Source organism: Sturnus vulgaris, chromosome 1, assembly GCF_052056855.1.
Source record: "Sturnus vulgaris isolate bStuVul1 chromosome 1, bStuVul1.hap1, whole genome shotgun sequence".
Classification (NCBI taxonomy): Eukaryota; Metazoa; Chordata; class Aves; order Passeriformes; family Sturnidae; genus Sturnus; species Sturnus vulgaris.
The window spans coordinates 148,500,682-148,762,970 of record NC_142243.1 but is presented as its reverse complement, the minus strand read 5'-3'; the positions used below and the strand labels follow the sequence as shown (position 1 = coordinate 148,762,970).

The window sequence follows — 262,289 nt, the reverse complement described above, 5'->3', positions numbered from 1 at the left end:
CCCACCATTTGAGCAGGACTATTGCCTTTGAGGAGACATGACTGTGGTTTCATTCCCCATAAATAAAGTCAGATTTATTAGGACAGGTTTTCAGCTGGTGTCAATCTGTGTGACTCCTTTGATTTCAGCAATACTAATCTGGCTGACAGCAACTGAGCTGTTCCACTATGAGCAAAAATGTACACACACCAATGACAGTAGCTAAGAAACAAGTCATTAAAATACTGTTTTCTGTAGTTTCCCATATAAAAGATTATAGAACTTTATATCAATTTTCAAATCTGTGTTACATTAGATTTTCACTTACTGATGACAGCAACACTGTAATTTTCTTCATTGCCCTCAATAACAATGGCCTCACTACTATGCTCATCCATTCTTAAATTCTCATAATTTCCCGATGGACATTTATAGGGGCAAAACACATACTCTGATGGTTTTGAACCACTACCAGGCCTCTGTAACAACAACAACAGTACCCTAGGGTATCCAGTGTTTTTCATGAGTAATTGTCTGTCTTAATATCTGCACTCAAACCCTCACCAATTACCTCATTAAAGCTTTCAAATGGAACTTTGAATAAAAATTAATAACAATAATTAAAAAAACCCCAAACACAAAACATCACACAAATAATATACCAAGCTCTAAAATTAATTAATGAACCAAAATGAACAGGCCATAAAGAATGAGGAATCTGCCAGACATATGAACAAACTCTTAATAATTCTTTACTGTAGAAAAGTAGTCTTCTGGAAATAAAGATTTACATAATATTTACTAACCATTAAAAGAAGCTGGCTTAATAATACATATTGAGTCTGAGCCTCAGCTGGTTTAAGTATGAAGTACTTGGAGTTGCATTGATTTGTAGCATTCATGGGTGCAATGCATTATTCATAAATATTAGTTCAACTATTTGAACAAATGCAGGAAGTGCAGGAGAGGAATTAATCTTTGGGCTCACCTCCTGCAGATTTTTTTCTTGATGCCCATTAAAAGAGAGGAAAATATATTGGCTAAAAACTATGAAAGGTTGAAGAATACTAACAAATATTGCACCTGTTCCTGAAATGGCACAGTTTGCTCTCTTTTTAGCTTTGTCAGCTTCATATCCTGGACAAGTAATTTTATGACATGCTCCAAAAAATGATGTCACCCACTGCAGATAATGTCCACATGCTGACAATTCTGTTCTCCAGATCAGTGACCACAGAACTGCAAAATCATACATTAATCTTGCCCTTTTTTTAATTTCTACTAGTGCTGCAATATTCTGCAGTCTCTGGGGTGGAGTTGGCTGCACAAGGAGGGAAATCTCCTCTGTTCCCCTAGAAATTGTATTCTGGAGAAGACTAGGCTTAGATTTGGACTTTTCAGTCACACACTGAGGCTTCCCAGCACTTTAGAGATGTCTTTGGATCTCCAAGACTGGATTACATTACATTACATATATATTTGATTGGGAAAAAAACCGACCAAAAAAGCCCATGAAATTGCCTTTAATTTACAAGAAGTAAATGAAGTTTATAAAGCAGAACCATCTCCTGTCAGAGATGACCTTGTTTTTTTGTTGGAAAGTAGGTCTGCTCTTCTAGCACAAATGTTGTTTTAAAAATATTTTTTAATAAATGCGGACAAATCATGTACTGTTTTCTTATTAAAGAAAATAAGAATGAAACCTTGTGAGATGTTTGGAAAAGTAATGAATAAATTCTCAAGAGATCAAATCTGTTTGAAACATGAAATATTTGAGGACCAAATATTTTCCCTCCATGGCCGAAGTATCCAAATTCTGCATTCTAATTCTGGTAACATTTTATTCAAAGTTTCCTGTGGTATTTGGTTAGTAAACGTTTCCCTTTCAACAGAGCTGCTTTCAGTCTGTGTTTCCTGGGGAAATGGAGCTTATGCAATCACTTTTTACATTTTCATGTCTGTCTGTCTGTGTGCCTTTGCAGTAATTTCTGAGCCTTTTGGGCAAAACCAAGCCAAATTTTGTCAGAAAGATGAGTATCTCACTGATGATGGCATTCCTGCACTTTGTGAAAGGAGGCACTGAGGAAGACAAGAGAAGCCACTGGAGTATCACACTTTTGGGAAAAGTGAGGTGTTTATTCACACACTATTAGAGCCAGAGAAGCCACACAGCTGAGACCTGTCAGACTGCAGGAAAACAGCTTCAGCTGAAGTTTGTAGTCAGCCACCAGACACAAATCTGTGGGGAAAGTGGCTTTTATTGATGTAATCCTCACAAAAATACTGCTACTTTAGGCACAAATGGTCCACATGCTGTCAAGTCTCATATTTTTATTTTTTTATTTCTTGCAAGCAGAAATTTACACCACGCCATGCCAATATTTGTTATTAATTTGATCTTGGTTATAAAAGCAAAAGAGTTGAAAACAAAGATATCCATTTTCACACTACCACCTCAGGAAGTAAAATATTAAGTTCATTCCAAATTCCTGCCTGGATGCTTTCAAAGTGCAAAGATACAGTCATTTTCCAGTAGATAGGGAGAAGGTCTGTCTAAAGAGAAGGAATAAATTGAGGGTCTGATGATATGAGCTCTTTTAAACCTCTTCTCAGCAGAAGGAGGTCTAAAATGAGTGCATTCAGAATATACACATTTTTATTATCATTGATAATTGTATTTGAAGCATTTAAAAATATGACAATGAAGACAATAAACTACGTTTCCATGCTCTGGAAGGTGCTCGCCACAATGTCTGCTAGCATTCGATATCAGTTTGACAAAATTGGGAGCATTATGACTTTGTTTCCTAATTTCATTTGGACACTGTTGCCAACACAACAATGCCAATGCAAAGGAAGGAACCAGGGCACAGGAGCTGATGTATCACACCTGGAGTGCCAGAGCAGAATCATTGCCCTAAGCTCTCATCTTTGTCCATCCCTTTTTCCAATCCCTGCCTAGTGTGATAAAACTTTCTATCTTCTCCTGGTCTGAGGGCACCACACACAGTGATCACTGTTTCCCTATGGACTTATTTTTCCTTCCTCTTCTCCTGTCACCCTTTTGGAGCACATGATACAGACTTGTATTCAACCTGAGGGAAAAGGAGAAGATCAGGCTGGATCAAAGCACTGACCCCACATGTTCAGGGAAAAGGTTGGTACAGTTGATGTCTACCTTGATCCAGAAAATGTTTTTCTTCTTCATCAAGTTAAAAAAGGGTTTCCTGGGTTCTGGCAGTACTTCCTTCCCTTTAATATGGCTTTGGTCCATCTCCCTTTAATCTCACTTTTGAGTCCCTGAGGAAGGCTGGGCTGCACATGTTCAGCCAGGACAGGCTTCCAAAAATATATTTGGACAAGAAAGATGTATTTTGGGACATTATGTGAGACCTCATAGGGGATCCACAACACTGTGCTTCTTAGGCTTCATTAGTTATTCCTGGGTTTAAGCATCAGAAAAATATACAGAGGGCAAAGCCTGTAGTTCTCATATTGAGCAAAAATTGTAGCCAGTATGGTGTCTGTCTGTCTGTCTGTTTGTTTGTTTGTTTGTTTGTTTGTTTTTCCCCAGGAAAACCCCCCTTTTCTTTGCACAGTGGGGACTGTTGTTTTCATCTTCTGTCACCTCCCAAAGGCAACCCAGGAAGAAAAGTATCTGACCAATTTGAGGCTTAAAGCAGTTGCTGAGATTACGGGTAAGGTGTCTAAGTTAGGAGAGCTTTCATGTGTTAAAAACCTCTTGGCATTATTTATTCACCGTGTGCTGGGTCAGGGTTCTTGAAATGTGCCCAGAGAAAGTGTCCACAGAGGTGATGGAGAGGCCTGGCTTCCATCAGGGTACCAGGGATGGAGCACAGCTCCTGCCAAGGAACCTCCTCAGGTGGGAGCCATCACAACCTCTCCTGTCTCAGGACTCCAGACTTTTTTGGAGCAGGGAAGGATATGGGCTGAGAGCAGGGGCAAGGTCTTGAGCCTCTAGTGAGCTGACTCCAGAGATGAAGAGGAAAAATGAGAGGGAGAGGGAGGCACGGGAAGACATCTGAGTACATAGTCAGAAGATACTAAAGGGTTCTTCTCATGTCTCCCCTTCCCCAAGCACAGCCTGCATTAACTAAACTCTTACTGACAGATGCTTGTCTAACCTTGCCTGTGATGAGCACAGCTCCTCCCCTCTACTTTCTCTGTAGTGCAGTTACCTGTTCCTGTTTTCCTCTCTTCAGAGAATTAAGCCCAATCTCTACTTGAAATCTCTCTTGCTGCAGTGTAGGTCCATTGCTTCTTGGGCACACTGGAAAAAACATCTTTTCTTTCATCTTCATTGCAGAATTTAATGAGTTTAAAGGCAACATACATTTGTTCACTGCAGCCTTTTTTCTTTTCCTTTGATGTGTCCAAAACAGAGCTAGCACTGGGACTAGACAGAGAGCCACTCTTTATTTTTCCTAGTGCTCATTTCCCACTTCCTTCTTCATGACCTTGACTATTTCTGCAGGAAGGCACCTATTCCCACTGTAGTGGTTGCTCCCTCTGAGATCAGTGACTACCAAGCCAAAACAGGCCCCAGCTGTACAGCCACAGCCCTGTTGTTCACATCTGGGAGAGCCATTCCGGTCACCACTGATGTGGAAGAGGGAGGATGTCTGCAACACCACTTAAATCTGCTGGGATAAAATGGTTGACAAAAGCAACATCTCAGCATCAGCAGCCATCCTCAGATATGCCCTGGCAGGATGAGTAGCCTGCAGGGTTTTACTTCTTCCCCTCTGCTAGATTTCATGTGATAAATATGAATCCTGTTAATGCATCCTTGGAGAAAATAACTGTCAGTGTGGTTGATACAGCTGAGGAGCCTGAGACAACTCCATGCCTGCTGTTGTCCTGAATGCTTTTATGAAATAATTATTTCAAAAGATCTACATGGGATCCTTTATTTTCAAACCTAGACTTGCATCATCAGCAGATGTAGCCCCTATGTGCTGCTGTTCAAGACAGAAAGATTTTTAAAGACCCCGGGCTACATTCCAAAGCCCCACTCCAGTTTTTCCTCCAGGACAAGAGGACAGCACAGACAACCCCTGCTGAGGATAACTCTCCTACTAGAAAGGCATCCACACTATAGGATAGAATTTGGGTTGGATTCTCAATTCACTTGAGCAAATTTCATGTGAAATAGTGGTAAAAGCCTTCCTACAGTCAAGGTGAAATTACAGCACAGCAACTTCATCCTCTTCAACAGTACATACTCTATCTCCCACACCTTCAAGATCTGTCAAGTCTGGTGTTCCTTTAACCATTATTTGATTTTCATAGTGTTCCAAAATGGTCTGTTCCACTTGTTTCAATGTTTTTTCTAGGTGTTGACAGTATGCAGATTGGTTGATAATTCCCTAGCTCTTCTCTTTCCTTCAGAACATCAGACCCATATCTACTCTTTTCTCTCCCTCCTAGGTCTCACATATCCTTCAAGAGAGTGGCTAGCCAGTTTTGCAATTTGAACCAAACCAAAAAAAATCTGTGTTTTTAATGAAATCCCTTAGCCTGTCTTTTGTCTGCTGTCAGTTGAATTGCTCCTCCACCCACTGGTATTACCATGTTAGTTACAGGCTCATTGCAGTTTTAGTGAAGCCTGAAAGGTGAAAGGCATTAACCCTCCAGGCATTATCAGCTTTCCTTCCTCACTAAGTGAAAGATCAGCTTCTTCCTTCATCTTCCTCCTTCTGCTGAAATATTAATAGGCAGCTCTTTGCTATCTTTCCCATCCCTTGCTAATTGTGTTTTGTTTTGTGCTTTGGCCTTTATGATTTTTTCCCTACATGCTCCAGCAATTTTTTTATAGGCATCTTTAGGAAACTGACCTAGTTTCTACTTCTTGCATGTCCTCATAGAGCATTTGTCTGATGGCTGGAATTGCCAGTCCATACCAGTGTAAACTGTGATTCACCTCCAAGCTGGAGATTGGGGGAAACCACAATCTTCTACCAAATCATTTCCACCAGGATGAGGCTGCTAAGAAGAAATATTCTAGGATAATCTCTTCTGTGAGCAGAGAGAAACCTCAGTATTGCACTGGATTGAGAAGCAGGTGCTTAACAAAGACTTGTGCCGTCAAATGGCCAAAGGTGTCAACCCTCTTTATTCAATTATAGATGTCTCTTTTTTACATTCTCCTTGGAAAGTGATATATGGGAATTGTAAAGAGAAGTAGGATATTGAATGGTCTCAAATTCACATCTCTGTGCACGAATCCCCTCCCACATTTTCTTAAAATTTTGCTCTTTTGCTCTAGAAAAAGTCAGAATGACAACACATCCTCACCAACAAGCCCAAATCTGGCATTTGTTGTGTCACCTCCCCTGGGAGCTGCAAGTACTTGCTGAAGGATAGCTGTTTCCACTGTGCGTTCCTGTGGAGAAGTGTGTGAAGAAAGTGCTGGAGTAAATTATCTGCTGTTTGAATTATTGTCATGAATGATAAAACAGATGTTCCTTATGCATGAACTTTTCATGATCTTGGGCTGCAGGCTGGTGGGATAATCAAATATTACGGCATGGAACAAGGAGTTGTAATGGGCATATAAATCCCAAATCTAGCTCCTGATGATATAGTTTTTTCCACAGCTTATCCCTTAAACCACACACGTGCTAGTTCTTGCACATCCAGCAGCATTTTCTGTACCAATTCTTAGCTGGAAGTGAGACTTTTGGCAAATTATTTGGAAAACTCCATAAAATGTATACTCTTGCTTCCTCAGCTAATGCTAAACTCAGTGCCCTTCAATGCTCGAGGTCTCTGGAAGGTTCTTGGGCATGATTGTTTCTGTTGCCTTGTCCCAGGTGAGAATGTCTATTCTTACACTCACCATTAGCATGCCCTGGGCTTTGCAGGAGAAAATGCATCAAAGCCCTTTGCAGTGCCCCAGGGACACAAAGCAGCTATAAAGCAAGTTAAAACAGTTAATTGCTCTGCTTCCCTAATGCAGCATAAGGGAGTTGGAGCTCCCTGGAGAATCCAGCATTTAGAGAGTAATTTCTGTTGTATGAAAGGCACAACTCTTAAAATCACAGACATAATGCTCAAAGGGATTTTAGATCACACAGTCCAACTTTTCCCACTGAGGTGGGCTCAGGGTTAAAGGCAGGTTACAGCTGATGATGTTTGCTTACACCTCTTTATGGACTGAAGGTGTTTATACAATACGTGTCTGGAGACAGCTTTGTGTCCCCCCGTGCAGAAGGGCTGAGCTCTCGGAAGAGATTTGCACACCAAATCCTCAGCCTGCTCCTTCTGTCTGCTGTGCAGTTTTCATACCTACTGTAGAGCAGCTGACAGGAACCAGCACTGGACACAGCAGCAGAATTCTCCTCTTCCAGTAGCCCCTGGCACTTGAGCCTGGACTCAAACTTGTCACCATATGGACGACTGTGACTCTGCATTTGGGATCCAGGCCAAGCCCTCCTCCAGCTGCACTGCTGGCAGACAGCAGTGCCCTGTTGAGAGCTGCCTTTCCAGTCAGCTTGAGTACATGCAGCAGAGCTGAATATCCCTGACATTCTGCACATTGATCTGAGGTCAGCTCCAGATTATGTGACTGCCACGTTCTCTTGTTCTAAACAGAGGAAAAAAAAAAAGGACTTTTTGTATAAATTTCTCTCATCTTTAGCAGCTCCTTGCAGCACTTCCTTGCACTCACCCTACTAACCATGAGGTTAAGGAAATACTGCTAGAAAGATGTGGTAATGACTTGGAACCCAGCATAAGCAGTAAAAAAAAATTGCACTGCTTTAGGAAATATTGTCATTATCTTTTAAATACAGCATATCTGCATAGTCTGTCTTAGAACATATGGACCACAGAGAGGAAATTATATTACATCATCACATTATGATGTGCAGTTGGCCAGAATTTTGGGAGCTGTTTCTTAACTCCAGGATCAGATGAGAGCAAAAAGGAGAAAGAAATAAATGACAGGTAGAGCTGCATTGAGGTAGAATGTTCAATTTTTTAAAATAATTTTTCATCTGAGACAGTTTTACAGTAGTAGAGATATAAATCCATTTTCTCCCAATTTGGTCAAAGTTTCTATGGAATGAAGTTCTTTTCATGCAGCTTATTCATGTGTTGAAGTAATTTGCTTGGCTGTATCCTAAAATAGCAGAGAAATCTATTTTCCTTTACCATATGAAATAAGAGTAATTGCAACACAGGCAAGAGCAATGCACTCAGTTTGGGTCTCCATGGTGCTCATATCAAACCCTCAGCAATAGGGAAGATCTATAGGATGGATAAAAGTGGATTCATAACATCTGCCATGGTAGGAGGCACACCTGAGCTTGTCTGCAGTCACAGCCAGCTGAGCCAGTGGAATTCATGGCTTAGTTTATCTACCCACACACTTCTGAAGGTGAACCATCCCCTCAACCCCAATTACTGCTTGGTTGTCCATGGAATCACAGTTGTAGAATCACAGAATGGTTTGGGTTGGAAGGCTCCTCAAAGATCATCAAGTCCCAACCCCTCTGGGCAGGGACATCTTCCACTAGAGCAGGTGGCTCAGTTTGCCCACACAAGGAACCTGCACTGGCTTGGTCACATACAGAGCTGTCAATTAGATCTCAGAACTATTCACTGACTTCTGTAGGAATCTGCAGAAGTCACTCTTCCATGGAACTGAATGGTTTGGGGATTTGGATTTGTTTTTTTCCATGAGGAAATTTGCTATGTGGTGGAAATGACTCATTGATGGATATGTAATGCCAGATACATACATGGGAATCTGAGCTAGCAGCCAGCTTTGACATGCTTGATTTCTACCATAAAATGAAGAAAAAACAGGTCAAAAAGAACAGATAAAATTTGGGGAACTCATAGGCCTTTGTTAAAAAACAAGATATGCCTACACATATGAATGAAGTGGGCTCTGAAATCTCTGTACAGTAACATATAGATATACCTTATGCATTATCTGCTCAGAGCAGGACCATATTTACAGGATTCAAGACCACCTTTCTTGCATCCTGTACATTGTAAGTCACAGAATATTACCCAGTTGTGACACACGGAAAAGACTCTATAACTCGTAAGACATGAGAGTTATAAAGTAGGTATGCATTTGTTCAGCACTGAGGTGTACGGGGATAATTCCTCCCAGAGCATTGCACACCGAAACTTCAAACTACTGCTCTATTTATTCCCTAAAAGCCTAGGATGACACAATACACCTAATGCATATTCAGGCCCTAGCCCCGCCCACCCTCGCTTTGTATTCAAATGAGCCAAAAGTTCTTTTGTGCTTGCACCTCCCCAATTCAGGGGTCGTCGGGGGTCTCTGATGAAGGCTTCCAAACTCTTCATCACACTTGAACTTTTCAACTTTGTCTCTGGAGCATGGGTCTTAGCCATTTGGACACATTCTAGACTTTGAGATTAGTTCTTGCTGGTTTAGGGTTTTGGATTTATCACTTATCACTGGTAGCCTTGTACCCCTCATCCTGTTTGCAAGTCCTGGCTCCATTTATCACAAAGCAGTCTGCCTCTCCTCTCGATTTTTGCAAGCATAGTAAATGTCAGGCATTCTTCATTGCCTTGGTTTTTGATGAGCTATTCCTTACTTTTCAATTTCCTGTCTCGCTTGCAATCAGATCATGCTAAAAGATTATCTTGAAAAACCTCCATCCATGGCTGAAACAGCAGGAGACTGAGCAGCCACCACTCCTCTTGCTGAGTTATTTCAGCAATCTAATCAGTCTGCCTTTGCAGACACTGGGAGATCTTGCCTCAATCCTACACTTGTCTCATGTTAACTGATAATTTTTATATTCTGCACAACTTCTGTTGGTGTTTTCTCCATGCCTCCAAGAAGCATCTCATTCTTCTTTCCTAGTAACTTACAGAAGTCAAATTTTCTAATAACTTGCTTTTGTGAGATATTTTCTTGCTGCTCTATTGTTTTTAGGTTTTTTTCCTATGGCTTTTCTCTGCTTCCTGTGCAATTTTTCAGCATCCCTTTAAAAACAGAGTTGTCAGGCCAAGGTGTAGTACTCCAGTACATGCTGCTGCTACAAAACCAGGTAGAAATGACATCCTTTCTCTTAGTCACTTTCCTCCCCTGTGTAACTCTGACAGTCACATCAATCACACAATTTCCCCCAGCATTATTCTTAAGGTTCAAATTTATCTGTGCATCCAATACCATCTTCAGGTCTGCTTTGGTCTGTGCTTTTAGGACTCAGCTGCCACCTTTATTCACTCGTATTTACTTTGAATGGCCCTAATTTACAAAATGTTTCATCATCTCTTTATTATTGCCTAAGCACGGGCAAAATTTAGGAGTTTGACAAGATTTATGCCATTGGGAAGATCTAGTTTCAACCCCAAACTTGCTGATAAAAACTTGGGTTTGGACCAATCTCTGTGAAATCCACTAAGAGATCTATTGCTTGATAAAATCTACTCACTAAAAAAAGTAAATAAATTTATAACTGCCAGTTAAATGGTCTTTAATCCATTAATATTTGTACTTCAGTGTTGTACAGGGCATATTTTATCATAGTTTATTTAGAAAATTATGTGATACTAAATTCCTAATATATCTAGAACATGTTCAAGCTATGCAGTCTCCTTATTCAGTTTATTGCTATATACAAAGTATCAGTTTTGTTAAATAAGAGTCATTTTCATATTAACATGTCATTAACAGTTATTAACTGCAGTCCTAGCCTTGAGCCTTATTGTTGATTTACGAACATCTCTTTTAAATACAAGCAGCTTGTTGGCCTCAAGCCTATCTTTGCATTGTCTTGTTTGTCTTCAACAAACATTGGCAGAGAATTAGCATTTTTCCAGTCATTTGTAGTTTCCCCAGTACTGTGAGATTAAAAGGAAACATCAGGGAACCAGACACGACATCAGCTTCACTTTAAGATGCCTGAGTCAAAGCTATCCAGACCTGCTGTTGTTTCTTGCTCTCTGAACCACTGCAGGCTCTCAAGGTAGTTTGTCCCTTTGTCCCTTTTCCCCTTGTCCTCCTCATGTGGTCTCAGTTCATCACCCTTCTTGCTCCCAAATAAACACTGGAAGCACACTGCCTTCATTGTTACTGGCACTGGAGTTCTTCCTGATATGCTTAAAAAGCCCTGCTTCTTCTTGCCTTTGGTCCTTCTAACTCTGGATAGTGTCCAGCTTCTCTTATCAACCACCTAAGCAGAGAGAAATCCCAAAACATATTCCCAACCTTTTCATTTGTAATATTGTATAATTTTTTAATTGCTTGCACTTATTGCTTTTGCTTGCCAATTGTACTTCTAACTAAAACTAGTGTGGCTTTTTTTTTCCCTTTTCTGATGTTTTGACACCTTTTTTATTAATTAAGTCCAACTGCTATCCCTGATGACTCTTGGTTTTCTTTCTTTTAGTGCATTTTTAGTTGTGATACTTGAGTTTATGGGCAAACCTCACTGTTTCCATTTATGCTTTGAGGAATGACAAAAAAGTGATAAAAAGAGTTTGAAACTTCAGGAGGAGACTCCCAGCATACAGACACATGGAACATCCAAATATAATAGCTAAAAAATATAAATCAGTACAAGCAATCTATTGGTGGTTTTATTAAAGCATCTACCAGATGGCATCAGAGCAGTGCACAGAGTATTGCTTTGATAATTGGGATAATTAGGCTGACTTCTGACACCACCTGGTTGTGTGACCTTTTTCAGCTTTTTCTCTGCATTTTTTCTTTGAAAATGAGCAGATAGCATTAAATAAATTGAATAATAAATATCTATGTTTAAGAAGAGTTCAGTGAAGACTGCAGATGCAATTATAAATCTGATGTTCTTAACTGCTAGAAAGCCTAACTAGCAATGACAAAAAATTTCATCTGCATATTTCCCCTTGTTTGTTTGCTTTTTTAATATGCAGTTTCCCAGGAATTTGCTTTTTTTTTTTTTTTTTTTTTTAAACTGAAGGAAGAAAGCAGCTTTCTTTTCATACATTGCTGTTTGTTTGCTTGGTTTTCTAATGCTGCTCCCACGAATTTATCTTTTTTTTATGGTAGGGAAGAATCCCCCAATGTTTTTGCATCATTCTCCACACTCAGCAGCAGCAGCACAGCTCCAGAGCACACACAGAGCTGGTCTGAAGCCCTTGCAGGAAACCTCTGAGCCACAGCCTGCAGGTGTTGAGTAGTGCTGTGCTGCAGAGCCTGATGTGGTGGGCACAGGTGAGTTCACACAGAGATCTTGTCTTTTTTTGCCTCCTGCTTTTGTGTCTCTGTACTCCTGTCAGTGGGGTTTTACTAACATAGGTCATGCTGTGTAAAACATGAATATATGTGGCCACACATTCATGTTCCAGCATTGTTAACAGGCTCACAGAATTTTCATGAGAATCACCTGTGACAAAAAAGGCTGGTTTTATGACTAAAGTGCAGCTCAGGTGAATACATCTGGAATTCCACAAAATAAAAGGAAAAGGCAAATCTCTTAACCCTAGCTTTCCTTGCAGTGAAACTTAAGGCCAGCAGATAGAAAGGCTCTTCTTGCATTTCTCAGAAAGATTAGAATAGTGCAGGAAGTCTGACAAATGTCTCTATAACTCTCCCTATGCTATGACAAGGTTAAGTTAAATATTTGTGCATCACCACTGAGGCTGTTGCTGAGCACGTTGTGATCTACCAGCTGTGAAGGCAGTGCAGGACACACAGGGAGCAGAGGAGGCTACTGAAATCTGTGGAGGATTTCTTTGCAGATGATGGGATTATTCCTGGCAGGGCATGCTCCTCTCCATAAAGCTATCACTGGCTGATCTTTCAAGGGCTGAGTGCCACCAGCTGTGATCTTCTACTCTGGAACACTTTAGGAAACAACTAGAAAATGTGATTTCTTTAGTCATTCAAATTAACTACAGATTGAATATTTGTATAGGAAGCTTAAACTCATGGCTGTATTTCCTTACTGCCCTCAGAATTTTTTTTAATGGGTCTTGTTCTGAAGATGCTGGAAAATATGATTGATTAGAAATTCTCTTGAAGAGTTGCAAACAACATGTTATCAACTCAAAGTTCTGTGTTTGTCTCTGTTTTTTTCTTTTTTTGCTGAGGCCACTTACTAGTTCCACACTTAAGTTTTTGCTTTTATGATTTCAGCTTTCACAAAGCAAAATATGAATGACATTGGCAAGAGCAACCTGACCTATTGGTTGACCCCAATCTCTGAGTGAGATACTTGTCTGTTTCCACTCTTCTTTACTGAATGTTGGGGGATACAGTCCCTCTGTCAGATAAAGCCACCAAGTCCACTCCTTTGATCATTCACTTTGACTTAATACTGATTGTAACTTGTACTTTCTTTTGGATTGAACTGTCTCTTCCTGCAAAACAAATCCTGCCAAGGGGCACAATTCAGCTATAAGGTCCTTCCCACTAAACAGGACAAGTAAGCCTGCAATGCACACAGCTCCAACCCTCCAGCCCTGCATCCCCCAACACAAGCATTCCCCCAAGGCAGGCCCTGTAGTCTGATGTCCCACTCCATCAGAACACCCTGCTCCACTCAGTGCTCCACAAACTGCTTCAAACAGCTGAGGCAGAGCTAAAGCATCTATGTTGGTAAAGATATCTCAGAGGCACAGAGCACCTGATGCCAGGACAACACCAGTGCCAACTGCTGTGCACTGTGACAACTCCTGTGCCAGCACTGAACGATGTGGGCACAAGGTTTCTGCACCATTTGGCTCAGGGCCCATACTCACCTTTGAATGGCTATAATAAATACATTTAATATAGGTTCAGCCTGAAATGTCCTTGCTCGTGCAACTTACGAAGTCTTCCCATTTGAGTCATCTGTGTCTACTTCTCCCGGCTTAAGAGAGATTTAATCTTTTCATTCATAATAAATTATTCATAGTAAAGATTTTAAAAGTTGAAATAACCAAACAACATATTTTAATCCATGTCTAACACATGCTAATAACCCACTTCATCTTTCACTAAGCAGCCACCTCCAGTAGTGTAGAATATACCAGTATCCATAAATGGTGAAAGAACCCTGGAATCCCCAATAGTCATCCAAACAACAATAAAAAAAGACTGTTATTTTCACAATGTGTAATGGGAAAGCTATTTGAGATGCATCATACTCTTTACACACTGCAAGAAGCATTCTCTGTTACTTGAATCCCATCATTTCCCCTGGAAAGGGTCATGGAAATGAAACCCACAAACCTTATGTTTAAATAACATTGTAGGCCTGGCTGCAACCCATGACCATAATGAAAATGCCTAATTAAGGTTTCCAGTTCACCCCTAATTCACTCCACATTGCTCAAATATTACAGCATATGTCTCATGTTGTGCTTACAGTGAGATCCCTCAGGGTCTGAAGAGTCCCTCCACACCCAGGCAGTTTGGGTCAATCCAAAAGTATTTTATTAGCTCTGAGTGATCTTTAATGTTATTTGAGTACTGCAGCCTGGGTAGTAGACTCTAGCTTTAACAATAACATTCAAATAATTCGAGGGCAGCCTAAATATGGCAATGTTATTAGCAAAGATGTTAAAGGTTACTGCTGGATTTTTTCCTTCTACCACTAAAACATACAAGATAAAGCACTAAACAAAGGTCTTAGGAGACAGGACTTTCTTACAAGGTTTCTAGGTGACTTGGAGCTATCACTTAGGTCCATATTTAACCCAACTAAATTTGATTTGAGGCTACCTACCTCGTCAAAGGATGAGAAAGACACAGAGGAAGTTAAAAAAGCAGTAGAAGCTTTCAGAAAGAAGCCCATTATGCATTAATGAGGATTGTCCAGGTGACTGACCCTCTTTGAAAGTTGCAGGAACCTTGGCCAGCTGCTTTTCTGCTTGGGGATGTTCAGTCCAGGAAGTAAACTAAATAAAAGATATTTGAGCATATGTGTCCAGGCAGCAGATCTGTAACTGGTAAACATTTGCCTTTGTGTAATGGCGAGCATTGAAAAAAATATTCCCTAGAGATCAAGAGATGCTGCATCCACAGTAGCTCAGCTGCTCCAGTGTAGGACATGATATGCATATGATCCTGAAACTCACACAGAGGGTACACTTTTCCCTGGCCTGTGTGCATTACTTTCATAGGGTGAGAGCTCAGAGCAGTTTAAATTGAAAGAGGGTAAATTCAGATTAGATATTAAGAAGGAGCTCTTTACTGTGAGAGTGGTGAGACACTGGCACATGTTGGCCATAGAAGCTGTGGATGCCCCAGCCCTGGAGGTGTTCAACACCAGATTGCACAACCTGGTCTAGTGGGAGGTGTCCCTGCCCAAGGTGGGAGGGGTTGGAGCAAAGAGATCCTTCTGCTCCACCTCAAACTGCTCTATGACTCCATGATGACCAGCCTGACCCTGGCACTGCTCTGGTGAACAGCACATCCCTGAGAAGCACAGAAGAACAGCTGATGAAGAGCTGAAGCTTTGCTCTTGCTGTTCTTGTTCGTGCCTGGTTCATCTGGCCTTGTCCAAGATTATCCACTGACATCCTGCTGCTCATTGTAATTGGTATTTACCACACACACACTTTAAGATGTACCCAAGTTTATGGCAAATTGAATACCATCTAAATGTGAAATGTTTGGATTTGTAAATTTGCTTCTGCTATTTTAGCTTTTATTGACAATTGTATTTATTTTTACAGAGACAGTGTTTTTATTTTCCCATGTCTTGCAACATGACTAAGAGAGACACAGAGGATTAACCCTTCTACATTCAGACCACTAAAATCCAAAACACACCCAGCCAAGCTACAAAGATGTAGACAGACTGCTCATGGGAAAACCACTATACCTGTGAGGGTTCCCAAAACCAAGGGCACCTTTGTACAGAGAGTACATTTTGCTAGAAGTCTGTGCCATTAGTGAACCCAATGTAAAAAGCTATTATTATAACCAAGTTATGATCTCTTGGTTCTGGCAACTTCCTCAGTGAGTGGCTTTTCCTGCCACAGACCTACTGAGCCTAGAAACAATTTCAATTTTGAAGCTAATTTCCATTTTGAAGGTGTCTGTAAGCTATGTCTACATCAAGTGACAACCACATAGTCTGTAGTTACTCAGATATGCTTTAAACTGACTAGGACAAGGAGCAACAACCCAGAGCTTTAATGTGGATTTGTTTCCTGAGGCAGATAAACCAGCCTGCCCCTAGGCCATCAACAGGGTGCTACTAACAGCTGAAGGGGAGTGCTGGTTGGCATGGGACAAAAATGGAATAGCTTTGGTGCTGGCAATTAAGCTTTAGGTATGACCACAGTTAGGTCTATTTCCCTATTTTAACACTACAGCTGTAGCCACACAAACAAGTCCGAATACAGCTTGATATTCTTAATCCTGATGAATGCCTGCAAGTTAGCATAAACACTAAAAATTCCAGAGGGTAGTACTTTATTAAGACCTCCTGTTATTTCATGAGGCAGTGTTATTTCATGGCAGTTGAGGCTCACATTTTTACAAGACATAAGACAAAGAGAGGTCGGTTTGCCAGGAAAGGATGTATTCATTCCCTCTCATATATGTATCACAGATGTCTCACAAGACAAAAAGCTAAGACTGCTCTGCAGCAGCACAGATAATTTATGTTCCTCTTCCACAGCTAACTGTCCTTCCATGATTACAAAATATTTCCTTCTCTTTCTTCCTAAAAAAAAAAAAAAATAGAAAAAAGCACTGGTTGGGATGCTTGGTGGGATGATGGAATGTCTGTTACATTGAAATAAGGGACTGTGCTGGCTAAATATTGATGTGTGGAGTGTAACTTTTATGTAAGTTGCCATCTCTAAACTTTCAGCATCTGCTCCTCACATAAGATGTCCTCTGTCCCTGCAGAGTGAACACACAACAAAGGCTGTGATGCTGAAATATTTTGTGTTCTGGGATTTAGAATGTCTCTTCTCTTAGAGGAGGATGTAATAATAAATTAACCTATGGATGATTAGGAAGTGTTTAACAAGGGTGGGAAGGCAGGCAATGTTTTCTTACTCAACTGAAGCCCCATGACGACTAAAATAAGCTTTCATTCTGAAATGAAATACAGAGTTGAAGTTCAAAAGTGGAACCTGTGTTGCCAACTTGCAATTCTGAGACAATATTATGGGGGTTTACTGGAACTAAAGCAGCTCATGTCTTCCAAAATAAAGCACAAGCCCAGTCATGGGATGAGAAGTCCATCACAGACTGAAACCATGAAAGAGCCAACCATCAGATGTGATGACAAGGAAAAACATCCAAGGGTCGATCTTTTTTTCAGTAAAAAATTCTCTTTTTTTCTCATTATAAGACTAGCTAAGGGCAAACCTTTTTTGTCCTCTTTTTATTTTTGTTTTTGGATCATTGTTTATAGGGAACAGGATGGAGAGGTTTTATATATGATTCTATGATTTATTGCTCTTGGATTTGAATTTTTTTGGGCATCATTTATTCATCTGTGACTAATTATATTTGCCTTAATGTCATAAACATGTTATTCTAGAAGAGATTTTCTGTATTTCTTTTGTCTTTTTTACTGTGTAGTGAACATAAATTTTTCCTAAAGAAAACCTCTCCAGAATCTCACAGTTCTTGTTACTGAATATTTATGGATCAAAAAAATTTCCTCAAGAACTAGGATTAAAATCATCCTTAGCTAATTATCACATAAAGCCAGAAAAAAAAGGAGATATGACTGCAATCTGCATTATTGTCCATGCTCCAAGTGCTGTTCTTTAATAACACAGTATATTTAATAGCATAATATCTCAGTTGTGGCAGGGAGGATGAGCTGATTCAAAAGTTACAGGGCAAGGCTAACATTAATATTGCTCCACACTCAGAATTTAGAACTGTTCCATTTGCCTGCCACATTTTTACACCAACGAATTTGCCTTTTCCAACAAACCACGAGGGTTAGAAATGTACTTTTATTTAAAAGAACAGGCAAAGCATTTCAAAATCACATGGCCTCAAAGCTGGCTTTTGAAAGAAAACAAAAATTATGGGTCTTTTAAGGATATCATTGTTCTTCCAGGTCTATTCTTACCAGTTTGACAGTCTGGTCCTGCCACTCTTGCTAAATATGACAACGGATGGAGATCAAGGCAGAGTTCATCAATCTGGCTACATAAAAGTTAAGAAGTCTGAGCTAACATAATCATCCTGTGTTGACATTCCAGAGTCACCAGGAGAAGACAGGGATTGGGGATTGAGCCAATTTATTTTAAATACCTATTTTAGTATGAGAACAATTTTCCCCTGGGATTGACTGAAGAGGGCACGTAGCTCACCATGTGGAATACAGGCATAACAGATGCATAATCTAATTATTGTAGGTGACCTTAATTATATTCTATATGCCCTCAACAGAGCCCCCACAAGTTATGGAGTGCCTTTCAACATAAAAATGTTCTGAGAAAATACCAACGTTTGCTAAAGGCCAGAGCAGACATGAAAGAGTGCTCCAAAATAGCATTGAACTGGACATAAACAATGTGTGTCCTCTGTGCAAGGACAAATTCCACCATCTCATTCCTGTCCTGTTCCCGAACTTTGGATGTTAAGGCCCTCTGGGATCTGATAATGAGGTTAAAATATTTCACTTATGAAATTAGCTCTTATAACACACATGGTCATCTTAAAAGAGTCCAGTGCTGGAGCAGTACTGGAAGGGAAGTAGATCCACAATGGAAATACCTCCTAAAACTGAGGATTGTTTTTTTCCCCACGCAAGAGATTGCTTGCAGTACATTTATATGCCATTATCTTTGGAAAACAGAAACCCACTGAAAATCTTCACCACAATCTCCCCTGTCTGATGCTGAGGTATAAATAGAACATGTGCTTTCTTTCCTCAGGCCAAGCCACAACAATACACAGTAATGGGTGCTTTTTATGTTATTCTTGCTGTGGGACAGACAGAGTTTAGCTCAGAAGCACCATGGTGAGAAAGCACAACCCCAATTGCCTTGAAATTGGGTCTAGAGGGAGCAGTTTCCTGTCTAAACCTGCTGTGCTAATAATAGTCCTGCAAAATGAACATGAACTCTGACCCATGTTTGCAGACATAGCTCAAAGACACCCTTGGCCAGGATCCAGTGGCAATCTCCAGGCAGTGGGTCCCAGAGCTCATGAATCACCAGGAAAGCAGATCCTCCATGTGTACATTGACAGAGGTGAAAAAAATGTTGGCTGGACAAAGAAATTATAAACAAAATTTGTAACACAAACAAGGTGGGTGGAAATTCAAGAAGAGTAAAGATGGCAAATGAACCTTGTGAAAGTATATTTGTCTAAGCACAGCCTGGAAAATAAAGATTGTTTTATAATTGAGATATGAAATTGAAGGGAGTCCAAGTTCAGACTTTGGTTCCTGTAGACACTTGTTTCATATTTTTTATCATGTCACTGATTCTGCACTTCAGAGCTTAGAAAAGGCTTTGAAGAGCAATGTGCCAGGTGCCCTTCTCTCTGCAAATGGGGAACTTGTAATTCCTTTCTATATGTCTCATTTTTTGTAGGAGCCCTTCCCCCTCCCCCTCATGAAGGATAGTTCAAAGATGCAGACAAAGCTACAGACTTCATATTCAGAACTTGTAAACAGAGATTGCCATAAAACTCTAGGTTCTGAAGGAAAGAAAATGTATGAATAATAACTTGAAAAAGTCATTTAAATGCGTCCAAAGTTTAATTTCCTGGGGGTTTTTCAGCAATGGCAAAGTGAGCTGAGCCTTCTTGGATCCTTGGTAATTATCAGGCAACCTGAAACCATAGTTCGCTTGATGATTTAGATCCTATAACTGAGATTCTATATTTGAGATATAAATAGAAATTATGTTGTTTAAAAATTTGAATGCAAAAAATAATATCTTAGAGGGTATAAATGAATGGAGAGAATGTCTGTCAATCCATAAGAAATGTGTCTTTCCACATGGATAAGTAGCGGCTGTAAACTATTCTCAGGAAGTTTTCCTGGAAAGACATAGCAGAGAAATAAATCATTGGACCTGTTCACTAGGATCTTGGGGAGTAGAAGCACTTCTCATAGAACCATAGAATCATATCTTGAGTTGGAAGGGACCCACAAGGGCCAATAAAATCCTGGCCCTGCACAGAACACCCTGACAATCCCATCATGTGCCTGAGAACGTTGTCCAAACATTTCTTGAACTCTTTCATATATGATTGAAAGTGGGGCTGTGACCACCTCCCCGAGCCTGCTGCACTGCCCAACCACCCTCTGGGTGAAAAAACTGTTCCTAATATCCAACCTAAACTTCCCCTGACTTTCTTCAGGCCATTCCCTTGAGTTCTGTCACTGGTCACCAGAGATAAGAGATCAGTGTCTGCCTCTCTGCTTCCCCTCCTGAGGGAGTTGCAGACTGCAATGAGGTCGCCCCTGAGTCTCATTCAGGCTGAACAAACCAAGACCTCAGCTGTTCCTCCTCTGGCTTCCTCTCCAGACCCTCCACTATCCTCACAGCCCTTGGGATACTCTCTAATAGCCCTATATCCTTCCTACATTGCATTGCAGCACCTGGAACTGCTCACTTTTTTAAAAAAACATTTTTAAGTAGGTCAATTAATCTACTGCAGTCAGTTGCAAATCCCATTTAGTTTTCCTTCTAAGCCTGGAAGAAGGCATTGCAGCCAAGGTTGCATGATTAGACATTAAGTGTTTAAGGACAGTAGGCTTTTCATTAGGAGGGTTTTCAAAAGCATCCAATTTCAAAAGTGTTGTTGAGTGTCATAGCTAAATCTAAAATGCCTAAAGCATGTGTAGGATCATGCTTTATTGATTAATTGATTTCAGACAGAAGTAATGAATGGAACATGTTAAATCAAAATGAGAGCCTGGCCTAAAATTCTTCAGTCTCTAGTAAGGAGGGTTGATGATTTTGTCTTCAGCCTCAGAAGGGTAATTGTTATTCAGTTCAAAAACTCTTTACCCTGACGAATCTGAGCACTGTTTATCAATTCACTCAACTAAATACATCTGACAGCAGCACGAGGTTCTGAAAGGTTTTGCAGCCAGGATGGGATTAGTGGTGTCTCGCCTGTTACTAAAGGTAACTGGGTACAGCCATCAACACTGGTGACGTGATGACAAGGGGATACATCCAAGAGTTGACTGCTTTTTTGCTAAAAGTTTCTCTGAACCTGGCTATGTGAAAAATTGGAGTACAGGGAATGTTCAGCTTCCAGGTTTCCACGTTATGTTAGTCACACTGGAATTAATAACACTTAGAAACAAAATGCCTTCTTGCAAAAATACAAAGCTAACTCTGGCAGAAATGAAAATCTTTTCATTAATGCAGGCACTGAACATAATTGAGAATACATCTGTTTTTATCACATGAGAAGCCCACAAAGCATCCAGTATTTCCAGGATTAGGGAACAAAAAGAATACACAGCCATCGGCACGATGGAATTTCCATCACAGCAGACAAGAAAACCATGTTTTCACATCTCAACACGAAAGAAAAAATGCATGCCTTGGAATTATGAAACTGTGGTTGAATTTCCAAGAAATCTTAGCAGCTGTGATTGAGCCAAATGCCTCAAGCCAGGAATCCTGATGTGAGAACATTAGATGAGGAGAGAGTGTTTGGGATGCTTGTGGCAAGGAACATCTTCAGCCTGAGAGAGGTCAGAGGAGCTGCTCAGAGAGCAGGTCAGGCTACTGTGCTGGTGAGAACAATGTGAAACAACCAGGGCTTCTCTCAAAGGGATAACAATAGAAAACAGGGATTAACTAAAGAAAATAAGAACTCCTTGATATCTTGCATTCATAACTGGCTGATGTTTCTGAGCTCTAGGGGAGTCAGGTAATAGAGAATCTTCATTCTGAAGAAGGGACTCCAAAACTGACCTTCAAGAGAAACCCTGAGAAGGAAATTTATCTTTCAGCTGTGTTTTCTGCAATTCCTTGCCCCTTTCTTAGCTGTTTTTCTGTCTCAGATACTCAGATATAGCTCAAAGGCAAAATAACTTTTCATATTAAAAAAAAAGACTAAGATGAAAAAATCAAATCCAGTTAAACCTGTCATTTCAAAGTTTTATTCAATATGTATTCAAATCTCAGTCTTCAGGAGAGTAAAGGAAGGGGGAACTGGAGATAGGTAACATTTTGATTGGCATGTGCACAGTCCATACAGCAGATGGGACTGGTAGGATTTCATTTTGATAATTCATCCCAAAAGAGAGACAAATGCGCTGGGAAGTCCCTTGCTCACAGGAATATTTTAAGATCATGTAAAACTCCTCAAGCCATACTGGGGTGTCTCATAAGAATCCATTAGGAGCTAATCAGATTTTAGATTTTTAGGCCTGATGAAACACCTGATCCAAGAGGTGCAGCAGCCCTGGAAGAAGTCCTCAGTCTATGCCCTGAGCTGCTCTGTCTCTCCTGCAGGGGAATGCTGAGCTGGAGGCACATCCTCTGCCAACACCTGTGGGTGGTCATCTCCTTCAAAAGGCTCCAGAATAACTTACTCCTGACATTTTGTGAATTACAGGGGGGAAAAAAATGAGATGTTATTAGAAAATACAGTTTTCTGTACCTACTTTCCATTATCTACAGTGGCTACAGCTGTATTAGTGAATTAAATAAAGCTGGAACTTATCTCTGACCTCCTACCCTTGATGAATCCTCTGTGCAAGACAGGCAATTTCTCCCATGTTTTCTGGCCCTGGATTGCCACCATCACTTCACATCATCCTCCCTTTCAGAATGATTAGTTCTGAAGGACAATAAATAATACCAGGGAACACATGAAGAGACATCATAAATATTTTTTGGTCAGGATGAAACATTACAAATTACTCTGTCAATGAAGATCAGAAAGGATTGAAGTCATCCAGACATTTGGAGTTGTAGTGAAACACCTGGCCTCAGATTGATGGTGATTTCTTGAGGGATGATGAAATGAGGACTTTTGAGTAGCTTCCAAAAGCAAATGATACAGGGAGTCCTGTTTGCTGGAGAGATATTTTCCCCGAATCAATTAAAGAGAAAAAAAAAAAAAAAGAAAAGAAACTCACATTTTCTATTGTGCTTTTTGCTCTTTGGAACTGAAAGCAGAAAATGCTCTACTATTTCAAATCAATAGTCTGAAGACTGAAAATTTCTGCCTTGGTCTTTGTGGTGCAAGAGTGACTGCATCCTCTACAACAGAATCTCCCCAATCAGTCAAGGCCTTATACAAGAAGGAATACATTGCCATATCCTTCCTCTTTTTTTTTTCTCTTCTCTGCATTTTGTGCAGCAGTTGGTTCTATCAACACTTCATTTTTCTTCATTGAGAATCAACCTTTCATCCCAAAGGAACCCTGAATGGTAGCCTGAGCCTTTTCAGAGTTTTAAATGTTTGGATTCCTTCAGCAGAGAAGAAAAATGAACGAAAACTTCAGCTCTTCATCTGAAGGCTGTGTCTGACTCACCAGCTACTGGATGACAATCTGGAAAGTTTTAAACTCTCCTGACAGTTTTGACCATTAATAACTGAGATGATATATGCTTTTTTGAGACTGCCAACAACCTCTTCTGTCCATACTTTAGTCACAACTCTGTTTATTATTTTTACGTCACTTAACACATTCATTTAATAAAGTCGTTCACAAGAAGACTCTGGAAGGTAGTAAGAAAACTCAGCAGATGTCTGTGGAAGGATATTTGGCTCCATAGCCCCTATCAGCTCACCCCAGCACTGGTGAAGAGCCTCTCAGTTCCTTTACTGGGATTTTGTTGTGGACCCATGAATCTCTGTGGCACCTGCAATGTCCACAGGCATAAGCAAGTAGAATAGTGCTGTCTAGAACAGTGACAAAGAAACCTAACATTGCTAAATGCTTTTAAAGTTTCCCTTCAGCTACCAATAGTACTCTGTATTTTGGGATTTTAAGATAAGAGGTCTTGATGCAGCTCTCAACATCAGCAATTTATTTCTGTACTCATCATTTTTGTTGCCTGTTTGCAGGGATTGACCCAGAGCTGTAATAAGAATTAATGCTCCTCACATGCTACTGACTGTACAAGTTCAGACAACAGCCAGAAAGAACAGTGCCCAGTGAAGACTGCAGCCACTGAGGGAAAACAAATATATGAGAGTAAAGTTGTTGATCTGACATTGTGAAAGATGAGGAGATGATGATGCACAAGAGAAAGCCTTCAGAGTGTTTTTGAGCTGTTGGCTGGGCATTTAAAAGTGGAGTAAAGACTTCACAGTCATGAGGACCAATTAACAACATACCTTAATAAGATGACAAAATATTGTGGATATGAGTGTATATATAAAATGTACTGTTTCCTAGCAGAAACTAGTGCACCATTCCTGCCCAGGAATTGCTGATAATGGTCTGCCTTGGCCTTTTGTTCAAAAGTTATTAACAAGTAGCATGGAACATGCCTGTTGCACATTGCATTTGGGGGAAGACTTGGCAAATAGCTGATTATTCACATCTGCCTGCATAATCATAGCAATATTTCAGTTGCATTGAGTCTCTGGTTTGTCTCATGATGCACACCTCTGGAAGAAGACTTGCACTGACAGAGGGAGCATTTTGTGTTTAACTGCTCACCCTGCTGAACCCTGGCCCTCCTTCTCCTCCTTCTCCCCAGCATCAAGTGCTCTACTCATTCCCTGAGTGTGGACATCTGTCCCTCTCTCACTGTCCCTGTAGATCTCTGGTCCTTCTTGCAAAAAGTCAACACCTAAGTTAGTAATTAAATATCATGGGCTGATATTTGATGCCTTTACATCTTGCCCTGGTTCTGCCTGCACTGCAGCCCACAGGGTGTTGGGGTGGGTTGGAATTTTGCCTCAGCTGTTTCTAAACTAGCCATGTTCAGGCTCAGCCCTGCCCCCCTTTCTAAGGCTGGGGCTTCGTGGTCTTGCAGTGTCAGCAAGTTTTTTTTATCTTCCTTGTCTATTGCTCTCATCAGGGAAGACATATTTGAAGCCAGAGAGATTTTAGCTTTAGTGGTCTTCAGTGGGAGAAGACCTCAGCTTGTTATATGTAGAAATACAGCTGGAGAGCAGAGTACTGCTCAACTCATGCCTGAAGTGGATGTACTAAGTTTGGTAGGCCACAAGCCTTGGCAAGCTGAGGCAGAACCTTGAATGGAAAAGCAAGAGGTGTGTTTAGTGTGCTTTGTTTTAGATAAATCATGCAAGACCATGTACGTGCCTATGCTGGTCTGTACAGGTCTGTGCAGAGCTCTGATTAAGTAATATTACCTAGAAACACCAATCATGTGCCTGTGCTATTTTTAGCTATAGTTGAAAAGGTATATATACTGATGTGTGAAATCAATAAATCGGCTTCATGCTTGCATCAGTTGGGGGTCTTGTCTCTTCATTATGCAAGTGGGGGTCCCATATCTTTGTTGGCTGCTGTCAGTCACAGTGTCATGGATTGATTCTCACATTTAAGGGATGAATATTGTCTGTATGTTAAGAGAAATTTTATTGATGTGTGGTTATGTTATTGTAGTCTTGCTGTTTAAACATGCTCTGTTCTCCCCATTGTCCCCTTCCCCCCTGGTACTGCTGGCACCAGGCAGCCTCGGTGTGAAAGGCCTGTGCAGGGGGGCGTGGCATGACAACACCTGCCCTCCAATCACGGTGCAGGAGAGTGATCTCCACCAATGGACAGCGAAGGAGAGTTGACTGACAGGCTCTGGGCAGGGCCAGGATTGGCTGACACAAACCACCCCCCCCCCACTGGTATAAAAGGGGAGCAGCCATTTTGTAGGTGAGCAGATGGCGGCAGGTCACGGGCTCTCAGAGCTCTGCCTTTTTCCTTATTCAGTCCTTGGTTGTATTTGTAAAGGTTTAATAAGACTTTGAAAGTTTAAAAGTGAGAGGACGTTTCTCACAAATACTATTTGATTTTCTGTTTTCTTTCAAGTACTAAGAACTTCAGGCTTCTTCCAGGGCCAGATGCTTTCTTGGCCGGTTGCAGGAAGTGTTCCTGATCTGGCTGCAGTACAAGTGGCCAGAATTTCACTTGGATGAATTGTTCTTGTTGGAAACAACGTCTCCAATGTATTAGGCAAAAAAAAAAAAAAGACTTTTCTTTTGATGTCAGCTGTTATGCAGGTTCTTTTATCTCAGCAGACTTTCATTCACAGACCTATTTACTGTGGTGGTTGAATGAAAATGCTGAATGGGAATTAAAGATATTGTGTCTCAGGCAGCCCTGCACTGCAGTTTGAATTTATTTCTTTTTATTTTCTTTATACTATTGCCATTAGATTTTATGTACCACTCCTAAATGTTGCACTTAGGCACTGTGAATCACATCCCCAAGCACCTTCTAACATTAAAAACACTATATTAATTTAAATTCTCTTACTCCTTCTATTTTATTTTTTATTCACAATCATCATGAAATGTGAAGTAAATCTCAGGAAAAATGGAAGTAGAATAGGTCCAAGCTCCCCACAGCAGAAACACAACAAGCTTCTACTCACAGCAGGTAAAAACATTCTATTAGGGTTTGCTGCAGTTAAGGGCAGAATCACAGCACAGAAACCAGAATGGGCAGAGACTGGAGTCCTTGCAAAGTGAGGAGTCTCCCCTGGAGAGCACAGGGATACCTTGATGGAACTCTGCTGTGCATCCCAGCTGTTGGTTTTGCATCAGAGGCTCAGCTTGAAGGTGAGGGAGAAGAGTTGTCTGAAATCAATATAGACAGTGAGAAGAAACAGGATAGAGTGGAAATAAATAATTAGGGGTTAAAGAGAAGAGCAAAAGCAGCTGCAGAGGGCAGGAGAAAGAGCAGGCAGGAAAGGGGCTCAGGCTCAGCAGCCCAGGAAGGGCTGTGGATATGGAGCAGGACTCTTCCAGGACAGCATTTTCTGTTGGCTCAGGGGCTGTGATGAAACCTAAATCAGTTGGGGAATGTGGATTTCTTGATACGCTTCTGTGCTGGCAAAAGCATCACCATTATAGATTAAAAGAGCCCCTTTTTTGGAGTTTCACAAGCAATAGGACTGCTCCTCCACTGGTGTAAACTGATTTGTGCAGAAAGACTGTCTGGAATAACTACCCCAGTTCCAGTGTCCTCACAAAGATTTTTCTCACACAAACCTGACCTATGGCAACATCATAAGCAGGGTGGGGATGTGGTCTCTAATTTACCTTTTCCTGAGGGTAATTTCTCACATTGCTGTACCTTAAAATGTTCCTGACCTTCTACTCCACCCCCATCTTGCAGCCCTAATGCGGTGAGAGAAAAAGAGAATTCAAGCAAATGATAAAAGAAACCCATGTAGATGTGTTTGGGGGCTTACATTGCAAAGCCAGCCTTTCATGGGTGCTGAAATGAAGTTAAACCACTGTCACCAGCTTTGGGTCACTGACAGGTACACACAAAGGGGAGCATGAGGTCCTCCAGCAGAACCAGCAGTGGAAAGGAAAGAGAATAATAACAGGAAAGGCAAATTTCACCCAAAAGAAAAGGTGATGGATTAAAGAAGTATGTTAGATTTGTCTGGGCGGATCCCAAGCATCTGATCCCTGGGCATCATACTCAAAATTTAGCTTTCTAGTCTTCCATCAAGCTTCATAGAGCCCAGTTTGTGAGACAATGGCCTTACTGAGAGCTAAGCATAGCCCAAGGGATCTATTTTTAACATGCTTAAATATTCCAAAAAAGGTGATAAAAAGGGTGTAAATCTGCAGCTGGACTCCAGAGTGGAAGGTTGTGGGGAGGGGGTTGATGAGAAATGGCTTCTCAGAGAGAGTGCTCCTTTTGGAGCACTTGTGGCATCTTGGCAAAGCAATAATCCATTCCCTCATCAACAGTCAGCACTCTGAGTGCCACTGCTCTGAATCAGTGTGGCTTGCAGCCTCTGGCTCTGATGGCATTTTTGACTTCAACTGAAAGGCAGGCCCATGGCTTTTGAGAGAATGATCACTGCCAAATTCAAGAGCCTCAGCCCTTGTTGAGACGTTTATTACCAGGCATGAAAGGAGCAAACTGCCATGTAAGTGATCTGAAGCAAACACGTCTGTCAGAGTTTGCCTTCTCTCCTGCCAGCCAACTGCTGTCTTTGAAAGCAGTCAGGCTAGTGACAGTGTTTTTTGACTGTGTTGGCTGAGCCAAAACCAGGATGATGTTTTTCAGGATGATGTTTTAACAGATATGGGAGCCTCTCTCCTGAGAGTGCTTGTCTTTGAGGATTCCCTTGGTGGGCATGCAGCCCTTGCATTATCTTGTCCAAGTGATTCAACCTTCTCACAGCCACAAGTTCTGACAGCCTGGGAGGCTGCAACAAAAACTGTGAGAAAACAGAGCTTTGGAGTCATAGAAACAAGGTTGGCAGGCACAACTCTTGAAAATCTTATTCCATACCTGCATCTTGTAGGAGCTAGGGACAATAAAAAAGGATAGGACAGCAGGTGTTAGGCTTAGCTCCCAAGGTGCTAAGTTAGGTGCCTAAATAGCTTTGTGAATTTGGATAAAATGGGGAGATGACATAAGGCTCTCTTCAGCCCATGGTGGGAAGTGACTGCTTCCTTTTGGGATGAAAAGAAGAGTCAGGTTGAGGTCCATCCTTCCCCTGTGGTGAACATTGCTGCAAGCACCTCTACTACTTCTGAACAAAGTGCTGTTGGTCACCACCCCAGGCTGATCTACACCCTGTGAAACAGGATCTGACTTGTGTAGCTGCCCTGCACCTTACTCTGCTACAAGGTAGCATTTTTAATGAACACTCCTCATTATTTTTTTGCACTTTAGGCTGATCTGAGATGCTGAATTTAAATGATACTGCTTTGGCCTCTTGCTAGGATAAACCAAGCAGTTAATTGTTGGTTATTTGAGCCCTTAACATGGGCTTTACCTCTGAGATTACTGTCCCAGGTAGCTAGCATTCAGCCACTAATTTTTGAATTGCCACTCCAAAGAGCAGCTATCAATTCACACTTATTCCCTGTGTTTTAGAATCCAAGTACTGAGTAAACTATTTAGGGTCAGAATAAATCCTTGCCTTACCTAGGTATCCTGTTTTTGAGGTATCCAGACAAAATCTTTTAAACAAAAGACTTTTCACTTAAAAATCACCCTTCTATTATTTAAAATTGACATATCTGAGCAATTGTAATTGCATAATGTAGAACATCACGTCTCTTTGCTCTTGAATTTGGGCTCTCATTTCACTTAAGCTGACACATGGAGAGCAGATCACTGCTTTCAGTGGTACGTATATTAAATGTTGCAGTAAACTGATTATTGTAGAGAGCCTGGTGCAGGAATAGCTGGAAGAAAAAGACCATAGTCAGATCAACTTGGTGAGGCTAGCAAAGCAGGCCTCAGTCTCACGGATACAGTGTCCTTGAGATAAGGAAGGCACGCAGAATTGAGAAAAACATGAATGCCGAAGTGCTTAGCTAAGCCGCACATCTAGACCAATGAGGAGCTAAGATTTTGCACTATGCATGAGCTAATTAAGCATTGTATTTAATCGCCACTCTGCGTATCAATAAACGAGACTTTGCTGATGACCATATGGTGTCTGCGTCTCCCTTCTCCGACAGATTATGACTCCTCTGAAATCTTTCCTGAATTTAGAACAGGGATATGTGGGTCTCTTTGGAGGTATGCATTACTTTTTTGTGTAAGACAGTACCTTAATGCTAATAATGGACATGAAAATCTGCCCCTGAAAACTGGTCACTGTCTTATTCACATGAAACAAAAAAAACCAAACTTTTTTGGTCTGTCTTGCTAAAAATCTCAGTCTGAACCAGGGAAGCTAAACAACAAGCTAAATTCTCCCCTTGTGAGTCAATGAACTGCTGCCAATTGCAATGGTGCTTTTGTCCATGGCCATCTGCTCATCATGAAAGGGAAAAGGCTCCTCAATGGGCACTGACCATTGCACAGATGTTGGGTGGGGTTTTCAAAGCTATAATGAGAACTGGGCATCCAAATTCCCTACAGGTTAGCGGGATCTGACTTACAAAGTTCCTTAGTCAGCTTTGAAGAACAGCTGTAATGTTTAAAAATATCCAGTCCCATCTGACTTCGATCAGAGGCCTAGAAGATACTATCAGTTAGATTGACTTGTGCTCACCAGACTGTCTGTAGAGTGATTGTGTAAGAAGCAGGAAAGATAAACTCCTCAGGCATTACCTGTCATGCCATGATAGCAGAATATTTAAGAAATAACAACAAGAAGGAAAAGGATATCTCCTTAAAACAAGAAATAAGTGCTTTTGTGATGATATAAAATCTGTGCTGTGAAACACAGCATTCTCCACCCCCAGTCATACACCAGCCTCTCAAAGAGCGAGTAGATTTGTCAGGAATCCTGATGCAAAACTGTCTTAATTGTCCTTGAGGGCACATGAGCTCTCAGCTGAAGTTCACTGAGTTTTAGCCAGTGCTGGAAACAAAGGGTCTTCCCTGGGCAGCTGGAGAACCAGAGAAGGAGCAAACATCATCATGACCAAAAGCCATGCTAGAGGATTCACATCTGCAGGGGCAGGAAGTAGCAACCCCTCAGCTTTGGGCCAGATCAGCCTCATATAAAAACAGAAGAAAATAGAAAACGTTGAAAGCCCTGGCTATCACACTTCCGATTAACCAAATTCTCTCACACCTGAAATGTGTCTAAAATCCCGGCCAGGCCCGTGTCTGTGTTTCAAAGACCAAATGAGAACCATGTGGAGGATCTTCAGCTTTATTTTTTTTTTTTTTCAGCCTCACATAGGGAGGAGAAATGGCCCATAAATATTTAATTACTACTATATATGCCACTGCTATAGAGTGTAGTTGGAGCAAATTAGAGAGAATGTGAGTACTTAAGTAATACATAACATTGACTATGATGCTGCTATGGTGAAAGACTGAGTCCTCAATTTTAGCCAAGGGAATTATATGATGTGGGTAATAGCAGGATGACAACTGTGATGTTTCAGCTCTATGTGTCAAGTACTTATGAAAACAATCAATGTTCCAGCATTGCCATTTAGTCAGTTGTTTTCTTTCCAACTCTGCATGGTAAAATATTTCTAATACTCCACATTTTTTCTCTGTTGCCTAATATCTCCTGTGTGAAAGAATCACACAAAATGCTGTAGGTTAGATATTCAAGTATTAAAAGCAACACATACAGAAATGTTCTGATGGCTTGTCTTTCAAAAAGTTCATATTAAATAACTTAAATGATATGAACTTGAGTTGTCTGTGAGTGTGCTCATAGAAAGTTTTAAAGAACGCTTCACTTTAAAATAATTATAGCCATTTCCAGTAGGAAGGAGGAAAGCATGGCTCTAGTGGTTGTGCTTCTGTGCATTGCTTCAGTACCAGATCACTGCAGTCTTTGGTATTTCAGTTTAAAGTGCAATGACCTAAATAGTCTGGGAATGTATTTTTCTTACTAGGAATTATATGTGGGAGCAGACTTGGCCTCTCAGTATCACTAAGGCTAAAGTTTCCTGACCACTGTCAGTCAGTCCACATGTGTGCTTTTCTAATTAAATCTCCTGTAGGATTTGACCAGGATATTTCTAACAGTGTGGTTCCCCATAAGAAAGAGGAGTAAAGTCAGTAAAGTGATGAGACTCACAGCCAAAAAGACTGAACTACTTGTGCTGATGCAAAAATTGTCTCAGAAATCAAAGATGTTTGAGCTTAAGGATATGGGACAGAAGATGTGGGAAGATGAGGAGATGTGGAATTACAGGAGCACAAGGGATTATGAGACTGCATTTGTCTGCATCAAAATGTGCCTTGACAGAAGCAAATTTAAAGAAGCATGGAGATGAGCAGGACAGGCATAAGATAAGAGGATGGTGCAGAGAACTGGGGAAGAATATATTCATGCTTTTTAATAGAAGAAAGTAACACTGGGCTATAGAAAAGAGGCTTCTAGGAAACCTGGAGTGAAATAGAACAGTCTAAAGAGCTGCATCCACTGTATTAGGGGGTGTGTGGGGCAGTCAGTCATGAAATAAAGATGTTTACAAAAAATCCATTCTTAAAGAGTCTCTTTTACCAAACTGGTAATCAAGCTGGATATCTCAGGAGGGATGACTGACCCAGTCAGACATGCCTATCTACCAGATGGCCAAGACTGTAATTAGAAGCCTACAAGGCTAAGCTGCTGCATTCCTAGCTCAAAATAAAAATCTTTTCTCAAATTCCTGAGACATCCCTGGGCTCAAGGTGGAGCTGAATAGTGAGTGGGAAAAGATTATATATTTGGCTTTTATTAACATGAGTCAGCTCTGAATCCTTTTAAATCTGTCCTCTGTTTACCAGTTCCATGGGCAGCAGAATAATACTGGAGTTGCTGTGACCAACAATTAGCTCTCAAATAGGGCAAAAATAAGCCAAATCTTGCCCAAAGAATCAGAGCTGCTTTATCTATAGTTACTGCAAAGAAAGTATCCTTTCTTGAGATACATGTTTAAGATCCTGGCTTTTTAAAAAGCTCTTAAATAATTTTGGTTTGGCTTTTTTGTTTTGTTTTTTTTTTTTTTTCCTTTACCAGTTAGCTAGTTTGGATATAGCAAATGATAGAAAAGAGAGTTTGAGTTCTCCATCTTTACTCTTTTATATTTAGCCAGTTAACAAGCTTCTTGATTCTTCCAGTCTTTTACTGTTTATTGAACATGATATAAGAGCTAGGAATGTTACAGAGTTTTTCTTCTATCTTGGTAAAACCTTTGGAAACCTGGATACATGGCAGACAGCAGTATTAGCTCATGTGCTGTAAAAGGGCTCAAGCAGGAGATAAAACCTTATGAGTTGTTTTACTAAATCATTTCAGCACTGCACAAGAAATTTGTATCTTACTAGGCAAACTTGATTTTACTTTTTTGTGAAGTCTCATGGACATGTGTATGATATACTGTCAACTGAATATTATCTATTGCCAAAAGGTCCCAGCAATAAAGTAACAACTTAATCAAAAATACCTTCAGAGCCATTAGAGGTATCTTATGATTTTCCTTAAGATTCCAAAACTATTGTGTATCTCACCTTTTTCTTTAAAAAGATAAATGTTCCAAGGATGGCATGATCTAAGCTTTAATTAACATATTTTTTTGCATTATCTCTTCTGTGTACTCTGCCTGATCCAAATAGTCTTATACATAATTTCACAAGGGATCATGAATATAACATGTGCATGACTTCATGTGAACACGCTCAATGCATACTCTTGATTCCCTTCTTAAATTGTTCTTCCTTCCCATTTTAGAGTTCTTTAGTTTTCTCCAGGATGCCAAATCAGGCTCTCTCACCTATCAGCAGCTTGTGATAGGATGAGTAATAATAAAGGACCAGACAGATATGACATTTAACAAATCTGAGCCTCTTCAATGAGGGGCTTCTGATTGTTTTGATGTATGTCCTTTTCTGGCTGGTGGTACTAGAATATCCTGGCATTTGTGTAATTGCAAGAAATAAAGACCAAGTGTATTTGTTTTCGTTTTGCAGTTTTCATTTATACTTTATTTTTTTCAAATTACAATCTCTTTTGGTTTAAAACAATAGCTGTAGTGCTTATTTTGTGCCATATAAATCAATTTCCTTGAAAACTACTTTATTGAAAAGTTTATTTTATTTGTTGAGAAAGTTAACTAAAGGAAGTGTTGCTCGTCTGGTGTGAGATGGTTGTGTGGATGTACAATTGTGTGACAAAGCCACCCCACAGCCCTGTGATTCCCTATCTGCTGTAAGCCACCTCATCCCCCAGGGGCTGGCTCTCCAGGGAGGGAGCTTCACTTGGAGTTTCACCAGAACTGTTTTCTGCAGATAGATCTCCACCACTTGCACTTCCTGAAAAGACAATACAATTAAGATTAAAATAGATGTCATATACCTGAGGCAGCCAGCTACAAGGTACACATTTTGTCAATCACAACTAAAAACCTTTTATGCAGCTATAAATGTTCAGGAAACTGTTTTTCTCAGTTGGCAATCCATTTGCTTTAGAGTAATGGCAGATCACCTCATGGTAATTAAGAATTGTCCTTTAAATAACTGTCATTAGAATACATAATACGTTTTTCTCCACTCATGGAAGACTTTATTTTTCTATTATCTCCTGAAAATTCCCTGCCAGGTAGGAAGTGTGGGCAACATTAATATTTTGTTTGTCTGTAAATATAAATGTAAAAAATTGTAATATAAAAAAGCCTCAAGCACCCACCTCCAACAAATCTTTTCTTTGTTATCTTTTACCTTCTATGTCTTCAACCATATTTCAGTGATGCAGTTGCCTCAACACCACCCAGCTATGACAAGAAAATGTACTGAGGGTGTTTATTTAATGTCTCATAGCCAGAGTGCTCTCACTGCTGCATAGATGTCCCTCATACAAAGGAATGTTTTCTATTTGATATTTTCAAAAAGAAGGTGTGACTAGAAAGGATAAAAGTTGAATGCTAACCACAACATTCCTGATTCAAGTCTGAAGTCTTAACACTCTTTCTTTATTTGGACTCTTGTTTGGCTACACATGGCATCCCAGAGTTCATGGAGAAGGTTCCAGGTTTGCTACTTGTTGAATTTTCTACAGATAAAGTCCAATCTGGCTAACTTGGGCATGAAAAATATGCCTAAAAGTCAAAATTTAGGCACACGAATTGGACAGACAAGATTTCATTGTGAGACAGTAAAGGTATCTCTTTCTCCCCAGCTGCAAGACTGCTTACAGAGACACTTACTTTAGGAGGATTGGTTCTGTTTAGATATCAGCTAGAGGAGTAAGAGATGTTGACTGGATCCAACTCCACCTGTTTGGGATGCAGTGAGAGGCTCCTTATAAAGGGACTTACTGTTGGACACACAGTCCCCCTCACTATGTAAGGTGAATGTTAGCATTCACACATCTGTCTGAATATACATAAACATTCTGGAGCTCCTGTTTTCAACTGAATTTTTAACTGAATTTCAAGTTACTAACACATTCCCTGGAAAAAACCATCCACAGCTCCTTTTTTCCACAACTGCCACTCTTCTTGTTTCTCATTTTGATGTTTCCTATGGTAACCGTCATAATTCAAAATACTAAACATGTCTTTGAAATGCAACCATGGGAACTCCAAACCTCTTCAAGCACCACCACTTTCATAATTCCCCAAGCAAACTGCTCCCTAAAATGTCAACTTTAGAAACTGGTCTCAAATAAAATTTCAAGAGATTATTAGTTTATCTGCAAGGAAACAGATTCCTAGTTCCCTCCATAGCTTGTAATGGCACTGCCAGCAACCATTATGATGAATCATTGCATTTATTACATGGATTTTAAAGAATTATCTTCAAATGCAACAACATACATTCCATTTATGTGCCAGGGACAAATGATACATTCTGTCATTAAATATTTTGGTCTGATCACAAAATTAAATACCAACTTGGACAATTTTTTTTTACTAAACGGAAAGAAAATTACAGGTAACAGTTAAGATAAAAAACAGCTTCTAGATCCAGCAGTGAATAACCTAAAAGACATCTCAGATTTTTAATATGAGAGATTTTATTCCAGAAGCTGAAATTTATGAGTTTAGCTTAAACCACAGCAAGGAATATCTCAGTTTACTTTTGGACGAAGATATTGAGCTTTGAGCCTTTAGTCATCCCTAATTTGACATTTCCAAGTCAAGACATTTCCCATGGCAGTATACAAAGAATCGAGAAAAATCTTTAAAATGCCAGTTCAAGTTATATTTTATGATCATTGGTTTGTCCAGTTCTTCCCCATTTTATTTAAATATATTGAGGATTTTTTTTCTTATAGATTCCAGATGGTATATGGGGCTGGAAAGTATTGATTTCAAGGAAAAGATGAGATGAACATAACAGGATTCATCACAGCTGGTTGAGATTGCATCATGCTAGACCCTGTACACCTTTATACTTAGGTGTGAAGACTGGAATGTTTCATTATCTGTTCTTCTCACTGGCACACTTGTAAATTCCATCTGCTTGGCATGAGGCCACAAATTGCAACCCCCAATAGCAATACAAGAACATTATCATGAACATTGATAATTTTTGAAAGGCAGAAAACTGTAAGATTGGATCTCAGGGTAGCTGACAGAGAAATAGATGCACCTCAGGAAGTAGTACAAGGTACAACATCCAAAAATGGTTTTCAGCATTGTTCTCTCAAATGTGGTGTTCAGCACATGCCAAGGTCCCACAGGACAGCCTGACAGCACTCCAGGAGCAGTCAGAGAACACAGAGGTGCAGTGCTTCAGTTCTGAAGGGAGCTACAGCAAACTACCTCAGGTGCAAGGACATACATCATGATGCATATTGATTCAGTTCTTGCAGAATCTGATTTTTGGGAGAAATGCATGTGATGCAAGTGGTGAACTTGTACAAGTGGACTGACACTGCTTTGGCATGAATTTCAGCACAACACACTCTCAAAAATAAATTAAGGATGCTCAGCCATCACCATCTGAGTTTTGTGTAGTCTTTCTAACTGACTTGATGATCATTAGAATCTTTTTTTATTAGAACCTGGGCTCAGATTGTTATCAAGAGACTCGCAGGATCTATAAGTTACCATCCCAGGCTAAGAGGTCTGTAATAGAAAAGGGTTTGATGTGATGCCTATTTAAGTTGTATGAGAAAGTTTAGTATTCAAGAAAGAGAACAGATTAAAAATGCCTATCAAAACAAAGTGTCAAGCCAACATTTTTGTGAGATGGAATTTAACAGAAATCAGCTGTATAACTGCATTACCATGGTGCTGAGGCCAAGCAAACACTGGCTTAAAGAGCCAGCTGCGTGTACTCAGTTCTGCTTGAAGATTAACATGTACTTTTGATATGTACTTTTTAAACCTTTTCTTGACAATCCATACTCCATAAATTTCACACTTTATGGCTTATTTTCAAAAATTTTACTCAACTTTGTGAGTTCTTTAAGTGTGTTCATCTCTCCCTCCCTGTATTTTTGTTTAACATTCAAGTATTTGGCTTTGGCCATGGACAAGAGCAGAATATTGAGCTAGACAGATCATTGGACTAATCTATACAGGAATTTTGTGTTCCTGTGCCAGTTTGGATAGTTTTAAATCTTGTCTATGTCAAAACCAATATGTCCTGGTGAATATTTTCCCCCTTTTGGGGGGAATTTCCATAGGTGGTAGGAACAGTCTCTGTCCATGGTGCTTGGTCAGCAGTCATTGTACCAGAGCTGTGACTTCAGCCCAGTCTGGCATTACACAGCCACAGTGCTCTAATGAGGTCCAAAAAGATCCAGAAGTTATTGCCAGGACTGTTTATCAGAATAAAGCTGTGATAATTAGCAATATCTCAATCAGCACAAAGCCATTGGAGAGATCAAAGTATCCCCTCTGAACTTGAAAGACATTGAGGGATACCAGGAAACTGATGAAAAGGCTGACAACAAAATCTTGACTCCATTTTGGTAGAAAGTCCATGAGAAAAGATTGAGACTGTCTATTGAATGAGAGAATTGATGCTCTGTGTTTTCATTAGAACCCCCAGCTTGATGGTTCTGAGACATTGTAGTTTCGTGTCACTCAAACATCAGCCTCAGCCCATTTGAGGTCTTGTGTCAGGCATAGATAGCCTGGGTAGCTTGGTGTCTTGAAAAGTACATTTTATTCTCAGAAATTCAACTGAGCAAAGCAGAGAGAGCCTGAATTGTGTTCACTATGAAGATGAATCCTTAGGACATAAAAAACACATGCAAACTTGCAGGCCTCCAAGAACAATTCAAAACATCTCTGCCTGCCAAAAAGGGATGGTTTTGTTTGCTTTGCTTGAGGCTATCCATATTTCTTTACAAGATACACAGATATGAAGGGGAGTTTATTTACTAGAATAAATTCAGGACAGGCAGCAGATTGAAATCTAAGCAGAATTGGTTTTACTGTTTTAAGCAGTAAGAAAAAAATTGAAGGGCTCTCATAGCTGCATTGAAATTTATGGCAAATATAAAAGGAGACATGTAAGCGGCATAATCACCACAGCTGTAAAAAAAGTCACAGGAACTAATCTAGTGAGAAGTTAAAGCCTGTAGGAATCATAGTAACATACAAAGCCTCAGCTGCAACTTTACAGTGGCTGGCAATGATTTCTGCTCCTCCTAAGCCATAGGAGTCTCAACATTCTCATGTTAGGTGCTTCCAGCAGACAAAAGAAGCTGTATACACAGCCTTCCAGTTTACCTAGAGTCTATATTACGACTGTAAATAGGGAGGAAGCTCTCTATATGGCTTTGTCACATCTTCTATCATCACACAAGAAGACATCTCTAGCTGGTTAAACTCCAGGACAATTAAATTTTATTACACATTATATACTAGAAAGTAAATTTATTTAGTGTTACATTCTTAACTATATACCCTGGACACTGCAAGATGTTTAATTTGTGAAAAGTGTTTTTCCACAGTGATGTAACAGCACTACAGTCGCTGAAAACATTTAGCAGAAAATTTAGGCTTTATTTAATGTCAGAAAACACTCTTCTCACCTGTGGATGCTTTCAGCCTTCTGATATAATCAGACCAAAAGGAACAGTCTGCTTTTTTCAGTCCTTTAAGAGTCGGCAAAGAAACAGTGAATTCCTTGTAGTTATCACCATCATCACTTGACAGATACATGGGCCAGGCAGGCATCACCCCCAACATTCTTCTCGAGAAACTGTGCAGGTAGTTTGGATTTCTAAGGGAGTGGGAGACATTATCATTAGAAAAGAATGACATGAACAGTAAAATGATAAGAAGATTGGCTAGGTCAGAAAAATATGTATTCAGTCCCTCTGACCAGCAGGGGTCAAATTCAGTCCAGACTGGTGAATCATTCATGGTGCCTCATCTGACAGTACCCTTTCAGTTTGGTTCACTTCCTAAGGAACAGGTACACAGACAGACACAAACTGTATAGACACAGGCTTATGGGCTGGGATTGAGGGCTATTGAGGATGTTCATAAACCCAACCCAAGATACTGTAAAAAGCACATTAAGTCCCTGTTCCCACCATTCCCATACTAGGTTTCCAGAGATACTCCTCATTCTCAAGCATGGCCACAGCACAGTAGCACAGAATGATGTTCACAGAATAGTTGGTAAAGGGTATACTGTGTCTTCTTGTGCCTTCCCTTTTCTTATGGGAAAAAGAGAACTCTTAGCCAAGAGGTTTCAGAATTGGGGTCCTAGAACTAAGCTCTGGAGGCAACACCAAGGCCTTTGAAGCCCACATGTACTTTAGTAGAATTTGCAGCTGGTCAAGGGAGATAAAATATCTATTCCTCCTAGCTAAGTCTCTACTATAAACCTTTGGTGGCTTCTCTGCTTGGCAATTTGGCCATGACTTTCCAACAGTGTGGATCAAATCCCACTGTAGATTTACAGACTGTAAAAGAAATAGAGAATGATTAAGTGAGGGCAGGGTCTGGGCTGACTACACTCCCTCTACTTCTCACCATCTCCTCAGACACAGCAATTCTTAAATATCCCACACTTACCCAGAGTTTATGAAATTGGAGATATACTGCATAATTTTCAACGAAAGGCCCTTTTCTTCCTCAGTAAATTGTACTTCATACTTCGGGTAAAAGGGTAGACCAAATGCATACTGAACATCCAACAGGAACTCCTGACCTGAGCTAAACCAAATATTTATAGAAAGATAATTAAAACCATCATTTATTTATTTGTGGGGGAAAGGGAAATAAATTAATTCAGAGAATAAAGAAAGTTTGTAAATAATTAATGACCATTAATTAGAGTATGGTGAGCTGTGGGACTTTTTCAATCCAAAACATAAAAGAAGAACAAGCAATAACAAGGAGAATTTTCCATTATGTTAGTGCGGGGTCTTTAACATTTGTTACAAAAGAAAATTGTAGAAGGTGCTAGGGCACATTTTCTAAATTAATTGGGTGTATAAGAGAGAGTGATAGAGGGAGAAAGTCACTTGGCTATTCCTCAAATGCCTCTTAAGTTTTGGACAGATTTGGACTAAAATTAAATTCAGAAAGTGGAAGCAAGTGGTGACATGGATGCTGGCAGCCACAACGGAAGGTTAATTATGGCTTATTTCATAGACTTGGAATCAAATTCTGGCCTTTCTTAGCAGCAACTGGAGTTTTTCCATTGACTTCATTGTGGGCCAGGATTCTGGATAAGAAAAGATGTAACAGGAGATGTTTATGAAGATTTCTCTTAGACATAGTTTTAATCTAATTTCTCTGCTGGCTGGGTGGTTTTGGTTCATACACTCTGTTCTCCTCTGGTTTTATATGGCAGATAAGTCAAAACAGCTTGAGATAATCACCTAGATCAGATTTAAGAAAGAACAACTGCTGTGTAGTTCCACATAGCACTTATTATAAGGAATATTTCAGCAATTCAGAGCCAAGACTGGCCAGGTGAGACTTGCAGGACCTAACTGCAAAGGTTACACACCTCAACATTTTCAAGTCCAGAAAAGCAGGCCAACTTCTACTAATAAAATTATAACTAAACTATGTTCTACACATAGCTTTGAACCACTCAGGAGGAGATATTTCTGTCCTGTCCAACTGCATTTTCCATATCCCCATTTGGACAAAGGTCTTATTGACTTGGTTAATGCTGCATGAAGGGAGACAGCATCAGGGGACCTGGGACAAGGAACAGATGTCTGTGAGGCAAGAATAAACAAATCCCAGATCCACTCAACAAGATTTCATCTGCAGTGGCATTTGTCAAAAGGTAGCACAACTGAAACTATTTTATCTTTGGACATGAAATGCAGCAGCACTGGTACTGCCTGATACTGCCTCCAATGGAACAAGGAGTGTTCCACCACCATTATGGGCAGGTGGTCTAAAAGCAAGATGACTGCTTTACATTTTACGAGTGGTGGCACCAAAGCCTCTATTTTGAAAAGCACACAGCCCTCTAAATGAAATACATCTTGGGTTGTGTTTTCCTTAGTCTTATCATAATACCTCAGTAATACTTTGCATCTGGAAAGTGAATTATTCACAGATTATTCACCAAAAAAATGTAGAACTGAAACAACATTAAAGCATATTTTTCTTCCCCAAATATTTATAAAAGGATTAAGCAAGATCATAGTTTAATAATTTTGCCTTAAAAATAATTTGCTTGGCCCAGTACATAACAGCAATTTCTAGTGTCAGTATTGCAGCAAAGGTACAATATACTTAAAGAGGCAATTTTCTTGGCAAAGAAGACTCACTTTTGATTAGATTAGAGCACATGAAATTAGCTGAGGTGCAGTGAAGAGACAAATGTACTCATTTAGGGACTGAGTAGCAGAGGTGAACTTAGCTGTGAAGCTAAAACAAGTAAGCTGAGACTGAGGGTTTCACTCCAAATGTTCTTAGCCTTCATGTTTCTAGAGGTGAAAACTGTTGTGGTCACAGCCCAGACTAAAAATTCAGCAATCTCATAAATAGAGAATTTATTTGATTTGGAATGATTTGTATGACTGTACTTGATTTGATACAGACATAAAGTGGTACAAAACCTTACAATTTCACAAGCTGTTTTCAATATTTTTGGTTGATGAGAAAGAAAACATGAGGATGAGAAAAAACCTGCTAAGCTTAAGAGGGAAAAGAAGCACATATAAAAATGCACAGAAGAGCAGGAAAAACAACTGGGAAACATCTAGATGGCAGCTGGATGGAAAATATCAGGAGAATATTTGTCTCCTTCCTCAAACCCTAATCATACAATCATGATCATAGAATCACAGAATCGTAGAATAACAGAACCATAGAATGGTTTGGGTCAGAAAGGACCAGAGGGAAGTGCAAAATGCCCAGAAATACCCAAGGAAGGATTTTGGAGTCATGTAGGAACTCTGAGCATACTTAAGGTAACACCAGGTAGTGACAGTGTTTTCACTGGAAGAAAAGCAGAGTGAGAGAAAGAAAGGAGAAACAAATAAGTAGTTATTGTTTTGCTGTTGTAAACTGCCAACTCTGAAGGGAGGTTTTTATTTCCTGAGCTGCTCCAAAGTGCACTCACAGGATACCAAGCATGTGCTCAACAGCAGCAGCTCTAAATGGGGATGTGAAGGCCCCAAAAGTGTTGGACTTGAGAGGACAATTTGACAAATGGGAAGACTGCAGAGACAAGGGCAAAAGGGGTTTTTAAGGAAACCAAAGAGCAACTAACTTTCTCTACAGAAGTCCCTTTTCAAGGAACAGATCTGTTATTTTAATGACAGCAGTGAATGTAATTATGTGTAAGGATGAAATCTTGGCTTCTGTGACTTTACAGGAGTAGTACTTTGTGTAAAGGTGACTCTTCAGATCTTCTCTGTATAGCTTTGCTTTTTAAGATGTTAATATTTTAGAAAACAGATTCACAGCTCTTTTTATTTGGCAGACCAGTAAATTAAGCCATGGGGAAGATAGAAGCCAGATCATACAACTTTTTTCACACTAAAATGAGCACTCCATGGGGAATTCTTACTTCACCTCAGAAGGAGGTGCTACTGGAGTCCAGTGTACAGAAAAATAGATGGTAAAATCAGAAACTTTGTGACATTCATAACCAATGATTTAACAGCAGACCCTGAAATATCATTTACTGGAAATTTTTATTATCCAATGCCAAGCCATTTAAGTGGGAAGTATAGGTTCAGATAAAATTTTCCTTAAACCTAAGATGGATTTTCCATTTAAATTTCCAAGTAGGAAAGACAGAAAAAAGATTACTCAGCCATCAGATACTCCACTTCTCTCTCTATAGAGTCATGGCTACTTTCACACAAAGGACAGTTTCAACAGGGAAGAGTAAAAGATGAGTAGATCAGAGTTTAGAACAAAACCACTCTGGTTATGGTTGATTTGGTTTAAATTCTGGTTCCAAATCAAACAGAGCACAGATATAAGCACCCATGTCCAAGAGCCGAAGTTAACATTTTAATCATAATCTTTGGAACAGAAAAAAAACTCAAGCCAAATCAACAACTAGCAAATAAAACCAGACAAAAAAACCCAAACCAAACTGCCTCACCATCGCCACCTCAATGCAAAAATTTTGTTTGCAAAATGGAATGGCCATGACTGGCAATCCATAATGAGGGCAGTCAGAACAGAAGAATATGATCTGTCAGACTACTGTGCTATGTTAGGACTGAAAGCACAACTCAGAGCTGGGGCTGCAGGGACCTCACAGTGCAATCCATAGTAAATTAGGACATGGATCATTTTGAACCTTGTCCTTGTTCTAGGTCTGGCTAATTATTTCATACTGGAAACTCATTTTGATGATTAATGACTTACTCTAGCCTAATATTTCTCCTTTTCCTTTCATTTAAAAATAGTCCTTACTCTCCATTCCAACTAATATCAATTAATCTCAAAACATTTTGACTCACAGCTTTCTATTCTTAGTTGCCTTAATGTAGTTTTTGGTTCTTTTTTAAATCTCCACACACCGACAGAAGCCAACGTAAATTAGCTCAAGATTCTAATGATATTCTATGTGATACCAAAGCACCGAACTTCCCACTGCTATTCAATCATTTAAATTTTAAACTAACAAGAAAAATATAACTAGCTAGAGTTCAGCCAGAATTACCAGTGATCATCTGAGAAATGCAGAAGAAATATTGTGCTCAAACTCATGTCAGTCACCAAATACAGCAGATGTTGGCAATCTGCGACAGACTGGTGAGATAAGGAAACCATTTATCCTTTAATGTCAACTTTTGTGAGAATAACTGCTCATTCTAACAATTCTGTGAAATATTTTGTGTTAGAGAAGAGTTCATGGCTTTGAATTCCCAGCCTCACAATCAAGGCCCTATTCAGTATCCCATTGGCAAGGACATGGCTATCACTGGGAAAGTAAAATCTCCACCTCTTCAATGTCACTTGGCTTTGCTGAGAACAGGTTATTTGCATGCTTTACATGAGTGATCTGAACAGCACAGATGAAATCCAGACTCTTAGGTTGCTCATACATCTCCTGCTGATTTGAGTTGAAATAGGATTTCATAACAAGCCTGTCCAAGGAGAAGAAATTATTTACATAAACTGTGCCACTGCCTTTGTGTTCTTCTGCCCCCATTCTGTGTTTATTTTCAGTAAATGAATTTGAAGTTATTTTTTGTGAGAATTATTGGAAATATTAAATGTGCTTATTTGCATCCATCTTCATTATCTTCACATTAATACTAGCAGATTTTTCCAGAATATTTTTGTATATCCAGTATGCTGAAGAGCCATTGTCTCATCCATGCCATGGGAGAGGAGCAGCCTACCAACCCTGCACTTTGCCTGAACTGAAATGTTCATTTGTATGCCAAGCAAAAATAATTTTAAAAATTATATACAGCCACACATTTTATGAAAGGAAATGGTATGTGATTGCAGGGAGAAAAAAATAATCAAAGAATAGCTGGATATTTATAGCAATTCAGTGAGCCAATGTGAGGCCTGGTGTGACCTCTGCAGTTCTAGGGATGCATTTGGCTCACTCTGTCTCCTCTCATTATGAGCTCCTGCCAAACAAATGAGGGAAAGGATGTGAAAAACAGATGAACATTTTTGCTTTCTTCTTTTCAGGAAAATCAGGACATATGGAAAAAGCTTAACTCCTAACAGGATTAAACTGCCAAGTTTATCCACCTTTGTACCAAAAAAGCCCTATAGATACATGGGACTTGCAAAAGTATTCTAGAGTTTGCTGTGTCTTTTCCATTTGAATTACTCCCAACACACACAATGTTCCACTTTGCATTATAGCTGTTCCAATTAAAGAAAATAAAACTGAAATAGCAGATATTAAATTCAAGAGCCTGAAAGCTCACACTAATTGAAAAAAAAATCATGGATCTTAAGGCAGGAAGAAAGAAAGAAAGAAAGAAAGAAAGAAAGAAAGAAAGAAAGAAAGAAAGAAAGAAAGAAAGAAAGAAAGAAAGAAAGAAAGAAAGAAAGAAAGAAAGAAAGAAAGAAAGAAAGAAAGAAAGAAAGAAAGAAAGAAAGAAAGAAAGAAAGAAAGAAAGAAAGAAAGAAAGAAAGAAAGAAAGAAAGAAAGAAAGAAAGAAAGAAAGAAAGAAAGAAAGAAAGAAAGAAAGAAAGAAAGAAAGAAAGAAAGAAAGAAAGAAAGAAAGAAAGAAAGAAAGAAAGAAAGAAAGAAAGAAAGAAAGAAAGAAAGAAAGAAAGAAAGAAAGAAAGAAAGAAAGAAAGAAAGAAAGAAAGAAAAGAAAGAAAGCAAGCACTTTTGTCAACTTGTCAGAACTCCTAAAGAACATAGATTGCACAAATCTGTCAGGGAATTACTGTATTTGAGATCTAGTAATAGGTATGCTTACACTTAATTGAACATTTGGGAGAGAGAAATTCATGTATTTGTTCAGTATGGCTACTCTTAAGCTGAATGAATGGATGAATTTCCAGACAAAAGGTGATATGTGATCTAAAGACCCCAGAGCACCAAGGAAAACATAGTGCTCAATATACATCAATTTTGTGCTTATCCTGTAGATTACATTTGATGGGAACTGCCAGTGCAGCACATGCAACTCCAAAATTGCTTTGTCCTTTCCTGTATCTTTCAGATGAATTTTGGTTCTTTTAAAGATGTTTTCTGTTTTTTCTGAGCTGGCTGCTTTGCCTTTGCATATTTATTGCTAATTTAATAGATCTGGAAAATCTACTGAATTACAAAGGCCTCTAAACTACTTCACAGGAATAAAAAACAAATTGTCCAGATCCCAAGCCTTTAGAAGCAGAGAAATTTTGCAAAGAGTTGAGAATGGCATGATGTGGCTGTATGAGTGGGACAGTGTTTTCATAGCTGCATCTGGCACAAAGCAATGGATAAGGCCAAAGGAATGAGAGGCACTTCCAAAACAACAACTTTTAGGAGATAACTGGGAGTGGAGACAGGGATAGATGCACAATGACAAGCTGTTGTTGCAGCAAGTGGACATAACTACCTAGGGCAATTGTGATGCTTGCCCAGCTACACAGCAACATCCATCTTGTCACCACCCCACTGGTAATTCGTTTGCCTTCTGTTTTTAGATCATTTATTTGAAGCCCAGAAGCAACCTCCTGTCTGCCTGCACAGCACCCAGTTTAGACGGTGTCCCCAAGCTGTGAGGTGTTGGTACTCATGGAGTAACAGCTAGAAACAGGAGGAGAACATCAAGTGGACAGCAAGTGGTAGATGGATTAAAGGACAAATGATATAATTGTGGTGAAATGAAAAGAGTGGAAAAATCTCCTTAAATTAAAGAGATATTAAGTATAGCCAGAATTCCTGCAGCATCCATAATAAATAGAAATCAAGAATACTTCACATAGTTGAATGGGTTTATACACAAACATTTTTTGTTTTATCAGTCAGGAGTTCTTGCCTTCTTAAGAAGTGTCACCGAAACCCAGCCAACTATGTGAGTCTTGGCACACAGCAGCCTTTTAACAACTCACACCAATGTACTCCAGAGTGCAGTCAGGAGGTAAAGACAGCCCCAACCAAAATGACTCAAAAAGGTCAGCACCTCATTAACCTTGGGTGAATCTCCCATGCAAAATTAAGAAAAGTTTTTTATGATGATTACTATGGTCATGTTAATGACTAGAAGATAAAGCCTCATTAAGTCTCAGTTTGATGTTTTCCATCCTGCTGCTGATGATGATCAGCCCCCTTCATTGGGCAGAGTACTGAATTTTAACCACCATCTTTAAGACAGAACTTCTGGCACCACAATGTGACTTGGAAACTGTGCTGGCATGGCAAGCAGTGCTTCTTCAATATATTATGCAAAAATAACCCAGAAATCTCTTGAAGGGTTAACAAGGCAAATCTTTGTACAGTTAATAATATTATCCTTGTCAAAACATACTTCTCCTATCACACATTTCTTTACCATACCTAAAGCTACCCTCCAGTCGTCCCCGCTAATCCTAGGCAGTGCTGAGCAGTCACATTCCTCCTGCATTGTTTGGAATAAATGTTTACTCCAAGGCCTAAGTGTTCTCAAAGAGGGAGTGAGAAAATGGCAGCTGGGTCATGTATATATTTTTACCACAGATTATTAATGTGGGAGTTGGCTCCTCATTCAAATGGGAACTGAAGACTAAAGCAGACATGGTGTCATGCCAAGCTCAGGAGAATGCTACCACGTGGAAGGAGACATTATTCTTCTCTCTGCAAGATCCATTCATCTATACAAAAACTGTCAGTTCATGGTTTTATGTGATTTTCCACATATGTCATAGGCATCAACTTAGAGCAGACTTTTTAACCCTACACATGCTTGAATGTGTGTGTATGTGTATACATTTTAGAAACATCCAGCTGAGAGACAAACTTTGGCTAGTTGACTTTTACTGGCAAAAATTCCTCCCTGTAATAATTTTTGTCTACTTTGCATCATTGTGGTTGAGTCTGTCTTTACTTGTTGACTTCTCCCTCCCTCTTGTTTATCTTGCTGTTAGTTATTAAGTGAAACAAGAGGAAATATCAGTACTTTTTCATCCCTGCATTTTAACTCTTTTCTGTTACGCATTTTGGGAGACACATAAAGTGGGAGAGGTGACAAAGCAGAAATTGAAGAATGTATTGCTATATGGTGCCTTATCTAATTAGTGAATGGCTATTTCCTCAGACAGAATATTTTGTCCAAGAATAAATAGTCTTCCACTGTTGTAGTTATCTGAACATTATTTTAATGTACTCTTTCCAATACTCCTGTGGAGTAGCAATTAGCAGTTATTATAGATTAGATATAATTATATTATTATCATCTTTATGATACAGATTGCAAACACAAAGACAGAAGGTCCATCTCCTGTGTAAACTGACTTCTTAGGAACAATATAAGCACCAAAGTAAAAAAAAACCTCATTATCTTTTATGTTATTCATGTTATGGACATGATACTACAAAAGTTCCCCTTTTTACAAAGGAAGGTTTATATCTCAGCAAACTAGTTGAGAAATTATTCTATCAAAAGCCTACAAGTGATCAGGAATGTCTAATGAGGTTTTCCTCCAGCTACAAAGCACGAGGGGGGATCAGATTTAGTGTGTGCACTCACATAATACCCTGTACATGACTCCTGTGTGCGAGTCATACTTTGGCTACTGCATTCATTAACACAAAGAAATGGCTGTAACAGGGTTATTCTATTCAGGCCTTTAATAGAATGTTTACAGGGTTCAATCCTCATTTCTGCTGAGCAAGTCCACAAGTCCTGCCTTCCAGCCTAAGCTGTAGATTATCTGGGAGAGTACACACCTCTGCTCCCCGCCCAGGAGTCACAGTTTTCAAAGAACCTGAGAACTGTCAGATCTCAGTTCCAGTGGTTACAGAAGTCTCTTGGAAAGTGGGGACATGGTTACCAGATCTTTCCCCAAGATAAGCTTATATATTCTACTCGAAGGCTGTTTCATGGATATAATTGGTTTTATGGATTTATTGGTTTTAGTCTGGTAAGATAAATAGCCGATAACATTCCCAAGAACTGTTTTACTGGTTCCAGATTCTTGATGGTTTCCCATTTTCAGGAGTCAAAACCACTCTCCCATTTGAAGCTCTTTCCCTCAACAGCATCACAGCACTGGTGTGAGTGGGGCTGCAATGCACCTACACTGCATGGAGAAGGGAATGCTGTAGAGAAGGTGACATGGCAAAAGTGGGATGAAGAATAAAGGAAGATTCATTTAGTAATGAATGACTGAATGAATGAATGAATGAATGAATGACAATATTTAAACAAAATACTTGCAGTATATTCAGCAGAGGACTCAGTGAGGGGTCCCTTGGGAAAACAAGAGTTTCACTTCATAAATAGACACCTTGTAGTGCCAAATGAGATCCTCTCATAAACAGACAAGCTGGATGCTGCAACTTCTGTTAAAGTGCTTGCTTTACCTAAATAGCATTTATTTTAATGGCACTTAAGGATAAAGACAAAAGGAGCAAGAATGCCATGCAGCATGCCAAGTTGGGTGATTTCTCCATGCAAGGAGCTTAACTTAAGGCAATTGAGCCTCTACCTCACGTTCCTGCAACTTTCAGACAGCTTTTTGGCTTTGTTTGTTCTTTTAAAGAGGGTTATGAAAAAGCAAACCAATAACTTTTGCACTAAAGTTAAAATAATTAGCCTAGAACACCAGTGTCAACATAAATATGATTAAAATGTGTAGCTACATGCTATGTAAACTATTGCTGAGTGGAAGAGTGTGAGGAGAGCTAAATAACATGAGTACAAGAGAAATCTTAAATAGGGCTTGATAGAAGAGAAAATTCTTATCAATTCAAAATCACTGCCTCAAAGCCAGTGAGTCTAAGCTGTATAAGTACTATTTAATCTACCTACAAATAAGATCTAATCATAGATGGCTGGGCCACTATCATTCTCCAAAGCAAGAGAAAACTTGCTAGATCATTTGAGAACACAGCTTTTCTTTTTGTGCTGCTGGATTTTTGGCATACCATAGCTGAGCCCTGTTTGGAGCCTTGTAAAAATCACTTATCTGGGCCTATCAGTAGCCAAATGGAACACTGTGAACATTCCCGCTGGAGCTGCCAGAGAAATAACAGCTCCCTGAGGATTAACTTCTCAGTTAGAAAGAAAGCAAGCCTGTGTTACCACAGCATAATGGCCTTCATCTGTAACCTAGATCTGGGCTGGCTTCTTTCAAATGCTTTTTCACTGTGCTATCAGGAAGGGAAAAAACCCGTGCAGTTTGCAGGGAACTTCACAGGATGAAATGGTGCCAGTAGGAACCCACCATCCCTCCCCTGAGCCCTTTTGGAGGAAGCCTGAGAACAAGGAAAAGGTCTCAAAAAGCCTTCCTGGAGTGAGGTGAGGGGCAGTCCAGAGGGCAGGGAGCAAGCACGGCTGCCTCATAAGGAAACAGATGAGGATAAGCATCCCTTATGTGTGCTTCCCTGCCCTGGAGTGTGGATTCAGGGAACAGAAGGGGCGACGGTCACTGCAGTTTCTGGTCACTAAACCTTTGAGAGCAGGAGCCACTCTGGTGAGTCACAGGGCAGCCCAAAGTGCTGACCACTGCCTGCAAACATCAGCACCTCTTCCTGACTTCTGCGAAGGGCTGGTCTAAAATAAAGCCAGGGAAGGTCGCCTTAAAGGCCTCGGCCTAACAGATTGTTCTGTGCCTGACAAGACATTGCATCTCCCTCAGCCACTTAGGCCATTCTGCCTAAAATATAATACAGCTTGTCCTGCTGACAATCTTTCAAGTCAGCTTCTAAAATGAAGGATGACACAGAGCCTGAGTCCACCAATGCTTGTGTGCAAAAATATTTTTCTTCCCTTGAGACAGTCTGTCGGCAGAACACCAGTCAGTGCTGGAGCAGGAAGGAATAAATCCCTGAGCTCATCCACACTGAAAGCAAGTCAGTACAACTGGGGTACAACTGCACTGACCTCAAAAAGGGCAGTGTTGAATTAATGTTGAGTAATTAGAAAATGATACCACATTTATCTTGAGAGCCGTGGACCCTGGTGACTTGGACCCCATTCTGATTCTTTGTGGGAGGTTTATCAGATGCAGAGTAGGAATCTGAAGGGCTAACTTTGGAAATGGTCAAGGTAGGCAAGTTGGAAAGGGGAAACTCAATTTAGACATCTAATGGGAAGTGCCTCAATTCAGAAAAAGCATTCCTGTATAGTTAAAGAACTTATTAGAGACCAATCCCTCCTTTGCTCATCTGAACCATTTATTTGACATACCTACATCTATTCATTTATTCCACAGCATGCCCAAGCAGTCAGCCCTGGTTTTACAAACTCTAAATCCAAGAAACATAATGAAATCCATCTCCTTACCTGCTCTGTGAGGGGCTCTCAGGTACGTGGTACATGAAGACATTTCCTCGAGAGGCAGCAGCCCAGTGACTTGCCATGTTTATGATGGGACACGTGATAAACTGGTCACTGATAAAACAGGAGGAGCAGAAAACAGACACAGTTGCATAAAGGAAAAAAGGGAAGAACCCCCACAAGCAACAGAGCTCTCTCTATCTTGATAATTTTCTTTAATTTTCCAGCTCATATCTCTGTCTTCAAATCGACTGAAGGAAACCACATTCACCCCCTACAAGACTAGAACTACTTAGAGTTCACTAGAAGTGCTGTTTTATGGAGTGCTGAACAATGATAGTAAACCAACCAGATCTGACACATAAGAAATATCCTTGCAAAAAAACCCCCCAAAAAACCCAAACAAACAAAAAAAAGCCAGTCCCACTTTAGTCTAGTTTATAAGTGCTCATCCTTATAATAGTTTAAAGTTATTTTTGCCACCACTAGGTTGTAATAGCATCTAATAAGAGATCTTGTATATTTCCTGGGTTAAGAATTAATAATACGATTTCTGAATTTGTATCTGTGTGATTCCTTGGGTAAAGTTTCCAGAACTGGAAGAGATAAGAGACCACTTTTGAAGATAACCTGCAGGGCTCATCAATATGGAATTTCTGGTGCAATGTGTCTTGGAGAGAAAGATTAACTTATAAGAGTCCAATGAGGAAGTCAAATTATCAATTTAACACCAGGTTTAAAAGGTACAAGTGAAGCAAATGTATCCAAACCTTCCTACCTTCCTTTGCCCCAAGAAGAGGAGCTGGAAGGTGGGGTGAGCAGTAGCTGGAAGAAGCACAAGCAGTTCAAGAGGGGCAGGTAGGAGAGAGGAGACCTTACTGCAATCTCATATCTCACTATGATTCCTCAAGGCAATGCTATTTGCACATGTATCACCACTCCCCATTCTTCATGTGCCTGAGGAATCAGCACATGCTTTGGGCGTTTATACACCTTTACCTAGATGAGTGCACACAAAAATATCTGCTGAGGAAGTGGGAGGTTTCGAGTCTCAGTTTAGTGAATCTGAAACAGCAGCTTCTCCTTCAGACTTGGTAGGTTAAATAAAAAACAAAACTAGTGAAAGAACGAACAGTGTCAGAGAACATAAAAACATGTTGCTATTTTTAACTGGTATGGTTATGAAAGGCACTGTTTGGGTAGCTGTCTTGGTTCAGCAGAGTTTATTTTAAGCTCATCTGTGAGACCACAAGCTTTGGGCTGACTGACCACAGGGCTCTTTGACAGTTATGGTTGACAACACCCAAATGAAACAAAAATTACTGCTCTTCACATGCCTTACCAGCATGGGGCTTTAGAGGAGCAGATGGTCTTTGAAAACTAGGGAGTCTGGGGAGAGCAATAGCTCTTAAGAAATGCTTTGAGATACATTTCACAATTCAAAATGGATTTTCAGTTGGTACCTTGGCAGGGGGGGAAAGTCAGCTCTTCTGAGGAAGTAGAAAAAAACCTAAATGCATAATAACCACAATAAAATGAAACAGCCATCTCTTACAGGCATGGAATTCCAGAGTTTAAAAAAAAAAAAGTAAAGAGAAAGAAAATTAAACTAATTTTCCACTTGGGTAAAAATACCAGAAAATTGCAGCTAAAACAAATTTAAAGTAGAATTATTTTAAAACCACAAAATATGCACAATGTATGTAGTTTAAACAACCACTTATGTTCCTTTATCACACTTTGTAATACTGTTAAAACTTTAGCAGTTAATTCCTGACATAAAACTTTTCTTGGCTTACACATCTATACTGGTAGTAAGTTTTTCGTTAAAAAGAAACAAAACTGAGAAGAAAAACAAATCCAAACCAACCAACCAAACATCAAAAATCCAGAACCAATCCCGTTTTCTCCACCATGTATGTGATGCTGATATAGGTGACTCTCATTCTGTACTGTTTCACTTGACTATCTGCTGTAGCTGAAGTAATTTCCAAAGTGTTTGAAGCAAAGTATTATCATCAGATGCTCTGGTCTCACTAATCATCCTTTCGCTTGGCCAGGAATAAGCCATTCACTTCTTTCCTTTGCCAGGGTATTTGCCTCATATTGTAAAGGACCAGGTAATCCCTACACCCAGGAGGCTGCTGAGCCTGAGGAGCTGTTGGTGAATCCCATTTCTGCTGGAAATGTATGGTGGGCCAGCCCTTGCAGCTTTGCAAATGTCAGGGTTTGCACCACACTGAGCCCTGGGCTGAATGCCAGTGATCAAATGTGACAGCCCTGTGTTTTAACAGCTCCTTATAGAGGGGTCTCTGGATGAGAAGAATGGTTAAAATGTAAGTCCTGCAGTGGTTTATTATGGCTTAAAACCTCACTGATCTAAAGAATTACCCCCCAGGGGTAACAGGGGTGATGGAAGGAGACTGAAAGCAAGTTCTGGCTTTGATGCCCACGAACCACAGTGCTTCTACTTGTACTGCAGGCAATGGTCCCAGATGTCATGGTGATGGGAGGCCCATCCCTGGGACAGGCTACAGAGGAGGACGAATGTGGCAAGATGTGTGAGTTGATAAATGGCACAAAGCTCAGCCCACAACCCTCTGGCTTGTTTCCTCCATGGCCTCAGTGCACCGGCACACCTGGACCACCCAGAAACTACTGTCCACTTCTTGAATCAGATGTTTCCAGGAGAATCTTGGCTCCTGTTCATCTCCTGCTCCCTAAGGCTCTCCTAGAGCAATGTTCTGCAGCTCTGATGGAGGAATAAAAGGAAAATCCTGTCTCTGAGGTGTTGTGGAGAGGCCCACAGTGGGACAGAAAACACCGAGAGTGCAGATACCAGGAGCTTGTGGCTATGGATGTCTCACTTCAGAACACAGCTGGGATATCTTGGACAGGCCCATTAGGACTCAAGTCACCAATTTGTAAGCCACATCACATTTAGAAAAGCAGGAGTTTTCACAATAAAGCTGCTCGTAAAGCAGAGACAGGAATGGGGAAATAGTTTTTTGATTAATTTCTGGAAACATGAAACATCCACTTAAACATTTGGTCCCTGAATTTGCTCAGAGGCAGAAAACAGGAAGTTTTCAACTTCCACCTCCCAAAGGTCCATGCAGTGTTTCAATGCAAAGGATGGGAGTGCATTTACTGGAAGCAAGTTGCTCATTCCTCTGCTGACATGCATGAGATGCTGGAGCCTGTCCAGAGCATGGCTATGGAGTGGGGAAAGTTCTGGAGCACAAGTCTGATGAGAAGCAGCTGAAGGAGCTGGGGCTGTTTAGCCTGGAGAAAAAAAAGGCTCAGGGGGAAGTTTATTGCTCTTTACAACTGCCTGAAAGGAGGTTATAGTGAGGTGAAGATTAGTTTCTTCTCCAAAGTAACAAGCAAGGGGAAATGGCTTCAAGTCATGCCTGACATTGTGAATAAATGTATTTTGAAGGTTTCATAATAATAATAATTTTTAAAAATGTAATTGATGAAATTAAAGTTTTCAAATTTGACCACCAGAATAAAGTATCTGACTGTATAATTAGGGGACTGGGAATAAAGGCAGACTATTAATTCTACTGTCACAGGGATGACAACTCAAGGAACCGCTGATACACAGTGTGCAAGCCACCCAGGCATCTATGACATGAAAATGCAAAAAGAAGCATTAGTAGTCTGAACTCAATATCCAGTTCTAGAAAGACATGTCAAACTTTTCACAAGGCATAAAAATCAGTTCCATTTCTGTTTACCAATGACATTGGAAACCTCACAGAAAATGAAATCATATTCCCCTTTTTCTGTTCATTTGCATAAGAATTTCTCAAGTTTTTCAGAATAGAAATGCATACTTTAGATAAGCAAAACAAACCTTGCTCAACTCCAATCACAGAGTTGTACTAGGATGACTTTCTTACCGGGTGGCATTTTCCAACGCCCTGGAAAAGGATGAATAATCATCAGTTGAGTGTTCCAGGGAGTAATACCACGTAGCTGCATCTTCAATGAACGAGTTGGATTCTTCTCCTCCTAGAGAATTTTGCAGAGCCTGATAAAAGGCTGTTTTGCTGTTGGCTCTCCCTTGGCTTTCTTCAAATTTCTGAGAAAAAAGTGCATACATGGAATTCAGAAACAAAACCTAAAGATAAATTTTTTAGTGGAACAATGTAGGCTCAGATCTCCCTCTACTGGAACAAGTCCTCTCTGCTGTGATCTCTGATTCCTAGGGGATTGAGTAGGGGACAGTCCTACTTTTGCTTTCCCAAAACTGTCACCAGCAAGAAATATTGGCTTCCTCTGGACACAGCATAGTACAGAAAGCCCAATCTAGTAGGTCCAAAACATAAAGACCAGTGGATCTCTAAGAGTACAGAAATCTGCTGGCTCTCACAGAAGGGATTCCCAGGGAAAGTCTTCTACTGCATGTGTGCCCAGTGCCTTTCCAATGATCTCCATGGAGGAAAACTAGAGGGGAGAGAGGGAGTCACTTTTCTTTCCCTTTGAAAATTCCAGAAAGCAAACATGTTGTGTAGGCTATTTCATGGCTAAGTCACTCTGCCTCTTCTGGGAAAAGCTACAAAGGAGCATTGGTGCTCCAAGTTCTGTATTTAGGTCCCTTCTGGAATAATATCTGCCTTAAATCGGGAAGAGAAATTCCTTTCCTCCAAATACAAATGCAGGGAATGGCCATGATCTTTAAACTTTATAACCCTTAGGACGTTTCAGATAAATCAAAAGGAAAATGCCATTTTTCCTGAGATCTGTGATCTGAAACCTTTCCTTACATAAAGGCAGGTTCTCCAGAGCAAAGTTCCCATGTCACATTGACCACCTTCTATGTCAGACTGTGTATCCAAACATATTTTTACCAAAGCTAAAGACTGCTGGAATTTTCCAACTTATCTTTCTTTGAGGAAGTTTTTTACGTTGTGAACTGAAACTCTTCACTTAAAAAAATTTGTTTCAATTTCAGAAACAAAACAACATCATGAAAAAAAGTATCCACCCTGACCTTTCCTGTGCAGCGAATCCTTTCTAATGAGGGCACTATACAGGTGCATAATGGTTGAAACTTGGATAAGACCTCCAGAGAAAAAGATCTATTAAACGACCTCTATTATTTTGGGCAGTCAGTCTGATGCAAACTAGGCCATTGTCTGCCCAGTTTAGTTACTGTAGATACTTTACTTAATATATTATTTTGATGGCACACAGCTGGTTTTCATCATGCTGCTAGAAGGTCTTTCCACAACCCTATACAGAAAGTACAGATGGAATAATAACTTTTCAGTAGATTCACAGAAATGAAAGATGGAAAATAAGTTCCCATGTGCTGAGGCTGAGGTTTGTCCTTAGCATTCTAATGGTCTGTGCATTTTGAATAAGTGACTTTAAGGGACTTGAAAACTCTACCAAGTATCCCAAGGTCCAAGAAGATCTTGGCAATTTTCCTTGTATTTTTAATAGATTCTTCTTTTGCTGGATTTTGGCCCATGCAAAAGAGTCATGTGGTGCTAGCTTTAGTAGTACAGCTGTGCTTCGAAAAAGATGGGGATCTCACTACTGACACATCACTTCATGTGCACAAATGCCACATATCAAACTGCACAGCACTCTTGCCTGCTAAAAATCATTCAGCTTAAACCCAGCAAGGACACACATATTCTTCTGGAGGAAATAGAAATGATCACTGAAGATCTGGCTGCAAGTTCTCTGAATTCAAAAGCAACTTTTCCATCACAGCTTTGGCATACACCAGTTCAGGTTCCTACCAACAGCAGAAGCACTGCTTTGTTTAGTTAAGAATCTCTCATTTGAAGACTGAAGTTAGAAGTTGTGATTAAGAAAAGATACGTTTCCATGGCAGAGCAAAGCCCAATCTCTTGTGTATAAATCAACCCATAAAAGGAACTTTCATGCAGTGCTTTCATTTTGTTGGCTTTTTAAAAGGGATTTGTTAACTTGTTCTACTCTTGTCATGGATACTTAAACCAGAGAGAAACTTTTTTCAAAGTGAAAAAGCCTTAGGATATTGATTATGTAACATAGGAACTGATCCATTACTGTCTCATCAATGGTCAAGTATCAAATAAAGTTTATGGTTGAAAACCACAGAAAAGGAGATGGATCATACTACATGAGCATATGGTTAAGGTGACAGTCACCCTGCCAAATGTTTTTGTAAATGCCAAAAATTGGTGAAAATGAAGTTTCAGGAATGAGTTTTTAAATTAAAAAAAAAAATTAAAATCAAAATCATTTAGTAGTTATTAAATACAGAAACAACAGTTCAGCATAGGAAGTCCCTGAGCTGTAAAGTGCTAGAGGTCTGGGGAGCTTTTACCAGAAGTATCAGATCTGCTTCCCCTATTCTTACAAACTGTCTCTTTTAACCACTGGTGAAAACAGCATTTTGTGCTGAACAGCCCTTTGATCTGACTCAGTGTGGTCAGCCTTAGGTATTTAATGCAAGAAGCCAAGGAGAAGAGGCAGAAGGCTGGCTTGGCAGGACAGGGGTATTCTCTTGGAAATAAGGCAAAAAAGGAAGGTGTAGGCCCAGTTAAAGCAAGGTCAGGTGACATGGGAAGAATACAGAAATGCTGCTTGCCACTGTAGGGAGGGAATTCATTTGGCCAAAGCTCAAGTGGAGGTGAAGCTGCCAGAAATGTGAGGGGCAATAAAAAGTTTTTTCAAATATATTAATTAAAAAAGACAGTGTAGAATGAACACTGACCCTTTCCAGAATAAATATGATCACTTCCCCCACAAGGACATGGACAAGGCAGAGATGTTGTTCAATACATTCTTTGCCTCTGTCTTCAACACTGATGATGGACCATGAAGGGCTCAGTGTCCTGAGCTGCAAGACCATGACTGTGAGAATGATCAACTCCCAGTCAGCTCTGAACTTGTGTGGGATCTGCTGCTCCAGCTGGATCCCTGCAAATCTACGGGGCCTGATGGGATCCAGCTGAAAATCCTCAGTGAGCTGGCTCATGTCATTCCAAAGCCTCTCTCCATGATTTATGAGCAGTCTTGGGAATCAGGAGAGGACAGGACTCAAGGGAATGGCCTGAAGCTGTGTCTGGGGAGGTTTAGGTTAAATGTCAGGAAAAGGTTCTTCACCCAGAGGGTGCTTGGGCATTGGAACAGGCTCCACAGGGCAGCACCAAGCCTGTCTGATTTCAAGAAGTATTTGCACAATGCTCTCAGGCACAGGGTGGGATTCTTGAGCTGTCCTGTGCAGGGACACCAGTTGGATTCACTGACCTTGAAGGGTCCCTTCCAAGTCAGTGTATTCTGTGATTATGTTCTATGATTCTATGATTAACTGAGCCTATGTACGGGCCTTCAAAATGCCCCCAAAACTCTGCAATTTTCAGAGTTTTCTTGTCAATAATTTATAATATTGTGGGGCCCTCAAGATGTATTCAGATGAAAAAGGGCTCAACAGGCAGAGATGGATGACAAACAGAACTAGTATTTGTAAGATGGTAAGAATTTTCATCCCTCAAACAGCACTAAAATAGAACAACCTGAAACAATTTCTCAAGCATTGCTTTGGCTACAGTATAATTTAAACATCTGACTTAAACATGATAGCCAAAACCAAAGCAATATGTTCAAAATAAAAGTCATTAAACATTAAAAGACAAAATATTTTAACTTCTCAGAAACTGATTAAATTCAACCGATTTTCCATGTCAAACATATGTTCCCATTAGAAAATATATGACCAAGGAACAATTTTCAAATCACAGTAGATACAACAGCTGCTAGCAGATTAATAGAAACAGCTGCACATCATGTAAAATAATTTACATTTTGCTAACCTTCAAAGAGGCATTAGGAATTGGCCTCAGAGTTATAGTGGAGTTTTCTAAGAAAGTATTTAAGAAAATAATTAAAGGCAGCAGGTGCACCCCTCTCTACTCTTCTGATGATTCAAAAACATCATAAACATTGCCGAAATAATGAGCTAAATACTGCTTACTGTTCTTGTTGCTGCAGGATGTCTTATGGAGCCCATGAGTGAAACTGGCCCAATGTTTTACTTAAAAAGAAATCGTAGCAGTAGGTAGACCAAATATTTACATCTTCCAAGGGGCAAAATGTACTTTTCCAAAAAATTGAAACAGTAATAATGCTAACAGTACAGATCTCAGGCCTTAAATGGCTTTTGACAAGCACTGTCACAAAAGATGGTGAAAGACCTGCCACTATTCAGCAGAGTATTCCAAGAATTCTGACTAATTTCAATATGAAGTAAAGAGTTCAACCCATTCTCCTCACTGATGGCATTTCTGGAGACACTTCTACCCTGGTCATCACAATAAATATACACATATTTACCACCTGTTGTATATAGCTGAATACCTTTCTTCATAAAGAAATTAACTGACTGTAATAAAGTGCAGGGTAGTAGTTCTGTTCTGCACAGATCAGTTTACTTATATGAGGTAAATAAACTAGATTTCTATCTACACACTTCCCTAGGTCCTGGAATTGGGTTCTGCATCCAACTAGATTGTACTAAGAATTGTACATGAAATATAACCTTAGTCTTTCAACTAAATTCTTACAATGTCAGCATTACACAGCAGGCACTATGGAGGATACAGACTGAACTATACTGACCTCCATGCATATAAAGATAGACACAGACATAGAGCAGCATGAGAGACTCCATAAATTTAGTGCCATTAGGTCCTTCCATCTGAGCATCACATACAGGACAGGGATAAAATTTTATCCCGTTGGGAATTGAAATCAACATTTTTAGAGGTTTTTGCTCAGCTGCCCTAATCTGTGACTGCTCAAAGTTAATATTCCCTGAAGGTCTGCCATGGGAATTGCAGTGAATGGGTTCAGGCTTAACCACTCCATACGTCACATAATAGTGCATTATGGTACCACTTGCCATTCCCTCAACAAACTGCTTTGTTTCTCACTTAGTTTCAACCTTGTGATGGCTGCACTGAGAATGAGTAGGAAGTGCTCCAGGAAGTGATGAATCTGTCTCAGTTCATATGAATAAGCATTTCAGTGAATGCCATAAAATGGACATTTCATGGGCATACTCTCTGCTGCAAACATCACTAAGAGACCTCAGCCTTTAATTGTAAGCCAATCGAACATAAACATTTTGCTAGTAGCTAAGTGGTGCCTTCTGTCTGTCTGTCTGTTTCATTTTTAATAGAAAAGACTTTAATAGGCACAAGCACAGTGTTGCAGTGGGAGTACAGAGACACCCAATGCAACCCAAGGCCAGTAGATCCCACAGGTGGATTTTCCACCTTCTGGTCTGGTTGCAGTCTAGAGTGTTTGCTCTCACTTCTATGTGAAGAGTGCAAAGAGTTTATAACACTTGCATGCAACTTCATTCTAAGGTGATAAGATCTGCATCATGTCTCAAGCTTGCTTATATCCAAATGGCTAAAAGTGTCTCCTTACCATTTATAGGATCAGTACTAAGAGAAATCAGGATTAATAGAGCAAGTCCTTGACTAAATTGCCCAGCACAGTTATTCCCAGGAACTGGTGGAGCAAGTCAGGAGGGGTTAAATGTTTTTACCCCTCACTTGTCACACTGACTACACTGAAATCAGCCGTCCTAAAGAAGATGGAAATTAGGACTTTGCCAATTCCATACACTCCTCAGACCACCTTTTAGCTGTGTTTGTCTACTGAAATACATACATGGATCTTCTCTCTGCAGAGGAGGAACATAGCCATAGGTGGATTTGCACCCCAGGGAGGTTTGGTTCCCTCTTTTTGGTTCCCTCTTTTCCCTGTCTTTTTAGAACATATGAAAGACTTTGGGTGTAGTCAAAAGCAAACTAGTAATTATGCCTTGGTTCCCCAAGTTCAGTTCAGTGCTTCTGTCCACCAGCTAAGCCTTCCCACACTCCTTAGTGTAGCAGTAAAACCAGCTTTGGCTATTCCTAAGAGGTGCAAGTGAGATTTACCTCAAAGGAACCTTTAAAATTAATAATGTAGATGATTAGGATACAGCACCTCAAATCCTTCTTCATGGCCTATTGTGGAGAGAGGACATCTAGCACAGATTAAAGATCTCTTATGACATTTATGACAGAGGAAATGGGGCACAGACTTCCAAGTAACAACCACCATCTGCACTAGTTTTTGCCACTGTAGCTAAATATGTCTGTGGCTTATTCAGGACTTCATCAGCAGACTGACTGCAAGCATACATGGTCATGCATAGCACAGAAATGCTGCTGAGGACCTGGAGAATGCACATTCTTAAATAACTCAGTGATGAAAAGAGTGTTACAGTTTCCCAGTAATTAATAGTCTGTGTCAACAAGGGAGAAATCAGAAAACTTCAACCTTGCATCAAGTCTTCAAGAAAACAACCCAGACAGGAACACAGACTGATCAAACCATTCATATTCCCTCAAGTCCTAAAACCTGAAGCCACAGGAAAATGGAAATAGAGGAAAATGTGCATTTAAAAAAATCATCTGTAGATATGACCCTTTCTTATGGTTGAGTTGCACCAACATCCTGAGTTCCCTTCCAATCTTATTTTCTGCAAAGCTTTAAATAAAAAAATATTTCAGATTTTATTTTTGGACAGGCATTTTTCTACTGAACTCTCAGTTGTAAGTATTTTTTCTTTTCATTTCAATCTGACAGTGCTGGGATTTAGCACTTGTGCCTTCCATCAACACCATGATTTGTTGCAAGATTTTTAATACAACATGGAATTTCATCTCAATTTTGCAAACAACTGTCATATACAGAAACAGTGGTAAAGGAAAGAATTTCACTTCCTATTCTTCATCACAAGACTTGTAATGAGGTCACTGAGGTTTATTCCCCTCTCACAACGTCTGGATCATTATCTGCAGACCTCCAGCATCACATTATATCTTCAGTGCCTTTCTCCTATGACTTCCTCTTGAAATTTATTCCAAAAGAGAAAAAGACATGAAAAAAGAGCAGAAAAGTTCTGGTAGAGAGTAAACAAGTAATATGAACTTAATTCAGGTAGGCCATTAATTCTGAATTAAATTGGTCTATGTGCTATTGGCTACCAGCAAAGAGAAGCTGGGACTGACATTTCACTGCCTTCTAAGAGGTGAAATCCACAGTTATTGCAAGATAGCAACAGAAAGTACAGCATGGACGCAGTTCTGTTTGTTTTCACCAGTTTCTGTCCAGACACCTCAGACCACATATCAGGCCACTAATAACACTTGTTGTTACAGCTATCCATTATCAGAATCATCTTTACAAGAAAATGTACTGCTAGGAGACAACAGAGGACAAGGTTGCTAAAAAACCTCAAAATGATGACTTAATCCTACTGCACAGGGAAGAAATTTATAATTAAGTTGCTCTCTTCTTTGTGAGATACTATGGAGATTAAAATATAAATAGGATTTTAAAGACAGTAGAACATAAATGCTAAATCACCTCTGGCCTCTTGCCTTCTCCTATCACCCACAGAAATGTTAATCAACACATATAATTATGCCATTAGTCATCCTGACCAAGACTGGCTGGAGAATTACAATGCATTTTCACATTTCTATGGAGAATAATTCACAACTTGCAGAAATCAAACAGCATCTCTCCACGCTGCTTATGATTATTGTCGTCATTGTAATCACAGTGAGACCATCAGTTCATTAACAGTGAGTGTCTTCCTACCTTAATTGCCTTGGCTCTGCTGATGAGACCATCTTGTTGAGCACTTCCAATGAGCAGATCTACTTTCCGAAGCCGAGGGCTCTGCAGGGCTTTAGCCAAAGGTTCCCGGAGGTAAATTCCATCCATCACTGGACCCCAGTACTGGAATGGGCCACTTATAGCTAGCAGCTATGTTGGCAAAATAAAAGAGCAAGAATTGTGCAGTTAATTCAGCTTACCATTTAAATTCTTTTTTATTAATGCTTAATTCAACTGATCTGATTTCCTTCAAGTGAAGAAGTGACCAGGCAATATAAATGCAAACTCATTATTGGCAGGAAATAATGATTTTGCTGACAGTCTCAGTAGGTGAAACAAACTGAAGAGGACAAGAGAAATGATGGTCTTATAGTCATAAAAATGTTGTTTTAAACTAGAGATTGACTCCATGCTGGTCCCCACTGGAAAATTTATTGCTGGTGGATGTTTTAATTTGTAGGTAAAGGATCCATCCATCTCCAGAATTATTTATACTGCAGCTTTCACAAGAATCTCACTCCAAATACAGAACACTGGCATCCCATCCTGCTTCATTTTCTGCATAAGTTCTGTTGTTAAAGACATTTGACTCTCCTCTAGAGTAATACCCAGGGGCAGGCAAGAGGGAACTTAAAGAAGGCAAAAGCAATATTTAGATTTATTTTAGAAGACATGATTAAAGCAGAGTAAAAGGAATTTAGTCTAAAGGAGAATGAAATGATGAGTATTCATAACTCAGAGCAGGATGTCATGGACAACTTCCTTCCACCAAAAATAGTCCAGTTCCTCTTTCACATGGATTCAGACTAAATTATTTTTTAAGCTTTCTCACAGCTTTGTGTGAATAGAAACTTTTTGATTTCTTGCCAATGGCATATGTTTTGCTGTGTACCTTAGTTTGAGCATCATTGAGGACACGAGCAGGCAACTGGCGAAGGCAGGCTACAATTTCCTCACTGGTGGATGAAGGACATCCCACATCTTCAGCCAGGGCTGCTGCTTGGATCTGTGCTCTCCTTGTAGTAATTATAGATGCTGGAGAAAAAGCTGAGCCTCCCTGGAAAAAATCCACAACATCAGTCAACACATGTTGTCAGAACACCTGGTTCCCTGGTGCAGGTAAAAAAGATGAGAAGAATCTGTCCACCTGCAGAACATAAACCCCTGGCTTTCAAATTAAAATAAGAGAGTTCTAAAGATCAAAGCTAAGGGATGAAGGGTCAGTTAGGCTGTTTACAGCTCTGCCACAGTTATTTTAGAAAAGCTCTAAATGTCTATATTATGTCTCTAACCAAATCACAAAACTTTGGTGGAAGGAGAGACAGGAGCAGATATAAAGGTGCTGTGAGGCACATGAGGGATTGGAGAGCCCAACTTACAAGAGGAGACTAAATAGAGTTTTGTCATAGTTCTGATAAACAAGGACTGAGAGCAGGCGTGATGCCCTTAAAGAAGAGCCATTTCTACCTTGGGCAAATGAGCCCTAAGCATTCACATTGAGTGTAAATCAACTTCAGCTAGAAACCAAAGATAACTAGCACAAGGAGCAGTGATGGTCTGGAAGTGCTATGAACTGAGGAAGTAGGAAAAAAAGACTAAAAGAAACTGCAGAAGATTAACCAGAGCATAAAGATCAAAACCAGAGCACAGACTATAGTCCAGTCTCTACCCCAGACTCTTCATATTCTTCTTACAGCTGTGCCAACATAACAAATGTTCTTAACAAGAAAGGATGGCACAAAATTTTTGAGTAAACATGAAAACTACTTGTTAAAAATGCAGATAAAATAGCTTAAATCTGGTAAGATCTGACTTAGAACAGAAAGGTTGGAATGGCTATGGTATGGTTCAAATTACTAATTTCCAAACATTTGCATCAGTTTATTAATAATAGCAGCTAAATTTCGCTTCTGTCCTCTGAAAAACCTCATAACCTAGATGCATGATATGAAAGACCCTGATCTGTTGAACTGATTAACATCTCACTGAATTTGCTCAAAGCATAACTACAAGTCTTGAAAATCAAGTTAAAAAGAAACAGAAAACAAACAGCAAATCTTTAAATTGAAACTGTCTCCAACCTCTGAGCCCAAAGAACTCTGTGATGCTCTGGCCAGTGCCCAGGACATTTTTTTTAAATATTTCATACAAGCAGAGTCATTGATCTAATGGGATACCATTGCTCACAACTGGAGAAATTGTTTTCCAAAAATAGTGAGGAAGAAGTTATTGTTTGGGTTTAGAGACAGTCTTTTTAGTTTACTGCATGCAGAATGTCCAATGCTAATCCCCTCCTGAAACGTTTCTCTTCTTTTTTAACAGATCTGGAAAACAAGCTCTGTTATTAATGATGGAGATGAAGATGGTTGCAGACAAGCAAAGGAAAAACCAAAATTTTTAGTCTGAACCGCTATAACAGCTAACTTCAGTTTAAAGAGGGTGAAAGAACTAAAGAGGAAGAAATAAACACCACTTAGTCTTACTCCTCACTTCCACACTCAATTTAGAGGAGAACTCGAGTGACCAATGGGCTTTATTCTCTCATGGGATTTGCAGTGGCCCATTTTGTGTTTGTAAGGCACGATATTTGCCAGCTGCTGACTAGGTGCACTGACTCAGCTGGTCATGAGAGAGAAAGAAAAATATCTTTGATGAGACTGTCTTGTCTGTGGGTGGGTTCCCAGCACACAGAGTGAGAACCACGTTTTTTAATCTGGCCTTTGGGAGAGCATGCTCATCACAGCTATGATGAGTGAGACTAGAGAAGGGATAACACACCATGTCAGCTTCCCTCAGAAGAGGAGCTTCCTTGCATTTCATGTGGAATAAGGAATTATGAGCCCCCTCAATATAGCAGAAAAATTAAATCCAGGACTGAACAAAATTTACCCACTAATCTGGCAAACATATTCTTCCACATCAGATCTGAACGTGCTCAGCATGCTTTATCAAGTATCCACTACTCCAAATGGCATTCATTTAAAACAAGGCAAAACAAAATCATAAAAAATTAAAGGGCTTCAGTTTCCTGAACTCCAAAATTCACAAATTTTGAGTGTGTCAGTTTCTGTGGAAATTCTGAAGTTGCCCTGTTAAAAGGCCAAGTTTGGTAGGGAAAGAGTACTAAAATCAGATGATATATGGAATCCAAAAATTAACTGGGACCAAGCAAAACATCCTCGTGTGCTTGATTTTGAACATGTTTCCTCCCGGAGATTTAAAAAGCTGTGCAAAGTTTCCCTGTCTCAGTTATCTACAACCTGAAAGATTGCTCTGAGGTCATGTACTGAGTAAAACAAAGACTGCAAAAGGTTCTGAATAGAAGTGTCCCACAAGTTCTCTACTGCAGGGCAGGACTGAAAGCCTGGGCAGGCAAATCTCATGTCACAGCACGGGATGTCTATGGGCTGGTGGTAGATACAGTCAAAGCTCAATGAGTAAAACAAAACCCCCAAACTTCTGCAAATACATTTCTGAGACGAGGAGAGCTTGATGGAGCCTCAGTCTGGCTGTGGATATTTTCACTTCTTTCTGTGAGTGGTTACAACAGGTTTATTTGCTCTTTATTCTGTACATTTTCTTCCATTTTCCATGTTAATTCCCACTTCTTCAGTTTGTTTTTTTGGGTTTTTTTTTGTAAAACCCATATTCAGGAAACAAATCTTGCATCTGGGGTTTGAAAGAGACCAAATCTTTGAGATTTGAAAAAGATGTGGTATCTACTACTTTTAATCATGTTTAACTTTTTACTAGGCCTGGAAGCAGGGGATAGAGAAACATGAGGCAGGGATAGAAACACAAGGCATCATTCAAAGAGTATTTGAAAACAATACCATTATGTTTCCTTCTCAAGTGTATACAAAATATGTTCCAGCCTTTAGAAACATTGCTCGTCTTAGGGCAGAAGTCATGCAAGAACTGTACCAGTTCTCTGCTTTACAAATTCACATCAAAATTCAGGGTCACTCTTTCTTCATTATTGCCCAAAAAAACCCAAAACCCTTCAGGAACAAATAAGTGAGAACATGAGATGGCATTGCCCAAAACGAATTTTCTTTCTTTTCTGATGCTGCAATTTTCACATTAAACAGAAATCTCCTCTAAACACTGAATCCACATTACAGGTATGGCTCAGGAAAACCAAAGAATAACAGAGCTACTCTTAGCAGTTCCCTCTTTTCCTATAAAACTACAATTTATTTGTGTGATTAGTCCCAACAACCAGTAATGGAAGACTTGTGTACTTTAAAAAATAGGACTACTTAGGGAGAAATAGTGGAAGGCCTGTTTATTTCCATTACATGACACCCATATTACCATCAGCATGACAGAATCATGAATCAGAAAACCAAAAATCATGAGATCAGCTCAAGAATAACAAACACTGTGTTCTTTTTGTTAGTACAATATTTTTTAATTCTCCAGGAATTCTCCTGTACCTATGAACACAGGAACTAAAAAAATCTACTTTGAAAACTAACAAGTGAAATCTTTAGATATTCCAGCAGAGTTGTTTTTTGAAAGTGAACCTCTGAAAAATGACATATACAATAAAATTGTAGTCATTAGCCACCTTGTCATCACTGGGGACATCACTGCATGTCATCACATCATTTAGGAGGTATTTACAGGGAACTGAAGCCACACACACTTCTTGTTTTAGCTGTCCTTACAGATGGACCCACAACAAGGGGGAACGAGGGGGAAGAGGACGACAGAGGAAGTTCCATTGACATTTTTGACATCGTCCCAGTTGAAAGTGTTTGAAAGTGTTAAGAAGAAGCAGTTGCAGCTGTGTTACACAATCCACAACAGCACTGTTACACTGCTCTCCAAAATTCATAGTAATAGGAGGAACTTTACAGTGTTGAGCAATAGCACCTACTGCAACAAGTGAAGGCATTGAAAATGGGAGGCAAAGCCTTTGGTACTATTTAGTTCAGGGTCCAGGAGCATTGTTAGCATTTCTTAATTTCTCTTTTCAGTATTAGAGGTTCAGTTACACAGTAGAAATTAAGACACCAGGCAATGTTGCAGCTCACAATGGTGAGAAGCTGATGAATCACTATTATGTGAAGGTGAACTCTCACTTTGTTATCAGGCTGTGACCAGCTGAGCTGGGCTGGTGCCTCTTGCAAACTTTTCTTTTGGGACATCATAGCTCAAATTACTTTCATTAGTGCTATCCTGGCCATCCCAATTCTTCCTCCACAAGCTCTTGCTGCTGATCTAATGAGATGATAAAAAGAATATATGGACCTGTATTTGGTTTGTGTGGCCATATTTTCGTAGTGGGGGAGTTTAAATGAAATAATTACAGCGTTGTGAGGAAAAGTGAGAGTGGAAAATCCCAGATGGTCATAATCATGCTTTACTTCTCATTATCCTGCTCTGTTTAATTGGTAATAAATTTAACTAATTAAAATAAATTAGTTTAATTTCCCTGTCTGTGATGGTAACCAGTGGGTGATCTCTCCCTGTACTTATCTTGACCCATGAGAATTTAATTTTATTTTCTCTCCCCTGCCAGCTGAGGAGGGCAGTGACAGAGCAGGTTTAGTAGGCAGCTGGTGTCCAGCCAGAGTCAACCCACCACAGTGCTATCACTGTACTCTCTACTTCTGTCTCACAACATATCTAGAAAAGATAATTGCCATATAAGCTGCAGTGCTGACTGTCTTTTGACTCCTCATTTAAGTTTGGAACCTCACTTCTGCAAAATTTTTCAAAAATTTTCAGAGCACATCTAATGATTAGAAACTTCGCTGGAACTAGATTTTATCACCCACACTCTGCAAACCCAAATGCAGCTTCCTCTCTTCACATCACGACCTCTTGTTTTTTTCCAAAGTGACTTGAAAATGAAATTCTTTCTTGAGCCACATTGTCTCCTCAACACATGCACTCCCTGCAAGTGAATGTGTTTTCTCTGATGGCTGCAACCAAAGCAGGCTTTCTGTGTGCCCTGAACCATGCTATAGGCAATGCAAATAGCAATTACAGTAACACCACCCAAAAAGGAGATCAAAAGACATCTAATGCAAACAGTCAGACCAAGGAAATGTCCTGAGAATTCTACTTTCCCAAAGGAGCCAGCTGCACAGCAATATTTTATTTGTTAAAAATAGGCACTCTCCAGGCTCAGACGCACACAGTTCCCAGCCAGAAGTATCTGTCAGACCATCTGGTTTGACCTCCGGGATAGCCAGGGCTCTTCCATTTCCTGACTGCTGAGCTCAAGTGCTTCCTATCACTTAAACCATAGCTTGTGTTTGACTAAAGCCTGATCTTACATTTAAGCTGGGCTCAGGGACACAGAGAAACAGATACCACAGCCTTCTCCTTGACAGTTTGTGCCTAGGGATAATCACTCCGTGGACAGGCAATAGCACCTTATTTCTGTTTCAGGGTGTCTTCAGTTTCAGTTAATGTCAGATTAAAGATATTGTTTAAATCCTGTTTTTTTCTCCCCACAAAATAAACTAGCTGCAACTAAGCGACCACTGACTCACTTTCCCAATGAGTTTAGGATATTATTCTTTAACAAACTGGACTTAAAATATTTCCAGAAGTTGTTTTCAATATGGACTCTATTTTCTTCTTTCTTGCAGGGTTGTTTTTCAATACCCCTCACTACTTTTCCTCAGATATCCAATTCCAGATCGTGACAGGTACTTAGAAGACACCAAGGTTGCAGGGCTCTGTGTAAGGGTATTAAAGTCATTTTTCCAGGCTTTCATGAAGTCTGGCTTCAAGAGCTTGGAGAAGTAGAAAGCTTTGGGAACAGCTCAGGGAGTCTCTGTCACAGCTAAGAAGACATTTGGCAGACACCTGGCAAACACCACTGCAGGGAGTGTAACAGGGAATGGTCAGGTCAGCCCAGCAATGGAAGGGTGAGACTGAGAAAGAAACATTTTTCCCTCCATAATTGTCTACTAGACTGTAATTTCCATATAAAAATGTCAGGAAGGCAAGCGTTCTCCCTCTTTCATCAAAAATAACATTGTGAAGAAGGAATATTTCTTTTTCATGTATCAGCCTTTGTAAACCCCTCTTTGCTGATATCAGAGCCAACCCTGCAAGGACAATGTTCCTCTCACGAGTGACTCACAGAGTGCCTGTGTCAGGTTAGTGACTTGAATAACAGGATATGAATATTTCTAAGATGACATATAAAGCCCCACTTAATTCATACAAGCACATTCTTCCATTTAGATGTAAACACTACCTTATCAATTATCCTATTTGAAACAAGGTTTTTGCACTGAAAGGCACTGAAATGCACTGAAAGGGTAAATCAGCTCTCATCATTGCACAACAGCAGACAGCCACCAGCAACAGGCAGAAATGCCACGGAAATGGAGAATTCTACCTACCACTCTCCACTGCAAACTCATCTGTTCCTCTACAAGCACAGTACAAACAGTGTCTGAGATTTACTGTGTTTCCAGCAGATCATGTTCTATCAAGCAAGTCCACCCTCTCCTAAAGTGTGACCAATATCTCCTGCTCAGTCTGAGACCTGTCCCATTCCATCTTAGGATGTAACCTTACTTCTTGTAAAGGCACAAATATGGTCAGAGGCAGCCTAAGGCAGAGGGTGGTGAGAAGGATCAGGAAAGGGCTCTGCCTCTGCCTATTCCCACATGCAGATATCCCCTAACCTATGATATTTTAGTAATTCCAGAGACATTGTTAATCAATTCAGTGAATCCCGTTAATGGGCATGCATGTCACATCCTTGTGACTTGAAGAAAGCAAGAGGGTCCTAAACAATCAAAATATAACTGGCCAGAGTAAAAATGGAGCTGTGCTATAGACTGATTAGCTTATCAAGAGCTAATCAAAGAGAGAGAATATTCTCCTGAAATTACCAAATTACCAATTTTTGGCACAGCTTTGGGGATTTGATCAGTGTTTCCTGGTTTCAATAGCATTTACTCAACAGCTCCCATATAAGCACCTACTTGGAGCTACTCTGGTGTGAAATAGGAAATCTGCTTGGGCTTGTTGGGTTACTTTGTTTTCTTGGAGTTTGTCAAGGGTTTATTAATATTTTCCTATACTATGTTAGGGATATGAGTTTTTCAGATCCAATCTTGACTATAAAAGCAAAGAGAAAACCTTAATAAATCCCTTTGAATTATATATTCATATCCACATGATAATATTCTTTAATGCTTTTAGTCAGGTTATTTTACAGGCCAGTATCTTGGTTCCTCCATCTCAGACACTGAGATGAGGAAGGTCCTGAGGCTTCTGCACTTTTTACAACTAATGTGAAAATGGGCTTCACAGACTGGCTTTCAATCCACATTTCTTCATTGCTGATCTTAAGCTTCAATTATTTGCAGACAGAGGTATTTTGGGGTGCAGAGTAAAGCATAAAGCAAAGGCTGCATTCCTATTTGGACTCAATAAGAGAGAAAAAAATGTTTTGTGCCTCTTCCCGTCTGTCAGAAAAAAAATAGCAAAAGTGCATAAAAGAAAACAGTTGGGGAATGAGCATTACTGGATAAATAAATTCGTAAGAAGAAGGAAAAAAAGAAACCCTTTTTGTGTAAGTAATGTAAACCGGGTTATTTCCCTCATTTTTTATATCTGCTGAAACCAGCCCTGATGCAATGCATTGAAAACCTCCCTGTTTTTCTCAGCCCATAGATAAAATGTGCCTTCAGTAGTGACTTGCAACAGGAACCTCATCTGTTGCAAACACTTTGAGCCTTCCTTATTTCTCAGAGAGGAAGTATGTGGCCTGTTTGGCAAATGCTGCTCTACATGACAGCGTGAACTTCACAACACACTCATTCGACCGGCTGCTCCTCGACTTGATCAGCTAAACCTTGCTGGCAGCATGAGAGCAGTACTATGACTACGGCTTTTTTCAGAAATACTGCAACCTGGAATGCCATGCCTAGCATTTAAAGGTAATCACTGCTGTGATATATTTTACATTATCTGCGTACGAGACCAAATGTTTCAATTTTATTTATATACAAGGGTGTTCTATTTCATTAACAATGACAGTGTTCAGACGTGGATTTTAAGTACCATCAAAGGCAGAAATAGAAGAGCCTGCCTTGATCCTTTTCATAAGGAGTGGTACTAAAGATAGACAGGACAAGGAGTATTTCTACTGAAACCTAAGAGTAAGATAGATGCTTAAGATCTTATGCTAAAGCAAACTGCATTTCACTATAACCAAAATATGAGTCCACAGATTAGTGGGCTTTTTATTCAAAGTGTTAGAAGTGTGCATAGTGTGGTATTTCTGTGTTGTTTCATGTATGCATGTGTCTATGAATTACTTTGATGAGAGTATCATGTTATTCTTTCTAAGTGCAAAGGTACAACTGCCTCAAAGCTGAAAGGATATTCATTTTGATTAATGATAAATTAAGGTAAATTCACAAAAAAAAAAAAATACAGTTTCTGAAATCTAAGTTTTGCTTTTTCTTTCCACACATGAAAAATAACAGGATGCCAGTGCTTTAATTTTCAAGCTAAATGAGATTCAGATATTACCTGGGAACTTTATTGAGAATTAAATTGTCAGACCTTGGCAATATAGATGTGAATATTAGGAAACAAAAATAAAATATAGTATAGCATCTCAGGAATGATAAATGTTCTAATTTTATTAGTCTATGGTATTCGTTATAGGAGGGCTCTATTCTTGTGCTTATCTTGCCTTTTTATTCCTCTTATTACTTTCATTTCTTTATATTAAGTAATTCTTAATTATATTAAATATAACTTTGAGAAAGTTCTCACCAAGTAGCAGAAATTCTTGTGTTCCATGCTATTTAATTGCTGCAGAAGCATGTTTTCTCAGAGAACAAATTCTGCAAGAGGAAGTTATTGCTACATGTGCTGCACACAGGAACTGAAAGGGAAAATTGTACCACAGGTTTTGGGGTCACACGATGTAGATCAGTGGGATTCCAGTCTTGACAGGTAAAGAATTCATATCTGCTGAGAGTTCTGATAAATAGGACATAAAGCAGGACTGGGACTGTGGATGTTTCCTCACATTCCTTTTGGCAGCAAAGATCACTAAGCCCTAATAACTGTGTGTGCAAACATCTTTCCTTGGACACTGCACAAGTGGAAAGGGAAGAGGAGGAAAGACCAATGCTTGGAACACTGTAAATGTGATCTCAATAGTTAAAAACCAAAGTTTCATGCAAGCCTGAGGAGTTGACTGGTGAGCAGTAGAGCTGTAGGTAGATTTTAGTTCCCAGCAGCCCAGTGGTTCCTCTGAGCTGAACAGCAGCTGCACTCCATGCAGGGTTGGGGTAGATAAGACACAGTGAGTTTAGAGTCTATAATTTCTCTTTAGTTCTTCCTGCATCAGTCTCAGGGAATTATTTTCTTTGGATGTGGCATAATTATCTGCTTCTGTGATGGAAGGATGGCACTTCTACTTGTTTCCCAAACTCTGTCATCAAGACTAGATATAAGAAACAAAGTTTTTACAATGAGGGAGGTGAAACACAGTTTACCCAGAGAGGTGTTAGATACCCCATCCTTGTAAACATTCAAAGCCAGGTTGGACAGGGCTCTGAGCAACCTGATCTCATTGCAAATGTCCCTGTCCATGGAGGGAGGGTTGGACTTGATTGGCCTATAAATGTCCCTTCCAACCCAAATTATTCTATGATTCAATAAGGTGAAGTGAGGTGCAGTACCTGTAGCAAATTTGCTATTTCAGAAGATTATAATCTATAAAATTGTTACTGTTCTTCTATTGGTTTAAATGAAAATAATTGGTTCACGAGATCTTTAAAGCTTCCAGTAAGTCTAGTTTTGCAGAGTGTCTCAAAATTTCAAAACACCACACAAGAATTTGTCATGCAGCGATGGAATGGATTTGTATTGTGCTGACAAAAACTCAACACAAGCCCAAACTACTTAAGCCATCAGGTTCTATCATTCACTTGAGAGTAAAGCACACTGTTGTTTTAGAAATATGACTAATTTGTACATTCTTACTCTTGAAACAGTGATATGCCATTGCCAGCAATCAAGTAGAAACAATTTTTGCCTGCCCTATTTCAAACAAAACTCCCATGTCCCATTTTCAACATCTGAATGTAGAGTCATATCTCAGAACATTTACTTCCACCACCTTTGACTGGACTACAGGAACCTTCACTCTGATCATGTGCATAATGCAGTCTTTAGCAGTAAAACCTAGTCTGATGTCTCATTTTCCTTTTAGTCACTTCGGGTAAGTGAATTAACAGCAAGGGTCAGAACTTTTCATTTTTTAAATTTTTATTGAGCGCTTCTGCCGTGAATCTGGAGAGCATCTTGAACTCTCTGTTCCTTTCACGACTTTATGCCACCAACAGTAGTTCCAGTAAAAGAGCACGGAAAATGCAACGAGAAAGAGCAAACTGCCACGTTAATGACGGCAGAGCCCGGGACGTCACTGCTCTTCTCTCTACGGAAAGTGCTTCACAACGTTTGCATTTTCCACAAGTCAGATTCTTCCACATCTCAGGCCACAGCATGGAGCTGCACGTTATGCCCTGATGACTTCAGAGGTCCTTTGAGAACAGCAATGGGATGTTTTTCTCAAAGGACCTCTGGTATGGCAGGAGGGAACCAGGCTGTGCTCTGCAAAAATACAAAGTAGGAACTTGCTTGTTGTCCAGTATTTAATCCCTCTGAACTTGACTGTGGTTTAATTGCAAACGATGTATAAGCAACCCTGCAGAAACACTTCAGGTATTTCTAAAGCAGCATTTAGAGTTCAGATCCGTAAATTCCATCTAGAAAAATGTAAGTGCCTTGGTGAAATGTGCCGTGCTTTTAGAAAGATTGAAAGCCTGAAGTAAAATTTTCAGAAGTCTTTTCACCATGCACAAATACTACGTATCACTTTCCAAAGAGGCTCAGGCCCACCCGAAATTAGGAGTAGGAAAAAGGCCACTGGTCACAAGTCTGACACTTGTAGGATGGCTTGCTCTCCTGGCCCTCAAATAACAAAACCCAGCATGAAGTGATACTTAGAGGTAAGAGTTTTGGGGTTTTTTTTTCAGACTTTTGGGACACAAAATTCAAGCAATTCTCATCTAAATATCAATTTCATGTGTCAAAATTATAGATGGACATAAGATGTTTATGCTGTCATTCTTGCCATCTACCTGGAATTGCACAAGATTTTTGGTAACTCCAGCTTAGATTCTACTCTGAGCAAGATTTGAGCTGCCCTTTTAAATTACTGCAAAAATGCATCTACCAGAGCACAGAGCTCAGCAGAGATTATCAGTCCAGGTATTTATCTCACTCTCCTGGCTGACATTTTCAGCCCTGTTGAGCTCTCTGTTGCTGTGCCCAGGAAATTTTTCAGGCTAATCTGAAGATGAGCCATGAACATCGATAGTATCTGTAGCCAAAATACTGGCTGCACTATTCCTATGGGTTTACTTCTTGCTCTTTATGGGATACAAGAAAAATGTTGAACAAGTTAAAACTGGGTCTTGCAGAAAAATACTCATACTTAGATCAGAAAATTATGATCTTGAAAGAAGACATTGCCTGACAATGTGAATTCTGGTTTCAGGTTTAGAAATTTAGATGCATTTACATGGAGAAAGATTTTTTTTTGTTCTGTTTTCTATCAAGAGACCTTTTTTAAAAACGAGAATACCCAAGTAGTTTATTTAAATTTAAAGGTGCTGTTTTATTCAGCTTACTAGACTTCTCCTATTGGGCAACACATTTTTGTTCTTGTGAAAGCAGGTTTCAGATGCTTGTCAGAAAGACACTGGCACAGCTGCACCCTCCAGATGTGCCACAAGCCAGCTCTGAGTACATAAAGTGAAGGGGTAATGTGCCAGTGAAATAGAGAATTCTAGCAAAGAGCCTTTGGAAGCAGCACTAAGAAGCTTGGAAAGCAGATGAGGTGGAGTCAAACTGTGCAGTACCATCTGTTCTAGCACTGAGCTCCTTGCATTCCATAAGGGACGACATTTATTTTCCTTGAATGGCATTTTATCCTGTAGGATGTCTTCCTAAACCGTCTGTAAGACGTTAAAAATTTATGGTATTAATCAACATACTGAAATCCTGCCAATCTTATTCCAAAAGACAATTAGCAATAAAGTCTTGCTGATGTCAGCGGTTTTACTTCTCAAGTTGGACATCTCTCCACCTGACCCTCATCAGGCTCTAGTATGTGTAAATGAAGAGCAGCACACCAAAGTCAGTAATCATCTTTGAAATATGTAAAAGTCCACAAGATGTAGAATACTTACACAATGCTACTAGAGCTCATGTTATCATTTTCACAGAGCAATGGACAGAAATACATTTTTAAAAAATAATTACTCATCAGATGGTGGTGTTATTTTCCTTTAATGTACAGTTTTTAAATAGATATAGCTTTTTGTCTTCTGCCTCTGAAAAAATACCATAGCATGATACACCTTCCAAATTCAAAATATTTATCTCTCTGTCCTTTGTCAGAATTAGGATGGCTGCAGCAAAACTATGAGAAGGAATTGTTCCCCTCACAGTATTTAGTTCCACAATTGTATGATACTGTTTCTTTTACATCCATCAAAACTTTAAGACAAGTATCTGAAGAATTTGCACAGCTGGCTTTATGCAGGAGGACTGATTTGAAATCAAACATTTTTTTAGGCAAGGTGTTACTTAAAAAAAAATTTGCCCACATTTGCTGAGGGCACAATTGCATCAGAAAAAAAACCCCAAACCTACCAAGCTATGTTCTTTGTGTTCAGTAGTAAACCAACATAATATACACACAGTGCTGAAAATCAGGGACGTTAGTCTAATTAGATCCTTTGTAGCCTCAGAACTCCAAATGCTGGAAAAACATTTTGTATACGAGATGCCCATTTGAGCACAGCCCTGCTGTTACTTCCTATTGTGCTGAGGTACTGGTAATGGAAACTTTTACTGCATCATGTTCTTCTGAGCAACTTCCCTAGCTGTGGTTTTCTGCTACTCCCCTGATAAAAGCACAAAAGTGGCGAGAGTTTAGCAAGTATGTAAAAATCTTGCATGAATTTGACACCAGAGTTCTCAAAAGCAAAACTGCACGGAATTGGAGACGCCCAAACTAGGTCATTTCTCATCTGTTAGCACAGCAGGTGTTGTTGTGATGTTAAATTTCAATGTCTGCTTTGATTTAGTTCCGAAGAACTTTGACGGAATTATCGAGCACAATGGGAAATACTGTGAAAACTCCAAGAGCACCCGAGGAGACAAACACGCCGAGCCAAACGGGTAAGCACTCATTTCATTCCTTTCCAGAGAAAAAGATGCTCGCGATATATGATAGACACAGCCATGTGTCTTTCTTCACCCTCCTGACGAGAGCAGGCAAGTGCACGGCTGCTGTGGGAGAAGGAGGGCATCCACCAGACACTGCCTATATTTAGCTACGTTTTAGCTCGTTTTCCAAGAAGCACGTTAATTAAAAACTCCAAATGTTAAACGTATTATTTGCTGGTGCTCCTTGAAAGACGTTCCTTCCAAATCAGAAAGCACAGAACTGCTGCTTCAGAAACCAGGAATGCTGTGTTTTGACATAATTGCATGTGATATTTTATACAAATTTGTTCTTGAAATTTGGGGTTCCTTCATTTAAGGTCAAAAGTTCTAATGATGTATTGCATTGAACCTCATTTCAGATAATTGCATTAAAAGTAGCACACAGCCAACCTGTCACCAGATTTATCCATAAAGGCTATAGAGGAATTCAAGTTTCAGAGGGCAAGCTGCCAAAGAATAATATAATGCATCTGCCCTCTGCATCCACACGTGAATAAATCAGGTTGCAAATCCTCCCTGCCACCTCTGTAGGCTGTTAGAGGTCATGCATTGTGGGGGAAAGGAAGAGGGATTTGGTGATCAGCTACTACAAACTGTGAGTGAGTGGGTAGAGAGCCAGTAGAGCCTCAGCCCTCAAGGTGCACTAACACAGGCAGCTGGCACAAGAGCTGCAATAAATCACTCCCCAAAGGTGAAGAGGAAAAAGCAGTTTGGGTTTTTTTCTTTGGGTTTGCAATGGATTTTTTTAAAGTAGGTTTTGTTGGTTTTTTTGGTTTTGTTTTGTTTTGTTTTGTTTTTTAATTTCGGGGTTTTCCCATGAAAGCTTTTCTGATTGGGCTGCTCATTATTATAAGGATAGGAAATCAGCATGGTTTCATTTTTGCTGCAAGGAAACCCGGCCCTGCTCTTAGTATGGTAAGGAACTCACTGACATGGGTAGCCATGCAGCCCCCAGTCCTAACAGCAGAGGCCAAAAGCTACTCAGCATATTGCTAGTTTTTTTTGTTTTTTTTTTTTTTTTTGGTGAAGAAGAGTGTCTTATGTTGATACTCCCAATAACTGCTGACACAAATACCACATAGAAACACCAAAACAGAGATATGCACTCCCTCAAAGCAGGACCTTGCTGATGAACAGGCCATGGCAGTGACCAAGTTTGTATGGTCCTGCACATGCCAGAAGTCAGGATTTAGCAGGGCTAAAAACAACTGTAACCCTTTCTGTGATGGAAATAGAACATATCCATAAAAGACAATCTGCAAACATTGATAGCACAGTGGTTACAAGGCGAAAATATCTACTTAGTAATTCAAGACACAATCTACTTGAACTGTCCTACACATCTAGCAAGGGGTGTTGTTAGTCCTAGCTGACCTCCTGCTACCACCTGGGGAGAGGACAAATGTCCTGCAATTGCAGTGGTGCCTGCCAAGGCTGTAGGGATGTCTCAGACACTCTCACAGCTGAAATTGCATCATATACCTATGTTTAATCATCCAAAGGCAAGAAGGTTGTCACAAAAATGATCAGTGATGGAACACCTCTCCCGTGAGAAAAGGTCTAGAGAGTTAAGGTTATTCAGCCTGGAGAAGAAAAGGCTCCAGGAAGACCTTACTGCAGTTCTCAATACTTAAAGAGGACTTATATAAAAGATGGAGATGGACATTTTAGTTGGGCTTGTTGTGATACAGAAAAGGATAATGGTTTTAAGCTAAGGTAGAGTAGATTTAGACTACATATAAAGAAGAAATTTTTTATGATGGGGGTGGTGCAACACCAGACCAGGTTGCCCAGAGAGGTGGCAGATGCACCACCTCTAGGAACTTTCAAGGTCAGGGTGGTCAGGGCTCTGAGCAACTTGATCCAGTTGAAGATGTCCCCACTCATTTCAGAGGGTTGGACTACATGACCTTTAAAGGTTCCTTCCAACTCAAACTATTCTAGGATTTTAGGATTTATCAGCCTGAATAGCTCTTTGGATCCATTCATCTCTTAGTCTGGGTCAGACTTTCATGAAATGCTCTTAATGAAAGTCGGGAATACAAACTCAGTACTGTCATCCAAATCCAATGAAAAAAGGCTTCTAAAAATGGACCTGGTACCAAAGTGTGTATTGGGGTTCATCCAGTGAGTTTGTATCTGTATGCCTCCCTGAGCAGATCAAACTCCAAATCACATCACAAAACACAGAACATTTCCACTAGGCCAGGAACAGACTTGATTTAACTGGGGTAGAGGATCCAATCCATGGACTTTCAATAGTTGAAATAGTTATTAGGAGAAGTAGGTTTGACACTGGCTCATTTCAGTGAGACTGAATAAAATGAAGTACAGAAACAGAAGGGAAGGAATGAAAGGAAAGAGTTTCCAACAAAAAGGGGGAAGAAAACAGATAACTGCAGTCTGCAGACTTGATCTGCAGTGTTCATCAGACCCTTATGAGTCCCTGGTGCTGCCTGAAATTTGCACTGAAAGCAAAACCTTGTGCTTTCCTCACCACCAGTGTGCCAGTCTTGGCCCTGAGAAAAGGTGCAGTGTATAAGCTGCTTCCCAAGGAGGCATTTGGACCCCAAAGACAACTGCACCCCACTGCCAGCACACTGTACAGCATTCCTGGCACAACCCAGGGACTGATGACAGAGCAAGCAGAACAGCAAGGGGTCATCAAGGGTTGTGAGCCCCTCTCTGTCCTTCTTTGGGACCCTGAATCAAGGGTTAATCCTTTTGGGCTGCACCTGCACAACTCTCAGTTCCCAAGCTGGGTGGTTTAGATCTAGCTTGGGTACCAAAGTGTGACTCTGTAGCCACACCTTGTGGTGCTGCACAGTTTCCCAGATTCACATGAGTGCCCTCCTTCACCCTCTCTGGTGCACCCCATGCCATAAATCATAATATTTCTGCTGGCCAGTAAAGCTGGATGATGCATGGAGCTCAACTCCAAACAGTTCATTCTCACTCCAGACATGGACCACGTCAGTGCACAGCACAGCAGATTTTTGAGGGTGATGAGCTGGATCTGGATGCTCTGCCTATGCTCCCTCTACTCTAATAATGCTTCATAGTCCATTCCCAATTTATAATTTGAAGAATACAGTATTCAGTCTCCCACTTTGCAACACATGAGGGTGTAAAGGCATCTAAAATTAGCATGTATTTCACATTCATTTCCTACTCCTAGAAAAACCACCAGAATTAACACCTGATGCAGTGGAAATGATTGTGCTTCGATCTTTCCACTCTAACTTTTGAGTTGTTCCATTTCAGATGTAACCTACATTTGCACTGGGTAGGAGAGTTTGTGTTAGATAAACTCAGGCAAATCTTTTTTCTTTTATATCTTAAAAGTGTGGGGAGCTCATCAGATCAAATCTATTAGATCACTGTGAAATTTAGGCGTGGAGAAAGCGTGTAATTTGTTTAGTTCCTGTTTCCAGGCTTTTGTGTTTGTAAGGAGCTGGTATGGGTTCTGTGAAATTTCGTAGTGTGGTGGGTATTTTGCATGACCAAAAAACCCAGCGAGGTTTGACTTAAATACCAATCAAAATGACGTGAAGAAGGAGGGGGTTCACTCCTTTCCTTGCACTTTAATATAATTGTATGTAGTTTAAGAGGTAACATTTGCATGGATGTAGAAGATAACACTCTCATGTATTCCTTCCTTTTCAGAACTACAAATTAACATGCAAAACTGAAACCAAAATTAATATAAATATGAGAATGTAAGCAAAGTAACACACATCTTGCTGGATGCTGGAGCAGACAAAAAGTCACTTACCCCACAGTGCATAACAAAATGCAAATGACCAGTACACAAGGAAGGAGAGCAGAAAAGCACTGATTTTCCACTCTTTCACTATGGAAGCAGAATATTTCTAAATAAACAGCATAATTTTTTTAAAAAAGCATTGCTAAAGGCTTTAATTGTCCTTAAGCTAAAAATAATTATAGTCAATGATTCAATGTAGTATTGCATGATGTTTTATAACCTGCAATGAGAAATTAAGTGATGGCACTTTATCTTAATTTTGTTTTTTTAAAATGCATCTTCTGGCCTCTATTTCTTCTAGTAGTCCTGGTAAAGACTTTGTTTTATCAAAAAGGCTCAAAAATCTCAAAAAATTCTTAGGTGTTACTAGCCTCAGACACTAAGTAGCTTCATAGACAGGAAGGTGCCACTAGGTTTTCTGTGCGGAACAAGGAAGCCATCAAAGGCTTAGCACAGAATTTCTTCAATAGAGTTGAATTATGTGTCTAATAAGTTGTATTAGATTAATCACAGTGGCTGGCTGTACTGGACTAGTCCAGTTTAATTCAGTGACACTAATCAACCTAGAAAATCATGGCAATACCAGTATTAAACCCACTCTCAAAATAATCATAGAATGGTTTAGCTTGGAAGGGATCTTAAAGATCATCTAATACCATTCTCACTGCCATGGGCAGAGATTCCATCTCCTAGATCAAGTTGCTCAGACCCCATCCAACCTAGCCTTAAACACTTCCACAACTTCTCTGGGTAACTTGTTGTGTTTCTTTTCCTCATGTTTCCCTCAGCCTTTTACTGTTACCTCTGTCAGTTGTTTCCAAGGCCCTGAGACACATAGCTAAAAACACAGACCATTCATTCAGGGTGTTACACCTAGGTTTCCCCCAAAAGTTATCTTCCTTAAAGAGAAATTGGCAACAAATCTATAGTAAATGAGAAAAAACTAACAAGATACACAAGTGTTTCTATCTCTCTATCTAATTTCTTTCTTTCCTACCCTGAATTCACACTCATTTTTGCACATGCTGGGCTGCACAGAGTGGGAAGTATGGAGATCAAACAACCTCTGCAAATGCAGTGCTAGATGGTGTTCCTAAGGATCAGGGTGCTGATCCTGGTGGAAGCAGAGGGAAGCTCTGTCTCCCTGTGAGATCATGGAGGGTGATCACACTGAGATGACTGAGATCACAGAAGGTAGGAACTGCTTCCAGGAGAAACACAGGCAGTGTATGGCACAATCCCTCTTGCCAGGACTTGTGACAAAGAGCCCAAAACACCCACCATGACATTTCTGAGTCTCCCCTCTGTCAGCATTTACTGGGCACCAGAGATTCCAGCAGGATGAGGAGCAGTTCATGTTTGATAGTCCCAGTCTTGTGTGAAGTGCTCCACGCTTAGAGACACAGAAGAGTGAACCTGTCCTATACAGGGTCCAAGTCCCAGATTCATCCCAGCTGATAATAAAAGGTCTTCTCATCTCTTTGCTGACCTCAGCTCTGCAAATTGCCATTGTACAATGGTTTCAACCTAAACACCCCTGTGCCTGTTTTCTTTCACTGAAGCTCTAGTACAGTCTCCATGCAATGGTGACAACAAAGTGCAGTGGCTGATCATCAAGGATTAAAAAAGTGATGGAAATGGGCAGTAATGGCCACACTCTCATTGATCTTGATCTAAACTGATTTCATACCATTGAAAAGTATCAGTGGTGTAAAATCATGAAACAATTCAACATGCATCTTCCTTTTCTTAAATATAATACTACAGAAATTTAGCTGGAGGCAATTAGAGACAGTGGCATTACTCAAACTGGGTTACTTCCTAATACTATAAATAATTACTAATTTTTTCGTTTCAAACTGAATATGTCCTTTAAATATGGTAATTGCTAGAAAAATTGGTCTGAATTTAGTTGCTTACAATTAACCACATGACCTTTTTCATTTCTAGTATCTTCACAGTCTTCTTATAAATCTATAGGCTCTTCTTTAGCTCCTTGCATTTATTAAGTGACATTTCAGAGATTTTTTTTCCCTATTTGACCTACTACATAAAATCTATCATCCTCAAAGAAAAATCCATTTTTGTCTCAGAGCTCTACCTTTAAGTGGCCTTTTCTTTCTTTTTTCACAGGTCAGGAGAGTGACTTCCTGGCTGTTCTCCATGACTATCCTTCAGCAGACATAAGCCAACCTATATTTCATGTAGGGGAAAAACTACGTGTGCTATCAGAGTAAGTTGATCAATTTCTTTTTAAAATGAGTTTTATTATAACTGAAACAAAGCTCTGTTTTATGCACTTGGACCAAATTGGATGAAATGTAAAATGAACTGAGTTCAGAATTTTCAAGGAAAGATGCTTAGCCCTAGTGTAAATTTCTGCATAGTTTCAGGATTTGAGATTAAAAATGTCTTTGATCCATAGATTTCTCTTAGGTTTCTCAAGATGGATTCAAACTCTATTCTAAAACAAGACTCAGAACAATTCTGCTTTGAAAAATGATTATGAGAAAGTATTCCCCAAATGTAATGGAAAACAGAGTAAGAGCCAAAATAGTTTGAATCAAATAGAAAAGGCAAGTCACTCTGAATTTCTTTATGTCAAGTGTGTCTGTCATTAAAGCAAATGTAAAAAAAATAAAATAAAATAGGGGGGTATTTCTATTTTTTAATCAATTATGCATTTTCTTAGTGAGGAAAAAAAGAGAGATTTCTCAGCCAGTTCCACTCAAAAAAATTAAGAGCCCCAGAAGTAAGTAGGCTTAAAAACACTAGTTCAGAATGACCTTAACCACAGTGCAACATTACCAGACATAAGAATGAGCACACATACAGAAAAATGGAAGCCAGCAGCCCTGATGTTCTTTTAGGCACAGCTTGTATCAGCACACAGTGACCTCCTGGAAGTTACTCAGCCCCACAGCCACTGTTTGCAGTGCTCAAAATGAAATGAAAGATTTTTTTTGCATCGGGTTTAGCAGATGGATTCAAAGGGAGACCAGACACATTAATAGCAGAGGAATCCTTGGAGGACTTTTAAAATAATTTTTAAAGATTCTCAACCAGATAGTCAAATGGCTGGAGGAGAGAAGTACTCAAGAGAAGCATCACGGATGACTGATGAATTCTCAGACTCCTCCAGGCCACCATGACCTGCAGTGGCCTTTGTCAGTCACAGGCTGACCCCAAATGGCTGCACTTATGTTCCGCTGACACAGCGCTTTCTCTGCCTCCCTGAACCTAAGGGTCCCAAGACTCAGACAATGCCACTGCATAAATTTTCTGCTGATGGAGAGCTCCTCTAAACCAGGGGAATTCTTCTCTGCTAGCTTCTAGCAGTGTAAACCTTGCTGCAGTTTGCAGAAAATACATGACATGGTACAACAACTGCTTTAGCTTGGAAATTCCAGCTTAAAGCCTCACTCTCAGATTTCATCAGCTACAGGCCCTCACACCACCACAGGACTGCCTATTCCCATCTCAATGGGAATTACATGTGTGGTATATTGTACACATAGACTGCAAAGTATCATCTACTGCAGGAACAACTTCTAAAAGAATAGGCTTTGGCAGAAGAAGTTTTTGACGTTTGTCTGCTGTGCAGTGATCAAGGGCTTCTCCTGATGGATAAATTAGATCCAAAGCAAGCCTTGATGGGAACTTTCTTCTTATTTTGAATGAGCTTGTTCACAGAAGACGAGACAGTCCAACACTGTGCAAACCACAGTGTCCTGATGAAGGACCTGCTGGGGGTATGTGCTAATGTCAGTGGGAATTGTTTGCCTGAAGCCTCTTCCTGCTCATAAGCTGTAATTCTTTTTCTGAAATCATTCAAAGAAGTAAAATACAGTAAAAAAGAAGAGTAATGTTGCATGACCAGAGAACAAGTGATGAGGAGTCACCACAGAGGAGTCAGCACAAGCAGCAGCTTGTACTGCTTTTACAACAGTAGCTTTTCAGCCTTCTACCAAAATGGTGATGTGTAGTGGCAATCAGCCCCAGCAATCCTGCCAGGAACAGGACATATGGAACCTCCATAGGAAATCAGCTCCTCACAGATACTTGTGACTGCTCTGGGTTGGCAGAATTATATAAGCACCACTGGCAATTTCTCACTCTCCACACTGGTCAGGCACAGATAAACTGCATTTGGCTGGCAGAAGTCAAATCAAATGTCCTCTAAGATTTGCCCCAATCTACACAATTTCTGTAGCTCCTGCCCAGGAGACATGTGCTGCTTTGGGATTTTTTAATCATCATAAGGATTTTTCAGGGTTATTTTGGAGGGAGAGAGATGACGAATCTCTCAGTTTGTTTTTGTTTCTTATTGCAATTCTTGGTTCTGTCTAGGAGAGTTCTGGGGGAAAAAAGACAAAAATAACCTAAAATTCTCATAGATAAATTAATTTCATCTGGAAAAACCAAACGCAAAACTTTCAGGACCTTGAAATTTCCAGCTCTGAGCTGATACTTCCCCTTTTCCCTCAGCACAAACATTCTAGACAATGTTCCCAGCAGCTATAGCTCATGACATTCTGTGTGTGTGATTTCAACACAGCTATTTTGACACATACTGAGATTCTGATCTGAGTCTAGACATTATTTTGGAATCATTTATATGAACATCCACAAAAACAGCATTCAAACACAAGACACAGTCATTTGGATTCAAACTCTTAAAGTGAAGGTGCAAAGAACCCATCAGTCATCAGCATCCTTGCACTACAAGTAAAGTTCTGCAGCATCCCTGTGAAAATTCTTAGTACCTTGTATTTCTGAAGGGATTCAAGAGTCAAAGCCAGTATCACAGCACTAACTTAAGGTATATTGGGGAAAACACATACCTGCAGCTTCAGCTGCAAGGTCTATTTATTGGAGTCTGGTCTGCAGCTCATGGAAGACAAGGAAAAAAGCAAACCACAAAGCAGGTTCTGTTGAACTGACAGCCTGTTCCCAAGCAGACAGGCTCCATTTCCCAGGAACCTCTACCCTGGAGTTATGGGGCTGTCCAGACACAACACACTCAGCTGTAAACTGAATATCTTGGACACCAGTATAAGTCTAGCTGTGGGAAGGCAGAGCACAGCATGGTTTAACCACTGAGTATTTATCCTTCTTCTTTCAACTACAGAAAAATATTTTATTACTTACATAATTTAAATGGAACAAATGTAGCTTATTTCTGTGTCCAAATTTAATTCTCAAGTAGGTTTAGAAACGGAACTACTCTAAATGAAACCAAACAGAGTTCCTTTCTGAATGTCCCTTCTCTTGTTTTCACACAGTGAAGGAGGCTGGTGGAGAGTCCATTCTCTTACAACAGGTCGAGAAAACTATATTCCAGGAAAATATGTAGCAAAGGTTTATCATGGGTAAGTAAATGCATTTCCATAGCCTTTCAACACCACATTTTTACAGATTCTCCTCTGATTACTCAGAGTCATAGTCCAAAAAATGCCAATAGTGACTTGACAGACAAATTTTATTTATTGACAGTCTAAAATACATCTTTTGAAAATCCAAATTTAAATTTAAACTAAGTGAAAAGTAAAATCCTTCTTTTAAATGCTGGAAAGAGCCAAAACCACCTCAAATCACAGATAAGTTATTTAATATACATCTGTTGCATGGACTGATCTCCAACTTAAAGACATTGACGAAGAGAGGCTATTTAGAATGATTTTTTAATACTTACATAGAGTAAAATTTTAGCTAGGTTTGCTCATGGAAAACAGGTCAAAAAGACCAAATAGAAATGCTAATAAGTCATTCAAGAATGTAAACTTTCTCACTGGAAGAACTAAGGAAATTTCAGACATTTCTTGTTACCATAGACACCACTCAGGAAAAAAAAAACAAAAAAACCCAACAAAACATTAAAGCACATACTTAAAAGTTTTCTGGCAAATGTTTTAATACCTGTTTAATTTTAAGGATATGAACTGTGAATGTCACTGTGAACTATGCAAGTACTTAAATTTTAACATGCTTTTACATCCTCCTGAAACTGCAATACTTTCCCAAAGGCAGGGCACAGATGTGGGGTAATGGAAGCTACTGTCTGAAACTTCAATGACAGCAGACTGGATCAAACACAGAAGAACAACTTTAAAATAGAATGCCAGTAACTCTAGAAGAGCTGAGCAAGCCCAGATGCATGGTGAGACACTGGCTGTGGCAAAAACACAGCAGTGCACCAAGTTCTGGTGAAAATTTGTAGGGCTAATTCCACTTTCCTTTATCCATAAAGTCCATTAACTTAAATGGTTAAACTGTCCCCTAGAAGAAGCAAAATAATTGTAACTTATTTAGGGTTTATTTATGATACAATTTGGGGTTAACAAAAGTGGTTTAAATGAAAAGAGAGACATAACTAATGCCACAGATGTCATCAATATATAATATGAATCTGTCCCCAGCAATACAGATCAAAGCAGCTCAAAAAGTTTTGTTTTCCCTAATAACTCCAAACCTTTTTACTCTTCTATTAACCTCACAAAGGTTAATGGAACTCAAAATCAACAAAATTTCTCCATAAACTGGGGAAATATGCCTGAAGGTAGTTGAGAGAATAACTATAGAAAGCCACAGTGTTATTTTTGCAGTCACTTTTCCTGGCTAATGCAGCACTTTCACAGCCACATGCTGCTCACTGTCTTACTGGTGTCCAAGTTTCAGAATTTGTTTTTTCCTGCTTCACAGCTGGTTATTTGAAGGGCTGGGAAGAGAAAAGGCAGAGGAACTTCTACAGCTACCCAATACCAAAGTCGGCTCCTTCATGATCAGAGAGAGTGAAACTAGGAAAGGTGAGACAATAAAGATTTTTTCCCTCTTGATCTCAGGCATTAACAGTTTTACAGCTCTTTAATTCACTCCCTGTCCTGCTTCATATGGATCAGTCCAAAACCAGAAAAGGTATATAATGGGAAGGTGAATGCACCCAGTGCAGTGTGCCAGCCTTTACCAGTCACCTACTGGAAACAGGGTTATTGATGGCCATGGAAAGTTCCACAGGCATCAGCACAAACAAGACACAGTTGTTTAAACACTATTATTTACTTTGGTTGCATGCAAACCTTATGAGGCAGTGGGACTTTCAATGAAGGAAAAGTCATAGCTTTGCCTTGGTCCACAAAAGATTGATTCAAGAAGTTGCAAAATGCACACAAAGCAGTGGGAGTGGTGGATAAATGTGTTTACTATATAAACAAGGGAGATCTTTTATTTATTTTAAAAAATGACTGGCCTTCAATTTTATTTTCTTTCTTTTGCTACATGGGAATTATACTGTATCAACTTTATACTTTTATTTTCTTCATTGGGGACATAGAAACAGAATCATAGAATGTTCTGAGTTGGAAGAGACCTACAGGGATCACTGAGTCCAACTCCTGGCCCTGCACAGGACCACTCCAAGAATCCCACCATGTGCCTGAGAGCATTGTCCAAACTCTTTGTGAATTCTCTCAGGCTTGGTGCTGTGACCACTCCCCTGGGTTGTGGTCAGGGACAACTCAGGGTTGTTGTCTGAAACTCAGGGTTTTTCAGCTATTTCTAAGATGTTTTGAGTAATGGCATCACATCTTACAGATCCTCTATTCTGCTGCAGATAGCCAGCCAGAACTGCAGCCCTATGTTGGTGTAATTCGTTGTTCTGTCTCTCCAGGGTTATATTCCTTGTCAGTGAGGCACAGGCAAGTGAAGCATTACAGGATCTTCCGCCTCCCCAATAACTGGTATTACATCTCCCCACGGCAAACCTTCCAGTGCCTTGAAGACCTTGTCAATCACTACTCAGGTAAATATAAGTGCAGAAAAAACATATTTTCCACTTGCAACTGTAAAACTATCTGTCAAAGGTCTAGAACAAGAAGTTCTGCCTATGTCCAAGACTTGCAAATACTATCACAGAACAAGCAATGGAAAAATGTTTAGGTTTATATATTTTACTTTATTTTTCATCCTAAATAAAAATATGCTGCCCTTAACAGTAGAACTAAAATCAATACAAGAACTCAGCTAAATGAGGCCAGATAGGCTCTGTCTGTATTGGTGTTTTGTATGATATTGATGATATTGTGTAGGATATTGTATGGCCATGTCAATAACACTGTTTGAGCCAGACACCAGGGTCTAGTGGTTCCCTAGAAAACTTCCAAATGCAGTTTGGAGGTCAGCACAGGTCAGGGATGCCCAGCCCCTTTCAGAACACATCTAAAGTCAAAGTGGGAGCATACAAAAATGTTCAGCTGTACAGAAGCCATGTACTCGTAGTTCTGGGTTCCAGAGACAGATTGCAACTCCTGGCTGACTCTGTTTGCCAACATGAAGATGTCTGCCATTCATTTATTTGCCATTTAGGCAGGCAGATGGATTCAAGGCATGCAACATCAGATGCTCTATTCATGTTTTCTTAAAGAACCACTACAGTACACAATCTTATCTGCAGTAGAAAATTTTCAGAAATGTTGTAAGCTTCTTCCCTGTCACTTCAGAAGAAGTGTATGGCAGGAATTTATCAGCAGAATTTATATCAAGAGGCTCAAGCTGTTAGCTCAATTGCAGAGTCAGCTGTCACCATTACTATCAGTCCAGTGGATGACACCATTTTCAATGATAGTTTTTCAGATTTACAGCAATTTAACCTGTGCCAGAAAGGTAACTTGACAAATGACACAATTAAGTGGCTGCAGTTACCATGCATCATAATGACAACATTCTAAAATGAGAAAGGAAATTGCAAAAAACTAATTGCCTAAAAGTTACGAGAGAACAATAAGTTCTGTACTTTAAAAAGCAATGGGTTTTCTGTAATTTTAAAAGTGTGAAGTTCCCATAGTTAAGTATTTCACAAGTAAAAGTGTGATGGCCAAAGAGTACACTGATAAACTGAGAAAAAAAGTCATTCACATTCAAAACAAGCAAATGAAACTTTCAAGTCCAATGATATAAAGAGAGGAGTAAGAACTTGGACAGGAGATATATATGTTTACATGTTAACTAGTTGACACCTTTCACCATTTAGAACGAAGAAAACAATCAGTGCCTAAAATCTGGGCTGGAACAGAACCCAAAACTTGCAACAATTAACATTTTTACTTGAGTTATAGGTGTAAGAGGAGACATAGTTAGATTTAGGTCTCCTCCCACCATGAGAAGATACAGAATCTCACTCTGAAATAAGACTCAGAGTCATAGAACAGCAGCATTTAGCCATGAGTTCTCTGCTTAGGCAGAAGAGTATCTGTGATGTTCCTAGTGGAGCAAGAAGAGGGTAGAGCACAGAAACACTGATAAAAGTAACATGTGAACCTCGATTCATTCCACAGTCATGTTCCACAGAAGAGAATGTACCCACACAATCCAGTCTAATCTTTTTGCTCTATCTGCATGGCTGAGACAATAGGAAGCAAAACAAATCTCACTGAAGGCTCAGAAAAACTGGGTTTAAGTTTCTGCTCAGTCACAAAATTCCTTCTAGTCTTTGAGCAAGTCACTTTCTGTGTCTCAGTTCCTCAGTTCTACTGTATGAAATATACTCAATGAAAAATTAAAAGGCAAAGGTATGAGGAAAGGAAAAATTAAGCCTGTATTACTGTGTCCTTGCTGAGAACACACAATTTTTGACTGCTACTGCTGAATCTAAAACTGTTTATTTGAGGATGCACCAGGGAAAGAAAACAGTAAGCAAAGATTGACTGTCTGTGTATTCGTTTTCCTGTTCAGAAGTTGCTGATGGTCTCTGCTGTGTCCTTACAACACCGTGTCTTACCCAGTGCACTAACAACAACACCGTGGTGGATCCAGTTCCCCCTGTGGTGATGCGGAATAAAAATTTCAACTGGAGGAACATTCACAGGTACCACATACAGCACAGGCTGCCAGAAACAACAGGGGTGTTTCCCAGCTGTGCACATACTTGTACTTGCAACACAGAAGACACAGCTATTTATTTCCTTCTCCTGAAAGCATTTTTATATCTTGGACAATCTCACATCAGGCAAATCCATGAAAACTGTATGCCTAGCTCTCTAACTGATAATCTAGGTTCAACTTTGAAAGAAAGTATAGTTAGCATTCAATCATTTCTCCTATGCAGCTATCCATGTGTTCAGTCCCTTTGGGACTCCTGAGTCCTTTCACCAAGGGGCAGGAGTCACAAAGCCCAGTGACATCCACCCCTGCTGGTCCATCCCCACTGATGTGCAGTGGCTCACAGGTGAGCTGTGGCAGCAGAAGTGGCTCCCCCTTTTCACACACTCAGGAAGCAGCACAGGTGCAGTGAACACTTTGTCCAAGAATAAACCTTTCCTATTGTGTCTCTCTTGACACACAGCCCAATTCATGAGATTTCTAATATCACAACTGCCACAAGAGAAAGTAGGTCAGGTTTCAGAAGCTGGGGAAACAAGCACCCTCAGAAACAAAAGCACTTTTTACCTTTGAAGAGTAAATTTCCTTCCACTACACTTTCTTCACAAAACATTCATGTGCTTACAAAGGCAAGAAAATTTTGAGCAGTACTGAGGTAATTTTTCCTACATATTTAGAAGAGAATACAGATTATACTTCCTTTTCAAGGGTCAAAAATATTTAGATATTACTGTTGTACTGTTTTTTTTGAGAAATGCTAAGTGACAGAAATGCTTAGTGATTTATGAGGCAGAAATGTTTTTATACAACAAAAATAACATTATTAGGGTTAACAACTGTTAATATTATCCCAAGAGGCTCAGTCCAGGTATCTGAAATGGTAACAAAATGTTGTTCTTTTAAAGGCTGGAGGTGACTGAAGATACTAAAAGCACCCTGGCAGCAATGGATGACTCTTGCCTCAGCTATGGCTTGAGGGAAAGCATCGCTTCCTACCTCTCCCTGACTGAGGATGACAACACTTCTTATGCAAGTGCCAGAAAGAAGAAATCCCAATCTCTCATATACACAGGAAACAAACGTAAGAGTGCCCTTCACTTGCCACCTACATTCTATGACAACTAAATATAAGACAAACAGGAAAAAGCCAAAAACTGATGAGTTAGAAGAGAAACCAGAGCATCCTGTGGTCCTGCCATCCTTCAACAGCTGGGAAATACAATCAGCTAGACTGGTGACCAAACACCAGCAGTTCTTCTGCATTTCCTCTTCTGAATGTTAACCAGAGGCCCTCTCAAGGGTGCTATCTCAGCCATGGCATATGCTGGGATCGTCCCCAGTGCACCAGAACTGGTTCACAAGCAGGAGAAACTGAGATAGACTCTGTGTCAAAAGCCAAGTGGTGCAGGTGACTCTTCAGCAGGGGCAATGCCCAGCATTGTACAGAGGTGACTGCATAAGGAAGGACTAACTGCAGCTCGAGAACTTAATTTAAGTCTTACTCTGGTATTCTCCACAAGGCTGAAAACCTTCTTTACAGAACCTATCTACACTGAAAAAAGGAGCATTTTTCTTCTCAAGATAGACTTATCCATTGTCATCAAACACCCCAAGAAATTATCTAACAGCGGGCGTCCAAGAAACACCTGATTATAGTGATTCCATACTTATATTTTAGGAGAAAAAAAAAATCACTGACTTTAAAAGTAGCATTTAATTCACTTGCTGGCAATGGCCTGCAGTGTCATAAAATAGTCACAAAATTAAGAACAGGCTTAATTCACCAAGAAAAGCAGCTCCTGCTTATACCTGAGATGGGAGTTCAGGCATATTCAAACATGTTATTCAGCTGGCCATAGTAAAGCAGATAAACAGAAAACAAAGGAGAGTTTGATTGAAAAGTAAGATGTGATGATATTGTGCCTGCTAAGGGTGGCTTGCAAAGGTGTGACCTTTTATGTGTACAGGGAGATATTTTAACTTTGACTTCTGAAGTCAGCCACATATTTATGTATAATATTTATATTAATAGCAGCTTTTAAAATAATTAAACTAAGGGAACAAATCAGTAACAGTGGATGTTAGAGATTTTTCCTAATTTTTTTGTCTGACGAGAGTTATGTCAAATAGTAATTAAAGTTTCCATTAAACCACTTAAGGATTAGAGGGTTTTCTGAAATTTTATTTATTTTTTTACAGGTATGTACCCTTTTCTAAGTGATAAAAGAGCAAGTAGCATTTTCCTTTGAACCTGCTTGTGGTTGCTTTCTAGACCAAGCAATCACTCTTGTCTGAGTGTGTAAAATGCTGCAATCTATGCTCTCAAGCTGAGAAAGTTTCAATCCTATATTCTCTTGTACCTTTTTGCACAGATTTGAATAATGAAGGTTTGGTGAAATAGAGAATTGGAGAGGTTATATAAATAAATATATATATATATATATATATATATATGTATGTATATAATCTCTAAACATCTTTTAGGACAAATCTATGTGCTCTTTAGATCTTGTATCAGGTCGTTTGCACTAGCAAGAAGGGTTCAGAAATCAAAATATTTCACAGCCTGTTTAAACATATTTCATCCTTCATAAAGGATGAATGTAGTTTAGCTGGCAAACATTGAACTCCAAGAAGCAAAACACACTCAGGAAGTCTAGGCATTTGCATAATCTGATTACTGTTACTGATAATCAATACATTATGGTGCCTGCATTTTATCCATGAAAAGTGTGTGGGGAGCATTTCAGTTTTCTAAGTCATGACTTGTATTTATTCATTAAAATAATATTCGAAGTTACTCTGTGTTGCTTTTAGAAAACGGAAAACCCGCTGTGCAACTAGTACAGAGCACCCAGCCTTGCAATGCCAGTGCCAGAAGGAAGGAAGGTGACAAAAGAATCCCAGAGCCCACACAACTGGCAGCACTCAGACACACTCTGTGAGAAGGGGATAAGATATTCTGATAGTGACAGGTCCAACAATCACAGACCAGTTCAGTGTGGAAAGGAACCCCAGGCATCCTCTGATCCAACCCCTCCCTGCTCACCAGGGCCACCTTGAGCCATTTGCCCAGGACCATGTCCAGATGGCTTTGGAATACCTCCAGAGATGGAGACTCCACAACTTTCCTGGGTGACCTATGCAGACACTGTCATCCTCACAGTAATGGCAGGATAAAGTGAAAAAAACTAATTAAATGTGCCATAAGGATGGCTGGATTTCACAGATGGTTATGGGGAAAATCTGTGAGGTTTTTACATTTTTACACTTAACTGAAATACTTTATTGGGGACATTTTGGAAAACACAAGATTGCAAGGGATGACAGCCTCAGGTGATTTTATATAAATCTGACATTACCTATGAAATGGTATCGGAAGCACAAAATTTGGGTAGGGATGTAGTAAAACTGGTGTAATGAATAAAAGTAATCAAAAGAGGTTGTTGGTTTGTTTGAAAGGGAATGAGACTGGTAAAGGAAGGGAACAAGGAGATGGGAAAAGAGGGAAGAAAGGGGATCTAAAGAGTTGCTAATTACCAGGATCAGGAATATTTAGGGTCCATGCCAGAGAGCCCTGCACCTGACTGCAGTAGAAGAGCAATAAACTTTCTCTTGCCACTGTTGTCTGATCTGTTCCCATGTCTTCCCCTGCACTGGGTGGAAGAAGGCTGGAAGCTGCCCTTGACACCAGGAATGCCTGGAGAGGACACCTAACACAGCTGCCTTCGGCAGCCTCCTGCAATCCATACCTCTGATCCAGTCATCTACATCGAAATTGCACTGGTAAATTAATTGAGTGATCAAAATATGAAGTCAAATGCCAGGCTAATGCTCTTAAACCATTTAAAACAAGATCATAATCACTGATATAACTTATTTCTAAGCATACCACCGATGATTAAATAAATAAATGAAATAAATAGATAATAAATAGATTAAATAAATTCTAAAATATCCCCATGATAGCTTTGCACTGATTTTGTACAGTCTGTTTTCAGATTTGTCCGAAACAAAAGCTATTATAGGGCAGACACAGGAAACTCAAAAGCATTTTGCTATTTCAGGTGCACATTTTCTAGTAAAGATACACCCCACTTCTCTGCATGCTCAGGAACAGCATGGTTTTATCATGCATAACAAATACAGAAACAACACTGACGTCTGCAGAAGATGTCTATTGCTTCATTGAGGGCTTTTCCTTCAGGAAAGGTATACCTGGTATATATTCTCAGTTTCAGGATTCTAGTCTGTGTGCACCTTCTTTTTAAAGTAAAATTAGAAGTACTCAATGATTTTGGTGTCTTCAAACAAAGGCAAGACACAACACTACAGGAGATGTGAGAGACCAAATTTAGCACCACTTAAAAAAAAAAAAGAGCAATTATATTTTTAAGCTACAAGCTACTGCTATTGTTGCTTGATTTTCATTTTGTCAGTGTATTTCACAAGAAAACTAAATCCAGTGTGAGGCTGTCAGGATAAGTAATGAACACTACTCTGAAATCTGAACTTAACACTATTCTGAACTCAGTGGAGATGCTGCTTTTGCCAAGACAGTTGCCTGCACAGTCCCAGGAAGAAAATTGATATAAGCACTAGAAAAGTGAGAAGAATTGCACCTATCTTCTCATTGCATTTGCCACTGTTTCCCATTATTCATTGTTCTGTAGGAGAAAGAACGAGTTTAAACTTTTTTTTTAAAAAAGAAAAGATATAATGCGAAAGTACTCTCCAGAAGAACAATAAGCAAAGTGATCCTTGCATTTCCCTTCCTTAAGTGGCTCAGCTGTTAAATTTCACTGTGTCCTGTCCACAGTGCTTTCACAGGGCCGCATCCTCAGCCACATCACTAAAGGGTTTGTGGCTTCAAATTAGAAAGAAACTGAGAGAAAAGGACTCTAGCAAATTAAATTCTATGCTAAGAGCTGACTAAAAATCTAGGAACTGTGTGAGGAATTATCTGATAATGACACAAAAACCCCAATTAATGAGCAGCAATATTCAAAAACTTTCCTTGCCTTCCCTACTGGAGCAATGCAATTAAAATAAACTTGTTTAGCCACGGGGATGCAAAAGACAAGTTATGTTTCCTGAAGCAAGGGCACAGTGAAGAACAATTAGATACTGAATTAAGATGCCATTATTTTCAAGACAACATTTTATTTAATTGGGCCCTCAGCTTCCTGAACCAAGAATTTTATCCCACTGTTTACTGTTCCAAGGCAACATTCCTAGCAGAGATCATTTTGTCCAAGTATCATTTCTGCTGGGTGTATAAACCTCCTCTAGTGATTAAACCTCATTTCAGAGCACACTGACTTTATCTGAGGCTGTGAAGATAAATGGCAGTATTGATGCTGACAAAACTGATCTCATAGTCCTGAGACTCAAAACAGGAAAGGTTGTAAGGATATAGATCACCTGGAGTGACTGAGAAAATGGTCTAAGCTGATGGGAAACAAGGCCATCTGTAAACCAATTTTTATTCTCTGAAACTTGGTTTTTCTTTTAAATGAAATCTGTCATATTATCCGATAAAAAGGCTGGATACTTTAACATGTGGGAGTTTGGCTCATCAGTTTCAGGGTCTAAAAGCTGCTGACCAACAATTGTATTTATGGAATGGAAACTAAGCTGTTGTACCTATAGGTTACGAAACAAGGTTATTTATATAATACACAAAAAACCACAGTGACGAAAACTGGATTCTTAATATGAGTAAATCAAACACCAAAGTGCATCTCTTGTACATCCTGGTGAAGCATCCAGCTCCTCGAGATAACAATCACAGGTGAGATGAAAAATAACTGCAGCAATAACAGCCCTGTCAAGGTATGGATGAAACAAAACCAGCACCCACACACTGCAGCATCCTCATCTCTGTAGCAGCATCCTTTCACAGTGCAGGAGATGCTGAAGCAGGAATGGAACTTACCATCAGGAGCAGCCTCCTGAACAGCTCTGTGGCTGCTGTGTCTGAGAGCAGGTGGATGCTGGTGGCGTCCGCGCCGCCGCGCTCGGCTCCCAGCGACACGCGGCCAGGGTCACCCCCAAAGCTGGCAATGTTCTCCTGCACCCACCTCAGAGCTGCCAGCTGGTCCCAAAGGCCAGCATTCCCACGGGCCTCGGCAGAGCCTGTGGGGGAAACAAAACACGGCTGAGAAGAGAACTATAAACATTGAAGGCTGGAGTAAATGTTGCATTTTTAGCAGCTCTTGCAGATGAAGCTTGACAAAACTGATACCAGAGTTTAAAAGTCTGGTCCCTTCCAAGGTGGTCACTTTACACAGTGACTTCATTTCAGTTTTTACCACTCCACAGCCCTGGGGGTGCTGCTTTGTCCCAGTGGTAGAAAAATAACACCTGAACTTCTAAGCTTCATTAGGGCACATCATGGCAGGAGACAAATCTAGGCTCAAGTATCCATAGATTTAGCCATAAGATTCTTTTTCTACATAAGTGGCTTGTTCTTAAAATGAATTAAAAACAAAGAAACAAAAAAAAAAATCTGTGTTTTTGCCAAGTTCTCAAGTTGGAAGGGATCTATAAGAATTACTGTTTCCCTGGATTACACCTGACTGTATATTCCCTTCCTACATACCTCTTACATTTGCCCTGCCTGACCAATCATTATAAATCACAACATTTTGAGTTTCTTTACACTCTTCTAGACATTATTTTAAAATTTATAATATTTCTGTGTATATTCTTTGAGATTGTCCCATGTCTATCCAATAGAAATCTGATATAAATATATATATTTCTAAATATAAAAACAAACAAATAATTAATCATGTGCTTCTCATGCCCAAGTATGAGCATCTCCTTTTCAACACCAGAAAGTCATAACCTGATACTTTGATTAATAAGAAACTAATGCTTAAAGCATCTAATGATGCAGCCATGTAGGTAAGCTTGATTTTATGTCAAAAAAAGCAGAAATAAGTAATTCCTCTATGGTTTGTAAAAAAGGAATAGAAAATGATTATTCACTGTCTACTTCTTTTTAATCCACAATGAGCCATTCATTTTCAAAGTTTTAAAATTCTTCATATTGAAAACTTGGAAAAAAACAAAAACCCACTGGATAAAACAGAAAAGCCATGAATAGAAAAGCAGCTAAACGATTTGTTTCTTCCATTGCCAAGACCAAATAGTACAAGCTAAAAATAAGGGAAGGTTCAGAAACTAGTGAATTAAAATCAAAAGAGATTGGAATAAAAAGATACCACTTTGTGGACAGGTCTTGGACAAAGAGCAATTAAAGTGTGCATCCTTTACACTGCTGTAGTGATTTACTGAAGTATCAAACACACCAGTTTACACAGCAGAATAAACATAGAGGAGAACAGATTAATGGTAACCTTGCAGGGCTTAGAGATGCCCACACTACAACAGCCATTGTTAGGAACAGCCTTTCAGTAGGCAGGCAAAAACTGAATGGCCGAAAAAATATGACCTGTAGCATTTGTTTTAGATGATCAGTCCAAGCCCCATCAGTGAAGCAATGGACGAAATATTTTCCCTACTTAGCTTTTTTGGTTTTGTGATTTGTTTTTTTGGGTGTTTTTAGTTTGTTCTGCACACGATGACCAGTTCCCAGAGTTCTCAATCCAGCAATAAACCCAATCTTTAAAAATGAAATCTCATTTTAGAGGCTTGCTCCATCCCCACTGACACCACTCCAAAGGAAGTGAAATCATAGAATCACTCAGGTTGGAAGAGACCCTTAAGATCATTGAGCCCAACTGTTAACCCTGTACTGCCAAGTTCACCACTCAACCATGTCCCCAAGTGCCACAGCTACATGCTTTTCAATTTTTCCAGGGATGGTGACTCCACCTCTGCCCTGGGCATCCTGTTCCAATGTTGTACAATCCCTTTGGTGAAGAAATATTTATATGCCGATCCATGTAAATGTTTTAGTCTCACAATCTGCCTTGCTTTCACTATACTAACCAATAAGACCTAAGAGGAAAATATAACCAGTTCCTTTTTCCCTGGCAAAAACCACAACTGAGTTATGAAATGCACCACACTGGAGAACAGATGCATGCAAGGACATTCACAGGAGTTAGACTGACAGAAACATATCTGCCAGTAATCTTTTCCACTGCCTTTTTGTAGGAAAAGATCACATTACTGAGGACCACAGGAAGCTGAAAAGGAACCAGAGTCCTTGTGTGCTTCCTTCTCTTATTACTAAACAGAAGAAGAACAATAGTTCTAAATTAAAGCATGAAAATCATTCTGATTTATACAACTTCATGGAATCTTAAAAGAATAAAACCTAGCAACATGACTGTCTTCTCCATACTCTTGCCATCCCTATCACTGCCAATTATCTGGATGCAAAGGAAGAAGTGAAGACACTAGTAAGAATGTGAATTACCTTTTGCAATATTAATGGGTGATAGCAAATTTAGTTAAACATCTTTTATGCTTAGAAGAAAGAGTGCTCTTTCACTTCATGCAAAAGCTCTGCCACTGAGAGACCAGAAGAACTGTAGAACTAACAAAAACTCCATCCACACAAAAGGAATTCTTCTGTTTTCACTACCCTTCGATTCTCTAAAAATCCATTTAACTCTTTCCTTTCTAGTTTTGTAATTTATAACAAGTCAACTTGAGAGGATTCAGCACTTTGCTTTGTTGGACAATCAAACTAATATTACTCACAAGTTCATAACTTTTATTCTAACTGTAGGGCCTTCTAAGAGTCCTGCTCTGAAGCCCTAAGGATGAACTCCTGCTCCCTTTGAAACTAAAAGTTCCAAAGGACCAGGTGCGGGATTCTGGAATGTTAATGGTTAATGACTTAACTAATTACCATTTGCTGTCACAGCACCAAGCCTGACAGAGTTCAAGGTGTGTTTGGACAACATTCTCAGGCATATGTTGGGATTCCTGGGGTGTCCTGTGCAGGGCCAGGAGCTGGACTTCAATGATTCTTGTGAATCCCTTTCCATTTAAGATATTTTGTGAGTCTAGGACTGCACAATTTTCCCAAATACACACGATGGACTTCCCGAAGAGGAAGAGGCCAGGAAAGACTGAACTTTTCCCTGACCACAGCTCCACAGTACAGAGGAGCAGGAGAAGGTTCCCAAAAAGTCCCTGCCTGTAATGAACTGCCTCTATATGAAGCTTTGCAGGAATGCCAACCAGGCACACCAAGCCCATGTATTGACATTTTGGGACATGCAGGCAGAACCCTGTGAAACAGAGACCAAATAATTTTCCTTATCCCTAAATTATGCATCATCATATAAATACTGCAGCATAATATTCAGCCCAATCATCATTTTCCACTTAGGATGAAACCAAGGTGAGTTTCCAGGGCTGAAGGAGGGTGGTGAGTAACATGTGGGCAGTGCTGTGTACTGGAAGCTCCCACAGCACATATCCACGCTGCATTTGGCTCCAGACAAAATGAAATGATGGTATCACTTTCATAAACATTGGGTTTGCACTGATGAAAACAGTTGGTTTTTTTTTCTCCAGATACACCCATAACCAAATTCTTATCTAAATAATTAAGAATCCATAGTGACAGCTCTCTATTTACAGAAATGAAACAAATGGAAAGAGAATGAAAGAGACTTTGCTCTGAGTGAGCTTTGAACAAAGCAGCAGAGAAGGGGAAAAAATAACCAACAACTGCAGCTATAACCTCAAACTAGGCAAAATCCACCCAACATCAGTAGCAGTGAACACTCAAAAGGATCATGAGGCGAAGTATGTAGGTCAGATATTTGCAAACATGGCAAATATGACATCCTAAAATTTAAAAATTTATTAAAATGCCCATTAAAGAGACCAAGGATTGCCACCAGACTCTGAAAGAGATAGAGCTGCACTTGCAGCTGTTGCATTTTCTCTCATTGGCTCTCTACCTTAAGTTCCCCTGCCCCAGGTAGAAGTGAAAGATGGTAGAAAGAAAAGTGTTCCCTACTTGCTTAAAAAGGCAAGGCTAAAAAAAGGCAAAATTAAAAAAAATATCCCTAAGACCAGATGGCACTACCCCGAAGATTTAGGGAAATTGGATGTGTGTTTTCATACCTCTTTACACATGACAAAATCAGTTTGTAATGGGAATTCGTACAATTTTTAATGGCAATTGGTATTAGGAGGCAATAGGAGAGCAAAAATCCTTTACACTGGAATATGGGGAAAGGTTGCAACACAGAACATGTAAATGTTCAGTCACGTCCAGGTCAGTACAGCCTCAGATTAAATGGGGCAAGTCCTTCAGAGAAGTCAGGCTGAGTTGTTAAGGAACCAAGCAATTACCTTTGTGCCACACTTTCCATCCTCCCACATCCTTCTTACCATGAACCTGCAGTTATCTGTCTCTGCCTCTTCCCCACTCTGACATGGGCACAAGAGAGCATCATCAAAATTTCATGGATGGAACAGGCTGGAAGTTGGAATCATTGAAAACTCTACCCACAATGGTAGGCCACTGGAATTAGTAGGAATTTTAGTACTAACCTATCTTCACATGTGCAAAACTCAATATCCAGAATCTCATTTGCAAGCACAAGTCTAACCAGTGTTTTGATACAGATACTGAGTTAGGTTTGTTGCTGCCCCTGTTCCCCCAACCTCTCCCCTTTCTCTTCAGATCAAGTCTCCACTACTTCTTGGTCATTCTTCTTCCACAATAATTAAAAAAAAAATAAATCTGTGAAAGATACAACTTACTCAAGTTAAAAAATAACTTGAAAAATTAAAAATCAGCAACAGAAGAGTTAGAGAATGCATAATTGTGTTTGCTCTGGGAATCCATGACTTACCAGTGCTCAGGAAGCCAAAGACACCGACCCGGTAGTTTGCCGTCACAACGATGATGTTACCAATGGCAGCCAGGTATGACCCATCCAGGGTTGTCTTTCCCTCCTCAGCATTGTAACTCCCTCCATTGTGGAAGAACAGCAACACTGACATGTTTTTGACCTGCCATAACAACGACCAGATTAATATTCCTGTTGCCAACTGCTTTGGTAGGTCATTGATGAGAACACAAGCAGCTTCCTCATGAACATTATCTAAGCCATTTATAGCTCTTTAAGAGTGACCATAAAGAGGGAACACCTGCCTATCTGTCTGCAATTGAATGGGTGTTGTCCACAATTGTCCACAAATTGTCTGCAATGACCTGTATATCATAAAGAGGGCACTATCTCCAGTATAAAGTAGATCTGACAGCCCCACCACATTCCACCAGCCAAAACCTCCTCTGGGCCAGCTCCTGCTGCCTTGGCCACTGAGCATGTGGCATGCTTATCTTTGCTAGAGCACATCTGCTTTACACAAAAATGCAGGAAAAGTTCAAACAAGTGGGAAGTAGGAGAAGGAAAAGGCCTGTTGGGTTGCTCCATCTTGAGTGAGACTAATTCATAGCTGTGCACAGCTGCTTCCTGCTCAAACACTGCCTAGTCTCAAAAATGTCACTTGATATTGATAACACTCCTCATCATTATATATTATATTATATTATATTATATTATATTATATTATATTATATTATATTATATTATATTATATTATATTATATTATATTATATTATATTATATTATATTATATTATATTATATTATATTATATTATATTATATTATATTATATTATATTATATTATATTATATTATATTATATTATCGATATGATATATATTATATTGATATTGATATATTATATCGATAATTCTCCTTCAGTCCTCATGGAAATTTCCTCCTACCAGACACATAGAGGGATCCTGCAGAGAGGACTTTGTCTCTGCAGAGGAGGGACTCACATCTCACAAGGTACAGAGGGACTCTGCCCCAAAGGAGCCCAACAGGATTCCTGGGATGGCAATGAGTCCCAATCTGTACCCATGTTAACACTCCTGGCAGAACCACCTGATTTTGCACAGAAACAGAAGCTTTTTCCCAAAGCAGCATCAGGTATGGATCCTCTCTGCACACACAGCAGGACTGCAGCCAGGCTGCTGCTGCATGGACAGGAAAAAGGCAGAACAGCCCCAAGACACCTCAGCACTCACCAGCAGATTACAGACACTCAAAAGAAACATCTTTCAGTGAACATGAGAGGGAAGGTTAGTTTGGCGTTTGGCTTTTTGCTTTTTTAAATTTTTTTCTTTCCTGTAGCAGCATCAAAGTACATCTGGGGTTGGTTTTCCTTTCACCTAGAGGGCAATGGGCTCTGTTGCTGTTATTTTCTGGATGGAGCTTAGCTAAACACAGCAGTCCCATCTGTTCTGGCAAGGAATGTCTCACAAATGGCTATATGGGAGAAGCAGCAAAGGGAGCAATGGCTGCAGCATTCTGTAAAATTACAGGTCAGCAGGCAAACTACCTCAAGGGCCCTTAATATGCACACAATTGTGTGCACTCCTCACGTATTTCTCTGATGAATCAGTTCAGGGGCTTCTTGTGAACATAACAATATTGCCAAGAAAACACAAGACGTTACAAGAACTGAGACAGTTAGTTTTTTGTCATGAACTTTTCTTGAATTGAAACTGCCTAACTTGCAGTGCCTCGTCCCTGGTTCCCATTTCTGCATTGCATGCAACACAGAGAGAGATGGGGGTGAAGAAAAAAATGAAATCATATGTTTTCACCTGGAAATTCATTCTGAAATACAACCACACCGAGTTGTGTCAGTTAAAATAGTATTAACAATTATATTGAGCCTGCTTCATCCCCTCAGCTCAGTATGGTTAAGCCTGAGACTCATACTAAGCATTTCCCACACATCCACAGTCTCCATAGCACCATACCTCCAGCTGCCCTGTAAATTGCATATTACATTATTCTGAGTGACTTTACACAATAAAAAGCTTAAGCTTCTTAAAAGGGCAATGATGGGCAGTAAAATTTGGAAATGGCAAACCAAAGCCATTTACAACAACTGCAATGGATATGGAGTAATTCAGGGGAACATTTAGCACTGGGACTATGCACAGTGCTGAGTGTATGGATGTAGAATTCCCATTTCTTTTTCTGCACCAAGCAATGGGAAGCCCCATCATGGTCTCATGGCTGCAGGGGCTTAGGTCCCATGTGCAAACCTTAATGGGGTAATGAAGTTCAGCAGCCACCAGGACGCTACAAGTCAGCTGGAAGTCTGAGAAGCTTCATAATATTCACAAGCATCTTCTCCATCACAGAATGACAGAATGGTTAACCTTGGAAGGGAACAGTTGGGGCCATCTGGTCCAACCTCCCTGCTCATCCTTCTGTAAAACACTTGATGAACTACTTGCCAGGGGTAGATCTAAACTCGACCAAGACAGGCAAGCTTCAGTCCTTTTACTGCTGTACAGTATTGCTGTGTAAAGAATTGAGTGCAATGGGGACAATGCACTAAGGATGAGAATGTGCAGGAAATGGAGTGGGAAGAGAGAGGGTTTCTATTCCTATTTAATGGAGATTTTTAAGTCTTGATCTTACAATTGAACCCTTTCTAAGTAAAGGCAAAGCACAGCTTTGCTGAGTTAATGTGACAGGTGGTGATGATTATAGGTGGAAAAAAGTCAGAAGTGCCAGTTTAACTGTGGTACATGTAGCTATAGAAACAAAATTATGTCATTCACCTTCCTCACTGCTGGGCACTTTGAGAGTCCTTTGGTGGCAGGCAGCAGTCCCTGCACTGTGTTTTTTTGAGGCTCAAAATGCTTCTGAATGACCTCTGCATTTGCTACTCTCTGGGAGATTTTATATTCCATGTTTGCTAGCTAATTTAACTTTCCACAGGCTGAATGTATATAACTATCTCTCTGCATATGAGTAAAAAATAGAGCTTGCCACAAAAAAGAGAGGAAAATGCAATGCCTTCTGTTCCCAGTTACTTCTGCAAAACCAGAAATTTTAGTTCTCTCCTGGACTAGACTTATGCATGTGAAACTGATTTTCTTGATTGGACCTAGTTCTACCTTACACAGCTACAAAAGACAGGAGAGATTCAGTTCACAGGACTGACAAGGAGAAGAGACAAGCCTATTTAGTCTGGTGGAAAATACAATGCTTTCAAATGAACTATCTTGAAAGCAGCTCTTAAGCATAGATGGCAAACTGCCTGGGACAGTGACCTGATGTTTTCAATATGTGACTGCACTCAAGGCAAAATGACAGCCTCATGCTGCAGGGAGAAGACAGGCTGCTGGTCTCTCTGATGATTTAAATGGGCCTGCAAGGGACTCTGTGCTGCTGTCAGATTACTAAACCAGCTCTTTCCAGACATGCAGTATGACAGACTCATAAATTTCTATTACAGCTACCATCACCTTCTGAAAATTGTCAGTACTGTGGAAAGAAAAAGTTCCTGTCTCTGGGCCCACTATTCAATGGGATTCACATGTTATTCAGCATCTTCATCCCCAGCCCTCCAGGGGCTGGCCAATCATTTTAGCTTGGCTTTAACTTGCAGCTTTCTTTTATATCTGTTTAGAATGAGAAAATCAAGAACTTTCAAATGAAAATTCCTTACTTTTACCAGCGGCCCAGTCATTTTTGAAACATCTATTTTTAAGCTCTGTGAGCTGGCCACAAATCTACCATTGCCTGTTACTCCCATTTCCCAACAGACCTCCCACAGGTGTCAACAGGGGAACAGGAAAGATGAGGCTGAAAAAATCCATCAGCAGCTCCCTGTCTGGTGGCAAATGTTGATGTATTGTATTGCATTATTGTCTCCTGCACAGATGGTCTGCTTGCAGGAACACTGCCATCTCTGTCCTTAATTTCTCCTTTGCTGTCACCTTCCTCTTGTGTTTTGTTTCCCTCTTTTTCTCTCTCTTATTTCGAGCTTTTTAGTATGCTGTTCTCCTAGCCACCCAACACTGCTCACACAAAGCCTGTAGGGAATACTCTTGCACCAGTAAAGACAACACAGTGCCTAATTTAACTTTCCAGGCTTTGTGAATAACCCAGGAAAAACAGCCATGCATGCCAATTAAAAGCACTTTGGAAAGAGACAATCTTCAGCTACAAAAAAAAAATCGATTTTAATGACACCTCTTACTTACAGTGGTGGCAGGAACAAAGATGTGCAGATACAGACAGTCTTCACTGACAGACGGTGATGGGGCCTCTCCATCTCCTGGCTGCCAACATGCTGCCCTAGAGACACAGATTGAGAAAGTTCCAATAAAAAAGGCTTGTACTCTTCTTCCACTGCTGCTACCTCCTTATATTTTGATGCATCAGGTTAATAAAATCTTTAAACCTGTAAATCTTGATCTCACTTAAAATTGTGCCCACCTATAAGTTAGCAACAGCCATGTGGGTTTGTATACATACACATAATGCATTGCATTTGTGTGCCTAGAACCCCTCCTTATTTTAAAAATCTTAAAGCTTGAAAATATGCTTTCAAAAAACCCATACTTCATGTAAACTACACAAAATTAGCACCAGCTGTAAAGGGAGCAGGACTGGGGCTTACAGGCACATTCTCCCCTACAAAATCCACTCTTACTGAAATGCTGGTTATTTATTTAAATTTCTAATAATCTGTGGGCTACCTACATTTTGATTTATTTCCTTGTGGTCTGTGAGCTACATTTCATTGTGTTTAATTTAATTTCTGATGGTTTGTGGGAAAACTTGGAAACTTCAAAATTTTAATGCATCTTTAAAATCTTTTTGTTCTAAGTATCATAGCAGACCATTAACAGTGTCAATTAATGTTAAAAGTACCCTTTCAATAAGAATTCAGCAGCCAACCACATAAAGAAAATTATTTTCTGGCCATCATTGGAATGAGATTTATCTGCTCAAGCATATCAAGCCTGAACCAGGTGGGTGATTTTTACTGTTCAGTGGTAACCTACTTTGAAGCCAGTTCCTTCTATTTCACAGTTTTATCCATACCACACAATGAGTTATGGAAAAAACTCACAATTTATGAATGAAGAAGCCAAAAGAGGCTTTGGAAAATATGGTAATAGCTGAGAGAATTATTTCTAAATTTTCATTTTTAACGTTGCTATAAAATTTTGTCCTAAAGGTGTGCAGAAATTATTAGAAAACTACAAGGAAAAGGACTAGACCTAATGGAATTCTACTTTTTTTTTTTTTCCCATAAGGGGGAAATTCCTAGGATGTTGATGTCACTCAACAACTTTCACACTGACACAGTGAAGCACATCATCTCCCAAACAAAGAAAACTGCCAAAGCCATTTTTGGTAGGAAAAAATACAAATTTTCCTACAATACAAGAAGCCTGCCAGGACAATAGGTATTACACTTTCAATCACAGGGCAGCAGGGATCATCACCTGTGATCATGGCTTTTTTTCTCCAGCTCCCAGGAGAAAGGCTGCCACCTGCTGAAGCAAGTCCACAGCTCTTCCAGGAGCTGAAGACTCCAATAGCTGGCTGGTGGTTTTGGTTGTGTTGGTTTGGGTTGGGTTTTTTAAGTTTTTAAAGTCTTTTATTAAATCCAAGCAAAACAAATATTTATTTTGTTTAATAATATTTCTTTTATATTAATTAATTAAATAAATAATTATTTTCCATCAATAATGGCACTGTGCTAATGTGAATTTTTTGTATATAAATGTTTAGCAACATCAATATAGAATATATAGAATCTTGAAAAAAAATCAACCGTTTCTCTACATAAAGTGAGATCTCTCCAATTCCCCAAGTGTAAACTCAAATAATTGGGGTTTTTTTAACCTTAAATTAATAATAGAAAATAATGGCAATATTTTTCGCTGGACTAAGCACGAACTGCAGATTCAAAAGACAGGAACAGATTGACAAAGGTCCCCAAATTCCCTTGAAAACCTCAGCCAGGCTGCTCATTGAAACCCCAGGTGTTCAAGGGCAGATCTCAGAGGCAGGTGTGTGTAACTAAGCCCCACAAGACACCTCGAGCTGTGTGTGCTAAACCAACACCACTGCACACCTGAGGGAACAAAAAGTCACATCCCACCAGGTCCCTGCAGGGCACCCGAGGCTGTGGCTTCACCCTCCACAGCTCAGGTGCATCCTGAAGGACAGGATCACCAAAGGCCAAATAGATTTTCAACTCCCCAAGTATTTGCCTTTTAAAAGGTTTTGGAGAGAAGAAATTGATTTTCTGGGCTCTTCAGCCTGATCTCTTGGACACCACTAGACAGAGAATTTCTATATGAGGCCCACAGCTTCTGGTTACACCAGTGCCCTTCTTGGATTAAATGTGTACAAATTTATGGCTCAGCAGGAGCAAAACATATTTGTATAAATATAATAAATGCCTGTATAAATACTATTCAGAATGAAAATGGACTGATAGCAGATGGTGTGGGAGTTCTGCAGAGATTCAAGACAATGGAGTGTACAGGAATTTGCCTTTTCTCTTGAGGTGCTTGCATGCTTTAACATAGAGACTGAGAAATTATTCCCTTTGCCGATCAAATTTCAGACCTGTATCCATCTATACACGAATATTGGTGTCACCACTGCAGCAGCTCCCACCTTGTCCCTGGCTGGACAAGCACTCCTGCAGGTGCCCAGGGGTGTTCCTTACCGAGCCACCGTGGCATTCCAGCTTTCCACCCCAGCAAAGGGCTCTGGGGGGCTGAAGCGCCTCTCCCCAAGGGGAGGGGCAGCATAAGGGATCCCCAGGAACTGGCTGATGTTCCTCCACTCCGAGCCAATGTGGATCACCTGGGATTTGCCCATCAGATATCCGTGGGATGGGATGTACACTCTTGGGGTTGAATCCGATTCAGAAATGGGCAGGAGTAAATCTATCAGAGGGGGAGCAGAGGAAAAATTATTTGTTTTTTCAAGTTAGGACCATTTCAGAAACTAAAATTAGTCCCATTTCCCATAGTCTTAAATTGTTAAGTGTCCACTTCTTTAAATGAAACATAGATAAATTTACTGTTTGCTGTTACTATTTTCCTATAAAATCGTTCATTAAAACACAGCTAAGTGACACCTCCTGCTATTTTTCCCCTTAAAAATGTATTTGATAGGCAGGAACAAAATTCAAAGTCACAGGACTAAAACCAAACATGTAATGAACAATAAACACACAAGTCTACTTTTATGTCTCAGTTTCTGATTTTATTTTACTTGGCAATGATAAACTGCTTTTTCTCTCGTTGAGTTTCAGTCTAGAAGGTTCTCAAGTGACTTCACAATTTCAGAATTTCAGTGAAAAAAAAATTTTATTCCCTTCTCCCCTACTGTCACCTGGGTTCTAATTACCTTTAATAAATAAAATTACCTTTAATAACATAAAAAGAAAGCAATCTCTTTAAAAATCAAGGGGAATAAACCCAATAAAACTTACACTTTCAAATAAATATGTAACCAAACAACAGAATTTTTACTTATCTACACTGTCTACACAACTTCTTTTTCTCTTTTAAGTAATATTCACTTCTTTAAAATATTATTTCATCCTGTTTAGGGTTATCTGGTTTTTTTTTGTTTTCTCTAGACATTGTCCTTAATACATTCAATTGACAGTGGCTTTTCAACACTCCTAGTGTTATTCTCCAAGCTCAAAAGGAAGAGCATATCAAAGCATCTTCTGCAGATGAAAAGCCAAGAGCTGGACTTGCATTACTGTTGTTGTTTGGTTTTACTAATCTGCACTTTCAAAATATCTTTCATAAATTAGACTTCCTCTGTTTTGCCTGCTTCAACAGCAGAGGGTAACACTACAATTTCATGCATTTTTAAAATAGTATTTGGGGACATTTTTCTCATCCTCTTGGCTGTAACTCCTCTGAAACAGCCATGGACAAGTGTCTAGGAGAATCCATATTGCTTTGGGAGGTGAGGAATTCCTCAGTTCTGCATTCACAAAATTGTGCACAATTCCTCCACAGCTTTAACGTGTTCTTACCTTGTCTCCTGTAGATATAGGCAGCAGGTTCTTTGAGTAAAACCCAGCAGCTGTGCCCTTGCAGGCTGTGTGTGCATATCTGTGTATCAGGGTAGAAAATGCACCTTATGGCTGAAGGCTGGAATTCCAGTGTAACCACTGTACATGACTGGTTTTTTGAGCAAGCTGTGAGGTGAAGCATGAAGAAAAGGAGCATGTAAAAATGTGTCTCAAAGTATTTTGCATGACATTGTTACACTATTTTTAAAAGAAAGGTTTTACAACAGGTGAAGCAACAAGGATATGATGTAATTCAGAGTAATGGGACATAAATGTCCTCAAATGCCCAGAACATTCTCCAAAGAGACAAAGGATCGAAGATTATATTGGCTTTAAAATTGAATAATGAAGCAAAAGAACTATTATCACAGGGTTTAAAAGGAGAAAAACATCATCTAGTGAAGTGCTGATAACCTCATCTGAATTCCAACACTCCCCAGTGAGTAAGTGGAAACTTTCCCTTATTTCTACCACTCTGTGGCATTGAGGATTTCCCAGTCATGTGAAATTAAAGGATTCTTTTCTGTCTAGTCAGGCTGTAGATTAAAGCAATTCTTTTTGCTATTACTACAGCTCAATCCTCCCAGCTCTCAGTTAAGCCTCTCTCACACATCACTGCCACAGGTTGTTTAGGTAATGGCAGGTGGGTTTAGAAAATGGCAGTGGCTCTTTAGAAAAACAAGACATCATTGCTTTAATTATTTACTATAATATTCTCCCAGCTGTACAATGCCTGGAGAAATAAGAGATCTCTGTGCCCAAGAGCTGTAAAATTACCTAATTACAACATTTTATATCTATTGCATCTTTCTTTAGCTAAACTACTTCGGAACCCCTCTCAGATTAGGAAACACTGGGATAGTTTTTATAAACAAGTAAAATCAGTGTATCTATGTCAGAAGTGGGAAAGCTGTTCTTGGTTTTCAGGCTCACAAGTCAGTATTTTCTGTAAAGCTGTGAATGACCATTTCTTACCAGATAGGCAAAAATCTCTGGCAGTGGAGAAGTCATTGGATATATCTCTGCTAACATGTACAACTTCAAAGTTGGAGATGGATGAATCCATGAGAACAGACGACACATTTAAGGGTTGCCATGCATCCATATACTCTGTAAAATGAATCATAAAAAAATAATATGACTAAAAGGAGCAGTAAAAATTTCAGAGAAAACTAATATAGAGTTAAAAGCATGGGGGAGTTTCTCAATGAAAAAGTGTCACCTTCCTTTCCATAAACTGAGAATAAATTAAATATTCAAAGGCTTTTGACTTTAAGGTCCAGAGGTCAGATATTAATTGGTTTACAAAGGTATTTAATAAGGAAATAGGCAAATCCACAGCAGCTTTATCCAGGTTTGGGGGTAAATCCAACTGATTTAAATAAAAGGTTTCTGAACAGCCCTAATTATATTAAAGGGCATGGGTTATAATGCTTGCACACAAGTTCTTGAACAGGTGCAGACACTAAATTATTGGAAAGTAAATGGAGGTTAATTTGATCATTTTAACTTGATTTGGTGGACAGAATTGTATTAAATTCTATGAACACTTTTAATGTCATGTAACTTCTACATAATGATTTCACAAATATGTGCATATGTATAAGTATAATCATGTGTATTACATATATGTATATTCCCATATATACATTTAACATCCATGCACTTGTGTGAGCGTGAGTATACACATATTTACTAACTCTAGTATTCCTCAAGAATTGTTCTTCTGTCTCAAACTATATTTAAAGAAAATACCACAAACATTCTTTTCTCATACACAAACAGACAAAAATATCTGAGAACTCTCAGTTTTGCACACAGAAGACAAAAAAAAGAAGGATTTGGACAGAACAGGCCTTTAATTATTTTAGATCCTTTCAGAAGTGCAATATGTCTTAAAAGCAAAAGGCCCTGCTGTGACCACTGAATCCTAAACAGCAGGTTGGTGTTGCCCTGTCCATGTAATTGTAGGGTGAGGACAGAGCAAAGTCAGCTGTTCCTTTGCTATTCCTAGTGAGCAGGAATGTCTTGCCCTTGAGTTCACTGACCCACACAGATGCAAAAGTCATGACCCGTCATTTCATTAAACATTTCTTCTATTCTACTGAGAAATCTGTCAAAGATGGCCAAAGTTTCCTTTTCCCCTTCTCATAGAAAGACAGTTTGACCACAGCATTCAACATCAGACCTGAGGCTGAGGTCTGGGGTCCCTACAATCAACTTGAAAGTCCTGGTGTTGACACTCTTGTCCAGTTGATGAAAACTCAAGACCCAAACACACCACAGACAAGGCTGGTTGCATCCTTCCTTGAGCAAATAGGCAGGGAATAGCAGTGGCTAAATTCGATTTCATAACTATTGTATAATTGTATAATTATATTGTATATTGTATAATTCACGACAACACAGAGTAACTGCCACAATTCAGGACTCTACAATGATGCAAAAAAAACTTTTCTTCTGCAGGGTTAATCTTTCCCTAGGAAGTGTAAACCTTAAGCATGAGTTATCTCACGAAGGACAAGTTGATAAGAACTGATGTGCTACCACCATTACCAAGTTGTTATGTTAGGGCTTGGTTCCTTTGCCATCCCCCTTGCTGAAGAAAGCATCTGATGGATGCACAGTGATGAACTGGCCTTCTGTATTCCATGGAACTTCAAAAAGTTCAGGTTTTGAACTAGAGGCAAGGAAGTAAGACTGGGCTCCACAGGTCCTTTACAACTAAAATCATTCCATTCCTCTTATAGTTGTGAGCAACTTTTCTAAGAGAGAGAGGCTGAAAGTCTCCAGCTAAGTAGAAATGAAGGTTAATTTGGTGTTGCAGTTTTATGTTAACACCCCAAGCTTACTTGAGTCACAGAGAGGCAAAGTCATCACCAGTGCTGCATTCAGAGGGGATCTGAATTAGTCAGGAGCAGTGACCCTGCAGTCACAGCTTGACTTGTGTAACAGACTCGCTGCACTGGATTTTTTTTTCCCTTTAAGGACTGATGATTCAATTATTTTAGAGGAAAAGAGTGATTTTAGCCATGCGGAAATTACTATTTTTAATATTATCAATGGATTCTCTCTTTTAAAAACATCTACTATGAGCTGTTTCATGACCTATGTTAGAAAACTTCAGGCTCTGTATCTAGGGTGACAGTTTGTGGCACTTCTTAAGAAAGATACTTAAAAATAGACATCAATTTTAAGTGATGGAGAATTAACCATTACATCCTCTCCAGAGATTTTCTGCCTGCATTATTAGATTCCCTAGGTCTTTCTTTTGCAGATTGAATCTTACCAATTTATATTTTCAGTTTGTGGGTTTTTTTGTTTTGTTTTATGTTTTTGGTTTATTTGGGGTTTTTTTGTTTGTTTGTTTTTTATTTTGTTTTGTTTTTTGTTTTTTCTAAAGAACAAGAAAATTTCTTTTATCAATATGGCTCAAAATTTGTTTTTACCTAAGACCAATATTGCCATCCTGTGCTGTCTACAGTACCAGCAGCTGAGTACTACTGGAACAAGCAAAATCTCTCTAGGTTCAAATACAAAGCTTCAAATTACCAGCTGTGGTTCTTTCAAAAGAGAATCTTGTCTGGATTCCACTGTAACACAAAAAGTCTGGGTTCACCAGTGGTTTTGGAAGAAATTTCCCCAGACCCTCTTTCCATAGTTTCCCTGACTCACCAAGTGACCTCGGGCAAGTCTCATCATCCTCATTTGTCTCCATTCCCACAGGCAAACATTCAGAGAGGTCCTTGCTCTCTTCACACCCCTGCCACTTGAATTTTGCCTCCATACTTATTTCACAAGCTAAAGTACTTCTACATTAGAGATTTATTTTATCCCTTTATGTGGGATAGAGTCAAGTCAGGAGCATACTGTTTATATACCCACGAGGCACACTGGGCACTTTGCAGCCTGTGCTAGGCATGGCAGAGAGATCACTCATGATGCAAACCTCCACAGCTCATACATTCCTATCTAAACTGATCATTTTTCCCCAAATCTCACAGAAGTGACCCTTGCCACCTCCCACGTGGGAGGTTCTTTGGGATGGGTTGGGGTTTTGGTTGTTTTTTTTTCATCCTCCATCCTGGATGAAGCATTCATGACCTCAAGTCAGAAGTAAATGCTGAGACTCCCAGTTTTTTCCTTTTTCCTTTTTCTGCCCAGCTGGCCCCAGATGCAGAGAGGTGCAGAAGCATTAATGATTATTTTAACTCTTTAACCCAGAGCCATGCATAGCACCACTGTGGACATCGACAGCCAGCACTAAGCTGCTAAAAGGATTTTGGATATTAGTTGGTTCTTCCCTTCTGAAAGCAGATCCAGCAGTGACCACAGCCATGCACACCCACTTCATTCCATGAGCAAAACACAACTTTCCATGGCTGATCTAAACTTGCCCCATGCAGAAACTGCTCTCACAAGGCAGAGCTAAGACTGGCCCTGTGCTGCTGGCAATGCACAGTGCACCTGATGGGCTGGAAGACATTTCTGATTTATATATAGGTTAAGAACTGACCTTCCAACCCACATTTTGGCAAAGGCTTTCATTGTATAATTACAGCCCTCTGAATCCAGCCATCCCTGCAACTCTTATTGCAAAATTATAGATGTCCCATATAGAGAGCCTCTCTCTTCCAGATGTTCTTGTTTGGGTAGGCAAGGTTTAAGATTGGATTTGGAAAAAGACTCAGACTGGCCTTACTCTGTTCCCACTCCAGTCACAAGATCACAAGACTTGAATAGATTTCCTGGCAATGAGATTATAAAATACTTGCCATAAAGTCAACAAAAGTTTCATCACTGACTTCAGTGGAAGAAAAGAGGCAGCAATTATGAGTTTGCTGCAAAATTTAAAACTTGATATAAGGAAACAGAGATACAGAAGTGCATTAAAATAACAAGTTAAATTTAAAAGAAAACTTGTGAAGTTGAGGAGGTCAATATGAGGTTTAGGAGATCCATAAATCAGACCTCTGGGTTCAGTATGCCTGATCTAGGTTTGAAAGACAAATACTGATCTTAATTCTGAAATTTAGTATTTAGTAGCCCTGACTCAAACACAAAACATGTTTACAGACTGAACTCACTGCTTTATAATCCTAATTTTCAGAGGTTTTTTTCAACAGACTGCTAACCTGTATGTATACCAACAATCTTCAAAGTCAGCAAATCATCAACTCAGAGTGGACCTTCAGAAAATATACTCTTCCTAAAATATAACTACTTCTCATTTTTGTTAATCCATTGAGATTTATATAATTCAAAATGAGTGATTTTCTTTAAACTGCTGCATAATAACTGTAATCACACCTCAGACAAGTCTCAAAAATAACAGCTGAGTATTTATGGCCTTTAGCAGGGAGCAATCTCACTATGGCCCTGTTAAATACAAGATTTCAGTCTACTTCAGGGGTGTCAATTATAGCAAATGATATAGTAAGGGGATATTAAAAATGTACTAGGCATTTATCCAGGTTTAAAATAAGCTGTTTCCAAAAGGTTAAAATCCTCATATTTACAAACAATAAAAATCAAACTTAAGACCAAAGACAGAGTAATTCCACCTCAGAGATAAATTCGCTGTGTGAGAGCATGGTAAAACAGTTCCCAAAAATGGATAAAATAAGGCTTTGTTTCACACTAAGGATATCTCTGACAAATACTCAGCATTGTGGGAAACAGGAATATAAATTATATCATTAATCACCACAGCCAGCTACATCAGCACTTGTACTGCCATCAGCATCTCTCTCGAGAATGGAAATGCCCCATGTGCCCGGTGGGAAATTTATTCCCATGTTGGAATATCCTGTAGCCACTGCTCTGCTCAGTCCTGCCTCAAGGGAATGACTATAAATCAGTAGAGGATCATAGGAGGCAGGAACAGGAAGGGTCTAACAGATCATTACATCCACATGCTTCAGTGGTTTTTTCAATTAATTACTCAATTGCCACTACCCACAAATTATTTATATTTTTGGCCCAACAGCTAGATTTCCATGACCCTTAGAGTGACACTGACTGACCAAACAGAACCTACTACCTGAAAACCAAGAAGAGAGATGAACAAAAAAGGAGACAACGCCCAAAAACCTCCATGTTGTCCCATACCTATTACTGTGCTATAAAAACCCCAAATTTAAAACTCATCACCCTGTGAAAGCACACACTTCTAATTCACTACACACTTGTCACACTTGTCACACTCGTGACTTTTATTTCATCACTCATATTTAGAAGCCATCTCCTAGGCTTCAGATCAAAAGCAGTGTTTTCCAGGGGGTCTGTGCCAGAAAGCACAGAAAGCTTAAAAACCCCAGATTTCTGGGATCCAACACTCAATTTGCATGGAGTCCAAATGTATGTAATCCACAGGGCCATGCAGGAACCACCCTGGAAGAGCCACTGCCTCCTAACAGCTGCCAAATCTAAAATAAACAGACATGTTCTAGTTAGAACTGAAGACAATAATATTTATTAAAGTTTAGGTAATTACTGCATACAATTAATAAGTCCCGTAACAAAGTCAAAAGTCATCAGGGTTGCTCCTCCCACACACACAAGAGTATTGTCACTCTCTCCAGTCTGCTTTAAGCACAAGTATTTCTTCTATAAATTCAGGTAATATGTCTCATAGATTGTTTTGCTTCTTTCAGACTAATTTGCAAACACATAAAAATTTCCCATACTCAAACCTTTGTGCATGAACTGTTTGAGTAACAGCATTGCATATTTGTAAAATAACAAAACAAAATTATATCATTTAAAAAAACATTTTCTTATCTCCCCTAGCTGGCTGCAGAAAGTTCCATCTCACACCTAGTTACGAGACCTGGCTGTTTTCTCTTTATAAGACAGTCTACCACATTCACACAACTGAGCAGATTTGTTATTTAAATACCAGCCTAAGTAAACCAAGATTGCAGGATGACATATGAGCATTTTCAGCATGGGCAGTCTTAAAATAACATCTGTTCTCCCACGGTTAAAGGTCACAGATTGTACCTGAAACTCCCCACAGATGGTTCCATACTCAGTGACATCACAGCACATGAACTTCTACAGGGGAAAAAATGCTCCAAACATAACAAGTCAGACTTTCCCAGTCAGTTCAGGCTATCAGTTTTTCAAGCACCACTTCTCAGATCACAGAAACCATGTGGAAATCACAACAGACCAGCAGGAGCATGCTCTGCTCCATGCAGTAGATGTACAGAAGTAAATGGAAGTATTCATTCAGTTAAATATGAAAACCACACATTCAGGTAAACACACTACAACTGGAGATTACTTGGAGACTTTAGCCTTGCAGCAGAAAGGCTTTTGCAAGTAGGCAAAACTTGCTAAAGCAGCAACAAATCAATGAGGATTCAGGTAAAAGACATTGTGCAGTTCACCTCCCTCCTGCTAGAGAGTAGTGGGCTACAGGCACTGCAGAGAAATAATTCCCCTTTTTCACAGGCTAATGGGGTATCTAGTGAACGTTAGAAACACACAGCAGTGTTGCTTATAAGGGCAATAATTTGGGAAAAGCCCACTGGAGGAATCACAGGGTTGCAATGGGCTGCTGGATGAACATTCTGGTACAAGACAAAGAACAGGAAGAGCCCTGACACTCTCCTTTTGCTGTGTCTCTCCCAGGATTTGCCTTACATAGGGGAGGGTATTTTCTTGCATCTCCCTAGTGGCTGAAGGCTGCTATATGACTAGACATGAAAAGAAGTTGCTCCTGAAAATTATTTTTGTCATTGCAGATTCAAAGGTCTAGGCATTTTATGGTGTTTACTGCTGATGAATTTCTTCAAAAGCCCAGGCCAGGAACAGAATAAAAATAAATACCTCCCCCATCACTTTCAAAGGTATTTGAGAGTGGCTTCAGAATGACATTAACCAGCTCCCTCTGCATTCCTGGATTTATATTTCCAGCTTGGTCCCTGACCTGATCCTCCTTCTCTAAAGCTAAAACTTCCTTGCTGCAGTCTTCCTCCTGGTCTGGATATCCTGAAGGCTGGACTTGCCAGCAAAGACTGAGGTGAAGAAGGCACCTTGTCCTTTTCCATTTCCTTTGTCATCAGGTCTCCTGTCCCATTCAGCAGCCCCACATTTTCCCTACCCTTCCTTTTGCTATCCAGGTACTTGTAAAAAGGCTTCCTGTTGAGATCTTTCTGTTGTTTTATGGTCCTACAATGCCTCTACCCTCTCTGCTGAGAAGAACAATGAGCAAAACAGGCAAAGCATCTACTTCCCACCAGGCTGAAAATAAATCTGCTCATCTGGGCTTCTTCACAACCCATTGGGGCTGCAAACACCACAGATTTTGAATGGAGCAGCATCCTGACTGCAAATGGGAGGAAGCAAAGTGCTGGGCACTCCATCCTGAGCACTGCAAACTGGCTGACTAGGAAATGAGGCAGTCAAAGCATTAACTTCTGATGAAATGTAGGCCTTAATAGAGCTCCAGTTAACTCAGGCTCTAGATTGGACATAAAATGAACTTCATGATTTTGCAGAGCCTTCTGGCAAAGTATGCAAATTTAAGTATTTCTCTGATCTTTCGATGGAAAAATTATATTTTTTATATGTGTAGATATGCTTACATTCACACACACACACATATCTACTCATGGCAGTGCCCTTTAAATAGTGACATTTTCTCACACTCACCATCTGGTTACCACGGAGCAGCCACAGTAATTTTTTATCCCCGTTATAAAAGCATTACCTCAGTGTACAAAATTCAATAAATGCTAGTTTTTACGTGATGCCCAACTATAAAACATTTAGTCCTCTATAGCACATATTAATTAAACATACAATCATAAAGTGTTTGGAAACAATTTTTTTAAAATTTTCTAAAACCTCTGACCATGCAGCCCAGATAATAATCTGATCTAAATAACCAGTCTGGTATTTTACTATCGAAATGAGGCAGAACATAAGGACAGATGGTGTCCAGTTGCATTTTGACTGTGTTGCTCCAGTGGTGTCAGAGCCCCAAAGTGTCCAGGAAACCAGTGCTAATTTGACTTCCAGCCTTGCTGTGCTCTGTAATTGAGTGACTTCTCCTAACCACTGTCAGTTCCCAGGATAACCACTCTAACCCAGAATTCTGCATCCTTGTGGGAAGCTCTGCTTGCTTGGGCTGCTTAACCAGATCTCTGCAAACCAGAGACATCCCTAGGTGCTCTGAGTTTGGAAAGATGGCCTGGGAATGGGTGTGAGAGATCAGGGCTCTTACAAAAGATGAGCACCTCACTTGCTGGGACTACTGTTCTGGGCAGCCTTTAGAGTCGAAAGCAAACAGCAGAAAGATCTAATTCCCTGATTTTCTTAAATGCTGCTTAGGTCACTGTTTTCCTAATTTAAGCAACCAAGAAAAATATAAAAAGAAAATTACAAAATTACTACCGAGCTTCACTCTGGGAGGAAGAAAGCTTTAGTGAAGTTGTTTTCCACATCCCATAGGAAAACAGTTTGCAAAGGAGTTGAATTGCCCAACCTACATGCCAGGCCTACCCCACCACCTCCTCAAAGTGTTTCACATAAAAATTATTTCTGCTTACCTACAAAGATATTTTCCCTTCTATTGCATTAAAATGATCATTTAAAAAGCAAAAATTCTACTAAAAATACACCAAACTTGATCATTACTGGTGGTTATGGATATGATTATAATACAGATATAATAAATTCTGAACGGAGTATTGAAAATTCTTTGCAAATATCAAGTCTCCTGCATGCTCAGTTGCATATTGTTTAAAGAAAGACAGATTCAATCAGATTAAATATTTGTTCAGATCAAAACGAAAATCAAAGGCAGAGATGGAAGTGACTTCTCAATTTTAGTATAATTAGAGGGTTAAATTGAGTTTTCTAATAACCAGTCCACCCTCTTCCTTTCTGTTACACACAGCATTTCATAGCTATTTCTGGAAAGGACACTTCAGGGAAGCCTGTAGCTGCTGACAATTTGCATGTACTGTCAGGGGTCGTTAGACACAAAACCCTGAATGACAGCAGTTAAGTTTCATTTACTAAAAAGATCCACCCACTTTTAAAATAACGAATGTGATATTACCATAAGATTCATTGTATCTGGAAAGTGATGCAACATCCACACTCATAAATAAATTTTTTCATCAGTCCTGCCAAATATCTTGCCTCAGTGACCTCATGAGGCAGAGAGTGTGAGAAATTAGGTCAGCATTATGGACATGACAGTTCTTTCATTTAAATAATACAATTAATGAAAATTACTAAACACCTAAATGAGTAACCTCATGGGGACACTTTCATTATAGTGTTATCTTTCAGCAATATGTACAAAATAGAGGATGAGAGGATTTTTTACTGCTCCCTTTTTTTTTTTTTTTTTTTTTTTTTGGTGTGGAGGTGGTTTGAATGGTTTGGTTTTGGTTCAATTCATAAATACACTTACCATTTTCTGGCCTGAGAGGTAAGCTAACAGGTGGACACAGGTTGGGAATGGTGCTCTTCAAGTCAGCTAAAAGCAGAAGAAAACCAAAACAGTTGAAAACAATAATACTTGAAAGTTTAAAATGCAATTGATACTCAATATTTCCAGCATTACATCTCGGATCTGGATGTTGCATCTTCTCCCCACAAACATCAAGAGTAAAGAGGCAAAGCTGCTTTGCTATCTAATCCTCTTGAGCTTGTACATGAAACCAGACTTCCCTAATTTTCTGTATTTATAAACATTTCTACAACCACTTTTTGAGATGCAGTTATGAAAAACTCATTTCAGTATTTCTGTGGTTTTTTCTATGCCCCTCTCTCTATTCAGGTTTCTGCATCAGGAGAGACATGAGATTCTCTCTGCTTCCAGCAAACTGGAATTCCTCAGAAATACAAATTAGAAACAAAACATTTTCCAGCACAACACATTCCAAATTGAAGCTCAAATAAGAATTCATCATACACGGAACTTCATATTCACTTCCGTACAAAAAGCTTCTCATTTGCTAATACTTCCCATAAATATTTTGTAACCACAAATAATAAAAATGAAGTTTCCCCTGTGCATTCATATTTTGTAAAACACTTTAGCTAGTCAAACCAGTTATAAATTCTCCACTAAGACATAATAAATGACCATGCCTACAGAAGATGAAGACAGATCAGATTTTCTGTTAACTACTTCCAGTATGTATTTCCCATGCATGTGACTGAAAGATGTTTCTAAAAACTCAGAAGTTTTTCCAATCACAGCAGTGAAGGATTGGGCCTATCCAAAACTCTTTGAAATGCTACTCTGTGTTTCTTTTTGACTGAGCTGCAGCTCTGACTATACAAAATCAAATTGCTCATGAGCAGAGCTGTGCAGCAAACAGCTCACACATCACCTTAGCCTGCTATGAAACACAGAAGTGCCTTCCTCAAACAAAACTGTGGAATAAGCCAGAGACCCTGTGTCATGCTAATATCCCACTGCCTACAATAAATCACTCCTTCAGATTTTACTCATTTCCCTTTTTAGCCTCAGAACCTTTTTGTTCCTTTTCCTGATTCCCAGACCTTCAACACAACAGCACAACCTATACAAATTTTTGTCTGTAAATATCTTCATTTGCATAAACATCTGTGCCTTGCTGTGTGTTACGGTGGAAACATATCTGTAGCTCCCTTGATGCATAAGGAAATGTCACTGTCTCTCTTAACATTCCCTACTTTGCATACACCCCAGGCTCCTCTTCATCATCCCTCTCTCTGTCACGTGAGAAACAGTTTTTATTTTTTGTTGGTTCTTCGCCAACAAGGGGAAAACAATTCCAAGAAGTGGAAGTGTATCTCCACCTCTGCTGTCCCCTCTTCACTCCACCTTTCTTCTCTTCTTCACTCATAGCCCTGTCTGTATCTCAGCTTCCCCTGTGGGCACAGGGAGAGTGCAAGTCTTGAAAAGCTCAACACTGAGTTCATATTTCAGACACTTAGTGTGTGAATGAAGGTTTTATTTATCAACACTGTATAATGTATTGCCACGATATCTTTCTATCTTTCTATCTCATTCTCTGAACAATATACATCCATGCTTTGTGCTCCCCTCTCCTCTCAGCTATCAGCCCTCCTCTACTCAGCAAGAACTATGGGAGTATAAAAGCAGAAAAAAGTATTCCTTATTCAAAATCGTTCCCAAAATTCCCCAAAACATCACCAGATCTGCCCCAATGGGGGCTCTCTGCTTTGATGTCATGCCTGTGTGACCAAGAAACAGGCTGTCCTCCCATAAAGGGAGACAAGCTCAGGCAGGGAATTGTTTTCCTTATTCTTTCAGTTATGTGAAATCAGAGCTTAACAAAGCAGAACTAGACCTGCCCAAAAGGAGTTTGACAAATGGCAAGCCCATTTAAAGTTTTCAACAAAGCAATGAAGCTTTTGTTTCTCCACAGAAAATAAAATCCATCTTGACCAGGAGACCTCCAAAGAAACAATGCAACATCTCATAACTGCTCTTGTGTTTGAACACCTGATGGATTCTTACTACTTGAAAAATACAGGTCTACTTTGGAATTTGGTCTTGGTCCGTTCTTTACCAAAACAACCAAAAGTGAATTTTAAATTCTGTAGCAAACCAAACCTTTTGAGGTTATGCATCCACATGGATGGTAACACCATAAGCCCAGGAGTGAGAAGCAAAGAATGATTTCCTGACAAGGACTGCACAGTGAGGCAAAATATATTTGAATGCTGACATTTGCCACAAGTTCCTGATAGAATCTAAGAAATTAAATTATATATCATTGAGGTATTGCTATTCCTTTGCTATGAAAATGGATATTAAATGGCACCTTTCTCTCTTTTGCACATACTTGTTTGCCTTATCTATTTGTGGTTCTTTCAAATGGGTCCTACAGCTGGAAGCTGGCATTTTTATACCTCAATGTGCAGAAACCCATTAGAAAGGTCATGTCTCCTGCATCACTTACCAGGCTTTTGATACCAGCCAAATGGGTGTATTTTCACTTCAGCATCTGGTGAACTGCAATTTGAAATGTGCCAAGCACTTCTCGTTTCCTCAGCACATGTCTGGATTCCAAGGCTGTTCAGAGTCACACACACAATCTTTCCACCTGCCAAGGATGCACGTGGTTATAGAAATAAGGAGGAAAATTTTCCTTTTCTAGACAGTGTTGTGAGAAAAAAGAACACAGCATGGTTCCATTGAGTGTTAAATGAAATTCAATTCAATTCTGACTTAGAAGTCGAAGGAAATACCTGAAATGAGCCAAGGGATTGAAACTAGTGCTGAAAAATCCAATTGAATTCAATGTGAGGGAAGGTGGGTAACAGCATTAAAATCCATTATAATTCAAAGTCACAGAGAATTTCACTGAGCAAAGGCCAGGACTCTTTGAGCAAGCAGCCCTTTCACGTTAATGTAATTAAAAATTGGCATGTATGTCAAAACATGTCCCCTGCTTACATCAAGATAAAAATTATTTCAAAGCCTAAGTGCAAATAATTTTGTTCCTGAAAAATAAGGAGGGTTTGAAACACAGTTTCATTGAAGATTTCAGCTCATGTTAAAATCACTGCTGAAAGTTCTCTTGACTATATGAATTCCAAGCCTGGATGTCTGAAATGTCATAGATATTAAATATTAATCAGATAAACTAAAAATGAGTCCATTTTGCATGTTGGGTGCCTTACATTTTTTAATTTATTTTAGAAGTATTTAAAGAAACTCAAAGTCATATTCAATTAAGACTTCAAATTTCATATGATCAAAAGAAGGTATGAAAACTGTCAACTATTTTTTATTTGCACATTAATTCTTATCTAAACTATACTGGATTAATTTTCTAAGCTACTAATTTTTGACTAAGCGAAAATTTTGTCTGCTCAACAAAAAAAAGGAATTAAAAATTGGTATCTCTGAAGTGTTTCAAATTCCAAAATGCATTATAAAAACAGCACATCCCAATGACCTCAAGGAGAGTTGATTAGCACATGATTTCACCAGAAACAAAGTTACACATTTCAGTAAATCTGAATTTGTAATAACATATTAAAATCTATTTTGTTGAATTTGAGCTGGGTGATATCCAATTTTAAACACCAACTGGAGACTTTCTTCCTCAAGCAGAAGACTAAAATTTGGGAGCAGAGAAGGTCAGACAACCAAGAAAACCAAAAGGCTAAACTTCCCCAGAGTATCCACAGACATTATGTGCTTGCATAAATCTAATTTCAGTAATATTTAGGTTTCAGAGTCCTTTAGACTTTAAAAAATGAAACAACATAAAAGGGGAAAAAATTGCTAAAAGAAGTCAAGCAACACTTTTGAAGAGAGGTTGATGGATGAGAAAAAACTGGAGTTTTATAAGTTTGAATTTTATGCAGTTGGAACTGCAGCCTCTTAAGGACTCATTCTCATGAAGTTTTCTTAATAATATCTGAAATGTGGAATGTGTCATTGGGCTGAACTAGAAATGGTTATGGTTACTTGAAAAGGTGCTGAAGGAGGTGCATGAGATCTGAAAGTGCCTTTAAAGTGCACTTCAGAGCAAAAGAAGAGTAAAATTTGGATAACAAAGGAAGGCTGAAGTTATTTTAAAAATAAAAACATGGGGGAAATACCTGACAGCTGGGAGTCATTAAAAAAGCCAAATCCTGTGCAACAGGGGTCAGCATCACACCAACGCTCACACTCAAAAAACCTAGGGAAGGAAAAACATTATCCATGGTATCATTACACATATTAGACACTGAAAACCTGTGGAGATGCCTTTCACAATAAGGCTGAAGAACCAGTATGCATGCACACTTCCATATATTTTCTTTATGTAGATGAAATTATGCTTGGTTAGTACACACCTGTCAGACTACATCTATTAATTCAGATTATTATTTTGATATCTGCCCTAAAAATATCAGCCTAAATTGATTTGCTGTATCATTGCTGAGAGATTTAACTGACCAACTAGTAATTAGTAGCATTATAAGTAACAATTTTCATGTCTGTAATGAATAATTGTATAGATTATTATTTATAACTCAATTATAAATCTCCTTTAAACCATATGTTGTCTTTACTTCATTAAATACTCTCAAACAATACAATTCTTGGATTATATTTCTGATTTCCTTTATCTGCATAACACGGCCATGGAATTCCAGACATGGGTAAAATTCCAGGGAGAACAAAGGAACATTCATATCCTACCCATCTGAAACAGCTTTTCTGCTCATGTCAGTCTTATTCCTCACTGAGAATTCTGTTACTTTCTGGAATGGTACACGTGTGTAGAAGCTCTTCACAGAACTTTTAAGAGTGACTAGAAGGGAAAAAAAAATAAAATTGGAAAAATTAGTTTCATTTTGTCGTATACAAATACTGGTGAAGTAATCAAATGGTAGGGGTCCAGTCTATGCCTTTGTGCTGAGCTCTGGTGGATTAAGAGATCGTTTTATGTAATCACAGCAAAATTTTGATAGTTAAGCCTGAAGATGAATAAAAATTCTCAAAGTGAAGGCTCTGAAAGCTTATCAAATTCCATCACCAAGGAAAGACTTCCAGCCAGGCTCTTTATTTCTGAGACCTGTATTGATGCTAATTCTTCTACAAGGCCTTAAACTGGAATACAAATCCAGATTGGAAGACTCCAGGGTCCTCATGCCCCTGCTGCCCTTTGGGCTCCCCAAAATGACATGATTTAATAGCTCAGTTCAGTGGACCTTTATATTTGTTACAGCAAAATTACATGTTCCTGTACAGTGAAAACAGGCTTGTTTGTCCAGCTTCCTTACATGTGCCCTAGGAGAAAAACTTTGAACTTCCCAAGTATTCAAAGAGCCAAGGTTAAAATTCATGTCTATAGCTCTGCATTTCCTAAAAAAAAAATTTAAAAAAATTAAAATTGCACTCAGTGCTTTCAATTTTTGCATCATTTAGCCACTATAGAAATTTTAGATTCTGACATTACAATGGTGTTCCTATTTCACCCACAGTATAAAAAGGGCCAAAAGCTGATATACAAATTTGAGATCCACTTGGCCTCTCTGACGTAGGAATGGCTGAGGTGGACAGAGTGAAATTCCTTGTTAATATCTTCCCATTCTGAACTGAAAATTAAAAACCGTATCCCAGACAGCCTGAACTGCCCTTGCACCATCACATCCCAAGACTCATTCGTACATGCAGACCTTTTATCTCAGAGCCAGGAGGAAAAACACTGGCTTGCATTACCAGGGTTAGAGCAGGCATTGTCTATGCAAAGACCAAAACTTGCCTATTTTATGGAACAGTGTCTGTGGTTGCCAGGGTAGCACAGTTGCACAGTTTCCTGGTATTTGGTCGAGGCTGCTGTCACAAATCTGTGCCTCTGGATAGAGGGTACACACAAAGTATTTGTCTGTGGCATTTTGCAGATCTGCCATTCGACAAAACTCTTCCTCTTCTGCACAGCCTAGGAAGAAAAGTCATGAACAGTTACACACAGGAGGGTTCCCTTCCCTTTCCTCTTCATGTTTTCAGAGCAAAGCTATTCATCAGCATACAACTAAAAGTGAGAATTTCAATATTATCCTACTAATCGTGCAAATTAGTTAATTTAATTAAAAATGCAAAAGAAAGAGGGACACATTCTGGCTCTAGTGGCACTGAAGAGCAGGTTTACCTGGAGAGCATAGTAGAGGAGTTACAGCACAGCTAATTGGGAAGAAAAATTCCCCAGCTGTGACAAGCATTATTCCAGTGTATTGGTCTCTCTTTAATATTTTAATTCAGAAAGATCTCTTTCTTTTTTAGTAAATCTGACATACAAATTTTATAACCATAAGAGAACTCTGCATCAGTCATGGTCTCTGACAAATAAAAAGGACAATAATGTTTACAATGTCTTAGTAAGTTTTTACAAAAAATATTTCTGAAGCATTCAAGCATCACACAAAATTAAACATAACTTTCCCAGAATCAACTGTTCAAGACATTTACTTGTAGCAATTTATTCTGAAGTTTGTCCCGGGGTAAGAGCACACCTTCAGAAAAGAACCAAAGCTGTCAAAGTCATTTCTTAATTGCCATGGCAATGGCTCCTGTAAACATGTGTGTCAATGCTGAATTTTAAAGAGGAAAAGCTCTACTGACCTCTTACAGTGATGTTTGTGCACTGTTTAGTACTCTTAGTTCTGACTTCCTGATAGAGCTAGAAATTCTTCTCCCTTTACTGCGTCAAGATGTAATTTATCATTAGCCCAAATTATCTGCATTTTACCTTCTTTTACCACTATTGCCATCTCTCTTTGGAGTGGTACACTTCAAGAACAGCAGGGCATTGCCCAGGCTGTACCTTTGAATTCTCTTGCTCATGACAGGGGCACCCGGCTGGTGAATTATGGGCATCCCTTCTGCCATAGCAGGCAAAAACTTCAAGAAACAGGTGGCTCCATTGGCAATTTCTATGAAAATTTTAGGAGTTGTCTACAAAAAAATCTCAAAGTCTAAAGTTTGTACTCATCATTATTACATCACCTATTAAAAGATTTTAGTTAGTTATTCTTCTCTACAGAATTAGAGTCTCCATGATGTCTTACGTGTGAGACACCAAAGCAGAGCTTCCTCAGCTGAGTACTTCTGCCTGAAGACCCAATACTGCTGGTAAGGGAGGGAATAGTTCTGGTCACTTTGTATCTGGCTGTTGTCCATTAGGTAGAAAAGATCCTTTGTGGAATCTGAGATACAAATAAACAAAGAATGCCACAAAAAAAATTAACTATGATCTGGAATTAATTAAATTTATTTATATATAAAATTCTGCCTTTCACAGTAAAACAGCTGCAATCACTTTTTAGGGCTAGAATACACCAAAGCCTGCTTTTAATAACAGCATTGTCCACCCACAGTGATTCTCCTGTAGTGCACTGCAAAAAATAGCACTGACAGATATTTCCAATTGGATATTTCCAACACCCAAAAACTAGACAAAAATTCCAGAAATTAGAGGGTTCGCTCTACTCTGTCATGGAACACAATATCACAACAGTGAAATATGAGAATTCAGAGGCTGTAAGTATGAAGATTCAGAGGATGCTTTCAATTCCTTAACTGATGTAGGTTTGTTCATTCAAAATGCAGTAGTTCCCTTATATTCCCTTGAGAAGCTTTTACACCTCTTAGTCTTAAAAGTTTTCTTGACAAGCTTAATACCTATTTCAGTCATTTAAGCTCATTTTTCTGAATTTATGGTCCCACAGACCACATTAAATAACTCATTTCTGTCACCTGCCTGTGACCTTGAGACATGTATGCAATGATTTATATCTCCTGAGCTCCCTCTGAAACAATCAATCACAGCTATTTTCTTCTTTCCAAATTTATCCCCTTAAATAAGGGTCCAGTATTAAAAGAAATGGACACTCCTCACTGATCTCCTACAAATTTCTTCATAAACACTTTCTTATTTATCAAATGTCATCAGCAGGTCTCATCCCCAGACCCAAAATTGTGCAACAGTGTGTTACTTAATCTTACATGCAATGAAAAAATCAGACAATAATGAAAACAAGGAGAAGTAAAGACATGCTGATGATTGCTGAAGTGCTGAAGCACCTACTGACATGCTGAAAGTGCACTGTAGCTTTGAATTTTCTATCAGAAACTAGATATGTTACCCTGTGCTTTTCAAATTATTATCAAGTGATAATAGCTCTGTAGACATTTTCCCAGATGTATTCATGACTTCCTAAACAAGGTAACCTATAATTCCTGCTACCTCTCAAGTCATAACTTCAACCTTCAGTTTCTCTTAAACAGATGGTGTCAAGACTAAGATTTAGGGATGGAGGTAAAAACGGCATTCCTTGCATAACTGCAAGTTTTAATGATATCATCAGCCCCAGCAAGGTAACTGAAGAACCCTGAGGGCTGCACTCATGCCTTGGCAGGTAAATGCAAGATAATTTCAACCACCATAGTAAGTGCATTTTTTTCTTCTCTCTGGTTAAGTCTAGACTTTAAAATATCCCTAACTATATAGGAGCACTGCTACATAAATGGGCGGTTTTGTTTTTTTTTTTTTAATTAGTTCAGTTTCCTTTCTAATTCTACAAGCAAAACCAGCAATTCACTTCCTTTTAGGATTTTGCACATATTAAATCATGTTCTCAGACATTCATCAAGACTCCTCAGCAAAGATTATATAATTCATTAAAAATGAATCAAGGTGCTCTCAGCCAACTCCACTGCTCATTTTCTCTTAGGATTATGGTGGTGAAGGCCCAAACGAACTCCAGTAACTTCCTACAAATTATTGTTGACCCATACATGACTTCATAAAAGAGCAAACCCTGGAATAAAAAGGAGCTAAGAGAAGTTCACAGGTCCCTCACTGTCATCATGCATGGAAGAAACACTGGGGATTGCAGTTTCATCCTGGGATTCTCTATGGCCCATATTTATAGGTGTCAATAGCAGTAAAGATGCCCAGGTACCCAGGGCAAGGATTTCCTTCCTGGGTTATGTGAAATTTTTTTCTCAGCCAAATAACATTTCCTGTGCCTCTTCAGCTCAGAAAGTCTGAAAGAACAAGTTTCACAGTAAACATTTTAACACTTTAATTTCCAGCCTGGCCTGGCAAGGTAAGAATCAAAGCCAGGCCTACGTTTTGAACATCTTTCTCAAAACCTGTATCAGACATCCCACTTCAGAGAAATCCTCTGGCCTTTACAATACCTATACCATAATAAACATATATATAGCAATATATAATATTTTCTGGTTAAATTCTGCACCCTCTCTCTGCTCTCTTCTATTGCCTGCTTTGTCTGCTATTGCTGTAATACCTGATAACACGAGATCATCCTTTGTCTCCAAAACAGCAGCCTCACACAAAGAGGTTTTCATCCGGGTGACCATATCAGAGTCTGGAATGAAACAGGAATCAAAGAGCAGAGCAATTCCCTTTATCTTTCTTTCACAAGAAAAGATAACTCTCAGTTCCCAAAATTGAACAAATATATGAGGTGCACCACTTAAGAAAATTCCTTTGGTAGCTCCTCCAAACGTTGAATCAAGAGTGGGTAAGACCATCTCTGTATATTGTTTTGGATTGTTTGGATGACAAAAGTAAATTTCATATCCACAGTCACTCTGTATTCAGCATGAGCACTCTGAAGGTTTATGCACTTATAAAGCATTATTACAAATCATTTGTGCAGGTCGTGCCAGGTATATGGTGAGATTCAGAAAGAAAAAAAATAATACAGTTACTCTACAAATAAACATAACCCATGTAATTAGGCATAAAGTGCCAAATTATTGTGGTACTTGGACATTGATAGGACAAAGACAGGTAACTTCATTATATCATTTTCAAGAGTATTAGAAGTTATAAATTATGTTCTCACACACAAGAATTTACCCAACTTTCATTAAACTGGCAGTTGAATTATTCCAGATTACACATCCCTGCCAAAATAGGCTTCTGAGTTGTGTCTTAATTTGGATAGCATGAAATGAAGTGACAATAACATTTCCATTATAGAATAGACATATGCCACACCCTACAGTTCATCATAAATTTTTGCAAGAAATTCTGTGAGACAACTTACCTCTCCACAGGTAAATTTCCTGAAAGGTAGTGAAATTTCTTTCTGCCTCTTCCATCAACTGAGAAGCTAGTAAAGAAAAAGATTTGTTAGAATAGCTGTTTAAATTAACCATATTTTTAAAATGCGCAGAAGTTGCATAGAATACACATCACTAAACAATGAACACCTTCTTTACAATATAAAAGTCTAAGGAAAAAGGTTGCAGGTGTCATGGGGCTAGTCTGGGTCCAGGGTGCCAAACTTTACTCAATTTCTAATCATTGCTTTTACCACGTAGGTCTGGGCATCTCCCTTTTTATCTTTGCTCTAGACTTTACCTTTCTTCAAGATTTTTGGCTTGGATCTGCCTGAATTAAATGCTTCAAGTATTACAGAGTGACATATTAAACACAGTCTCAACTTTCATAAATGTTCGTGTGGCAAAATGTGAGAGGTGCATCTATCTAGCAATGCATCCAGTCAGAGAATTCTTATTCTCTTGTGGTATGGATTTTCTTGAAAAAAAGCATTGGAGTACAGGAGCAGGCTGGTGAACAAGATAGAGTCTATACAACAATTAGAGAGAACTAATGGAAATTGAGGTAATTCACTGACATACTTCCACTGAACACTTGTCCTCCCAGGGTGAAGGAAAACTTCTTCTCCTTCTCGTCATAGCTCACACCATTACACATCCCAGCCATGGCTGAGGCTGGTGTTGGACTCCAGCCTTTGGCATTGCAGATCAGCACGTCTGGGGAGCTCAGCAAACTGCACAGAATGGTCCCTGGGGGCAGGAAAAGACACAGAAAAGACACAGCTGCATCACTACACTGATGCTCTGCACCTACCCAAGCCTCCCAATACTTTCTCAAGACAGATATCCTCCAGTATTGCTACCAACAAAAAAAAAAAAAAAAAAGCAAGCAAATTAGAATCACATGTTCAAATTTTCGTGCTAAGGTTAGCTACTCACACCCAAACTAAACATTTGTAGCCTGTTTGTCAGAGATTTCAGGCACATACTATTATCACCTAATAAAATATTACTATTATCTGGTAATACCCAACAATGTTCTCAGCACTTCATAGCACCAGAGAGACACAGCCAATCCTTTGATGGTCTTACACTCTCAGATTCTGAACCAAAAAAAAAAAGCACTTATATATTTTTGCTGCAATGATTTCCTGAACTGGTGCCTGATCTCAGTCATCCCAGGCCTGAGTCTCCCCCCAGGACTAGGATGGGAGTTGGGGGACCTGAGTGTTTAAGGCCACATATTTTGGCACCAATCTGTTACTATAAATTCTAGACAATACTCAGCTCTTGCTTTGCACTTGGTGTCACAGCTCAGGCATTTCTAAGGTTTTCCAATGCTCTATATTTTGTTTTTATGGACTGGGTACGTGAGATATTGAATATACTACCTTTTCCTTCTTTTTTTCTTCTTTTTAAGCAAAATGCCAGTCCAAGTAGTGCATTGACCTGTAGAACTGATCCAAATAGTCACCCCAACCTAACAGATATTCACCTTCTACACTCACAAGTAGAGAGAACCCAAAAGTTGCAAAATTTGGTGGTAAATGTATAGAGAATTCAACTTTACAAGATCATTTAGAATATTGTGATAAAATAAAAAACAAAAAACAAACAAACAAAAAAAACACTGGAAAAAAACCCCAAAACCCCAAAACAAACAAACAAACAAAAAAAAAAAAAAAAAAAAAAAAAAAAAATAACAACAACAAGAGAGCTGCTAAAGAAGAGAGATGCCAAAACAGAGAAAAATCTTCTGGAAATGTTTTCTTGACAATTTTCACAGATAATTTGCGACAGATTTTCATAGATTTTTGTAAATCTAGGATCAGTTTCCATTCCAAAAACGAAAAGTGCTTGTCACATAGCAACCACTAGCATGACTGGATTTCACAGAATCATAGACTATCCTGAGTTGGAAGAGACCCACAAAAATCATCAAGTCCAATTCCTGGCTATTGATAGAGCTTGTCTTTTAATACTTGAGGCATGTAATTTAAAACTTCACAGTTCCTACAGGAAATGCATCTCCAAGGGGAAAATCAATATCATGTGAGCTTGAAACTAAACTGCAAAAAGTAAGCACTGGCATAAAGTGCTTGAACTTTTTGGGAAGAACCTGTTTGTGCCAAAGTCCCACCTCTGCCAGACTCCATCCATCCACTACCACTAGCTCTCCCAGACAGACATCCAGACCTGGGAGGTTTTAGCATTTCTGCATGTAATAAAATAACATAATTCTGTTTAGCATCCTTTTCTCCTGCTCTTAAAAGGAAATAGATTTTCATTTTCACTACAAGAATTCTGTCTGGAGGCAACTTCTTAGCTCCTGCATCAGCTGAAAGGCACCAACTTCTGGCACCCAAGCTGTGCTATGTATGGAGAGAGGTTTTCAGAACAATTTATCTCATCCAGATGGAGATGTCACACAGAGAATGGGCTGAGCTAGAAGAAACCCACAAGGATCACTGAGTCCAATTCCTGGCCCTGCACAGGACATCCACAAGAGTCACACCATCTTCCCAAGAGCATTGCCCAAACACTGCCGGAATTCTGTCAGGCTTTTCCCTTCAAAATATCCATTTTGTTCCAAGAGAAAATTTCTACCTCGGGTCTTTACTGCTCCAAACCAAGTCTTGGGCATTACTCAAACCTTCACAATACCAAAAAAAGTCAGTGATGTAGAGACAGGCTGCTCGCACAGGTATGATGCAGAGGTATGTGTACTGTTCTACTCATGTAGCTTTGGTTTCCTACTGCAGAACTCCTTCCTGTGCAGGCAGGCAGTACCTCCATCCAGCAGGAGCTGGCTCAGGATGAATCCATCACAGCAGGAGTCCTGGCTGCACTCTTGTCTGCAGAGCAGCTGAGCATCAGTCTGGGATGTGCTGGCTGCAGGGAGCACCATGGAGCTGTACACTCCCGACTGCACGTTCTGGAAACCAGTCCTCTCAAAGGCCTTCAGTCCAGAGGAGCTGAATTCCTGTTCTGGGTAGACAGAGAGGGAGAGGAGCTCAAGGGGAGCTCAAGGGGAGCTCAAGGAATGTTTTTGAATTGCCTGCAGACTGGAACTGGTTGAAAGCTTTATGATCAAAACTCAGTTTTAAAAGTCCTTTTCTGGACTTTGAGTTTCAGAAGCAAGATAAGATCATCAAATGATGTGGTGGCATTATTCCTGAGTAGCTGATTATAATGCACTGCCAGCAAACAGCTCCTAAACTGATCTATGCAGTAAGATTGGTAATATTCCACCTTCAGGAACTCAGATACACTGTTAGGAACTCCCAGATAAAAATAAAACAAATTTATCTCATTTAAAAAGTAAAACGTGTAATTTGGCCAGCATAAGAGCATCTGCAATTAAGACTTCTGCTAATGATTAGGAGGCCATTATTAATAGAATTTTGGATCTAGAAAACTAGACTAGATCTGGTGTTAACAAAATTATACCAATCACAACAAGCTTGGAGGTCTTGATTTATTTTCAGGTGAGACAGATCTTTTTTCTTTATTAATATTAATAAATAGTGACTTGGAGGTTTGGATCGAAGTACAAAGAATATGGCAAGATCAGAGAGTTTTGACTCAAACCCTGCAGCATTTGGTTATCTTGCTTCCAGTTTGGAATGACACTTAAATCTGGACACACAATGGATGTGGTGCTATCAGCCACACTCAGGCCATAAATAAATGAATAAATAAATGAATAAATAAATAAATAAATAAATAAATAACGTTTGTCTCATGCATTCATTAGTTCAGCTGAAATATTTTGGCACTCATGGAGAGCACTTCTTGGTTGGTATATTACCAGAACAATTCACAATCAAAGGTAAAGTGAACTTAAATTACGTACAGGCTGGTCATTAAGAATGCCTTATGTGCTCAAATAAGAAATTGCTTAGTGAAGAGAAGTCAGAAGAACAGAATAGGAAATACATACGTTAGATTTGGAGGTTTTATGGGACTAGTTTCTGGCAAAAATCATCAAAATGGCTTACAAAGGTATTCCTAATTTCTAGGGAACAAGATATGAAAGAAAGATTTGCTGAAGCTTCTGGACTGCCACTTAATATTGAGTTCTTTAAAGTATTATGTTTTCTTAATTTAGTCATGACCCTCTACAGAAAAAGCCACCAGCTTGGACACAGAGTCAGATTTAGGTGAGTGATTCACATCTGGTACCTCTCTTCAAATAGACCATCAGTGCATCTCCCTCTGGATTCCTGACACGAAGCAAGCAGCTGAGGCCACTGATGCTAGTGGCAGCAGGGTTCCCCAAGACACCTTGGACCTGAGACACAAAACAGGCAAGCAAAATAAATAATGGATTTCCTCTCCTAAAATACATTTTCTTTATTAAAAAGAATCATGGGGAGCAATGAGCAACACAAAAGGTTATCACAGCATAACTCCACGTGGACATTTTTTATTCTTTCTCATATGGATAATTTTTATACTATCAAACAGATCTCAGCTCCTCAATGCCACATTGCTGCTTAAAGTAGTGAATAGGAAAACAGTACAGTGATAAAGAGCACACAGTTCAAACCCTGGGCTAGAGGAAGGGACTCAGAAAGTATGATTGTTCCAGGTGACCTGATTACCCAGCTACTTCTAGTTTGGACTATCCAGATTAACTCTCTTTTTAAATCAACCTGATAGCCTATCTGCAGGTGCTCAGCATGTTTTAGGGGCAACAGTGCTTGTGATGCTTCAACCAAACACTGAAGCATTCAGATGACATTTTTGGAAATATCTGGGTGTAGCTTCTGTACCAACCTGGGTTGAGTTGGTTATCTATTTATTTAGGGATTTATTACTGCCATAGAGAATAGCAGTGTCCATGGGGACATGTAACAGCCTGCCTTTCTTGTGTGATCTTGTCTATTTACATGGAACACACAGCACTATGATAACCATGTATTTTTAAATATGATCATTCTTACCAATCCAGAGGTGGTGCAGTTGAAGTTGGCTTCAGCAGCACTGTACAATGCACAGAGCACTTCAGTACCAGCAGGACTTACAGTTGCAAAGCCACAGGCATCTTCCCCCTCACAGTCTGAAAAACAGGAAAGAAATTTTAAGTTTCCTAGGACTCCACATGCAAAATGGTTGCTACAAATTCCACTGCTTACTGCCACTTATGTAGGTTTCCATATGTCTATCAGACATGAATTTAATTAGCCAAATGAACTTTAGTAGTCAACTATTTTAGTAGAGAGTTAAGGATTTTAAATGGAATTAAATTCATCCAGAAAGTTGTTCATCACCTGATGATATAAACAGCTGAAACAGGTCTGACCACACACCCAAACATTTAAAGTCTACTGGATAATTTTGGCAGAGGCAGGACTCTCATGAACCACTCTGCCAGCACATCACATCTGCCTGATACACTAAGCCCATGGCAAAGAGGTTGTGACAAATAGAGTGATAGGAAGGAGGGAAACATCAAATTCTTCATTCATGTTGGCTGCCCCTGCAGCAATCCCCTGGCCACTGCAAGGGAGAAACAGCATCCTCTCCTCACCCCTCAATGAGAACTTCCACAGTCATATTTTGTAGCTGTGCTGCCATTTACATAACTTATAAAGAAAATACATCTGTGAGAGAGATGGAATCAGATTAGTTGACAAGGGGCATGATTTCCTCCCTGGGTTTGTTCTCAGGCTCTCTCAGTTCAGTGTCTTGCTTTTGAAGGTCTCCATTTTCAAGGGAAAGTGCAAGAAACCTTAAAGTATGCAGCCAGGATGAGCTCCTGCAGGAAAATCATTCCAGTAATAATTCATAATAATTCAGTAATAAATCACGTATTCTCTTCTTAGCATGAGAGGTGATTGTTCCAACCAGACTGTGGCATGTGACACAAAAACACCGATTTATCAGAATTTTGGTATGTACCTTACAAACAGGACATCTATGTTATTACTGCCAGAAAGTTTTTTTATTTTGAACATATCCCTCTGCCTCCTTTCACAGCCTGACACAAAGTGAGACTGACTCAAGGCACCCTGAAAGTAGTGTGGTGACTCCTCTGGGTTTTAGATGATTCTGAACCGACTTAAACCAGGTGCAATTTAGTATATAAACTTCAAGACTTGGCAGAGGAACATCTCTGAACTCCTTATAACACCCTTCTGACGTAAGCAAGGATGATTATTCCTACTGTATGTGCCAATCAGGTAATTGGTGAAGAGGTAAAAGCTTGCTTTTCATATGTCCTGAACACCTAATCCTTCTTCTGTCTGCACATCTGCACAGTCTGATGAATGTTTCCTGGTTCAAATCTCAGTTCTCATTCGTATTGCAAACTACATCAGCTGGCTTTAAAGTCAGATGACTTGTCTGAAGTAGTAAGTAAAGTCAGAAGACTTCTTTCTGAAAGAAACATCAATCTCTTCCCTGAACCAAGGGCACCAAAGTTGTAAATATCTTGCAGTGAATTGGTACCGAACTGCAGAACATATAGTTCATCCAGGAACTTAACTACAAACTCATCAGATGAAAATATTATTATTTTCCACAATTGATAATGTTGTCTCTACAGCTTTTCTCAGTTTTCTCACCTGAAATGCACTGAAAATATGTACTTTGCAGGTCTCCCCCAAATGACTGAGACTGAAGAATTTGAGCTTCTTCTGATCCATAAATCAGGCTGGAGGCAGGAACTCTTTCAAATTTTCTGAGCACTAAAAAAAGACAAAAAAAACCCCCAACCAAGTAATATTATCAGTTTCCATGCTGCAAACAGACAAAGACTTTAGGTAGAAATTAAGCTTGAAGAATTCTGTGGGGAGAGATGTTTGCTCATTAAATGATGTACCATAACCTCACAGATAATGCAGGAGACAGCTGGCATGAGGGTAGAATTTCAGCTTTGAAATAAAAAGTGTCACAAGATGTTTTAAAAACCAGTTAGCCAGGAGTGGGCTGGGATTTTACTTTCCAGTGAGGCTTCTCTTCCAGCAGCAGACCTGCCATCTCTCATTACTTGTTCATGGCATTGAACCAACTATAGAGTCACAGGGGGAACCAACTTTCTGCCAACCAGTCACAGAAACAAGAGCCAGCTCCAACAGCACTTGGTTAGACAGGAAATCCAGAAACACAACAGCCTGATCTCCACTAACTTCAGGCCCAAGGCTGTATCCAAGGTATTATGTCCTACATGCTGCTTTATTACTCCTCCATTCCACTTTTAACACCTGACTGTCATTTACTGACCAAACCCTTTTATCTGCTCCTCTGCACTGGACCTGCTCACCTGTGTGTGAGGAGTCTGACAAGCAGCACTGCTCACACACTGGGAAAAGCTCATGGGGTCTAGAGATGCAAACCCCAAAGGTCACTAAATGGGATGAGGAATCTCATCCAGGCTCCAGAAGGTTTGGCTCTGTCTGTGCCCTGAAGGGGATTACAGATGGAGAGGACACACAGTGCCACCACCACCCTGCTGAGGTTGGTACCACCTGTATTAGGTTGGTACTACCTGTATTAGGTTGGTACCACCTGTATTAGGTTGGTACTACCTGTATTACCAAGGGCTTGGGCACAGTGTGACCACAGGTTGATGCACCAGAGCATTTGGGTGAGCACAGCACATTATCCCTGCCCATGGCAGGGGGGCTGGAAGCAGAGGATCTTTAAGATCCTTTCCAACCCAAGCCATTCTGTGGTTAAGAGAAGAACGTGGTGACTTAGCATCATCCCTTGCTGACCAAACTTCTCTGAAGGCCCCAGGTGAAGGCAAACCTTGGGCTCCTTGCAGCCAATACCAAGCCTAGACCTAAAAGAGGTAAAAGCAGGAGCTCTGGTGTGATCCCAGCTGTGGGAAGAGCTGGAAACTCAGCCCCTCTTTCCCCTGGGCTCATGGGCACAGCGTCAAGCCAGAGGATCACAGTCCTCTCTCCCTGAAATGTCTGGATAAACCATGAAATAAAAGTCAGGGATAAGTTCTTAAGAATAATCATTTGCACTCTTACAGCAAAAGAGTCAGAGCTAAATCAGAAGCAAATGTCCACTGCTGTCAGGGCTGAGCTAGCAGGTGCTTTTGATAAAACCATCATTTCTGCTCAGGAAAAAACCCACATGAGTTTGTCAAATGCTTAGCATAAGAAAATCCTTGCACTCCAGTTAAAATGGGGACAAGGAAGAAATATGGAGCAAGCAGAAATTTTTCATCCTCTATAGAAATACAGGGCACAAAAATGCAAGCATTAGATAACTTCTGCACAAAACTGAATCCCTTCTGCATCTGAAACTTGCAGTGATGCCTGGTTAAAAGCTGCCCTCATTTCTATTCCAATATTCAAATTTTTAAAATTACACTCTCAACTGTTTTTCTTTTCTTCTGAGTTTTTCCCCCTAATTCTGGCTTCATCCCACCCCTCCATTTTCAAGAGGAAAAATCTTTTTTCTCTATTTTTCTCCCATATTATTGAATACAATATTATTGAATACCATATGCATTGAATACAAGAATATGAGAGAAAAGAAGAGAGAAGATAGAAAGTATAAGGAAACAGTAAACTGAAAACATTGAAAAATCCTAGAAAAAACTGCCCTTTTAAAATTCTTAAATTTTATTTTTTTAATAAAAAGAAAGGTAAAAAAGTTGCAGTCATAAAATCATTTCACAGGCTTAGTGCAGAGCAGAAATTCTCTATCTCACTTATTACTAGAGCAAAGCTCTAGGTCCTTCTGTTGCTGTAATTACAGAATCATAGAATGGATTAGTTTGGAAAGGACCTTCAAGATCACCTAGTCCCAACCCCCATATAATAAATGTTGAGTAACAAATGTTAAGTGTAAATGTTAAGTGGCCTATAATATACCGAGAGAGAGGACGATAATAACAAGCAATGGTTGTTACAGCTTATTCCTCTGCATCCATACAAGGCAATTCTTCTTCTGTCTGAAGACTCAAAAACCAAACACCAGCTGGGTTTTGGTGACTCTTCCCAAATGCCTGCCTCTTGTCAAAGCAAGATCAGCCTTCAGCTCCTACTGTCTTGCTGTGTGCTGAATTCAATTAAGGGAAATAATAGAGGCAGGTGAAAAGCAAAAATAGAGATAAATGGTTTCATTTCACATTATGCTTTCTGCAAATGAAGCATGATCTTTAAAGAAAAAAATAATAAATAAGCCAGAAAATTATTATTTAACAACCCAAGCAAGTAAACAGATTTCTTAGGTGTTCAAGGGATCCTGAGCAACCTGATCTTTTAGGTGACATCCTTGCCCATGGCAGGGATGCTGGAACAAGATCAAAGATCTTCCAGGCCCCTTCCAACACAAACCATTCTCTGATTCTATGACACATTGTTGCTGTATTTTTAAATAGTCATAAATTAATTTTCAACAGTCATAAATATTTGTAGTGACATCTTCTAGCATGACCCACAAAATGAAGCACAAATATCTACAGCTGCTCCATCCTGGACAGTCAGAAATGCCCAAGCAGGTAAGGAAGGCTCATGGTAACAGGAGATTTAAGATCCTGAGTTCTCTCCACAGAGAAACATCCCAGCTCCCCTGTGATTGAGACCAACAGAGCCTTTCACCTCATGTTCATAACTGTGATCAGTTTCTGAGTATGCTCAGAGGAGAAAAAAGAGTTATTTTAACTGAATATAGTTTTGCCACCTCTTCACAACTGGGACTTTACTTTTCACAGTCCTTCCACTGATCACACTTGTCATAAGACATTGTCTAATTCAAAGCACACCATGATATCAGTTTGTAAGCAGAAAATTCCATTAAATTCAATACCAATCATATCATGAGCATATAAAAACTGCTGGGGAAAAAGCAAAAGCTTTGAGGCTGAGAGGCATAATTAGACCTTACTGCAGGCAGTCTGGGAACTGTTTGATAGATGACTTTCTTTGTTTTTTCAAGTTTTTCATCCTTGAAAGCCAGCATTTTGCAGCTGTATTCAAGCACAAGTAACCTCCTCCAGCCTGCAAGGATGTGTTCCCCAAGTCAGATACCTTACAGCAGGGGCCCAGAGGGTGATGTTATGTTGTAGCTGTGAGGTCATTGTTGAAAATAGTCTATTTCCCATGAATACACAGATGAGGGATAATTTTACAAAGAAATAAATAATTCTGCTTCTTTCTCATTAGCATTCTCATTATTCTTTTGGGTCTCCAAGCAGAGAGCACAAGGTCAGCACACATCAAAAGCTGGCAGCCATCTGAGAGTGCAAGAAACCTGCTTCACTCTTTTCCCTTACCAGAAATAACTTCCCAGAGTAGTCAAGAAATGCAAAACTAAGGAGGAATGTGGCTTAATGCAGAGGCCACAAGTATGGGAAAGTGAATAACTATGGGACAGTGAATCCCCATAAGCTGTGGAATGATTATTCTCTTCATAAGGAAGTTTCACCTATGTGGGGTCAAAGCATATCCAAAATATCCTTCTGCCACTTACCCAAGCACTGCTCATCTGTCAGGAGACCCTCTGTTTCCGTCCAGCCCAGCGCTGCTCCAGAGCTGTCGACACAGAGGGATTTCTTGGTGTCAGGGTCTTGCTGGGCAGGTCTGTACTGGCCATCTTCATCACACTGCAGGCCCTGCTCACTGCTCTGGCAGGGTGTGACACCTGGTACAGGAGAGCAAGGGAAGGGAAAAGGAGCTTTGGTAATGCTGTCATTGTCACAATTCCTCTCTGTGAATTCAGAGCCTGGACAGGACCTCTGCAGGTCATAAGGTCAGAGCCCCTTGCTCAGGCAGGGCCACCTAGAGCTGGCTGCCCAGGACCCTCTCCAGATGGCTTTTACCCATCTCCAAAGACTCCAGAACCCCCCTGGGCAACCTGAGCCAGTGCTTGGTTGTCCTCACATCAAAAACATTTTCTTATGTTTCTGATGCAGCCACTGGTCCTGTCAATGCTGTAGGACAATGTTTCAGTGCTGTGGGACAAAAGTCTCCTTAGCACAGCAGAGACTTCACTGAAAATTAAACTAAGATTTGCACAGTGTTATATGCTCTGAAGCATGGTAGTTTCATTGCTTTGTTGTTACTTGAATTTGTGTTTCAAACATTTTTTAGATTCTCTGTCATGCATCAAATCTCTGTTGATGTATTTCCAGTACTGCAAAGCAAAGTACAGAGAAGGAACTGTACTTTGATACAGATTTGTTCAATGACTGCTCAGTGGATCTGTGAAATGTTGTGAGCAGTGAGAAGACCTATCACACCAATTAAGTCAGAAAAACTCTTCACATTCTGCCAGGAGACAGCAGGGAATGAAAGCAAGTAGGAAGGTAATGTGAAACCTGGCCTTTTGGAGAGGGCTGGCACTGAGGTGCAGCACAAAGGTAAAGTGGAAACCAGGCAGGGAGCAGGTTTATTAAAGAAAATTGAAAGTGCAAGTTTTTAAACCCTAAGGAGCAAACTCTTAAGGACACAAGTCCAATACCTACCCAGGGAACACACATGGAAAAGAATGACAACTGTAGGCAAAAGCTAATTGATGTTGGGATGCATTACAATAAAAATGGGAGGTTTATCCCACCTAAGAGAACAAATAGGTTGAAAGAGCACAAAGTAGACCATATAATAAATGCCACTTCCCAAGAAGCCCATTCTTGGTACTCTCATTTGTATCTTATTTTATATAAGATATAAATATAATTCTGTAGACAAAACTGAATTTGTACCTAATAACTGATTTTCTCTATAGAACTGCATAAAAAAAAAAAAAGCAACAAATCATTTAAGCTGATTTCACCATCATTAGTGAACATTTCAATAGTTGCTTTGTGAGAAGGATTTGTATTTGCAGGGGAAAGTGCTGCCCAAAACAAGACTATTTTAGTGTTCATGAAAGTGACAATAAATGAAGTTCATAAGAAGTTTCTTACTGATATTAAATATCCAAATATCATTCCTGAGGACAATGAACATGTCTAAAGGAACCACAACATCCTGGATGACACTGACCACTTGTTTCTCATGCATTTTTTGGTCAAAACACCAGACAGTTTGTACTCTGTAAAATGCTTTTGAACGTATGCAGAAGGGATCATATCCATCCAAAAACCCCCACAGGGAGGATTTAATTTTTTTAAAAAACTTAGAGATGAATAAAAAAAACCCAATAGATATTTGAAGCCAGAAAATAAAGGATATGGAAAAAATGAGTTCAACTTACAGTGATCAGCACTGATTGCCCCATAGGAGTTGGTAGTTTTGCCCACAGGACACTTGATACAGAAGGAATGTCCTGTCTGATACTGATAGTAGCCAAGAGGGCAGGGAATGCATTCATTGTCCTGGAAATAACTGCCTGGAGGACAAACAACTGCAAAGAGAACAATCACCTTATTACTCACTTGGAATTCAACCAGTTCTGGCATTTGCACACATGTGTGGGTGTGTGTATATATATATATATATACATACACACATATATATACATACATGCATAATGTGTGTATATGTATATATATAAATAATTCTGATAGATTTGCCATAGGCTTCAAGCTCTTATTGCATGTATTTCTAAGTGGTATAACAAACTAAACACTCCTTAAGTGATCATTAAACTCATCAATGACAGGAATCTAGGCTGTGATATGTTGTCTCAGGTCACCCAAAATCTGTTCTTGACTTAGAGCACAAGAAGCTCTTTGGAAACACCAAGTCCAGGCCAGATTTCCAGCTGTCAAATCCGTTTGTAATAAGATAATGCAGGTGGATGAGTTGTGAAAGAAAACAAAGGAAGACAATATACAAAAATAGTAACTTCTAACACTACAGACACAAACAGGAAGGCTCTGAGGAGCAGAAACTCTAAAACATCATACAGAAATCCACCATATGGTAACACTTTTATTCAGAATTCCTGGTAAAGAAATTTTTGTTAAGCACTTCCAAACTAAACAGTAATGGCTGGATTAAAATCACTAGTTGTGCACATGACAACCCAAACACAAAACAAAAATGTGTTCCTAGTGATGTTCTTAGTCTGTATCTATATAATTTTCAAAACAATCAGGAGCAATATTTCCAGCTGACCTGTTGCATATTACAGGGAAAATTCTGTGTCTTCTGGGATATCATGGAATACTGTCTTTCCCTCAAGAGCATTCAAATGAACATTAAAGCAGAAGAGTCACAGACATATTTGCAGGACAATATTCCTGCTTGTTATTTCACAGCTGCTTCCCAGATGTAGATTTCCTTCAAAACACTATCAAATGTATACTTTGGGACTTTGACAAGGTGCAAAACTTTATTTCTGTTCTTGCCCTGCATCCTGACAGAAGTTCAAGCTTCCATGAGAGAGAAACAGCAATGGAATATTGGCCATTCTCACTACAACCCACGTGGTGAATTGCTGTTCTGGTGCCAATACATCAGAATATAAATTAATTTAACTCATAGGACCACCTAAATTATAATAGACTAAAAAGACAGCTAGTAGGAAAATTATCATATCTTCCTTCATCTGCTGTAAATAATCCAGTGGGAAGTTCTGGGTGGATACAACTGTGAGACTGAAATTTCCTCCTAGTACACATCAAGGCAGTTACTCTGGATAAAGCACATATCTAAAATCAATTACAGAATGTAAAAAATCCTGGATCAGTCAGAATTCTTCTTTCAAAAACCCATCATCTAATACACAAGAGTGTCTGATATGTTTTAAAGACATTTCCAGCACATGCACAAAGCATAATACTCATTGAACAACAGCAGAAATTAAAGTGAAATGAGAAACCATGCCTACATTGAAGACAAAATGCAATGAATGAAGACACTAATTAAGCAGTTAAAGTTTAAAAAGAACAAATTATGCTTTTCAAAGCATTCTCCTGTTTTTTGTAGTTTTAGTCACAATGTGAAAGAAACATCTGTGTCTTCTATTACATTTTGAGCAAGAAAAATTGCGTTTCATTTCACATGTTTGATTGACAAAAAGGCACAAAGAACAGTAAAAAATATTGGTGCAGAATCACGTTTTCTAGACTCTGTAACTCCTGGAGGGACCTATCACTTCAGCTACAGGGCACACTGACACAATCACATGAAGGTTCAGTTTGACCCTGCAAGTGAGACAAATCACTGTATTGTACTTCTTTCAAGCATTAACATTAGTACCTTTTAATAACATAAGAAACTAGAGAACAAGTTTCAACCAAAATCTGAGAGTTAAGTGTTACCAGTGGGACCAAACTGTGTAACCCTAAACCAGGAAAAAATAAATTAAAATGAAAGGAAAAAACCAAAAAATAAATAAACAAACAAAACCAAAAAAAGACAAAAACAAACAAAAAACCAAAAACAAAACAAAAAAAATCTCACCCAAGTAAATTTAATGCCTTGCTCCTACACATGAAATTTGGAACCTGGTCTCACTTCTAACTGGATTTGGGCCTCTGTGTACCAGGGGAACAAGCTGCAAAATCCAGGCTAAGGAGCAGCTCACTGAAGTGATTCCACAGGGATATCACCCTTCACAGAAGCCTCAGCTCTCACTACACTGAGCAAGTTCTGCATCCAGGTTTCTATTCCAGGTAATGTATCATTACCTGAAGCTCTGGCTGCATTATCTTTGTGAAATCCTTGTATTAAGGATCACGTGCATTACAGAACGACCTTCTACTACCAGACAGATCTAAAATGTTTGCAAACTATTTCAAAAATGCTTACAAAACTTTCTATACAATCATTGGTACAGCACAAGGACTGAACAGTAAACAAAACACTAATTCCCATCTCTCCCATTCACACTGGTGCCTCACACCTTTCAAATATGAACCTTAAACACAAGATCACTGATGACATTCTAATTTCAGCTCTATAGTGATTCCTGACAACATCTAAGAATGGAAAGCTAAAAATGAGTCATACCACATCCTTGTGAACTGGGGCCTGCTTTTCCAGAGGATGAAATTCTTCGAAACCCGCTTCCACATCCGAGCTGCACACGGGGAGACAAATCAAACTCTTCATCCCGGGGAAAATCAATGACAGAATCTGCCTGGAACTGCTTGGAATCCAAATGCAGCAGAAAAACACCATCCTTAATCTCTTTTATAAATGCTCCAATGAGATTTTCCCCAACAATTGCATTTTCTAAAGAGGGGAAAAAAATACAACAAAATAGCATGAAAGACATTTCCATAATACAGGAAATTATAACCACACAGAAACTGATGAAGTTAAAAACATAGGCAGATGCAGAAATATAAGCATGTTAAAAAACAGCAGACCATAATGAATCTGTACAGTGTCTATAAAATTATAGTCTTATTTGACTCAGTCTGTTTAAATACACCCAAAGACACCTCAAACACAAGGCCTCAAAGCTGCCTTAGCAGGTAATGGAAGTTGGAACTTAATGGGACATGATGGTGCCATGACTACAAAGAGAGCAGGTTCTGCCCTGTCTCTTCTGAAACCATACAATCATTCCCTCAAAAAGCTATTTTTGTACTACAGGGAATTTATAGTGTGGGGAGAGTCAAAAAGATAATGCCCTCAAAGAGGAAGACTTTCAAAAGAAAAGTTGAACATAAAACCAAACACACTTATACTTTGATTCACTTTCTGCAAACTGCTTGAATATTCACAGAGGTAATGGAATATTAGATAAAATATAATTCAGATTAGATATAATTTAGATTAGATATATAAGGAAGAAGTTTTTTACAGTGATGGTGGTGAAACACTTGACCAAGTTGCCCAGAGAGGCAGTAGATGCCCCACCCTGGAAATGTTCAAGGTCAGATTGGAAGGGACTCTGAGGAACCTGACTGAATTGAAGATGTCCCTGCCCATGGCAGGGGTGTTGGACTAGATCACCTTTAAAGGTCCCTTCCAAGCCAAACATTCTATTGTTCTGTGTTTTGTGCTTCCCTTAGAATATGGAACAACTGCACAGATGTAAACAATATCAAACTGTAGATTCAGGAACTACAGACCACTGCAGCTGCTATCTGTGTCCTGAAGGTTTTTAACTCAGTTCTGACCAAGCAAAATTGCTGTAGGACACATCTCCAAGCCCCAAAGTTAGAAGGAAGGACACATGCAGACAGAGCTGTTTCTGTTTAGTGCTGGGAACACCATTCCAAAGCAGTGAAACTGGAGAAAAGGTCACACAGGATCACCAAGGCTGAGAGAGACCTTCAAGATAATCTAGTCCAACCACCAACCCAGCAGCACTATAATCACCCCTAAATTATGTCCTCAAGTGACATATCCAGATGCCCCTTGCTTGGCCAGCTTATTCTAATGCATGACCATTCTCTCAGTGAAAAAATTTCTAACATCTAATCTGAACCTCAGTTGGGACAACCTGAGCCATTTCCTCTTGTCCTGTCACTTGAGATTTGGGAGAAGAGAATGAGCCCCTCCTCCTTTCAGGCAGCTGTAGAGAGCAATAAGAGCTCCCTTTTTCTCCAGACTAAACAGCCCCAGCTCCCTAAACTGCTCCATATCACACCTGAACTCCAGACCTTTCCCCAGCTCCATTGCCCTTCTCTGGATACATTCTAGAACCTCGATGTCCTTTTTGAAGTGAGAGGTCCTAAAATGAACACAGGATTCGAGCTGTGGCCTCATCAGTGCTGAGTATGGGGGACTATCACTGCCCTGGCCCTGCTGGCCACATTATTCTTGATACAGGCCACTATTCTTGATATGACCACAGAGGGCATTTGGACTTGGGATAGATTTTTAATATCTTTTATTTTGAAGGAAAATACTGACTGCTTTGAAAGTGATCTCTAACTCTCATAGAAGCCACAGCAAACATCTGCCAGTCAGTGGTCCCTGTGTAGTTGCTCTCAGACATGAGAAGTAAGGATCATTCTTTAGTGGCAAAGGTAATGCAACTAATAGAAAAAGAGGGAAAGGGGAAAAAAGAAAAAAATAACTTGCAAGAAATTAGTTAAGTTTTTGACAATGTGCGAATTGTGTTTCTCTGAATACAATGAATATAAACACTTTTCCACCACTGAGGACTTGTCCAATGGAAATTAACATCTGGAACAGTTCAGCTCATGCCTGATAAAGTAATTTTGAATCCTAGTTAAGGCAGCTGGGAAAGGCAGTCCTATCTGAAAGAAACATCCAATTATAGCTTCTTTCCACTGTGTGGTCACAAACTGAGAAGGGAAATATATCAACACAAAAAGCTCAGAAACACAACACCAGTGTTATAAAGACAGAGAAACAAAATGATTAAAAGCAAATCAGGATTAATCCACAGAAACATCAGAGAAACAATTACCAATATCATGTAAGTCAGGGAGAGAAGCTGTGGGGATGTTTTCCAGCTGAGTCCTCCACGTGATGTTCACTCCCAGGCGATCCACGCTCAGGCATTCCACATAGACAGTGGAATCATCACACATGGACACTGAGCCAGTTTTTCCAAATGCATTTACCTCAAATTCAGAAATCACAGTTAATCACAGTTAATCAACCTGAGAACTTTCTTGGTTTTGCCTTGCCCTATTCATTTGCACTGTCCTATACTCTAACACTGTCAAAAGGGACTGTAAAAGCAGAAGCAAGAAAATATAATTTTATCAAGTCATATAGTCACTGTAAGAATAGTCAAAATATTCTCTTCCATTGAAACAAACTATTAACAAATATTGGGCTGGTGTGATATGGCATTTATGGCTGGAACTAAACTGATCTGATGATGTAGTGTGAGACTAAACCTCCTATTTTCCCACTCATTCATATGAGAAGTGCTGCCAATCCTGACAGATTTAATGGCATATTCCATTCTTCTAGATTTCTCAAACAGGAAAAGGTCTATGTTGTGTTTCACTTTTTTTTTTTAATGCAACACAAAACCCAACCAAACAAAACAAACAAAATCCACCAACAATGGAAGAAAAGGAATTTAAATTACCTGGAGGTGACATAAACCACGAGCCTTCAACTCATCTAAAATAAATATCTGGAATGCCTGGAGTAACCCAGAGTAGTCAGAACTACATGTCTTCTCAGGAGGCAGCCGTAGCTGAAAGTGTGTTTGAGCTTGGACTGTCTGAAATAATTGGAGCTCTAAAAATGAAGTAGAGAGGGTATTTAGTAACCTCACTAATGAGGAACCTGACCTTCAGAGTTACTTTGAGAAAAGACATCATTGATTTTACATTCTCATGTTGCATCAAAAGCATCTCCCCACTTTTAGATGAAAGCAGTAGAGCTGCCAGTAGTAAATAACAAGCAGCAAGACACAAGCTTGATAAATATAAATGTTGAGTATTAGAGAAAAAGCAAAGTGATACACTTGGATAATAATGAAGAGATATTTCACACTGGAGCACTCACTCACAGAAGAATAAGGACAATCTGGATCATTACTGATAATTTTTCATAAGCCTTAGTAAATAGGAAGCTCCAGAGAACTACATGGAAGCTGACATTATGCCAATACTTAGAAAAGAAACAGAAAGATCTCTCGATTTTCACTTTTCCTACATGCAATCATGAAAATCATTTAAATGGTAACAGTAATTAATAGCAAACACTTTTAGAAACCCAGCTTGTCAAACTAACTGGGAATATGTTTTAGGAGAGGAGAAATTTGCAGAATAATGGCGTTGCCATGGATGTCTACAAGAGATTTCTGAATTTTTGACAGCAAACCCAAGTGATGTTAATCACACAAATTGATGACAAATCTGTGAGCTCATCAGTCAGAAAATCCAAACCTATTTAATCAGTTTTTAGCAAGAAAAAAATATGCAAATTTCTTGTCTCCCCTGGAGTAACACTGATCCCAGGCTTCATGGAGGGTTTATTCTCTCAGGTTCAGCACAACAGTTGTGCTGTCATTCCACCTCCAAAAGGAGCTGGATCTTATCCCACCAGGCTGGACAAGCAGCAGAACTCTCCCTCATTCAGCTCCTCTGCAGATCCTGCCTGCATCACATACAAATGTCACTGCTGGAGCACAATTCCTCATCCCTCACCCCCAAAAATGAGCTTGAGAAAGCCTGGAGAGCTTCCAAGGAGAATGGCAGACAGGACCAGAGGACACAAACCTCTGCTTCTTCCTGCAAGGCACCAAACCCCTCTCTGCTTAGTTTCTCAGAGTGTATTTAAAGAGCTGATTTAACCACAGTCTCCAGATGTATAGATAAAAACAGGAAATATGATTTTTGAGAGTGAGGAAAATTATCCACTTGAACAAATTACTAAGTGTTTTGGTGAATTCTCCATTCTTGTGAGGTTTGTTCAATTGCCTTCTGATTTGTTGGGAATCTTTTCTTTCTCCTTAAAACCATGCTCTATTCCAAACACAAATTACTGGGGGAAGTCCTTGGCTTACAGTAAACTTTATAGCAGATTGCCACACACTCCTCTCTATCCCTACAAAGTTATTCCACTCTCAGGCAAACATGGAAGTTATTTCATAACATGCTGCAGAAACCTCATAAATAAAATCAAAAACAGACAAAAGTTTCAGTCTGAAATTGAAAGTTTAAAAATATTTGCATTTGGAATAGAAGAGTTTAACCCATTCTGAAGACGGGTGTAACCTATTCTGGAAATTAAAAATAGTTGCAAACTTGGCAGGAAGACCTGCACTTCTCAAAGTTCAGCACTGCTACAAATTGCCATTTTGATCAGAATGTATGTCTTTTTAAAAATAATTGAAAAGGCCAACATCGATATCCAATTGCATGAGCTCTGAATGGACATCCAATTCTTCCAAGATTTAAAGTGCCATTTTTTTCTTGAAAGCAAAATGGTTTGAAAAATACCAGAAGTCAGCCAAAAAATACAACAGTAATCCTTAAGAACAGACTGCTGAAAAAAAGATGCAGAAGTAACAGTGACTTGATTATGCAAATAAACAGTCAAGTTCAGCCACATTCAAACATCTGGTGCTCATCTGTTCTCCCAGGACTAAGTAGTTCCATCAGAATCACTTATGGTGCCAGCATCTTTTAACTAACAAGAAAAATCTTCATATAGATTGAATAGCTATTTATGGCTCTATTATTACAGGCAAGAGGGACAGTTTCTGGCACAGGGGCCAGCCAAGAGCCAGAGGTGAAGACGGCAGAAGACAGAACACATCTCCTGCACCTCAACTTAGCAACTCCCCTATAACTATGGTTGTTATTCGCACAGCAGTTCTGTGATAAAAGTCGATTTTTGCAGTGTTTAATAAAGCTCAGTTTTGCGCTGAGCCCTTCCCAAGCCCCAGCAGATCAGATCAGACCAGATGAGACCAGATCAGGTCAGATCAGACATACTCTGGCAGGCGTGGAGCAGAGGGGCAGCCGAGACCCAGCGCCGCTGCCGCGTGTCACACTGGGATGAGGTGCTGGGAGTGGCACTTTGGAAGCCCTGGCGACAGATGAGCTGGCACTGCTGGATGCTTGGAGCTTGCTCAGGGATGTTTTCACAAAGTACAGCCCCATTGGCAACTGCTGAGGCACCGAAGGGCAGAGCACACTGCGGACCTGCAGGCACAGGAGAAAGGGAATATGTGTTAGAGGCTATGATGACTGCTAGGACAAAGTCCATAAACCCCTCAAATGCAGTTTCAATAGAAAGCACTCTGTGCCTTTCCCACTCATCAACTTTGACCTGGTTTGAGGTCAGCTGGGTTCAGTTTACTAAAGCTGATGGAAAGACACATATTGGCTATGATGGGTAATCACGTCCAGAAAGGGACGTGTCTGATTTCTAGGAACAGACACATTTTGAACAGCCATGAATAAATTTAAGCAGGAAATGAGAAGGAGATTTTTAACCAACAGCAGAACAAACCTTTACAGCAAATTTCTAGTGGAAATAGGCAGGGCCAAATAAACCTCATCTCAGTTCCCTTTAACTGAAGTTTGAGTGAAAGGTTTGAGATCAGGAACTCATGACTGTGGTGTCTTCAGTAGCACCAAGATGTTTCCAGTGACCAGTAGGGCAGAATATAGATTACATATATATATAAATGGTAGTATACAGCTTTACAGTTGGAACAGAGTTTTCCCTAACAACTCACTCTGTATAAGCACAGTCATTCAAACCCTGCTAGCTCACTGTAACAGAATATTATAGCAGACTAATTACAGTGATAATTAATTTTTACTAATCTGTGCAAGCTAACTGCTTCACTCAATATTAGCCAAATCCCAACTTAATTACTAAATAGATCCAGTAATAATAAAAGAGTTATGAGTTCCAGAGCTACAAAACATAGGAAGAAAATAAAAACTTCCTCATTTATAAATAAATACAAAGATGTTATCATATCATACAATTCACTTGTTTATTGTGTATATATATCATTTTCCAAATTACAATGCTCAGATCAGTCCTAAACTTCCTGATCATTGAAGGGAGGCAAACACTGACAATGACTCAGGTCTGAGCACCCTCCCTCACTCTTTCTGATGGACATATGAAGATTAATTCTATAACTAAGCAGTCGCTTCATTTAAAGTATTAAATACCTAGTATTAAACTTTCAGTTAAAGTATTAAAATATTGCAGAATGAATCTGGGATCCAGTGTGTGCAGTACATCTTTGTTTTCCATCTCAGAGCATTTCAATGCCAACAAAAAAAAGCTTTCATATCTGCCTCTCTGAATTGTCAAATGCATATTTTATCCAAGTCTCCTTTATAGCAACTTTTTTTGCACTAACTCTGTAAATGGGGCCACTACATTCCTTCTCTTCACTCATTGACTATGTAGTCAGAGTCTTTCTCAGCAAAGGTGGAAACCTGGCATCCCTGCTTAACTAACTTCTAATAAATCTCACAAGGTTTTAGGACCAGAAGACATCTCTGTAAAAGAGATAGTAATACTTATCCTGGCCATTAAATTACAATAATATCATCTTTATACAGAGTATGCAAAAATCAGTCTGTGGCTTCTTAATTGCTTTAACACATTCCTATGTGCAGTCTCAACTGAATGGTGCTACAATCTCTTCCTGCCCATTCCATTGAGGTTTGGTGTGTGAACCAGGGAAGTACCCAGCCCCCAAAACAGAAGTGATCAATGGTTTCCTGGTGTGGTTCAGAGGTTTCAAGTCACCATCAGTAACTTGCTCATTTATCCCTCCAGAGATGCATTTCATTTACTAATGTTATTGTCAAGCCTGCACCATTTTGTCATTGTCCTGTTTCTTGGTCCTGTAGGAGTGAATCAGAATCCAGCTGAATACTGACACTTCTTTCATAGGTGTTTCCAAAGATTTCCACAAGGAAATTAACACCTCCAGGACCTTCTCTGGAAAGCTGTCTCTACTCAGAGTTATGGGAAGTGGTCATGAGGATGGGAGATGCTTGTGAGGCCTGCTAGGGCACTTGGCATGGTCTCTCCAGTGCATGCCAGCTAGAAGGAGCTGCATTCTACCTCTGATGGAAGTGATTAAACTAATGAGAACCTCCTGGCATGTACTGGGCACTCTGAGTTATTACTTTCTGTTTACAGCTGTCTGTTCTGATGCTGGAGGAGAAATTTATCATATTTTCCCACCACAACAGCTTATTTTGCTGATAGAGAAGATCTCCAAGGTAGCAGTATAGTACTCCTTTTTCCTGAACAATTATTAGTAATTCCTAGGACTAGAGGCATAAGGCTGGGTACACCGAGGAGAAAACTAAGTTTTGATTCTTTATTGTTACACAATAACCAAGTTGTATATAATGAAAAATACCATTGCTGTTTCAAAATCCTGGGAAACCACTAAAGATTATTTAAATCTTTATGCAGAAAACAAATAGCTTTCAGTAAAACCAGGTTTCCACTATATTTTCAAAGCAGTTCTCCTTCTCAGCTCTGTATTTTAAAAAAGAAAGGTCATTAATCACTACTAGTTACTATTTTCTCTAGGAAAAGTACAGGATGGCAGCAGCACTGTACTTGTGGTCAGCTCTGCTTCTCTGAAGAGCTAAAAACCTGCCTTGGATGGCAACATTCAGGTGACCTCACAACTCTGCTTTGGAGCTCATCTCCTCAGAGCTCAGTTGGCATCTCCACACAACACCATGGGGTAAATACAACCATGGGGTCTCCTCCTGGTTTCTCATAACATCCCATCCTCAGAACTCTCTATTGCTACAAGAGAGCCTAAAGAAAATTATTTCCAAGTTGGCTGGGTTACCTAGTTGACAAACACCTTGCAGTCAATTGGGCTGACACAGTCAGGTATTTTACAATAAAATTGTAGAATCATTAAGTTTGGAAATGGCCTGTATGATCATTGAGTCCAGCTATCAGCCCAGCACTGTCAGCTCCACCACTAAACCACATCCTCAAGTGTCACATCTTCTATTTGGTCAGTGGGCACGAGCCTGTGTTGATCTTTATGCAGCAGAATCACAAAAGGAAACTGATACAAATTATGTGGTCTTGTTCCCCTAACTTTTTTCAACCTTTCTCTCCAAAAACAAATAATCAAAAAAACACCAACAAAAAAACCCTATGAAAACAGCAGTGTCCTGCAGACAGCTGTTGAGGGTTTTCTTTTTACATCTCTGCTTTCCACTAATCATTACATTTTGGAGCCTTGTAGAAAGTTTAATTAATTTTGTTTGACTTCAGTGATGGGAAAATGCACAAAGGACATTGCAAATTAAATTTATCCAAATGCCTCCCATTTGGATATTTCACTGGAAACCATGAGTGAATTGCAGTGCTTCACAACTCTGGTCATTCAGGAAATACTCTGTGAATATGCAATGTTTTGGCACATCTCCTTCATAATTCTGGTCACAAGCCAAGAGTCAGAATGGCAGAAGCATACATTTTTCAAATTTTATTTTAGTAAACTGAATGGGTTTTAATCCCAGAGCCAGCTCAGACTGGAGCAGGTTCAAGTTTGCAGCAAGCTGTTCAGATTGGTCTTATAGCTGAGTTTCATAGCTCAAATAGTTTGATTCAACCAATTTTATGAATTAGGAAAAGTCAAGGATCCATTCCCGTCTCCTTTTTCCCTCACAAAGTACCTGAAGAAAACTGGACAGCATGCCCAGGTAGGTCTGAAATCTGCTACAACACAAAGATAAGCATGTTGCTTGAGTAAAAATCTCTAAAGGCCTGAAGAAATAAGATTAAATTCAACTAGGGAGTGGAAAAATGTAGGATCTGGGTTAAATTTCAGGCCTGGATTTGTTCACAAGTAAAATGACTGAAGCAGGAACTCACTTGCACATTCTGGTCTTCCCCCATTCACTCGTGTCCCTGGCACCTCTTCTCCACTGCCAAAGACACACCAGCAGCTCTCCTGGTCCTGGCTGCACTGCAGAGCAGAGAAACTCCCCTTGTCCCCTTCACACTGCGGGATGTAACCTCTGGCAGCTTCTCGTGAAACAGCTCTGGACTGCAGCATGTCACAGAAACTGGGACCTTCCAAGAGAGAGAGTCTTTGCAAGATACAGAATAGAAGACAATAAAATGACCTACAGACTTTACCAGCAGTGCTCCCAGCCTGTTTTGTTGGTAGGAAGAAAGATGAGTGACTATGAAACCGTAAATAATTTGAATCACTATAGGAACAGGGAGTTTTACTTCTTCTAGAAAAACCCCACATTTTTTCTAAATATTAAAGTGCAAGTAATACTGTTTTAGAAAAATAGTTGGAAAAAATGCTGTTTGTTTTTTGGGTTTTTTTTTAAACAAATATGATGGTGTATAATTCAGATGCTGGTATTTCAAAGGCAAAAATATCAAGTTAATATTTTTAGTAAAAATTTTTGATCAAGGTCATTTTAAATATAATCACATGATCATTTACATTTTAAAATAGTTAATATGGTGGTAAGAAATCAAAGATTAAAAAATGCATCGTGCCCATTCATAAGTTTGTCTAGACTGTTTTATTTCTGGTGTTATGAAAGCAAAGGGTAACTATTTTCAGATACCCTTTCAATGTTGCTGTGCTTTGTATGCACCCTATCACTGAGGAATTAAACTACAAGTCTCCATGTTTCACAGGCAGCATTCTGAAAAGGAAAGTACATATGCTGCCAAGCATGAGGCATCACAGGCAGGGGGCAAAGCATTACTCACATTCAGGATTGCCATCCAAGCCTTTGCTGCCACGCTGGAATATTTCTCCTGACACAGGATCCACACACCAAATATCTGTGTCAGATCTCTGCAGCACAGTGTATTCTCCTGTCTATAAAGAATCAAAGACATGTCATTACAGAGCAATGCATTTTAATACAGACACACCAAAATCCATACCCCAAAGATTGGTTAAAATGCTTTATTATATTTACACTTGTCCATTATTAAAACATATTAAAAAGAAACACAAAATGCAGTCTAACTGATTTAATAGATAGACCAGTCCCTGAAAGAATCAAGAATCGTTTATGTTGGAAAAGACATCCAAGATCAACAAGTCCAACCATTAAGTAGGATGTAGACTAAAAGTCCATTGAGATAAAGTTCTGATAAAATCCTAGTTTGAAATGTGTTCAAAATATGTGTAGCTGTGGTGCTTAAAGATATGATTGAGTGGTGGACTCAGCAATGCTGGGGTAATAGTTGGACTTGATCTTCTCAGTCTTTTCCAACCTAAATGATTATGTGATTCTATATGATAAGGATTCTATTACATGAAATGTCTGTTCCCTACCTGTCTCTATCCTGCTCACTGCCACATTTTGAGAGCATCACAGACCCTGTTTTTTTGGGATATCTGCACCCAGCTCCCTCTCACTCTGTCATTCTCTCACAGCTCAGGAGGAAAGACCCCCCCCAAATGCCAGTCAATTAAGATGTGCCTTTTAAGCACAGCTCTGCAAGAGCACCAGGCAGAGCCAGCCTGAGGGAGGGAAGCGTGGGCAGGCACAGAGCTCCTGTTTCCAGTCTCCATCTCAAAACTGTTTAAATTCTGCCTTCTGCAGGGAAGCACCAGCTGTTAGGTTTGTCTTACCCTTTTCTTTCGGGTTAATAGAAACGCACAAGGGGTGCTTAAAGAGCATGGACAGAACGTGTACATGACTGTGGCATGGTGTAAGCAGAACTGCTCCCTCCCTCAGTCATGCCAAATCACCTCAAGGCAGCTGGGGATGAACAGATCAGCTGTAGAGGTGTCCAGCTTTGCACTGCTCTGTCTCCAGCTGGAAATTAGGGCATTGCCTCGAGATCGCTGACAGGAAGTCTGGCCTGTCAGAGGGAAAACATTTTTAAAATAAAATCAACTTTCAGACCTAAGCAAGAGAAAGGGTTACATCACCAGCTCCCTCACACTTCTGCAGTCTCAGGCAGAGAATTCCTGATTGGTGTTTGATAACCACAGAATGGCTGAGATTGGAAGGCACCTCTGGAGACACCTGGCTGGACAACTGGTCCAGTCCCCCTGCCCAGGCAGGGCCACCAACAGTAGAGGGCCCACTCTCAAATCATGCAAGCCAAAATCACACACAACGAAATTAAAGTAATTAGCAAAATAAGAATATAATTATATAATTCTTTTTACCTTTCTCTCAATGATTAGAAGAAAGCCTTACTTCATGCATATCACATTAGAATTTGCAAGAACAGGTAAAGACAAATATTTAGGAAGAAAACTCAACTGACATTTGGGAAGTTCTGCTGAGCGTGAGACCAAGGAATCCATGACATAATGCCCTCTCTCATCCACACACCAGCAATGACCTGGCCAGGAAAGAAAAGCATCTTTATTTTAGATGTGGTACTGCAGTATGCTTTGTTGCACACCAGGAAGATTTTCACCCTCAGCAGCTCCATAGAAAGGGGTCAGTAAATCTAAGTCACAACTAACTCTGCTATCCAGGGGTCAGTAGACCACAGCTGAGAGCAGTGGTGCAAATGGAAAGGCAGAAGCTCTGGTGAGAGCTGCAGCCCTATCACCTATTCCCAGAAATTTGGTATCATCCACAAACTTGCTGAGGGTGTGCTCCACCTCATCATCCTGATCATGAATGAATGCATCAAGCAATACCAGCTCCTGGACCAACCCCCAAGGAACACAACTAGCAGCAAGCAACTGAGTATCTGCTGATTTTTGAGCCCCAATGAGCTGCCACTGGAGTCCAGTCAATTTACACACATCTTGTAGACCACACCACCTTCCTCCAGCCTGACTGCTACTGGTTTTCCATCTTTTAATTAGAATTCTTTGGGGTTTTTGTTGTTGTTTGGCTTTTTTATTATTATTATTTAGACAGCCCAGAGTGTCTTGTTAGGAACTACTCACCTGTGCTCTCATAGCACTGAGTTGGCTCCCAGTTTCCCAGGCCATCACACTGAGGGATGTAAGGGAGAAATCCCAGCTGTGCTGCTTCCCCAGAAGAACGTTTTGAAGTAAAGTGACTCTGCCAGTAGAAGTGCAGGACTATAAAAGAGAAGTAAAATGAAGCTCTAGTGCTCACTGCAGGATATATTAAATGCACATATTTGCAAAAATCCGAATGTTCCCTGTACTTTAGAAGACAAATTAATAAATAAATTTAAGTACATAAAGGCTGGTTAACGCCCAGATTTTACATTTGCATTGTGTCATACATATGAGACAACAGAAATCAGTTTTTGGGGTGGCACCTCAATGACTCTGATTAGTTTCATCTGCTGAGCAGCACATGTTTTTCAGCAGAGTTGCATTTGACATCAAGGGTCTCTTGCACAGATTCTGGGTGTGGCTCCATCTAATTCAGCCCTCCCTTCCCTTCCACCCACCTGACCATGCAGCCAGCTGGAGAGCAGGGTCACTGCCCGACAGCAGCTGCTGGGAGAGCCCTGTCCCCAGCCCATAGGGCCCAGCAGAGCGCAGGAGGTCGCTGTCCCTGAGCTGGATCCCCTTCGCCAGCAAGAAGCTCTCTGCGAACTGAGACCCGTTTGAGGCCAGCATGAGCTGCTCTGCCTCCTCCATAAACTTCATGGCTTCCTGCTTCACACTTTCACATACACCAGGGCCTGTATAGAAAAGTGTATATATGAAGAGTATATTAATGACTTTCACCTAAATCCAGTAAATATTTGCATGTGAAAACTAACAGGTCTTTTAACTAGCATCATCTGTCTCCCTCTGAAATCAGTGTTGAATTGCATGATGAAGCAAGCAAAGGAGACTTGTTACTGCTTAGCTGTTAAACAGCAAGAGTCTTAGAATGCCATAAGTCACACAAACATTCTCCATGTCCTGAGCCAAAGGCTTGATGTTTTTAAGCAAGTCCTTACTGGTTACAAACTGAGTCAATACATCTCTACAGAACATTCCCTCAGTTGCTGCCTTAAAAAATGTGGATAATCTGAAGTGACAGTCAGAAAGGAAAATAAAGGAGTGGCAGCTGACACTTGGGCTATCCTCTCCATACATCTACTGATCCATAAAGGGCAGTTCAATGCACCAAACCAGCTCCACGAAAGCTGCTCCTCCAAAATAACTCTGTTAATCTGCTTCATCTCCTTTATTCCCCACTTGCCCACAGAACTGGAATCTCCACCTTCATTGTCCTGTCTCTTTTTCACAGCTGGAAAAGTACTGTGTGATGAGAACTATTTCAGTGATGGCATTTATAATACAGGTCATCTGCTGGAGTTACCCCAAGGAGAGCCCAGCACCTTTGCAGGAGGTGTCTAGACAGAGAGCTACTGAACTTCAGTGCTGGCCTCACTCTCCTCCTAGTCACTTACAGGGGATATCTGCTACTCTTGACCACATAATAAGAAACAGTAAAGAAAATCCTTCTTGCTGCTTTTTAAGGCATTCTTGGAAGTCATTTGCATTACAGTGTAATCCTGATTTTTCCATACAACTCTTCACACTTTCTAATATCCCTTACCATCTGGCTAAGTACCTTCTGCAAAACCATTATATGTCCAAAATCCGAGTTATAAAATCTACACAGACTTGATATGGAACTTTATTTCTCCTTATTCCCAAAGCTCAGCCACCACTTATTTACCAAAATGAGTCACCCTACTTCTGATGTCCAGAGATAATGGCAGTGCTGATGATCTTTCTGACAAGTTATTGTCTGCTACTCCACAGCAATTAAAAGGACTTCCCTCTCTTGTGGCATAAAAGACCAGAAAACACTCCTACTTACAAGCCAGAAATCGTTACTTACATGCTGGAACCTGGTTCACTCCTGCCTTTGTTCCTTCCAGCTCTCCTCCTTTGCTGTCAACACACCAACAATCACGAAGTTCAAAGTGGCCTAATGGAGCACTGAAATCAGAATAGGGTCCTGGGTAGTAGCTCAGCTGCTCAGTCAGAAGCTGCCAGAACGTATATGGGTCCAGCAAAATGTTCTCAGATGCACTGCTCAGGTTTCCTTTCAGCACTTGAGGTGGGAGATCCGTGAAGGAGGAATACATGGAGAACGTGGGGAAGACATTCTGGTGCCCAGCCTCATACAAAGCTTTAACAAAAGCTGAAAAGTCTCCAGAGGACGCCTCTTTATAGCCAGCTATTATGTTCAATAGGTCAGGAACAGGCAGGGGCTTGCCTTGGTTGTTCTCTGCAATCCACCTGTCGTACCACTCGAAGGCTTGCTCGGGGGGGCCACTGCACTGCACCTGCCTCCAGCCACCCCCAGCATCACACTGAGGGAGGTGAAGGCTGGACAGCTGAGGCACAGCACTTGGATCTGACAACAGGAGCTTCACAGCCTTCAGAAACTCCTGACCAGCTGTTACTTGGCAAGCACTTGGGCCTGGGAAAAGAAAAACATGCACATCTTCAGAATGTGCTGAAGATATACAATACCCCTATCCTCTAGTACAATAAACACCACTACTAAAACTTGGTCACTCAGCCCAATAACAACAACATTCCTGGCCTGTTACTAAGAGGGCTTAGCAATATTAAGGTCCCATGCTGAACCAGGGCAAGATTTCCAAAGGGATGTGAGCCCTCCAAGATGAATACAGATATGTTTTGGTTTTTTTTTAATTTGTGAGTACATTAGGTACTTGTAGTTCTTACTGGGGGGCCAGGTGCCACCTAATGCCTTCCTGAATGTGTTTACATCAATCAGGTGTTTTCGGATATACTTGGTAATCAGGTTGTTACTTGTTATTCAGCAAATCTGCAAAAGCAACCATCTGAATAGTGAGATAATATTGACTTTATTTCCCCTTGCACTGAACCAGAATCTTAAAACTGCATGTCCTCTCTTCCTACACTCCACTGAACATTGCTGTTGAATACAAAAATAACATTTCTCAAAATACTGGAGTAAGTTTGGTTTGGAAGCCCTTTCTGCCATGTCCAGAGCTAAATTTCACTTTGCCACCAAGCAACTCTCCAAATCCAGGCAACTATGGGAGGTCATCTTCATTTGAGCACCAGAGAATTCCAAACCTTTTTATTTATTGGATTGTACTACAGATGGGCTGTTAGATATAAATCCCCTCTCAGTTCAGATCATTACAACAAACTCCCCTTTACTTCTGCAAACTGCTATTCAAAGGATGCCCCTCATTAAGCCCCACTCTCAACTGCTGGACACTGCTATTTCTCCCAAAACGAGAAGCAGGCTCTCCTCTTGGTCTATTCTCCCTGTTGATGTGTCGTTCTCACTTCACAGAAACTTGAAAGACAAATATTCACTGCCTATATGCTTCCTTCTTTCTTCATATTCCATAAAGAAAAGGGCAAGGAGAGGCAGTTCATAGTCTACCAAACTGATGTCAAAAGTCATTTGCAACTCACCTTTTTGGCCTGACTTTGTGAGTTATGAGAAACCTACCAGCTATTAAATCCCCGTCTTATGTTTGGAGTCTATTTGTGATATCTTACCAATTTGAGGATATATTCTTGAGCTAAAAAGACTAAATCAAGTTCATAGTTTAAGGCACTAAAAATCTTTAGTTCTTATGAAAAGATGAGCCAGTGACTGTGCCCAGGTGACCTGGTCTGGAAGGAAGAGTTTTTTCACTAGGCAGGGGTCACATTCAGTTCCACAGATGCTCCAGGTCTCCTGGGCATCGTGGATGTTACACACTCCAGCTGCACTCTGAGGTAGAGACAATGCCAATGACATGTTCAGTAACCAGGCAAGACCTCAGGCTCCTCTGCTTTGAGTGTGCCCACACTACACCCTCAGGACACCTTCAGGACTTGGGATATCAAGGCTGACACATCACTGCATTTCCCACTATCCCCCTGCCACTGTAAAGCTGGCTTGCTTTCCTGTTAGGAGACAGGAGATTTGCATACATCATCCATTTATTTCGAGATGTAATCAGATACTAAGAAAGAACCATGGAATTCCAATACAAAAGAAAGCATCTTTAAATTCCCAGTCCCTAAGACTTACATTGCATCGGCTTTCCAGCTTTCCCCCTTATTCCTGGAATAGTCTTGCCATTCAAATCGACACAGAAGCAATTTGTCCCATAACACTGGAGTGGCAGAAAGTCTCCATCCTCAGTACAAGAGGGAATGAAGAGATCTGATCCTGCAGGCAGGCTTTGCTTCAGGTTTTTCAGGTCTCTCCTTTGCTTCTCACACTCAGTGGGACACCTCGGGCGCTTGCCTTGACGTCTTGAGCCTGGAACCTCCTTGCCTGAAGTGTCCAAACACCAGCACTCTCCTGCATAGCACTGAACTTCCTCATACCTCCCCTCCTTGGTGCATGCTGGAACAAACAGGTCCTTTGGCTCCTCACCACAGTCTCTGGATCCCAGTGCCAGTTTCACCACTTCACCTAAATCTTCAGCAACGCTTTTGGGGACAGAAATTACTTGTTGAAGAAAAGTAAAGAACTCTGGTAGTTCCAGGACAGAAGAAAGGAATTTCATCAGATTCTGATTGTCCTGCAGAGTTACTGTGCGGCCAAAGCTGCCCACAAGAGGTTTACTCAAGATGGAGCTCCCCTTTGATACCTCCAGGGAAAATTCCTCAGCTGATTGCAGAGGGCCTTGGCCATTATCCATCTCTGACACATCCTCCTGTGGGAAAAACTGGCCAATGCTGTACTTCCCACTAGTGCCAAGTACCCCTGTGAAGTTAAACTGGATCAAATTCTTCAAGAACCTTCCTCCAAAGAGGTTTTCTTGGAAACGCTTTGGATTGGCAGTGAACTGCAGTGCCACTCGGGCCAGGTCCCTCGATGGGAACATCCCTGGGATGGCTTCACTAAGGATGGTTTCCAGCTCAGGAGTCTGCCTTGGTGCAAGTGGGGATGACAACCCAGAGTCCAGAAACAGCTCCTTGAAAGAGGGAGGGCAGGGTCTTGAAAAGCCATCAATTTTGTCTGACTGCTTATCTGGTGTGGAAAACAAACTGGACTGACTGAAGTACCCAGCAGGGCCATAAAGGAGCCTGGACAAAGCCCGTCGGCGCTTGGAAATGCACGATTGCTCCTCACCTACAGGAATAAAAAAGGACATTTTGGAACCTTCATAACCTGTAATTCTATTGCTCTAGTTCAAGCAGCTGGGACAAAAACAACATTAAAGTATAGAATAACCTGCTTCTCAACTATGCATCGTGCACACGTTAAGGAATTTGAAATGTTAGTGCCTTTGGTCTATAAATAAAGTTCTCCAGTCAAGACCCAAAATGAAAGGAAACATTCCTTCCCCACTGCTGAGTTCTCTGCTCTGTGGTCTTTTACTGGTTCTGTTGCTTCCCAATTCTCATCTCTGTTCCCATGGCTGAAAGAATGAAAAATGTCCTTTCCAAATATTTTAGCTCTCTAGTAGGATGCCTGTTGCTAATAAAAACCTGCAATGATCCAGGTGAATATGGGAACCTGAGGAGGAGAAATAGATTGTGGAACAGCAGAAAGTTATTTTAAACAATGCCCAATAATGAGGCATTTATGGAAGTTTCCTAACTAGATCTTCAGTGAGGTGTTCATTGCAGGAGATTTGAAAATGAATTGTAAAAATTAGCAGTGATAGAGTGCTAAGGATCTGATAGCATTCATGAATGAGCTCTAAGGGAATTTCAAGAAAAACAGTCAAATGTCAACATATTGAGGTTACCAACAGTGGCTCTGAGCCCCATATCCTGGGCTAAACTGTGTCACAGGTGTAGCTGCATCCAGCCTCATCTGTACACTGATACACAGGCAGAAACGGCTCCAACTTAGGATGCAACACATCAGTAAAGAAGGACAAAGCTTAGGGCTCAAAAGACAGCAAAGAAAGGAAAGACTTGGTAAATATAAAGACACCAAGAATCAGACAGACAGGATGATTATGGCACTGACTGCATCTCTGGAATGCACACAGCAGCTTAACTCACATGCCACACAGTTACCTGTCCTTGAAAAGTAGCAGAATTATAAAGAAGGGAGGCAAAAGTAGCAGAGCTATAGAGAAGGGGAGGCAAAAGTATTTTGAGGACAGAACAGCTTTTCCAGTATAAAAAACATTCAGCCTGGACAAAAAAAGTATGAAAAAAGTTTTTAAAAAACAGAATTCTCCACATCATTCACAGACAATTATTATCCAGTATTTCTTGCAGTACAGAGAAGTCCAGATGTAGAGCACATAATTATCATCATGAAATTTATTGCCAGAGAGTGCTAGTAAGCATAAAAGGTTAGAGGGCAATTAGGCAAATCCTTGGAAGATAACTCCATAGGGGAGGGCTGAACACAATGATCTGAACTCAGCCTCCAGTTTGGGGCATCTCACACCTGCAGGAGGATATTTGGAAGTGATGTGCATTTCCATGGTTCTCACTTTTTCTTACTCAGCACCACTGCTATCCCTGTAGGGGACAAGAGGGATAAGCATCTTCAGTCTGCTCCAGCACCAGCTCTCTTGGGGTCCCCACTCCATTTCCATTTATTCCACAAACAAGTAATATGATAAAGCAGTCACAAATCCTGTTAACAATAAGGATAAAAGCTGGAAACTTAAAAAGGTGCTAAAAAGATAAGCAAGTAATCTGATGTTCTGTGATTGATGTCTTTCTCACACCTGCTTTTGCCTCCTTGTTGTGTTCTGCAGTGCCTGACAGGAGCTCAGAGTCCCTTCCCAGATGTTCCTTTGTAAAAGAACTTTCTGTAGGATGGGCCCCTTCTGTTTTCAATGTTGACTCTTGGTTAGAGGGATGAAGAGCATTCCTCAGAGGGCCAATAAGTTAGTGCAAGCCACAATTCCACAAGAACAGTAATATGAAACAAATGTAGGATCACTGGTCATAAACACTCTCCCCTCCTACCCACTGTTGAAGCAAATCAAAACAGAGGAAGAGAGAATAAACACAAAGGCACTGCTGGTGTGACTCTACTGTAAAAGGTCTGAAAAGAAGCATGTTCCTGTCAGGACTGCCTGGTGCTCTGACTCCTCCAGTGTTAACACTGCTGAGTGTGAGAGCCAAAGACATTAAATAATCACAGAATCATTAAGGCTGGAAAAGATCTGTGAGGTTCTTGAGTCCAGTCACTAACCCAGCACTGCCAGGCTTACCACTTAACTGTGTCCCTAAGTACCACATCTACATTGGTTTTAAACATGAAATAAAACAGAAGAGAACTGGAGACAGACACATGGCATGTAGCTGTCTGAAGACTTCAGCTATAACCTCATGAAATACCTCCTCAGGAGTTAATCTGTGAAACCTCTGCAGAAATTTTTCCCTGCTTAAATTTCCTGAGCCTGCCAATAAAAGCTGCAAGCAGCCTGAAGTCATTGCCTCCCCTTCTTCACCCCCTCTCCTCAAAAAATTATCAGGAGGGCTCAGCAAAGCATACTCGAAGAGAAAACAACCAGTCCCAACATATGGCGAGGCCTCTCAGAGGTTCCCCTGTAATATCCTTGGTGATCAGCCTCAAAGGCACGCTGAAGTTTTCATTTCACAGTAAGCCTGTGTGTGCCCAGAGTGCTCTGAGCCCCTGGAGCTGTGACACCTAGGGCAGATTCCTCCTCCTTTAGCTGCATGGGAAGCTGGGCTGTGTCTCACAGACAGAGCAGTTGCTTTCCCCCAAGGCAGCCCCCACATTAAGAGCCTGTGCCCCAGCCCTTCAGCACAATCCTGAATATTTAGGTAATGCACTTCAGAGCAAAGGTTTTTAACTTTCCTCCTCCCCTCTGGCCCCTGGACAATTCTGCTGTCATTTCCATTTGGGGCACTGATTTGATGGTGAATTCTCTGTGGAATCTCTCAAAGCCCTAACCTATACACCTTTTCTGAATTGTTTGTTGGGTGGTTTTTTACAGGATTTGGCAGTTTTCATGGCAAAATATGCAATGACAGAGTTGACAAAAACAGTCAGAATGGGAGATGAAATTCCACAGCATTTCACCAAAGGAAGGAGGTAAAACACAAAATCACCATCACTTGCTTCCTTATATTACCCCAGATATTCTCATTTAACACCTCAGTTACTGGAATCAAGAGCCAGATATCAGAGCTGCAAAGAAAAGCCTTGCTGCATGCAAAACTAAAAGGCTAAAGAAAGATTATAACAGCAAATAAAAGCAGCACGATATTTAATAATTTATTAGAACGTGACTTTGAACCAGGTTTCAGGATCTTTGAACAGCAGAATCTGTCAGAGCAGAGAAAGGAGCTGGTCAGTTCTGTTTCCTCCTAAAGACACGGAGAGATGGGCTCATTGTTCCTTTGGCAGGTCTCATACATACCGCAGGCTGGGGGCTGTCCTCGCCTCCTCGTGCCCGGGATCTCCTGTCCCTGGGTGTCCACACACCAGCACTGTCCCCCTTGGTGGCACTGCCGGGGCTCGTAGCCCCCGCTGGCGGCACAGGACGGCACGAAGGGGTGCTGGAAATGCAGGGCTGCAGAACGCTCAGCCTCACACCTCGAGGGGCCTGCAGGGAAAACAGTTAAGCAGGGAAAGTTTAAAGTTTCACCTCTGTCTGAGCCCATTGTTTGCCTACTTGGGAAAAAAAAATTAGGAAAAAGTTTAATTTCCTGATCGTTTACAGTGATGCATCGAGTACCAGCTCAAAATGGGAATTCTCCATCCTCTTTTCCCGTTAAGAACTTGCCCCATGGTTTTCTATTGCAGGTATTAATTTCTGAAAGCTAAACAGAAGATAAAACCTCAACACATTTTTCAGCCATAGTTGCAAGTAGGCAAAGCAGAAGTATTTCTCCCAGGGAACCATGCTGGAGGCTCAGGGAGCTCTAGCCCTTAGTGCAAAAGCAAAGATGGTCAACAGGGACAGATGTACATCTTGGGGGACTGATTCAAAGGCAAACATCGATGTTTCTGAAGAAAATAAGGCGTTGCTCCTGCAGACAGATCTGCACCTGACTGGAGATTTGGGTGGAGGCCACCCTATTTCTCCATTTCCCTCTGCAGGATCTGAAGACCCTATTCCTGTCTTAAAGGCAGAGAGGGCAAAAATTCAGCAAGTACATTTTCTGGGGTATGATCTCTCCAATACAGGACCTTACCCTCTGAACAGTAATTTTGCTTATTTATATTAACCTGCAATCCGACAGCCTACACACCTCTTACCTTCAAAAACTTTCCAGCTAGACCCAGCTACCTGAGTGAGGCAGCCAGAGCACCGTGTCAGAGCAACCTGTTCATCCAGGGGACAACTTTCTTAATTTGAGTGGCTTTGGGTGACAGTGTGAGAGCTGTGTAAGTCACCAGAGCAACCCCCTCGGCTGATGAACGAGGTCACATCTCCATCTTGTGGCTGCTACAGCTTCATCTGTGCTGACAGCTGCTGCTACAGCCAGATCCAAAACCAGTGTGCAGTGCAGAGGGAAGATGCCTTCCAGACTCTCCAGAAGGATCAGCTTGTCTCAAAGCCAGAAAAACTGTGTGACTATATGGCCAGAAGACTGACATCAGTATCTGCTTAATATTTCTGGTGATGCAACTCCTTAGCAAGAGTCAGAGAGCAATGTCAGAGGACTTTGGGACTTGGATGGGAGGATGAAGTATCACATAGGAGGTTCAAACTCTCCCCAGCAAAGGCAGTTTGCTTTGGGCTCTGGTCTAGGAGGGAGGAGGTACCTGACCTCCTGTCCTGCAGAGTTCACTGCCTGTAAGTGGAGAAACTCTCTCCCCACATGCCTGCCCTGACCAGGGAAGGAATGGGCCCAAGAGTGGATCCAAAAGTTCAGCCTTGCTGGCCAAGGCTCCACAAACTCCTCCGTGACCTCCTGGGAATGGAGGGTGTTGTGGCCAGTGTAAAATCCTTCCTGTTTCTGAGTGTACCAACATAAATTTGGGAATATTTTCTCAGGCTTTTAATTTAATAAATCAACAAATCCATCTCCATAATCTCAGGGCAAGAGATAAGGAGAGTTCATGGCATTTCAAACAATGTGATCTGCAGGCATATGGGAAAGCACTGATCAGGGGCCAGGTATAATCTGCTGGTAAAGAATGTACCATGCAGAGGATAAAGGCCAGCTGCAATTCAGGGGCCTTGATTCTTGCATTGAAACTCTGATATTTTCTGGTTTTAGAGCAAAAAACTCCTAGAACAATTCTCCCCAACAGCAGCTGTCACATAAAAGCTCCAGGACTGCCACCTGATTTACAGAGCATCTCCTGGGTGCCACTTACACCTGAACTTGCCAGAGGTAGCCAGCTGGACCCCCAGGAATCTCCTCTGCAGGATCCGAAGGATGCTGCTCTCCGTGAATGTGCGCGCAGGCTCCGGCGCGGAGAAAACCGTGTCATAAACTTCATCAAGCAGCAGTTCCAAGCCTGGGAAAGACAGACTTTTATCAGAGGGCCTGCTCTTAATACAGAAGTCACCCTTATACAAGAGGAGTAAAACTGGGAGACTCTCAGGAAAAATAAATCCAGTTCTCTAAACAAGTCAAATGTGAAGTTATACTGCATAACCCTAGTGCATCACACCCTGCACCCAGTGCTGGGTGCCCAGGCACCACTTTTACACCTTGGCACCTTCCAAAACAAGCAGGAGAAACATTCCATAACTGGCTATAGGCTGTGGTTTTGTTAGGTTCAGCCTGCAGTACAGAAATTGATGGAATTTCAGAAACAGATGTTACCAAAACCAACTATGAGTCATTTCAGTGGCATATTAAAAAACAAGACATTCAGAAGTTTCTCTGAGTGCACAGATTTTTTGAGAACTTTGTTCTTTTCTAGAAATTAAATGTTGAAGTTCTCATCTATCATTTAAATTTCAAGGTACTGTGTTTTGTATTTTCCCCTTTAAAAAAACAATTAAAATTAAAACCACATTATCTAAGGAAGATCTGGAAATCTCAACCTCCTCATTCCTCCTTGCTGAAAAAAGAACATTCTTTCTTCTAAAGCATCCCATTAACTATTAACATGCCTAAATCCTGAGGTTATGAGAGAAGAGGATATCCCTGCCCATTGTAGAGAAGTTGGACTAGATGTTCTTTAAAGGTCTTTTCCAACCCAAACAATTCCATGATTCTACCTAAGCAAGAAGAAAAGATTTCATTCTTCAGGCCCTTTATATTCCCCTGGATTTGCTAATAGGACATATCAAATATGACACAGCTTTCCACAGTGTGGGCAGGAAATGGACATTCAGAAATCCTATTTCTACATTCGAAAGAGGACAGGATTAGCTCCCAGGCACCAAATCCACTCGTTGCTGACTGAAGCACTGCTTAAAAGGGTGGGATTTCATTAGTGAGCTCCAGCCCTTCCCATGGGCATCACATTGGTCACATTGGTCTTACCCCTTGTAAGACTGAAACTGAACTTCCAAATGAACCTGAAGACTGACAGTGTTACTGTCCTTTCCTTTGGGAATTCAACACCACCCAGATTAAAGGATGAGATGCTGGAAGGAACTTACCTGTGTCTGCTAACTCCCTCCCCAGGCTGTCCACACAGTAACAGTACCCAGAGATCTCTGGGAATGTTTCCTTCACCGAGCTGAATTTCTGGAAAGCCCTTGGGAGCCTGGAAGAAAAAGTAGCATCATCTGAAGAGCCCAAGGAAGAGTCCATCGACCACAACAAAGTATCAGCTGTTTCCTTCCTGATTTTGCAGGAGAAGGATGTCTGCAGAGCACAAGGCCAGTACAAAACACTTTGGTCTCCTTTCGTCAACCAGGCTCTGACATGACCCAGATCACTCTTTCAGCAGGATAGCATTTTTCTAAACAAATAGGGGATAGTTTCCCTTCAAACAGATTTCTGAGCCTTCCTAAGCATGAACCCAGCATCTAACTCACTTTCAATTCTATTCTCATCTTTGGACGCCTGTCAAAAAGTGTGAAATAGACAGGCGTTGGCTTAATGTTATTACAACACCCATTCATTAGCTCCTTCCACAAAGCTGCATGAGATGGCAGAATGCCTAAAAAATCAGGTTGCTTCCCCCTTCCTTACATGCCACGTATGATTTCTGCACTAAATTAAGTACAAAAGCTGATAAAACCCTCGCTAATATCTTTCGTTTTCAAGGCATGGCTCAACAGATTAAGGAGAAGGAGAAAGGGATTTTAATGTGCAACAAGACTGATTTTGGCTTCTGGAGATGAAAGAGATGGTTTCCAATGGAATATTCTAGGAGTGACAACAGCCAGATTCCAGCAAAGCAATTATTTAAGAAAGAAACTTAATAGGGTCCAAGTTGGAAAAAACATAATAAACGTGGTTTTAACTGACAGATATCCTAGAGTTTCTCCAAGCAAAAGATAAGTTATCCGAGTTTCAAAGTGCCAAGTTCTAAAACAATCATATTATTTTATGGACACTTGCCCTTACCCTGAAATACTATAAAGATCTGATGTCCCAGCTGCACGTGGCTTATTTGGAAAAACCTAGCAACAGGGAAATGGAATTTTCTGCTCTATGCCTTCAGAGAGTTACACAAATTAGGTTTTTACAAAGGATGGACACTCAGCAATAAGAATGTTGGTGGATTAGGCACTGATTAACTGGGGAAAAGCAGTTCACAGCCAGCCTGTGAAACTGTGACCAGGCTCAATTCAGTGCCATGCTCCAGCAGCCTCAGGGATGCTCTAGAATGTGCAGCCTGAGAACAGCAATGAAATGCTTGTCTGGCTCAGAGCTGATGCTCAGGTGAGCAGAGCAAGGGGCCTTTGCCACCTCCAAGACTTTGCCTGAATCATCAAACATTCTGGGTTGGAAGGAACCTTAAAGACTACCTAGTTCCAATCCCCCTGCCTTGGGCAGGGGCTGCTTCCACTAGAACGAGTTGCTCAGGGTCCCATCCAGCCTTGGCCTTCAACACTTCTAAGGATGGGGCATCCACATTTTCTGTAGGTAACCTGTGCCAGTGCCTCACTACTCTCACAGGAAAGAATTTCTTCCTAATATCTAAACCTAAACAATACCCTCTTTCAGTCCAAAGCCATTCCCCTTCGTCCTATGTGCATTTGTCAAAAGTCCTTCTCCACCTCTCTTGTGGCCCCCTTTAGATACTGGAAGGTGCTATAAAGTCTCCTGAGAACCTTCTCTTCTCCAGAGTGGACTCTCTCATCCTGTCTCCACAGAAGAGGTGATTCCTGGGAGCTCCACCACCTCGTGTCAGGAGAGCTGAAGATGTTACTGCTTTCCTTCTCAACATTAAAGTCACACGCACAATTACACTATTTTATATGGGGAGGATGTGTAGTCACATCTTGTCATTCTGGTTCTTTTCGTTCCAAGTTAAGAATAAAGCTAAATAAATTACAAACAGATATAAATTAGACCCACTGAAACAAGAGGGCAAAACTTTTCTCACCTTATGTGGAAAACCCAATTCTTACCATATTTTTTATTTTCTCAGACTCTTTAACCACAGACATCAAGATGAGTAGCAATAGCATAGAATTCCTCATTTTTCAGAGTCAATCCAAACCAACTGTGACTACATTTAAGTTATGGATAAATTTATAGTGGGTTTATGTGTTTCAACAAGAATGCTCACACTCAAATATACAGGAAAATAAATAAATGTGAAGTTGTTTGCCTTCAAAATATGAGTCTCTGCTCTTGGCTTCCAGCAAAGACAACTCACTACTGATTACAGCAAGAAGATAAAAAAATCTTCCTTGGTTTTTGATTTTTTGATAATTCCCATTAATCTGCTACAGGGCACTCTATATGGGTGCCTATTTAGGCAGGACCTGGACACAGTCCATGCAAAAGAAGTAACAGCAGCCAAGCCCTCCAGGTGAGGCAGGAAATTTGGGCTCATCTTTCTTTTTGGAAGTCTTCTGTTTGGGAAAGTCTAAGCTTTAAACTTCTGAGTTTTCCCATCTGTTTGTTTGGGGGAGGTGGTTTAACATACTGGCTTATTCCTGAATATTTATTAAGGTCTAGGGAAATTATTTGGAAACAGAGTTAGGATGATATGTCTAGATTTCAAAAATCTGTCTGTGGAACCAAAGAAAGTTTCTTCATTGGCTCCATATGGACATAAAATATGGGTTAAAATCCCTGTTCAGTTACAGTCCTTTGCTGTGGAACTCATCTCTTCAACTCTGCATGCTGCCCTGGTTTGAGGAAGGAAGAATGACATTTCAGGCAGGAATAGTGTGAAAATAAATATATTAATGACCTGAAATACTCAGATATGATTGCAACAGGTTAAGCCAATGCCATAATTAGAAGGTAGACAGCTGGGACTGAAATCATCCTGCTGTGATTAATTACATGACATGGACAGAAAATAAATCCAATCTCACAGGTCTTTGCAGGCAAATCTCCCAGTGGAAGGCAAAAAATGTCAATTTAAAGCATTGATTTCTCCACTGTAATTGCTTTTTTAGCATTTCAACACTCCACACACCAACAAACAAAAGAGCCATATTATTTTGCTCTCACCAAAATAACCTCTCCTGAAGCCCTGACAGATTTGCACTGTGCTTTCAGACCTGCCTTTCAGTTTTACTTAAATTAAAATAAAAGAAACCCCTCCAAAGAGCAAAACTGACATTTACAATAAAACATCTTTGCTGCTACAGAGCCACGGCACAATGAGCTGTTATGTTTATTGCACTGCCCCCTCCAGGGAAGCTGGTGCTGGCTGAGGTGCCAAGTCAGTGGCACTTCACGAGACACTGAAAGGTTTCTGAACATCTGGGACAAAACAAACTCCTGTCCCATCAGTTCCCCTTGCCCATCCCTTATGTCTCCATCACAGGACTAATTCCCAGCTCCTCCACAGGACAACAGCTTGCTGCCCCCACAGACAAGGATTTCATCTGGTGTTGTGAAGCATTCCCCAATCCTCTGCAGCCACCTAAAGCCAGTTGTGCACCAGCACAGCTCTTCATCATTTGCTGTTTCACCCATGTGAGCAACCCTGGCACTGCCTAATATTTAGGCAGGCAAGAGGTTCTCATTATCAGCTAGAACTTAATTTTTGCACGTTATCAGTTGTCCATCTGCTTTCCTCTTCCATACAGAATTGTCTTTCCCACCTAATATATACATCCAAATTCCTCTGGTCCTTCTGCATTTGCTGTTGTCTGCTTGTCTCAAAGCCAGGGCTACTTTTCCAACTATAGATCACAATGTGGTATCCAGTGCTGTGTGAGGACACACGAATTAGACTGCAGGGATGGAATACACACACACACACACACACACACACACACACATATATATATATATAAATATATTTTTTTTTAATCAGCAGATTTAATTCAGAAGAAAAAGGTTTTTTCACTTGGTTCATTCTCTAACAGAAAATATCATAATGTGCAGTTACAGAATAGGGGCTCCATGTAGCAAAAATCACAAAGAAGCAGTCAGACACTGCCTTGAAGGGGTATGCAGGATTACCTTCCTGATTCAGAAGCTTGAACTCTTACCTGTTGTAACTATGAACAAGATCAAAAACACTCATGTCCGTTGTGTTGACAAACTTGCACTGGACAGGCAGAAACTCTCCATCTGCTGAGCACTGTGGTGGGCTCTTCTCCCCAAAACCGTGCAGGATGCGACGATCTCGGATCTCACAGTTCCCTGGACCTAATGAGGAAAAGGGGTGATGTTTATTTGTGTGTTAACTTCCCACAAACAGCTGAATGGCCACCCTGTTGTTGAAACGAGGGTTACATTCATTACACTGAGCAGGAACACTGAGGTGCATCATCTTGTTTTTATGAAGAGCAGGGAACTGGACTCAATTATCTTATTGGTCCCTATTCACACTGAGTCTTTCAAACCTACAAAACCCATAATTTTGTTGAATATTACTTACACTGTGCTGGCTTTCCTCTTTGTCTAGTGCCATAAATATCCATTCCTTCTGGATCCACACACCAGCACTGCCCCAGCTCCATGTCACACTGCACCTCATCAAAAGCCCCTGAATCCAGGCACTGAGGGATGTAGGAGATGCTGCTGCCATTGATGTATCGGCTCACCAAGATCCTCTGCTTTTGCAGCTGGCAAAAGGACAAGCCTGAAGTACCAGAGAGGGGCACTGTTAGGGGAAGGTTCTTGGTGGGCACTGAATCATTTAATTGAGGGAACATCTGAGTTTTCTCAGAATTACAAGTTCTAGGTCTGCCACCCAGGTGGCACAAGCATATTGATGGACTTGAGGTTACAAAAATTGGTACAGGGAAGCCTACCACAGATGGGGTTGAAGCTCTCCAACTCAAAAGCCATTACACTAAATCAATCTTTTATTCACAATTTGTCTTACTGGGACTTTCATAAATACAGACATCAGGTGTATCAGGTTTCCATGATAAGCCCTGAAGAAACTCCAGAGCTTCCACTAGAAGGACCTAGCAAATTACCACAAACAAGAGTCCATAGAAGTCTGGGCCATCCTTTTCTTGATTTCAGCAGGTCAAATGTAGATTTAAATGGTTCTTTATTCAATCTGAGCAAAAATAGAAACTTTTTACTTACAAGATATGGGATATCCATTCTGTTTGCTGCCAGGAACCTCAACACCATTCTCATCTACACACCAACAGGAAAGACCATTCCTACTGCACTGGACTGTCCTGAAGAAGATCACAAGTAACATTTTATTTCACGTGTGTAGATTCCTCAGTACTAGACATAAAACCACATCAAATACATTAAAATCACAAATAATCGAATTGGCATGAGTTGCGTTTCTGGTGAATCTGATCACTGGGAACCCTTAATTCTAGTAATTCTCTGAATTCTTCGAGAATTGTATATATGTGAATTGAAGTCGTTGAGGAAGCAAGCAGGTTGGACAGAACCCTAATTCCCATTATCTGAGATTCACCAGGCACTGTGAGACAGTTTCTAAGTCAAATCTAGAATGGTCACAATGCCACCAGAGGCAAAAACAAGATAATAGTACAGAAATTACAATCTGTACAATCTGTACGCAGCCTCAGCTTTAATTTGTTAGCTTCTTGCACCTTCAAGCAATATGCTGCTCTCTAAATCACTGTTCTCTGTGTGCTTTTTAGTTCTTTCATTGCTTTTAGAAGGAAACCTGACTGTGCCACTAACGAGGGTGGATAAGTTCTCAGTCACTTGGCTGAGCTGTGCCAGCTGGCACACACATTCACCCATGAGCACGTGTAGGAAGACAGCAAACTGCACCACACTGCAAACTGCACCAAGTATTTGGCATGCAAATAATGCTGCCAAGATTAGCCTGTTAATCTTAGACTGACCTCTTAACCCAGAAATTACTTCCAATAACAGGGAATTCATCTGGGAGAGGATCTGCAACATGGCTCAGTGAAGTCCTTTCAAGTCTCCAGCACCCCTGTGACTGTGGCTCTTCAAGACAGGCTAAAACTTTCATCAGCAATGAAAGGCCACATCATATGGCAGCACATGAGTAGCAGGGATGAATTACCTGAACTGGCCATCCTCTGAGCACTGAGGAACGTAGGCTTCTCCTGCTGAAAAAGCCTCTTCCCTCTGAAGTTCACAAGGACGCAGCGGCTGGGAATCGGTCTGATACTCTGAAAACAGCAAGAACATAAACACCTAAGGGTGGTGTCACCACAAACCCATTCTTATCAAAACTTTGTTGGTGCCAGGGCTGCAGGGGAACAGTGCCAGATTCAGGGGTCCTCCCTGGCTGTTTTCCAGTGGCATTTCTGTGTGGGACAGCACAGGGAGGCACTGAACAAACCCACTGCTCTGCCAGCTGCTGGATGAGCACACAGTGGAGATGATCATGAACCACTTTCTCAGGCCTGTGTTTAGTTAGTCTCAGCCCTGTTCTGTACTGGCAAGGCTATAATTTTCTGGTACTTGGGGTTCTTTACTTAGTTGTGCCTATAACCACAAAAGAGTCCTTTGCATAACCACACACACCACTATTACATTTTCTGAGTAATTATCCTTTATTGAAGCTAAGTCACTATTTCACCAAAGGGAGAGGTGTTTCTTCTCAATCCCATGAAAGATTTAAAAATAATCAATTTCTAGCAGTAGCATCAGACTAATTCATATTACGAGCACTTTCAGTTTTCAGTGGGGCAAATGATTAACTGCTGAAGCCACCTAGCAAATTTTTAATGTATTCAAAGCTTCATTTGCTGCTGTTTTAGATGTAGAATGTAGAATAGCGAAATTCAATAAGTTCTTTTTTACAGAGCAGATTAGTTGATCTGACACTTTCCTCATCCTCAAAATCTGATCAATGTCATGCTCTTAATACCACAGATTAGTTTATAAAAATATAGCAAACAAAGCCACAGGTATGCCAATTTAGTCCAAACGTTTACTTAAGCCAGTATCTGGTCTAAGTGTGATCACACACTGTAGTGCAAATGCATCATAAGTATTCTGAATGTTTTTCAGCCTGAAATAATTTGCAACTCACAGAACTTCGACATCTGCAGACAGTTCCTATGCTTCTAATGCTTCTCAGTCACATCTGTTTCTGTGAGATTTTACTGTGTACCCTTAAGACCATGTGAAAATTTTCATGAGACTGCAAAATTTCACGTGATCTCATCTATAGACAATGTCACATAGGCAAAGCTCCCCATTTTCACCTCAAACATCAGCTGTTCTGGGATGAGTGGAGATCCCTGTGTACAGTGCTAGAGAGGGTCTATCAAGACATTTGAGTTAAATGACTAATTAATTCAGTGACTCAAATCGCTGGTTGTGCAGGACTATCAAATTCAGGCCAAAGAACTGGGGCAGCAGCACTCAGACTGCCAAATATCTTTAGGTTCAATCCTAAGTTAGACAATGGCACCTACAAGTAGAAGATGTTATTGAGGAACTTCTCAGCCGTGCAGCAGCACCTTTTCTTACCTATACTCCTCTAGCCCTTGGAAATTTTTTTTTTTCCCGCAGAAATTCCAGGTATACAAAGACAGGTAAGCCTGACTGCTTAAAGATCCTTAGTTTAGTATTGAACCAGGAGCCCAGCCTTAGTTTGCACAGCACACAATAACCAGCTACGTTTGCTGCATGCAAGATTCAAGATCAGTATAGATTTCACCAGGACAACACACAGGGCAGAACAAAGATCAGTCACCCCTGGACACAGGCAGAGTAAAAGGACAAGTGTACTTACCAAATATATTGGCTGTTGCTATGCTAATGAAGCAATAGAGGGTGCAAAATGGGATGGAGCCCATCTTGCAATGGGAGAGCCCCATCCCCTTCTGTCTGTGGGGCAGCTCTGTGCACCCCACAGAGCCTTTGCTGCCCTTTTATAGAGCCCATCACGGGGATGGGTTCACTTCTGTGCTGCTGGCTGGGCACAGAATTGGGAGAATGACGCACACGATGCTCCTGAGCAAACTCCAAGAGGCTCCTTCAGCTGGAACTGCTCTCCTGGCTGCCCTCAGGCAGTTCTCATCCCTGCTCCAGGGAGCACAACGAGCCAAGTGGCAGCAGGCACAGTGGGTGGCAGGGGGGCTCAGTTATTCCAACAAGTAAATTGAGCTTATTGACCCTGGGCAAAGCTCTGGTTCTCACTTGCCCCAGGGGGCAGCCAGGCTCTGTGCTCCCTGGTGGAATTGCACATTTTTGCATTCCCAGAGAGTTGAGCCTGCTGAGGGACAGACTAGAGTGAGACCTCTGGGTGCTGCACATTAGGAGTGAATTTAACTCATGATGTTATTTACTAAGTGAAAAACAGGATTTACTAAGTGAAAAACAGCATCTCACTGGCTAAAGTGAATGGAAGATTGGAGTCAATTACATTCCATCTTTTGCTTTCACTTCCACTTGCACCATGCACTTTAACACAGCCAAGTATCTGACAGGCACAGCTTCACTTCTTGGGCTTTATCCTCCAGCTGTAAGATCAGCATGATCACGAAGCTTCTTAAGTTAAGCTTTTTGGTACTAATTACATGCAAGATCCTCAACATAAAACATACAAGAAATATTATTTCTTTGGTTCCAGAATTTCACTTGTTAATTGGCCACCTCTTGTAACGGTGACTCAGCATTTCCTTGCATGACGAATTATGAGAACTCACCCTCACTTGTACAAAGGTGGTTGGACAAATAAGCCCCAAATAATTGCTGAAATAACAACAGCACATGTTTGAAGCTGGATTTAACTTGATTTCAAGGAAAAGTGAGAGCAGCACTCTGGTTTGTGATTCATGGGTAGTATACAGCCTAGAAACAACTCTGCTCTCAACAACTCTCCCACAGACTAAGATCATGACAGCAGTGATCCAAGCATCCTTCTGTGCTGGCTGTAGACCACTGCCATGCCACAGTGTTTGATGGATATGGTAAATATGATCTCCAAGAGCAGCACAAGCTTGCTTTAGCAGGACCAGGCTTTTAAAAATGAGTGGGACTGTATTTGGAATTTACTTCCAAGTAACCTATTCTGAACTTGAGCAAAGTCAACAGTCTACAGAAAGATCAAGCTGGGAAAAAATGAAGAACACGTCCAGCATAGATGACAGACCAAAAAAAAAAGGCAACCTTTAGAGGCATAAAGATGACAAACCCTGTAACAGCCCTGATCAAGCAGGCACAGAAAAAAGAGAATTTCTGGATTAGCATAGCATTTGTAGGGAAACATCCATGCAGAGTAAAAGAATCCGACTAAACAGCCAGCACTAGCACCAATGTGGCTAAATCAGGAAAGAAAAAAAGAAGAAAGGTTTGACCATAAAATGTATTTCTGACCCAAGGGTGCTTCAAGAGCCTCAGGTGTGTGTCTGAGCCCTGCACAGTGGGGCAGACACAGGAGAGCAACAAGAGAGCCCAGTCCAGTGCCTTAGACAGGCTCTGCAAGGGCAGCAGGCTTGGTGCTGGCTGTGCTGTTTCCAAGCCAATGAAATATCTCCAGAGTGTGTTGGGGGTCTGTGTGTGATACTGATTTAGTCCAATTTTCTAAAGTTATTAGAAAAGTGTCATTCAGGTTCCTTGCACAGCAAATGAGGAGCTTGTAAAGGTTGCTACTCACTTTCCTTCTTTATTCTTTGCTATAAAAGGCTGAGAGTGGAATAAGGCAGACAGGAAAGCACAAAGTATCAAAGGGCTATTATTATCAAAAAGAAGCACAAACTCACAATATCTACATATTGCTGATTCCCAAGATTATGCTTATTTCCTTCAGAAACATTCAAAAAACAACCTATGAACTACTGAAGTTGGGAAGAACAGCCAAGTCTTAAAAGTCTCTTAAAAAACTAAGTGAGAAAAGGAATTTTGGCAATTGGCATCACTCAAACCACTTCTAGATGTGCGTCAAACGAAGCTGGGCATCTCAGTACATGCACGTTTGAGGAGATGCAAGAGCCCGTGGACTAAAAAGGAAAAAAAAAGTTGTTTACAAAGCAATGTGTGGAATTCACATTCATCTGAGGAAAAAAGGCACTTGTCTATCTATGGCTGGTCAAATACAAAGTAAGAAAAGCCTTGCATAACCTTTAGTGAAGGGATAATAGTATTGACCTCTATTTTTAGCAACTGAGAAAAGATGGAGTGACATCTTCAATTAGCTCACCAATGAAGAGCAGAAAAGGAGGAAGTGGCTGTACCCTTACTGTAAAAAAACTATAAAAAATCATTGCTCTAGTACTGGAAATGAGGGTTTTGTTTTGCTGTACCTACTGGCAAAGCTGCTCAGTCTATACTACAAACTACAACTGTTGGGGGAAAGAAAAAGGTCAGTGGGATGAGACACTGAAATCACAAACCTCAAAGAAGAAGACGACATTTATTCATTGTTCCAGTTTTGCATACACTTTCTTAGCAGAAGAGACAGTTTGTGCAACTGTAATTTTACATATTGAAAGGCCCAAGGATAAAAGATTCCTGTATATAAATATACAGTTATCTGCACCCACAGAAAAGTTACTCTTACCCCAATAAAATCTGAGCCTGAGAAGTCAACCTTAGTTTAAAAAAAGAACTGGAGAGAGCTTCCCAAATGAGGCAGAAAATTGGAAGCAAAAATTTAAAGAAAACATTGTGAAATTATACTTACATCAATCAGTTAATTAATTTCAAACAACAGATTGTTTTTCTATGTTAAATAAAGCACCAATGTCAGACAATCCTCTCACATATTTTAAGAAAGCTACATAAAAAAAGGTTAACATCATTTGTAACACAGATAGAGAACCAAGGTTTACATTCAGCACATTTCTTTCCAAGATTTTGTGAAGCACTTATCTCAATATCATCTCTGATTAAGACTTCATGTGATGCAAAATTAAAAGACAACAAGATGACAGCCTCAGACAATATACTTTTCAGTGTATTCACTCTATACATTACATGTTCTCCAAATTGAAAGAATGATAGGGAAGTTTCAGTTATTTACATGCTAAATTTGGCTCGATCAGAAAAGTGGGCACAGGACTTCTCAAATTTTAAATTGTAACTTATCATTGGGAAAAGTGCCTTTGGTGACAAAAGAACCTAAAGATGCCCATGTATGAATATTTGCATTTGCATTTGTCCCTGCAGGAATTGACCATTTATAGGGCAAAGAAATTTTTTTTTTCTTACTTATTCATTGAAAATAACAGTTTTCCTCTATCCAATAGTACCACAGTGATTCCAGGTAGAAAAACAGGTATTTTATTCTCACAACACCTGAGATGCAGATTGGTTTGAAACCCCAAGCAGGAGCCAGGTCTGCAACCACAGTGACACACAGGATTTACAACTTGAATCAATTCAATATTTGACAAAAAAAAAAGCTGAGGCAGTGGGAGAAGTCACCACCAGTCACACACGGACAGTGACAGGGTGCTAAACTCTTGGTGTTGGTGGGACAAAACTACTTTGGGTCTTTTCAATAATGCAATATTTAACCTTCTCTGAACTAAAGGCAATGGTGAAGACCCAGTGGAGTCAGAAAGGAAGTTCAAAGACAAACACAGCTCCTGCCACACAATAAAGCTGTGAATTCTGTAAGTCACCAATGAAAAAATGGATTAAACTTGAGGAATCCATCTCTGTCAAGTGACTGATAAAACTAATGGACCCAAAAATTTTGGTAATGGAACCCTCAGTTTGCCAGAAGTGAAAGACACAATTCAGGAGAAAGCCAATTTGAAGATATTTCATAGTATATTTGTACAGATCTGACATCCTATTTCTACTGCCAACAAGACTCTGGGTTGACCAGACAGTTGGTCTGACTCAGGAAACCTCTCCTTCAAAAAGTCTGCTAATTAAAAAAAGTGTTTCAGTGTGTTGCTCCAAGATCTGAATCTGGTCTTGTATCTTGAGAGCCTGCTTTGAGACTGTCCCTTCAACAATGATTAAAATGAATTGAAATTTTAAAGTTCATTACATTTATTATTGTATATACTTTTTCTGTGAAAGAAAAAAAAAATTCTATGGCAGTAACTTATTGAGATTCTGTCCAGTTTCATTCATCTGCTGCTTATCATTTGTGCCCTTTGTTCACAGGATATCTAAGAGAAGAACTTTCTTAGCATTGATGGCTTATTTGTTTTCTACCACAGTAGTGTCTTGAAAAAATTGTAGATGATATTAAAATAAATTACTAAAAGCAAATTAAAATTACTTTGCAATGACATTGTACAAAGGCACATGTTTGCCCAAAAGAAGAGATTCCATCACTGTGAACACGTTTTTGAAAGACACTGACTGCAAAGAATAAAGTGCACTGCAAAACTCAAACCCTGAAATTTTTAAAACACCAAAATAATTCAGGAACGGAAATATCTTCTAATTACTTTGCCACATACATTAAGTAATTCAGTATTGTAAATAATTTACTGATTGTATCATTTGCCTATAGGCTAAAATAGAACTGAAGATTCCCTCAAGCCTTGCAATGTAGAAAAGTGAATATCAATGACTGCACATAACCTAAGGACTACAGGCTAAACGTGCAACTGAAGATTCCCTAATGCTTTAAAACATATGCAAACACTCACTAGCTCACAGAAGAGAAATTCATGGAAAGGGAGCCCAGGCACATAACAATCTCAACAGACCTTTATTGTGAATATTAGAATGCAGTCAACATTATTGCTATTATAAAAAACAAATCACAGCAGGAAGTATTTTGCTTCTCTCATAGAAGATTTAATCATAGTGCAGTGCTGCCTCTCTCAGAATGTTTAGTGACAATACACTGACACACGTGGCTACAGCTGAACACAGGAGGCTTGGCCAGTTTCCAGGAAAGGAAGACAGCTGTTTGAAGCAAACAGCAATTGAACTAGCTTTAGTTATCCAGCCCACAGAGTAAGGGAAGGGAACTTCTGTCCAGAATGATTTTTCATGCTAGTTCATTTTCTCCATGTGGTCTCCAATTTTTCATTTGGGTTGTTCAGGCTGGTGCAGAATGGCTGCCAAATGCACAGTCTGCACTCGGTGCAGTGTATTTTCACCATCATTACATGCTCTGTATTTGTTTTCCATATACAAACGGATATACACATAGTGTATAATATTTATTGCTAAAGACAGACCCCCACACCCAGTGCCCAGGACATAACAAAGTATAATAGAAACTATTACTGAAGCATTTCAAACAGCCTCTGCAAAATCCTCACCTAAAGCCATATGCAATCAGTACAACAGAAAAAAAAATGTGAGCTAATAAAATGTGAGAATAGCAATGGGCATTTCAAAAGTGATTAAGCCTCTGACTTTAATAAGCACTCCAAAATTAAGGTGCATATACTGAAACATTTTTAAGCAGTAGAGCGAAAACCTAAGTTCCAGTGTTCTAAACAATCCTGCTTGCAAATGAACGGCATCATTGCACACATCCCCTTTACACACCAGCACCTCCACAGAGCTACTAATAGGGCAAGGCAGCTGGGACAGCCTGACTGCTCTTCTGGCTGTGAAGGCCCTGCCTGCAGAGTCCTGCCCATCCTCCTCTTGTTGATTTTTACACCAAGCTCCAGTTCAGTTCAGGATCTGTTTTGTGCCTTTTAAAGTTCCAGTGAAGAAAAATGGTTACAGCTTCCCTTTAAATACAAAGGAAAAATAGTGTGGTTTACAACATCAAACACTTTTATAATTTTACTGTAATGTTTGAATGACTCCTTTGCATCCCAACCCTCAGTTTGGTAAGGAGTGCTGGAGCCCAACAGTGCCAAAGGGGTTTTGCTGTAATATTAATTCAAGCCTAAGTTATAAGCCAGATGGGAGCAGAGGAAGATCACCAATTGCACAAGACAGAAGAGGCTTACTTAAGAAAGGTATCAAAAACATCTGGAGATTTTGATCATGGTGCACACATTCCAACTGTACACAAGTCCCAGGACACTCTGGAGGCTGTGGACAGAAGAGCCAACGAGGCCTTTCCCCATGACTGCTTCCTACAGCAGCCAGGAAGAACTGGGCATGAGAACAGAGGAGTGACATCCTCCAGGCACCTCAGAAGCCAGAGTGCAGAAAGCTGAAGAATGAAAGGAGAAACAGATGCAAGCTGCAGAATGAACAGATGAGCACATGTAGAAGCTCACAGACAAAATTAAGAGAGATAGGTGGCTATCAGCCATACAAGATTACTGCACCCACGGAAGAATAGTTTCAATTCTTTGCCACCCAGCAAATACAGGAAATCTATCAGAAAATTGTAACCCATCTGCTTTGTCTATTTGAAAGAAAACGACAGGCTTCTATCACTGTAAACCACTCCACAGCTGAACAAAGATCTAGGCATCTAAGGCCAGAATATCCAAAATATGGGCACTATTCAACCTACAGTTACCCAAGAAAAGGGCTAACAGGAAGCATCTTCCAACCCATTCCCTGCGATATGACCCGAAGTATGTCCATTTTGTAACCAGAACGTGGCAGCCCCACCATGTCACACCAGACCACAGAACCAACACTATGTTTCATTTATGGCTGCAGTACTGCTGTCCTGCCATCACTGCAACTGAAACACAGAATTCCTGATATAGGTGCCTTCGGTATGGTCACAAGTAGGAGCAGGCTTTGAAATGAAATCACCCTGATACTTCCATTAAACAAAAAAACAAACTTCTAACCAAACCTCAGACAAAAAGCTGGGCATTCAAAGGTTCCAAAAGTTTGCCATTTAGCTCTGTGAAATCACAAGAGGCTTCTGTAAAATGGCATTTCCCTTTTGTCTATTACTATTTAGAACTCCTATTCAGTGAAAGAAGGCTGCAAATTTAAACATTTTGCCTTTCTGTGCACATATATCAAACAGTCCTTACATTGCCATGTACTATTTTTTCCTCAGAGAGGGTCTATCCCCCCCATCAAACAATGAAGTCACAATTCACACCCCAATAAATGATGTTGCAAGTAGACCGAGTGTACCTCCCTGGCTTTTTTAGAGAGGAAGCAGGAAGACAGATGGAAAATTATGCCTACAGGAATAGGATTCTCTCAATAAGGCCAACTAGGAAGGAATACTGGTAAGAGCCAGATCACACTGGGGTTAACTGGCACACGAGCAAAGCAATCAACTGTAGGTTACATTCTGTGCAAAAAACACTTAGCATTTTTATGGCACTTGACTTGTGTTTAAAAGAAAAACCTCAGAAGCATCCCAAACCTTCGAATATTTGAGAAACTGGGGTCAGAAACTAATGTCACATGTTACAGACCAGCACCATGACTTGAGAAAGCAAAGTCAGACAAGTTTGTGAAACATTCAAGCAGTACACAATGTATCATACACAGCATGGTCCATACGGACAATGAGATTGTATTTCTTAAAAGATATGAATGATTGCAGGAATTTTTATAATACATGACTACACAATGAACATAAAAAAAAATACTGAACAGATTGTTTTTGTAAGCACAGTCCATCCTGAACAAGGCAGGATCTTGAGGGGTGAAATTACATATTCGTGTAAATTAAGAGGTCATTACCCATACAAACAGAAGACATATTAAAGCTGCAAGGGCAACTTCAACTTTGACCTTAGAATTTCCTTTTCAGAATACCATTCCTCCATCTCTGTAGTAAGAATAAAACCTCTGTCCTCCCCCCTGAACTTTCCAAGTCCACCTTCACCTTCAGTAACATTTACAATTATATTACATCACACACATGCACACACATTGCATAATATTGCTACAGTGTATGCTGTATAAATTCTGTAAATACACTCCACTTTGTTTCAAAGTAATTCATCTGGATTTACACTTCTCTTATATAGTACACACAGTACCACATTCAAGGATATGCAGCAAGTGAATAGTCTATAAAAATGTTTCACATATCCAAAAGCAAGTAGGTCACTCAACGATTGATGTTTGAAGCAGTTATTTAAGCATCAACTATATAACACAGAGTATTTATTAACAGTTGCTATAAAATATCAACGACTCCACAGCTCTAATGTTCTTTCTGCATTACGGAGTTGCCAACCATTCCATAATTCCATGTTATCACGCAGCTCTGTGATGTCTCCTACAAGCTTGATGTGGGAAGACTTTTTAAATAGCAACTGTTCATTAACAGGGATTTACATTTTGCTTTGGCCATCAGGAGTGATAATTCACTTCAGGTATGACAGAGAGGAAAGGTCAGGGTAGGTTTACTTTAGCAATGAACCAGCCACGCTGCTTTCTTTCTTAATAATAGTTTTATCATGAAAGTTCAATGCACTGGTTGCAAAGTCTTTCCCAGATAATCCATCTTTGGCACATTTTTCAGTTGTATGCATCCTTAAAAGGCATTCCAAGATTTTTTTCATGGTCTGTACATAATAACAATCACTTCTTTTTTACATTTGTATGCAGATCAGGAAGAAAAGTGGAAAATGTAGAGTATGCAGAATAGTTTTAATAAACAGTTTTACATACAGTACCTTACATATGAACAGTGTGTTTGCAAATTTAAATAATTTTTGAATGTACAGTGGCTTGTACTCTTATCAAAAGGTAAATTCAAGTTTACTGTCTATCGGTTCTAAAATGCATTTATACAGATAACTAGAACTGATAAACAGACACGAGGCATAAAATGTTCAAGTATCTTAATGTCCTCAGTTAAATAGCCTCCTTTTAACAGTCATATTTTACAAATTTCAAAACCTGTACATACATTATTTTCAATTTTAGAAACTGCTTGTTAAAAGGTAGTATGAACCACCAGTTCTTGTAGTCCGTGGTAATAAAACTAGACATGTGTAGCTAGAGATGTGTATGGTATGTATGTATGTACATGTAGCTATACACAAATACATACACACGGACACGGATGGAGCACTGGGCACAGCGGCAACTTATCAGCACAGAAAAGTCCTGGGCTCAAATCTAGAGCTAACAGAGCAAGTAGGTTGCCTTTGGTTTCATGACATTTCATTCATTGAAGCTGAAAAATTTTATAAAAACAACTTGGATAAGGTATCTTGTGATTTTTTCCTCTAATGGTTTAGAATTTCCACAGCCACAGACAATTCTGCTGCTCTTGTCATTCCTCATCCCCACTGAGGATGGTGACGTTTTCAGAGGGCCAGCATCAGAATAGAGCTACCCAGGACAAAAATTGCACCTTGATTCCTGAACACTGCTATAGAACATAAAAAAAAAAATAAACTAGATACAATTTTGGATGGACTGCTGGCACCAAGTAGGACTTTGGAAAAAACCTTTGCCTAAGTCATAATCAAACTCTCATCCCAGTGATTTTAATATTATTTGGCACATCTGACCACTATTTTCCACTTCTGTTTTAAAGGAGCCTAGGGGTGCTGTTCTAGGGATTTCTAGTTAAAAAAATATTTTAAAAGGGAGACCATGACAATTAATTTTTTTCAAAAATCAAAGCTAGTAAGTTCATTTTCCTGAACATTTGTTAGAGAAAGAAATAATCTAAAAACCTTCCTTGTAGAGAAGATACAGCTCTCTCTGTATCTATCTTTCACTAGCAAGATAAGAGGATTGCATTTTTAGTCAGCTGAATTCTGCTAATTTAGAAATGTTTGCCAAGGGTTTCAAAATAGTAGCATTGTTCTGCGAAGAGTTTTTGTTGAATTTTCTTGTATCTGGGGATTTACTTATTTAAGGTGTTAAAATGATGAGAAATTGACATTTCTCAGTATATTATATATCATTTTGAAGCCTGGACATTGAATATTCATATTTTCAATAAATCAGATTCCTGACTCTAAACTTCCTCTCTTCTTTCTAAAGCTTCAGGCTATTAATGTAATCAGCAAAGAACCAGATAAATGCTCAGCTTTTTGCTGTCTTCCTGTCAGTCTTGTGGCTAATAAGAAAATCCACTGTAAATAACCTATTTTTACTTTATTCTTCCTTTTGTCATACAGAGCACAGTGTTGCTATTTGCTGTACTTTTCCCATGTCGATTAAGAGCTGTTTGATACGTCGCTTGAGCTGAGGCAATCTTGCCAGAGGATCTGGTGGTTCCAGTTCTCCAGTGAAATCAAGCCAGCTTTCTAAAACTACAGAAGGGAAAGGAAGAAGTTGATTAGAGTAAGTCTTTGAGAAACAGTTTCCATAAAAAGTAAACTTTTTTTTTCTTACTTTTTCTTTCATAAAAAGGGAAAATACACTGAGGCTGTGATTTTTACTCAACAGAAGAAATTTTCTTAGTGAAACACCAAATAATTCTGTATTCCTCTTGAACAATCCAATCTTCTGATATGATTGTTGCTGTAAAAAGGTATCTGGGAGTAAATTTTACCCTTAGCTCACAATTTACCCTCTATACACATAAAAGCAACTTCAGTTCACGGTCTACTCTCACAGTTCTGGAAAAGAAAATGAAACCCTTAAACACAAGGCTTGATTCTGCCACTTTAACAGGCTCCTGTGGACAAGGTCCAGATTACAGAATGATTATCCAATCTTCAACAAATATTTTCAAGGAATTTCTCTGCTTGTAGAAACAGAGAAGGGAAAAGGTCATTCCTGTTAGTTTCGAAACACTGCCTAGGAGAAGCAGTGATAGTAGAAGTAAAACTGAAAATAGAAATAAGACAACTTTATTTGTTAAAAGATTAATTAAGGAATCCTAGGATTAGACTACAAGCTTCCTTAATTACTAGTTTCTTACGTTTTTATGTACTAAAATATCCTCGTACAATATAATTTCATTCAAGTTTTCTCATGAAGACTGAATTGTCTTCGTGAAATCACTTGCTCACTAATAATAAAAAAACAAAGTTCAAGGCACAAAAACACCTTTTTTTTCCCTCCTAAATATTGTCAATTACTAGAACAATCAGGCAAAAATCTCTCAAGGTGCAGAAAAAGCCATCAACTTTATGATCCATATCTGGACAAAGACTAGATAAGTCATGTAAGCTTTCTGAAGTCTGAGCCTGAGCTCAGGGGTTCTGAGGGCTTAATCTACTTTACTGGGCATTGAAAACTCGTGGAAGGGCGTGGGGAGATCAAGAGTACAAGCTCTGCTTATAATTTAGGGACCCAAATTTGAACAGAATACTTAAAAATCCATCCTCAGTGCCTCAGATCACTTTCAACACATTAGTTATGAGAGGTGCTGCTACAGGTACATTAACAAGTAATCTGGCAATGCAGTTACCATCAACTTCTTTTTCAATCAGGTCCATTCTGCTGGTGACTTCATTCTGTACATTCTCTATATGAGTGAGGAGATTTAGCTGCCATTGAAGATGTGTGTCCACTTGTTCTTCTGAGCCTTTTCTTTCATTACAAACAAACACAGTGTTTCCTTCAGCAGAATTCTTCATAGGAGCAACAGAAAGAAAAAAATTGCCATTTAAGATATTTTTTCCCTTTGTTTAAATTTCTGGTGTTGATTTCAACATTTGAGGCACATGATAAACTCTGCTGCCTTAGAATTGTACTTCTGTATACACAACAAAAAGCTTACTCAGAAAGCCACATACCATGACATATCAATAGACTAAACCAAACAAAATGCATATTCCACATAAATAAGCATCTATACACCTTTTGCCTCATTTCCCTAACATTAAGCAGTTCAAATACTTTGTTTAATCCAGTAAGACAGATTGTATTTCTGTGCCCTTTTTATATAAAAAACAAATCATAAAGCTCTGAACTGCATGAGTCTACTGCCACCAAAAATGTGCAAAATCTTAAGGTTTCTTTCCATGGAAAACTCTCTACAATGCAGATGTATCTAAGATGTCAAGAGTCACTATTTTGCACAAGTAAGCTGGACATCCTATTTCACGGAATCCCAGAATGGGTCAGGTTGGAAGGGACCACAGTGGACCTGGACCAACCTCCCTGCTCAAGCAGGGTCATCCCAGAGCACGTGGCTCAGGATTGTGTCCAGATGGTTCTGGAGTATCTCCAGTGAGGAAGAGACTCCACACCCTCTCTGGGCAATCTGTTGTGTTTGCTGATTAAGACAAAAAACTTCTCTTCCTACCTGCTATGACCCCACCTACCTTCCAAGCACAAGTCCGGGGCAGAACTGAACGTGTTTGGGGTAGTTACAGTAACATGCAAACACAGTATCTGAGGAACACTGGCTCCTTTAATTTAATCAGTATCTTCACAGCATACCAGAGATAGTACACGAGCTCCTAATCTTTCTGTATTTGATGTTTCAGCTACTGAGTGGAAGTTGATCAGATTTAAAGAGTTAAAAATGCTCAGCATCTCAGCTAATTAGCAGGATTAACAGCTTCCATTTTATATCCACTATGGCTTCATATCCAATGAAGATCTTTTACTTTATTTTAAGGACTAGAATGTCAGACATGGGTTCACATAGTGTCAGTTCACGTCAAATGCCAGAGCAAAGAATGACTTTAATTGTTTTAATATACATTTCTGAACAGCTCAGCTAATTTCCCACACTACATAAGAAAAAATGGTGTTAGGTCTGTTATTAAAATATTTCTTTCTCCAGTCAACTAGTGAGAAGAAAGGTAAAGAAGAAAATAGGAACTGAAGGATTTTAAGTTACTACTTAAGTAAAAAAATCCATTTTTCATTTTCAGACTTGAAATCAATTAAAAAACACCAATCAAACAAATACAACTCTGACTGACCTGCTGGCAACTTTATTAGCAACTCAGATGGGACAAGTGTTGTTAACATTTGTAATATTCATTAAAGGAGTTAAAATTATGTATCAGAGATAGATTTTATTTAAAAGGTATGAGAGTTTTGATGCTTTTATGATATTTAAAATCCCTTCTCTGAAGATACTAGGTTTGCTTCCATAGTATTTTCAGTAATCAAACTGGTAGTAATCCAATATAATTAAGATATTTTCTATTCCTTACAATTTTCAGATCCTCTCAAAAACTACAGGAATGCCATTGCTCCTTTGTTGTAAAAGGATCCAAGTCCATAATTCAAAAACCAAAATAATCTTTCAGCCTGTTTCAGTAAGTTAGAGAAAATTTCAAAGCTAAGTAACTGAATATCTAAATAACATCATAAATTATTTTTTTTCCTCCTGACCTCTATATTTATTCAAATGGCTCCTTGAAAAAAAACACAAAATCCAACAGGTTTTCCTCTAAGCTGAGATCAATGTAGGTAATCAGGGAGTGATGGCAGAAGAAGAGTTAAGGATACAGCTCATGGACAAGGAATAACAGGAGGGTCAGGTGGGGAAGGCTTGTGCTTTCAGAAGCAAAACTAAGGAAACCGCAATTTAAAGATAACGCATAGCCCAAAAAGAGACTTGATAACAGTTAATCCAAACCCTCTTTGTAAGAGAAATAGAAGTTTCTAACAGAACTGCAGATTAGGGCAAGACAAAATAATATAGAAAACCAGAATATTAAAAGGCTCTGAAGAATGCTAGAAAGGAAAATTCAAAGTCCCAACAAAACTTTGACTAGGAGAGGAGAAAAGACACCTTAGAGAGAAGTCAGATCATTTAAAAATGGTCCTTCAGTGTCAGTTTTAAGATATCTGCAAACAGGTTAATGGAGAAGCCAAGGAGAGCTTTTCCATGCCTACCATGTTTACGCAGAAGGCCTTATTTTATTATCAAGGCTGACTGCTGGAAAGGTGGTCAAGGTGTCCCCAAAGGAAAGAACACTCTTAAACCAAGAAGAGATCTGTCTAGGGCAGTGTCAAATAGAGAGCACCTAGCTTTTTAGATGTATGCTTGAATCTCTGAAGGAAATATTAGTTTTGTTTAACTGCCCATGTATATTTTCCTTTAATTCTAAATATCTTGATACTATTTATAATGTTTACAATGACAATTCAAATTACTGTTGGAAGGCAAGAGTATTTCACACTGCTGCATGTCTCCTTACTAAAAATCTGAATACAGTTGTGCAATGTAGCAAATTTAGCATAGAAACAGGTATTTTTAATTAGAATGAGCCTAAAAATCCCCATTCGGACTATACAGCTTTCATGCCACATTTAGAACTAAAATTAAAAAGAAAAAAGAAGCATCATACTCATTTCTTCCACACCAGGAACTGTACTTCAAAAGAGGGATGACTTGGAAAATTTATCCTCATACAGCTGGTTTGCAGAAAACAGAAAGGTTTGGTTCTCTTTGGTTTTTGCTCAGAGAACTGTTCACTAAAACCAGATTAACAAATTTCAGACCTTTTCCAGCAAATAATGGATTGAAACCACTAATGTAAAAATGAGAAAGAGATGTTTAAACAGCAAAATATAATCCTGACTAAAAATGTTTCATTAGACGAAATATGCAATATATAGGACTGAAAAGTAGTTGCACATGAGGTGAAATTAGTTGTTCAGTAAACCATTAGTTGTGGATGGTATTCCAGGTACTAGCATTAAAAGAAGAATACAGTACAATGATAAACACTATTAAAAAATCCTTGGTTTAACAAACAACAACAAAAACCCTGTAACACATACAGATAACCAAACTGAAAGAAAAAGAGAAAACCTGTCCCATTTTCCTCACCTTGTATAAACCACGTAACTTCCAAGATCTTGCATTTTAAGAATAGGGTTTCCTTTCTCTCAAAGCATTAGATTGAGAATAAATTTTTAGCATAGGCGATACCTTAAACCATACCTTGTATTTCACAGACCAGCTGAAATGAACATACTTCACCTGGAACTATTTCAGTGATCCAAATTTGCTTCTATTGATTTCTGCTGACTTATTTGATAAATATGTTGATGTACAGCAAAAAACATTTTTAAATACCTGTATGTACTTCAGTTTTATCTCATTGAACATACTTTTCCAAATAAAATTTCCCAGATGAAGAATGATACTTACCTGCTCATTCATGCCATCATCTTTAAAAGAATATTGTAAACAGTTTTTATTCTCTGTGTGATATTCCTGATCTTCCTCAAAGCTACTTGTGTCTTCATCATCTGAGCTCATAGGGTCAGTGACTGCTTTGTAGTCATGACTAAAACTCTGTGGTTTTTGGTAACTGTGCTCACTTGTGATATATGTTTCTTCCATCTTCTGGGGTATACTGGGTGGCTCTTTATGGTTTTGACTATGATACGTCCTTTCAGCTGGATTAACAGCATCCTGCAAAGTCACTAACTTTTTCTCTACCCCAACAGTTCTTTGTTCTTGTTCTTTCCTCATCCCTGAATAAGCCCAGAGATGAAGGTCTGGGTGATGCTTATTTCTGCAATGAAGAGGAGGAAAAAAAGCAAGTTACAGAGAACACCACTTAGAGCACTGAATTATTAAGCATCCAATTCTCCTAAATCTTAGCTACTGATAAGCACCATTACCAAACATGAAGTATTCCTAGGTCATTCATCAATTTAAGATAAATCTAGAATGTCTCTTTAACCCAAAATCTACCAAAAAAATCACCAATCATCCCAATAGACCAGGTGTGCTTGGGTGCTGAACACCTAGCTTCTGCTGAAGCTGAGGGTACTGCACATCTTGCATTTGAATTGTTTAAAAGATTATACAAGAAAGAACTTTAATGGGAGAGAAAAATGCATATGAAATAATGGTAGTCTCTGCTACCTGAATATATAAAGTTGGAAAATAAACCCTGGAGTGATACCTACTTCAGTATCCCAATCTTCAGCTGCAATCCATGCAGTATTTCAGTTACCCCATAAACATCTGCCAGTAGGTGATGTGTTGACACGATCTTTTTGGCGTTAAGATGAGAGTAGTTCTCTTTCAAAAATGATAATCCACACATGTGTCCATTGTTTAGCCAGTCTTTGTCATAGAGATATTTGGCACTCCACCTCTGTCCTGGGGTAAGCAATAAAAAAATTGAGGGCCATCTAAAGCCACAGCAGAATTATATTTACAATTAGAGTATAATTATGTGCTGCACTTGCACAATATACGAGTTTACTTTTAGTGGATTAACAAGAAAGTCTTAAAAAGAAATTAGCCTGAAACCTCAAGACCCTTCAAAATGGCATTTGAAATTAAAACCTAATCATCTTTGAAATAAACCTGTATATTAAGATTTATGCTGTTATCAAAATTAAAAATAACCACAAAAAACCCGTTTACATTGGCACGTTATTTGTCTAAGTACTGCAACTTACTTTTTTTTTTTAAAGAAAGCCTAAATTACCTAGAGAAATGTTAGAGTGGATTTTATATTCTATATATGTATATATAATATACATATCCTATATGTCTTTGGACATATCCAAAACACCCAGTTGTTTCTAAAAGACAAATGCTGTGCTTCAATACTGAAGTCAGTATCTATTTATTAGAAGCCAGGAAAAGGTTTCAGGATTTTATAAATGCCAATATTGGCTTTTGCATTTATGTATTAGCATTTGCAAGTTATTATTAACCACAAAGATTTTAATATAGTACAATTTGTAATTTCTTTTAACTGCTTTTTGGTGTAGTATAATCTGTCAGTTTATGCATGCACCATATAGCTTATACAAATAGTAGTGTGATGAATATATATATTATATATTAAATCTTAGCATAGTATTAAAATAGAAACTATGTAATGTTAAAATGCTTTTATTTGTGTAACTAACTCAGATAATAGTGTGAAATAGCTATGCTGTTTCTCACATTTGTGGACTATCTTATCTGAATGATAACAGTGACAAAAAACAGGACACCAAGAAAAAAAATACTGAATCTCCATTATCAGAAAGTGTAAAAACAAAAGAGAGCTTCGAGAAGAAATAAAATATATTGATTTAAACTATAGGATAGCATGCAAACAAGTCAAAGGTTAAAACCAAGCAAAAGAACTCCTGGAACATCTAAACTCATAGGAATGTCTGAATATGTATAAACTCTCATGAATATGCATTAACCCATGTAATGTAAAAGTATTTAAGAACAGTGTTTTAAGGTAATAGGTATTTTTTTGTTTTATCCCAGTGCTGGATATTGTCTTTTTTTATCCCTTATTTAATTTTCAGAAATATAAAGAGTGAACCTTACTTTCCGCAAGGAAAAGCAGGCATTTCAAAACTATCTGTCAGCAGAGCTCTTATGCTCCCCTTGGAGGTGCCCTTCACCAGACTTCTGTAAGTGGGCCTCAGGTCTCCCCTGCTGTGCCTTAACCCAACCAGCAAGAACAAGTTTGTGGCTAACACTTCTACAGTAGCCACATAACTACTAAAAAACCCAATCAAATAAAAAACCCCGTAACAAAACAAAACCAAAACACCCACCCAAAAGTAGAAATGCATAATGCTAATTATTGTAATGTTACTGTTTACAACAAGGCACCCAGAGGGACTGACAGCATTATCTTACACTCGATTTCAAATCACACTATCATCATAGACAGAACAAAGAACGGGTTGATGGAAGCCCTTCATACCTTTCAGGAGAATACCCTGTCTATCTCCTTTTTGCCCATTATCCCAATACACTTTAAAATACTGACATTGAGAATGACTTTTTTCTCCTGACATAGAAAGAAAAGAAGTAATGGTTAGGAAGGGAGAGAAGATAAAAAATTAGGGACACAGACTCGCATAGCAGGGGAAAACAAAGTACCTAATGCAGTGCAGGGAAAGAGCACAAGACAAATTAACTGGGTTTAGTAAGAAAAAGCTGGGCTGCTGAAAGAGACACCACACAGAACTCTCAGACAAGACTCTCTACCACCAGTTTTGAGTCACACTGGGGCATATGAAACCAGCTCTGTTTTCCTAATATTGCATCTCAAAAATAGCTCACAAAAACTCTGCAAACAATGTTCATATTTCACTTCTTAGATTTAGAATGAAAGTAAATTTGAGGTTGTAGTCTTACTGCCCTTTTGAAACAGCTGGAGTGCTGGATATTTCACCAGAAGATAGGTATGTGCATTTGTATCAATAGTTAGAAGAAAATACAAAAAACTTACTTCCAAATTCTTTCGTTTTTCTCCAAATAACTGTTAAGAAAAATGGGTTTATCACAGAATAATTTTTAAATTAACATCTACCTAATCAAATGTATTCAGTTTAATAGCAAATAGTTTTCCTAGTTCTTATAAACTTGACCTAACTATCTGAATTTCAACATATGCTGTTTGTGCACTACTGTTTACTCTAAGATGTGCTAGATTTTTCCACATTTTAAATTTCAATTCCACACTTTTACACAGTTCTGGGCAAATGTAAACATTATAAAATTGCAATTACTATGAAATGCCATTCACAGCATGTTTCAGTGTACTGTGGTACTGAGTCCTTTTCCTCTAAGAAAATATTTAAATGAACAAATGTGATTCCAAGTATTGGCAAAACAGATCCCTGAACAAAAATGATTTCTTTAGAAATGCTTTCCAGACTACACTGACATAAAAAAGTGCTAAGGTTTAGAGGGAATTAAGTTTCAATAAGTAAAACAATGGTAACTGAGTTGATGGATAAGATTTAGCATAGCTGACCACGATGTTACTAACATAAAAATGAGTTTCTGCTCAGAGCCAAACTTAGAATCACTTGCCCCAAAGAAGCGGCACACGTAACACAAAACAGACAAAGCTTGAACAATTGAAGCAAATTTGTAACATCTCTGCTCAAAAATCCCAAGCAGGGCTGCAGATAAAGGTGGTTTATCCATACCTGGTGGATCTCTGCAGATGTAACAGATGTACTGATCTGGAATGCTGTCCTCCAACAGTCCCATGCATACACTGTGCTGCCAACACAAGCATTCTTCACACTGATGTCAGAAAAAAAACAACAAAAGCAAAAACTAAAACTGAGATGAGTAGATGCCATAACTCAGAAGCTACTTCTTGCATCATCAAAATGCAGAGAACAGCACTTTAATTTAAATAGGTGGTTTGAGCAAGATTATTTTAGTTGAGCAATTTGTGTTTGGGTAGACAAAGACATCAAGCTAAAAAAACCAGCTCTAGATCTGAAAGTTACCTCAACCACAAACTCTGGACTGGAAAAAAAAAGAAACTGAAGATGTAATATTAAATAGCATTTTATTACAACATTCAATATTTTAGCACCTACATATTTAGTAGTGAAACATAAGACAGGAGTATAATATTATAGTAAAGTAGAAAGATAATGTAATACATTACAGCATAACAGTGAAAAGTAGAAAACTCTTCAGTTTAATTATTTATATTTACAAAGCATCTCTCCAGTGCGCTAGAAAGATGTGCTTTTAATATCGCACCAATGGAAAATCTAAAAGAAAAAGAAAATTAAGAGAAAATGAAAGAGGAGAAACAAGAGAATAGGAGAGCAAAATAGAAGTGGCAAGACATGAGAGCCTAGAAACAGCAAACTGATTGCTCTGTGAGACAAGCATGAAGAGGAAAAATCAGGCTGCCACTGGACTTCAAAAACAGGCAGGAAACTACCTCTTAATAAAGATATTTCCCTTTTTCAATTCTGTGCTTGTCAGTCTTTTAAATATCTGCTGGCTCACTGCTGAAAATTTCTCCTCTTTGCTTTGACATGCCTTTGACTACCAACCTGTTCAAAACACCAAAGTCACCTTTCCTCCTGTCACTACAGCTAGCGTCCCCTCCTGTCTCCAAAGATTCTTGTACCAGTCCATTTTTCCACAGTGTTACCACAGCTGAACTCCTGCTCAGTTCCTCCAAGGGAGCACTGCATTTCAGTCTGCTCCCAGAGACAGCCTGTGTGCCCTTCATTTCCAGGGCTCTGCCAGTTCCAGAAGAGTAAGTCCACTAACACATGACAGCTCTACTTGTTTCCTTTAAATCTCAACTAAAGGGCTCCATACTATCAACAGGAACTGTACCACAGTACTAGTTGAATACAAACCTGATTTTGAATGGGGATAAAAAACACAGGAGGTTCATGACCTTTCTAAAGTTGTTGACAACTGAGTTCTTCCTTATTGCTTTTTGCATCTGATTTAATCTCTGCATTATAAATTGCTTGAGAAAAAAAGACTTGAAATTACTCATGGATGGGAAATACTCTCCTCATTGGAGTACAAAGTAATGAGCAGCAAGAGCTGCAATCCATCAACACCTGAATGCTGTGCAGATATGGTATATTCTTCTTCCCTTTTATCTATACCAAGTTAAATTCTCAGCAGTTTCTAAAAGCTGGTAGTAATATCCAGTGTGAGAAGTGCTATTCTAAAGATGAAACACACATCACAGTACTGACAGTATTTAGTGTCTGCACAGGAGACATGTTGCACACAGAGGAGGGACATTTATATTGAGCAGAGAGGTTTCTATAAATGGTACTGAAAAGCACAAGGGCCAAGTCAGGAGGGCTCATATGATCAGGATGGTCTGGGGAACAGAAGCAATGGTTTGTGTGTGGCTGAGGATACTGTATTCCAAATTTATCAGCTGGCTATAAAGAAAAAGATTACCTAGCAATTTGTCCTATATATCAAATTGCTAGAGGAACCCCATCCTAGAGAAACAGCTCTGCATCCACTGAACAGTCAAACGAAGTGCAGAACAAAGAAATATTTTGTTCTTGTTCGGTTATGTATAGCTGTCTACATAATTCCAGTCTGTGGTACATCAAAAGGGCACCTTCACAAGCAAAACATTCACATGGAAAATATAACTCCACACATCAAATTTCTTTACCTGAATCATAAAGCCATTTTCTTCATCAAGTTCACAAATGCATCTAACAATTTCATTGAGAGCATCATCTTCATCCTGAGACTCTTCAAAGTTAGTTGAATCAAAATCCTGATTGTATTCATCACCACTAAGTAACAAACTCTCTGTGGAAGAATCATCCAAGAACTCCACATCTGAAAGGTCTAACAAAAATAAATACACATGAAACTGTGTGGAGAGATATGATAATTCAAAGAAGCACAGGGAGTTTTGACAGGTAAAAACCTTAATCTGCATTAGCAAAAAATTCACTCTCAAACACACTGCTGGTATATGAGATTTCAAGATGAATCCTGCCTTTAACGTGCTCTCCTCAGATGCAGAGTAGCAACACTTACCCAAAGTACAATGTATGAGGAGTGTAAGCATTTTGATTTAAACAGATGAAGGATAAATCAGTCACCATATTTATAGCTACAATCTCAAACATAAGCCAAATTATTTCCTTTAAAATTGTCTTTCTTAACAAATTAAACCTATAAACTGAAATTTGCTGTTCATTCAACCTACTTTCTCCACTAAGGTCAACGGACAGGATAGCTCTTGGATACTGGTATGAAGTGTTCTTCTCTGAGAACATACTGCGCAGCGTCAGAGAGCTGCCCGAGGACCTCGTTAAGGGAGAGGAGCACCTGTCCAGGAATTCAACAGAACTGTCTTCATAATCCGAGTAATCTGAAAAGTTAAAAGAAAAGAAGTTGCTCTTACAAAAGTAAAATTTATAACAAATTAAAAAAAAAAAGTGTATAAATTTTACTGCAGCATCATGTTGACAAGCAAAGAATATCAACGCTGAGGTATCAGGACGATGAAACTGTAAATAAGAAACGACAAAAGCTCTTTGTAACATTTTATTTAAAATTTTCCAGTAAGGAACATAATCAAGTTTGATAGATAAGCATCACCTATTGTAACTCCCCCATTTCCGAATGTACAGAGGGTAATTTTTCCTAGAATATTATGCAGTCTTCTTTTTCACAACTCATCCTGCACCATCTGCTATCCTTAGAGATGCTGCTGGTGACTTTCTCTTTTGCCTTGTCTGTTTGCAGCACTACTAGCATTGCTACCTAGAAGCAACCATAGACTACCATCAGTTTAAGTGATAAAAGCTGGCCTGCATCCCTGCAGAGGAGCACAGGGAGCCCAAAGGAAATTGTCTTTGGATGTTCCCAGGCCCATCCCATGAGACATGAATGGGCCAACAGGTCGTGGGATGGGCTAGGGAGCATCCCAGGAGAGTACACATACACGAGCCCAAAGGAGGAGAATGAGCAGGCAAACAACACAACACTCCCGGGCCAGGCCTCTCACTATCACCTCCATTATCCATGCATGAAACCCATCAGGATGTGTTACCCACAGCAGCTCTCGCTATCATCCTCTGGACTAATGGCAATTGCAGCCCAGGGGGACTGCCAATGGGAGACACTATGGGATGTGGGGGAAAAAAATTTGGGTTTGCAAATGATTTACTATTAAATGTTGAGGGAAGAAAAAATAGGTGGGGAATATGGATGGACTGAAGTGATTTGGGGAAGAATAATTATGGAGAGAACACAGGAATAACAGGATAAAAAAAGTTACATATGCATAAAGTTTTGTGTTCAGTACACTTGCCTGGCCACATCCTGCATCCAGTCTGTCCTGGCAGAGGTTTTAAGTCTCTCTCCTTGAAGCCATTGAAAAGTTGTCTGGATATAATCCTGGAGTTTGGACCACTGCACCTCTAGAGGTCTCTTCCTACCTCAACTATTCTGTAATTTTTATTAAACCTCATTTTGAGCACCGCAGGTCGAAGGGTCCATATATCCGTGGTGTCAGCACTCAGAGACTGCAGTGACAACAGTGCCAGCCCCATGCCAGGGATCTCTGGTCACAGAGGCCCATGAGCTCATGCTACAGCACCTGCAGCCAGTTCAAGTATCTGACTGCTTGCACGGATCAAGCTGGACCAGCTGATGAGCAGAAGAAATGGCCTGGGAGCAAGGGGTCAGTGGGTCTGCAAGGGCCAGCTCTGGGTGGAAATGACTCTCTAAGCAGGTGAGCTGGGGTGGGGGGCTCTGGGGACCCAGGGAGTCCTGGCCAACACCAGGAACATGTGAGAATACACATGGAAGTGAGATTGTCTGTACTGCAGTGGGGCTGCTGCCCCACGAGCTCATATCTGAAAGCACAGAAATTGGAAAGACTGGGATCCAGAGGAGCTAGTGGGCAGATAGTGTCTGGGCCCACCTATTGCAGAAATCTCCACTGTACTTATACATCTCTGTATTATCTTCCTGCTCAGCCAGAGAGCAGAGCAGGATCAGGCTGTTATAGCACACACACAAGCACAGACAACATCACGTGGACTAAGTCATGTAATTTCAAACATTAGGGTTGGAAGGGACCTTAAAGATCATCCTGTTCCCCCCCCCCACCTTCCAGTATAACAGGTTTTTCAGAGGCCTATCCAACCTGGCCTTCAACACTTCCCAGGATGGGACATCCACAACTTCTCTGACAATCCATTCCAGTGGCTCACCACCCCCACAGAAAATAATTTCTTTTGAATACTTAATCTAACCTAGATCTACCCTCTTTCAGTTTAAAATGGCTAACTCTTGCCATTCACTACACTCTCTATTCAGGAGTCCCTCCCCATCCTTTCTGTAGGTCTCCTGTAAATACTAGAAGCCTGCTATAGGGTCTTTCCCCAGCACTCTCTTTTGTATGAGAGCCTAAACAGGCTCTCAGACGCTTCTCATAGGGGAAGTGCTCCAGTCTTCTGATCATCATCTGGCCTTCCTCTGGACCCACCTAAGCAGGCCTATGGCTTCAATCAGTAATTACAAGTAGCTACCCATTTACTACCCTTAAAAATTAGTACTTCAAATATAAGCAAGTAATCAGATTACTGCACTTCCATCCTACTGCAGGAAGCATTCCTGCTCCCACCTACCACTACAGTTTTCCTGCTGTGGGTTCCTAAATATCCTTCTCTCCTAGATCACCTTCCATGAAGTAACTTTGCTCTTTACTGTCTCTGTCCAAAGCACACTATTTCCAGCACTTCCCAAGTGTATTCACTGTAGAGAACTCAAGGAGCAGCTGAGTTGATTATTTCATGGTGGACTGGCTTCCAACCTCACTGCAACAGAGCAGCATAAATAACAGGCATTGCCTATTTTCTGCTTACAGGTGGGTTTTATACAACCAGTAAGCCACACACATACCCAGAGCACAAAACCAGTCTTTACTTTTTGTTTTGTCTTAAAGCCTTCTTCAAAACGTACCTGGGGCACACAATGTACCTGCTCTCTCTTCTTGCCCAAAATGCCTCAATTTCATTTCAAACAAAAGGAGCCTCACACCCTTACACTTCTGTCCACACCTGGAGTGGAGTGACCTAGCCCTGGAGAGAGAGTCCTGTTTCTTTTGACAGATGGGCTTTTTCAGGGTCAGACACTGGAGTCACAATCCACTGGGGCATTTTAAATTTTTCCCCAGTGAAAAAAAGTCCAGATTGAATACCTCTAGATTGCTAAACCCAGATTTTCACAAGATGAATTTGCAAAGAATAAAATGCTCAAGTTTTACTCATGCTGCTTTTTGCAGCTGGATTTAAGATTTCTATTTGTTGAGACACTGGGCATATTTTCTTCTCATATTTACAAACACTGGATAAGGCTCCTAGAAACTGGAACCTAATTATGGTACCTCTGCCAAGCTTCTAAGTTTCAAGACAAGCTGGCAAAAAGATCAAAGGAATAAAAAGATGAAAACAAACAAACCAAACAAAAAACAAGCAAAAACCCCAAACAAAACAAAACAGACTAGCCAACAACAAACCTCCTTATGACCACAAGAAGATAAAACCAAAGAACAATACTAGGCACATACCTACCATTTATCAGTATCTTCTTGCAAATACTTAGATGCCTTTCCAGTGCAAGTAAGAAGCTCCCAATGATTTTTAAGTAAAATATGGAATTGGAGTTTATAGCTTAAAATTATATTACTCCACTATAAAGATGACAAAGTACACAAAACCTACAAAATTGCACTTCATACTAAAGCACTGCATGATCTGGAAGCATTTTCATGTTATAGCACAAATTTTGGACAGAGAAACACATAATCCACAAAATATAATCCCCATTTGTCAAGACAAGACACAAGGCTGTTATAACAGACATCAACCTCAGCTGTGCAGGATTTACTGTTAAAGAGGGGGTGCACTGCATACAGCAAACCACTGAAATGTAGCAACAAACCAGACACTAGAATAATTTTAATGTCCAAGCAAAATAGGTATAACATGTACACAGAGCTTCAAACGAAGAATTTAAAGAGATGAAAACAATAAGCGTATCTTTTTGAGGAAGAAAAAACGTCTGTGAAGTAGGTGTCTATCAAATAGAGAAAGACAGGCTATAAATGCTAGAAAAAAACAAGTCCCAAGTGTCCTTTTCATATTTAACGCTAAAACTTACTCTTGGACGTTTTTGAAATTTTACATTCATATTGTTTACAAACAAGTTTTACTATCTACTGCTAGAAATACACTCGTGCCTTTACTTACTTTAAAAAGATATAAATTGAACTTACCATGCTGTTTTGATTTCTTCTTTTTTTTCTTCTTCTTTTTCTGTTTTGGTTTATGATCTTTTTCTTTCTTCTCCTTTTTCTCCTTTTCTTTTTCTTTCTTTTTACCTGAAATTAAAATTAAACAATTCAAAGCACCTTAACCTAAACAAGGCATTCAAAATTGAGTGCTGTAGCTGCCTACTCAGATCAAAATGATTCAGTTAATTTACCTGCAGTCTTGGACACGCCTCTTATTAATTGCTGGTATAATAATTCAAAGAAATCTCATTTGACAAATAATATTTTATCATTTTAAGTATTTCTAAGGTATCAAGGCAGAAAAAATACAGCAAAGTACACAAAATATGCAACATCGCATAAACAGCTTATAACTTTTATTTTACTTACAGTTTATAACAAAAAGATTTGGGCAAGAGAAAAAGCTTTCCACAAGTGCGAAATTCCCAATTTTAAAGGTTACATTGTCCTAAAACACATATTAGGCCTAAAGAAAGACATTTGAAGGAAATTTCAGTATCACAAATCTGCTACTGCTGTCAGCCCTCTGCACTATACAGAGGCATCCTCACAGAAAACTGATTCTGACTCGAATTGGACACATTTTTTACGCTGCAGTTCCCTTTTAAACCAGTGCTGGTATACACATGAGGACAAGCAATTTGACTCTGAAAAATTATTTTTATCTTGTTAATTCTCTCCAGACAAAATACATCCCACATTTTCACTCCACAATAACTTCTTAAGTTATCAGCAGTGAGACAAATAACAAGGAAATTAACCTGCTACAAAAAACAAGCCTCAAAGCCAGGATTGTTCCCTGCACACAAATTGGAGCAGTCTTATCCTCTTGGGGAGCACAGAGACAAAACTTTGACCTCCTGGAAGAACAAGATAGATTCACTTCTGAATTCTCACCAGTCTCTAATAATTTATTTTATTTTGAACACAGGATAAAAACAGAATCCTCTTAATCTGTATTTTATTTCATGAATTACAAAATGTGTGCTAGTAACCTTTGTTTGTTCCTCCCGTCTTAAATCTGACAGTACAATTAAATAACCAGTATTACCCATTGTACTTAAAAAGAACCCAATGAAATGAAAAACCAGAGGCAGCTGGCCTCTCATAGGTACTTTAGGATCCTTCAAACTGCTTGCTATGGGCTCTTTCATTTTATCTTAAAATTATTCTTCTGATACAAACCTGTCATATACATAAAAACTCTTTTTAAGATCTTAACAAACAAAAGTGCAGCTGGGCCCAGGAAATATCTTATGCTTTTACATTTGCCCTTCAGAGGCAGGAAGAGTTAGAGAATTTTTCTTTTTTTTGTAAAAATAATATTGCTCATTACATACCATATGTTGAAGAATTTTTCTCTTCCTGTTTTCCTTTTCTTTCCATTCTAGCTGCACCTGCAAATTGAAGAATATATCACATAAGGCCAATGTGTCTGATGACCTAATTTCTGGTAAAAGTCATTAGACTGTTAAAAATCCTAAGGGCACACAATAATAAGAAACATACAAACAATACAATTATTTTTAATGTCATTTTACAATTATTTTTATTGTCTAAAGCACTGGAAACAAAAAGTATTGTAGTTTACCAACTTCTGAATGCTTGTCCTTCTCAATCATGTTCTTTAATATTTTCTCCTTCAGACTCTCAAAACATTTCTCCTTTATGGGCACAGAGCACTGTATCTCTGTCCCTTCAGAGCTCACTGATGTGGAAGACCTCTTTTTTTTACTATTCCCTTTGGGTAACTTGAGACTATTGGTTAAAGGCATTTCCAGATGCAAGGCATGTACATGGGACGAGGGTGCTGAAAACAAGAAGATGGATTTACTCGGCATTCCATAAGGATTGCAGCCAGCCAGGGCTGGGTCAGATCATTGAAATGTCAATAATGGTCAAACCATCATCACACTTAACAGATCATTATTAAACATGAATGCTAGATCTCAGTCTGACATACAAGACAATACATGCCACAGAAGGTTTCTTCCTATATTTTGGAATTTGCACTCACTTTTAAAATACCTGTACTGGTTGAAGTGTACTTCTGCTGACACTTTTAAGCCTTTTTGTTTCCTTTTTTTTTTTTACTGTAATAGGAACCCATGACAAGAGTAACAGTTAAAGGTGCTGACACTGTCAGTATCATTTAAGTTAATGCTCCATTACCTTAACAGAAAAATTAAGCTCTGGTACAATATTTTTAGTCCTATATGTAAAACATTTCTGTTTATTGAGTTTTTAATTGACTTTAATAATATTTAACTAATTCACTTTCTTTCATCAATCCACATTTGAATAACATGTAAAAGTACTGTGATTTGTCAAAATTCGGCATCATACACTGACAATTCTTATCTTGTACTATTTAGAAAAGTTTATTCAGTGAAATATTTTGTTATTTTAGCTCTTTATCTGATGCAAGTTAGTAAGTAACAAACTGAAAACAAAACAAAACCGAAATCATTATTTTCACTGCTAATATTTATACTATTTTTTTTAATAATCCAATTAGAATAAAAGTTATTTATAAAGAACATCATTGAAGTAATTCAAAACTCTCTGTTAGTGTGTCCATCAATGTTGTTAGAACTTCAAGATTCCTCTATTGAAATTAGGAAAGCCTAATTTTCATCAGATCCTTGGAGACATTATAGGACCATACCAAGGACATATTGTATAAAATGCAGCTCTGTGAAGTCATAAATGTTACGAACAAGCTCCTGTTTGTTCTGTTAATGTTCTGTTAACTGTGGAAAACACCCTGTTTATATGTTAATTGTTGCTGTTGTTCTGTTCTGATTCCCACCCGCTGGAGTTGCCTCGCCCCTACTCCCTTTCCCTCCCCGTCGGTAACGCCTTCGCTGCTCCCCAAATGGTGCCTGGCAAATAAGAAAACTGCAAGTGCTTATGGGACACAACTCAGTAATAAAAAACCCCTAAAAACAACGAGCCAGTATACCATCGAAAACTAAAAATGGTACTCCCAAGTAAGAAAAACAGTGAAGAAGATGAAATCACCAACCAGGACTCTCTTGCCTTGTCACCATGACCTTAACATCACCCGATCCACATGACACCCCTAGACTAGGCGCTACACACTCTCCTGAACGACTCCTGTGAGGACAGAAAGCCCAGCTCTGCTGCACAGCAAAGCTGAATTTCTCTGAATCTGCCGAGCTCCCTCCCGGAGCTGATTTGTCAACAAAGGCATTAAAACAGGAGCAGGTCTCCTTGCCCTTATTTATTTCAATAAAGGGTTCAGGTTTTTCGGTGCCAGCTGTAAACACTTGAAGGCATCAGATACCTTTTGTGTCTCAACAGAAGAGCCCAACAAAAGCATAAGCATGTTAAAAAAAAAAAGAAACAAAACCTCCTGAAAAATACCTGCTATTGGCCAAGATATTCAGATATTCAACAAGGCAAAATACAAAATATAGAGCTGATCTGGAATGCATTAAATAAGCAGCATGAAGATAATTGAGTAACTTCATCCATCATAAAAAGATTCTGGGGAAAAGGCAAGAACACCTCAAGCCTTCCCAATAGGGACAGACAAACCCGATTGTACTGGGATACAACGCAGCTCACACAACACCTACTCCCACTCGTATGAGCCTTCCTGGGAACACATCCAAAATGACACTAGCTGGAAAGCTGAAGTGCCAGCAAGAACAACTGAAAGTGGTTCATAATCTCTCACACCACACAGCACTTTTACAAGCCACGTGTCCCCAGCTGCAGGACAGCTCTGTGCTGTGCAATCCGGGCAGCAGCAGCTGCCCAGTTCTGTGTGCTGGCTCCTGCCACACCACAGGAGCTGCATGGCCACGCCTGGGGCTACCTGAGTCTTTCCTCTGCCCCAAATAAACCACTTCACCTAAGACCATACTCCTTTTAAGACTGATTCAGGCTCTTGCCTATTTCAAGTGCATTTAGCTTGCTGGAATACTTATCATTGACACAAAACACTACTCAAATTATTCCTTTCTTGGGTTTCCTAATTACCATTTGTCTCTGTTACAGGACTGAACTGCTCTGCCATCTGTAGAGCAATAAGTATATTTTAGCACATTAGTAAAAGAAAAAAGTGACACTTTCCCACATCATCATGCTATCAACGTCTTGTCTCATTTCTAAAAAGAGCGCTAAAGGATCACCCAAATGCACGTAATTCATTTAAGTCACTGCCTTTTTGATGAAAAGATGTGAGAACACTCCACCCAAACAATCTCAAGAGAAATTTAGTCTCAACATTAGATGAATTAGTACTTAAACTTTATTATTGAGAAGAAATCCTGACCTGACATCCAAATATGATTTAATACCAACACAACAAATTTCAGTATCTCAATTTTCACCACAAGCACATCTGACAAAGTAACCTGTAACTGCTTGAGGGAACGCTTATATTGGTCAGAAATCTCTCTAGTCAAGCAAATACCTATCTTGCTGTCAGAACTCTCCCAACTGCCTTTCTTTAGTATCTTCAACATAGAAACTGCTATTATGCCTGTGCACATTGCAATGTTATTCTTGGATTTTACTTTTCTTCATTGAAAATCATTTTACATAAAGAATCTTAAATTCTCAAATCCTACATAAAGTGTCAAAGCTTGCAAAGTCTGCTTTTCAATTGTGCAATCACTATACCTTACACATAACTACAAAACTGGACAAGGCAGTCAGTCAGAAGGGCAACAAATACAACCAGGAAATATTAGTTCCTTTGTGAAAATACTACCTTTTTTTTTTTTTTAACTGCTACTTTTAATTGCCATTTTATTCCTGTTAAGGAGTCTAGCCAGCCACCTCCCACACAGTGAACGTGGGAGGTCTGCAGTTAACACTTAGCACAGACAAAGACGACCAGAGATTAGACTTGGTAAACTACTGATTTTGTCACCATTCCAAGATCAATTTTATCACTAGAAGACTGATTTCAGATCAAAAAGAATGCAAACCACAGCATTCCCAGTTCAGTTTATAACATGGTTCCAGTGCTACTTCTCCTGTAATGGCACAAAGAAGTGACACAAGCCCCCTCAAGCAAGTACAGGTACAGGACAGGATGTTTTGCCACAACAGCACAACTGGATTGGCAGTGGGACTGCTTATTACAATGCATAAAGCTCAAATGAATTGTAGCAATCTGAAGCACCTTATTTTGTTGACTGATATTCTATTTCATGGCTTTCCATGTTTAAAATAACATCATAAATATCATTATCTGCATTAATATACAACTTAAATCATTGCAATAGAAATATCAATCATGCTGGTCATGATTTAGTGTTTTAAATTCCCGTTGTATAGGATCAATTTTATGTCTAAACAGACTTTTAATTGCATATTACAGATTAACACTGGACCCTGCCCAAAATTATGTCTTTAGCAAGAATAAGCCTATAAAAAGGTTCTTGCTTGACTCACAACCAGTCCAAACTGGAAACTTCAGGGCAAGAGATTAGAATGGCAGGCATTCAAATGAGGCAGTAAATTTGCCTGTTAATAGATGGCTGAATTAAAACAAACAGCTCCAAAGTAACATGAGCAAGTAATAAGATGAACAATAGTTCATCCCTCTTAAAAGCAAGGTAAACGAGTAACACTGGCAAGAGTTTTTAAACAGCAACTGATCTCATTTTCTGAAAATTTTGTACATCAGCTGTTTCTTGTTCCTCCTGCAGTGAACTGTTACCAAGGAAATTATATAAAAGTATGCAATGTTTGTTTTTTTTTCTTTTAGTCTTAAATGCAAATTTCTCCCATATAGCTAACCTAATGTTACCCTACTAGCATAATCATCTATAGGTGTTAGAATAGGAAATAACAGCTAGTGATATCATTGTTATATCAGCATTACAAATATTGTATTGTTAGATTAGAAAGTGTAATATTTTCCTTTTACTTAAACTTCAAAACCCAGATTGCTTACTGAAATTATGTTTGCTCAATATATAACAGTTAAAGTAACATAAATGATGCAGGGCTACAGAAAAGATCACAAATTTAAAGAGAAGCCCAACAGAAAGACCTGAACTTCATATATTCAGAATGACAAAACTACTGTGCTTTGCAAGTATTCTGATTAACTGTGGATTTAAAGTCTTTGAAATGCTAAAGTGACCAAAGGCCAGTTTTAAACAATTTGGCAAATGAAAGCAAAGATTCTTAGTTATGTGTGTGCAGTGTCAGATGATCACAAGTAGGATTTCACAATAGTTTAGTAAAGCAATACCTCTGTTCAATAACTAATGGGTAGTGTACAGGTGTCTATCAAAGTGCACAATACTTCCATGGAGCCTTTGGATTGAAGGAATTATCACTGAGATTTTGTTTCGCTTCTGCAAAATGACTAAGTGTTAATTTTGAGCAATGATTTTGAAATCTATGTTCTAATACTATGAGTTGCCATTTATGCATCTGCACTTCAGTGCACCTAGTCCCTCTCCTCTGAAAATACCAAGTCAGTACCTTCTGAATAAAGTCACTAAAATGTGTAATTTTTAACAACGCCAAATTATTTTTTCAATTGACTCAACTCCTAGCCTCCATCAGAAGTCAAAATGTGCAACATCACAAACTGCATCTCTGGGTTTAAACGAGTTCAGCTCTGTTACAGAAGAGTCAAGGATGAGAGCAGGCTGCTCCAGACTAAATACCATCATGAAGTATCTCTGAAACTATTCACAGTTATCCACTTCAATGATTACAAAGACAGCAGGTCTAACTTAAGTGCACTTAACAAAATCTGTAATGATGTCAAAATCTAGAACTCCAAATACATCCAGACTGTGTTAATAAAATCTTAATAGCAGAAATACCATAAACAGATACAGATTTATAACAGTTCTTTCAGATCAAGAAAACACAATTACAGAATAGTGTGGATTTTACACCAGAGTTCTCAGTTTATAATGGATAGAGTCACAATGCATATATTTAAATGATGCCGTGTATTAAATTGCACTTAGGTAGATGTTTCTGCATAATGCAAATTAACTTTTCCCAATTATTTCAAGAACTGACAGGAATGAGAAAGGAAAGCTTTGGGCACCTCTACAGTATATATTTGCTTGCTATTGTTTACACAGACAATTAGAAAAGTACTGATAGAGTGCATCCTATTTATTTTCCTGAAGCATAAAAGAATTTGGTGTAATTATGCATGCTTCAGGAGTGTGACTTGAGAACCTGTGCTGTTTCAGAGGCAAAACAATGCCTTCTAACGCAGAGAATGCAACAAATTTATTCAATATGTAGACTAACTCCAGAGGTTTCTAACCTGAACTTTAAATCTACATTTTTCTTTTCCTTCCAAGATTATGAGGATAAACATGTTCCACCAGAGTTAAAACATCAGGATGAACCCAAAACACATATGAATTTTAGTTATAGTCCTAGCAATACCACTGACAGAGGCAGATAGCTCCATAAGCTGCCATGCAATCTGTGAATTAAAGATATCAAACTGCTTATATTAGTCTTTCAGGCCACAAAACTGATACTTAAGAAGTTGTTGGGCTACACGCTGCAACCTACTGAAAACTTCTAACATTTGGACAAAACGTCAGTATGAAAGTTCAAGACACAGTTCCATTTATTGCATGAAAGAAAACTGTAACATATAAAAATTTGGAGAAAAACAGATGTGCCTGGAAAGGCAAAAACCCAGAAGACAAAAAATGTAGCTGGCAAATCAGTTCCTTCAGAGCTTATAACTCTTTAAATTATATAGATATGAAAAAAGGCTCATTAAACTTTATATCCAGTATAAACTCTATCCTCTGGTAGGGTTGCAAGTACTTCCAGCTTCCCACTATGGACTCAAATAGTAACAACAGACAATTTTATCATGGAATTTTTCTCTGACACAAACTGTAGGGACATGCCCCATAATTCTGAGTCATTAAATAAAGGTGGTTCTAAATAAAACTTAATATTTTATTGCTTCAGCTGTGGCCAAGACCTAGACCCAGCTCAACAAACAGGTCCAAAGTGCACTGCTGAGTGAGAACCAGCTCACTCTGCCCCGAGCCAGGCCCATGACAGAGCAGGCAACTTCCAGCATTACCAACTATACATAACATGAGCCAGAAAATACATCAGAAAAGCCAGAAGTTAAATTTCTGTAACTGAAATGAGTTTTACCAAACAGGAAACAGATGGTTGTTGGAAGCTGGTGGGTATTTTTTATGATCTTGTTCGATGAGTGGGCAAATACACAACACTCAAAAGCACTTCTCTTAGTGGCAGAAGACATGACATAAAAAGGACTTTCATAGAAGTAATTTTCCCAGGAATCTGTAATTCTGCTGCTATGCCATGTATCAAGGTCAAATGAAGACTGTCACGTGGTTTTGCTCAAGTAATTAAGTAATATTTTAATTATAATATTTTAAAAAGCTGAAATGGTGGCTCACTAGAGATACCAATAGCCCTTATTTTGACAAATTAGTTTAAGAGATTCATAGATTATAATAGACTAAGACACAATTTAAGTGTTGTAACTCTGTCTTTTAAGGTCATGCTGTCCTCCCTTACTATCAACCACACTTATCAAAAACTTTCTGAGCAGAATATAATAATTTGATTTTTTTTCCCCTCTTCTTACTTGTCTGAATAATTTTCTCATGAAACAAAACAAAAAAAGGCTTTAAAAGAATTCTTTCTTGGAAGCCAGTTAAAAATAGTATGATACCTACATACGAGACTTGCTTATAAAAAAATTACATGAAAACCTAGCATACACTGGATGAAAACAACCCACTTTTAGGGTCTGCAAACTACTGTGTGGATCCTTCCCCAAATCTCTGTTACCTCTATCCAAGTGTTTCATGTAAACTACGGTAGTCAGTAAACTGTTACAAAGGGAGAGGCAGCACAGAGTTGCAGCACTGGGCTCCATGCAGAGGGTGATCAAGTCTATATAAAAGTTTTTGAGGATTTCTCAGAAATATATTTAAGTAACATTTTGTAGCAAGTGAAGGACATAATTTCCATCACAAACAAACGCAAAGCAGAAGAATGCTGACTGTCTTTGAGAACACCATTGTTTTAAAGCTGAAGCCACAAATTAGTATGTTAGTAAAGACTTCATTTTGATAATTATTTTTACAACTTATAGCAATAGAAAAAATATTTTTAAATACTGTTTACTACATTCCACACTCTCATTGTCTCCTTAAAGCATGTTAGAAGTGTGAAAGCAGCCCTAAGCCAGTGAAGACAAAGAATATGCAGATGAATGGAGTCCAGAAGAGAGGCAGGTTTTTGAGTGTGTAGAAAAGACAATACAAAGCATCCCCTCTTTCTGTGGGATTGAATACACACACATTTTAACCCTACAACTATAAATCTCTCTGGTTGTACACTGAGTCTCTTTACCTGACGCTGTTGTAGCTACTCTTCCATCAGTTACTGCTTTGGAAGAAAGATATGTAATCATCTGAATATCTTCCTTGTCTTTACTGGGATATTCATTACGGAAAGTGGATTCTGCAGATAATGGTGCTGTAACTTCCGAACTACGGCTTAAATCAAGAGGGAGACATGGTCCACGCTTCTCAAGTGACACATGAGCAACATCAGGTACTACATAAAAGAAAAAATGTCATATTAAAAAAGACACATGGGTCCAACAAACAGTCTGGATTGCAGCATTACATAACATAGGAACAGCAAACATCTTTAGCTACAGCAGTTCAAAATATCCCATTATTTGAAAACCATGAAAGGTCAAATTTTTATGATTCAATTTCTCTTGGGCAGTTCTTTATTAGATTAAGATACATTACCCTCCAATTTTGATGACTGTTGGTTTTGACCACTGATGGAGAACACTTTTCCATCAGTAACTGAAGAGGGAGAAGAAACTTTTTCTACAGAATCATCAGGCAAGGAGCAAGTGGCTAAACGCTGTGATCTTCTTCTCCGTTGACTATGTTTGTAGGATCTAGGGGAACTCACTGGCTGTGATGGACCTAAAAAGAGATCTTTCAATGTTCATGAAGCAGAGAGATACACCATCATCTTACCGCAGCATTTGAGATCTAAAGATGGGGAGTGCTTTAAACTGCTCTTCTTTGCAACGCTGGTAATCACAGCAAAACTGGTAAAAGTAATTACAAAACTGTGACTACCAGGAGCAAAGGAAGATTTTATGCTAAAGACATGATTCTGGTTTTCACTTATCATAAATTATTAGGGCACCTACTTCCCCACTGATAAAGGTGGTTGTTTTAGGCAAACGGTGTATTTACAGTAAGCAACCCTCCCCATAAAACCCAGGCAGCAGGTTACTTATAATGGAAGGGGGCAATAGGATTTAGCAATAAACAGAACAAATGATCACAGTTAAGGATCTAAAAAGTCATGGATAGCGTCAACATATAACTTTAAAAAATAATCGAAAATTGTATTTAATTTTATATCCCACCTCCTGCCTTCTGATAACCTGGTATCAATACTCCAACTGAAATTCAAACACACACTGCCAACGCAGGGCACAGTAAGAAGACTCCAGAACTTTATACTTAAAAAATCCCCAAACAGATGGGGGGGGGGAGGATTGATACAGGTTAATTTAGGCCTGATTCATTAAAAACAAAAAACCCACACTCCCCTACACTTCTTCAATATCACCCAGTTCCACAAAATTTTGCCTTAGAAAAATATTTAAGTTGCTATCACACTGTAACTCATTGTTCTCTCCTTTTTGTAAGCACTTTTTAGAGTCAAATATCCAGATTTAAAAATTAAGACAAGGAAAAACTAACTTTCTACTAGAGGCAGAAAAAACTTGGAAGCCAAAGATTAAAGACAACACTAACAAGATCTAAGCTACTAAGTAACCAAGATTTAAATTAGTTGTTTTTTAAAAATATTGCTACAGAGAAATCCAAATTAATCCAAAATACAAGCATGCTCCAGGAAAGCTACTTACCATTGCTCTAGGGGTGGGGATAGAAGGCGTATTACAATATGGATGACTGCTAACATTTTGTGGGGACAAAATACAACTTTTACCAATGTGTCCTGAATAAAGAAAGCTGAATTTGCACTCCTCCCTCTCCCACTCATTTAAAGTTATCTATGAGCAAAGATTAAAAAGAAACTTATCTCATAAGTGAAAATACAAAATCAAAGTTAAGGGGAACACATGATGCAGGTTGAGTCTTCCGTCCTCAATCACTATACTAAAAGGGAAAAAAAAAAGTAGCTTTTGACTTACTGAAACCTGCATTTATGTTAACCTTTGGCCTCATCATTTAATGTTCTTTAGGCAAAGAACCTGATGCTAAGCAACACTAAAAACCTAATGTAATCTTAAAAAATTATAGAAATACCTTAATATTCACAAAAAATAGTGTATTCAAGCATGCAGCATAAAGCTTTCCCTATTCTTCTGATAAACACTATTTTCATGCTTGGCAAATCAGTTACACATGTTAAGAAGCTGAACACCCATTTTTCTAGGACAAGGAAACACAACTTTTAATATTTCTCCACCACAGATCTTGAACCCATCTTCTCTTTCACATCGTGTTTGGAGGAAATATCACATAAAGTGATGAGTGCCACAGCCAACAGGTGCAGAACATCAGCCTGCTGAAGGTGAAGTTTCTCAGAGAAGGAAAGGTCCACACCAAGGTGTATGTCTTTTCTTTTTAATGAATCAGGCCCTTTTCAGAAGGGAGGTTTGATTTTTCCTGTATCACTGTTAATGCTAGTGTGGAGATTTAAGCTAGAGGAAAAGCCATGACTCTATAAATATCAATATATTATTTAAATGTATTATTTCTGGTAGAGTAATTCAAATGCCTTATTATATGACTTGACTTTTAAAATTAGTGAGCTGCCCCTAATTCTCCCACTTGGACATTTTATTTAAAGCAGATTCATTTTTAAAAGCAATAGCCATTTACAACCAAAGAAAATTTCTGTATATCTCTTATAAGTAGTTACGGTATTTTTTTTAAAATGTCTGTGCTCACTAGTTTTATTTATCACAGAAGAAGGAAGCTGAGAGACCAGCGTCAAATCCTCGACTTGTATTAATTCTGGGGAAAGTGGTGATTTAGGGGGCTTTATACACCCGGAAGAATCTCCAGATTCTTGTTTGCATTTCTTGCTGCGAGCCTTTCCTGAAGACAAAGTTGAGGATAACAGTGCAGGTTTCTGAATGTTGGCAGAACTGCTAATATCAGCTTCATTTTTTTTCTGACTTTGTGGTTTAGGTGAAATCTCCTGAATAAATAATAAAAAATTGATACTTTTATTTCAGTTTCTTCGTTGTGGTTCTTGTATTCTATTTTGATCTTTTTAAAAGCAATTTCAGTACTCAAACACATTATAAAGCAACATTATTTTAAATACAAAAAAAACTATTTAAAATGCATCACATTAAATTTTGCTTTTTTTAAAGGAGCACTACCAATTGTTTTCAGTATTCAGAATACTCAATTCTTACTATTTGAAATACCTGTGAAAAGCCTGAAAATAAAACATTCTCCCTCGAGTCCCAAATTAAAAATTCTACGATTTAATTTTCTCTTTCATCTTCACTGTCAGTGCAGTCTCCAAGCAGAACCGAGAGAGCATCTGTTCCCAGCCAGAACACACACACTGAGGCAGCATCACAGAGCATCTCACACTGGAAGGGACCCAGAGGGATCCTCAGGTCCTCCTCCCTGCTCCTCACAGGGTTGCCTACTGCTGAATCATGACTGGGAGTGTTGTCCAGACACTCCTTGAACTCTGGCACTGCTATGAGGAAACAATCCTTCCTCAGAAGGATTGCAGCTCTAAAAAAAAGGCTGCCAAGATTTTCCCTACACAGTCATTTCCTCAAACAGAGGCAAAAAAAAAAAATTTAAAAAATAGTTTTCCTGTGGAACTGCCTATCTTTAACAAGAAATTTGTATTTTCGAGAACCTGAAAAAGTTGATAATGCTCCTTTAAGGAATGTCTGAAACAATGAAAAGCTTCCAATACTGAGCACACTCTCACACAACCCCTTTCAGTGCTGGGAGTCTGGATTTCACCACATTATATGTTCGCGCAAATATGAAGAAATCACAACTTCTAGCACCACAGGGTTAAATAGATTGCTAACTGTCAGAGGAAAAGGAGCAGATAATGAGGTAAAACAGTTTTTGAAGGAAGTCAATATATAATGCATTTTTCCCAATTCCTCAATTTTTATCCTTCTTAACACAAACAGTACTATTTTTAGACCATTGGCATGCATTGACAGACATTAGCATTTTAAATTTTTCACTGGAATTTTTCTTCCTACATTACCAAAATTGTGCATGTGTTATAACTTGCCTAATAAGGGCAAACTGCAGTATCTGAATATAATTTCTTAGGCCTGTCTCCCTTTTCATCCCAGTTACATCACACGGCATAGTACCATCTAATAAAACCATAACCAACAAAGCAGAGAGGTATTTCTAGAACATGTGCACCACTTTATCCAAACTACAAACATCACATCTCCAGTGATTTGAGGGTATTATTGAGTTTTGTTATAAATTGCAATTTTATTTTCCACTAGAACTTTCCATGTTCCAGTGGAGGAAAAACCAAAAAAAAAGCAAAACAAAACCCCACAAATGCACATTCTATGTCTGTAAAAGGGTGCCTCTGAACGCTACATGAATGGCTTGCTGGGAGTATCCTGTAAAGATCCGGTGCAAAACATCCCATTCAGCAGACATCAGCTCTACCTTGAATAACTCCATTACACACATACTATGTGCAGTTTATTCATTTATATAAAATATTCCATGAACTGTAGAGTATACCTATGCTGGTTATGAGAGGTATTACCAGAAATTAATTAGAGTCGTAACTTGTAAATAAACAATTTTATTGTTCATCTTCACAGATGTGAAAGACATACTACAGCATCCATTACTTTCAAATTACAAAGTTATTTAAACAAGATTAAAAAAATTAAATTAAGATTTTGATAAGGTGCTTAACCTCTTAACAGGACAAATTAACATTAAAAACCTTAATGAATTAATGTTATCCATCTACTCAGGTCTTGGTCAAAAGGAAATATAACATGACATACCCTAATACAATTAAATAAACTACTGTATCTGCAACTAATCATCTGAGGTTTTGGGTTTAAGACAACTGTAAACTAAAAATCTATAAATATAAACAAAAACTTGCATCAACAGAGTCAGTTTTCGGCTATTGGCCTGAATATTTCTACCATATTCTGTATTACATTATTAAAAAAACCTACAAGATATTTTATCCATTCAATTTTATAGCAGTAGCAGACAAAGCCTCTAAGGAATGTCAGCTTCGCTATCAGAAAACCTTTTGGGGAGGTTTATAACTCGGCCATTTTCATTTCATTTTGGGCAGGAACTCAGTGAAAAAAGCTTTAAGCTCAAAAAATTTCCTCCCCACAGTCAATAATTTAAATATTTGTGAGGTTTCTGTTTTTATTTAGACACAAAGGAATAGGACAATTTAAGATTTTAGATGCCTCTTTAAAGGAGCTCAACTGTTATTTCCAAAAAATGAGGTTTTTCAGACCATTAGCATGTAAACAATGACAGAGACATCTTGTTTTTTATATCTGATCAATAAAACAGGAACAGCCGAGTTACTAAGTCTAAGAAATAACAAAAAGGTTATAGTAAATATGCACTGCAGTTTATACTGTTGCATACACAGTCTATGTAAACCACAAAGTCCCATTCACCGCAATGGGATTCTGCATGGCAAGATTTACATTGTAATGATTCTCCCAAAAACAACATGCTGTAAGCCATTTCACAGTTTTTTGCACATTGAAAATATCACACACAGTAGCAAGAAAATCATAGCATCTTTAATATGCAAAAATTTGAGAAATGGAATGTCATGTCAGTACACTGTAAACCTTTATGCAAAATATCGGTCAATGCATTGGCACCGCAGGGGCTCCGCCGGCCCTGACAGTGACAGCATCAAAAACAGAAAATCAGGTTCCATTGACTCTCATCCAATGCAGCATCAATGGAAAAACCAGAGCAATGTAATTATATATCAGCTCTAAAGAACCAGTACAACCAAAATATCAAATCAGGTATGGGGTAGGGACTGTTCATAGAGTGTGCCGGGGCTAAAGAATGGAAGTGCTTGTTAAAGAATTGCAGGCAGCAAGGCTACTTTGTTCAAATGCTGCTGTTAAAGAATGAAAATGCATACAAAAAAGCTGTATTAAAGATACATTAAGGCTCTGATTTAAATAATTGGGAAACAAAGATGTCCTGAATCAAGACTACTGTTCATCCTTAGCTTGCTTTACCATGCTCAGGCATTCAGCCCTTTTAAAATGCAAGATAATGCACAATTCCGAGTCAAGCAATGCCTGAACACAGTGTAATAAGCCAAAGACAAAATGGCAGCCCCCAGATCCTGCCAATATGCAGGTTTAAAAATCAGACCCTTAACATTATTTAAAAGTTTCTTTTTTGTATTTATTAAAATACACACCCTTGCAAAATGTATGGCTCATTGAGCAGTTCATAAAACACATACAAGCCTACAACAACAAATTCTTACAATATAAAAGAAACTTCTTTTAAAAGAAGTTCTATATGATGCCAAAAACCCTGTTTCAAACACAAATCAAATTTGTGTAAGGGCCTGTTTCTAAGCCAGTTGTTGTTACAGCTATAAAACTGGACCTTGGGACACTGGTCTCCTCATATTTGTTGCACGGAGACTTTATGTTATTTTGTTTTCTGTTAGTTTGTTAACACAAAAGCTCGTTATCGAAATTCAAGTCAACATTGTGTTTAGAGACAATTAAATTCCATACTTCTGGCTCTGCCAGAAATGTAAACATAAGATAAAATTTCAGTTCCCTGTTATATCTGAAGGGGAAAATTTTAATGTTGTAGGTACTACATCTCCATGGCACACTCCAGTGGGAACTTTGCAAAAGAATCAAACTCTACCATTTCATACCTGCTCCAGGACTGGAGCTGTTTCTTTGTTGCCTTCCTTTTTTTCAGCACCATCTGCAACAACAGCTTTGGATGCCAATAAACCTTAGGAGAAAAGTTGCAGATATTTTTAGTTAGAAGCACCTTGCAACAAGAATTTGTAGAAAAAAAAGCAAAATATTGAGACAAGAAATATGAACTGCACAAATCTACAACATGAGTCTTTCTGAAATCGCCCCACACAAAGCTGAAGATTTTAAATTAGAAGAAACAAAAGTTAAAGGGCATTCCAATGATGACATGCTTACATAGGAAGCATTTCTTTGGCATATTTACTGACAAGAAAATCAAATTATCAAAATAATAAAATCATTAAAATAAGGCCTTGCCATCCTTCCAAAGCCCAACCACTTGAGCTTTAAAACCAAGCGTATGATACACAAGTAAATTTTGTAAATTTTATTTACAAAACTTTTCTCTCTCTCCCTTTTCCAGTCTTTGAGAAATTCACATCAGAATCTGTACTATCACTTCTTAACTACAACACATGCAATCCTTTTTTAGACATAATACAACAAGGGATTTAATTTCCAAATAAATATTCTCAGCAGTGGAGCTCCCAAATTACCTCAATAAGTTGACCATATTGAGAGCAAACAATATACTAGAATATATAACTTCATTCACAAACTCAGATACAATATCACTATTACAAAAAAATCTGTGAAGACAAGGGGAATATAAATACAAGAAAGCTTTCTGCCAGCGAAGCATATGGCAAGAGCTGCAGTTGTACCTCACACAATGACTTTAATTGTCTAACAATGCAGAGACAGAAGAAGTTCTACACCACTAAGAAAATACAGAACTGATAAAACCTAAAAAACATAAATCTGAATAAAAATTGCTATTATAATCTCTGAGAATGTCAATATTGTGAGTGAGAAGTTGAAGTCCTCAAAAATAACTTGACAAATTGAGTGGGAATTGCTATTGCATTCTATAAAAAATTAGATATGGCCAAAATTAATTTAAGGTTCACAACGTCCAAGGAATTATAAAATAGTGAAGTCTGGGCTCTCAGGAACTGTTCAAGACATTAAAATAAAACAACAAATTCAGCATTCAGCAATAACACCAAGTGTTTTATGTCATTTACTATTTATGTCAGATTAAGTTATGCTTTAGTGTAGGCTAACTAAAGCTAAAGCAGAAACTTAGTCCTATTGTATAAAATTATCAGGTAAGGTTTTAATTCTGCATTAGACTACATAGAAGATTTTGATTTTATGGACTAAAATAAACATTTGAAATTCAAATTATCCTATTTAAATCAAGTTGCAAAAATCGCAGTGTTCTTTATCTTTGCAATCATGAATTCATATCAAAAAGCATAAAGTCCTTTTCAAAATCAAGTGAAGTTGAGTTTTAAATACAAAAAATAACCAAGCTACAGTTTACGAGGAAGCATTTGTGGTTCTATAAGCCACAGGTTGCCCAGAGAAGAGTGCCCCATCCCTGGGGGAGCTCAAGGCCAGTCTGGATGGGACTTAGAGAAAGCTGGTCTAGTGGATAACGTTGGAATTAGATGTCCTTTAAGGTCTCTTTCAACCGAGACCATTCAGCGATTGTCAGATTCTCTGATTTTTAGTTCTAGCAAGATGATCCCTGCTCAGAAATTCAAGCTCTTAAATCGATCTAGATTCAGATCTGTCAATACATAATCATTATGATTTCCTTTTTCTCTACCCCATGAGGTGTTTTTCTAACCAGGCACCATGCCTGTAGGACAAAGCAACTTCACAAGCTACTGCAAACCAGGACTACAGGTTCACCACCCTCTGTCTGTAAGAGCACCTAACAAAGCAAAAGCTGCCAGTGGCACAGTGAACCAGGAATGTTTTGCTCTGCAAGCTCACTGCAGCTATCTGGTTTTAGGTAGCAACACAGCAGGAGAAGATGTGGAAGCAAACATTCCAAGAGGCAAAAACTGATTGGAAGACAACATTAATGCGTGCTTAGCAGGAGATATTCTTCACTTTCGGGAAATGTAATTGCTACTAGTGCTAGTAGCAAAAAGAAGGGGCAAAGGAAGCAACTTTATTTTGTTGCATGGTGAGCAAAGAACACCTGATGCAGCTGTGGGCCTTAGGGCAGACAAGAAGACTCTTATGCATCAAATGCTGAACTGAAATCCAGAGATTTCAGTTTTGAACAGTTCACTTCATACAGTCTCCTGCAATAGTGTTTTGTACTATTTCCCCAATACAGCCATAAGAACCTGGTAAATGTTTTCCTAACAGCTACAATGGTTTATTTTGTAGCCACTCCAATGAGTACACCAGCATGATTCCCAACTTTCCTTCAAATCTGAAAGCTTGTGCTAGAGACAAAAATGACACAATGCAAGCGTATATACGACCATTTAACGCATAAGAAAATAAACATGTGGTAAGAACAAGTTTGATAATCAGAAGTCACATTTTCAAAATGTACTGTTATAAAAGACTTACTAATGGTATGAACTTCAGAAGTGTTAATGTCAGAACAGATACACAAAGTATCTACAAGGCATGACAAATTTCTTCCTGTAGTTAAAGGATTAATACACTTTCACTGAAAGGTAACACATCCTCTGCTAGCCAAGCATATCTTGTGGAGATAGACACTGTTTTTAAAATGGTTAACACAGTCAATGGCTGCAAAATCATGGCTTGATTATTCAGCTCAGTCTGTAGGAACCCCTCTCATTACTATGATTCTCATAATCCTCCTGAGGTAATAAGAATCCATCCACAAGCTCAGGCAAATACAATTTCTAAAGGTAAAGGTCTTTCAGCTGGCTCTGGTATCTTCTGTTACAGACTGCTATTGGAAACAAATTAGCAAGGCTCCGTCAACATACATCTCTAGTCTCTACATCTTATACTACCACTGCTCACGGCAGCAAATAAATTGGAACTTTATTGAAAACGTATGTAGTAGGGGAGAGGAGAAATGGGGCCAATAAATTTGACATCCATTAATAAAACTTAGAACCAAAGAAGAAGCCTTCCAGGAATGACAATCCTGGAGGCAGAAGATGGGTTTTTCCTAAAGTCTGCTTCCTTTGTACGAGAAGAACAGATCCTTTTCGTCCTTTCTTGGATGAAAAGCTGGACACAAGCTGCCAACACTTTCCTGGGCTGCACCAAAAGCACTGTGGGCAGCAGGATAAAGGAGGTGATTCTGCCCCTCTGCTCTGCTCAGACCCCACCTGCAGTGCTGTGTCCAGCTCGTGGGTCCCAGCACAGGAAGGACATGGACGTGCCGGAGCGAGTCCAGAGGAGGGGCCCAGAGATGGTCAGAGGGCTGGAGCACCTCTCCTGTGAGCAGAGGTTGAGAGAACTGGGATTGTACAGCCTGGAGAAGAGAGGGCTCCAGGGAGACCTTATAGTCCAGTGCCTCAAGGGGGTCTACAAGAGAACTGGAGAAGGGCATTTTACAGGAGCATGTCGTGATAGGACAAAAGGGAATAGATCCAAACTTAAAGACAGTAGGTTTCAATTAGATAGGAGGAGGAAATTCTTTCCTATGAGGGTGGTGAGGCACAGGCTGCCCAGGGAAGCTGTGGATGATCCATCCCTGGCAGTGTTCAAGGCCAGGTTGGATGGGGCTTTGAGCAACCAGGTCTAGTGGAAGGTGTCCCTGCCCATGGCAGCGAGGTTGAAAGAAGGTGAACTTTAAGGTCTTTTCCAACTCAAACCATTCCATGATTTTATTTTTACTGATTTTTATATTTTCCTGATTGAGAAACTGAAACAGAACCACTCTCATAAGAAACTGACTAAAGATCCTCCACTGCAGACCAATGAAAGGCTGAACAAACCAAAACAAGGATGACAAAAACTCTCACTATGCAGTTTTAGCAGATTAGGTTATTTTTGTTTTACAGAAACAAATAAGAATTTTTATCTACTTCCAAGAAAACCCCAATAAAAAAAGCCTCTCTCATTTGTAGCACAGGAAAGTTTACCATCCTTCATATGAAACATTATTGACTAGAATAACGAGTGGAATGAATTTCTATCTTACAGTGTGTCCAAGGGCTCCTCTGTTAAGGGAGGAACTTCACAATTTTTTTCAATCCAGCTTTTGAAAGGCATCTGATACTTTCCCAGCACGAGTACAAACATAAGACTTTGTCCTAAATACTGACAGGATCTCAAAGCTAGCAACAGAATTTTCTTATTTGGAGGAATATAAATTGAAATAATTTTTTCACAGGTAAGTAAATTTCTATCAAATTCTGGAATAGATGCATTTTTCAGCTTTTAAAGATAAGACCATTTATTAAATTTTCTGTTGTATAGAATGTGTCTCTAGTAACATCCCTGTTTTCCATTAATACCTTTGAGCAATAAAGGTAAGGTATGAATAATTAGACTTAGACACCGAGAAAAAAAATTAGATCTTTACGGGTTCAATTTGTAGGGATGTATGTTTCTAAATGAGAAACTCTTTTTGGCAACAATTTCACTTTATGAAAAAATATTTTCTGTTTCTCCACAGCTAACCATAGCTTTAATTTACAGTGGTAGTATGCAATTCATGACATTCTTAAGAAGTTGTATAAACCCAAATTCACCCAATAATGGAGAAAATTCTACAGCTAGAGGTAAAACACATTCAAGAAATTCATCAGTTGAGGATGGCTCCTCTAATCAAAAACTAAAAAGACCCAAGTACAGTCTGCAACCAATTTATCAATCAGGTAGATTTCACCATTTATAAATTCCTTTAAAATTCTAAACAAGTACAGACTGCAGTGACTCTCTGTCTCATGAATGTGCTTCTATGCAATCTACTTCAGCACTTTCTTTACAAGCATGAATATTTCACTACATGGAAAAGGAACAAAATCAACAACAAAAAAAGTCCTTTACCAGTGATCTTGTTTAGGCGAGCTCTCTTGGCCTGAAATGAGTTGCCTAGATTACTTTTCCTCTTGTGTGATAACGTGCTCTCTGCCTGCACAAAGGCCATCTTTGGAACATCCACTACAGGAAAACCTACTTCTAAACACAAGAAAAGCCTCATTAACTCACATTCATAAATGCATAACGTCCAAAGTAAGAAAATAATTCAGAACTGCTAACAGAATACTGCAGCAAAGAAACTTTAAATGTACAGTGAAAAAAAAAGTTAAATGACACATTCTGAAGATCTAGAATTACATACTGAAACAATAAATGGATATATCAAAATTTGTAACTTCTACTGAACGTGATGAGAAATAAGCATTAAAGACTTAAAATTAACAAATCTTATCACAACTCAGATACAGTTTCAAACACCCCTGAAAATGGATATATCATGCATATTGGAATTATTTATTTTCTTAAAACAAGATCAGAGATTATCTCACAGGTAAGAGAAGATGCAGGAATATCAATCAAACTGTACAATGAAATTATTAATAAAAAGCTGTGGTCTGCTCTTGATAAAGGTATTTAGAAGTTCAGCATAAGTAGTAAATGCTGACTGAAGAAGATTTATCTGATAAAAACTTTCTGAACCAATTACTACTATGTATCAGGAAGTTAAAGACATTTTCCTCTAGAAACAGTGATTATTATTTAACTGCAAAGCTAGCAACAGGACTTTAACACTACAGAAAAAACAATTCTGTATTGACAGAATGTGCTTTTACCAAATGTGTCACTAGATGTAGGCTCCTCTTCCTTTTTTTGGACTTCCTGCATGATTGTAGAGGTTGAGGTTTCTTCCTTTTTTGAAGGGACTTTTAGCCATTTTCTGTCCTCTTTATCTTTATTGCTGTTTGCACTGGTTCTAGGTTTACTTCCTGCTTTGTTCTTGGCTGCTGCTGCAGCAGCAGCTTTGACCAAAGCTATCCAATCCTCCAAAAAGGAAAAAATGGTGAGTAAGTATTATAAAGTGCCTAAGACTCAAACAGAAAATACTTGCAAACCCAGTGAACTTTATCTAGAAATGTTCAAATGAAATTCAATTTATTTTTATGGTTACTACTCAAAGAGTGGTAAAATTGACTTTCCCAAACTACTGTCCAAATAAACTTGAAGTATTATCAGTATGCCACGTGGATAAAAAGAGAAAAAATCTTTCAAAAACCACTGTACATAGAATTCTGGCTGTACACATTCCCTGTTAAACTACTTTTTGTGTCATTGCTTTAGAAACCCAGGAGCTCCCAATCCCAGAAGACTGACATTTTTCTTACCCTTCTGGCTCTGAAACACACAATTCCATAGTTGTTGACCTTTTATGCAAAGCTACAATTGCCTCAAAGCAGTGTCTAGCTGCATGGAATTCCTCCTGAACTAAATTGATAAACCAGGGATAATTCCTATCTTATTACATCTTTGTTTCTAGAGCAACTACAGACTTTTTTGCTTTTTGTATTACATATTATATGTTTCATTCACTAACTTCAATGACGTATTCTGTAATACGACTGAATTTCACAATCTATATTTAAGGTAATTAAGTGTCATTTTGCATAATTGCTTATTTGTACCATACAGAAACATTCAAGAGGTGAACAATACATCCCAATCTAATCTACTTTTAGGCACTTAGACCAAGTCAAGCCACCCTGCAAGCCAATGAACAGAACTTCCTAGGCTGAGCCAAGTCCTTTCCAGTAGTTTAGAGCGTGAGACTCCTGCCTTTTATCTCCTGAACGTCAGGGATCAATCTGACTGCAAAAATTGTAACTTGATCCTTTTGACTAAAGTATTTTTTGAACTTTCTAAAACATTCAGCTACAGAATTCTTCCATGGAGAAGTTATATGCAATATAGAAGGCAACAGAAATGATCAACCAGTCAGAATTAAGCATTTGAGTGCTCTGAATCACAAGTACTACCACACACAAAATATGTGAAAAAGACATTTTGTCTAGTGACCCATGAGTATTTTACTTTTTTTTCCCCAACTGCATACAGACTATTTTATTCTGGAATACCTCCTTGTTGTTATGCCATCACATAAGATACCTAAAGTTAATTTGATTTTACAAATTGTGTTCCAATGCAACCTTTTCCCCACTCATTACATTAAGTCTTTCAAGTTTCTGTTCTGCTGAGGGTTTCTTTGCCTTCTTTGACATATGAGGAATCTTAACACAAATACAACGTTAATTCTCCTTGCATTACGTTTTTCCTTTTCCATAGTTCAATACTTTTAAATCACTGCTTTACAAGGGTTATGCTTCTTTGCACCAACTTACTTAGAAACAACAACAGTTTTGATTCCTCTAAGATAAAATGTTCCATGTCCACACTGTCAGTGCAAGATGCAGACACTCACACTAGCCAGCAGCAAAATCTGGAAGCACTTTGGCAATGCTCACACAACAGGCAACTACTGAGGCCACTTGGTGACATGCCAGCACAAGCAAGGGTGTCTAACTGCCAGCTGCATAGTCAGTCAAAAGCACACATACCTCTCTTCTGGCCAGCCAAAACGAGCACACCTATTAGCTCCAGTCCATCCAGCAGGACAAAAAAAGGATTGAGCTATTTGTGATGGTGAGGAATTAGGACACCTGAGAGTAGAAGTCTTACACTGTACCCTGGCCAAGGAATGAAGAGGATCTGTAACATGGCTGGAGATTAGATCTTATGATAAAAATGGGAAGGGGAAGTAGTGCAGCCTGCATCAAAACAGCTTCTAAAGAGCATCCTAATTTTCAGTCAAGATAAGCACCCTGGAATCAAAAGCTTTCAGAAGATATCAAGCTTCAGAAAACAATGCTGAACCAAGTATCCTGGTCTAAGCACAGCTGGTGCAACATGGAAAAGGCTTTTGTGGTTTTCTTTGTATATTATTTCATTGCTTGGACATTTTTCTTACAACATAGAGCTTACAGTAGCAGGACACATAACAATGAAGTAAACAAAGGTTGAACATTCAGAAGTCAGAGAAGAGACACATTCACTACGGTGACAGTTATATTTTTTTCCTAGATTAACATGTAAATTAAAACTCAGTGAAGAGAACCTTGAGCAGTTGGGATGGACAAGATTATATCAAGAGATTCCTTCCAACTTAAAACAATTGTGTGATTCTGAATTGTTCAGAAACTCTGTGGGTCCATTTTTGTTTTGGCTCTGGAGTAAACATACAGGCATTAAAGTGATATAGTTAATGCCTGCTTTTTAACCTTGAATTCCTGCTGAGTGACTGTTCAACAGCACAACTCCTGACATGTGAGAATTACTTAGCATCTAAGATGCTACAGTGACTATATTTCTTTTGTAGATCACAGGAATTCCTCCTGCAAAAAGATACATCCGTGACTTTTTCAGAATCTTTACCAAAAATTAACAAAACGATTGAAGAATAATAACGGGATCCTAAAACAAATTCTGAAATCTGCCTCAGGCTAATAGTATGATATCTATTCTATCAACCATAATACCAGGACACTAAATATCATAAATATCACAGAAACTAGCTACAAATATTAACAGGAGGACAATTTCCCAGATCATACACAGCCAAGGGCCCAAATACCAATACATTAGAAATTAACAGAGTAAGATTAAATCTTTCTAAGAGAAGTTTTCCCTAGTTTTCTTTCATTTCCTGACATTGTCTCTATTGGAAGTAGTTGTATAAGTCTGAACTAGTTACTCTACATCATCCAGCCAGATTTCTCATTTCCCTCAGTATCTCACTGCAGTGAGCTTCTAATTTACATATGTAACTTTAAAAAAATGTAAAATAAGATACATCCAAAATGTCTATTTCCTTCTTTTTCTTTCTTACTAAAATTCATCTTTCAAGCAAGCTGAGAAAATTGACAGGAGAATAGTAATGGCCCACAGCAGTTAGAAAACAAAGCATTACTTTATGACTACTGAGGAAAACTGTCATTATGCTAATCAGATTCACTAAATCAAAACACAGGAAATTGTATGATAGAAAAATTCATCAGCAGAAATTACTCAACAGCCTTACACATCAATTGGCTAAAAACCTTGTATTTTAAAATTTTCCTTGGTAACCATAATCCTGCAACAGTGGGAAGCCAAAACCAGAATCATTTCCAAAATGCAACCCTTGCGTCAATAGCAGGATTCACACATGCATCGCTCTCCCTTCACCTGCCTACAACCACCACCTTTTTGCTTCTCCACAGTATTAAAGATTCAGCTGCTTTTTCCTCTTCTGTCACACAGTAACTTCCAACTCCCACACGTTCATACATACAATACACAAAACATGAATCTATTGACTGGCTGATTTCACATCAAGCCTGGATTCCTTACCCTCACCTTTCAAATCTACACAGTCTGCCCCACCTACATCTTGGCTCACATTGTCTCCTGTCACATCTTCTTTTTTCCTCTGGCCCATTCGCAAATCCATGCTTTTTCCTCAGCTTCCTCTTCCTGTGTGCCAAGTCCCCTCCCTCTCCTTCAAATCCCTCCTCAAAACTCACTTCTTTTGGTTCGATTTCCGTCACTAATCTCAGCTCCGGCGCTATCTGCTCCCTCTCGCGCGCCTGATTACATCGAAGATAAAACAAAAAACATGAAACAGAAAAAGTAAGTTATCCAAATACTTCATATGTGCTCTCACAAGGGCAGTCTCAAGATCCCTTCTTTCCCTCTCTGTACTATGTTAGTCACAGATCTGTGTAATTTTGATTGATTTGTGCTTATCTGAACCACAGCTGAGCCTTAAGACTCACTGCACTGAGACACATAAATATTTTTTACTCTTTAAAAATTTTGCCTTTCCACGCTCATAACTGAGACTTACTAAAATACACTTCTGCTGCAACTCAGAGTTTGAGTGCTATAGCATTTACAGTCTCTTCCTTCGAGTCACACTAAGCTCAAATCAAAGTATTAACTAAGCTCTGTCTCTAAGTAATTTAAATTCTGCATGCTTAGCACTCACCTTCCACAATGATCTTAAAATTTGTTACATTTATTGATGTACTAGACCTTGAAGTATTTAAGCTTACACTGATCTCTGTAAATGCATTTTTTAGTTTGGAAACACAAAATACAAGTTATAAGTTTAAATGAAGCATGAAGTGTTGCATCTGGCAACTCGACTTAATTTTTCAAATCAGTTTACAGTCTTGGCATTTTTGCAAGCTTTACATAAATTTTAGTAATTATTTTCTTATAAAATAAATAATGCAAAAGAACAAAAACATCCATGGGAGTTTGAGGCTTAAACAAAGCTCAGTCTCAGATATCTGATTTTCAACCAAATCTTAGTTCATGTTTTTATTCTGAAATAACACAAAAACACTTAGAAGAACACTTTTCTGCTGCATTATATGCAAAAGAAGTTGCAAGAAAAATTTTATCTTTGCCTTTGAAATCTACAGACTTTCATGCCTATTTCTACTCTTGCAGGATTAAATGCTACAACTAGTATCAATCAGCATTACAGAAAGCACAGTTGAAGGTGTTCTTGCACCCAGACAACTTAAAAATTCTAAATCCATCTCAGTGTAAATTTGTGCCCCTAATTCCTTCTCAAGATTTCAGTGAAGCAGCCTACATTCAACCTCCAAGATGCGTAAGTGGCACAATAACTCTCAACTACTGAGAAAAATTAGAAATAACAGATGAGCTGGACTGCCACCAAACAAGTCTGGACAACATAATGGTTGTGAAGTAATGGATCTACTATTTTTTTTTAAAGCTGAAATTGCCTATGGCCTAAGAGTAGTAACTCAAGATGAGACACAACATAGCTCCCTAGAAAAAGCACAGGACAGAATCAGGGAGTTCTTTCCACTGTCACGAAAGGCTTATTTCTTTTAGGTCACAATCACATTACCTGAGTTTTGCTTTTTATGAAGTAAAAAGAAACACTCAAACTTCTTAACTTACTGTCATACTGACAGCATCCTTGAAATACTACACGCTGGTTCAATGGAGTTACTGTAAGACTGCAGCAAGAAGCCAGGGTTAGTGTGACTATACATTTCAGTTTAATCTTCTTCAAGAAACATCTTTTAAATAATGCAGTGGTGCCTGCACTAAGTTCCAGTGTCCCTTGCATAGAGGATCAACCCTACCGTATCAGCTACCTTTACCCTGGTGGCCAGTATGTGGAGATGCTTTCGAGCCAATTCAATTATCCACATGCCCTGGCCACAATATGGATGGCTACAATGGTAATTATCAAATATTTGAAGTCTGTGAAGTTAGGAGTATTCTGAAGAAAACTAAGAGCGAATAAAGACCAGTTTTTATGGATTTTGTCTCAAATAGTTTCACTGGAGTAATATCTCATTAAATACGAAAACATGGTTACCATGCAAGATAAATGCAATGGCATTTGCACTGAAAGCATGTAACTTTTCAGTGATGTTTCCCTTTCACAAGTAAAGACAGGCCTAGTGACTAAATCATGTCCTCTACTTCATAGTCTCCCTCAACTTCTATTCAACATCTCTTCTTTAACAGCAACTGGATGTTTTAAAAGGCAAGAAATACTTATCTGTCTGATTGTCCAAAAAGTCTGATGTAGGGGGGAAAACCCCCAAAGTCATGTTTATAAGAGCATGTGGGCAAAAAGCTCTCATAGTAGCAAACAAAAGACATGGGCAGAGGGTGGGGAATACAAAAATTAAAAAAATAAAATAAAATAAAATCAGCAGCACGGACTGCTGACAAGCTAAAGCTTTTTTCCTGAAAGGACCCGAGAGAGAAGTCAATGGACGTCCCTGGTTTTGTAAACTCTGTAAGACAAAGCTTTGTGAACAGATTAGTTGGCAATGGAGTGTCCAGCAGCCAGACATTTCAGTGAGGCAAGGCCACTTGAGCAGCACACTCTGAGGTACCATCCATAAACTGGTGAAGCAAGGCAGTGCAGGGCCTAGAATAAAGACTAATCTAAATCTAGTTGTGCTACTGACACTTCTACTGTCTCAAGATATTAAAAAACAAAACAAAAAAAAAAACAACAAAACAAAACAATGAAAACCCAAACAACTACACAAAACCTAACAAAGCAACTGCTTTAAGTATTCTTACCTGCCCCTTTGCATCCTCTGGCATAGATTTGATATGCATCCTTTTAAGACATCGAATGACACCATCATAGAATTGAACTGTGAATGTTCCTAGAAATGATTGATGGAATCACTATGAGTAGCTAAGAAACAAACACATCTTGTTACTATGAAAGCTTTACGTCTTGCATGTTATTTTCTATGACAAGAGTAACCAGGTGTCGCTACTAGTCAGGATCAAGAACAAAAAAAAAAAAAAAAAGAAACAGGGCCCCAATCAAGCCCTGCTTTAATACTGTTACTCTTTGTCCAGATGGGCAATTTCAAGTATGTTTAAGCTATTGAGTCACTTCTGCTCGTAATTCATTGCAATAGTTATGTAATATTTAAGATGTCACACTAGGGAAACAGTTCAACTTACACCCAAACTCTCATTTGCTCTAAACTACAGTAAAAATGTCAACTTCTTATATTCATTAGGAATATCACCACTGTAAAGTGTTTAATCTCTTTTCCTTTATTTTGCTATTTCCATTATTTTTCTTCAATAAGGAGAACTAAAACAATTACGAAAATTTAAATGTAACATTAGTTTAAATCAAAATAGTCCTAAGACTATGCACAGGAGCTTCTGATCACTGAAACAATATAAACATTTTTAAAAAGCGTTTTGTCTTCTAGGAGAAATTTCAGTTTTCAAATTTGATTCAGATAAAAGACAACCATTTTACCAAATTTGACATATAAAAACATTTTTACTTAATATTGGGATGGAGAGGAAAACTTTATAGTCATATCACTTTTTTAAGCAGACTAAATCTACAGCACAGCATTTTCAAGCAGACCTTACCAATGGACCATTGCAATACATACCCTCTTTATTAATTGCTTCAATCTTTGCAGGGTAATATCGACAGTCTGTCCAACGAGCTAGGACTTCTTCTCCAGGTTTAAAATCCTATTTTAAACAAATTTAGAAATTAATATTTAAATAATTTAGATTTTTTTTCCCTAAAAATTAAGTATTATGTGGTAGAGAGATTTAATGGGGGAAAACAAGTAGAGCAGTTTACAAAAGTCTAAGACAAAATTAATGTCCCACTTACAATAAATTCTTCATCATCCTTCAGCCCCTCTTTCCTTAATGCTGGTCGCTCCAAAGGTCGCAACCTGTTGCTGTCCCAGTAAATCCACTCATCATAGCGATGGCTCCAGCGTTCAAAATGCACCAACATCTTCCCCTCTTCATAATCTATCTTCTCAATTCGAGATGGATACCTGGAGTGTTAAACACAAACTGCTAAGTCTCAAAGGCTTGTTTGTTGTTTTAGACACAATAGTGCCTACATGACCTTGCAGAAAGTTGTATTAACACTTTGTACTGAAAACTCTCCAAGTCTGAAAAAGTAACGGAATTGAAGGGATAACATTTTGCTCAAGAATCTATACACAACAGTGAACACTGGAATCAGGCAGAATTCAACTCCTCCTGCCCTTCACAGAAGTATTGAAACAGATTCAAAAGTGCACAGAATGTCCTAAAAAAAAGTAAGTTAATTACATAGTTAATATTTTTACCAGCATTTATATTAGGGCTGTTCTAAAGTACCACAGAAAAAGGACAACCACCATTAACTTTCACAACCTGTTTTTCAACCCAAGTACTACTGTGGACCAATAGTAAAAGTGCAGAGCTTGAGCGACCAATTTCCAATCCTACTGCAAATTCTTTAGCTAGAAAGGCAATAAACATATGTAGGGAACCTGCTGACATCACCAATTTTGAATATAATCTCTCTAAAATACTGATTGTTCTCTTAAAGGAACCTCTAACACTATGTTCTGACTAAAATATAAGTTGTCAGGAAGTATGGGTTTCCTTTTTTCTTAGTAACTGGACTTGAACATTAAAACAAAATATGTCAATCTCAAACTGCTCATTCTTTTCTCCTGTCCTACTTGTTCAATTGCAATGATGCATACAGCTTCCCAACATTTAAATATCTCAGGAGCTACTGATTAAGAACATCTCTCTGATTTTCTAGGTTACGACTGCAGCCACACTTCACCCTCACATCAGAATTCAGAGGCAGTCGGAGCTCACTGCATTTCCCTCATCCATATATTTCAGAAATGCTAAATATTTTTATACCCATTCCTTAAGACTCCAGCTTCTTCTCGCTGAACTTCCAAAAATACCCCATAAAGTCTTAGTCTAAAACTGAGGACTCTCATTTGCCACTCCATTAATAAAATCTTTTTCAAGACGCTTTCTCAAGTCTTTCAAAGCAACAAGATCAGCCTCTCTCCCCCCTCCAAAGTAGACTGACAACAACAAACTAACAAGAATGGTGAAGCTGATGATCTACTGCATTAAAACAGAATGCAAAACTCATGGGTCAAACCAGCAGCAACATTCTGGTTTAACTTTGAACAAGGCTTCAAGAAAATAAGTCAGCCATGACATGGCTTTCCTAAGCACTGCCTCTGATTATACTTTCTTTTTAAGTACATATGTTGCTACAGTTAGAAATTTTACTATAAAGTTTCTAATTTTTTTTATCCTTCAGAACGTTCCAGTTTCAGACTTAGAACCTGAAAATAAGCCTCAGAATAAGGAGGAAGAGGAGCAAAGCAAAGGAAGAAGTAAAGTTACTGTTACTACAGCAAGTGCCTGAGAAACAATGTAACCAAAAGAAGTTCCAAGTAAAAGCATGACACAAAGTACTGAAGAGAGGGAAAGAAGGAAAAACACCAAAAAAGCAACAGAAGAGAAAGTTCATTTTGCAGCCATTAGAAACGAGAGCTTGTGCTGCAGCAGCAAAATGAAAGCCAAGAACGGTGATGCCCTTTCCCAGTACAGTTAGAAATTTCAGGTTTATTGCACGCCAGCCACCAGTGATGCAAAACTATTGTTATTTTACAAAATTCAGGGCCAATCAGCTGAAAGAGAACTCTCCTTTTCCTACACATCTCCAATGCAAACACTCTGTTCCCATTATGGTGCATCCCTATAGCAGTTCCCTTGTTCTGGTCAGCAGCAGTTAAGATTCCATTCCAAACACTGTGTGAGAAGACAACAGAAGGGATAAAGTGGGAAAACACAGCACTGTCCTGGAGAGAGCAAACCATGTAAGAGGGGAAAGTAAATTGAGAGCACAGTTTAGACACAAATATTTTTAAATTAAGATAATTATAAAGAGGATTCAGTAAGCCAAGAATTAAGACATTAATAGATATACAAAAATCAGGAGAAATGGTTAGCATCAGTTAATAAAAGATGTGCAAAATATTAATTCTCATTAGAGATCACTTCAGATAAGACACGAAGCTGAAGGTATTTATAGGTTAATTTCTCTTTTTCAATACAATTTCCGCTATCAAAGTCTTTCTAAAAGTCCATGATATGTCCTCGGAGATGGAACCAACCAAGCCATAAGCAATCGATTATTAGGCAACCCAAACACAATTTTGTTTTTAGCAACCAACTATTATCCTCAATATCCACTAAATTTAGGCAAACACTGTGCCACAAGTATGTACAAACAGTAATATTTCACAATACTGATCCCACAGTGGAAAAGAGCAGAACATAAATATTGCAGAACCTACTCTTGCAAATTATCCCCTGCCCAGAAAGATCTTTCTGGTGATTTTATACTCCTACTGAAAAGAATCAATTTCACGAATTAAAAAAATTAATATGAAGATGATTATACCTCATACACTTCAGAAAATTTATGTGGAAGCTCCTTTCATCACAAAGTTACAAGCAGGCATTTGAAGAAAGGGGAATACAAATATAAATCTTTACAGTACCAAAGAATAATAATACCTAAGGCAAAACAACTTTCCAGTCAGGTTAATTCCCCCAGCAAGTAAGCCACACTAAGCCATCACAATGAAACTGATATACAACCAGATTTGACAACACCTCATCAGCACAAACCAGAAACCCACACTAAAAATTTGAGTGAGGGTAAAGTCTTCACTTTCCACAAAAAAAAAAACAACCAAACAAAAAAAAAAAAAAAAAAAAAAAAAAAAAAAAAAAAAACCAAAAAACAAACAAAAAAACCCCAAAAAAACAAAAATCAAAAACAAACAACAAAAAAAAACCAAAAAAAACCCCAAACAAACAAACAAACAAAAAAACCAACCCACTCAAAGAGACCAGTACATGGACATTCAAAATTCTAGTAGTTTTTTTAATGGGAAGGGAAAACATTCTGCAAATTTTCGGTGTGCTTTTTCAAAAAGGTGCTGAAAAGAATATGTAGTAATCACAAACTAAGTTTCATCTAAATTTCAGGGGTTTTGTTCTTGTATTTCAAAGAGAGAACAAGAGAACTGCTGTTACCTGAATTTATCTGCCCAGTTTACACATTGCATGCCCTCCATTCTCAGGTTCCAATCTTGGCGATTCCAACCCATTAGAATTATGCAATATTTTTGGAAAGCCTCAGAATTTGATATGGCTTAAAAACTTATACTATGAAGCCCTGGTCAGGCAACAACAGTGTTCTAACAGTTATACAATAAAAAACAATTTAAAATTTCCCACTTCACTTCTTGACAGTGTAAAAAAAAACAAAAACAAACCATTGAATATTTTTCCAATGCACTCAACACACATTAACAGCTAAACAGACAGCACCTTTTTTTTTTTTACACCATCCTTTTAACCCTTCAAAAGTGACCAAAAAGAGGTGAATTGCCCTGTGAAATGGGACAATAGGCATTTCAAACTTCAAAAAGGAATAAAAAAACATTAGTAAATTTGCCCAAGTTTGCACCTACAAAGCCGACAAACATACTCATGCTTCTTGCCTTTGTTAACACTGGTTTAAAGTGTTTCCTTCTACCTCATAGAGGATATAAAAACAAATACCTTCCGTACTGACTTCTCACGAATAGTGTTCCAGTGTCTGCAAACAGCTATTTCTAGGTCCTCACATTTATTATACATACACTGTATTAAATATAAAGCAGTCTTCACCTCCCTCTCAAACACCCATCAGGTAACTCAATCAACTGAAATCCAAAGCAAGGACTGTACCAAGTAAGATTTCTCAAAGTCTTTCAGGGAAGACTTCCTCCACAGTGGGAGGGTCAGGGGAGGGGTGGCAAATCTATCTAGATAATCAAATACACTAAGAGGAAGTATTGTTATTCTGACAACTAACCTATTTTAGAGGGCTGTTTCCATTCCAGAAACAAAGGCCATCTATCTGTACTTCATTGCCTAACTTAAGAGTTTAGATCAAGCAAATTAATAAAGACTGTGGTCTCAGAAAAACATCAAGGTTTTTTCAAATCAGTAGCTGCCACTTGCAGGACAACCAATAAAGAGCTAGAGCCAAAAAAAGCCCACAGAAAAGCATTAAAAAAGGAAGATATGCATCTTTAAATACATCAGCTTTGCAGGGACAGTGTCCTACTCATGAGAGCTGACAACTCAAGAACTACCTTACACAGAGACATGCATTTGCAGGTATGTGCAGCTCCACTGCTTTTTCATTTGCTGCATCAGCAAGAGGGAGAAGAGGGTGTATGAACATGTATCAGTTTTTGTATGAGATCACAGGGGAATTCAAACTGAAAGTAACCTCAGAAAGCCTCTAGTCCAACCTCCCACTCAAAGCAGGGTCAGCTATGGCAACAGGCCAGGTTTTCCAGTGTTTTATCCATCCCAGTCTTGAAAAACTCCCATGCTGGAGACTCCACAAACTCTTCAGGCAACCTAATCCACTGCTTGACTGTCAAGAGGAAAAAGATTCTCCTTGAACCTAGTCTGAATCTCTCATTTCACTTTGTGCCTGTAGTCTTGTCCTCTAACTACCTGTAGGGTTTGGCTAAGTCTTGTTGATGACAGCCCTTAGGTACTGGAAGGCTGATAGTGGGATTTCTGAAGCCTTCTCCAAGCTAAAGAAGTAATTCCCTCACTCTCTCTTCATGGGTCATAGACTCGAGCCCTGAACATCTCACATAATTTCAAACATCTCACAACTCTTAATAATTTTCTATTTTATAATCTTCAATCCCATTTCATTTATTATCTGCTGACAGATGATCATATCAGTTTCGATTACAGCTGCAGTTCATAGTTTGCTTTAGTGAATTTAAATGGAACAAGTGCTACAAATTCTTTATGCAAGACGATCCCCTGCAACAGTGTAACTGCTGTACTTGGTAAAGCAGCAATTGCAGTTACCTCCACAATAAAGCAAAAATAAACACGCTCATTGACAGCCTGTCTTTGCCGACCAGTTTAACCAGGTTTTCTTCTACTCTGTCACGGTACATGACAAATGATACCAATGATCCAAACACTGTCTGCAAAAACTGCATTTAAAACTACAGGGCTTTAAAGCAATAAGTAGTCAAGGTACATTGATGACGTCTCAAAAGTTTACAGAACATAAATGAAACATCAGATGCCATGAGTTCAATTTCAGCAACTACTACACAGCAGAAAATTTAAGACCTGCAAAAGTACCTCAGAAAACAAAAACATACTTCACTATATTTTTTCTTACATCTCCTAGAAGCTTTTCTTGATTAACATTTTAATTAGTCATGATTATTAGATGACAGCAAGCTTTCAGAAAAATGGAGACAAAAAATTAAAATCCTTTTAAAGGCTATTTTTCAGTAAGTGTTCTCAATTTATCACTTGCAGAAAGACTGAGCTAAGCAATACCAATGCTCTTCAATTTGGCTTTTGTTAAAAAATAATAAAGAGATTTCATGTAAGTTCAGCAAGTTTATTTTCTTTGAAGTATGTATTTCTGCATGCAAATGAGCAGAATGCATACAGATTATATATAGAAAGAATTTTAAAAACATCCACCCCCTTATGCAACAGAAAGCCAACTAAAAAAAATCCCATAGACTGTCATTGCAACCCTTGACACCCTAATAACAGCACAACAGTAGATTTTCGGTCACAAGGTATTTGATTTTGTATTATTAGTTCATTTTTAAACACTAGTTCATTTGAAATACAGTCCTGTTTTCATTGTTGCTGCTACTGCTATATTTTGATATTAACTTTCTTCTGTAATATGGTACCACAAAGGTTTACATGCATTTAAACTTGACCTGGGTCTACCTGGTGGCTCAGATGATAAATCAATTCCTGGAAAGTTCAGGATAAATTCTATTCTTCCTGAAAACGCCCAGCAACTCAGCTGCAGAGCTTGTGACATGACCATGCCTGACAATCCAAACCTACACTAGAACTCCAGCACTGACATGCAACTCCCTTCCCTGTGAAAAGGCTGGGCAGGTCTGAAACAAACCAGATACTGGATATTCAGTAGTATTTTTTTAATACAATTAAGCTATTTTTACATATTAATTTTTGTTACCTAATTACATTAACAGAAGATGCTATAAAAAGTTTTACTGCTCTATTTTGGACGTTTTCCTTATCCTACCATTTAGTTACAGAAATCAGTGTGCTGAAAACCCAGTCTACAGCAACAGGTAAGAAGAAGAACAGTTCTATAAACCAAGTCCGTTAGAGTCCATTTACTAAGACAAATACTCTTCCTACAATTAAAAACTTTGACCCAAGTTTTTATACAGAGCACATAAATACTGGAGCAGGTAAGTGAATAATACAGACTTCTCTCTCACATCATTTGGAGTTCACAGGATCAGATATTTACAGGAACATGCTGAGTTCTCCTGGAATGCAACAGAAAAGCAGGTACACACCTCTACATTTCCTAGTCCTAATAAATCAGAGAGCAGCTAAGAAAAAACTTTTAGGCAGAAGCACCAACTACTTTTGTCACCTACTTTGACAAAACCAGGGATTTTTTAAACTCAACTAGCATGGCCAGCACACATCAACAAATTAACCTATCTGCTTTAATAAAATTTTTACTAACAATTTATTTCATCAGAACAGCTCCTTTCACAATACACATAGTCTGTGTACACATACCTGTGCAGCACAGTCCTTGTGCCCACAATTTCTATTTTATATTCTTTGAATTCATAATAGGTTTAGGTGGTTGCAGAGTCACAGTTTTAAGCACTTCATTCCTCCAGCTGTTTAATACAAACTCAACTGTACCTGCCTATCTCATGAACTCCAATTCAGGATATGGTCTTTTTTTTTTTTTTTGTAGAATCAGTTTTGTGAACCTGTCAAGTGTGACAACTGAATACAAAATAACTCCCCTTGCACGCCTTCAAATGAAAACAAAAGAAGTCTTTGATCCTGAAGTTTGCCTCACTGACACACCAATCACTTCGGCCATGACACCAAATTTCACACTACTCCAGAAATGCTCTTTGCTTATTACAGCTGCATAAGCCACTAAGAGCAAATAAACACAAACCCATAGAAAAGTTTAGCTCGATTTCTGAAGAGACAAAATGTTCCTAAAAGCTAACAGTTTTAACAGAGTTAGGGGGAAATTCATAAAGTTCACGTGTGGAAATTGTCAATTAACAGGTGCACTGATTTTTATAATCAGTTATCAAAGCACACAAACTACACAAAATGATTATTCTCTCAGCAAATACTGCACAGTGTCTTCCATACCATTTTTGTAAATAATCCAGTGCCTCCAAACGAGCACCAATCTCAAATGTGATTCCAGGACGATTTGGAGGCTTTTTACTCATCTTGATACTGTCTTTTTCACCACCTTAGAAGGAAGGGGAAAAAAAAAATGCATTAAAACACGCTATGTTGTTTAAAATGTGTCATTCAGAGCAAATATATTCCCGATGGCAAAAAGATGAAAAATTTTGATCTTGACTATGTATTAACTGTTTAGCTTATGGAAACACAGTCAGGGCACAAAAAAGTCAAAAAGCATTCATACACTTTTATTCAGATTTCTTTCCCTTTGAAAATAATCTGTTATCAATCTTAAGTGAAAAAAATAAGAAAAAAACCATGATGCTCATCTCTAGAACTGTACTAGACTGCAATTCCTTCACATCCCTTTCAAGCGAAATTTTAATATACCTAGAGTCAACATGTGTGCTCTCCTCGGGTGCAGAAAAGGCAAACCAAGTAAAACTTACCTTATCAAGCACAGATAAACATGGCCTAAAGGACAAGTAAGATGAAATTAGCGCAAAAAAAAATAAACAAAAACCCATCTTGAGACTTTCTATTCACTCTGGAGTCGCACTCATAGCACTGAGTTTCAGCCACAACCACCTTCTAATTTCATTTTGTAGCTCAGTCAGTATCAAAAAGAAAAACAAAAAAAACCCCAAAACCTCTCTGTGCAACTACTGCAGCTATCACAGTGATTTTCTGCGGTGCTCCGGGTACCACCCCAAGCCCACTTGCCGAGCGAGAGTGCCGGGAAGCGGGGCCGGAGCCTCCCTGCCCCGCACTGCGGGGGGAGCGACGCCCGGCCCCGGTTCTGCAGCGGGGCTCCCTTGGAAGCACCGGCAGCGCGGAGACACAAAGGCTACAGCCCAGCCGGGCTGGGAGCGGGAGGGCCGAGGCCCGGCGGGCACTCGGCACACCCGGGGGAGGCCCCGCCGGACCCCCGGCCGCGGGCGGGGCCCGGCGCGAGCAGAGCCGCGGGCGCCGCCCCGCCAGGCCCGGCCGCCGTGCGGGGAGCGCCGGAGCGGCGCCGCCCGCTCTCCCTCCGCTCTCCCTCCGCGCTCCCTCCTCGCCGCCCCCGCGCTCCCCCGCGCTGCCGGCCCTTACCGCCCGCTCGGCTCGCACGGGGCCCGGCGCGGCTGCCGCGGGCGCTCCGGCACGGCCGCCCCTCACCGCCCCATCCTGCCCGCGCCCCGCGCGCGTCACCGCCGCGCGACGCGCCCCGCCCCCGGCACGTGACTGCGCAGGGGCGGCGCGCGAGCGAGACAAAGAGCGGCGGGCCCGGCCTGGGACACCGGGATGGGGACACGGGGACACCGACACCGGGATGGGGACACCGACACCGGGACACCGACACCGGGATGGGGACACCGACACCGGGCAGGGGACTCGGGGACACCGATACCGGGCTGGGGACACTGACACCGGGACACCGACACTGGGCTGGGAGCACGGGGACACTGACACCGCCACACCGACACAGGGTTGGGGACACAGGGACACTGACACCGCCACACCGACACCGGGCTGGGGACACGGGGACACCGACATTGGGCTAGGGATATTGGGACACCGACACCGCTTCACCCGCCACGGAAATGGGGGAGAGCAGAGGAAGGTGTTCGGTTAAGGCACTGGAGCACTACTCGTACTGGGAAAGGCTGAGGGAGCTGGGGCTGAACAGCCCCAGAAGAGACGGCTGAGAGGGGACCTCGTCCTGGAATACCTGAAGGGAGGTGTCAAGAGGATGGATCAGGCTCTGCTCGATGGTGCCAAGTATTAGGACAAGAGGGAATGGGCAGAAACTGATGCCCAGGAAGTTTCAGTTGAATAGGAAGAACTTTAGTGAGGAGTGACTGAGCACTGAAACATTGCCTACAGAGGGTGTGGAGTCTCTCCACTAATTCACGTGGACACAATCCTGTGCAGTATGTTCTAGAATGACCCTGCTTAAGCAGGGAGGTTGGACCAGTTGACCCGCTGCTGTCCCTTCCTGCCTGACCAGTTCTGTGACTCAGGGATATGTGATTGTGTGAGAGGGAGAAAAAGACCCAGGGCAGTCACTGAGATGGTCCTGGACACAGGACAGCCCCGGCCAGGCAGCAGCCTCACAAGTCGCCTGTATTTACCTCTGTTTTTTACGCATAAAACCCGACCCACATATTTTCTTGCTTTTATTCATCCCAGCCTCCCCCCATGCTGCTGAGAGCAGGGTGAGGAGGCAGCTGGGTGGGTGCTTGGCAGCTGGTGTGACCAGCCCACTGCTGTCCCTGTGACACCCAGTGCTGTGGTGACTGCTCTGTTGCTGCTTGCTGTGCTGCTTATCACTGTGTTCTGCTCTGCCTGAGAGACCTATGATAAAGGCAATGACCATGAGCCAAGTCTGGCATTTGGCCCCTGCACTGCTGCCATCTCAGTGCTCTGGGAACAATCTCATGGAGTCTTTCCTTCTCTTCTTCTCCAGGACACATGTTCCCAAGTTTGTAATGGCAAGATCAGCATCATCTCATCCCCATGGATGTGATCAGTAAAACAAATGTCAAGTTTCCACCAGTTAATAAAAAGGCTTTCCTAGGCGTAATGTATTTCTGGAAACTGCATATTCTGGATCACAGTCAGCTTGTGAGTCCTTTCTATTAAGTGACCTTTAAGAACTTTTTAAAGTGTATTATTTGTGTGACAAGACTTTGGTAGTTGGGGGCTTCTGTGAGAAGCTGCCAGAAGCTTCCCCCATGTCCACCAGAGCCAAAACCAACTGGGTCTAAGACAGATCCACCACTGCCCAGTGCTCAGGCTATCAGTGACTGTTTTGCCTCTGATGGTAACTGGTGAGTTACTCAGGAATGATCCTTAGGAGTGACTTCTCTTCTTGCCCTAGAAGCCTTTGTTATATTTACTCTCCCCTTCCCAGTTGGGAAGGGCAGTGACAGAGTGGCTTTGGTGGGCACCTAGTGTCCAGACAAGGTTACTAAACAGCAGGACAGACAGGACAGTTTGTATGGTAGCCCTTGGACCTGTCCAGAGAGTACTAGCTGAGAGAAGCATGCTCTATGCTCACCTGGAACCTCTGGCAGAAAATAACTGGAAAGACCCAAGGTTGACCTCTGGGGTTCTGGAGCTGAGGGTATCAAAGGTCTGAGATGTACTAGAAGTTCACAGGAAGGGGCACCTCTACACATAATGCAACTGAAGCTAATGGAATAAAGGGGTAGGATTGATCACACAGCAGGCTCAGATGAGGAACTCCCAGTGCCCTTGAATGCTGAAAGAGGTCACCATTGAGCCAGGAGGCAGAGATTTCAGAGCATCATCTCAGGAGGTGGCTCAACTCCAAAAGTATCATAAATAGGAGAAAGTGGAAGACAATATGCTCTGTTTACCAATGCCTCCTGTTGTGTTGTGCAAAACTATCTGATGTGGAAAGCTACTGGATGGAGCACAAGTCATGGACCACATTAGTTGATTGGACTTGTATGAATGTTTGGGAGATGTCCCACAGTCTGAGGGAACAACAGCTGTGCATATGTCACTGGACAGGAGGGGGAATCCTGACTGATGATGTTGATAACACAAGTGTGGTGGCTGTTGCTGAATAACACTTCCATAGTGTCAGGGCTTGGGTTTTTTTATCCCCCACTCATCTTCCCCAGCAAGTAGGCAAGGGGTGGGCAAGAGACTGGGAGGGACAGAACTAGGACAGTTGACCTGAACTGGCCAAAGGGATATTCCATGCCATGAAACATTGACCTCAGCAAGAAAACCTGGGGGAGAAGAAGAAGGATGGTGGGACACTTTTCTTCCAAGGTGACCATTGCTGGGAGATGGAGGGGTATAGGTCTGCTGGTGGGAACTGCTGACTACTTGCCTTTGAATTGCTTGGGGATTTTTTGTGTTGGGTTGTTTGGTTTAAGGGTTTTTGCTTCCCTTTATTTATTAAATAGACCTCATCCAGGTCTGCAAACATTTCTGGGGGTGCTGGTTGACAGCAACTGAACATGAGCTAGCAGTGTGACAAGAAGAATAATGGCATTCTGGCTTGTGTCAGAAATAATGTGGCCAGCAGGACTAGGGAATGAGATTGTCCCTCTGTACTCAGCACTGGTGAGGCTATATCTTGAATTCTATGCTTAGTTTTGGGCCTCTCACTGCAAGAAAGACACTGAGGGGCTGGAATGTGTCCAGAGAAGAGTAGTGGAGCTGGGGAAGGGTCTGGAGCACAGTTCTGGTGAGGAGTAGCTGAGGGAGCTGGGGCTGTTCAGCCTGGAGAAAAGGAGGCTCAGGGAGGACCTTATCACGCTGTACAACTCCTGAAAGGAGGCTGTAGCCAGGGGGAGTTGGTCTTTTCTCCTAGGCAACAAGTGATAGGACTTGGAAAAGGCTTCAAGGTGTGCCGAGAGATCTTTAGATTAGATATTAGGAAAATATTCTTTACAGAAAGAGTTGTCAGGCATTGAAACAGGCTGCACAGGGAGGTGGTGGAATCACCATTCCTCAAAGTGTTCAAAACCACATGTGGATGTGGCAGTGAGGGGCATGGGTTGGTGGTGAACAGAATGGTGCTGAGTTAATGGTTGGACTCAATTATCTTAGAGTTCTCTTCCAACCTTAATGATTCTATGATTCTCACTTTTGTTCTTCCCATTCTCTTCCCTATGCCACTGCCAGGGCAGTGAGCGAGTGGCTGTGTGGGCGTTTGGCTGCTGTTCAAGGTCAATCCATCTGCTTCATTTAGTCCCCAGGAGGCTGCCTCCCACTTGAGGAGTCTTTATAGACAGACTGTTCAGTAGGATATTTTAGAGTATTTGCTATGATATTTTTTTTCCTCCCTAGATTTTCCCTTGTTACCATTTTCTGGAAGGTGGTGGCAATCAGAAGAGACTGAAGAAAGAAGAAGGCTTGAAGAAAAACAAAGGAAACAAAATGAGAAAACAAAGAAAAAAGGACAGAAAAGGAAACAAGTGGAGTTTTTTGGTGTTTGTTTTGTTTTGGTTTTTGGGGGTTTTTTGGTTTGTTTGTTTGTTTGTTTGTTTTTTGGTGGGGTTCTTTTGTTGTTTTTGTTGTTTGGTTTTGGTTTGGGGGGGGGGTGGTTGTTTGTTTTTTGTTATTTGTTTTTTAGTAAAAAAGTTGCCATTGCATTCATTTGAATTCTTCAGCTCTTACTACCCTTGGTGTAGTTTTGATGCAGGCTTTGGTTTAGAGGGCTTGCAACAGGAGAGTGAAGGTTGTTGTGTAAGGAATGAGCTCTCTTTGAGCAGCAATGAATGTGCAGCATCAGGATAGTTAGAAAAGTGGAGGTGCTTCTGTCCAAGGAGACAGAGTGGGGGAAGATAAAAGAGGCCATGAGGATGGGGCTGGGTACATGGGAGTCACTGAATTATGTTCTTGACTGCTGAAGGCTGAGTTATGCCAATGTGTGAGATGGACTCAGAGCAGTGTGTGGTACCCTGAGCATCACCTCACTGCTGAGGCTATTGGGAGGGGGAGGCAGAACTGACAGGAGGTGGCAGAGGCACAGCAGGCCCCAGGTATTGATTAATATGGACTAAAAGCACATCTGCACACACACCAGAGCACAGGAGGACAAGCCCATATAATCCTCAGCCCTGGCAGCTCCCAGAAGCAATCAGCCCATCAAAGGCCCATTTCCTCAAGCTCAGAGGAGCACAGGGGCAAATGGCAGGTGGGAACCAAACTAAAGACTTAAGAGGAAGGGACACCTGATGCAAGGTGCCATGTGTGACTCCTACCACATTCCCTTCAGAACAGCAGAAGTCCACTAGTAGTCCAGCAGTACAGGGCAGCATTTCCTATTATCACTATCATCAAAACATTTAGGAAAACAAGGAGCCCCAGCCACTGTCCCCATTTCTTTGCTGCCATTTCATGGATTCCCATCCCTGCCCTGCTGTAGCCCACAGGAACCCACAGCCCTGCTGCCCTGGCTTGCCTCCCTAGCTCTGCCCATGGCCCAGGACCCCATTTCAGCTATACTATTCCACCATAAAGCCAGCAAGGAGAAATTTAGGCCAGGACCTTTTTTATATTCTTTTAGCACAAAAACATATCTGATATTTAGTCTTGTTTCCTAGGAAAACGGGGCCTACATTGGCTGCATTGCCTGTCTGCCTTCCATTTTCCCTTTCTTCACTTACTCCTAAAATTTCTATCTTACTTCAAGCTTGACACAGGGAGAAAGACATCACATTATCCCAACCCTTTCTGTTAAAATGCTAAACTGGGCAGGGAAGGGTGACTGAGTTGACCTCTCCATGATGGAAAGACCCAGTGGTTATTTCCCTTCAGACACCAGAGCAAGACAGAGATGCAGGAAAAGAGATTTCACTATTTCTGCTCCTCACAAAATTTGGTGTTCAGTCTTGTCACGAAGCATGTCTTCAGCTTTGTCATGAATATACAGGCCATAAATTGGAAACCAAACTGGATGGGAGATTTTATATTGCCAGTCAGTGACTCACTGAGACTTGGAGGGGGGAAGAGAGGATTTCATAATCAGCTGAGCATGAGCTCATGATGTGCTGTTGATGCTGAAAAGACTAATGCAGTCTTTGCAAAGCACATGCACATGGAAACACAGAGTAGGAGTAGAGGTGACATTATCACTGCACTTGGCACCAGTACGTAGTTATTAAAATAACTTACTGTTCAGAAAACCCATCCAAAAACTGGAAGGGTTCAGGAAAGGTCTGGGAGAATGATCAAACACCTAGGAAAAAAAGATATTATGGTGAGAAACCCAGACATCAGTTTGTTTATTTTGCCATTTGTTTTTTCTTGTGGGCGATTGGGTTAGGCCATTAAAGAACTACTTTAAATGTCATATATTGCAATTGTGAGGTGACAGTCAATAAAATAAAACTTCCTTGTTGTTTTTATCCTTATTAGAGTAGAAAAGTATATTTAAAATTACTGCTGGTGCTTGTATTCAAATGGTGTCTGCTTAGCCTCAGTCTGGCAGATGTGCAGCAGCACCTCTGCCCTGCTCTATCCATCTGCACAGGCAGCTTGGTTGTGGCCTGGCTCTGTTCTATCATCATCTGTCCTTTGCCTGCCACTTCCTTGGTTTATTTTGGCTCCATATCTGACATCAAGCTGCTATGGCCCCCTCTTCAGTTTCTCTGCCCTTCTTCTTTCATCCCAGAAACTTCCCCCCCTCCAGAAATTCCTCCCTCCTTCTTTGAAGATTTCCATTATCTCACCAAACACTTCTTTTTTCCTTTTAAAGCCCTAATTTTTCCAGATGCTGGGAAATACCCTAAAGTGAACGAGTTTTGAAGCATCTGGCCTTGTATGAAAAAAGAAAGTCACTAACACCCATTGCCATGGATACCATACAAAATAGTAACCCTGTGGGTTTGGGACATCAACCCCATCTTTTTCTAGTTTTGAAAGATACTGAAGCTGGACATTTTTTACTGAATTGCTTACTGGCTCTTTGCAGAACCTTTAATTCTGTCAGTGGTTTCTCTCAGAGAACAGGCTATTTGCCCACAGGTGCTGTGTTTCACTGCATTGCTGGAGAGGTGGCATGAAGCTGTAAAGCAGAAGTAAGCTTCCCTACTGGCGGTATTTAAAGGGTGAAGTACAGTAAGGTGAGAATGCTAAGGAGACCTGGTAAATCCAGGTGGTTAATGAAATTTGCATTTAGCAGGTAGTTCTGACATTAGTAAAAGGGTCTCAAATCCATGCAAAAAAAGAGAAGGAAATGTAAACAATGGCTTTTCATGGGGTTAAAGGAAAGCCTTGAGGCAGAAGTTGCTGTTCACCAGAGTGGTACTTCCTGAGGCTCTGCACGGCTGGGATGGAGCAGCTCTCTATTGAGGATGCAGGCAGCTCTGCTGTGTCATGTTACAGCCTCACTAAACAACTTTCTGTGTATCATTTGATATTTCTTGGGGGCACACGGAACATTCACCATGCTGTAAATATTGGTTTGCAATGAATGTTAGACCTCTTGAGATGGAATTGTTCTTTTGCCTCAGAAACCATGCTGTGCAATGTGTCACTTACTTCTGCCTTTCATATTGCAGCCATATGTCTTGGATTGTGTTTTGGTTTTAGAGGAGATTCTATAGATTGGGATATATCAGTAAATATTTTACTGATTTTTTCTTTAAAGCCTTGATGAGAGCAGTGCTGAACAAAAGCTGTAGTAATAATACCTGTTCTATGCATTGATTATTTCCATTATTTCCTAGATTATTTCCATATGAGATTGAAATGAAGCATACACTTTCTGGTGGATCAACAGAGCATTTGACTCACAAACATATCCCAGTGGGAAGTTTTCCATGGTCTGCATTTCTGAGAGCTGACCTCTGGGTGGACAGAATTTGCAACTTGTGCTGAAGGAAAACAGAATTCCAAAAATCACATGTTCAACCTGGTGGAGTCCAGGAGTGAGAATGAAAAATACACATCACATCTGTCAGCAGGCAATACCAATCACTTTTTAAAATTATGTGATGCTTTCCTTTGTGGTCCTGTGTAAACTAGGATGTCCTCAGGGGCTGAAGGATGGTTGTTGATTGTGAGATTAGCCCTTAGTGGCCAGCCCTGCCTGTAAAATGCCTGTAATGCATTTGTTCACAGGAGCACGTGTTCAGCAGTAGGAGTCACTTGTTTCTTGGTACTTGGCCATTGGGACTGTGCTGGCATCACATGGGCAGGTTCCTGGAAGACTATCAGAGTTCTGCCCTCTGTCCTTAATTGCCTTGTAGGCCACATTCAAATCCTTGATCTTTATGCAATGCTGGATAGCATCCAGGCTGGAAAACCATTCTGCCTCTAGTGTGCCATGGCCTTCCACTGGATACTGAGGCTGTCTGTGCTGTTGCCTCTCCCCAGCCATTGAAGTAATCCAGGACATCACTTTGGATCTAGCTGGAAATGTGAGTTGGGCGTGGGCAAGGCTGGAAAAATTGCAAACAATTCCAGAAAGGCCTATGGACTCTCAGTACAAGCCTCACTCATTTAGACTTGGCTTAAAGACTGGTATACAGGCATAAAGGGACTCAGTCAATGTCAGACTACAGAGAGACAACTGATAATGTTGCTGTGTAAAGACAGGCATTTTAAAGAACATTATTAGAGAATCACTTCAGTTGTTACTGGTCTTCATTCATGCCTCACTCAGTGGGAGTTATTATAGAAATGACCATTATATTAGAATGATCAGTATTTTGCCACTACTGTTGTCTCAGGAACCAGTGGTACCAATGCCTCTCAGCTGCAGATTTTCAGTATATGTAAAGCATGCTATGTTCCTTTACAATGATATGTTGGCCAAAAGCCTTCACTGTACATTGGTACAAGATCCTCCAAGTTCCATGCAGATCACATCAGGGCTGTCACAGAAGCCACACACGTTTCCATGTACAGTGGGCAGCAATGCATGGCCACCTCCAGAGGAATATTAATTTTTATTTTGGGACTCCAAATGTCACAAGAAAACCCCTAACCAAAGATGAGATTTTATGTGTCTAGTTAGAGCACTGAGAAGATCCCTAAAGCCCCGTGTATCTATGTGACTGTTCAGCTTTTAACCACCCAGGTGCTGCTACACAGGTGGTGTGTCCAGCATTAACTAAAGTGACATGGGAGACAGGAATATGGGCAATTGAGTCTTCTCCACATCTTATGAGTTATCCCTGGGTTGGTCACATAGTGATGGGTTTTAATGTGGCTTTTTATACCCTTTAGAGCTGAGAGTCAGCAGTGTCCCCACACTGTCCTACCTGCTTTAGTCCCTGTCCTTTCCTTCTCAGTCTGTGTGTCCTAAAATGTGTCATGTAGACTCGTGCTGGAGGTGTTTTGACCTGCGAGCTTAGGAACCATGAGTGTACACACCAGTCATATGTCACTCAAACCTGTTGTCACTCATTTTCTGCTCAGACCAGTGATCTGTGCATTAATATTTCTATTCTCTGCAAATAAGATGCTGCTGGAGCACAACTAGCCAGCAGCTGACTCTTCCCTGGCTGCTTGTAGTCACAGCAGACACTGCAGAGTGCTGACTCATTAACTTTTGTCACCCTTTAAAAAATTGAGTCAGACAGCTTTTTGTATAGATCTCTGTCCTTATTGTTTTTTTTAGTGTTCCTACCTTCTTGTTCAGAACTCACCTGAGTTCTATTAGAAACCTTGATTAAATTCTGCATTGGCTGATGTTTTTGAGCCCTTTCCTTTTGTTTTCTTTCTCTCATAAAATAGGTTTTAAAGCAGTATTTTCAGATGCAGGGTGGGACAGTTGAGGATTCTAATGGAAGGACTTCTTGTATTTTTCCTATGTCTATTTTTACACTGCTCTTATATCACGATGTGGCATTTCCCCATGCCTACATCAGGTTTAAATACCAAGGAAATTTCCCTATGGTACCATATAATCAAGAAGCAAGGAGATACAACACTGACTAGTCATGGCTTTGTACAGAGAATTATCATTGTTCACACAGGCTTACTTGATTTAGATCTATTTAAAACATTTTTTGTTTATCTGGATTGTGTCTGTGCTATAATACAGAGGTAGCTGACAAAGCATTATTGCAGGTGAGCTCTTGAGATCTAAGCAGTATGGGTGTTCCAGCAAGCTCAGACCTAATTCCAAATTTTACAGGTCTATTCATTGTACTCCACCATGCAAACAAACTTGCCTGTTTTGCAGGAACAATTAAGCTAAAATAATGAATTTGGGGGGCAAAAATCAATCCTGGAACTCAGAAAGTCTCTGACAGAATGTGATGGGATTTCCATCTGATAACATTAAAAATTGATTTGTTCCATTTAAGGCAAATTAATCTTTGTTCAGTCTAATTAATCTTTGTTCATACAGCTGACCTGATAATGATATTAAAATCATATACAATGTCGCAGTTCTGTAACCTGCACCGAAATGCTAACTTAATGCAGGATCAGTCTTTTCTTAAAATCGAAATAAAATGTCTAGGTTTGTGAGATTTTTTTGTTTGTTTTAAATTACCAGAGTCCTTCAAATATTGCTAAGTGTTTCTGCTGCATAAAGGAGTGCACTTAGCTTAAAATGTTATCATTCACAATGGTGAATTAAAATGGTTTTAGTTTGTCCTGCAGCAAGACTGCAAGCAAGGAGAGTTTCATAGGCCTTCATTTTGACCCAGTGAGGCTGCTCAGAGATTCTCATGACCAGTCCTTCCCTTACTGGATTAAAAAAAAATATTCATTTAATTTTCAAATATCTCAGAGTATTTTTTTTTTTTACTTTTGAGTACCATATAAACAATATTGACACAGACCTGTGATAGAGGAAAAATGGCCTGATTTGATGGTTACTGAAGCTGGTGGACAATTAAAGGTTGTCAGGTTTCCAGGAGGTTCAAAGAGAGTTACAGAAGCATCACATTACTCTCAATTACGTTCAATCAATAAGCACTCACTCTCTCCACCATGGCCACTCAATTCACACTACCAGGAAAATACCCTTCCTGAAAATTGTGTGTTTAGCATAACAGGACACTGCATTGAGTTGCAGTGGGCCGTTGAGATGGCAGAGTTATGGTGTAATATGGATAAAAGCTCATCTGCACACTCACAGAGGAGCTCAGAGGGACAGCAGTGTGGGGGGATGGAGAGCCCAAAGAATTCCCTGCACCCAGCTGTTCCTGTTCCAGGAGCCATCAGTCCATCAAAAGCCTCTCTGATCAGCCAGAGGAGCCTGGGGGCACAAAGGCAGGTGGGAACCTGAATTAAGGATTTCAGAGAAGAGACACTTTATCTGCTGGGCTTTTCCCAGGGCTGTCCCAGAGGAGTCTCAGCCCGTGTGGCCAGGCATGACACCCACCCAGATGAGTCAACAGCAGAGCATCTTGGACTTGGGAGCAGCTACTGCCTGAGGTGTGGGTCATGTGTGGGCTGTGTCTCTCAGTGGGATGCTGAGCACCTGGCGAATCCCAACCGGCTGTACCTGTGTGTGTGTGAGGGTCTGCACCACCACCTGGGCTGTGGTGCTGTGGCCGAGGGCTCAAAGGTCCGGGTGCAGCAACTGGTGGGACTGGGATCTAAGGGCAGCTGTTGGGCAGAGTTCCTGAGCCCAGCAGCTGGAGGAATGTGTACAGATGTGTGCATCTGCAAATTCTCACTAGTGGACCTCTGCACTGTTCAGCCAGAGGGGTGAGAAGGGTGAGGCTGTTGGTGCTGTGTGGGTGCTCTCTCTGTTTGTCCCTGTTGTCTGTGCTGCCAGCTGTGTGTGTCTGTCTGAATGTGGTTATAAATTCACTCTGTCCCGGGGGTACCTGCTCAGCCTTAATACTGGTGGGACCCCAGGGACAGAGCTGCCCCAGCCCCACCTCTCTTGGACTGTCAGGCCCTGCACAATCTGTTGCATCAAAAGCAGAGTGAGCTTGGGAGAAGTGTACAAATATGGGTGGTATATAGTATCGTAATTTCTAATTTCCTTCCTTTTTTGGGTTGAATGGTAACGTGTGCCACGGGCATAAAACTACTGCAAGTAAGCTTGCTGGCGTACTCATTTTGCAAAATTTGAAACCTGGCTTTAGGTTTTTGTTGTTGAGATAGGGCTTGTGGTGCAGTGGGAAATTTGAGGAGCAACAAGGCGAAGAACAAAAAAAGCTGTATGAAACCTTGTCTGTGTTTGTGTATTAATTGTAGTCTATCACTTACCTATAAAATATTCACCAATGCACGAAGTTTATGCATCAAAAGCTTGTGGAACAGTGAGTTTCGGATACAAATAGCAGTGATTAAAAAAAACCAAAACACATCCAAGCCTGAATATGATATAGATACAATGTATTTTAACTATATAGACAAACATGAAATGTCCATGTCCCTCAGAAAAGCAGTTCAAGCTTGGAATTAACTGCTTCCTGATGAGAAGAATATGAAAAGATACCAAAAATGTGCCCAAGGAGTAAATTTTTGTGTGTATAGAAATTCTTCTGTAGGTGACCTAGTTTTAAAGATCATTGGGAATTTATATTTATCGCCCATAGAGAGGCAGGGTGGCCAGGGAAATGCTGCTGTGATGAAGCCCATGCATCCCTGGAAATAGTGCTGGACTAAATTTCCTCATTGACATAATTCCACTAAATTAAAAGAACTGATGTGAAGATGGACTATGTCCCTATTTTCATGTTTGAACATAAGGATCATAAAATGTTCATTTTAGTTTAACTCACAAACAAAAGGTCTTTTGCAACATCCTAATTGCCTAATTCCTATTTTTGTTTCCTTTTCTGGAAGGTGAAGTTTCTACATTCCTTTTATCAGTAGAACTATTTTTCCTTCTCCAGGGGCAAAACCCCCCATAAACTATCATCAAATCAATCATATTTTACTAGATTTATGCTTTCATTTTTTGTCAGTGATACATACAGACATCAGGAGAGAAAACTACTAGATCATTTTATCTATTTGGAGATGAAGTTTTACCCCCAAGGCTGTACTGTTCTGTGTCAAGCAGCTAATTTATATTACTTTTGTATGTAATAGTTCTGCAGCCCAATCCTTTTGATTGGCAGGGTATCTTATTCAGGCTCCATTTCTCTTATGTGAATTTGACTTTATTTTTTATATTTTAACGCATGATGAATGGATACCTTGCATAGTGTGAAACTTTTAGCATGCAACAATGAATATGCTTACCAATGGCTTTATTCCTTTCTCCTTTCAATGGAATTTATATTAACATTGCATGGCATATATTTGCAATGTTTTCAGCTGTGAAACGTAGCTCTGAACTCTCATCAAATGTACAATAGTGCTTTTGCAAAATATATTGGCTTTTTTTTTGGTAACTGGATCATTTTCTTACATCAAAGCCTGTCAGGCCCACGAGTATTTCAACAAATGGAATGTTTTGTATACACAACTTGAAAGTTTTCTGTGCAAGGTAGAAAACCAAATCTGAAACAAAACTCTGTGTCACTGAGGAGAAAAGGTTGTGTCTTTGTTCTCTATGATCATTGGAGCGAGGCGTTATTTGTGATTTGGTTCTTGTCTTTCGCAGGAGCGTTCGCTGGGCTAATCTTTATCTCGGGTTTGCTGTCAGAACGAATGCTGTGAGGCGAGGCCGCTCTGCAGGAAGCGTGACCTCACTGGGGCTCTGTGCTGATTGCACGGGCTCTTTTCAAAAGGAAACAGGGCACCCGCTAGAGCTGCCTTTGCGAGGAGCCGGGGCTGAGCTCTCCGGGAAGCCGCTCCGGGAGCATCCTCCGCCAGCCGGCCCGCGGCTCTCCCTCGGGATGATGAAAATTTGTGCGCACATGTGTTAATTGTGAAATGGATTTTCCAGGTTTGAAGGACTTTAGACTTATTTATCTCTTAATATATTTGTCAGCTGAGGAATAGCTAAGCTTTGGATTCATTTCTCTGCTGTTCTTCAGGAAGTTTTGTGTTTTTGTCAATGTTGCTACCATTACCTGCAGGGAGAAAGGACAAAACTGCTCTTCAAAAACAACTGATATGTGTGAACAAATAAAACTCTCTTTGTAGACACTTCTGTTTGGTAGATACAATAGAATGAAACTGGTTGCCTGGGTTTCAGCTATTTGAATAGTTAGCACTGTATTTTGGTAGGTGCTAATGTAAATATTTAGATTGTATACTGAAGGCATCATTTATTTAAACACTAATTTGATTTTTGGAGGGAAAAGTTGTTAAAACTGACTGGTTCGGACAGTGACTTTTTGTTTATATTACAACATGAACTTTTGTGTGTTTTGAAATCCAAGGGGGGTTGTTGCCTTAAATTTTTATTTGGATTCTTGACATAAACTGTTGCCACATTCACCTCAGATTCGCTTTTAGTGAGATTTCACAGAGCTGCTGGCTTTTTCTCATGCTGTAGTTTAGACATGCTGTGTTGATGGCTCATTTTGTGGGTTACAGATACACTACTGCTGCTCCATTGTACAGTGGTGGTTGAGAAGCTCTGTTTTGTTATGCCATTACTATAGCTTCTCACGCTATTAATAGCCCAGAAATAGGATTGAATATTAAATGAAAGCAGAACACTGTGCAGCATTGTCTACAACATGATGTTTCCAAGTTTTCTCCATCATTGATTGAATTATTTTCAAGAACTCTCTTCATTATGCATGAGCCAAAAATTTCCATGATCAAGGGCAGCAAAAAAATCTGTTGGACTGCCTGTTCTATGATTGTTGACAGAAGCCTGATAATATCACTTAAAATAGTTTAAAAGCCAGTTACAGCTGCTTATTAACTGTTCTCGAAAAGAGGGAAATGCCTCGCCTTCCCAGTAGTATATCTGCATGTTTATATTGTTCACTTTCTTTTATAAATGGATGAATAGACTCTATTTTATCTTAAACTTTATTTCTCTGGAGGGTGGCAAATAAACATCCTGCAGAGACATACCTTGCATTGTTATGAGAAAATTCAAATGAGGAACAGAAGAACTGTGGTTTGTTCTGCCACTGTGATCAGTATGTGTCAACACTTTCTAGTGAAAGCACTACCCCATAGCAAAGCTGCCTCTCTTAAAAGTTATTCTTTTTTAGACGTTGCTACTTTTTCTTTTCATAACTGAAACACTTGTGTGCAATACAGCTGTGCTGTGGGTTTTAGCTGCTGGAATGTTTCACTCTCAGATTATTAGAGTTGTGATAGGTATAACTAACTGATCGTGACATATACTTCTATATACACTTTTCAAACAAATTAGCCCTAGAATCAGTTACTTTTGCCTAAGTGAGAGTACATTATAACTAATAATTTTATCTATATTGCTGATACTATCTTACACATCCTACTTTTCAAACAAGACAAAATAAAACATGCTTTCAATTATTTTTAAACTCTTTTATAGATAATCTATATTCCCTGTTACCCTAGGGCATATGAAACAGTCCTTTTCAAGATATATGGAACAACACATATTGCATCAGCTCCAGAAGCCAATAAAATTGGATACATTTTTCAAAGTTTTAATAAAAATAAATACCTTGTGGAGGGGATCCTCTTTTGACTGATAAGATTTAGGATTTTGTTGATTTTAGTTTATATCCAGATCTACAAACTGCTCGTTGAGTCCTTCCTGAATTTTCTTCTAGAGTTTAAATGCATTTCTTGGTTTTGAATATAAGATTTTTTTACACACTTAAGAATCATGATTTTGCCTAAAATCGGAGAAATTATTTCAGGAGGTAGCTGTATGTTAAAAATAGCTCTAAGATATGTCAAACTGTGAAACACACCACTGGTCTCACTGTTTGTACAACTTGCTCTATGGCATTCTGACTGATGCTTCTTGATCTCTCTGTACCTTCCCCCAGATTCTTTCCATTTTCTCCTCCTCAAGTTATTTTTTGCAGCCATTAGAGCATAATTCATTCATGGTAAATTGATTTTTTTCTCCCCAAAGGGTAGGAGAAACAGTATGTATGGGACCAGGGTAATAGGACTGATTTGTAAAATTACCCTGAAGGTTTTACTTCTCTTCTTTCGTCACCTTGCCTATCTCAAGGTTGACTCAGCCTTCACACCCAGCCTGTGACTGACAACTGAGCTCCCAAGGAGGATAAACAAGATTACCAGAGTGGAAACCCTGACCTTCATGGCTTTTCTTTGCCTCAGCTCATAACAACATGAAAATATAAAATTCTCTTAGCCCTATCACCTCTCAGAGGTGAAGGATGGGAATTTGCTAACAGTGCTGTAAGTCTGAAGCTCTAAAGATCCAGGAGAGACAAAGTAATATAGGGAAAGATCATATCTTTAATCTTTTCATGTAATAATACACATAAATTCTCCCTATGGATAGCCCTTGCTCATATTTTGTAAGACTGATTCTGTCAGGTACAGAACATTTAGCAGCACTTTGCACACTTGAGCCTTGGTAATCCAGACAAATCTTATTTTCTTAGTCTGCTGCCACATTATTACTGTCAAATATTTGTCACTGTAGCAATCCCTGTGCTCATTGTGCTATGTCTGCAATTTTCATCTGAAAAATACAATGCAGTGGTAATGGTGGCCTTTCCATTCTACTCTGTATCTAGTGCCAGTTCAGGTTCTAGCTTTGGCATGAAGCAGATTTCTGGTGAAACACCTCAAAATTACTGCAGTTATTGTATTTGTGTCCATAATTATTCCTCTTGAGTCTGTTATCTGGGCAGAGTGCAAGTATCTGATTTCTGTTGGCTCTGATTCTGTGTTGTCCTGGTTGAGATGAGTTTCCTATAAACGCTAAGTTTTTCCCAGATTCTTTCACATGTTTTATCTCCTTTAATTCTTCCCCTTCTATTATCTTTCTGGTAATCACAGGCTACCTGTCAAGGAGTATGGTAACGATTCTTTCTTATTTCATCTTTGCCTCTGCAGGTTCAACACCATTTAATGGAGAGCACAGACAGAGCCTCTCAAGACATATTTTTCCGAGGTATTAAGAAAAGTTACACTTGCTTAATTTTATTTTTGTTTTGGTGTAGATTTTGTAAAAATCCCTTTTGGGCCACTGAGAACTCTAGTGCTAATAATAATTTAATTACTGCACTAAATGGAAGTTCAGTACTGCTGTGGAGTTTGGAAACACTGTCTTTGCAATTACAGGGTTTTGGAGTATCTCTCCTCCATCTGCTTTTCCCTACACTGAAATTATGGTATCTCTCTGTGACATGCCATATGGGGTAGTTAAACCTCTTACTGAAACACAGGTCAGACACTAAATCAATCCAGTGTCTTCCTTTCTTTCCATGAAGTCACTTCATGGATATTTGGAACTCACAGGTGTTAAGGGGAAAGGTATAACCATAAACTAAATTTTAGTCAAACCAAGTACAATGTCTACAATTTTTAGATCCTTTCACCTCTGTCATTACTTACTTCTATTTCAAACATCAGAGAGTATATTTTTCTGTGCTGTACTTTATCCCAAAGTCAATTGTGTTTCAGTGCTGGATGGAGCTATCACAATGTGTGGGCTTTATCCCATGTGGTTCCAGCTGCATGGCACTCTAGGATTTGTGAGAGTTAAAAGTCATGTATCCTTAAATCTTCACTAAGTATGGCTAGGTTACAAAAAAGCAAGTAAATCCTGCCTGGCTCAGGGGCACCCAGTTTATGCCATGTAGAGGAACTCAAAGAAGCCAATACTGGAATGCCTCTGATGGCTCCAGGTTGGTGTAGGTCTGGCAGGACTCCTTGGCCAAGAGCACTGCCACAGAAACACAGCGAGCACTTCTGAGCTCAAGCTGGCTCCACGCTTCAGGAAATGCTCCCCTGGTATTTATCCCTCCTGTAATCTGAAGCTCTGGAACGTGTGCTGCACACGTCAGCTGGCTGAAACCCCCTAGTACAGAGTACTATCATTGCATCCACATATTTTAAATCTATGTCATTACCAGTCCCCATCAGCTGGGAATGTAAATTCATTACTATTAAATCGTGGGTTTGCTCTGTCCCGACCTTCTCTAAATTAGAGGCTTTCATTTCTCCTTTTCAGTTGTGCTTGTGCCTTTTTGGACGACGATCCTGCCTACGAGTGCTCCACCAATCCTCTGACAGGCTCCCTTCCTACATGCCGCCGCAGCCCTCGACTGCTTTCCAATGGTTATTATGTTTTGACAGAAGACAGTTTTCTGTCTGATGAAGAGGGCAGCATAACGCTGACACCATCCCACACAAGTGTGACATATAAAGAGAATTTAGTTCGGTAAGTGAACTATGTGCAGATATTACTTCATCATCGCTGGCGTTATCGCTGGGTCTATCTGGAGGTGTCTTTGTGTCTGTCTACATTTTGCTTGGCATAAGACCAGCATTACTTCTGAATGGGAACACCTCAATTGCTTTAGAGACTGCAGTGAATGAAATGACCTGATTTTCAGTCACATCTTACAACCCAAAATCTCTTCAGTGCACAGTTGTTGCTATAATTGAAGTTGTGTCCAATAAAAGAAAAGGAGAGAGCTACAGCTCATTTTGCAAATGGGGCGTTACTCTGATAAAGACTAAGAAAAAAGCATATATAAAAATATCTTTCTCTAAAACACACACACACACATATAAATAAAAAGATCTGGTCCTGGAATTCTTTCTCAAGGAAAAACATCTCTTGATTCAGAAGAACAACAGTTTAGGAAGGTATGTAAAATGTAGTTCAAAAAACTTGGAGTTCAATGGATTCAGACTACCCCAAATAGGATACAGCAGGGTGAAAATCACGGCTAGCATGCGACACTCAGTACTGTCAGAGACCAGGAGCTATAATAGCATTTGGTACCAGAGTATCCAGTATCACAACTGTGTGATCAGCCCTGCTGTTCATACATTCCCTGACATCTTGGGGTGTGCAGCAGCCACTCCTGGTGACGTGCCCAGGGTCAAGAACAGGGCTCCAGAACCTGGTTCTTTCATGCCATTCCTGCAAGCTTTTGAGCTCTGTCCCTGCTCAGCAAGAATAATTAGCTCTATTCCTTGGCAACATATCTTCTCTTTCCAGAGTGTTCAGGCGAAGGAAGAAAATCCGTCGCTCTTTTGACAGCTTGTTCAATCTCAGTGCCTCCAGCTCATGGCTCAGCTCCACCATTCCCAGCAGAATGGATTTCTCCCATGTAGAGGATCCTTGGCCTGATGGATGCAGTAAACTAGAAGCCAGTCACAGTGATATTGGTATGCCCTGATCAGATACCTGGTAACCAAGACAGAACATTGCAGTCCGTGTTAGTGCAAATTGGATATCACTTTCTGGAAGTTTTGCAGGTGTTGTCTGCAAGGTGTGCAGGTAAAGAATAGAACGAACTACAGAATTCTGAGAGATAAATAGAGCTCCTGGCATTATAACTGAGTATGAGTCCACAAAGACTTCTGTGCCCAAAAGTGATTTTTTGACTGAATTTGAATGCAAAGTCATCACCAGGAATGTTTATTCTGGTGTGATTAATACCTGGCACTGTCTGCTTTCACCTGGCTCTTTCAATAACTTCATCTATTATGCTCTATGCGGTTTTGTCTTTACTCTGCATATTTTCCCCTGCATACATTTGAACCTGTCAATTCCCTACCCATAACAATTTGTAACCTCTCCTGTGATTCAGTAATTAATTCCTAAATTCATTACTACAAAGTCTCAGAGCTCTTCTTTTGTGCAATCTCAGTTATACGTGCATTTCTTATAGGCGATTCAGACTTCTCTTCTGAATATAATAACCATGTGTCAGAAAGGCAAATTCCAGCACCTAATGGAGCATTTCTCACCAAAGATGATGAGGTTCTTCAATTTGAGGAACCATTTTGTGCTTCAAAATCCTGCTCTTCATTTATGATAAATGCAAATGAAGAGACCTGGAGCAATTCAGGTATGTTATGTTCTTATTCTGGCATCCCTCATTTTTAGAGTGAAGTGAAAATACATTAAAAATATGGATCTGGCCCCTTGCAGAATAGAATTTATTTACTAAAACATGTATTTTAAATCAATTATTAAAAATAACAAAATCATAAAATCTGTATTTGGTTGATTACTACCCCCTGCTCACATCTTTCCCTCACCCATTTTTCAGAGAAAAAATGAGGAGTGAAGAGGAAAATGGAGGAAAGGGCATGGGAGCAAAAACTGAAACAGGCAATTATGCAGAAAGGCTTGTTTTCTGAGAGCATGGAGGGCACAGTGTTTCTGTAGTTGTGGGGGAAAAAGAGTCCTGAGAGACACCCAGCGCATGAAAATTAGGTTTCTGCTTTGAATCACTCCAGGCGAGTTCTCTGTATAAGCAACTGAGGAGACTGGTCTCACAGGCTGAAGGTAGCCTTTGCCTGTCATATTTACTTTCAGTAAAAGCCATTATTTTCTTGATTTTTATTTTAGAATCCAAGACAGTGCAAAGTGTCATTTCTCAGGTGGTTGCGCTGATCATGTGTTTAATCATTTCAGTATGTACAAGGTAATTTTTATTTCTTTTGTTTTCTCTTTCTGACATGAGTGCTTGCTTCATTAAATTAAGGGTCACATTTTCAAAGTTATATGTATCTTACTGGGAAAATATATTTTCACGTGATAGTTGATGCAGGCAAATATCTGAGGTATATAGATATGCACAAAAATAAGAAATATGTATGCAGATATGAAAGCTACTTTGCCAAGTGTGCTTTGACAAGGGTTTTGGCAGGCTGAGAAGAATCAGAATGGATCCGTGTCTTTCTAAGTTTTTCTCTCAGTCTGAATGCTTTCCAGGAGATTATCTTCAATAGTTTACGTAATTTAAAGTTTCAAATTACAGTTCACCTACCAGAGTTCAGAGGGTTCATCTGCAGTAATCCTTCCTCCTCCTCCTCCCACCCAGGCTTCCCCTCTTTTAACCCAATATGCATCTCTTGGCCTTTTTTAACCTTTCTGGGTATTGTTATCTTCTCAGATATTTTCTGGGAGGACTGTCTGCCACTTTGTTGCTGATGATTTTAGTTTGTAAGTATAGAATTTTTTATTTCCAACTTTTTTTTTTTTACTAAGTCACATCTGAGGACCAAATTATATCCTTGAATATATCCATGCACCTTATTGATCCTAATAAGAGCAATATATGGTCAAATGGGGACAAATTTAACCTTCAATCCATTACAGCATTTTGCATTTTAATTTCACAGTTCTTTTGTCCCAAGATGCTGCTGTGTCATTTTCTTCAATCCCGATACATTTTTCAAAACAACTAAGCTTTGGTAAGTGGTTCCAGTGTCACGAGATGAATAGAGGAATTCAGAAATTTTATAATAAGAAGAGGAAGGAGATTCCTGCTGTTGTTTTCATGTCAGAAGATAGAAGGTGGGATCTGAAGTTACTGATGGAGTGTTTAGCTTTTCCAGTTACTGATTTGTATTTATAGAAATTTTCTGTTCATTCAAAAACCTGCCTTTTCATAATGTGCAATAAATGTTATAGCAGAAAAGGGAGCCATACCATGATACAGACACAGACCAAGCAGTGTAATTTATTATTCCAGAGGTGCACTTTCAAGCCTTGCACTGAAGTCCACTCCCAGGCCACCAGACCTAGCCTTTTTTTTAACTGGACAAAATAAAACCTGCTAATTATGATGCTCGGCACATCACCACCTTCCAGGGACTACAGAATTTACATAATTTGGCCTCTCTAGCCCAATGCACCATTAGCTCATACACAGGCCTTCATGCTGAAAGCAAGTATAGATGTGCTGGATTTATAAATTACCATTTTTTCCCTTTTTTTTTCACCACAAAATTCTAAATGTCTAAAATACAAAGTGCTTCTAAGACTAAAAATTTGGGCGTATCTAAATTTTTATGAGGTGAAAGTGAAGCTCAAGAGGATTTTTTTGCTTCTGAAGCTGTCAGGGTTCAGGAGATCAGTGTATGCCAAGAGCAGTAAGACAATCAATCTGGCAGACCTCAGCCTTTGAACTGGATATGTTGGAAGTTAGAAACAGCAAGGCACAACTTGGACAGCCCTAGTGCAATGACAGTCCCACTTTTTGATGGACGATGTATCAGTTGTTGCATGTCTCTAGTCCCTAAAACTTTGGTTTTACCAAAGCCACCAGGTCAGGACAGTGCATTGCAAGCACATGCCCCAAAGTGCTTTCTTTCCCTCTTCCTGAATAGCTTAGCCCTGAGTCATAACAGAGCTGTTCTTCACAAGAAAAAAAACACACTCTGAACTCTGAGAGCTTTTCAGGAGCAGATATACAGAGAATGCCTCTTCTATGCTCATCACAAGTGAGAAGTTACCTGCTCAAACAAGTAGTCCTGCAGCTCAGGCGAATTTGTCAAACAGGACCTACTGATAACATATAATGATTATAAGAAACTGTGATTTAAATCAAGACATACAAAAATGTATTATTATTTTTTTCCCTACAGAAAAGAATAAGAAATAAAGAACTAGAGGTGAGTACATGTTTAAGTTTAGAAAGAATTCCATGTTTTTGTGGATGAATCCTATTATGGAACAGGATTCAAACATACCAGAAAGGTTCCAAAGGACTTTTCATTAAAAGAAGGTTTAACTGCAGGACCCTTGCCAGTTTTGACTGCAAATTACTCCACTTTGATGCATACAACTCTTTTTATATTGCATTTGGATTATATATTTTCTTTCTGTTGTCTGGCATCAGTGTCTACATAGTGTAAGCTGTTAACAATTGCTGTGCTTCAGCCCAGAGAAAACATGTTTTCCAGTAACAGGCAAAACAAGTCTTCCTTTTCCCAAGTATGAACTGAACAGCAGGACCAGGTGCTGTACTGCTCTGAGTTGGTTGCATTCCACTGAAGCAATGAAGCAGCATCAACATGAATTGGTCCAGAATATCTGAAAAACACTTAGACATTCTTCTATTCCCTATTCTTTTTCACTCAAGCCTCTTCCTCACACTCCAGTTCAAGCATTTCTAAGCCTCGCTGCAGCTCAAACCCTTAAAACAAGAGCACTGATTTATTTGTACTTGGAGTTGGTCATCCCAGTCCTGGCTCTGCTATTTCCTTCATGTCTTTACTTTGTACAGTTAAAAGTGAAAAGAAGGAACCAAGTGGAGTTGTGCCCAGTTTGTGTTCCTTATAGTGAGGATAGAACAGCCTTCTTCATCAGTTTCCCAGTTGAGTGGAGTTCGGCTTCTGAGATCTAAAGGCATCTGCACAGCTGCAGGCACACCCTGCAAAACCTTACTTTCAGTGCTTGGAAGGAGTGTGTTAATCCTGAGAACAAAGCATTTTAGAAAGGAGTGCAGGCATTTGATCACTTTGCCTATGGTGACCAAATGTCCTACTCACAGCATGCCAAGCTAGGGCTGCCACGTGTGGCACTTCTTAAAGTCAGTGGAACTGTTTGTGTAAGGGCGGAAACACCAGAGCTTGAAAGCTCACTCTGGTTTTGAAAGCCACTGTCAACGTTAACCAAAGCAGGTACAACAGGATGGAGTAGAGAACTTGCACTTGTGTGGCAGGACTAAACACAGACTGACACAGGTTACTGCAATACAGGACCTTC

The 262,289-nt window shown here is 39.6% G+C and overlaps 4 protein-coding genes across 16 annotated transcripts; 2 read left to right on the top strand and 2 right to left on the bottom strand.

Annotated features, from left to right (window-relative positions):
* Positions 1-33,407: 33,407 nt before the first annotated feature.
* Positions 33,408-176,316, bottom strand: TG (thyroglobulin). Its single transcript, XM_088164187.1, has 48 exons — positions 176,253-176,316; positions 174,567-174,675; positions 173,627-173,724; positions 172,965-173,168; positions 172,573-172,732; positions 168,595-168,701; positions 167,352-167,495; positions 165,442-165,627; positions 161,154-162,206; positions 158,958-159,545; positions 157,564-157,800; positions 157,085-157,222; positions 156,445-156,522; positions 155,918-156,030; positions 154,921-155,032; positions 154,057-154,257; positions 150,153-150,362; positions 147,791-147,945; positions 147,155-147,311; positions 144,772-144,996; positions 142,067-142,216; positions 140,342-140,512; positions 136,474-136,596; positions 134,851-134,966; positions 134,087-134,195; positions 132,692-132,889; positions 130,484-130,651; positions 129,886-129,951; positions 129,118-129,198; positions 126,871-127,008; positions 125,568-125,744; positions 124,502-124,613; positions 123,916-123,995; positions 122,262-122,405; positions 119,753-119,818; positions 110,290-110,424; positions 109,276-109,440; positions 107,941-108,163; positions 105,449-105,542; positions 101,212-101,371; positions 96,348-96,547; positions 63,350-63,514; positions 62,440-62,607; positions 54,675-54,856; positions 50,773-50,880; positions 39,455-39,595; positions 38,461-38,651; positions 33,408-33,779 (listed from the first exon to the last, which is right to left on the bottom strand). Exons 1-48 carry the CDS (start codon positions 176,314-176,316, stop codon positions 33,667-33,669), a joined length of 8,283 nt encoding a protein of 2,760 aa, XP_088020313.1. The 3' UTR covers positions 33,408-33,666.
* SLA (Src like adaptor) lies at positions 71,089-92,573 on the top strand. Its single transcript, XM_014882138.2, has 8 exons — positions 71,089-71,384; positions 76,629-76,722; positions 82,670-82,769; positions 85,822-85,908; positions 87,239-87,342; positions 88,203-88,334; positions 90,263-90,395; positions 91,315-92,573. The coding sequence occupies exons 2-8, from the start codon at positions 76,662-76,664 to the stop codon at positions 91,532-91,534; spliced, it is 837 nt and encodes a 278-aa protein (XP_014737624.1). The 5' UTR covers positions 71,089-71,384; positions 76,629-76,661; the 3' UTR covers positions 91,535-92,573.
* A 9,958-nt stretch (positions 176,317-186,274) lies between the features above and the next one.
* Positions 186,275-239,525, bottom strand: PHF20L1 (PHD finger protein 20 like 1). 13 transcript variants are annotated; one of them, XM_088179519.1, is made up of 23 exons: positions 239,411-239,525; positions 238,277-238,382; positions 230,820-230,991; positions 230,587-230,671; positions 229,736-229,824; positions 227,170-227,232; positions 223,390-223,597; positions 222,623-222,754; positions 217,720-217,802; positions 213,729-213,981; positions 211,530-211,715; positions 211,120-211,326; positions 203,318-203,536; positions 203,067-203,123; positions 201,709-201,813; positions 197,626-197,790; positions 197,077-197,258; positions 195,092-195,191; positions 193,855-193,941; positions 192,092-192,287; positions 191,322-191,691; positions 187,665-187,827; positions 186,275-186,558 (listed from the first exon to the last, which is right to left on the bottom strand). In XM_088179519.1, exons 2-23 carry the CDS (start codon positions 238,357-238,359, stop codon positions 186,416-186,418), a joined length of 3,348 nt encoding a protein of 1,115 aa, XP_088035645.1. In that variant the 5' UTR covers positions 238,360-238,382; positions 239,411-239,525; the 3' UTR covers positions 186,275-186,415. The 13 variants fall into 13 exon arrangements, with proteins under 13 accessions (XP_088035645.1, XP_088035654.1, XP_088035650.1 ...); XM_088179528.1 differs by having other exon boundaries at positions 222,623-222,751; XM_088179524.1 differs by lacking the exon at positions 239,411-239,525 and adding an exon at positions 238,768-238,788.
* Positions 239,526-252,452: 12,927 nt separating this feature from the next.
* On the top strand, positions 252,453-261,879 carry TMEM71 (transmembrane protein 71). The gene is given in 11 exon segments (XM_088179515.1): positions 252,453-252,608; positions 255,662-255,719; positions 256,782-256,991; positions 257,781-257,950; positions 258,457-258,636; positions 259,143-259,218; positions 259,690-259,739; positions 259,919-259,945; positions 259,948-259,990; positions 261,659-261,711; positions 261,714-261,879. Coding segments are annotated over 11 exon segments (903 nt in total). The 5' UTR covers positions 252,453-252,595; the 3' UTR covers positions 261,737-261,879.
* Positions 261,880-262,289: the final 410 nt, after the last annotated feature.

Bases quoted from the DNA above. Each gene is read 5' to 3' on its own strand.
- SLA (XM_014882138.2), top strand. From the start codon at position 76,662: ATGGGAAATACTGTGAAAACTCCAAGAGCACCCGAGGAGACAAACACG. The intron at 87,343-88,202 runs GTGAGACAATAA...CTGTCTCTCCAG, and splicing joins AGAGAGTGAAACTAGGAAAG to GGTTATATTCCTTGTCAGTG. The intron at 88,335-90,262 runs GTAAATATAAGT...TTTCCTGTTCAG, and splicing joins CCTTGTCAATCACTACTCAG to AAGTTGCTGATGGTCTCTGC.
- TG (XM_088164187.1), bottom strand. From the start codon at position 176,316: ATGGGCTCCATCCCATTTTGCACCCTCTATTGCTTCATTAGCATAGCA. The intron at 134,196-134,850 runs GTAAGAATGATC...TTTGTGTCTCAG, and splicing joins ACTGCACCACCTCTGGATTG to GTCCAAGGTGTCTTGGGGAA. The intron at 110,425-119,752 runs GTAAGTGTATTT...TTCATTTTACAG, and splicing joins ACCTCTCAGGCCAGAAAATG to AGTATATGGATGCATGGCAA.
- PHF20L1 (XM_088179519.1), bottom strand. From the start codon at position 238,359: ATGAGTAAAAAGCCTCCAAATCGTCCTGGAATCACATTTGAGATTGGT. The intron at 229,825-230,586 runs GTATGTATTGCA...AATCATTTCTAG, and splicing joins TGAAGCAATTAATAAAGAGG to GAACATTCACAGTTCAATTC. The intron at 222,755-223,389 runs GTAAAAGCACAT...TCTTGTGTTTAG, and splicing joins TACATCTAGTGACACATTTG to AAGTAGGTTTTCCTGTAGTG.